Consider the following 251,522-nt stretch of genomic DNA (forward strand, 5'->3'; position numbering starts at 1 on the left):
TTCAGAGCACACGAAGTTTAGCGATCGAAATTTGTCTACTTGGATATTTTAGCTACAGTCTGCGGGTGCAAAGTTGTGAAAGCCGTGGGAAAACAATTTTCCTGATTCAGAAAACAAGCCAATCGTAGCGACACATTCTCAAATTGTTACAATTTTGTACAATTGCTGCTTTGGTGCAGGTGAGGCGTGAGATTAACCAATTAATTTCCTAGAATGAAAATTCCGTACTCCAGTTGGTAGGCCTTTGTGGGGGTGTTTTACACTTTTCCTTCACTAACACTTCGCAAATTCCTCGCACCGATCACTAGATTGACGTAGCTGTTCGGAAAATTTCAACAAAAGTTAGCCGAGCTCGGAAAAAATAACTAATTAAGTAGTAGGCGATGGGATAAGCTTCCGTGCGATAGCGACTGCTGCGAACTTTTTCCACGAATAAAAAATCAATGTTGTTTTGGCAGCTGGACGGTACGAACATTCATCGATACATGTACTAGGCGGTTGTGCGCACGCGACATGATACAGGTAGTCCTTTCAATGCTTCCTACAGAAATTTTCTGGCGGTTTTTATGAATTATTGGCGCGCATTAAAACTTGAACTGCAAAATATTGATTTCAATTTGGCTTTATTGGAGTTTTGCAATCTAAAACTGTCATAAAAACACTTGAAAGCCTAAATGTTACGAAATTAAATTGGTAAGTAAGCAGGAATTGTCGTGAACAGTTTCGTATCTTCGTCAGACAAACGGAGACTTCTCTGTGTATAAAACATGCGACTCGCAAGACGAACACCAACAAACTGACTGTGGTTGGTAGGAATCATGAAGCGGATGAAATGCTTTGTTTTGTTTTTTCTTGTGCGAATTTGGGTGGAAAAGTGGGTGGTTCTGTTAGTCGTGGTATGTTGGTACTGGAGTGTGACTGGTTCACTTGTCAGTAATTGGTTTTCACGATTGTTGAATTGTCAGCTGTTTAACCTTCCATGGGTATCCGATAAATTTTTAACGACAAATTTGGTTGAAATTTGAAATTTGAAATTTGAAATTTGAAATTTGAAATTTGAAATTTGAAATTTGAAATTTGAAATTTGAAATTTGAAATTTGAAATTTGAAATTTGAAATTTGAAATTTGAAATTTGAAATTTGAAATTTGAAATTTGAAATTTCACATTTCACATTTCAAACAGCTTAAACGGCATCGAACTACTAAACGGGTTAAAAGCTTAAAAGCGACATGAACAGCTTAAAATGGCTAAAACAGCAAAACGGCTTATTATGGCTTAAAACGGCATGAAACGTTTAAAAAGGGCGTAAAATTGCTTAAAACGGTTCAGTACGACATGAAACGGTTTAAAGGGGCTTTAAATAAGATTATAACGTATTCAAATCACTTGAAACGACTTAAAACGACTTAAAACAGTTTAAAAACAGCTTGAAACGCTCTAAAACAAACGGCACAAAATGGCTTAAAACATTATTTAACGTTTTAATATAGCTTAAAACAGCATTGACGGCTTTTTATGCTTAGAACGGCTTGAAACACCCTTAAACGACTTAAAATTGCTTAAAACGGTTTAGAACGCTTCAAAACTTTAACGTTTAAAACGGCTTAAAATATAATACATTGAGCAATTACTTCAGGAATGTCAGCATGCGTCTTTCCAATCATTATTTTATGAATTCTTCCAGAAATTTATCCTGTTTATTCTAGTGGAAATCTTCCAAGAATGATTCAGTCTGTAAGAAGGAATTTTTTATGTCATATTATTATCCAGATTTAATTCCCAAACTCTTAAGAAAATTTTCAACCGAATTTCCTCGAATACCTATAGTTATCCTTTGACTTATCATTTCAGCAACAACTTTCGAAATTTCTTCAGAAATCCTTTCTTGAATTTTTCCAGCAATACCTTCTTCCAGAAATCCCATAAGGAATTTATTCAAGAATCCCTTCAGAAATTGTCTCGAGAATCCCTTCAGAAATTAGTTCCGGATTCTCTCCAGTAATTCTTCCATAAATTCCTTCACGAAGCTCACCAGGAAATTCTATATAAATTCATCTAAGAAACCGTCCTGGGATTCCTATCCAGGATTCTTATCAGGAAGCTCTTGAGCTATTCTTTCAGAAATCACTCCAGGAATTCTTTCAGGAAGCGCTACAGAAATTCCTTAGGGAATTGTAGCCGCACGAACTACAGAGTTCGTGGTCGGCCGAAATACAACCGGAATTCAATTGCCGCCACCGTGGATTAACGCGATCATTCCTTGTAAAGCGAGAAGCTTAAGCGCCACCTCGTTAGAGGACCTCCCGCTCACGTTAATAGTTTGCCCGGTCTGAGACCCACCTAAGTTGGTCCATTGAAGAACCTTGGAAAAAGGTTCGAAGAATAATCCCGTCTATTCCACTTTCCTAGCGTCCGACTTACTAGATTCCGAATAAACCCAAAGCGAATATTACTTACTCGACCCTAGTTGCACGTGCGAAGCGAAGCTTTCCACATTTAAAGTTTTATCATCATTGGAAGTCCCGACACCGTCCCAGAGATGGCGACACCGACCAGAAAGTTTACCATCATTCAACCACATTACTCAATGGAACTACGAACGCGCGCAAAAAGGAGATTGCTCAAGTGAACCGACAACCAGAGAACATTACACCACAGCTAGGGGTTTCTATTGGGGGTTTTGCATAACACATATGTTCATATTTACAACGCTACATTTATTCCTAGTACTTCGAAACTATTATCTAGGCCTAATCCTTCCTATGCGTGCGTGCTCTTTCCCCTACTCAAATCTCACAGAATTTCATTTCCCCAAACGTTTTACATGTGCACATGATTTCTACTCACTTTTACTGCATTCTATCGGGTGTACCTACGCTGATTGCGTCAGCAGGCGGCGAGGTGGTCAGCGACGGCGGCCGCTATTGTTGGTCGGCGTGGCTTGAGCCTATTGTTCGTCGGCTTGGGCTGACTCGATTGCCAAAATTTCAACCGCGTGGATGAAGGACGACGAAAGAGGGTCGAGCGTGGCTAATTCACCTACCAGGGCGAACGGAACTTTCTGACCATCCAATTATTGGTCACGTGCTTGGTCCAACGCTACTTGAAGACGATCGATGCTGGGCGCGATGTTGACGGCGCGGCCCCTTCGGCAACAGAACGGCGTGGGCCGGCGGATTGCTGGACTGTCGATCACCGTTGCTAGCTGGGAGAAGCGGGCTTCTAAAGATAACAAAATAGAGCCGTCGCACGGCTACACAATAAAAGGGGTTAAGAGCGCAACGCAACCTATCAAGCACGACTTTCATACCTTTCTTCTCTGCACTAAAAGTATATTAAGCACAGGCTTCTACCACTCTTTTGCACACGGGAATAACTTTCTTTCCTGCAATGGTTAAGGCAATCAATTCACTGAGCAATATACTTTAGCTTATCAGACTCACTACTATGGATTTTACGGAACACGGGAGAAACACTTTCTAATCGTTACGATTGTCCAGGCAAAGTGATCTAGGATCTTATAGTCCTCAGATAGGAAACCTCGGACAAACTAACAACTCCTAACGAACAGTTCGGGTCGGCTTTCTTATTCCCTTTCCGGTTTTTCGGTATCTCGCTCCCACCAGTAATCATCAAATGCGACATTCATGCTCTCCTCCCCAATCCTCAAGGTCTTTCGCAGAACGTGACCTTCGGTTTTCTTGGCCCGATCGCGACAAGCATTTAATTCTCGCGAGAGGTTTAACGGGTGTGATACCACTCCTCTTCAGCATATTCTGGCATAGGTATTTTAAGATTGTTACTGATTGCCTACGCGCAGGCGCCTAGCATGATTTGGATGCATTTTAATTTGCTGTCAGTCGTAAATTTATTATTGCTATTCGCGCAGTTTCTAACGCATCCTATATGAAGTTTATGTAATATTTACAGATTGAATTATTTACAAAATTAAATAAGAAAATATTAACAGATAGATTTATTTACAAACTGCAACGGGTAACCGTTACATCACTCCCTGCTTAGAGTATGAAAATTTAGTTGAATTGATTCAACTAAATTTTCATAAGAAAATACTAGTTAATTCAATATTATATACAACATTATATTCTAGACAAGCAACTAAATGTCTGAAATCAACTTTCCATTCGGGGTCATATGGTATCATCGTCGACCGCGAAGGTCAACTCCTCCTCTATCTATAGCACACGATCTATCACGGACCGTGCCTACTACTGACCATCAACGTCAATTGACTCCGGTCTCCAGCGAATGTATCTGTTACTTTCATCAATAAAGCTACAAATCACATTTACAATTAACTAACGGATATTCAAACTATTGGACATTACTATATAATACAAAAAAAAAACAACAGAACATTTATTCTACAACTAACTCACTGTATAGCAGAAAAAAAATTTGACAAGTTCGTTCAAGTGGCGGCGAAACGGCTTGTCTTGTACTCCCTACAATAATCCTCAAACAATCACCCATAATCAGTCTTCAAAACTGTTCACCTGGAACAGAATGAAAACAATTGAAATTTTCATGAATACCCTGAAACAGGCTCATTCAGCCTCCAGGTCTACCTCATTCATAACGTTGAGCACCGACCTTTTGCTGAATTCACCGCAAACATAACTGCTCTATGGAGAAATGGCCCACCCCGAAGCTTCTCCTCAGGCAAATTGTCCATCTCTCTCATAGAACGTAACCACATTGTCTTATTCACATTTCACACCAGATTCAAATCTGATAAGCGAAATTTGAAAAGAGCCGAAACCTCTAAACACCCCTCGAAGCAAATCCTTCACACTTCACTTCACACTAACTTCATACGTACCCGAGTACTAAACGCACCGCGCGATACCGACTCGAAACGAACTGTCAAACTGATCAAAACAAAGTGGAAGATTGAAAGTGAAAGTGTGCTTTCTTTGAAATGTAAACGTTTTTCTTGAATTTGTTGAGTTTTTCCTGCAGAAACATTAATTGGATATAGATTACGGGGGGAGTATTATCAATACTTTCCCCAAAATAAGAATTAAGTGCTTTGTGTCTTTATTTCAGTTGCTGCGACGTGGGATTGAGTAATTATTACCGGAAGACTATTCAATGGAGATTATGGATTCTGAGCAAAATTTTCTAATTGGAATTGGCTATTGGACGCTACTACTGGATGTTGATGGATTGGCTAACGAACTACTATTGGATAACAAGGAGAAACTACTATGGACAAGACAAGTATATGAAATATTGGACGTATTGTTATCAATGGGACCCCAGGACAATCGCTGTGATACCAGAACACTACAACAAGGATCATTAACAACAGCTCTCGCCAACAATGAATGGAAATGGGTCTTGAATGAAACTACGGACTACTATTTACAACAAAGCAGTGGTTCACAAACACTGGCTCAACGGATCTTGTCCAACAGGAACGTCGCCGCTGAAGTTCACAAACGAAAAACATGGAATATTTACAAACTAAACCAACATGTGAGCATTTTAGATTCTAAGACTAACAATAATCTTAAGAACTAACATAGAATAAGGATAGGATTACTAACGATTAATATTCGGACTAAATCAGGTTAGGCAGGGCTCATTCCTTCACCTTTCCTTCGTCAAATTGGGTCATTTCCGTTCATAAAACGTTACCTCGTCAGGGTTTCCTTGTTTATTTGTCCCGAGTAGTACATAGCTTTCTGGAAAACACTGCTTCCCGTTATTCCTCCCACTCACACTTCAATTGTGTCCATTTATCCATGCTCATTCTTGAAGTTCGTCACCAGTAGATTGATTGTTATTGTGGGACGGCTCGACTCATTGAGGAGCACTTCAAGAATGGCTGGTTGTATTTTGGTGCAGGTGTTAACTGCGTGGTCCACTCTTAGAGTATACATAGCTGTTTACCAAATGGCTCGACTCGATCTACGAGGAGAATATTTGCTATGCAACTAAGTTGATTTTATTGCTCATAAATCAGAGCTTAGTTTCCTTTCCAAAAAGGTACAATAGCTTAACAACCAACGTCTCAACTCGTTCGCGAGGAGCAAGATGAGATACCAAACATGTATTTTTGTGCATTCAAAGATGCATCGTTGCCTTAAAAGGTTGCATAGCTTGATCGAATATTTCTATTATGAAGACGAGGTGAGCTTCTTCAGGTACCTACAATTGTACACTCCAAGACGCTTTCCCTTCTCGTCTTCCAACTCATAACAGTGTTCCCCAACTTTCCTTTTTACAACAGCAGGGATGTATTTAGGAGCCAGTTTCGCGCAATAGCCTTTTCCCTTATCTGATAGTTCTGTGTTCTTCTTCAATAGTTTCTCCCCCAATGAGAATGTAGGACAGTTGGCATTCGCTCTCAAATTGTAATACCTTGAATGTTTTTCGAAGGCTTTCTTGAGGTTCTCTCTTATTTCTGAGTACAGTCTCTCCCTTTCTATGTTGGTAGAGTCATTTGCCTCTACATTGTCCCTCAGGTACCGATATTCTCTCCCATCTGAGACCATATTTCTCCCAAACATCACGAAGTAGGGTGAGTAATGGGTGGCTTCATGCACCGAGTTTCTGATTGCGCAGGCAATTGTTTGTACGTTGTTGGCCCAATCTTTATGATCCTTTTTGATGGATGCTCGTATGGCCGTTGTCAAGACACGGTTTACTCTCTCTGCATCGTTTACCTGCGGATGGTAATTAGGAGTTCGCCAATGTGTTACATTGTAATGCTCTAGTAGGTCTTGAAATGATTTGGCCAGGAACTGGGTCCCATTGTCCGTTAAAATGACTTCAGGGACTCCAAACAACTGGAACACCATGTTCTCAACGAAGGGGACTAAAGAATCGGCCGTCGCCTGCCTAAAAGGCTGAACAAGTATGAATTTACTGAAAATGTCTGTTATCACAAGCAAACACGTGCTTCTGCCTTTCCCTGAAACAGGCAGAGGCCCTACATAGTCCATTGTTAGGAACTGCCAGGGATAATCAGCCGTCTTTCTCTGGGCTATTATAGGGGCTGTCGTATTGACATTAGTGGCTTTGCTCGTCTGACAAGTTAAGCAATTACGACAGAATGTCTTGATTTGAGTACTCATGCGTGGCCAAAAGAACCTTTCTCTCACCGCGGTTAGAGTCTTGTCAAACCCCAAATGCGCTTTATCGTGGATGTCTTTAATCACACTCTCTCGCTCAGTAATTGGGAGGTATTGTTTCCATAGGAATCGAGTGTCTTCAATCTTGCCTTGATTTTTCACCAATTTATAAACTCGATTATCTACGACCCGAAAGTCGGGGTAGCTTTGTGGATCTTTGATAATCTGTTTAATCAAATCCTCATAATCGGGATCAATTGGAGTTATTGCTTCCAGGGACCGTGATAAGCAATCCGCTGTTACGTTCAATTTTCCTTTTCTGTACTCTAACTCTATGTCATACGACTGAAGCTTTAAAGCCCATCGAAGTAACTTCGAGTTTCCTGATTCAATGCCAATAGTAAAAAGCCAAAGTAGGCTTCGAGCATCGGTGACCACTTTAAACTTTGTCCCTTCTACAAAATGACGAAAGTGCTCAATAGCCATCAATACGCCAAGACACTCTTTTTCTACACTTGCATATTTTCGTTGAGTGCTACTCAACTTCTTACTAAAATAGGCCACAACTTTTGTTTCTCCGTTGATGTTTTGGACTAATGCTGCACCAACCGCATTGTCCGAAGCATCGGATTCAATTATGAATGGACAAGAAAAGTCAGGATTCGTCAGTATTGGTGCTGATATCAGAGCTGATTTAAGGTTTTGAAAAGCTTCCTCAGCTGATTCTGTCCATAGAAATTTCTTCGGGTTTTTCTTCAACAGGTCCGATATTGGGGCAGCGATTTTACTGTAATTTTTGATAAATTTTTGATAAAATCCTGCTAGCCCTAACAGACGACGAATATCTTTCACACTTTTGGGTCTCGTATAGTTTAAAATCGGTTCGATTCTGGCACTGTCAATTGCTACTCCTTTCTCAGTCAGTAAGTAACCCAAATAGTTCACTTGTTTTCGGCAAAACCTTGATTTATCTAACGAGATAGTCAAATTTGCTTTTCGTAGGCGTTCTGCTACCAGCTTCAAAAGTCTTAGATGCTCTGATAGTGTTTCTGTGGCAACCACTATGTCGTCTAAATAGACGAATACATAGGGTTCCAAGTCAAAACCAATCACCTTATCCATCAGTCTACACATACTAAATGGAGCATTGGTTAATCCAAACGGGCAAACCTTGAATCGATAGAGTCCTGTAGCTGTTCTAAAAGCCGTATAATCTCGTGATTCCTCCTTAAGAGGAATCTGGAAATACGCATCTTTTAAATCTATTACAGAAAAGAATTTTGCGCTTCCTAAGCGATGGAAAATGCTCCTCATATCCCGCATTGGATAAGAGTCTTTTTTAGTTAGAGCATTAATTCTGCGTGAGTCCAAACATACTCTAAGTTTTCCGTTCGATTTCCGAACCGGAACTAGAGGATTGGCCCATTCGCTTGTGCATTCTTCGATTGCATCCAACTTCTTATATCGCTCAATTTCTCTATCCATTTCCGCTTGTATAGCTGGTGAACATTTGTATATCGGTTGCCGTCTGGGTTTTGCATCTTCCCTAAGAATTATTTCATGCTGCAGCAAAGTTGTACGTCCTAAACAATTTTCGGTTGTGCAAGGAAATTGCCGAATAATATCCTCGAGCTCTTTCCGATCTTCTGCGCTTAGGTCATGTTCAATTTCTAGAGTTTCGGGAGTAGTTTTCGAAGCCTCTGGTAAATCCAGTTCTGGAATGTCAAGTGTTTTATCTGGTGAAGAAGGCACGATTGCGGGAATTGTCTCAATCGGATGGATGAAGAAGTGAAACAACTCAGTTCCAAGAGTTTCTTCAACCTGACCAATTTCCGCCACCTCTTCTAGACCACTAATGCCTTGCATCATTGGTTTGATGTCAAACGCTTTCCAGAAATTTATGCCCAGAATTAGAGTCCTTGAAATTTCTGGTACAATAACAACTGAAATTGTCCGAGTAATACCTTTAAACGTTATTGGCAAGTTCGTGTATCCAACACAAGAGTACTTGGTTCTGTCTGCCGTACAAATCCGTATCGGCGACGGTAAAATTTTCAACCCATGATGTTCAATGAGTCGCTTCGAGTTGGTTACACTTATTCCTGCGCCCGAATCCAGTAAAGCTTCAATTTCTTCATTAAATATTTGAACTTGGACGTGAGGGCAACGACTTGTCTGTATTTTTATCTCTAAAAGGCTTTCTAGAGGGTCAACATAGGGAACGGCATTTGAATTTGGAACGACTTGTTTCTTTGGGATGCCAGCGTTCCCTCTACCGCATCCCAAATCTAGTTTCCCGAACTAGAAGGGGATTCAACAGCCTGATTTTGAGAAGATCGTCTAGGGTGTTTGTCACAGGTCGAGGAAATTTTCCCTGGGTTTCCGCAAACATAACAAAATGTCGTTTTCATCTCCCTACAATTTCGCCAAAAATGCCCTTGCTGTTGGCAATTCCAACACATTGGTACTCTTGTTGCCTCTTGGTTTTCCCTCCTAGGATTTTGCCCATTTCTGTTTAGCCCTTGATTTTGACCTCTATTCTGTCTTCTGTCTATTGCGTTAACTTCTTCGTCTTCTGATTCTTCTACTTCCTCACCTTCGATGTTGTGAACTGAAAGCTTTGGACCCACTGGATGTAACGTCGGGTCGCTAGCATCAATTCGGTAATTTGCTTGAATGAGTTGGTCTAAATTCGATACCGAAAAACAAGCAAGTTTTGAGCGGTAATGTTGTCTCATGTTTTCCCAAATTATTTCAAATTTTCTTGTATTCGAAAGCGGTTTGGTGAGCAACTTGTTCATTCTCTCAATTTCGGTCACGAAGGCAATAAAGGTTTCACCCTTTTGTTGCTTTCGATCATAGATCCTTTGGCGATTGCCTTGATCTTGGTTTGGGTTACCGAATCTGACCCTTATTCTGGTTTCAAAGATATCCCAGGTCCATGAGGGTTGATAGTAGGTGAAAAACCAATTCGATGCCTCCCCTCGCAATAACAAGTGTATATTGCTTAGCAGTTTTGCATTTGGTATGCTATTCATACTTGCTAGCACCTTGACCTTGAAAATAAAATCTTCTAAGGAAGTCGATCTGGAGTCACCCGTAAAGAACAGGTTCCACTTCTCCATTTTCCTATCATACTGTACCCTGTCTTCTCTATGTATCGCACGTTCTCTCAGATGGGGATAATCTACTGGTGTTTCGTCCTCGCTACTGTTGTTCTCGAATCTTATTCTGTTTCCGTTTTGTCTTACATTGTTTCGTGGACTTCCCATGTTGTGAGGCTCCAAATTAATGTTTGAAAGCCCTTCGAATCTTCTTGTTCTTTGATTGTCCTGATTGGTTTGATTGTATCCATTTGCTGGAAGTTCGCAAGAATTACTATACCCTCTTTCTGGTTGTTGTTGCAAGTTAGGGATGGACGCCATGAGCAGTGATGTCAATCTACTAACTTGTAACTCTAATTGGTCCATTTTAGCCTGCAAACCAATCACTTCATCTGATCTGTTTTGTTCAGGTGTGGCAATTTCGCTTTGTGGACTATTATTTGTTCGGCTTGTACTATTCTCATTTTTGTCCTGAATTTTCTCTTGTGTCATTTTGTTCTCGCTTTTCCTATAGGCTCCTAAATTTCTCATATCTTGATCAGTATGTCCAAATTCTTTCCCTTGTGTTAGCTCCGATTGTTCCATAGCGGGTAACAAAAACGGAAGCTGGCACAATAAACTTTTAGCTCCCTCTGATTTCTCAGAATAATGTTGATCTGAATCCGTTTCCCCCAATAAGTCCTTTGGATTTGCCTGCATCTTTGATTGAAGTGCATTTTGGCTCGAAAGAAGAGTCGCTATATTTCCCAATAAGAGCTCTTTCATTTTTTTCGCTTCTACGTCACCTGCTATACAACGTTGCACCCGCATGTGGTAGTGTTTCAATCGCGACAGATATTTAATGTCGAATGATTTAGCCAAACAACCCCTGATCATGTTAACACGTCCCGCAACAAACTCAAACTCTTGGTCAATTGTCAAGGATGTTCGGTAATCGCGATTCTCTTGTTCATCTTCATTGAATAATCTCCTGAGTAGCCTCTGCTTGAAGTTCAATTCCTTCTCCACGTCTTCTGTATAATTTCGTAATTTAAGTTCATAATCAATTTCATCGTTAGTTAAATGACCCGCATACGGGAATTTCGAATTCATGTTTACTTTTAACAAATCCATTATGTAAGCAAAGAGAAAAAAATAAAGATAAAAGAAAATAAGGCAAAAACAATAATTCAAAGTACAAATTCAACGAATGTAGGCTTATCTAAGAAAAATATAAACAGCAAAAAGAAAAAATAATATACAAAATTCAAGAAAGGTTCTTACAATTAATATATAAGCAATTTCAATATTTTGAATATCCGAAATGTAGTATTTCCTAAATAAATTATTCTAAGCAAGAAGAAAAAATCCGAAAATCAATTCAAAAATTCCACAATAACTAGATTTCCTAAATATCCCGAAGAAACGACTTTAACGAATCCACATTAATTATTTTCCGTAATAAATTGAAATATCCTATAATTTATTCAAGCATTCCTAGGTTCGAAACTTGCAGTTGGGCGCCAAATGTAGCCGCACGAACTACAGAGTTCGTGGTCGGCCGAAATACAACCGGAATTCAATTGCCGCCACCGTGGATTAACGCGATCATTCCTTGTAAAGCGAGAAGCTTAAGCGCCACCTCGTTAGAGGACCTCCCGCTCACGTTAATAGTTTGCCCGGTCTGAGACCCACCTAAGTTGGTCCATTGAAGAACCTTGGAAAAAGGTTCGAAGAATAATCCCGTCTATTCCACTTTCCTAGCGTCCGACTTACTAGATTCCGAATAAACCCAAAGCGAATATTACTTACTCGACCCTAGTTGCACGTGCGAAGCGAAGCTTTCCACATTTAAAGTTTTATCATCATTGGAAGTCCCGACACCGTCCCAGAGATGGCGACACCGACCAGAAAGTTTACCATCATTCAACCACATTACTCAATGGAACTACGAACGCGCGCAAAAAGGAGATTGCTCAAGTGAACCGACAACCAGAGAACATTACACCACAGCTAGGGGTTTCTATTGGGGGTTTTGCATAACACATATGTTCATATTTACAACGCTACATTTATTCCTAGTACTTCGAAACTATTATCTAGGCCTAATCCTTCCTATGCGTGCGTGCTCTTTCCCCTACTCAAATCTCACAGAATTTCATTTCCCCAAACGTTTTACATGTGCACATGATTTCTACTCACTTTTACTGCATTCTATCGGGTGTACCTACGCTGATTGCGTCAGCAGGCGGCGAGGTGGTCAGCGACGGCGGCCGCTATTGTTGGTCGGCGTGGCTTGAGCCTATTGTTCGTCGGCTTGGGCTGACTCGATTGCCAAAATTTCAACCGCGTGGATGAAGGACGACGAAAGAGGGTCGAGCGTGGCTAATTCACCTACCAGGGCGAACGGAACTTTCTGACCATCCAATTATTGGTCACGTGCTTGGTCCAACGCTACTTGAAGACGATCGATGCTGGGCGCGATGTTGACGGCGCGGCCCCTTCGGCAACAGAACGGCGTGGGCCGGCGGATTGCTGGACTGTCGATCACCGTTGCTAGCTGGGAGAAGCGGGCTTCTAAAGATAACAAAATAGAGCCGTCGCACGGCTACACAATAAAAGGGGTTAAGAGCGCAACGCAACCTATCAAGCACGACTTTCATACCTTTCTTCTCTGCACTAAAAGTATATTAAGCACAGGCTTCTACCACTCTTTTGCACACGGGAATAATTTTCTTTCCTGCAATGGTTAAGGCAATCAATTCACTGAGCAATATACTTTAGCTTATCAGACTCACTACTATGGATTTTACGGAACACGGGAGAAACACTTTCTAATCGTTACGATTGTCCAGGCAAAGTGATCTAGGATCTTATAGTCCTCAGATAGGAAACCTCGGACAAACTAACAACTCCTAACGAACAGTTCGGGTCGGCTTTCTTATTCCCTTTCCGGTTTTTCGGTATCTCGCTCCCACCAGTAATCATCAAATGCGACATTCATGCTCTCCTCCCCAATCCTCAAGGTCTTTCGCAGAACGTGACCTTCGGTTTTCTTGGCCCGATCGCGACAAGCATTTAATTCTCGCGAGAGGTTTAACGGGTGTGATACCACTCCTCTTCAGCATATTCTGGCATAGGTATTTTAAGATTGTTACTGATTGCCTACGCGCAGGCGCCTAGCATGATTTGGATGCATTTTAATTTGCTGTCAGTCGTAAATTTATTATTGCTATTCGCGCAGTTTCTAACGCATCCTATATGAAGTTTATGTAATATTTACAGATTGAATTATTTACAAAATTAAATAAGAAAATATTAACAGATAGATTTATTTACAAACTGCAACGGGTAACCGTTACAGAATCCTTTCAGGAATCCCTTTAAAATTTCCTCCAAGAATCTCTTTAGAAATTCAAGATTCCTCTAGGAATCTCTCAAGCAAATCCTCCAGGAATCTCTATAGGAATTGCTTCAGAAGTATGTCCATGCATTCTTGCAAGAATCCCTTCAGTAATCTTCAGGAATACCTTCAGAAATCTCTTCATTTATTCCTTCAGAAATTCTACTAAGAATCTTTCTTGGAACTCCTTCAGGTATATCTTCAGAAATCCTTCCTGGAATCACTACAGGAATTCGAAAATCTACAGTCCATTTGACATCGTTCCAAACATCCTTAAAAAACTTCTCTAGGAATCCCTTCAGAAATTCCTCTAAATATGCATTCAAGGGATCCTTTCAGAAATTTCTCCAAGAAGCCTTTTAGTATTTTTTTTATTACAAGTATTTTACAAATTTCTTAACCCATGTATTCAAGATCGTTTTCAAATAAATCTGGAATTACTGCTTCCAGAATCTTATTTATGAACTTTTTCAGAATCTCTACTAGAATCACTATAAATATTTCTTCAGGAATCCATTTAAAATTTCTTTCAGAAACCTTTTTCTGTTCAGGAACCTGCCTTCGTATTTCTTTCAGAAACTGCTAAAGTTTTCAAACGAATTTATAAAATAAATCGTCTAGGAATGGTCCCAGGAATTTACCTCAATATTTGTTTGAGCAATTCAGACATTATTCGGCCATTTATCTGGAGTTCTTCTTGATTTTTTATGAAGGATTTCTTCATAAATTCTTACACGACTTTCACCTAGAATTCTATCTGAGATTCTTCCAAGAAATTGTACCGAGAATCCTCTAGGAAGTTCTCAAAGTTTCCACCAGATATTATTCTACAGATTTAGGAACTTTTTTTTTATTCTGTCAGTCAGATTTCGCAAAGGTTTTCATCAAAATTCATTCAGAAATTTAAAACTGACGGAATATTTAGAAGGAGGATACCCTTTAGCAAATTTTGACGGCTTTTGAACGATGTTGGAATGACTGAAAAATACCCCAAAAGCATGTTGCAATTATCACTGTCTCACGTTCAGTTGTTCCGGATGCAGATTTCTTGGAGTAATTACCGAGAGATTCAAAAAAATTATCTTTAAAATAAGTATATGACGCATCTTCAAAATTAAAAATCTGTAAAATCTTGTAAAATTTCTGGTTGATGAACAAGTTTCTGGAATATATTGAAAGCAAATTTTGGAGGTAATTTTGTATATATTCCTGCAGAGCCTTGCAAATCACGAAGGCAGAAGTTGTACCAATAATTATATAATATTGCAGGGAAATGCTACTAAAATGGCTTAAAACGTCGTAAAAATGACTTAAAATGGCATACACGGCTCAAATACGGCTTGAAACGACTTGAAATGGCTTAAAAACTGCTCAAAAGCGACTAGAAATGGCTCAAAACGGCATGCAAAGGTATGAAACGGCTTAAAATGGTTTAAAATGGCTCAAACACGACCTAAAACGGCTTAAAACGGCTTGAAAAAAAATTTAAAACAGCATGAAACGGCTTAAAGTGGATTAAAACGGCTTATAGCAGGTTTAAACAACTTAACATGGCTTAAAACCGACTTAAACGGCTTTAAAACGACTTGAATTGGCTGTAAAATGGCTTAAAACGGCCTAACACGTTTAAAATGGCTAAAAACGGCATAAAACGGCCAATAAACGGATTTAAATGGTTTATAACGGCTTAAAACTACTTAAAGCCATTTTTAACTAATTTAAGCTTAAAACTGCTTTAAAACAGCTAAAAATAGCTCAAAACGACTACACTGGCTTAAAACGGCTTAAAAATTGCTTAAAATGACTTGAAACTGGCTTAAAAATGGCTTAAATGGCTTAAGACGAATTAAAACGACTGAAAAAGGCTAAAAGTGACTTGAAAAGAGCTTAAGGCTGTTCAATGGCTTATAACGGCTTAGAACAGCTTCAAATGGCTTAAAAAAGGCTTAAAACAGCAAAAACGACTTGAAACAATTTGAAATAGACTTTAAATGGCTTAACACGCCTTTTTTTTTATCTAGTTCATTTATTTGTGGCTCAATCGCGTTTAACGCTTTACGGAGCCGAAATTCATCTTTTGTATTATTTACAATGTATTGACTTTTTGAGTGCCAAAATTAGTACGGGATGGAGCCAGGGTACTCGTGGCAACTCGAGGTTAGTGGTCACAATTGTTGAAGGAAGGACATGGTAAGGATCGGGTTTAGGGTTCTCTGCAGCTCATCCGGGGGGTATATCGTAACTTTCATCTCATGGCGTTGGTACCAATTTCGTGTCGGTATTCGTCTGCCGGATGGCCAGGATTCGCAATCCAACACAAAGGGGACAACACAGAGAAAAAAAAAACTGGGGAAGAAAACACAAGAGAATTAAACTTTTATACCACACAAGCGAAGGAAATCGTAAATTGCGACCATATACATGTAATCACGGGTTCCCAACACATCTCTAACTGAAACATAGGGTTGTCTACCTCGGGCCTCAAGGGTATCCAAAAGTTGCGCTCTGGAGGCGTCCATATCCGGGCACTGCCAAACTACGTGATCGATGTCATCATAACCGGAACCACACCTATTACAAATATTGCTCACCGCGAGGTTAATCCTGTGCAAATGTGCATCTAGCGAGTAATGGTTGGACATAAGTCTTGACATCACGCGAATGAAATCTCGACTTACCTCCAAACCTTTCCACCACGCTCGCAAGGAAACTCTAGGAATTATGGAATGTAACCACCGTCCCAGTTGGCCATTTAGCCAATCGCTTTGCCAACCGCGAAGAGAACTTTGACGTACTAAATGAAAAAAATCATCGTGTGAAATTCGTCTATCATAAATCTCACCTTCCTCAGCGCCCACCTTTGCGAGAGAGTCCGCCTTCTCATTGCCATAAATTAGGCAATGTGAGGGGACCCATACAAAGGTAATCTTATATGATCTTTCGACCAGTGCACACATCTGCTCTCTTATTTTTGTAAGAAAGTAAGATGCATGCTTAACAGGTTTCATCGATCGGAGTGCCTCAATAGAACTGAGACTATCCGAGAAGATGAAGAAGTGGTCTGCGGGCATGTTTGAGATCATCCCCAAAGCGAAGTTGATTGCTGCCAGCTCAGCAACATAAACCGTGCAAGGTTCCTGAAGTTTTCGGAAGGCGGAATAGTTTTCATTGAAGACACCGAAGCCAGTGGATCCATTTATACGGGACCCGTCAGTGAAATATCTCCTGTAGGAATCGACATTCTGGTACTTTGCGTTAAAAACACGTGGGATAGTTATACATCGAAGTTGATCTGGAATTCCAAGAATAGCTTGTTTCATGGACAGATCATATTCAACAGAGGAACTGTCATTGGTGAAGCGTACACGTGGAGGGTTATAACATGGAAGGCTAATGTCAGATGACATGTAGTAGAGATAAACTCTCATGAATTTCGACTGAGTATTCAGTTTGAGCATTTCTTCGAAGTTTTCGATAACGAGTGTGTTGCTCACTCCACACTTAATAAGTATTCTTAGCGAGAGCTCCCAGAATCGGTTCTGTAGCGGTAAAACCCCTGCCAGAACCTCTAGGCTCGCATTATGTGTTGAGTGCATACACCCTAAGGCGATACGCAAACAACGATATTGAATTCGTTCCAATTTAATCAGGTGGCAGTTTGCTGCTGGGAGAAAACAGAAAGAGCCATACTCTAGAACAGATAGAATGGTTGTTTTATAGAGTTTTATGAGGTCTTCCGGGTGAGCACCCCACCATGTTCCGGTAATTGTACGTAGAAAATTGATCCTTTGTTGGCATTTTTCCGTTAAATATCTAATATGGGTTCGCCAAGTGCCTTTTGAATCAAACCAGACCCCAAGGTATTTTGAAGTCAAAGACTGATCGATGTCTGTTCCCAATAGCTTAAGCTTTAGTTGGGCTGGATTCCGCTTCCTTGAAAATACGACCAGTTGAGTTTTTTGCGGAGCAAACTCGATCCCTAAATTTCTAGCCCATGTGGATAGATTATCAAGGGAATTTTGCAATGGTCTTTGCAAGATTTCCGCTCGTGGGCCCTTCATAGAGACCACAGCATCATCTGCAAGTTGTCTAAGCGTGCATGGTTCTTCCAAACAGTTGTCAATATCTTTAACATAAAAATTATAAAGCAAGGGACTTAGACATGAGCCTTGGGGCAGACCCATATAGCTAATTCTGGAAGTTGTCAGTTGACCGAGAGTGAAGCTCATGTGTTTTTCTGACAACAGATTGTGCAAAAAATTATTCAATATTCCAGGTAGTCCACTATTGTGCAAGTTTTCTGACAATATTTCTATGGAAACTGAATCAAAAGCGCCCTTGATATCCAAGAAAACTGAAGCCAATTGCTCCTTGTCCGCAAAGGCTAGTTGAATATCTGATGAAAGCAACGCTAGACAATCGTTTGTTCCTTTACCCTTGCGAAAGCCAAATTGAGTACTGGAAAGCATATTGTTTGATTCGACCCAGTGGTCAAGTCGCAAAAGGATCATTTTTTCTAACAATTTCCTTAAACATGATAACATAGCAATCGGGCGGTATGAATTGTGATCGGACGCTGGTTTCCCAGGCTTTTGAATAGCTATTACTTTGACCTGTCTCCATTCAAGTGGAACAATGTTATGCTCTATGAATGAGTTGAACAGGTCAAGCAACCGTCTTTTAGCGATATCAGGGAGATTTTTAAGAAGATTAAACTTAATCATATCGCGTCCCGGAGAGGAATTGTTTGATGAAAGAAGAGCCATAGAAAAATCCAGCATAGTGAATGGTCTGTCCAACGCATCGTCACTCTGGGTTTCCCAGAATGGCGGTTGAGCTGGAACTGAGTCTGGACAGACCTTTTTTGCGAAGTTGAATATCCAACGATTGGAGTATTCGTCACTCTCATTTGAGGATGAGCGGTTTCGCATGTTGCGAGCCACTCTCCAAAGCGTCGTCATTGAAGTTTCTCGTGAGAGGCCATCGATAAAACGTCGCCAATAGCTACGCTTCTTCGCTTTAATAAGATTCTTCAGTCTTTTTTCGAGCTTCGAGTACTCTAAATAAAGTTCTGAGGTACCATATCTGCGAAAAGCTTTGAAGGCATTAGATTTTTCTCGATACAACAGAGTGCATTCATCATCCCAACCAGGTGTGGCTGGTCGTCTTTTGAAGGATGCACTTGGAACTCGTTGCTTTTGGGATTCTAATGCACTTTTATAAATCAATTCTGTTAGGAATCGATACTCATCCAACGGTGGGAGAGTGTTGAATGATTCGATACCAAAAGTTACCGCTGATGCAAATTTTTGCCAATCGATATTCCTAGTGAGGTCAAAAGGAACCTGAATTGACTGTTCTGACCTTTCACAATTATTTCTGATAGAGGTTATTATGGGCAAGTGATCACTACCATGGGGATCATCGATCACCTTCCACATGCAATCGAATGATAGTGAACTTGATCCCAAAGACAGGTCAAGACGGCTTTCTTTGCCGTCGGATGAAATACGTGTCACTTCACCTGTGTTCAAAATGTTCAAGTTGAAATCGTCGCATAAATCATAGAAAATAGCCGCTCTATAATCGTCATAAGATTCGCCCCATCCAGCACCATGTGAGTTCATATCACCCAGTATTAGAACTGGGGATGAGAGCATGGAGACTGCATTCCAGAGATGACGGCGGTTTATTGAAACTCTTGGAGGAATATAAACAGAAGCTACGCAAAGATCTGTACCCTTTACGTTTATTTGGCAAGCAACGATTTCTATGCCTGGCTGAGTCGGGATGGGGATTCTGTAGAATGAATGGCACTTTTTGATCCCTAAAAGCACACCCCCGTAATTATCATCTCGATCCTGGCGTATAATGTTAAAATCGTAGAAGTTAAGATCATCTTCAGAAGAAAGCCATGTTTCACAGAGTGCAAATATATCACAATCGGAATTGTGAAGTAAAAACTTAAATGTGTCTAATTTAGGTTTTAGACTATGACAGTTCCACTGTAGCACAGTGATCATATCTTGTATCTCACTTGATGAATTAGCCATCGAAAGATATGATCGAAGCTAGGAGGGGCCATGAAATAGTCAATTCCTTGAGATACTCTTCTATTGCGGGGAGAAAAAGGTCGAGTATACCTCTGAATGAGTCTGAAACTCCGAGAGCATTACATATGCGATCCACAAGAGCCGTAAAAGTTATCAGACCTCGCTTGGCCCTGGGGGTTTTTGAGGAAGAGCGAGGAGCTTCAGTAGCATTTCTTTTGCTTTCTTGTCTAGAGCTTCTTTTCGAAGTGTATTTTATCTGTGGAGGCGGGGGCGGCAGATCTTTGCTGCAACACGGAACGGAAGCATCAAAGACCTGTTTCTTCGGGATTTTCAAATTTGCCCCACCACCTTTGGAATTAGGCAAACTTCTGAGGGAAGATTTTAATACCTTACGGCGCAATCCCGGAGAAGATGGAGACTTTCTTTTACCGGGTGCGTGTACCTCCGAAGAATCTCCCCCATCGGTTTCGTCGTCGTTCGCTTCATCGGAAGACAACTCTTGAAAAGAGTTACCAACTGGGATGGCTGATGAAGACTCTTTTGCAGGCGGATTTAGGGCTTTCACCATCTCCGCATACGTCTTCTTGGAGCGCTTCACAATTGAGCGACTCTCATTTCGAATGCGTCTTTTGTATGCCGGGCATTTCTGCAAGTCATGCAGATCCTTGCTACAGTAGCTGCATTTTTCAGCTTCCTGTGTGCAAGCATCTTCTAAATGAGCTTGGTTGCATTTGCCACAACGGGGCTTGTTGTCGCAAAAGCTAGCACTGTGGCCAAGCTGCTTGCAGTTGGTACAATTGAATACCTTCGGCACGTAAAGACGCACTGGGTAAAAAACACTATCAATGCAAACAAATTTCGGGAGGACGGAACCAGGAAAAGTCACTCGAAACAAGGCGGACGGCGAAAAAACTTTCTTATTTCCTTCCATGGAAACTGATTGCAACTGTTTGCAATCCAGTATAGCCACATCAGGAATTGACCGGTTCTCAAAAACGCCTTTGCCAGTCTTAATGTCTTCACATGTCAGACTCGCGTCGATGATTTTCCCTTCCACCTCGACTTCTCGTGCAGGAATGTAGATAAAGTATTCCACAGTAAAAGCCTCATGCTGAGCAATTTCGTTCGCTGCTTTGTAACTAGGTGCAGTTACACGCAGCTTGGATTGCTTCACTTGGTGAATAACGGTCCCAGGATATTTACGCGTCAGCTCTCTGGAAATCGAGAGCACATTCAAAATCTTATTTTTGCGCCGGAAATAGACAACCCAAGGCCCAGCCGAAGACGGTTGATAAAACCGCGTTCTGTTTGTTCTGGGAGATGCGAAAGCAGTTCAATAGAGTATGGATAGGTATAGAAATTTGCTACTTATCCGTTCCCGTTCGATGACCGCAAAGCAGCTAGCCTTCCACGTCGTAGGTAGGCAAAAAATCGTATCGCCGTCTTCGCTGTTGATTTGCACGGGGGGAACCAATCACCGGGGGATGAAGGTGACAATGCTTTATTGTGGCACGATACCAGTTGACCCTTGTCAATCTGGTTCGCTTCCTTTACGATGCGCGGTTTAAAGCACTACGGTACAATACTGCACAGGTAAAAACCACACGGGCGGTGGAAGAAAAAACCAAAACACTACCGACTGCCAAAAACTGAACTGGCTTGTTCAAGCGCACAGCAAGGAATGGCTTAACACGCCTTAAAATAACTTAAAATGGCATAAACGGTTTAAAACGGTTTAAAAAAACGACTTTATATGGCCTAAAATGTCTTAAAACGGTAGCATAAAAGCTGGAAACTGCTTAAAATGGCTTAAAATGACTTAAAACGGCTTAAAAATTGCTAGAAATGGCTTGAAAGGCTCAAGACGAATTAAAAACACTTAACGGCTTAAAGTGGCTTGAAAAGAGCTTAAAACAGCCTCAATGGCTTAAAATGGCTTCCCGGATAAAAACGTGCCATTCAGTGTATGGAATAAACCATTAATGTACAACATAACGTATTGGATACAATACAGCGTATTGTAATTCAATGTCGAATATCAGGGTTATAACGGCTTTTTTTTATTATTAAAACGGTTTAAAATTGCGACTTGAAATGGCTTAAACACGGCTTAAAAACTGCTCAAAAGCAGCTAGAAATGGCTTACAATGGCTCAAACACGACCTAAAACAGCTTAAAACGCCTTGAAGTTTTGAAAAACGGCTTAAAACGGCCTAAAACGACTTAAAACGGCTTAAATGGCTCAAAAACGGCTTACAACGGCTAAAACAATTGTTTTAAACAGGCTTAAAATGGCTTAAAACACCTTAAAATGACCTAAAATAGCATAAAAACGCCTTAAAAGGACTTAAAGTGGCATGAAACGGTTTAAAACGACTTGAAATGGCTTAAAATAGCTTAAACCGGCTTAAACGACTGAAAAGTCTTACAAGGGCTTTAAGGGGGCAGGATCCGTCATTGATTTCGAAATTTTCAAAAGCAGTTTTTTCGTTCAAAATCAAGAAAATTTACAGGGAAATGTGTTCACTGTATTCCATTCTCCAACCGAAACACAATGAACACATTTTCATCGAATAATTTTTAGTTTCAAACAGAAAAACTGCTCTTGAAGTTTCGATGACGAAGATGATTACGATGACGGAGCGTTGAGCGTTAAACGACTTAAAACGGCCTAAAACGGATTAAAAACGGATTAAAATGGCTTAGAATGACCTAAAATTGTTAAAAACGACTTTAAATGACTTAAAATGGCAAAAAAAAAACGGTTTAAAACGCCATGAAATAGCTTAAAAAGGCATACAAGACTTGAAACTGGTTTGAAATGGTTTCAAATGGATTAAAACGAAATAAAACGACTCAAAACGGCTTAAAACGACTTAAGACGGCTTAGAACGGCTCAAGGTGGCTTGAAAAGAACTCAAAACCGCATAAACTTAACACGGCTTTAAAATGGCTTAAACGACTTAGAATGACTTTAAAACGGCTTAAATGACTTAAAAAAATGCATAAAATGGGTATAAAGTGACTTAAAATGGCTAAAAACGGCTTAAACGACTGAAAAGTCTGATAAGGGATTTAAACGACTTAAACGAACTAAAAACGGACAAAAAACGACTTGAAATGGCTCAGAATGACTTAAAATTCCTTAAAACGGGAAACTAAACATTACATATACCTTGCAATTGGATTAAATTGACTAATTAATGTGAAGCTTTGCGAAAAAGTTACACGTCTTCTTAGTGAGAATCGAACTCACGACTCCCTGATCTCTAGTTAGGGCGCGTTACCCCTACGCCACCGAGAGGACTCATGGAGGCAGAAGTTAACTTAAATTCGATTTCAGCTCAATAATCATGTGGTCCTTTTTGGCAAAGTGCACCTCTTTCGGAAGAATTAGATGCCCATCCAAACACAACACTTTCTAATTATATCCAATGTTTAGGCCGCGAGCGCATTATTTGTTAGGTAATGAAATACCACACCACACTTGCCAGCGACGTGCTGGCTGAGATTTCTATTGTGTGGGCTTCCAATTAATTAATTATCTATTTTTTTTATATTAATTATGGATCGAATTCAGGTTAACTTCGTGGCGTAGGGGTAGCGCGCCCTAACTAGAGATCAGGGAGTCGTCAGTTCGATTCTCACCGAGAAGACGTGTAACTTTTTCGCAAAGCTTCACATCAATTTGTCCATTTAATCCAATTGCAAAGTATATGTAATGTTTAGTTTTTCGATAGTTGTCAAACTTCCATTCGGCTGGTTAGCCATAAACCACGAGTCATAATTAATTAAAAACAAGTGCTAAAACGGCTTAAAACGCCTTAAAATGCCTTAAAATGGCATAAAACGGTTTAAAACGGCTTAACACGACTTGAAATGGCTAAAAATAGATTTAAACGGCTTGAAATAGCTAAAAATGGCTTGAAATGGCCCAAACACGACTTGAATCGGCTTAAAATAACTTGAAACTGGCAACAAAAGGCTTGAAATGGCTTAAGACGAATTAAAACGTTTTAAGCTGAAAACGGCTAAAATGGCTTGATATGGCTTAATATGGGTTTCAAATGGCCTAAAATGGCTTAAAACGGCTTAAAACGAGCTTAAAACACTTTCAACTTGCTTAAACTTGCTCAAAAATGGCTTTGAATAGCTTAAAGCGGCATTTAACGACTTAAAAAATGGTTTAAAACGACATAATGAGGCTGAAAAATAGCTTAATATGGCTTAAAATGACGCTAACGCGGCTTAAAATGGCTGAAAACGGCATAAAACGACTTAAAATGGTTTAAAATGGCTGAAAACGGCTCAATGCGGCTTTTAATGACTTATAACGGCTAAAAACGACTTAAAACAATTTTAAGTACATACTTAAATTATTTTACGGATTCCTGTAAAATCTCAACAGCTGAACAGTTCGGTGAAATAAATTAACGGAGTACGGTAAATTTTTACAGTATTCGGTGAAAAATCACCGCAATCCGTAAAATTTCGACGGAATTACGGTGTTTTATTTCACCGAACTGTTCAGCTGTTGAGATTACGGTGAAATTCACCGTAAGAGCTTAGTGTGTGGGCTTAAATTGGCTTAAATGGCTTAAAAACTTCTTACAACGGCTAAAAATGGCTTAAAGCGGCTGTATATGGCTTTAAAAGGCTTTAAACGAACCTTAATGGCATAAAAACGGCACAAAATGACTTGAAACTGGCTTACAAATGGCTTAATAAGGTGAATGAAAACGACTTGAAACGGCTTAAAACGGCTTAAGGCTGCATAAAACGGCTAAAAGTGGCTTGAAAAGAGGTTTAGAACAGCTTAAACTAGCTTAAAATGTTTTAGAACGGCCTCCAAACGGCTTTAAATGGCTTAAAACGGCATATAACGGCCTAAAAAGGCTTGAAAACGTCTTAACTGCAACATAACACGGCTTAAAAATGGCTTAAACGACGTAAAACGGCTTTAGAACGGTGAAATTGCTTAAATCGGCTAAAAACCTTTAAATGGCATAAACGGCTTAAAATTTGCGTTTAATCCGTTTAATCCGTTTTATGCCATTTAAAGGCGTTTAGAGCCGTTTAAAGTCAAACGGCTTAAAATGGCTTAAAAACGGCATAAAACGGCAAGAAACAGCCTTAAATGGCTCAAACACGACTTAAAACGGTTTAAAAACGGCTAAACTTAGCTTGAAAAGAGCATACAACAGCTCAAACTGGCTTATGATGGCTTAAAACTGCTTGAAACTGGCTTTAAATGGCTCAAGGTGAATTAAAACGACTTAAACAGCTTAAAACGGCTAAAAATGGTTTGAGACCCGCTTTTAAATTACTTAAACTGGCTTAAAATGGCTAGAAACTGGTTTAAAATAGCTCAAGACGGTTTAAAACGAAATAACACACCTTCTTCTTCTTCTTCTTGGCATTACATCCTCACTGGGACAGAGCCTATTTCTCAGCTTAGTATCAATAAGCAGCACTTCCACAGTTATTAAACGAAAGGGTTTCTTTGCCAAACTTGCCATTTTCGCATTCGTATATCGTGTGGTAGGTACGATTATACTCTATGCCCAGGGAAGTCAAGGAAATTTACATTACGAAAAGATCCTGGACCGACCGGAAATCGAACCCAGACACCTTCAGCATGGCTGTGCTTTGTAGCCGCGGACTCTAACCACTCGGCTAACACAGCTTAAAACAGTTAAAGTGGCTTAAAACGGCTTGAAAAAATCGTAAACTGGCTTAAAACGGCTTAAAACAGCTTAAACTGACTTAAAATGGCTTGAAACTGGTTTAAAAGGGGCTTAAAATGGCTTAAGATGAACTTAAAACGACTTAACACAGCTTAAAATTACTTGAAACGGCTTAAAATGGCTCAAACACGACATAAAACGGCATAAATCGGCTTAAAACGGCTCAAAATTGCTTTTAACGGCCTTAAGTGGCATAAAAACGGCTTAAAAATGGCTTAAGACGAATAAAAACCGCTTACAGTGGTTTGAAAAGAGCTTAAAAAGTTTAAAAATGGCTTAAAAACGACTTAACACGGCGTATAAATGGCTTAAAACGGCCTAGAACGGCTTTAAATTGCTGAAAAACAGCATAAAATGCCTTTATATAGCTTATTGTTTTTTATTCTTGGAGACATCATTGATAAAATTAGTGAAAGAAGTTCAGCAGGAATCGATAGCTGAATTCATTAAGCAAATCTCCAAGATCTCTCGAGAAATGTTTGCAGATGTTACTAGAGGAATCCTTAAAGTGATAATTGAAGGGAGAACTTGGGGAGGAATACCTGGAAAACTTATAGGACGAATTCTTAAACTATCTTTATAGGAATTCATGTAGGAATAACAGGTTGGGGTATCCTTAGTCTAGTGGTAACGTTCGCGGCTATAAAATAAAGCCATGCTGAAGGTATCTGGGTTCGATTCCCGATCGGTTCAGGATCTTTTCGTTATGGAAGTTTCCTTGACTTCTCTGTCAAACGATTATCAATTTCCATTCACAATCTTTTTCATAGAAGCACAAACCCTCTATATAATTCTGAAATGACTAACAGAGGGTTAATAACCAAAATTGCACACAACATTTGTCGCAACATTACACTTATAGATTTGCCATTTTCTCACATCAACCAAATTCTCTCGTTTCAGCAATCAAACGAAAGCTCCGAAGCTCTCTCTCTCAGTACGCTCACTCTCTCCACTCGCCCACCATCTGGAAAACTCCACCGCTCCAAAGCTCCTTGACACCCATCATAACGCTTAGTAGTATTGCCGTGCCCTCGAAAAAGTCACTAGCACACAAAGCGCGCCACTTTCCGACCGAACTACTGTTTCCATGTGTTGAATGTGCGGTCGCGGTGTTGGTGTTTACCTTCACATACCAGTGCACTGTAAACAACCGCACGCCGCGCCGCACCGCACCGTCCAGAAGCCGATTGCAACATGTGCTTTTTCTGCCGTGCGGTTTTCGATACGCGCCGAAAGCTGGCTGAACTGCCATATGGAAAGACATTCGAACGTTGCACATGGAGAGCGGACACAGCATTCGTCACATTATCAGGGTGTTCCCAAGAGCGCTATAATTTGAAAAAAAAAAATCTCAATCGAACTGATGAAGTCGATTTCCAAGGCCAACAGAAAATTCTTAATTCAAAATTCCTGAAAACGGCTGAAAATAGCTTTGTTGAGGTTGACATACGAGTATCTGTCAAAGGATACAAACTCTAGTGGAATTAAATGGTATAGAACTAAATTCGGGTTTCATTTACTTAGAAGATTTATTATCATCATGGCTACCAAGCGGAAGTAGAACAGTATTTTCATCGATCTGAAGAAATCCATCGTAAGGACACAGAAGGATGGCATTTCTGAAGAAACGTCTGAAAGAAAAACTAATACTCGTTAGCCATAGGATTAAGATGGGTCCCATAATCCACAACATATTGCGAGGACAGCAGAGAAAGAGTACATACATTGCGGATAAGTGTAAACAATTGTAGCAAAGTTAAACGTCCGTGTTGAAAATTAGCACTATTCATGAAATTTCCATCAGCTACTAGTGTTGAAACTACCTTACGATAATAGTGTTCTGATGTCTCGTTAGCAATTTGGGAGTGAACTTAGTGTAGGTTAGTGAAATATTTTGAGAAATAATGTGGACTTCCAGAAATGTGTTTGTATATGTGAGGAAGCCATTTTCACTGCCATGACAGGGATTCCTTCCTATATGTCCTTAAAATTGGCTCAGGAATATCCGGAAGGATTCCCATTATTCCTGACCAAGGTTAAACGAGCGGAAGAGTGCGCAGCCGACAGGAAGAACAGGCTACACCAGAAAAAAAGCCACCATGCGATCCAAGGCGACGGAAGGTAACCGCGCTCCTACTCCGATTGTAGAACTCATTGAAGATTTCGTAGTTAACCGTTCGACGCAGCAGCTCACAGTGGAACAATTGGAACACCTCAACAAGGGGTTAGGATATGTGATGACTACGTAGCCTGACGTGAAGAAAATCATCATAGACATGGAAACACCGATTATCCAAGCCGTACCAATAAAGGACCAGAACACAACAAGGAACATCGTAGCAAAGGCCATTACAACAGGACAACGCAGCATGGCAGACAAGGACGAAACGAGGATCGTGAAAGAATTTAAGGTTAAACCAGTGTTCTACATCAAGGCGGATTAAGGCAACGCAGTCGTCATCATGGACAAGATAGATTACGATGAACAAATGGCAAAAAAGATAAACGAAGACCCCTACCGACCTTTGAGAGTACATCCACTACCCGGACTCATCAAGCTTACGGACAAAACCCTGAAGGACTGCAAGGTAATCATTGCACAATGGTCCGAATCGACAATTTAGCAGGAAAAAAGTGTTTTCTCCTTTCTCGTCGATTTTAGACGTTCGATGTCTTCAGAGAAGTTATTCGTAATTGAGTTTTGCATCTTCTTAGAAAAAAGTTGAATAGGGTGGCCCTTATTTAAGTTTAAATTATGACTCAAACTTTTTTGTTTGATGAAATTTGCGCTCTTCTGAAATTTTTTAGAAAATGTTATTTTGAACAACTTCGTCGAAGACACTTTTCATCTAACTCTTCATTTGAGCTAAGTAAATTGATTTTGAATGCTTTAACTTAGGGTGGACCCGAAAAATCAGTTATTGATTTGATGCACAAATTATGTTATGACATTCTCGACTCCCTCGGTTTCCATAAACACTTCTTCAAAAGACATGTCCATAGCAGTGGACCAAATATGTTGTTCTTCTTACTGGCGTTACGACTCAACTGGGAAGAAGCCTGCTTCTAAGCTGTTCTTGGACATTTATACAGTTATTAGCTGAGAACCTATATCAACTGACCATTTTTGCATTCGTTTATAGTTTGAAGAGTATATAAGTACTCTGAAGAGTCGTCAAATCTGCCAACAAGAAGTAATTTTGAACCAGCGTTATTCAATTCTATCAACTTCAGCTGAATCTTGTTGAGGCTATGAACGAATATTACGAATTTGATTGACCATGTAATTTATCTCTGATTTATTTAGAAAAGAATCGCCTAATATATATCGGAAAACTATGTCTTCAAATTAAGGTTATAAAATGAAACATTACAGGCAAGGATAGAGAGTATAAGAAGAATTATTTTTGTTATGCATATTTGATTCCATATAACACCGAAGTCAATTTAGAAAATATCGCCTATCAAATAAGGTATGGTGCTTTTGAGTAAATAGAACATCTTTGCAATTAAAAATTTACTTAAGTTAAAACAGTTTAGAAGATAATTTTCAAATTGTATCAACACATTAAAAAAAGACAAATTTTGCGAAGTAAGCGACCTACAACAGTGCAATTCTCATTTTAGCTTTGTTATTCAAAGAAAGCTAAAAAAAAAATCAAGTATTACTTTGGTGCCTTGGTACTCGAGAGTAGGGACACAATTTGTCATTGTGACGACCATCTTTGGATTCCGAGATGTTGCACCTCAATAGATCTGCTGTTGCCTTGAGTTTTTTTGATTTTGCTATTTTTCTCCGAATTTCATACCTCTGAATGTCTGTACCCCGAATTCAGTACTAGGGTGATAAACTAGAAAGAACAATAAGCAATCATAAGATGAAGATATTTGGTCATTCTCGACTAAACACATATTGCCAAAAATGCCGAGATCGGTGGAACTCGAAAGAACCACCAACTAATGACGAATTCCATCCAGAATGAGTCGAAAAAAAAAATGAAAATAAGTGTTTCCATAGAAAAAAAAATTGTTTTCCCTCGGGAAATCAGCCTGAGCGATGGGCTTATGATTATCGTCGTGACCGATAATTTCACTCCTTGATATAATTATACTAGCACAAAGAGCACTTTGAATTTATTTGTAAACAACACAGGCGATAACTATCACATTCGAGGTGATTCGAACATTTGTGCAGTGTGCATGCCATCCTGTGAATCATCATGTGAGACCTAGTGATCCTTTTTTATGAGAGATCAGCGGAAGTAAAATGGAATGATTTGGCAACATTCTAGCAGTGCTGAGTTTGATCGGCGTCGAGAATAATATTGTAACACGGACATGACTTTCTCATTGCTAAAAAGTGTATTTTGGTTCGTTATAGATCTTTGAGCTACATTTCCAAAATAATAAACAGCAGAAAAAATCACTAACTAAATATTGCATTGACAAACATTCAAAAAAGGTAAATATTTCATATTTTTTGCTCGATGCAAAACAACTTTTACCGAAATAATTTCAAGTAGATTACATTACTCCTCAAGAAAAGTTCAAAACAAACATAACGCATGTTCGTTTGGCTCACGCTTTGACAGCTCTCGCTGGTCGATTGGCTCACACTCTGACAGAAATGTCAGCTTCCACGTATCTCTATTATAGGCCTTTTCACATGACGTTTCAAATCAGCTGATCGGGAAGCTTTATGACAGTGTAGCGAGTCTCGACGAGGTCCTCGACATCAGACTCGCTACAACAGTTTCTTCTATGAAAATGACAGGCCCGTATCAGCACTGGTCTTCCACCGATGTAAATAAATGTATAGACGGACCTGTCACATGAAAAGGCCTAATGATCACTAGTGAGACCAAGCTTCTCATATCACTTTGCACTAACACACATCCATCTTCGTTTTTGTGTAACAGCTTTCTGCCGCCCATTACATAGGCCTTTTTATTGGACAGGTCTATGTTGCATTCGCTTCTATCGGTGGAGGACCGGTGCTTACCAATGGTTGAGAGCGACTGTCAAATGGAAATAAAATTGAAAAGCCGACCACCTAAGTCCAGCATCAATTTCAAGGCTTAACGTCAAAAAGTTATTTATTATTCGCATTGTTTTAACTAATCAATATGCTTGAAATATACTGTTTGAAATCAGAAAAATACTACGTGCAGCATGCTATTGAAAATTTTATCAGAAAATTCAGTTGAATTCACGGAATAGATCTTTTTGAGAAAACCGATTACGCCTTCACCATTATTTGATCGTTATTTTGTATTATTGTTTACATTTCAAAACCAGCGAAACGTTTGGCTAGCGAGAGTGAGCCGCGATTACCTCCCTTGGGGCATACACGTCATTTCCATAGAAGAATAGGCCTTTTCATGTGACAGATTCGTCTATGCATTTGTTTACATCGGTGGAGGACCGGTGCTAACATGGGCCTGTCATTTTCATAGAAGAAATGTCAAAGTGCTTTCCGATCAGCTGATTTGAGACGTCATTTGAATAGGCCTATTGTCAAAGACCTTCCGAATCAGCTGATTTGAAACGTCTCGTGAAAAGGCCTATTGATCGATAGTCCATTTTACGAAACGGCAACACTGATGATAGTGCTGTTTCGCACGTTACGACACCTCCTCTAGTCAAAATTTCATTCATAAAATGAGCAATCAGCTGTTCAGAAACGTCTCGTAAAATGGACTATTGTAACAGCACAGACAAAAAGGCGTCACACCCTCGTTGGTGTCCATTGATCATCTTTTAACGATCGATTCGTATATATGGTACCAATGGACCACCTGCAGCGCTCGCGTCGTTTGCATTCGTGTTTGGCGTTTACACACATCTTGAATATCGACTATCAAATTTGGCTGTAGTTCAAATTCTGAAGTATTTACTGGTGAAATTTTAATGCTGTATAGCGCCGTTAGGTGGGATAATTTCGAGTCAAACGGATTATTACAACATACTTTAGCCTTGGACAGAATAAACAACTTTGTTGAAGACGTCATTTTCATGATTAAGCAAACACGATCCTAGATATTTGGGTTGAAAATATAGCATACTCAATAGCACCATCTAGTGGGAGAATTTCCGAACAAGTGTGGCCCATCAAAAGTTTGTACCGTAATTCGGGGTGTAGTTGATCAGTGGGGAGAAGTTGATCATTCACGTACCCACATGTATAAACTGTCAAGAGATCTATGATTCGGTTTCAATTAGCACAATTTTTGTGACGTCGTATTACCTGATGGCTGCCCTTGATGTTCCTAAGTTCGATTTGAAATTCAAGATAATTATACCATGGGAAAACAGATTTTTTATGGAATGTTTGATGAACTGTTGAAGGGTTCTTCTCCAAACAATCGACTATTGACAAGGATATATAAATACTACATTTAAATAAACTGTTTCTTACATTGCAGATATATTTTGTAAATCCAGTTTTGAATTTGCATTTAGAATAAACAATCATTTTCTGAGTAAAAAATGTACTTTTTTGTGCGCGAGTTGCTTATTTCAAAGAAAATTGCATACCTTTAGGCGTTTAATGTGGTGTGTTCTGTAATTTCCAACATTCAAATTAAAAATATAACCGATATATCATTAAGTTGTAAGCTTTTTGAGGATTGATCCAGATTCAGTGGCCCCAAATTTAGTGAATAGCATATCTCTTTATTTAAGGAAACTTATCGCAATAATTGATCAACTTCACCCCGGAATCAAAAACTTCACTTTTTGATTTAAAATAAATGATTTTGTTATTAAGTGAACATTTCGTCGAAATTTCGTTTGTATAACTTGATAGATATCCAACCTATACATGTTTAAAAAATATTTGGATAATAATACATGCATTCTACTAGGAGTTATAGAACAGAATCTCTCGAAAGTGATCAACTTCACCCCATTTTACGGTACTTGACTTACTGAACTTTTTAGCCGAGAAGTTCATCTTTCGATATAATCGGGTTCCTCAGATATAAGCAATCAAAATATGCATGCTCACTAGCGCCACCAGTTGAAATAATTTTAAAACTTGAGGTTCCTTGCATTTAGGCCTTCATCTAATGAACAACCTTGCCGAAGATGTAATATTTCTTAGTAATGAAAATATCTCAGGATCATTTTTCTAAGCATCCCGAATCCAAAAATATGTGCATTCTAAAATTGCTTGATCACTAGCATCGTTTTGTGGAAGAATTCCGAATCAAACGGCACATCGCATGTTTAGTCCTTGATCTACTAAACACCTTTGCCGAAAACACCATCTTGCTAAATATCGTTATCCTGAGATAGCCGCGATTAAAATACAGCATGCTCACTCGGCCTGGTGGTGGCCGCGATTAAAATACAGCATGCAAATCGGCCTGGTGGTGAATGCGTCAAAAACAAAGTACATGCTGATAGGCGGAACCGAGCGCGACAGAGCCCGCCTGGGAAGCAGTGTTACGATAGACGGGGATACTTTTGAGGTGGTTGATGAGTTCGTCTACCTCGGATCCTTGTTAACGGCTGATAACAACGTTAGTCGTGAAATACGGAGACGCATCATCAGTGGAAGTCGCGCCTACTATGGGCTCCAGAAGAAGCTGCGGTCGAGAAAGATTCACCCCCGCACCAAATGTACCATGTACAAAACGCTTATAAGACCGGTGGTCCTCTATGGACACGAAGCATGGACCATGCTGGAAGAGGACCTGCAAGCACTTGGAGTGTTCGAACGAAGGGTGCTTAGGACGATCTTTGGCGGAGTGCAGGAGAACGGTGTGTGGCGGCGGAGAATGAACCACGAGCTCGCTAGGCTCTACGGCGAACCAAGTATCCAGAAGGTTGCGAAAGCCGGAAGGGTACGCTGGGCAGGGCATGTTGCAAGACTACCGGACAACAATCCTGCAAAGATGGTGTTCGCGTCGAATCCGGTTGGCACAAGAAGGCGGGGAGCACAGCGAGCGAGGTGGCTTGATCAGGTGCAACAAGATCTGGAGAACGTGGGCCAAAATCGAGGTTGGAGAGACACAGCCTTGGACCGAGTAAATTGGCGTAACATCGTTAACGAGGTTTTATCAAATTAATTGATGTAACACCAACTAAATAAATAAATAATGCTCACTAGTGCCATCTGGTGGTAGAATTTCAAGTTGGCCTATTACATTCTAGACCTTGACCTATTTAACACTTTAGTCGAAGATTTCAACTTTATAGGTAACCAGGATCCTGAGATATCTGTGTTTAAAAAATATCATGCTCACTAGTGCCATCTGGTGAAAGAATTCCGAATCAAGAAGATCATCACATGGTAGCACTTGAACTACTGAACAACTTTGCCGAAAGCACCATCTTTCTAAAAAATCTAGATCCTGAGATATTCGTGATTAAAATATTGAATGCTCACTAGTGCCATCTTGTGACAGATTTTCTTGATAGGTAGCTTATCATATGTTAGTCCTTGACCTACTCAACAAAATTGTCGAAGACATCATCTTTCTAGGTAATCAGGATCCTGAGATATCGGTGTTTGAAAAATTAAATGCTCACTAGCACCATCTGGTGGCAGAATTTAGAAACAAGCGGCCTATCACATGTTAGCCCTTAACCTACTGAACAACTTTGCCGAAGATACCATCTTGCTAAAAAATCTAGATCCTAAGATATTTGTGTTCGAGATATTGCATTGCGAAATGTCCACTACATCGGTTCCTCCGAGACACAATCCGTTGGCCACAGGAAGGTGAGCATGTTTCCAAAGTTTTATTTGTCCACTGACCAATTGGTACCGTTGGACTGAAGAAATTTGCCGAAGACATCCAAATACTATCTTGCCTAGCTTTGGATTTACAATCAAAATTGCTCCGCGTGTACTCAGTACACGATGCGACCGCTGGTGTAACTTTTTTTTGAGCGACTGACGGAAGGTTAAAACCGTTTTATGACGTTATTAGTCATTTTAAGTCGTTTCAAGGCGTTTCAAGCAGTTGAAAGCCGTTTGAAGCTGTTTAAGACCGTTTTCAACCGTTTTAAGCCGAAGATATTCCCGTTGGTTCCGGCAAACTTTGTCTTGCCATCAAGTATATGGGATGCACTCTCCGATACAAAATGACGGGTTAGTTTTCTCCAGTTTTTTTTTCGACTTTTCAAGAGACCAGAGGTGGGGAAAAAACCAAACCGGTACGCGTATGTGCTGGTTTGGTTCACCAATTCGCAACACGTGTACACGAGTGGTGCACACCGGGTTCGGTTGAGATTTCGTGCACACGGTAAACGAAACCGAAACCTCACACGGTGTTTGGTTTTGAAAACACAACCGAGTGTAAGGTTACCATTTCACATGTGTGTTCGAGTTTCGTACCGGTGTTTTGAATATAATTCGCGGTATCGGGTAAAATTTAGCAAAACCGAACCCGGTTTTTATGGAACACGGTTTTTGGTTCCATATGAAAATTAATATATTCAGGAGAAGTGCTGCCGTACCACCAAGTATGAAAAGTATCCAAAGCCCATATGTGATAAATAGATAATTTACGTTTGCGACTGTTTCTTGATGGTTTAGCCTCTAAAACCATGCAATATGGGTATTTTTGCTATGGGGAAGGAGTCTAGAGGCCAAAAATCATGATTTGAAAATCCAAGATGGCGGCCCGAAATTCAAGATGGCGACTGTTTCTTGATGTTTTGGCCACTAAAATCATGCAATATGGGTATTTTCGGTATGGGGAAGGAGTCTAAAGGCCAAAAATGATGATTAGAAATTCCAAGATGGCGGCCCGAAATTCAAGATGGCGACTGCTTCTTGATGATCTAGCCACTAAAATCATGCAATATGGGTATTTTCGGTATGGGGAAGGAGTCTAAAGGCCAAAAATGATGATTAGAAATTCCAAGATGGCGGCCCGAAATTCAAGATGGCGACTGTTTCTTGATGTTTTGGCCACTAAAATCATGCAATATGGGTATTTTCGGTATGGGGAAGGAGTCTAGAGGCTAAACATCATGATTTGAAAATCCAAGATGGCGGCCCAAAATTCAAGATGGCGACTGTTTCTTGATGGTTCAGCCACTAAAACCATGCAATATGGGTATTTTTGCTATGGGGAAGGAGTCTAGAGGCCAAAAATCATGATTTGAAAATCCAAGATGGCGGCCCGAAATTCAAGATGGCGACTGATTCTTGATGTTTTGGCCACTAAAACCATGCAATATGGGTATTTTCGGTATGGGGAAGGAGTCTAAAGGCCAAAAATCGTGATTTAAAAATCCAAGATGGCGACCGGAAATTCAAGATGGCGACTGTTTCTTGATGGTTTAGCCTTTAAAACCATGCAATAAGGGTGTTTTCGGTATAGGGAAGGAACCTAGAGGCCAAAAATCGTGATTCAAAAATCCAAGATGGCGACTGTTTCTTGATGGTTCAGCCTCTAAAACCATGCAATATGGGTAGTTTTGGTATGGAAAAGGAGTCTAGAGGCCAAAAATCATGATTTGAAAATCCAAGATGGTGGCTCAAAATTCAACAGGGTGACCACCAAATATTCATTTTGAAATTCCCGCTTTTTTCCCGGTTTTCCCGGTACGATTTTCAAAATTTTCCCGGTTTCCAATTGGGAGGCCCATACGCAAAAGGATGGCCTATTGGGCGGTTTTTTAACTGATTATACTAAAAAAGTCTACTGCAAGCTTTTCAACTGTATATTTAGGTGATTTTTCCGTCCAATAAAAAACATAATATTCGGGTTAGTTTTTTTGGTTCCCATACAATGAGTATGAAATTGCTGACAAAACTTAAAACTCAAAACTAGGTTTTCTCTGGAGGCTATTCGGTCAATGAAGCCGGTGAAGCACTCAACGTACTTCCTGAATTTAATACGCCAGGCATTGAGTGCTTTGTCAAATCGCTCTTACACAATTACCCTAGCTTGGGTCCCTTCCCATTGCTCCATTCCGGGCAATGAGAAAGCGGACTATCTGGCTAAGGTAGGCACTACAGAAGGCGATGTTTACGAGCGTCAAATCGCCTTCGATGATTTTTTGGCCCGTCGGGAGACCTTGATCAGCTGGCAACAGAATTGGAGAGACGGAGAAATGAGTGGATGGCTGCATGCATTCCATATTTCCACAGGTGTCGAAACAACCATGGTTTAAGAGGTTGTACATTGCCCGGCCTACTGGGTAGAGGCGTTGAAAATAATATCGAAGTTTATGTCAAATTTACATTTCCCGTTTTCTCAACTTTCTTGGACGATTTTCAAAAATATTATTCCAATCAAACAGCTCTTGAGGACAACAAAAGTGAAAAAATTGTTCAAATCAGTCGTCCCGTTCTGAAGCCAACTCGTGACATACGAATACCATTCACTTTCCCTCTTGTGCATCCTATTATACTATTTCAAATGTTTCAATCTATAATCTTTCGATTTTTTTCTTCATAAAAAAGAAAAGTTCACTAAAGCAAATAAAGTTTAAGATGAGGATGAAACAAAGCCCCACTAAACTAAAGTAACTAAAGAAAGTTATGAATAAAGTATGTTCAAGGTTTAATTCTGCCAGAAGTTTTTAAATTCTAATTCAAAGCTTTAAGTCATAAGTTGGTGAAAAAATCAAGTGAGAGAAAAAAAAACAAACGATTTCGAAACATTACCAATCAATTTGAAACATTTCTAAGAACTTTAGTGTAGCAAATTTCTACGAGAAATTGAATAAATAATGCTTAAATTTTATTTTTCCAAGAATACAGATGCTTAATGCTTATATTTGGTGGTTTGTAAATTTAGAGCTTGAAGATCTTCGTTCAAAATGGTTTTCCCGGTGACCAGCTCAAATTCCCGTTTTTTCCCGATGGATTCAAATTCCCGTCTTTATCCCGCTTTTCCCGTTTTTCCCGGTTCGGTGGCCACCCTGATTCAAGATTGAAGAGCGAAAGAGAGAGAAAGAGAGATAATTTTGCCGTGATTATACAAGCGTTCTCTTATGAAATTCGTATTTACGCACGCTAAGCTAGATCAACGCAGCGCATGTGTTCGAACTACACAGAATGCGGCAACCAATGCAGAACCTACTGAATGAGAATGAGAACTTTGTTTGTAAATCGCACTCATTCTGTGAGTTGACGTGTTGACCATTGGATGTGCGCGGGCGATGAAAACGGAACTATAGTGGTTATCACGCTCAATGGTATGGGTGCCCTAGTGTAGATGTGGTTGTGAACCTTAGAGGAAAACAATATGCACTCTGACTCGAAAAAAACCCAGAATCCGGGTGTAAATTTTTCAAATTGGGTAATATTTCCATATGCGTTTTGATGAGTTTGGAAAACGTTTGCAAGTTTCTTTGAGGAAAACAAAAAAAACTGTGTGTGACGAGCGTGTGCTACCCAAGTAACCACAAGCATTATAACATTGCACGTATTCTACTGCATATCAACACCATTGATGCAACATTGCTTTTATTCAACAAATTTCAAGAACTGTCAAGCAATAAAGCATTAACCCTACATTACAAATGTATCAATGCACTAACATCACTTTATAAATTGTACTGCTGCATTAATATTACTTTATAAGTTGCTTCATTGCTTTATCGTCCTTTTTGCATTAATTTAACTGTAAAAGTGCCCTTTTCCACTTTTAAACTACTTTAATGGTAGGCTTACGGCAATGCAGCTGCATTATATATGCAATTATATAATGCTCCATGGTTACTTGGGTAGTCTTCGTGTGTTTAAATGTCACTAAGCTCTATTAGCCATCACCCTCGCGACAGCAAACAGTCGGTATGCGGATTTTTTTTTTCTGGCGAAAAGATGGAAGATGGTCACAAATGCGATAGTTTTTTCCTCATTTTTTTCGCTTCGGTTTTCCGAATAAAGAAACTAAAAACTTTGAAATTGGAATATTTGTTATAGCACACACAACAAGTGCGATGAGAAGTGCGTGATTACGTCGGATCGATTTGGTGTCTTCGCCGCACTTATTCAGCATTTGCAATTTCGCACTTAGGGAGGTCCAGTTAGCAATGCAATTTATAATCACCCGTACACGGAGAAAAAAAAAACTACTCAAAATTGAGTACATTACACTCAATTCGGGGGGTTCGTGCGTTAACCTAATTTTGAGTTGATGGGGTAGAAGTTGTTTTCATTTGCAGCCATGCAAAAAAATACCTACTAGCTAAGTTCTTTTCACTCAATCGACAGATCAAATAACTCAACTTCCAGTACTGTACCACTTACTCAAATTTGAGGTAACGCACAAAGGTTCGGTTTTTGGGTTGTTTTGCTGTTCGCTCTCTGACAACAATACAAGGAGCGAATGAAATAAGGAGAGAAAATTAACTCAAAAGTAAGTTAAAAAATACTCAAATATGGGTTTTCCGTTTTCTCTGTGTTTGTTCTCGCTCAGAAACATGTCGGGTATAGTAATCCTTTAAAGAGAGATAAGCGGAAGTAAAATACAGTTAAACTTCCATGAGTCGATGTTCCATGACTCGATATCGACTCATGGAACCACACGGTGTGTTTCGTAGAGCAATCTCAAAACAAAAAATTCGGCATGTCTGAAATTTTGACACAAGAAAGCCATGATTGTCCCCTTTCATTTGCAACCAAAACGAAAATAATCCGTCGGGGGGTCTAAAGCAATATTTTTTTTTTTCATTTTTTTACGGAGTTTTATATCCCAAACTTTACCTTAATAAGCACCTTGGGTCTTTTTCGACCCATTTCAAAATTCAAATCATTGTACAGTGATACCTCCATGAGTCGATGTTCTATGACTCGATATCGACTCATGGAACCATACTAAAAACAAAATTTCATGGTTACTATGATGGTCCCAAGAAGCAGCTTTCCAAAGGATTGCTGTTCCATGACTCGATATTTCCATGAGTCGATGGTCCCTTCAATATCGACTCATGGAGGTTTCACTGTAACTTTTGATTGAAATAACCTAGCAATTTGAGGTTTTCTGACAATTATTTTTTTATGGGAACATTTATTTTTGCGGTAACAAAAGTTTTGAATGACCTCTTGGAGAGCTTCCATAAAAAAGGTACAAACTGTGACTTAGGGTCGTTTTCGACCCGAAAATTTAAAAAGCTATAAAAATTCAGTGTGTTGACCGAATTTAATTCTGTTGAGCTTTTCAGTTTCAGAAACCCTTCCGGAGATCCGGAATCGGGTCTCTTTGGCCACCGGAAACCTGATACATCTGAAAAAAGTTCCTTTAAAGACCCTTACTTTGACGACCTGTAGTAACTAAAGAAGTAATCTGAATCGTCCTCATATTGTTGAATAGGTATTCACGTGGATTGTGAATTAATATTTCCAAACCATTTACTTATTCATACCTGGTTCCGGAAACCCGGAACATCCGAAAAGTAAGTTTCCATCGCAGTTTTGTATATGTAATTCACAACGGTATTATTCAGTTGATGGACATTTTGGCATAAAATTTCTCTGTAATAAGGAACCAATTACCGGCGCACATCCCTTGAAAATATCGGTCCAGTGTGGTTCATGCGGAACCGGTTTCTGGAGTCCCGGAAGGTGGCCAAACAATTCAATGAAATTACTCAGATTTATGCCCCTAAACCAAATGAATTGTGTCCAATTCTTGACGATTTTTTATGTTTGGATGTATTTTGACAAAAGAATGAATGGATGGTTATTCTGGTCCTGACGGGGTTGGTGGTCTGATGGCTACCGCTTCTGCTTCATATGCAGAAGGTCATGGGTTCAATCCCAGGCCCGTCCGTTTCCTCGTACTTTGTAGTTGTATATCTCTCACTTGCTTCGATCTTCCATTCTAAATATACCACACTCAAACTATTCGTTCATAGCAAACGCTAGAACCAGAGACGGACAAGAAACCGTTTCCCTAACGCTTCCTACTTCCACGCGCATGCCTTTCTTACGCCTGATACATAGGCAGTCTGCTAACCACAAAAGCAAACCTCTCTGCCATGCCTTTCCCCCAATCCATACACTCCCGCATGAACTGACGTGGATGCAGTGGAATATACGGTCTACGTGGGAGTCAGTTCAATGCATCATCAATTCCTCCCCCTTCCCCTCATTGGTCTGCATTCTGACGTGGCAGGTGCCATTGTTGCCTAAAAATAGAAGATCACCAGCACTTATACACTGAGGATGCCTGTTAGTCCCAAGCAGTCATTCGGTTGGTTCCTTGTGTAAGTGCAGCTGATCTGGCGATACTGGAGTGCATCCACGGGCGGCCAATCAAGCTCAAGCTCAAGCTCAATGGATGGTTATTCTGGTCCTTTTGGAGCACCGGAACGACCCCCGGAAACCCCGTAATACGGGACCACTAAGTTTTAGCATCAAAAGTAAGCATGCGACGGCTCAAACTTCATGATTTTGAATCCCTGCGACTCTTCTAATTCAATTATACCACCAACTCGAACATTTTTTGATTGAAGATTACCGTAAATTCGGGTGAAATTGATCACCGTGTCACACGATTTGGTTTCTTCCTAATAAAGCGCAAATATCAATGTAACCTGCAGGGAATCAAGTTTTGTTTTGTGTTTAAACGTTTATTTCTATGAAAATAATGATAAATATGTAAATCATGTACGCTGTAGTACCGTAATCCGGGGTAACATTGATCATTTTTCTGAATGTTTCTTCAATATTTCGTTTGAAAATGCAAATGTTGCAGGTTTTATATTTTTAAAACAAGTACTGCCACCCATAGCTCGAGACTATATACTGTATTTTGTTTATTGAAAGATTTAAGCATGTTGAAAAAAATGTTTTAGGCGATTTTTTGATTTAGTTGATATGGGGTAACATTGATCACCTATATAAACAACATTCGGTAATAATGAAAATGTCGTTACTTACTTAAATCATGGCCCCTGAAGCCGAATATGAAGGCCAAACTCTTACAAGTCAATTACTTTTTGAGTTATTTTAAAATTAAAAACACCTCGAGCCACGGAATACGCCTAAAGGTAGGCAATTTCCTAAGGGAATTTTACATTCCTAACAGTAATTCAGTAATGTTGCCTAATTGAGCATACTTATAAGAATTTTGACAACGGAATCGTTTTCGGCGATGTCATTTTTAGTAAGAACCACATTTTGCTTGCTTATATCGTTTGCAGAACTTATGTGAGACATGAATCTTCGGTAGTGTCATCCTTAACAATTAAAATTATTATTTCAAAAAGTTGACAAATTCACGCATAAGGTAAACACAATTTTCACAAGAATATTAACTTTTATTAGCTTATGAATATAAGAAAGAGAAGCACCATTCATGATTTGAAAATGTTTCATCAATAAATGATAATACGAACTTTTGATGAGGTGAGTCATTCCGATCAATGTTACCCCGCTGATCAATGATACCCCGGATTACGGTACTGACAAACATCCATAAACTTCTAGTTCTAAACAAGGATTTGAACAAGGTATCAACCTGAAAATATGTGAGGATACCTAAAATATATCCCCAAACCAGATTGTATCTTCAAAACTCGTACCAATTAGCTCATACGGTTGAAATCATTGAATTTCTGTTAGATAACAGGGAATTCCTATGAAAATTGCCTACATTTAGGCGTTTTCCGTGCAATTCTTGAAATTTAACTATTCTTTATTTCTATAAATATTGCACTATTAAGAATTTAGCAAGCATATTCGGATTCAGGGAGCTCATATTTACTATGTAGAATCGTTTCAAAAACTAACATTAATCAGATTGACAAGTGATCAATTTCACCCCGAAATGGGTTCCCCCGATTTTTTATTTTAGGGATGATTTTTAGCACTAAAATCACATTTGTTAGAAAATTTTGGCACATAAGCCAAAGAGGATCACCGTCGTACTTGTTTTCCTGCATTCAGTTGTTTGGCATTTGCAACACTATTGAAAACAGACAAGAAAAACCATTAAAAATGATCAATTTCACCCGAAATTACGGTAGCATCAAAAGTCGTTAGAGTTGGCGCTTTTATAAGTTTCGAACACAACATACAGTATTGGACAAAACATTTGCAACTTTTTCGGTTTTCCATACAAAATGATCAACTTTGATAAGCTAGAGCTCAGTTATTTATTCATTGATTGGAATGCAATTTTTACAGAATCCCAGGCATAACTTGAATTTGAACATACATTTTTGAATATTTTTTCCAATCACGACTGTAAAAGTAATAACGATTTTACTAAAAAGAAGTTCTCAACGAAAAATTCAAAACTATTTATTTTATGATTTTGTTATTAAGCTAGCAAAATCGTAAAGTTACTGAGTGACATTTTCAAAGCTGATTGAATTTATTTGTTTTATGTATTACTATAGGATTCCGTACAACTCTAATAAAACTATGTTAAAACTGAACATAACAGCATCTTATTGAGATCGCTAAGCAAAATGCTACGATAACACGATCAATTTTTCACAGGTAGATTTGTTATGAATGAAATCTATCGATGTTTGTTTGAATTCATTTGCACTTTTTCTACCATCAATTTGACAAGGAAATGTATGTAAACCATCAAGAAACAGTCGCCATCTTGAATTTCGGGCCGCCATGTTGGATTTTCAAATCATGTTTGGCCTCTAGACTCCTTCCCCATATCAGGATTTTCAAATCATCAATTTTTGCTTCTAGACTCCTTCCTCATACCGAAAATACCCATATTGCATGGTTTTAGTGGCTAAACCATCAAGAATCATTCGCCATCTTGAATTTCGGGCCGCCATCTTGGATATTCAAATCATCATTTTTGGCATCTAGACTCCTTCCTCATACCAAAAATACCCATATTGCATGGTTTTAGTGGCTAAACCATCAAGAAACAGTCGCCATCTTGGATTTTCAAATCATCATTTTTGGCATCTAGACTCCTTCCCCATACCAAAAATACCCATATTGCATGGTTTTAGAGGCTAAACCATCAAGAAACAGTCGCCATCTTGAATTTCGGGCCGCCATCTTGGATATTCAAATCATCATTTTTGGCATCTAGACTCCTTCCTCATACCAAAAATACCCATATTGCATGGTTTTAGTGGCTAAACCATCCAGAAACAGTCGCCATGTTGGATTTTCAAATCATGTTTGGCCTCTAGACTCCTTCCCCATATCAGGATTTTCAAATCATCAATTTTTGCTTCTAGACTCCTTCCTCATACCGAAAATACCCATATTGCATGGTTTTAGTGGCTAAACCATCAAGAATCATTCGCCATCTTGAATTTCGGGCCGCCATCTTGGATATTCAAATCATCATTTTTGGCATCTAGACTCCTTCCTCATACCAAAAATACCCATATTGCATGGGTTTAGCGGCTAAACCATCAATGAACAGTCGCCATCTTGAATTTCGGGCCGCCATCTTGGATTTTCAAATCATGAGTTTTGGCCTCTTGACTCCTTCCCCATACCAAAAATACCCATATTGCATGGTTTTAGTGGCTAAACCATCAAGAAACAGTCGCCATCTTGAATTTCGAGCCGCCATCTTGGATTTTCAAATCATCAATTTTTGCTTCTCGACTCCTTCCTCATACCGAAAATACCCATATTGCATGGTTTTAGTGGCTAAACCATCAAGAAACAGTCGCCATCTTGGATTTTCAAATCATCATTTTTGGCATCTAGACTCCTTCCCCATACCAAAAATACCCATATTGCATGGTTTTAGAGGCTAAACCATCAAGAAACAGTCGCCATCTTGAATTTCGGGCCGCCATCTTGGATATTCAAATCACCATTTTTGACTTCTAGAATCCTTCCCCATACCAAAAATACCCATATTGCATGGTTTTAGTGGCCAAAACATCAAGAAACAGTCGCCATCTTGAATTTCGGGCCGCCATCTTGGGTTTTCAAATCATGATTTTTGGCCTCTAGACTCCTTCCCCATACCGAAAATACCCATATTGCATGGTTTTAGAGGCTAAACCATCAAGAAACAGTCGCCATCTTGAATTTCGGGCCGCCATCTTGGATATTCAAATCACCATTTTTGACTTCTAGAATCCTTCCCCATACCAAAAATACCCATATTGCATGGTTTTAGTGGCTAAACCATCAAGAAACAGTCGCCATCTTGAATTTCGGGCCGCCATCTTTGATTTTCAAATCATCATTTTCGGCTCATTACTTTCTTCCTCATAACCAAAAATATCGATTTTACATATATTTGCTCTGGAACCACTGTCATATGCCATAGGTAAAAACTAATGAACCTCACCGAAACACAACCAGGTTTGGGTCACAAGAAACCCTGGTCTGGTTTTGGTTTTCGTTTACCGGTAAACGAAAACCAAAACTCAACCGGGGTGCTGTGTAAACGAAACACGGTTTGGTTTACGAGACATTCACAAAACACAACCAGTGTCTAAACCGAACACGGTGTGCAGCAGTTTAGTACACCGTGTTGAAGTTTTTTGAACCGCACCGGTACTGTACCGGTATTTTCCCACCTCTGCAAGAGACATTTCTAAACTTCCTTCACACGAACACGTTGGAATCCTAGATGAATACAGCAGTGAAAGAATAATTATTGTGCAAATCCTTTAACCTGTCCGGATGCCATTTCATGACATACAAACACCATTCTATTTTTATTTATATAGACGATTTATTTTTACCTAAAATTCGCCCAATGGTATAAAACACGTATACCAACCAACTTAGAAACCACCTTTCATGATATTTCTTCTGGTAACTAATTACGAAAAAGCTCAAAAACTTGCTATGCAGTTTGAAAGTGCGCACAATTTTAATTTAGGGCTTACTAGTCCAATTGAAAATCAAGTTACTCAGGAGTTCGAAAATATTCTCAATCAAGAGAACGTTTTCGAAAATGCCTGGGAGACTCATTTGGAAGAAGTGAGAACTACAATTTTCTACATCCTCATCAAGAAACTTCCAGAAAGTAGCTTATCATTTTTAGTTGATATATTTAACAAATGTTTTCAATTACCATATTTTCCTGACAAATGGAAAAATGCTAAGGTTGTTCCAATTTTAAAACCAGACAAAAATCCTGCAGCTGGTGTTCCTCAAGGCAGAATTTTGGGAACAAAATTATACAATATTTTCACATCTGACTTACCTGAGTCACCTTAGGGATGTCAAAAATCTTTGTTTGCGGATGACACAGGCCTCTCCGCCAAAGGACGAAGTCTGCGTGTCATCTGTAGTAGATTGCAAAAAAGTTTGGATATTTTTTCTTCATACTTGCAAAAATGGAAGATTTCTCCTAATGTTTCCAAAACTCAACTAATAATATTCCCGCATAAACCAAAAGCTCTTTATTTGAAACCTTCAAGTAGACATGTTGTCACGATGAGAGGGGTTCCAATTAATTGGTCAGATGAAGTTAAGTATCTAGGGCTCATGCTAGATAAGAATTTAACTTTCAAAAATCACATTGAGCGCATTCAAGCCAAATGTAACAAATATGTAAAATGTCTCTATCCCCTTATTAATAGGAAATCAAAACTCTGTCTTAAGAACAAACTTTTGATATTCAAACAAATTTTCAGGCCAGCCATGTTGTATGCTGTATCAATATGGACTAGCTGTTGTAATACCAGGAAGAAAGCTCTGCAGAGAATTCAAAATAAAATTTTAAAATGATTCTGAGGCTTCCTCCCTGGTATAGTACCAATGAGTTACATAGAATATCCAATGTTGAAACATTGGAACAAATGTCAAATAAAATAATTAATAATTTCAGGCAAAAATCGTTACAATCTTCTATTGCCACGATTAATGCGTTATATGTTTAGGTTAAGTTAGGTTAAGTATATTAAAAACTTTTTTTTCTCTTATAAGCAGGTGAAATCAACTCATCTGTAAAAAATACTGAACTGCTACGGCAAATGAAATGTAATATGTTGTTAACAAAATGTTAATAAAATCTTAGATTATTGTTACCAAATAAGGATGATAGTGTTGTATAATAACACAGAACACCTAGATATAAGAAATAATGAATGTAATGTTTGGAATGATACTAATAAAGAAATTTAAAAAAAAAGATATGATGGAGTTTTTTGTTCTGATAATCACGGTCTTGATAGCACCGTGATTGTGTATATGTAGTAAACTGCAGCTGATCGGTGCTGCGGCCCCGTGGCAAAAATGTCAACTGAGCCGGGTCGGGAAAACTGCCTCCCTCCCCCACTCCCACCCTTTTCCTGATTGACACTGCTAGTGCTGTGAGCTCACGTAGGCAAAGCGTAGGTATAGGGCGGAGTGTGCGGATCAGCGAATGAACGACATATGGAAGAAGGGCAGTCGTGATTGGGGTCCGCACATTCAACAAGTAGAAGATACCGTAAAACGGGGTGTTATTAATCAGAAGGGTATTATTGATCGAGATGACCCTCCTTATAAAATGTGCGAATAAATATTTATCGTGAAGACATTTCCAATGCATAAATTTCATCAATTTTAACATTTTTTAAACATGCATGAAACTTTCACAAAACAAAACACAATATATGGTCACAAGCTTCGAGTCACAGTACTTGTTTTGAGTACAAGACTGGTAAAATTCGTTTTTTCGAATGAAATTTTTGAAAATATTAGAAGAAAACTGATTAATGCTACCCTGTCTTACGGTACCTATCAGCAGCACATATTTCCGCCGTTTTCGTACGAATCTGGGATAGCCCGAACCGAACCGATTGCTTAGAGAGATGAGATGAGATGTGATGGCTTAACTGGAAATAGGTATAGGCTTAGGCCTAGGCCTACTAGGACTGGTTTGCAGATGCTGACTGACTCTGACTGCCCGATGGGTTTTGCTGGAAAGCAATCAAGAGCCAGTTCCAAAGAAAATCACTGTGATAAATGGACTTTTTTCGCTGCAGCTGACATTTGAAGTCGTTGCTGAAAAGACGGATGATGTCGATAGAGGGGAGATTTGCGTATAAGTGGCTCGGGTAATGGCCGTTTGGCAAGTGCACTATCATCAGAGCCATCTTTCGTGATGGGCGCATAGTTTTAGGCAATGAGTTGAGGCGCAAAGTGATGTTAGAAAATTAAATGCAGCGGATTAACGACGACAAAACGGAGTGACTTAATTGGTGAACAATAGCAAAAATACCAACAAAAGGGGCGAGAAAAACTGAGTTTCTCTGAAAGAATAAAAAACATGGCAAATTCTGTGTATATTAATCGTTTAATGATTTCTAAAGCCTTGATTACACAGTGCGCACTATTCACGAACATTTGTGCAAGTTGCACGAATGTTTGCGCGAACTGTGTAATATGTGCACGAACTACCAGCAAACATTTTATAGGAACATATTCGTGCATTCAAATATGTTGGTTCGTCGAACTTGCGTTGCATAGCAACCGTAGAATGTTGTGTAGAACAACAGGAAAACAAATTACTCTTTTGGTCAGATTGATAATGAAAACATTGGTGACGGAAAAAATTCTCCAGAGTCTCCAGGATTTTTTCGAAGTTCTCCCCAGGGATGTTACAGGAATTACTACAAGATAATTTCTACAGTGATCCAAACAGCGATTTTCCAGGAATTCCACAAAGAATTTTTACAGAAAATCCTCTAGAAAGAACTTTTAATCACAACCAGATTTTTTCAGACCGGCTCAGATAGGGCTCCAGGAGTACCTTTAGCAATTCCTACCAGAAGTTTCCACACGGATTTCACCAAGGATTATTCCAAAGTTTCCTCCAAAAATATCTTTAGAGGATTACACAAGGAGTAATTTAAGGATTCCTTCATTCTTCCAGGGATTTTTCAAGCGATTTCTCTTGACGTTTCCTCAGAGATTTCTCCAGAAATTCTTCCGTAAACTGCTCCAAACATTCTTTTAAAAAAAATCTACAGGGATTATTGCAGAGTTGTCCCCAAGGATTTCTTCAGGAATTCCTACAAGAGTTAAGACAACTGCTTCTAGGATTACTAAAGAAATTACTCCAGAAATCTCTCCACGAATTCGTCCAAGGATATTTGCAGGGTTTTCCCCAGGTAGTACTCTTGGACTTTTTCCAGGAATCATTTCGGAGTTTTTTTTTTGTCTAGGGATTCTCCAAGAAATCCATTCTCCAGAGATTATACAAGTAGTTACTTCACGAAGCTGATTCTATGAATTTTCCCAAAGGAATCTCAACGAAATCGCTACATAAATTGTTCTGAATATCTTTTTTTTCGGGGGTTCCTCCAAGAATTCCTCTACACTAGTTTTCCCATAAATTCATCCAGTAATTACTTCAGAAACGTCTCAAGAATTCTACCACGGATTCCTCCAAGTTTTTTTTTCTAGGCACTCCTTTCCTAAAGATTGTATTGGAGAGATACCTCGATGGATTCCTGGAGGAATACCTGGATGGACTCCTAGGGTAATCCCTAGAGTAAACTTCATAAAAAAATTGAAAAATCGTTGTAGGATTTTTTTGAGCAATCCCTACAAAAAATCCCTAGAGGAACTTCTGAGACAATCCCTGGAGAAATATCTGAAATTTATATATACATATGTGCTGTATGCATTCATGTATTGCCGCTGTAGAGATGTGGAGGAATTAAGGGAAAAACTCCTACAGACATAATTCGAGAAATCCCTGAGAAATTTATAAATAAATCCTTAGAAAAATTCGTGAAAGCAATGAAGCAATCCTTGGAAATATTTTTTTTTAGTTTTCCTACTATTTCGTAAAATAAAATGCGGGGTATTATTAGCTATTAGTTATTGAAACATCATGTAGAATATTCTAATTAAGTGTTTCTATGCTACAATTACCTTTATCAAGTACCGAAATCCGGGGGCAAATTGATCACTGGGGTCAATTTGATCAGGTCGGTATCAAAAAACGTTTCCTTCCAAGGATGCTGAAGGTTTCATTGACACAACAGACATTCCATGTTTTCTAGTGTTTAGATGTCTTATGATGCTTTTGAACTATTTCATTTTTTTTAGGATCAGTTTTGCATAGAAATATTCACAGTTTTTGAAGGTGTAAGCAATATCTACAGTTGGAAATGTCTGTGTCAAACAATCCACTGGTGCAATGCCTACATGTTAACTTTGAGTGTTTACAGTGATGTGTAAGCTTAAGTATGAACTACTGAACTTATTTTTGATATCATAGCAAATCGCTCAAAAACCGTTTAATCTTGAATAATGTGGTAATTTCAAGGGAAATCATCCAGGATTTTTTTCCGATTTACCTTCAGGAATTCTCTTATTCAGGATTTTCATTATGAATCACAACAGGGATTTTTTTAAATTCTTTTAGTAATTAATCCAAGTTTGTTCAGAAGTTCTACCAGAATTTCTTCTCTGTTTTTCTCAACTGATTTCTATTAGTGAATTCAGTGAATTTTTCCACCCCGTTTACGTTTGCAAATTGTTTAAGGAATTTACAAATGTATGTTTTTTATGGATTCATACTAGTTTTTATCAGCACACTCCCAGCAAGAGCAGAGCCCGTTTCTTACAAGGGAAGGTCACGATGGTGTTACACGGGGTTTTCAACCGGACCATTTTTGTTAGATTCTACATGCCGAAATAAGAAAAACCCCAAAGCCTTTCGGGTGATGGACCAGTGGTGTAGCCAGGAGGGGCTCTGAAAGGGGCAATTTTGTACGTATATTATATTATTAAGCTAATTGGAAATTTGACAAAAATATTTTTTTAGTATCTATTGTGATGGCAGAGAACAGAATTGACATTAATGTATGTTTGAAATGTATTTTCCATGCCATAGGCGCAATCGGGATGGGTTTAGTATTTGTATACTATTCTAATAAAACCAAATTTGTTTTGGTGTCCATAGTCCATGTTAGTTACGCCAATGGCATGGAAAATACATTTTAAACATACATTAATGTCAATTCTGTTCTCTGGCATCACAATAGATACTAAAAAATATTTTTGTCAAATTGCCAATTAGCTTAATAATATAATATACGTACAAAATTGCCCCTTTCAGAGCCCCTCCTGCCTACACCACTGGTCCATCACCCGAAAGGCTTTGGGGTTTTTCATATTTTGACATGTAGAATCTAACAAAAATAGTCCGGTTGAAAACCCCGTGTAACACCATCGTGACCTTCCCTTGTTAGCTTAATTTCGTGTAATATACAGGGGATAGGCAAAATGATTGAGATAGGCAAAATTTTTCCTAAATTCAAATGCCTATAACTTTATGCAAAATGGATGAAATTGGATGCATCCGAAAGCAGTCGACGGCAAATTTGGTCTAGTTTCAGGAACTTGCTTGGCCATGCATATTGGCTACTGAACCCCTGAGACCTTTTGGATTTTCCGAGTGCTTCTAATGGTTCTAATATGCTGCTGGAAGCATAATTTTGAAAGTTGATGCCCACTTGGATATAGCTCCGGTTAATATTTACATGACTGAAAATACATATATGTCTGACCATGTTTTCCGGAACCAGTTTTACGGAAATGGTCATATTTCTGAAGATTTCTAACGAATTTTCATGCGTCCGGCGGCATTCAACTTCTTATTAGTTCTAGTATCTAGGAAAATTGTAAACATCTATCCAACTTTACACCGCACAAAAATACAAGCGACAGAAAAAATGACATTTGGACATGACCTCGGAAAATCCGGATTATCTCCGGTGTCCAGTGGCCAATGTGCATGACCAAACAAGTTCCTGAAATTAGACCAAATTTGTCGTCGACTGCTTCCGGATGCATCCAATTTCATAAATTTTTCATAAAGTTACAGGCATTTGAATCTAGGCAAATTTTTGCATATCTCAATCATTTTGCCTATCCCCTGTATCATCAAACATTTCTCCTAGAACAATTCTGGATGTAAGAACGCCTCGCCTGTAAAATTCTATAAAAAATAAATGGTAGATAAAATTCTTGAATTTTTTTTTATTTAAATGTCCTAGGGCAAACAATTATTCATATGAGCCAGAAAATTTTTGAGAATCTTGAGATTCTATGTAAAAAATCGTTGAGGAATGTATAGAACAATTGGTTGGTGTTCAGACGACTGGACTAGATGATATTTTGGCGTCCTAAAAATACGTTAACCTGTATACTGCCCATAAATGCATGTCAGTCCCATGTTTACTTGATTTCCTATTCACATGGGACAATTATGCGTTTATGGGCAGTATAGGCCTGAGTTAAAGCAAAGATTCTAAAACCCTCACCGCTCAGCGAATTCTTAATGGATTCAAATGATTTTTTGTCAGTATACTGGCACACAAATCTAGTTTCTAGAAGTGGACAGAGAAACGCGGAAATATTCTTGTGGTCGGAGTTATTCCGGTGGGTCAGGTCGGGTGAGAAGGGTACTGTGCGTTTATGCCCCTCAAGGTAGGCAAATTTCAAGTCACAGATAATTTCCGGAATCGGCTATAATGTGGCCACTACATGACGGAATTTTAAGAAACCTGCATCAGTGTAAACTTTTTGAGAAACGATTAAATTGGATATCTATGAGTTTTGCATTTGATTAATCCTATAAATGATCATTTTCGAGTCCCGGGAGGCCTTAAACTTATGATGAAGTGGCCAATTTGTATCTGAACATCTGTGCCAATATCATGGGAACGCATTTTAGTGCAAAATTATGTTCGATTTCTACTTTTCGAGAATTGAAACGGTTTAGTATCGAACAAATCTACAGTCGGTTCTTCCGGGCATTACGTCCGAATGGCCACACCCGGTATATTTCAAACGGTGCAAAACTCTTCATTTATAATGTTGAATATCAGATCTTAATGATTTATGCAAATTAAAATAATTTTCATTGCAAATAAATAAAAGTATCTTGGCATTTCCCAAAAAATAGCCCTTTTTTACCCGACTTGACCCAGTAACCCACTGGAATAACTCCGGCCACAGAAATATTTCCGAGTTTCTCTGGCCACTTCTAGAAACTAGATATGTGGGCCAGTGAACTGACAAAAAATCATTTCAATCCGTTAAAAATTCGCTGAGCGGTGAGGGTTTCAGTATTTTTGCTTTCACTCGGGCCTATATGGGTTAAGGACTCCATCAATTCTAATTTTGCTGATCCTATTTTTATACAGATGTATCATCAACTAGCCCCATTACTACGGCAAATAATGCGAATATTTTGATATGTCGAATACCTTGGGAACGTTTTCCTGAAACCATCAAAAACATTTGGACCAGTCTGTCTGAATACCGACCAATTGGTTATGGAATTGCTGGAAGCATTTATTCAATGAGGAAATCCTATAGGCTTCCAGAAAACAATAGTGGAATTATCTGTGGAAATACATGTTGATAATTTAATGTAGTATTTTTTGGAATCAGAAGAAATACTTTTAGGAATACATGAAGAAGTGTTTTGAAGATGTTGTCTTTATGAACTTTGTAATATGGTTTCGTTCAAGAGTTCTTCATCGTAATGTCAAGCTTCAAAAGCAGTTTCTTTGTTTAAAACTGATTTTTCTTTTCGCTGAAGATGTGTTCACTGTGTTTCAGTTGAAAAGAATAGAAAACAGTGAACACACTTTCAAGTGGTTAGAGCGCGGCTACTGAGCAAAACCATGCTGAATCGGTCTAGGACCTTTTCGTAATGGAAATTTCCTTGACTTCCCTGGGCATAGAGTATCACACACACATATATACGATATACGAATGCATACAAAAATGTCAACTTTGGCAAAAAAAAAACTTTGGAAGTGCCCATTAAACACTAAGCTGAGGAGCTGACTCTGTCCCAGTGAGGACGTAGTGCCAATAAGGAGAATGTTTGATTCTCTATTCCAAATAATTTTAAAAATAAATTAACTCAAGACAATTTGAATTGACTTTTGGAATTGAGTAATCAGTTCCTGAAAGAATTCTCAGAGAAGTCACACTCTAAGAAAAACCTTTCTTGATGTTTTTGATTAATAGCCTGGTAGTGGTAATCGTAGAATAAAATCCTTAAGTAGTTTTTCTGTTGAAAACCCTATAATAATTATGAGAAATGTTCTTACAAATTCTTGAAAAAATAAATAAGCGATATTTCAAAAGGAACGATCTAAGCAACAGCGGAAAGCATTGGAGAATACTCTTGAAAACTTTGTAATTCCCTCAAAATAATTCTATAGAAATGCATTGTAACAATACCTCAAAGATTTACTAGTGTAACTTTTCTATAGATTATAAAATTTTCTGTAGATGAAAAACGAAACAAGGTCCTTTCGTAAATTTGCAGAAATATGTCACTTCAAGCCTCGAATGAAATGCTATATGTTTTTCAAGATTATTGTCTTGCCATGAATTGTAGAACCCGTTGAACATATTTTCAGATTGAGTCTTGAGGATTTATCGATTAAATTTCTGACGGTATTGTTCAGTAGATTCATATAAAATTATATAAAATCTCAACTATACTTTTTGAAAGTAAACTTAAAGGAAACGCTGGAGATATTTCAAATGGAGTCAGTAGATGAGTATCGGGAGGAATCGCATGCAACATTGGTTGGAAGATATCCTGAAGGTTTTTCTAAAATCATATAGATCTTGATTTTTCAACGAATTTTCTGTAGGATTTCTTCGACATTTTCATTATGTCACACTTAAAGACAATCCTGAACATGGTTGCAAAGATGGGTCTCCAAGAATGTCTCCTAGAATGCCTAAAAGTAAAGAAAAACTAGTTGAAAGAAATAGTTTGTAAATAAAATACTCTGAATACAGCAACAGCATTCAATGGACCTATGCACGAGTTCACTATTTGACGTTTTAGCGGTGCCGTGTTATTTATGTGACCATGGAAACCAGTGAATTCGGCACCGCTCAAACGTCAAATTAGTGAACTCGTGCATCGGTCCATTGAAGTGACATTTTGATGAACAATAAATAAACCACACATTGGTTGCTTTGACCATCAGTCATGGAACCACAGATGTGTTTGTTCGAACCGTGTAATATATGAGCGAACAGTTCGTTCATTCAGAACCTCGAACAGTTCGCGCGAATATCGAACGAATTTTTTTGAGCGAACGTTCGTGCATTGCACGCACTGTGTAATCAAAGTTTTAAGCTTTAAGTCTCTTCATAGTTTCCAGTAGTTGTGCTATGTATCCACTTATTAGCAGAGTTGCTTGCTGTCACTATCAACGCTTGAAATTTGCTGATTTGTACAGGCCGACTGCGATACAATTCGAATCATTCCGTATCACATCAACATCATGCTGTCTACTCCATCACCAGTGCATTGATGGCGATAGACTATGGATTTCACTGATGGGTCAAGTTTAGCCTTAAATTAAGCAATTAAAATGGCAATTTATCGGTACGATATTCTTGATAGTGCTACAGACGGATTAAAACTGTGTGTTGGTCACCGAAAAACATTAATAGCGTGGGTAAGTACCACGTGATCACTCATTCTGCAGTGATTGTGATCTAGTGTGCGATGTCACATCACCGCTGTTGGTAGTCAAATCAAAGTGATATTGATAGTTCGCAACTGATATTGATAGTTCGCAACTGATATTGATAGTTTTAGTCCATCAGCCATCAGCTCATTTGACTGACATTGTGCAACTCTGCTTATTAGAATTAAAGACATAACAAGACTCTACTAACAGATTTAGAAAATTTTTATTTGTTTTCGCCCAAAACTATTTAAAGAAATTGCCTTCTATTCGCGTTTTTTTTTAAGACGGGTCAAGAGTCCAAGATTATTGTTTATAATAGCAAGTTTGGATTTAACTACAAATTTTGGTATCGCAATACCCCTTTCTTCAACAATGAGATTTGTAAAAGTTTCGAGTGAATGGTCAATGTCAAATTTCGTATGCAGATGTTATCAATGTATATTTTTTGCTCGCCAGTCAGCTCTACGTACAATAAATGGTAAAACAGATAGGATTGAGAATTGCTTCATGGGAAATTCGAAATGTAACAAGGACATGCCCAGGATCAAAGTCAACGTATGCTTTCAGTAATCAGTAATCAGTAATAACCTAATTTTTAGATTCTACAGTCATTTATTCAATTTTAATACCTAAATGCCATGAAATCGCTATTATAGCGGATTCGCCGTTCTCAAACTTGATCAGGGGTCCATAACCTATGCGTTCAGCATCAGTGTCTTACTTTCGTCATCTCTAAATTTACGATCAGCGCAGAAAGAGTGGCGATTCACTTATTAGCGAGGAAAAAAAACTAGTCTCCATTTGGTGACCATCCATTTCTGGTTTTTGGTCACGATAATCTGGTGCCAGCTCTTCTGCCAATTCACTCCCGAGAAGAACAGACTTTGATGAGTTTCATCATAATTCAGCTGGTGGTATATGTGCTATATAATAATTTACAGCCGATTTTCGACGAGCAGGTGCGAGATCCAGTCTTCTCCATTCAGCTCAATCTCCATACCGGCAAGAATGTGTGCAAATTCGAGAACATTTTTCATGCTAATTCATTCGATTTGCTTTGGAATCCTCTTAACCTTATGAGTTTGGCTGTGGAGTTTGAACCACTTGAAGATCCCAACACGGTGACGACAGGTCGAGAACCATCTGGGTCTCGCCATTCTGAGTGACGTCTTATGGCGTCGGAGCAACAACAACGGCGACGACGACGATTGGCGCAAAAAAAAGTGATTGTTCGAAGGTTAGTCATTACGCGGGCGCCTGAGCAAACCAAGGGTATGCGATATTTCGAATGATTCCTTCGAATAGCAAACGGAACTGATTTTGAGATTGCAAGGCTTGTCTATCCAGATGCATATTGAAAACTGAAATTTGAATATTTTGTTATATTTTTCATCGTGATTTATGGGGCCCCAGAAAAAAAAAAACACAAAATTTAGTTATTATCAAAGAATCCAGAAGTTTACGTTTTTAATCTAAACCCATTTTCCTATGGTTCTACTACAGACCATCAGAATTTTATATCAATATTTCTAATATTCGCTGAGATACATCATATGATGCTTCGGCCCACGGGTCCTTAGGTCAACGTCATCTCCAACAATTGCAGATTTGAGATAATTATTTTTCCCTTCTATTCGTTTATCGAAGATACCTTTTTGCAGTTTTTTTTGCCTAAGCAGTAAGGGTCTGCTCAGATTTTAGAATATGGACTTTTATTTCCGATATCTCCTTTCACGAAGTGTTTACTTTCGGCTTATCTCTCTGTCCAGTACCGTCGATCAGTGTTGTATTGTTTTCTGTAGCGCCAGCTATTGATATGGAATTTAAATTTACAAGAAGCCCAAAACCCCAATATGACGGCAGTAAACTTCTCACGAGAAACAGTTGACTGATTTTTCCCTTGATTAAGGCAAAATAAATCTGGCCGAAACGTGATGTAATAAAAAACTAGCCATTTTGACAACCCTAGACTGAGAAAGCCAATCCGAAAGAAAACTTGAGTTCCAATCGATAGCTTCAATAACACAGTTCGACAAAAAAAGTCGATATGAATGCACAGAGACCGGACACCCCGGGCTTGAAAGTATAAAAATAAACAAAAATAATGGCGTTTTCAGAATGTTCGTGTCTGCCCCAGGTCATTTTTAAAATATACTTGAACTTTTTGCATTTTTTATTTAAAAATCTAATCTAATCAATAAACCGACACAGTGTTTTATATTCAGGACAGGGGAATTCATGTGCCATATAATGTTTTCAACTTTAAATACAATATGAAGAGTTGTGATAAGATTTGCAGGGAGCCCTCCCCCCTTTTTTGTACCCTCCCCATTTTTAAAGTATCGCAAATGATGGAATATTTGATATACAGGGGGTTGTCAAAATAACTGGGACAGGCAAAAATTGGGCCAACTTTGGAATGCTGTAACTTTGACAAAAATTGACCGATTTCAATTCTTTAAGAAGTAATGGACGAGTCAACTAATCTAGTTTTGAGGTGCATCCACGGAGATGAACTATGACCACCGGATACCGGTGATAATCCGGATTTCCGGAAGCATGTCTTATGCAGTAAAATTATGACGTGTTTTTAGCAAAGGTCTCGGCTTAAAAATCAAAATTTTACTACACATGAAGATAGAAGATCTAATTCTGAAGCGATTGGTGCGCCAAGTATTAATATTGGTCCAGAAACAACCAATATATGACCATTTCCCCGGAATCGGTGCCGGTAGTGGATCCGAATTGGGATCAAACAATTTATTCACTCAACATATGTCGCGCAATATTGTTTTCTCCCTATTATACCCTATTATAAGTTGAAAATGAGTCTTGTACAGATTTGGCCACTCATGGCGCCGCCCAGTGCCCCGGGGGAACCTTGCATAGGGGACATTTCGATTTTGACACCAAAGCATATCATGCGACGGCTCATTCTTCATGTCTTGTCGTAAATAGGGCAACTGTAGACTCAAAATGGATAGTTGACTACAGTGACTACTTCCGGGACCACCGGATGTTCCAGAGGGAACCTGTAATTAGGGACAATTGATATTGAACTCCAATACATATCGTGCGACAGTTCATTTTTCATGTCTCGTGCTAAATAGGGCTATTGTAGACCTTAAGTGGATATTTGACTACAGTGGCCACTTTTGTGACCACCGGATATCCCTGAGGGAGGCTGTGATGTCTTCAATGACAGATTCCTCCGGGAAATTCCGGTGGTCCCAAAAGTGTTAGGTTCCTTAGGGAACTATAGGAGGTCCCCAAAGTGGCCATTCTAGTTAAATATCCATTTTCGGTCTAAAGTTGACCTATTCATGACTTAACATGAAGAATGAGCCGTTGCACGATGAGTATTGGAGCTCAATTCCAATTGTACCTAATCATAGGTTCCCTAGGGGACACCCGGTTAGCGTTAGCGTTAGCGTAGTTACGGTATACTTCGTAGATTGGATACTAGCAACATTCATGTTTCTTTTTAATAATCTCATCCTGACTACTTTCAAGAACAAGGCAGGAGTATACCTTGTTCAAATCATAAACAAGAAAACTAAAAGCATGAATATTGCTATTCCCGGCCACGCCCATCTTTACCGTAACTTGGGATAGGGGAAGGAAATGTTGATGTAGCACTTACTTGATGAGAGGCCACCGACTCAGCGACACCCTCATAAGTGCTACGGAGTTGGAGGTTGGGGAAGGTATATTGTCAGGATTCGCCTAGAAAGCTGGCGATAGACCATAAATATTTGTTGTTTAAGCGTTTTCAAATTAATCTTTTGAATGCCGGCAATCAAAAGAGAAAACAATAGCTTATTTATAGTATAAATAGTATTTCGCGAAATGCTTGTCGATTGTGCAGTAATATTTTTGCTCAATAACCAGTAAAAAGCAAAACCGATCCCTCCAGGGTCATCGGATTGTATAAAATAACGATACGCGTAAAAAAAAATCTCTAGCGACGAAAACACGCGCGAAACCGTGAGCAAAATCTATCTGACGACGCAAAACCGAACTGTCCTGCTTGGGCTTCACAAAGCACTACCAGGTTCCCTAGGGGACACCCGGTAGTCCCAAAAGTGGCCAATTCAATTAAATTCCCATTTTGAGTCTACAGTTATTTTATTTACGACAAGGCATGAAGAAAGAGCCGTCGCATGATATGTTTTGGTGTAAAAACAGAAATGTCCCCAATGACAAGTTCCTCCGGGAAATTCCGGTAGTCCCAAAATTGGCCACTGTAGTCAATTATCCATTTTAGGTCTACAATAGCCCTATTTAGCACGAGACATGAAAAATATACTGTCGCACGATATGTATTGGTTGGAGTTCAATTTCATTTGTCCCTAATTATAGGTTCCCTCGGGGACATCCGGTGGTCCCGGAAGTAGTCACTGTAGTCAACTATCCATTTTGAGTCTACAGTTGCCCTATTTACGACAAGACATGAAGAATGAGCCGTCGCATGATATGCTTTGGTGTCAAAATCGAAATGTCCCCTATGCAAGGTTCCCCCGGGGCACTGGGCGGCGCCATGAGTGGCCAAATCTGTACAAGACTCATTTTCAACTTATAATAGGGTATTTTATGATAAGCTAGGGAGAAAACAATATTACGCGACATATTTTGAGTGAATAAATTGTTTGATCCCAATTCGGATCCACTACCGGCACCGATTCCGGGGAAATGGCCATATATTGGTTGTTTCTGGACCAATATTAATACTTGGCGCACCAATCGCTTCAGAATTAGATCTTCTATCTTCATGTGTAGTAAAATTTTGATTTTTTAGCCGAGACCTTTGCTAAAAACACGTCATAATTTTACTGCATAAGACATGCTTCCGGAAATCCGGATTATCACCGGTATCCGGTGGTCATAGTTCATCTCCGTGGATGCACCTCAAAACTAGATTAGTTGACTCGTCCATTACTTCTTAAAGAATTGAAATCGGTCAATTTTTGTCAAAGTTACAGCATTCCAAAGTTGGCCCAATTTTTGCCTGTCCCAGTTATTTTGACAACCCCCTGTATATCAAATATTCCATCATTTGCGATACTTTAAAAATGGGGAGGGTACAAAAAAGGGGGGAGGGCTCCCTGCAAATCTTATCACAACTCTTCATATTGTATTTAAAGTTGAAAACATTATATGGCACATGAATTCCCCTGTCCTGAATATAAAACACTGTTTCGGTTTATTGATTAGATTAGATTTTTAAATAAAAAATGCAAAAAGTTCAAGTATATTTTAAAAATGACCTGGGGCAGACACGAACATTCTGAAAACGCCATTATTTTTGTTTATTTTTATACTTTCAAGCCCGGGGTGTCCGGTCTCTGTGCATTCATATCGACTTTTTTTGTCGAACTGTGTAATTGAAAATCTTTGTAAGTTAAAGGGGTCGTCCATGTCGTCCATACATGGTCCAATTTTGGACATTTCCTCTTCACATGCTGTTAATCGTGGTCTTTTGAGGATATGCCTTCCCCTTGTCCCCTTTTTTGTTTATTTTTTTATTGTTTTCGAAGTGTAATCAATGCTATACATTTGTGAACAACGTATTATAATAATATTAGCATGTCCCGCTACATGGATACGAAGCAAAATAATTAGTTCAGAGAAGTTCTTTCTTGCTAGTATGATTGAGGAGCAGCGCTACAGACATTCATTATATTCAATGTATACACTAAATTCCACGAAGGTATTTATTTTGTTCCGGAGCTTTTTTGACAGCGAGGACAGGCCTGACCGTTCCCAAATAATCAGATTATACGGTCGAATATGGTCGGTATTCAAACAGATAGATACGTTAAAGACTCCATAAATTCTGATTTTTCCGATGATATTTTGATACCGATGTATTATCAATTAGATAAGTTCTATTGTTACAGCAAATAATGCAAAAAATGGGAATCTCGAATGACTGGCGTATGTTTTTCTGGAACCATAAAAAGCACTTGATTCAGTCTGTCTGAGCACCGACCATACGTGCAAAGATTCTGTATAAGTTGTCGTCAAAATACGTAATAAAATGGAGGCGATATACGTGCATATTTGATATGATAAACAATGGTATACAATACGAATGTATAAATTTTATTGCGAATTATTCTGTAATCTCATGCGACTTTATTTATGATAACAAAATTGATTTGAAAGCTGTTACGATTGATTTGACATACTTTGTACGTGTATACGAAAAGAAACAACATATACTTGTGCGAACCCAGAAAATATCGTTTTATGTGAGGAAATTCGTCAATCAAACGATTTCATTCGTCGTGTTGTGCGGGTCTGATGTAATTCATTTCAGTAAACGATTGTTTTTTGTGGGCTTCGTAGCCGTGCGGTTAGCGGCGTCAGTCGTTAGCTATAGAAAACACAGTATTTGATTGGCTTTGCTTGGCTACTGTAGAGTGAGTTTCAGATTTTTTCCCAACCCTGATTACAACACTTATTGAGATCTCTAAGCAAAACGATCACAATCTTTCACAGGTAGATCTGTTATGAATGAACACTTTCGATGTTTGTATGAATTCATTTGCACTTTTTCTACTATCAATTTATAAAGGAAGTGTATCAATATTCTTATCTTTATTTACGAGATTTTCAGCCCTAGACTGACTGCTAATCTGAGAATATTTGTTAGCAATTCTGTTTGTTTTACCATCGCAAAAAAATGCAATGTTCTGTCAATTCTCACAACAAAAACATGGACAATAGTGCCAACATTGCATTGCAATTGGGTTGTTATATTGGATTTATGAAATGATATAATGCGTCTGTTATTGGCACAAATGTGAATTTGTCAATTTTCTAGAATCTATGACATAAGGTCGAAAGGACAAAAGATTGAAGAGGAATAAAGAGGGGATAAAAGGTCAAAAATCTTGTTTCAAAAATGATTTAATTTCCCATAATAAGGGATTGAATCCTGAGAAAATTGAGAGAATCTCTCACGTATCGCTCTCTGTAACTATCATAACATGCTGCACATTATGAGAGACTGTTTATCGTATACTGCTACAAGTTTGATCAGATTGGGGGGATAGTAATGCATGATAAAACCCCTCTAAACATGCTCCAAGCCTGGGGGACACTGTTGTTATTGGAAGTTCGTGGATTGTTTATCGTGCCAGTAAAGAAAAACACCTATCCCCAACGGTAAACAAGCGAGAATAATGGATTTTATCATCGCTCTCTCGTTGGGGCTCTCGCTCGCTGCTTCCATTTATCAGACTTGTTACACCTTGCGATACAATGACGATCGTGGACCGCAACAGATGGGATGTTTTTCTTTGCTTGCTTTGATCGTGCTTCATTCTCAAATGAGAGCGAATTCTGCAACGCCTGCCCATAATGCAAATCACTTTCAACAAAATCACTTTGGTCCTTTTGACCTTTTGCATTTTCGACCATTTGTCTTGTCTTCCTTTTGTCTTTCGACTTATTGTCCTTTCGACCTTTGGTCTTTCAATCGCTTGTTCCTAAACTAAGTCAGCATTGGCGTAGCTAGGATTTTTTTTCTGGAGGGGGCCTAGCAAATACTTGTTTTACAGAAGTAATGTCGGTCGCAATAATCACGATTTTCACAAATTTGGTAGTTTTTACAGATTTGTATCGATTTCATTCAATTATAATTTTGTCTCATTTCGTGGCATATCAGTGATATTTGTAAATTTCAATTATCGCTACAAAAAAGATTCATTTTTATTGTAACCAGTCAAAAATCTTTAAAGAATTCTAGCAAAAAGCTCACATGGATTGTCTTTTGTGTTTCTCCTTCGATTATTTCAGGAATTAAATCATGTGCTTTGAAGAGTTTCGCCATTTTCAGTGCGTTTTTAAGAACTCTTACTAGTTTTCATTGAGTTCGTCCTGGGATTCCCCAAGAGAATCATTCTCAGACTTTTTGATCTCATCAGAAATTTCTCGAAGAATCTCTATCGAACTGCTTAAAAAATCGTTTGAAGAATTCCGCATTACAAATTCTTTTAATACTTTCTCCTCGAAGGTCCTCTAGGGACACATTACATATAAATTCTAATTGTTAGTTTAAAGTATCCTCCTGTGTTCATAAATGGTTTGTTTAGGATTTCTAAGGATTTCTCCAAAATATAGAACAAAAATATATAGGATTCTCACCAAAAATGACTTCACAATCAACAAGCAAGGATTCATTCCACGAATTCTTCAGAGAGTTCACCAACTTTGCTTTTGAATTTCTTTCTAAGGTTTCTCTATAGAATTGTTTGAAGAAATCGTAGCAAAATTATCCAGACATCCTGCAAAAATATTAATTGGCTCTTCCAGGTGTTACTTTAAGGATTCCTAGCAATATTCCACAAAAATTTCCTGAGCAATTTAAAAGAATTCAATTGGGAAATTTTATTCATGATTGCTCAGAGAAGCTCTCCGCAATAAATCTGTATTTTTTCACAGATAATTATTTTTTGATTTATCTAAAATCAAGGTGCAACATCTCTTCCGTGAAAATAATCAAAAATTCCCGAGTAATTTGTACAGAGATTTATTAGAGAATTATATTATTGTTTCTTGTAGATTCTTCTGAAAAATTACCAAAGATTCATCTTAGCATTTTCCAGAGCTTTTTTCATAAAATCGCACTAACGATTCTTTTGGGATTTTAATTGAAATTTTTTTTCACTAGATTCACTAAACACTTGCAATTCATTCTTAATCCTCAAAAAAAAAAAAAATTCCAGAAGTTCCATCAAGTATTCTTTCAGGTTCTAGAAATAACTCATTTTTTTGCGAATATAAATCTCAGGAATCTTCCATAAAAAAAGACATAAAAATTTAAACACTCTGCATTTTTTGGGTCTAAAACTACTCCTGGAAAAACTTAATATTTTTTTTGGGATTGCTTTATAAATTCCTCTATGAATCACTCCATATCAGATTTCTAAAGTAACGAAAGGATTGAAATAACCTTGTTGATAACAACTACCGAAAAGCTAAACATTACATATAATTTGCAATTGGATTAGATGGACAAATTGGTGTGAAGATTTGCGAAAAAGTTACACGTCTTCTCAGTGAGAATCGAACTCACGACTCCCTTGCATTGGATATAAATAGAAAGCGTTGTGTTTGGATGGGCATCTAATTCTTCCGAAAGAGGTGCACTTTGCGAAAGAGGACCACGTGATTATTGAGCTGAAATTGAATTCAGGTTAACTTCTGCGTTCATGAGTCCTCTCATGGCATAGTGGTAACGCGCCCTAACTAGAGATCAGGGAGTCGTGAGTTCGATTCTCACTGAGAAGACGTGTAACTTTTTCGCAAATCTTCACATCAATTTGTCCATCTAATCCAATTGCAAATTATATGTAATGTTTAGCTTTTCGGTAGTTGTTAAACTTCCACCCGGCTGATTAGCCGTAAACCACGTACTTGCTGATAAGTTATTGAATAATTGCAGCTTAAACATAATTAGGAAAATATCACTGAATTCCTGTCGTAAAATTTAAGAATTTCTGATACATGTTAACAATGTACCTCACAGAAAAGCTTAAGTGGTTCTTGTAGGATTTACTACATAAAATCGTGTTCTTTTTCGACGTCATTCATAATAGAAAATGATCCATGTTAAAACGTATGAAATTTTCACTGAAAGTATTTGTAACTAGAATCTTATATAATATTTAGTATGAACTCTGATGATTCATGGTGAACATATTGATGAAGAACCCATTTTTTCCTACCTCTAGAAATTCCAAACAAACTTTTTTGAAGGTTTTATTATCGACTGTTTTGTAGTACTGTAGGAGTTTAACGCGAAAATGTAAGAATCTAATTCAACCCTTTCTTTCCCACAGCTTTGTTTGACAATTTAACTACCAAAATGGCGTTTCAAAAAATAGTGCTTGAACAAAAGTTTTTACAAATAAGCTATATTATTCAAAGTCACAATAAAAAAATTTGATTGTTTTCCAACAGTTAGTTGATTGTTTTCCAATAGTTCGACCCTAAGGTCACTTATTTCGATGTTTCATAAGACAAATGAATAAATTTATTCCAGTGCTGCTCTATGCTGAAACAGAATTAATTGGATTGTTCAGAAAAAAAAAAACGAATTTTTGGGAGCAAACTTCCATTTTTTATACCACGATATTTTTGGTAATGGATATGTCAGAAAAGTTGTGCTTACCGCATACAACATGAAGCTAGTTCTAATAGTAACCAATCGATCGACAGCCGGACGGATAAGCTTTCGGTTGTCGCGTGATTCACCAAAGTCAGAACCATCACGCTGATGCTGTATAAGACAAGCGAGGTTTTCTCGCTATAGTGTTCTACAACATAACAAAACGTAACTACTGAAGAAATTTTTGTCAATAACAAGAGTCATGTACCTAGATTGATTCAGAAGAATTTGCTGCAAGTTAAATTGTTTGTTTGTTTTTTAATTGTTTAATTTTATTATCGTCAAAAATTCTGGGAGGGGGGGGGCATGGATGGTTCTGGAGGGGGCCAGGCTTTTTGTATGAAGCGGACGGATTGAGATTCATTTTCTAGGTGTATGGATTTCGATCCCACACGGTACAAATCGTTTGATGAATTACTGAGATTTCATTTCAATGAAACACGCGAATTTATTAATTTTGTATCGAATTTAAGAAAAAAAAATATTTCGTTTCGTTTTGAGCGAGAAATCAGAGTATCGTTTAATTTCGTATCGACGAGCAAAAAGTGCATATCGCATACCCTTGGTGCGAACACCGGCTTCTCCGTCACCTAAAACCGGGGGACGACCGTCATTGGAAACCGAATCGAATCCGAATCGCGCATATGGGATGACGATGATGAATACTGCCGGCTCGCGAATCGAACTGGAGAATGTTCCATTTCGCGTGTGTTATGCGTTCTACGTGATTGTATTCCGATTTGTGACCGGGGCGATCGATTTGGTGGATGAATCACAGATAAACAGATGTAACACACGAATTTGTTTTTTAATATTCGGTAATAGGGCGATATTCAAAACTGAAAAGGCAATAGATGGCTCTTTTTCAGAGGTATTAAAAACGAAATCCTAAAGCAAAGAAAGCACCACGGAAAATGAACTGAACACAAAAAGTATGTAATCACTCTACACTTGATTTCTAATCACTACTTTTTTGATCCAGCTTCTTAATTGCAAGCAATTTACGTTTTTCATTATTTCCCATACGTTTTGACAGTTCTTCGACTACCATCATTCCATGCGCTTGTGTTGAAAGTTTGAGAAATTTGAGAATCCAGCGTAGCGCGATCAGTGGGTGAAATACAAACAACAGTGTCGTCGCCCGGCGGCCAGTGAAAGAAACTGAATGTTCGAAAGGTTGTTGCATGCAACATGTTAGCGGTTATGAACGAAATAAACAGTGCTCACTTCTAACGCTCGCATCGTTTGTATTTGTCGTGTGCGAACTGACGCCACATAGTTATCAGATTGCAAAAAGTAGTATTCTTAACATTGGGCGTTAATGTTCGCGGTACTATGCTTTGTTCTAACTGTTATGTCTGCTTGTCGGTGGCTGAACTGCACCATCTGGAGAGTATGGAAACGCGTAGGAGCTAATGGCAGTAGGATACAGAGCCAATAGCCGAGAGCACTGTAAACTGTTCAATGATGGAATGCAGCAAGTGATTGAATGGGTTGATCGTGTTTACGCAAATTAGAGCTGTTGGGAAAATGGTGACTCAGAAAGAGGTGCACCTGTTGTACTGCATGGATCGACTTTGGAAATTGAATTGGAATTTAAACGTATTTATATTCCAAATAAATGTAAAAAAAGAATCTGGAGTAACTGGTACTCAGAATGAAATTCTTAAAAAGCATTTTTTTACCATCGTTCATCAGATAAACGATCACAAAACTGATCGGCTCCATAACACAAGTGTGTGACTCGTTTGCAACACCCACGCGTGGCATGTCAAACGCAAATATTTCAGCAAACTCGTTCTGCGGGATAATTTACCCATTCTTCGAAATCGAGACTTCGCATCGGTCAGAGGGGCACACTAGAGCCACTAACCAGCAACGATAAAGCTGTTCTAACTGGAATCGCCGCACGCGTGCTGTGTGGCTTATATAAATTATTATTAAGAATATTTCTTTAATAATAATTATTAGTATTCTTTCATAACGATACCGTAAAACGGGGTCATATTGCATATTGGTTCAATTTGTTCGCAGAAATTGTTTTAAAAAAATACAATTTGATCCAAACAATGAGCCCAAATAGTCGTAGCGGTAAACGAGCAACAATTCAGCAAAACCGAGGTCGAGGTTTCAAATCCCACCGGTCGAGATTCTTTTTGCATTGTAAATTCTCTCGATTTTCCATACCATACACCGGTGTCCCAAAATTTCCCTTTGTCAGAAAACTTTGGAGCTCAACCTCAAAATGGTAGCTAAGGATGTAACAATTAGACTGATGCAAATTTTGAAGTTTTTGCTCCCCTATGCTTGGACGGTGTCAATTATGATGCAAATCATTCTCCCAAAATTTGGCCCAAAATTATATGGAAATTACTATGGAAAAGGCAAACCTTTTGAGTTCAGTCATAATAATTTATAGAAAAGTGAACAAACACTGCTCATGTGAAATCTTTGCAGCTACAACTTTGCCGAAGGCCACATTTTCATGGGACGTAAGGATAATTTGTTATTATTGAAAACAAAGTCTAAATCATGCTGAGATGATCATTCAATTATTTTCAGAGCAACACTGCTTTTTTGCTGTAGAACATAGTAGCCTGGTTTACTTTAAACTATTCCACCCAGTGCTGGGAATGGTAATAGTAGTAGGCTTGAATTTTCGCGAAAATCACGTGGCTCTCCAAGTACAGTAGTTCAAAAACGTGAATCTCATCAAGTAGCTTATGTTGGGTGCACGAATTTTCTAAATCATGAGTGTCATTGAAGGCTCTAAATGCGGGAAATGCAGCGGGAAATAGAACATTTTTCTACAGTAATTCTGGGTTGCCCTTAGCAACGGGTGTTTTGCTATTTTCAAGGCATTTTGCCTAAACAGCGATGGGCGTGAGTTTCACTGGCTTCGCTGACTGTGATTGGCTTTTCTTGGCTACTGTAGAGTAGACCTGTGCGCCGCCGCGCCACGCCGCCGACGCCGATTCATTTTACGTCACGCCGACGCCGATTGACGTATCGGCGGCGCGCCATACGCCGGTCAGCGTATCGCCGCCGACTTTGTATTTTCACGCCGATTAATATTTCAGCTCGAAAAAAATAAATTTGTAAAATGACATAGGAAATGGTTAGACCTTACTTTTGGAATTTGTACAGGACATCGTTCATATAATGCGTCAAAGGATTTCTTCAAAAAGTTCTTCAGAGAATTATTCATTGTATTCTCCAGAAATTGTAATACGGATTGCATCGAGAATCAGAAATTCTTCTGATAATAACTTTTGGAGTTTCTTCAGAATTTCTTCAATAAATGTGAATTTGTTCAGAATTGATTCCAGGATTTTTTTCTTCAGATTTTTTCCAAATATAGAGTTAAAGTATTTGTCCATAAACTTCTGTATAAGTTACACTGGTCACCTCCGAATCTATATTCAGGAACTTAATTCATGAAATCTCTTCGAGGATTTATCTGATATGTTTTTTATTGATTCCAGTGACTTCTTCATAAATTGCTTCAAAAATATGTCTTTCAGGTTCTACCAGGAATTCGTGGATTTGAAAAGATTCCACTGTGAATTCTTCAAGAAACTCATCGTTGGATTGCTTCATATTTTTATGGAATACTTTTATTCGGATCTTCTTCAAGGATTATTTTTGATATTTCTTCATGAATGATTTTGAAAACGTTCCAAAAATTATTCCTGGAACTTGTCCATTAGAGTGATGCAAATTTTGAAATATTGGCTCCCCTATGCTTTAACGATGTCAATTATGGTAATTAGCATCCTCCAAAAGTTTTAAGTGATTCGGATGAAATTTGATTGTGCACACGCCATTTGAAGTTTATATGGAGATTACTATGGAAAACGAAAAACTTTTGTGTTCAGCCCCCTATCTTTTCGTCATAATATTTTATGCAAAAGTGAACAAACTCTTCTCATACGAAATCCTTTCAGCTACAACTTTGCCGTTGACCACATTTCGATTGGACGTCAGGATAAATTGCTATTCATAATCATAAAGTGGGTTTGCATTTTGCATGCTTAACCAACTGCTCGGCAGGCAACATTGGTGCTCCTGGCGGGAAGAATAGATCAAAGTAATCCAGGCTACTATGTTTTACAGCAAAAAAGCAGTGTTGCTCTGAATGTAATTGAATGATCAAGTCAGCATGATTAAGACTTTGTTATCAATAATTACAAATTATCCTTAAATCCTATCAAAATATGGTCTTCGGCAAAGTTGTAGCTTGGAAGATTTTGCATGAGAAGAGTTTGTTCACTTTTCCATAAAATATTACGACGAAGAGATAGAGGGCTGAACACAAAAGATTTGCCTTTCCCATAGTAATTTTCACATAAACTTCAAATGGCGTGTGCACAACAAAATTTCTTCCAAATCACTTCAAATTTTGGGAAAATGATTTTCACCGTAATTGCCATCGTTTAAGCATAGGGGAGCAAAAATTTCAAAATTTGCATCAGTCTATTGTCCATGCATTTCAAATAAATATCTAAGAATTTTTTCAAAAAGTTTCCAAAGATTTGTTTAGACATATCTTTATAAATTTTTGCACGCAACTAATAAAAAATGCATACATATAACTCATAGATCCCTTCCAACAATACTCCATACGTGCCTCTAGTGATACATCTAGAAATCAGTAAAAGGAATAATCAAAAGGATCTCTTCAGTGGTTCTGCCAAAAAAATTTCCATTTTTTCCTCTTAATGAGTATTACTTGAGCAAAGGATGCTTTAATTTTTACAAAGAATTTATGTGTAAATAAGACACCCCTTGGAATCTTCAGAAAATGACAAAAAATCTTCATTGAGTTTTTCCAAGGATTCTAACAAATATTTCTTCTGCGATCTCGAATTCTATCTAGGATTCCTAATCTGCCCTTACCATGTATTCACCTTGGTCTATGTTAAGCCATTCAAAGGTTGTTCCAGAATTAATTATCGGATTGCTCTAGTGATTTCTTCGTTAAAAGTCTTAGAATTCCGCTGCTAATTTCTTCGAAGATTCTTTCATAGTTTCTTGAAAGAATCTTCGAAGAAATTTTAAATAATTTTACTATAAATTATTAAACTGTTCTTAAGAATCTTGCAGAATTTACTACAATGATCCGTTTTGCCTACCAAATGTAAGAGAAAATATCGTTTGTGGGCACCTGCATGATTTGCTTTGGATTTGGAGGGGTTTTTCTCGCCTTAACTTTCTGAATGCAATAATAAGCACTTCAATGCAACGCATATTTTAGCGAAATAGAAGGTTTGAAAATACCCCTTGCCGAAGTAAGTCAAAAGTGACAAGATCCTGTAAAATTGTCTCGCATAAGTTTTGCAGAAAACGATTCCGTTCTCAAAACTTTCATAAGAATATTCAAATAGGCATCAATAACGAATCAATGTTGAAATGTAAAATTTTCTTGGGAAATTGCCTGCCATTAGGCGTACTCCGCGGTTCGAGGTGTTTTTAATATTAAAATAACTCAAAAAGTAAATGACTTGTAAGCGTTTGACCTTCATATTCAAGCCATGATTTAAGTATGTAACGACATTTTCAATATTACCGAACGTTGTTCACATAGGTGATCAATTTTACCTCATTCGAAAAACAAAATACAGTATATAGTCACGAGCTACTCGTTTTAAAAGTAAAAACCTTATCAATGTTGCCCCGGATTACGTTAGCGCCTTAGGTGTCCGGTATTAGGCGATCTCCCCCAACTTATAGTTTTTTTTTTCAAAAAAAATCTGTAAAACTTCCTCTACATATATTTTTTAAAGTCTCTTAATAGATCTCCAACATATTTCTAGAGGAATGCTACCAAAGATTCTTTCTGGATTATTTAAATAGATTAGTTCAAGCGTCACTTCAAGAATTCCTTAGCAAATTCCCCTATACGTTTTTCTAAGGATATTTGAACACATTTCTTTAATTTCTCGGGAATTTCTTCAGGGATTCCTCAGATGACTTCTGCACAAGTTCTTTCTTGGATGTTTTTGGATGATTTCTCCATATATACCGGCTAGAGTTTTTCGGTGGATTTTATTTTTGAACATTCGTGTTCTTGTACCTTTGAAGATTCTGCAAAAATTCCAAATTACCAATTATTCCCTATGAAATCTCTCTAGTAAATAATTTATTGGTAATTCAGGTTCTTCCATGTATCTTTTCAGAAAATATTTCTAAACTTTATCCCAGATTTTCTTCAAACATTCATTTAAGAATTATTACTGTTTTTTCTCCGACAGAAAATCCTCCAAACTAATCTTTAGGCATCCTCCGAGAGTTAAAAAAATCTGACAGGAATTTTATCAACAACTTCTCCGAGTATTCTTTCAAGATGGTTTTGAAATTATATTAGGAAGTCCCTATGAATTTTATCAGAGATTGTTACAGATAAACAAATATAGAGCAGCAACTTTAATTGCTTTATCATTTGAAGAACACAGGCCCTATAGGCCTACAGTTATTAAAAGCCCACAAATATGGATCAATGTTTGATGAAATACATAAATATTCATAATTTATTTTGAGGACTGGGCAAGATACATACATATTTACTCATTTATGTTTCTTAAATAACGTTAAAAACATTTAACATATGCTAGCTTAAAATCCATACAACTTTGCTAACAGTTATAATAGAATTTGATACATTTTCCCCATCGTAGAAAATAAAATTTGGAAATTGTAATTTTGTATGTATAGCTTTTACCGTTCCTTACCGAGTGAGCACTCTGTTCCTAGGTTCTAATAAATTATTAGTTGTGCCAAAAACATTCGTTTCAACTTGTTCTCGTTATCCGGCCTAGTAAAGTCAAAGCAACGTAGGAGAAGATATCCTGGCCGCTCGAAACAGTGATTCATAACTGGCACTATGAATAAATCAAAGATATGGCGATTTCAATAAAATGCCATCTATAAAAAAAATCATGTACAATTCTACCAAAACAGAAACACTTAAGCTAGGTATGCTGTTCCGCTCAAGAAAAGTAAAAGTTTCTACAGAAGAAATGGTAAAGAAATTTTCTACAGTGAGCTCCATTTGAATTGACATTTCTTTTCAACTGCGTACTGCGATCAAAGAAAAATGCTTTTCTTGAGCATTTCTTGAAAGAAATTTCCCACGCATCGAGATAGGCGATTACTTTTCTGTTGAAGTGCATACTTCCCATTAACATAATTTGCACAAAATAAAATTATTAATTTAGCAGCTGCTTATACAAGCTCAAGTATTAAGGTTTGGAATGTATCTTTTTCATATGAATTATTATTTAAATATAAAATACCTAGCCGAAGATTTATTATAAAGAAACCTTGAATGCTACCTTTGATTTCTTACCAAAATGTCCGAAAATCAGAAAAAAAAAACTATTTCATAAAGATATGGGAATGGGGTTTTCCAAGATTTTTGTTGTTTGATCTATATGAAAAAAAAAAAATGGAATGTTCAATTTTCGACCACGCCGATGTACGCCGCCGCCGCCGCCGAAAATGGTCAACGGCGTGACGCCGATCACGCTGCCGCCGCCGGTGCAAAAATACCCTGACGCCGCCGCCGATTAAAAATATTTCGGCGCACAGGTCTACTGTAGAGTGAATTTCAGATTTTTTCCCAACTCTGATTCCACCCATATAAGATGAAGGAAGGAATAGCAAACAGGTGACACATGAGCATGATATCTATCTACTATTTGTGAATCTGCTGCTTTCTGTTGTTAGTACCGCCGTCACAGGTGCTTCCAAAACCCAAACTCGTTCACCCCACACTTTTCGACGCTCTAATTCATTCTCTTCCCCTACAATTCTACAATTATTCTTATCGCACCCAATAATGCTGGAACCTGCATCAGAATAATCCAACGTTTGCATTTTTCGCTCGATTTCAGCAATCAAACCTCGGCCAACAACGACGCGACGCGTCTCCTATTGCACCCAAGTTCCCTCTCCCCTATCGGAGCTTCCCCCTTTCCATCGATTGCTGGAGCTCGCTCGTTTGACGCTGCACTTTGTTGATCCGCTTTTGCTGCATGCCACAGCAAAAGTTTCAAATTACCTGCCTGCAGCAACCACAGCAGCTAGCTCTAGAGAGATACACCGAACTTGAGCGAGGTTCCCGCTGGTCTGAAGGAGAATGTTGGGTGGTTGGGTTGCGCTCTCGCGCTCTCCCCATTCCGATGCGAACACCCAGAAAAGATTGACGTTACCAGTTTCAAGTGATACAATGTTATAAAACTGCAGTTTCGCTTTGGGTGCACGCCCCTAATCGGTAACTATAAAGAGCAAAGCGGTTCAAAACGCACTCATGGGGCAAAATGATCACTCATGTTTACTCATATTCTTTAACTCTCAAACCCCCAACGTCTGACTTTTCATTAAGGTGAAGGTTCCTTGAGAACGTAAACATAATACTTGTTTTAATTATGAATCGTGGTTTACGGCCAACCAGCCGAGTGGAAGTTTAACAACTACCGAAAAGCTAAACATTACATATAATTTGCAATTGGATTAGATGGACAAATTGATGTGAAGATTTGCGAAAAAGTTACACGTCTTCTCAGTGAGAATCGAACTCACGACTCCCCGATCTGTAGTTGGGGCGCGTTAACCACTACGCCATGAGAGGACTCATGAACGCAGAAGTTAACCTGAATTCAATTTCAGCTCAATAATCACGTGGTCCTCTTTCGCAAAGTGCACCTCTTTCGGAAGAATTAGATGCCCATCCAAACACAACGCTTTCTATATATATCCAATGCCTAGCCCGAGAGCGCATTGTTTTTTAGATATAGGAATAGCACACTACACTAGCCAGCAACTGCGCTGGCTGAGGTTTCTATTGTGTGGGCTTCCAATGGGTCGCGACGTTCTCAAACGACCGGTTACGGAACATGAGTCCGTTGCTCGATAAATACTTGTTTTAATTATGAATCGTGGTTTACGGCCAACCAGCCGAGTGGAAGTTTAACAACTACCGAAAAGCTAAACATTACATATAATTTGCAATTGGATTAGATGGACAAATTGATGTGAAGATTTGCGAAAAAGTTACACGTCTTCTCAGTGAGAATCGAACTCACGACTCCCCGATCTCTAGTTGGGGCGCGTTAACCACTACGCCATGAGAGGACTCATGAACGCAGAAGTTAACCTGAATTCAATTTCAGCTCAATAATCACGTGGTCCTCTTTCGCAAAGTGCACCTCTTTCGGAAGAATTAGATGCCCATCCAAACACAACGCTTTCTATATATATCCAATGCCTAGCCCGAGAGCGCATTGTTTTTTAGATATAGGAATAGCACACTACACTAGCCAGCAACTGCGCTGGCTGAGGTTTCTATTGTGTGGGCTTCCAATGGGTCGCGACGTTCTCAAACGACCGGTTACGGAACATGAGTCCGTTGCTCGATAAATACTTGTTTTAATTATGAATCGTGGTTTACGGCCAACCAGCCGAGTGGAAGTTTAACAACTACCGAAAAGCTAAACATTACATATAATTTGCAATTGGATTAGATGGACAAATTGATGTGAAGATTTGCGAAAAAGTTACACGTCTCTCAGTGAGAATCGAACTCACGACTCCCCGATCTCTAGTTGGGGCGCGTTAACCACTACGCCATGAGAGGACTCATGAACGCAGAAGTTAACCTGAATTCAATTTCAGCTCAATAATCACGTGGTCCTCTTTCGCAAAGTGCACCTCTTTCGGAAGAATTAGATGCCCATCCAAACACAACGCTTTCTATATATATCCAATGCCGTAAACCACGATTCATAATTAAAACAAGTATTTATCGAGCAACGGACTCATGTTCCGTAACCGGTCGTTTGAGAACGTCGCGACCCATTGGAAGCCCACACAATAGAAACCTCAGCCAGCGCAGTTGCTGGCTAGTATAGTGTGCTATTCCTATATCTAAAAAACAATGCGCTCTCGGGCTAGGCATTGGATATATATAGAAAGCGTTGTGTTTGGATGGGCATCTAATTCTTCCGAAAGAGGTGCACTTTGCGAAAGAGGACCACGTGATTATTGAGCTGAAATTGAATTCAGGTTAACTTCTGCGTTCATGAGTCCTCTCATGGCGTAGTGGTTAACGCGCCCCAACTAGAGATCGGGGAGTCGTGAGTTCGATTCTCACTGAGAAGACGTGTAACTTTTTCGCAAATCTTCACATCAATTTGTCCATCTAATCCAATTGCAAATTATATGTAATGTTTAGCTTTTCGGTAGTTGTTAAACTTCCACTCGGCTGGTTGGCCGTAAACCACGATTCATAATTAAAACAAGTATTTATCGAGCAACGGACTCATGTTCCGTAACCGGTCGTTTGAGAACGTCGCGACCCATTGGAAGCCCACACAATAGAAACCTCAGCCAGCGCAGTTGCTGGCTAGTGTAGTGTGCTATTCCTATATCTAAAAAACAATGCGCTCTCGGGCTAGGCATTGGATATATATAGAAAGCGTTGTGTTTGGATGGGCATCTAATTCTTCCGAAAGAGGTGCACTTTGCGAAAGAGGACCACGTGATTATTGAGCTGAAATTGAATTCAGGTTAACTTCTGCGTTCATGAGTCCTCTCATGGCGTAGTGGTTAACGCGCCCCAACTAGAGATCGGGGAGTCGTGAGTTCGATTCTCACTGAGAAGACGTGTAACTTTATCGCAAATCTTCACATCAATTTGTCCATCTAATCCAATTGCAAATTATATGTAATGTTTAGCTTTTCGGTAGTTGGTAAACATAATGTTGCCACCCACTCGAGCCACCCGCAAAAGCACCCTCTCGAGCCACCCAACAAGGCGGAGCACAATGTTATGTACGTCGGCCAAAAATAAATCATCATGTTTCATGTATACCTCCACCAACAAAATTATGTAGGTAGTGTTACTTGCACACGTTTCATACAAAGGTATTATTGTTGATATGAATTCATCAACAACTTCATAAAAACTCAAAATCACAATTTACTTCATTTGGTAGTGAAAACATGTTTTTTGACCAAAATTATAAGCATTTTTCACACCATGCGTGTGTTGTTTACTATTTTTGGCAGTTTTCTCCTCTCTTCTCTCGCTCCTCACGGACGGAGAAAGTTGCCATCAGTATGCATTTGAATTCTACAGTCAATTGTACTGTATAATATCTTATATTCATTTTTGCTGTTAATTTGCGTCGTACATTGTTTTTCTCACGCACAAAAATGTTTTGCGACACTTGTGACATTGTACAACTTTTGAGTATTATGAAATTGTAAAATACGTGGTTGTAGCAAGTGTATGAATATCCAAACCATTCTAATTGCAAACATAAAAACTGGCCTCACTTCCAATCAGTGAGAGCGGCGTATCCGAATCATAAACAATGTTGGCTCAGTGAATTCGCGTTCTGGTGCTGTTTTCGAGCACAAATTGACTAATATAAGTGATTTATTGCTCCCAGGAGCATCGTGCGTGAATAATCAAAGTATTTCAAGTATCGCATTAGATTTTTGAATTGCTACGGTGAGTAGAAATACGATTAAAAGTGAGTTTTAGAACGGGCACCGAAAAGCCAGCAAACAATATCTCGGTGCATGAAAAAGAAGTGATTCGGAAGTGCGTGGTATTTTACAACACAAATCACAGCAATAACTACGTATTTGCATTCAAAAATTGGTGATTTGTGAAAAACATATTATGGAATGCTTTCAGTTAAGAAACCACCGCTCTACAATAAGGTTAGTAACATCAAATAATCATTTTTTAAGATCGCTCTCCAAAACGCTGCGAGAAGTGTGGGGGGAGGGAGCGGAAAGCGAAGGGGGAAGTAAGGTGCCATATTAGAGGCCATTTTGGTACTCATGGGGATATGTCCTTAAAAATGAACTTTAAAAAATCATAACTTGGCCAATTATTAATCAATTTTGGATCTTTTGGTCTCAAACAAACCGCATACTCCTCAAGATTTATTGTGTTCCGGAAGAAATAGGATTGGCCACATGGTTCCGGAGTTATTCCGGATTCAAATGGGGTATATTCGTTCCAGAAGTGATAGTTCCCTTAGATTTTTCAAGATTGGCGGTAAGAAAATTATTCATTGTGTACTTTCTATAAGTAAAAAGCTGCCAGAAGGTCGAATGACATTGGTTCTCATTGATTCTGGCCATTTCGGATACCCGGTCACCTGGCACCGGTTCCTGAATGTACCCAGAGAGGACATTTTCTGAAACTCAAAGAATACTACCGTGCGACGGCTCAAAATTCCTGGTTTTTTATCCAGAACATCATAGATATAATGGCAAAGACCAATATGAGGTTTCGGCCACATCTGGATACCCCGGAATCGGTTCCGGCAAGGCCTCAGTGGGACACTTTTGTAATCTTACTCACTCATATCGTGCGACGGCTCAAAATTCATGATTTTTTATCCTTAACATCATAGATATAATGCCAAAGACCAATATGAGGTTCTGGCCACATCCGGATACCCCGGAATCGGTTCCGGCAAGGCCTCAGTGGGACACTTTTGTAATTTTACTCACTCATATCGTGCGACGGCTCAAAATTCATGATTTTTTATCCGGAACATCATAGATATAATGCCAAAGACCAATATGAGGTTCTGGCCACATCCGGATACGCCGGAATCGGTTCCAGGAGGGCCTCAGTAGGACACTTTCGTAATCCTACTCACTCATATCGTGCGAAGGCTCAAAATTTATGAATTGTCATCATGAACATCATAGCTATATTGCCGTGGACCAATATGAGGTTCTGGTTACATACGGATACCCCGAATTGTTTATCCAACAGCATCACTCCATAAATCAATATAAAGGTTCTGACTAGATACTTGAAATCTTAGCGAAATGCTGAGGCTGGTTCGAAGGAAACAGAACCTGGACTAAGACACAGAGCCTGGACGCGGAAGCAGAACCTCTTCGTGGAGATATAGCCTGGAGGCTGAGCTGTAGTCTGGAGGAAGAGTTAGCATGGACGAAAATCTAAAATAGATTTGAAGGTCAATACGCGTTGAACAAATTCAGCGTGATGCGAATGCTGACTCATCTAAGGAACTGGTCAACAGTGTTGGAAAGAACTTGGTAGTCTGGAGAAATTGATGCTTGGTGAATTTGGTTGGAAGGAGCTCACGGAAGAGCTTGGCAACTAATTTCAATACTGTCGTTAGCAACTATAATAAGGGATACAAGGTGTAAAAAAATGGCTTCATTTTAAGGACGAATACAAATTAATAAAATGATGTAGCTTATGAACCAGCATCAAAGCCTAACAAATGATATAGAATTTCATCTTATGACTTTCAAAGACAATTTCAAATTTCTTTATTATTTAAATTTGGAGCACTTCTGCCACAAGATTAACTGATATTCTAAAAATAAAATTATACTTTTCTCTAGTCAATTGCATCAAGGTTAACAATAAATTGTATAAGAATGTATTTAGCATTGAGAACGAATTCCAAAAAACAACATGTTGTCATAAAGGATATATAGGATGAAATAGTCAAAAGAATTTGTAGCGAACATGTCCTAGAATTTTCTCTAAATACAGTAAGGACCCGATTTTGTCAGCCCCTCGATGAATTTTAGGCTGACAAAATGGGGAACCTGACAAAATCGGGTCATATTATTTTGTTCCTGTTTTTCAAATTTTGACGTGTTACATGGTTTTATGGACTTTTAAGAAGGCGATGGACATGGGCGTGGCTAGTTTTTTTTTATCCGGGGCTCCCCCTCCCTGATATTGATAATATCGATTTTTAACACTTAATAAAAAGCATTGCCATTGCCCCTCTGGCTACGCCCATGCGTGCATGACATCAAAAATCATCATCAATTTTAATGTAAACGTGGTAAAACATAGCGATAACAATTTTTTGAGAAACTTAAAATAGGCTGACAAAATCGGGTCAAAAAGCTGACAAAATCGGGGGTAGACAAAATCGGTGGCAGACAAAATCGAGGGCTGACAAAATCGGGTCAGTACTGTATTTAATTTTATTAACAACATTTATGAAAGGGACTCTATAAATTTTGATAAGGTATACTGCCCATAAAAGCATAACTGTCCCATATGGATTTTTGAACCAACACCTTTTTTCATCGCAACATCCATGTTTCAATATGTATTTTACTATGCACATAAAAATTTACACACTTTGTTTGAAAATGTTGTGGAAAAATATGAAGTTGGTGCAGTCCCATATTGAAAAATAAAGTCATAAGAGTCTCTACATGAACTTTCAACCAAAAGAGCAACTTCGAAACATGAATTGTGTTCAAGTTTCTATTTTTTGATGATCAATAGAAGAAAAATCAGTTACCTTTGAAGTTGTGCTGAATGAATATGGCAAGTAGAAATGTACTAGAAAATCATGAACATTTGTATGAGAAGTCAAACTTTAAACTTTGAGCGGTGTTTTCTCAATGCATACTTTTTCAATATGGGACAGTTATGCCTTTATGTGCAGTATAGTGCCGTTTGATTTTGGCAGAATTCCAGAAAAAAATCATGTTGCCAATATCGAACCGTGTCAAAATCAAACAGTTGTTTTAATCATACTTTTGTATTTATAAACACGGATTAAATCTAACTATTGTGAAAAAAAAGACACAAAGAAACATAAAGATAACCAAGATCGGGGACTAACCCATGATGTATTTTTTTTGTATATAAATTTCAGTACAAGTCGGACTCGATTATCCGGGATTCGATTATCCGGAATTTTAGACTCGATTATCCGGAGTACGATATTTAATATTCTTGTTTTTCAGTATTTGTGCATAAATTTGAAATAATTTAGTATTGCACTATACAATATGAATGGTTTAGCAGTTTTGGACGTAGGTAAGAAGAGGGGTTTGAAAAAGTTTTTTTTTGTGTACGTTCAAAAAATGTTTTTTTCTACTCAAGATCCCAAAATGTTCCTAGAAATAATATCTTGCTACGCCACTGCATCATATAAATATAATAACGAATGAAAAATATTTGACTTCTTTATTCGCAGATTTCAACTTTTTTTTAGTGATTCGATTATCCGGAGGATTCGATTATCCGGAGTGAAAAACAATCGATACTCGAGTTTTATCTGTAGTACCAATAGATAATTTAGTTGCATTGTATAATGAAAAACAAACTAATCTTAATATGTCTGTAGATTCAAATACAGGTCGGACTCGATAAACGAATCGCTAAAATAACATTTAAATCCGCGATAAAAGAAATAAAATAAAAACACGGTTTTTAATCGTGTTTTTTTTATGTTGACAAAAACGGTTAGCCAGAAATGTCTCATGGACTTATCGATATGGATCCAAAGCTATCTCAATGGATTCAACGAAGATTACACAGAGTGCATATGAGTCTTATCAGAACAATTCTGGAGTAATCGCATGTTACCAGAATATTATATTGATCCATGGCATGATAGCTATGATGTGCAGCATAAAAATCATGAATTTTGAGCCGTCGCACGATATGAAGGAGAAGATTTACAAAAGTGTGCCACTGAGGTCCTGTCGGAACCGATTCCGGGGTATCCGGCTGTGGCCAGAACCACATATTGGTCTTTGGCACTATATCTATGATGTTCCGGATAAAAAATCAGGAATTTTGAGCCGTCGCACGATATGAATGAGTAGGATTACGAAAGTGTCCTACTGAGGCCCTCCCGGAACCGATTCCGGGGTATCCGGATGTGGCCAGAACCTCATATTGGTCTTTGGCATTATATCTATGATGTTAAGGATAAAAAATCATGAATTTCAAGCCGTCGCACGATATGAGTGAGTAAGATTACAAAAGTGTCCCACTGAGGCCCTAGCGGAACCGATTCCGATGTATCCGGATGTGGCCGAAACCTCATATTGGTCTTTGCCATTATATCTATGATGTTCTGGATAAAAAACCAGGAATTTTGAGCCGTCGCACGGTAGTATTCTTTGAGTTTCAGAAAATGTCCTCTCTGGGTACATTCAGGAACCGGTGCCAGGTAACCGGGTATCCGAAATGGCCAGAATCAATGAAAACCAATGTCATTCGACCTTCTGGCAGCTTTTTACTTATAGAAAGTACACAATGAATAATTTTCTTACCGCTAATCTTGAAAAATCTAAGGGAACTATCACTTCCGGAACGAATATACCCCATTTGAATCCGGAATAACTCTGGAACCATGTGGCCAATCCCATTTCTTCCGGAACACAATAAATCTTGAGGAGTATGCGGTTTGTTTGAGACCAAAAGATCCAAAATTGATTAATAATTGGCCAAGTTATGATTTTTTAAAGTTCATTTTTAATGAAAAGTCAGACGTTGGGGGTTTGAGAGTTAAATGGCTTAAAACCACGATGTTTTATTTTGTCGATTTCGTGCGTGTTTTTTTAAATATCGTCTAAATCGCTGATTTTATCGATATGGTTTGTTTGAAGAAATTTTATTATATTAAAGCGCATAGTTTAAAGTTAACAGTTTTGTGATCAATCCACATAGCAGTAAGGTAGAACAAGTAAAATCACTTAACTCATTACGTGAGGTAAAGATGGATAAATTATTGTTGAAATTATGAAAAAAAAAATCCATATGCTCAGCTGGGATTCGAACCTAGGAATCTTGTATGCTAGACCAGTGTTGCTACATTTTTTCCGACCTCCATCTGTGTTTTCAGCTTAAAAAATCTTTTTTAGCTTAAGTCAACTTCCAAAAATCTTGGTAAAAATCTGTGTCGCAAAAATATCCAAAATTTTTATTGTTTAAGGTGATTATAAAACGAAGCCAAACTTTGAATTTTCAAGTGCACAAGACTGGAGAATTTGACAACAGTTCGCGTTGAAAATCAATCAAATTGCTTGCTTGCTGGTGGTGACCAGTGGGATAAATTTTCAACGTGGAGCGCTGTTTGGCTCTGAAGTCTTGTGCACTTGAAGATTTGAGGTGTGGCTTCGTTCTATGATCACCTTAAATCAAAAATTATTTTTGCAAACATATTGTGACTGTTTTTGGCATGGCAACCATTTTTAATTTGAACAAATTAACTAAAAGTCAGTTTAAAATACAAAATAATTTTAGTTTTTTTTCTGATTTATATCTTTCAAAACCGTGTCCTAAATTCGTGAAATATCCTTAAATCTTAATTTTTTTTTATTTCAAAAATCTGTGATCTGTGATCACAGATATCTGTAGGCAAAAACAGGAATAAATCTGTGTAATTACAGATAAATCAGTGTATGTGGCATCACTGTGCTAGACGATTGCTTTGCCAACAAAGCTGCCGAGCCACTTGATGACCCTATAACTCAGTTACAAGTTTCGAATTCTAATCCCCACAGATCGCGCAAACCCATCTCATAAACCATATTCATCCATCCAGCGTTCGACAGGTTGATGGCCTTCCTCCATCTACACACTTCTCCAATCCAGTTATTGTGGAAGCGATGTGGATATGATAGGCAAACAGTTTCAACGCTAAATGCATCGCACTCGCTCTGCACGCGTGTGTAGTATATATGAGATGTATTTTGTATTGGGCCCGAGTAAGAAGGCGCAAGTAAACATGAAGCAAATATCAAAAATGAAAAAGCAGTTTTTGCCATTAAAATCAACATATCGGAAACTCCTGTTTTGGAGCGTCTTGCTGGGTAGTGCTTCGTGAAGCCCAAGCAGGACAGTTTTTACATTCATAAATGGAATAGTGAAAAGTGAAAAATGAAAAAGTGATTTGTTTGATTTGTGTCCTCAGTACTGTTGGTTTTTGGCTGCCCTAAGTTCACCGAACCATCCGAAAGTGACAGGCAGCACATAAATTTAGAGAATCAATCCGGTGAGTTTGTTCCAGTATGATACTTTTTCTTTTGTGAGCCTTATGGATCGTTTTTGTCCGCGTCGTGGAACTTCTGATCGTTTCTTGAACGGAAAATGTTATTTTCGGAGTTTGATAATTATGTTCAGATTGCGCATTCTGTCCGGGCGGGTGTTACGCAACTAACAATCGGTTGTGGATGCTTTTTAACCGTTCGATGACCCTGGAGGGATCGATTCTGCTTTTCGTATAATTTTGAGCAGAAAAACCGACTGTGCTATCCTAGGGTGTTTAGTTCGAACGCGCTTCCTTTCGTTTTTCGATTATCTAAAATACAGTACCACCCAGTACAGTTTTTCAATAGGCGTGATTTGTTTTACGCGTATCGTTATTTTATACAATCCGATGACCCTGGAGGGATCGGTTTTGCTTTTTTACTGGTTATTGAGCAAAAATATTACTGCACAATCGACAAGCATTTCGCGAAATACTATTTATACTATAAATAAGGTATTGTTTTCTCTTTTGATTGCCGGCATTCAAAAGATTAATTTGAAAATGCTTAAACAACAAATATTTATGGTCTATCGCCAGCTTTCTAGGCGAATCCTGACAATATACCTTCCCCAACCTCCAACTCCGTAGCACTTATGAGGGTGTCGCTGAGTCGGTGGCCTCTCATTAAGTAAGTGCTACATCAACATTTCCTTCCCCTATCCCAAGTTACGGTAAAGATGGGCGTGGCCGGGAATAGCGATATTCATGCTTTTAGTATTCTTGTTTATGATTTGAACAAGGTATACTCCCCTGCCTTGTTCTTGAAAGTAGTCAGGATGAGATTATTAAAAAGAAACATGAATGTTGCTAGTATCCAATCTACGAAGTATACCGTAACTACGCTAACGCTAACGCTAACGCTAAAATCAACAAATCGGAAACAATAAAAACACATAGCCTTTTTATTTTGGAGACAAATGTGTGTTTTTATTTTATCCGATTTGTCGATTTTAACGGCGAAAACTGCTTTTTCACTTTTGACATTTGCTCCCTTTTTACTTGGGCCTTAATCTGTTTAGACACTGTTCTTTTGCTCTTGACATGATTTTCATCTGTTACTTTATCCTTATTAGAGCGGATTTGGAAGCATACTTTCAAACTTTATCATGCTGTCATCGAGTTTGTCACTGAGATTCTTCACGGGACTTGTCGCAAATATCCGGCATTTCAAATGGAAGAATAGATTTCAACCTAGAGTGCTGAAGACTTAAACATATTTTATAATAAATGATTCATTCTAGCGGTTCTGTTTAGCTAAAAACTATTTGCTAGTACTGATCTAATTCGCGACTAGGTACGAAACAAAAAAAATATTCACAAAGTACATGCACTAATGTAAAACCTCGTAATAAGCTGCCATCGTGCGTGAAAAAAAATGTCTCTCTGAGTAGGGTTATCACGGGTTAGGACGGGGCAATGATGCAGCGGACCGTCTTTCCCCAGCGACTCGTGGGACCAAAAAAATGAGTGCAAATAATCAAACCAAAATAAAAGGTGTCGACTGCCTCCCTCAGTTCGAAAAAGGTGACGACTGCCTCTCCCAGTCGGACGAAACGGAAACAGAGAATGCTCTTGGTAAGCTTGGACTGACCGAAGATGAGCTTCTCAGTAGTTCGCATGAAAACATGGAAACCGACCCCCCTCTGACACTCCCGAACGACTCAGGACTCCATCCTTCGGTTGAACCAATGGACGACGAAGAGGATGGAATTACAGTCACAATAAACTTGACAGGATCGCAGCCATCAATCACAGGATCGAACGTCACCTCGGGTCCTATTGATGGAAAGACGGATCAACATCCAACAGATGACGCGAACAAACAAAAACCTACTGGCACCAAAAAGATCACTCGGAGCCAAAGGAAGCAGCTAAAAGCACTCCGACAAAGTGGCTTAAGCCGCCCTGAGGCCCTATCCAGAATCACGGGGGGTGAGGCTTGGTGTCAACTCCTTCGAAACGCACTCGGCAGGACCTTGACAAGTCCACAAATGCTGAAGAAGAACATAAGCAGAAACGGATGAAACAACACCTGAATCCGAGAAAGCGCGTTGAGCAACAGGAAACCAACAGCTCAACAGCCTCGACGATCAACAAACCCCCACCAGAAGATAAAAAACAGGCTAGTCTAAGCTACGGTGAAATGACCAATCGCAGGAGAGTCGGAATAATCCCAAAAGGCTTCCCCACGACCCAACTTTCAACGACTCAGCTGGACGTTCTCCAGGAGGCACTGCTGCTTCGGGTAGAACAACAACGGAACGCGACAATGAAGCCCAAGTTCTCTAACCTTATCTACAAGTCTGGCCATATGGTTCTTATTTGTAAGGATCAGGAGACTGCGGAATGGGTAAAGGAGATAACACCTGCATTAAATCCCCTGGAAGGCGTTGAGTTGGTTGCAATGGATGAGGATAAGATTCAACGTCCAGAACTGATTCGAGCCTTCTTCCCTCAAAGCGCACAATACACCGATAATCGTATCAAAGCTCTCATCGAGAGTCAGAACGATCTGATAACCAACAACTGGCGTGTCATGCAACGGCTCACTCCTAACAAGCATGTGGTGTGTAGATGGGCCGTCCATGGAAAAACTCCTTCAATCCAAGTTCATCCTCAACTACCGCTTTGGAGAAATACAGTTGAGGAAAGTAAAGAGCATAACCCCAAACTCCAATGACAATCCAACTGGACAGCCGACCCAAGAGAAATCTGAGGAGGCCTCTAGTAGCATCTCACAACCAACTCCCACCATACAGGCTAGCTTGTCTTCCTCTGATGGAAAAGATGCATGTTTGACCTCACTTCCTGGCTTAAGCGGTGTCACCTCAATGGCTCCCAATAAGGGCAGTGGAAATGTCAAAAGTGTAAAATTGACCACAGGGGATAAACCAGCAGGCCTAGGTAAGGGAAAGGACATAAACCAAAATCTAAAACATCCCCCAAAATCAAAAGTTGATGATCCGCAACATCCAAGGAAGGACGGCAAACGTCCGGAAAATGCGGAACGCCTCAGCAACGATTAAAATCCTCCAAGTGAATCTCCATCATGCTCAGTGCGCAACAGATGTGCTTTGCAGGAGGTTCACAAAAGAACACCTTTTCGTGGCACTGATTCAAGAGCCATGGGTCAACAAAACTCGAATACAAGGTATTCAACTAAACTCGTGTAGGTTGGTATATGATGACAGCCAGCTCTCTTCCAGAGCAGCTATCCTAATACGCAATGATACTAAATGTTTTCCAATTACAGAATTCATCAAAAGGGACATCGTGGCGGTCAGGATGGAGGTTTCTACTGCTAGGGGCAGTACTGAGATCATAATGGTTTCGGCGTATTTCCCTGGCGACGCAGAAGACATTCCTCCTCCAGAGATGGCTGCTCTTGTCTCTTACAGTCAAAAACACAACATCCCCTTCGTCATCGGTTGTGACGCCAACGCTCATCACCTTGTATGGGGAAGTACAAACACAAATATCAGAGGTGAGCATCTTTTGCAGTTTCTTTCCTCCAAAAATATTGAAATATGCAATGTCGGTGATAAGCCTACATTTGAAAACATCTTACGACAAGAAGTCCTTGATATGACTTTATGCAGTCAATCCATCTCGGATAAAATAAAAAAACTGGCATGTTTCTAGTGAAATATCTATGTCAGACCATAAACATATAGTCTATGAGGGGGGTCTAATGATTCAAAAGTCGTTTAAAGATCCCAAGAAAACTGATTGGGAAACCTACTCAGCTATTCTCCGTTCTGAAGACTATATAATAGAGCCGAATATTCAGACTATTATACAGTTAGAAGCAGCTTCGGATTCTATTAAAAACAAAACTCTAAATGCTTATCAAGAGAGCTGTCCGATCAAAACAGTTAATTCGAACAGAGATGTTCCATGGTGGAACTTCAACCTTGATAAACTCAGAAAAACTGCTCGGAAGGAATTCAACCGAGCCAAACGCACTTCTGATTGGAGTCTATACCGAAAGGCTCTGACAGAGTATAACAAAGAAATGAGACGAGCAAAACGGAAATCATGGGTTCTCATGTGTGAAAGCATTGAGAAAACTTCCGTAGCTGCTCGACTTTATAAAACTCTTTCGAAGGATCACTTCAATGGTTTGGGAAGTCTTCAAAGGACTGACGGTTCACTCACTGTGGAACCTCGTGAAACACTGAGTGAAATGCTAAGAGTTCACTTTCCTGATTCAATTCCACAAACGAGTCCAAATGCTGAAGGTGCCAGACTTGACGTCTCAGTTCCACGCGGGTTCCTATCAGGGGACTCAGGAACAAAAAGGGACGCAATAAAGGTTGCCAAAGAAGCTTTTACTCGCGATAGGGTTGTTAGGGCAGTGAGATCTTTCGAGCCATTCAAATCTGCTGGCATGGATGGAATCTTCCCAGCGCTTATCCAAAAAGAGGAAGAGACACTGATTCCACACATGGTAGAGATTTTTAAGGCAAGTTTAGTTCTGGGACACATTCCAAACGATTGGCATCAAGTTCGAGTTGTCTTTATTCCAAAATCAGGAAAAAAGGACAAAACCAACCCTAAAGCATTCCGACCGATAAGCCTTTCCTCGGTAATGCTTAAAATCATGGAGAAGGTATTATGCGAGTATATAGATTCTAAATTTATGAAACTATGCCTCTTTCTAAATCCCAATTTGCTTATCAAAGCGGAAAATCAACGGTCTCAGCACTGCACACGCTAGTGAACAAGATCGAGAAAACCTTTAATGCAAAAGAAATCGCTCTTATAGCATTTCTTGATATTGAGGGCGCGTTCGATAACGCTTCTTATTCGTCTATAGGTTCGGCAATGTTGAGGAGAAACTTCGACCCATGCATTGCAACCTAGGTACATGCTATGCTAGCAAATCGACAGATCTCATCTGAGCTGAGTGATTCGCGCATTACTGTAATGGCTACAAGGGGATGCCCTCAAGGGGGAGTACTATCTCCCTTATTGTGGTCATTAGTGGTGGACGAACTGCTAGATAGCTTAGAAAGAAGGGGTTTTGAAGTTGTTGGATACGCAGATGACGTAGTCATTATTGTACGAGGCAAATTTGACAGCGTTATTTCATCAAGGATGCAAATTGCTCTCAATCACACACTTTCCTGGTGTCAAAAAGAGAAACTAGGAATAAACCCTTCAAAAACAACAATTGTACCGTTCACAAAAAAAAAGAAAGGTACAACTCCACCCTCTTTTCTTGAACCAAATACAATTAGTTTACTCAAATGAGGTCAAGTATCTTGGCATCACACTTGACGCAAAACTAAATTGGAACACCCATCTTCAAACAATCATAAATAAAGGTCTCAATTCACTCTGGGTTTGCTCAAAGACCTGTGGTAAAACATGGGGTCTAAAACCCAGTATGATCATGTGGATCTATAAAACAATCGTTCGGCCTAGAATAACCTATGCGTCCCTTGTTTGGTGGCCTAAGACAAAGGAAGCTACGGCTAGAGCTAAGCTGTGCGAACTTGTGTGGGAATGCATTCTTGCACTGAAATCCCTAGCTGAACGCAATCGAGTTAAACTATATTGGATCCCAGGACATACGGGTCTAGAGGGTAACGAAATTGCCGATCAGCTAGCAAGGAATGGATCAACCAATATGTTCATTGCAGGGGGCCGACATGATGGCCATTTTTTGTTGCCTCTTATTGAACGCAAGCAGCGCTCACTAATACTATTACGCTATAAGCAATGCAGTTGGTGTTAATGTGGGAAAACGAACCTAGGCACACAAAATCTATGCATATTGTTCGTTATTATTTCCATAGCGTAGCTCGCGGTTTAAAATAAAAGTAAGTTGCATTTCTATTATCGTGAAAAGCACAATGAAGTGTTGTTTTCCTTCTTGTGGTGTCGATTTTCATAATCTGAAGAACAATTACAGTCAACTCTCCATAACTCGATATTGAAGGGACCATCGAGTTAGGGAGGTATCGAGTTACAGAACACTAAATCAGTGCAACTGCGATTCAAGGGACCATCGAGGTAGCCATGAAAACCAACTTTTACTATGGTTCTCTAACTCGATATCGAGATACGAAATATCGAGTAAGGGAGAGATGACTGTATAACGATGATAACATTTCGCATCATAAGCTTCCAACGAATATCGATGCGCGGGATCGATGGCTAAATGCCATTGCTAACGCGGATAAAACCACTGTTAAGAAAACCGAAGACTTTCAATGCACATTCTCACATACCAACTATGCGCAGTTTTTGTCTTGTTTGGCGCATTTTGTCCCATTTTCTCTTATACGGAAGGTAAACATTCAACAAATATATGAGTGTGCGTGAGAATTGCAACTGGAGTATAAATTTATGCTACCGATAAGAAGGCACAACAAGACCTGTCAAATACCATATTAAAAAACTATGATGCCATCCCTCTGGTTCATTGGTCCAGAGCCATTCCTTGGCATTTCAAACCCTGCACTAAACACGGAATTGAACAACTGGTTGTTCGGTCAAATTCAATCAAATTGGAATACAGTTTCCAATGCGAATCAGTCCAAAAGTTTCGTAACAATAAACACGACACAAACACAAAAACTTATAGGTCTCAACAAAAGGGATCTCAGAACATACATCGGTCTAATAACTGGTCACTGCCCAAGCAGATACCACTTATACAAGATCGGTGTCGTCCAAAACACAAATTGCCGTTTCTGTGACGAGACGGACGAAACCTCACAACACCTTCTCTGCTCTTACAGTGCACACATCCATCGTAGGTTCAAAATATTTGGCAAGCACTACTTACAGCCAGCTGATATTTGGAACGCATCCCCCAGGGAGGTGGTTAGCTTTATTAGGCTGATCACGCCAGATTGGGGGAACTACAACACTGCAACCTAGGACTTCTGCCCATCAATGGCAGATGGTTCAAAGTTCAGTCAAATGCACAAAGTATTCCGGAGGCACATTTGCTACTGGAAAACATGTACATAGAGTAATAGGGTATATCACAATAGTCCTAACAAATGGACGCAGTGATCCCACACCCGACAGAAGAAGAAAGGGTTACCATGTTTGCTCTCACCGGTAAAAGCTCATTTTTTTCAAATCTGTAAAGAGCTAGGAAACCGATACGAAATTTATGTACGTCAAGGTGAGCCGAGATTCACGAACTGTCACTGTGAGCCCGGATCTTAAGGTGAAACATTCGGAAATCGAAGATGGCCGCACCGTTTGAAAGTTGGCTTATACCTTCTGGTCAGATATCGGATCGTCAGACTGGGGTTGGCATTAACGCACTTTTCCTTGCTGCGCAGCTGAGGATCCCTATTTTCAGTTTTTTCTTATAGGTCTGCTGACAAAAGTTGTCAAGTTAGTTTTCACATTCAAGGTTTCCTTGTTGGTATTGAGCACGCTACAAACTATTGTTTTCGGCATCTTTAGCAATTTAGCCAAGTGTTTGTGCACAATGTATATTCTTCTTTCGCGTCTCATTTGACGTTATTTCTGAACTTGCACATGTTTTCTATACAAGGGCAAACAAACCACCGTCAAAGATTTTCGTCTCCCAATACCACTATGGGCGATCAGGTGGTCAATAATCGAAAAAATGACTTGTTCTGATAGGTTTTTCTTTTACATCATTCCATAGTGAACACTTCTATTCTATATTTCTGGAATATCAGGGCAAGATCTATTATAATTTTATTGAAACAGTATGTCAAAGTTAGAGTTTTCAAGAAAAATAACGAATTTAGTACAAACACAAGAATGGAATATACTTCATAATTGTAATATTTTATGAAGATCTTTACACATTGTCCGAAAGCTTATTCAAAAAGCTATCTTAGAAAAATAAAATGAAATAAAAATTCGTACTTAAGGTCGGATAAATGCGGGGAGTGCACTGGAAAAAAAAAATTGATATTTTGTCTACACATCCCATACTTTTTTGTCCCAAGTTGTCCCAGGCTAAAATTTATTTCCAAGGTTACTTTGAGATGTAAACTAAAGGATCGTGGAGAATTTAGCTACACAAATTTGCACTTTTTAATTTAGGGCTTTTTGAATTTTTCCAAAATTTTTAAACATTTTCTACTAAAACAGCTATAAAAATAATTCACAGAATAATTGTATAACGCCAAATCATTCATAATATCATTTCTATGTAAGTTCTAATATTTATAATGGTTTGCATAACGTTATCGCATAAATGGCTAGCGTCATTTGCAACAAAACTCATCATTTCGATTTAGGCCGTATTCAAAAGTTAGTCTAGAAAACTTGTTTTGAAAATAAAACATCAAATTTGTTTCACAAAATTTATAAATACGACATGAGATGGAAAAAATATTTTTGGCCACCAGTCTGTATGGAAACTGCCCATAGTGAACACTACACTGAGAAGAGCGTTGCAGTTGAAAATACTATATTAGAGGGTTAAATTAAATACACAACGCCACTTGATTTGTGCAGACTAAATTTGCACTTATTGCAAATATTTTGTGCATTCAATTTTACCATGGCACCATTTTGATAGTAAAAATTACCATATCATGGTTAAAAACTTGCAGCAGGCCAGAATCGAACCGTGGATCTCTCGATTGTCAGGCGCGAACGCTTACCGCTCGGCTATCGATGCGGTTGGATCGATATGGAGCAAAACCCAAATGAAATGCGTTCTTGATAGCTCAATCGTGATTGGAATAGTAAATTTAAAAACTTGTTCATTGTTCTCCTTACTTCAACGCTTTTTTCTGTGTAGAGGCGTGCTAGCCAAGGTATCTAGAAGGGAGGTAGTCCAATGTGTCAGACAGCTGGCGAGTTTGTTTTGGTTGTTTGGATATCAGATGCATGGCGTGACATAGTAGGTATAGTATGTTTTTTTTACACCCACATCTGTGTGGTATACGTGGCAAAGTACAGTCAAAGCTCGTTATAACGACAACTTTTATAACGACAAAAGCTCTCTATAGCGACATTTTTCGGTCCCATGAAAAATATCTCAATGTTATATCTATTCTCTATAACGACTTTTCTCTATTGCGACGGTCCCTTGCGATGTCGTTATAACGCGCTTCGACTGTATCTGAATTTACTTCACTGTGTAATGCACTGATAGTAGAATGACTTAACTTACGAGATAAAGTTACAAGAATATAACCGTCATCGTCAGACGGTGACACCGTGGCGCATCCTCTCTTTCATCGGTAGACCATCGGTGGTGGGTGGCTCTCACCCGCTGCACTATTTGAAATTTCTACATTTACATGCATTACATGAAATTGTAAACCAATTTTTCAAGTAATCTGCTTTTCTTCGACACAAAACACCGGAATACTACATTAAAGACGAAAATTTGATTCGCGACAAAATGCTGGAGAAAATTTTCACTTCACTGTGTTTATGTTTGTTGGAGTAAACATTCCTTAACAACCCCATAGAAACGGTTGAGTACACAAATCCGCCAGCTAGCCAACTCGCCAGCTGTCACTTCCGCCTTCCCCGCAGCTAACCACACCGCGCACCCACTGACTGCTAAGATCGGTAAACCTGTCATTATAATAATCTTGGTGCTAGCGGTGCGCGAGGGGCATCAGCTGTTATTTCCCTGTAAAATGCAATTGAGTTAAGTCTGCATTCTGAACCATCTTACCCTTAGTCGGCGGAACGCGCTCGAGTCCGAGGGAATGTTTATGCTGAGCGAAGCTCTTAGAAGCAGCGGCCTCTGAGTATGGGTAGGTGCCCCGATCGTGTGTTGTTGGGGCTCGCTCAGCGTTTTCCGCCGCCTGTGGTGCCAGTTGCTTTCGGATCGCCTCTTGGGAAAGAGAGAATGTATCACTTGGTGTATCGCGGCTCCGTCGTGGACACCCGTTTCTACGTTTGAAATACTTTTTTTTTCCTCCGCGCTTTCTGTGTCTGTCGTCGCCGTCTTTGTCGCTTCTAGTGAGTTTTTAATCAAGTTGGGGCTTAGAGTCAGTCCAAGCAAGCAAGCCAAGGAGCTCTAAACAGTGTCACCAGCGAGAAGCGCGACAGCAATATACGCGGGCAGCGTCAACGCGCGCGCAACAAGAATAGCAATAGCGGAGTGTCGTTTCGTGTCGTGTGGTAGACCGCATATTTAGGAGGAAACTAGTTTTCTTTCATCGCGCGAGGGCTGCCTTTTACATACTTTCGAACGTTTTTTTTTGCTTCCTTCGCAAGACACGAACGCTGTGTGGACAAAACGTTTCAGTGTTTATCCCCTTGGCGCCTTGTACTACATACCAAACGCGAACCAGAGACCCCGGATTGGGTCGTGGCCTGAGGAAAAGCGCTTTTCATCGATCATCATCAAACGTGCTTGGTTAGTTTCATTTTGGTACAAAAAATGTGAATATGTTCTTTTTAACGTGAACTGTCAGACCTGCGGAGTCCAAGTGTGCCATGCAATGGAATGTGGCACCTGATCAGCCGCAATTAGAGTGTATCACCAAAGCCAACATTGTGAAGATTCCTCAAACGAAACCACCGTCCAAATTTGAATCAGTGTCATTCGTAAAGTGCAATTTCCGAACTTCTCAGCCAAAAACCATACATTAAATGCAAAAATTCACGTTTCTGCAGAACCGCTTTGGCGAGTGGCAATTTTAAGTGAAAACAAGTACCCGATCAACCAACCAACCAACGAACTAGCGCAGCAACAGCAACCAGAAACAGCAACAACAACATCAAGAGCAGCAAAAAAGTGGAATGTTCAACATTCTTTCGTCGTCTATGTCAATCGGGAGGTGGGGTTCCCACCCACCACTGCCACCCCGCTAATACCGTCTCTCTGCCACGGTCTCTCTCGGTCACCGTGCTCGCTTGAGCACAGACAGCGATGCCAGATTTGCGGAAAAAAGAGTTTCTATGGATTTACGGTTTTCGTAGATACAATCTACCACCAATGTTTTTTTGCTTCTCGAATCAACGGATTTATTATTCTATGAAAATTTATTGACGTCTTTGAAATAGTGAAGAAAAGTGAGATTCAAATTGATTCGTGGTTTTTGGCTTCGGCAATATTGTTTGACTCGTTTTAAGTCATTCACGCGTATGAGAACTGTTACAATCAAACTTTGCTTTTTTGTGTGTTATTATTTACTCACAATAGTTTGCTGCTTTCCAGCATTTTCTTTCGGATTCGTTTGTGGAAAAATAGATGATAGTGATGATTTTATAATCAGAAGTGTAATACAGTAATGTCCCGATTTTGTCAGCCCATGCTGCATTTAGGGTTGACAAAATCGGAAAAAAAATCAAATGGTTTCAAATTTTATTTTAACTTAAAGACTTAGTTTTATGATTGTGTTAATAAATAACATTATTTTCCCCCTCCATTTTCAATGTACCGTAATCCAAGGTAACATTGATCAGTTTCTTGGAATTATTATAAATTTCAAATTTCAATATTTCGGTCATTAGATGATTGTATAGACGTGGCCAATGTCATAATTGACTTTATGCACTCAATATTGCCAGTATAGACGTGTTTAGTCTGACTAAAATAAATATAAATTTTAGGCTGACAAAATCGGATGGAAAAGGATGCTTAAATCGAGGGTAGACAAAATCGGATCAAAAAGGGTGCAGAAATCGGGAGTAGATAAAATCGGGGGTAGACAAAATCGGGGGCTGATAAAATCGGGTCATTGCTGTAATGGTACATTGCTTCGCATTTACTAAATATTTATCTTCTTAAAATTGTTGGCCTAAGGATGGACACATTTTTGAATCATAATCATAATGTGCTCTAGACAAAAGAGACAGAGTTAAATTATGTTGCACCATTGTGATTCCGACAGCATCCTAGAATGCAAAAGAAATTTATGATTTTAGTGCAGATGTAAACATTCTCGAAGTTCTCCTTATACGACTTCATGCTGAATAAATGCGCTGTACATACGAACGAAAGCTTTTATGCGATTTTTTTTTACAAACAGATTTGGCAAATTTGCTCAGCTATTTTTAAGCTGTGTTGGCAGCTTTTATGCATACCGATCATTGCTTTGTCTCGACTGTTATAGGACGAGTAGCTGCATAACATCTTCGGAAGGCACTTTTTCAACCATTTGGCAACTGTTGTATAACTTTTATACAGCTTCACTGTATTATAGGTTAAATATTTGTTTTTTCAAACTGTTTCACAGCTTCCAGAACTTAATTCATAAGTATCTGCATTTAACGTTCCCAACATTACACAATTAGAATACCCGCCAATGCTTGGGTTCGACTTGCGATAGCTTTTGAAGTTCCCGTCCGGAATACTGAATATTTTATAAATTTCTGAACACTTTTAAATTATTGACTTCTTGACACTGTTTTATTTCATTTTAAATCATAATTATTAGGGTGGTTCAAATAACGTTTTTGTTCCACATCGCTCATTCTATTCAAGTTCAAATTCTAAGTGCCCTCTGAAAATGTCAGCTCATTTGGATAAAAAAAAACTGAGACTGTACAAACTCTTCAAATATTGTTTGGGAATTACTTTGCGAAAAGATACTTATTCATTCAATCAATTACAGTGTTCGCCCATGGACTCTTGAGGGTTAGTATTGTGCTGCTGCTGTTATATACATTTATCAGCTATAACTTTGACGAAGAACGTTTTCAAATCGGACATCTCAGTAATAAGTTATTCGTTTCCATCCCAGGGTTCGTAGAGAGTCACTTTTAAGTGAATTGATCACTTTATTCGACCTGGTCACTTGACTTTTTTGCAAGAATTCTGACAAACTCTTTGGATTTTTTGTTGCTATTCCTAACCGTCTTTGGCTTACCTTCCTTAGGGGATTTGATGAGGTTCTTTCAGGAGGCAGGTTTATGATTCACTCTATAGCCACAGATTACTGCAGAAGGTTCACTAGTAATTTATCCAGCAGGTCTGACAGATATTGGTCGTGGATTTCGTTCCGAAGTTTACCAGAATCTTCTACAAAACTTTTTCCAGATTTTTTAATATTTTACGTTGAAAATTTCTACGAAATATTCAAATTGAAACTGACATAATGTTAGCTAGGATTCCATATCTTTCTTGACACTTCTATTTCCTAATCAATTTTGGCAATTTTTCTTGCAAAATTATGTTTTTTTTTTCATGCGAAGCCAGTGTTTTATATGCACCATAGAAAAAAGGCTAGGGGGGCAAATCACTACTGGAGCATTTCGCTTCATTCACTTAGAGGCGGGAGGTTTTTATGAGTTCTACTAATTAAGACTTAGCCACAAGATGCACTTTCGAACAAAGAACCATGATGACATTTTTTGACCTCAGTTCATTTGGTCCATGGCAAAAAACAACACTCAAATTATACTCCTGTAATCGAACCCCAATCCTCAAGATCGGAAGTCGAGAAGCTAAACATCATGGCTATATCACATATGTAATTGCATAATATAATTTCGAATGTTGTTTGAACCACGACTGCATTGATGACATTTGTTAGCTGTTTGCCCCAATCATAATTCATCATTGAAAAGCAAAGCTACTATGTTCAATGTTGTAACATGTCAACAATGGAGCTCTGCACTGTTTTGAATTTGCATGGGATTTTGACTTTTACTGGCCTTGTTGTTTACAAGTTTCACAGAGGAAAGAAAGAGAAAGGAAGATTTTCATGCAGAGCCCCATTGCGCCATTCGACAGCAGCTCTCAATGCCGGGAAATGCGGAATGTCGTATTTCCGACGATTTGTTACAATTTATCTGTAATTCGGATATGAAAATGATGTACTACAATAATGGTCATTAAAGGCAAAGGAATGATACTACGGTTGAATTTTTATGATTAGGCATGGGGTTAAGAATCTCGTAGAACGAAACTGTAGACCAGGAATGTATATTTTACAGGTACTTCAATGAACAGAAATCAATTTTATTAGGTCAAAATCATCTCCAATTGGCATACACTGTTCTCAAAAATTGTAAAGTACTAATAATACGTTCAACAGGTGGTATTTGTAGATGAAAAAAACGAATTTAGTACTATACCATTCAATTCCACTAGAGTTTGTATCCTTTGACAGATACGCGTATTTCGACCTCAACTGTAAGGCCGTCTTCAGTGTCGTGTACTAGACTCGACTTACACGACACTGAAGACGGCCTTACAGTTGAGGTCGAAATACGCGTATCTGTCAAAGGATACAAACTCTAGTGGAATTAAATGGTATAGTACTAAATTCGTTTTTTTTCATCTACTTATAGGTATTCCACTCAACAGCTCGAAGATTTATTATCATCCGGTGGTATTTATTTTGATTTTCGTTTTTCCAAATTCTCGTTAGAATTTTTGAATGTAAAAAATAGCCAAAAAACACAAATTCGACTTGAGGCACTTCCTAATCTTATCCAAATTGGATGAAAATTTGAGTGGTAGTTTGTTTTAGTATTGCAATTAGGACTAGGGGGTGACTGGTTGGATCCCAGGAATTTCGATTTTTGTGAAATGGTCTAATATACATGCATTGAAAGCGGAATCTAACGAGTGGAAAGAAAGAACATTATGTGCTGAAGAAGTTTTTAAGTGGTCCACCTTCTGGTTCGCTTCCTTGCTTAGACAGACATCTGGCTCTTGTTCAAGATTCATGCATTCTTCAACAGGTGAACGCTGTCCAGACTAATTCGTTGTGGCAGATTTAATGGATTGAATTGAGTTGAATGGAATAAGTTGGATGCCCAGATAGAATAATTGCAGATACTTCTACGTTTCTATTGAAGGATATCACGGGAAGTAAAGTTTTGGTAATTTCAAGGAATTCTTCAAAGTATTCATTTTGTTATCGTTTAGGGTTGATAATATAATATACGGGATCGGTATTGAACGCATGACATTCTGCTTAGTAAGCAATTTATAACCGATCACGTCATAGGTTAACTGGACAAACTTTATGTCGCGTGAAATAACAATACTTCGTTTATGTATTAATGTTCCATGGATCACTATTACACTGATTCAGCAAATAATTTTCCTACCCCTAACTTCTTAGATTTCGCTTACTGTGATCGATCTTGTAGCAATACATGCATATTCAATTTCAAATGACTTTACATAGGTACAGTTATTTCGGTTGTTCCAGCAAATATTTCTTTTTTCGCTTCCTCTGCCATACAAAATTCGGTTTATGGTGAATATATTTCAAAGCGTTGATTTTTTATGAATACTTTCAGAACTACATACATACATTTTCAGAACTTTCAATTCTGCACATTTTTGCTGAAGGTACCAAAGAGCTATCTCTATTATTTTTCAAGTTATGAACAATTTTCGTTTAAAAACAATTATTTTCAAAATTTTGTCAATCTTTTCAAACAAAAAACGTCCTCACAATTTTTTTTTTACTAGAAATAGAGAAAGACATAATCTTTCTAATGACGACAAAAGATTGAGAATCCGTTTGCGCCTTTCAGAGATATCGTCATTTGAAAACAACATTTTTTTCGAAGAAAATCTCTGATCTGTAACCATAAGAGATACTGTTCTATTTCGTTCCTTCGTCAAAAAGTTGCGCAATTAAAAGTTGTAAAGGTGCTCGGAACAAAGTTTTTGCGAGAAATTATCGTATAATTTCAGTACCACCTTAACTAATTTGTTTGAAAAAATCATAACTCATGAACCATAAGTGATAGAAATTGGGGTTCTTCGACAGTTGCTACAAATTTATTGTTCTAAACTCTAAAGCATTGTAGAACATTGTATATGCCTAAATGCGTCAGCAAAAAAGTTTATATTCTGATCTCGTAAACCATTTGGGCCACCCTTATTTCACATCAGACGAATTTAATGTCAATCGGTCAGTCACAGAACTCGACCATCTTCGATTTGGCATCAATTTTGCATATATTTTTGGTATGATACAATAAGTGTTTTCCATAAAAGAAATTGACCATTTTGACTCGAGAATAACTTATCAAAATGGCCTATAAATTGCTGCATGCAAATTATTCGAAACTAGTGCTCCCGGCAAACTTCGTCTTGCCATCAAGTAGGCTGTTAAAAAACGTCATGACACGTCTCATTCAAAATGACAGTCCCATCCACTCTCATTGTTTCGAATTTCCCGGTGAATATCCTGAACTTTTTATACACACAAACACGTCGGAACACTTCAGGAACATAATTATGGAAGAATTTTTCAAACCTGATAATTCGTTCTCCAGCCATTTCGTGACATACAAACACCACTCCATTTTTATTTATATAGATATTCTAACTCCGAAACTGTCAATTTAAGAGAAAAATGTTCTATGAAGAAGTTGTAGTGAACTGTTTGGCCTACAAGAAAAAAAATGTACACTGAAAACATATTTTATGTTTTTTTCATGAAAAATTCAAACATACAATAAATTTTAAATTACACCAAAACCCAATTTTCATTTTTTTTTTATTTTCACCATAGAATTTTGATTGTAAACAGATGTTTGTCCCAAACATGATGGAGAAATTTATAATAAAAAAGTCTAAGAACAACTTTTGGTCGATTTTAAAAATTGTGGTTTTTTGTCAAAATAAATACGTTCTGGTGATACAATAAGAATCTTGAAATGATTCTGAACCATAATGATTATACAGTCATCTCTCCCTTAATCGATATTGAAGGGACCATCGAGTTTGGGAGGTATCGAGTTACAGAACACAAAACCAGTGCAACTGCGATCCAAGGGCCCATCGAGTTAGCCATGAAAACCAACTTTTACTATGGTTCTCTAACTCGATATCGAGATACGGAATATCGAGTAAGGGAGAGTTATTAACTGTATGAATAATTTCTTTAGAAGCAGCGATTTTCGATTTATATCAAGTTGAATGCAAAAAATATTATTCAAATATATTTTCATTAGTTATTCGCGATTCTCCATCAATAATAATACGTTTTCGAGAGTTATGACCTTATTTATTTCCACTTACTTATTTTCCTTAATGGAGAATCACGAATAATAAATGAAAATGGCGTGTTTTAATATTTAAATAATATTTTTTTCATTAAACCCGTTATTATTAGAAAATGGCTAATTCTAGAGAAATTATCCATATAATCATTATGGTTCAGAATAATTTCAAGATTCTTATAGTATCATCAGAACGTATTTATTTTGACAAAAAATCAAAATTTTCAAAATAGGCCAAAAGTTGTTCGTTGAAAAACTTTTTTGTTAAAAATTTCTCCATCTTTGCCCCAAACATCTGTTTTTTATCAAGATTCTATGATGAAAATTTAAAAAATATTAAAATTGGGGTTTTTATGTAATTTAAAATTTAAGTTTAATTTTTGATTTTTTATGAAAATTTTTCTCAGCGTATATTTTTTCTTTTAGTCCAAATGGTTAAATCTTCATGCAACATGTTTCTCTAAAATCTACAGTTCCGGAGTTGAAATTTTTCAAATAAGTTGCATGCAAAAAATAATAGGCCATTTTCATAAGTTACTCTTGAGTCAAAATGATCGATTTTTTTTAATAAAAAACAATTATTCTATCATACCAGAAACATGTGCAAAATTTCATCAAAATAGAAGACTATCGAGCCCGATTTTTATTTTTTTTTCGACTCATTCTGGATGGAATTCGTCATCACTGAAGAAAACGTCTGAAATATATGGAGAAACTTTGCCAAAGACACCATATATCTAAATTTGACGGTTTAGGCGCAATCATTTTTGTCTTCCTAGATATGGCTTTGGGGCTATTGTGCAATTGTGATTTATTGAATGGTTTTCTACTAGATATTGGGATTTACATAGTTTCTGGTGTCTGGTTTTGAAAACAGTCTTTTGTTCTTCATCTAGCTGAGAAATGTTTGAAGATTGTTCTGCAATATATTGGGCCTAGTTTAATGAACAGTTATTAGTTCAGCGCATTGATTGTTTTTCAGCCGGAGTGTAGTTCTTACTTAAACAATGCATGGAGTCAATGCTCCAATGTATAAAGGTTTTGTCTGATAAATCTGAAAAATAGAATCTGATTTAAATGGTTAATTTAAGTTCAAAGAAGATTGAATCTTGAAACCGAAGGTAAAAAATCTGACAACTTTTTGTCAACATTGATAATTTTCATTTTTCTAGGATTGATGAGATCTAACCATAATAAAATTATGGTGTAGACAACTAACGTGAAGCGGGGGTGACTCGTAGTTTTATGGTTACCCAGCGTAAAAAGCTGGATATGGAGATTGTTGATCGACCCCCCTCCCCCCGCCAAGGAACATCGAAACCCAGATCACCGTTTTCTAATATTAAAACAGATACCTAAACTAGAAGAGATTTTTGAGAACTTGTGAAAAAATGGTGCAAACATAGCTTATTGTTCTAAATTGATATATTTGACAAAAGGACAAAATAAAAAACTGGAAAAATGGAAAAATGCCAAAGTTTTAGCAATTTTGAGACCAAACAAAATCCTATCGATGCTTCTAGAAAACTTTCCTCTATCAGTAAACTTTTCAAGGCTGATGGTTCAATTAAATAAAAATTCATTTTTTGCCAATGAACAGTTCATAGACTTATCAATTTCTACGTGTTTACGATTCGTTTCAACAAGTCTAAAGGTCTTGCTGTTCTACATAAAGAAAATGAATTCCCCAGTCAACATTTTGGTTGGTATAACTTTTGTTATACATTATTCTATATCAATCAATTCAATCGTATAGAATGCATGAAAAGATTATATACTTACCAAAGTTGAGGCTATATGCGCATTTGGCACGACTTTTTCACACATTCTGCGATCAGAAATACGATGCCACAAAATTTGGACGGAAATAAAAAAAAAAGGTCCTACACACTTAATCGCGGTTTCTCTGTTCGGTAATTTTTATTACGGAGTTCACACCGCAAACTTACAAAAATACCGATATTTCAGTTAACTAATTTGAAACTACTGATGTTCAGTTATGGTTGTCTTGTTTGAACTGAAGTCGGTAATTATAAGTACTGATTTACTGCAAAATTTGAAATTTACCGTAAGCGTTCAGTAATAATTAAAAGTCAGTAAAGAGGAAGTACCGAATCTTCAGTAATAAATATTTTTTACTGAGATTTCCAGAAAACAAGATAGAAGCATTCAGTCAACTGTCAAACAAAAAAAATTTTCTACGATCGACCTTCATGACGATGGTGGTTTGCCTCCTAGTTGGAAGGAAATATCCATTATCCATTTTGAATAATTTCGTTTCGGTTGATGATAAGTAAGTATTTCCTCCGACGAACAGTTCCTAGTTCAGACATTGTGGTGCTTGACCGACCTGCCGTTTTGTGTTGAGCTGCGGTTTCTACAGCAGGTGGAGGTTGGAAATGCACTTGTTGTTGCGAATCTACAGCAAGTTCAACAACTACTTTTGGTGGCCGATCCTACTTTGCGAGTTGAAAAGGCTGAGAGCAGAAGAAGCGTCAAAGATATTCAACATTCCTTTAATGACAAGAACTCATCCGAAATGCAATTATCGAAAATGATGGATGTCGGAAAATGACTGAAAGACAAAGTTAGATCTGTATGAAATAATAATTTAGGGGTTATGGAACAATAATGAGGGAGTAACCGAATCTTTACTAGAACTGAAAAGATCAGCAAATCCAAAGTAAACAAAAACTTAAATTACTGAGTAAATCAGTAAAAAGGAGAAAAAATGATTACTGACTAAATCGGCATTTTGAAATTGACAGGAGCTTTCGCATTTGCGGAGTGTTCGGTAATAAAAAAAGATTACCGAGTTAACTCTGCTGTTCAAAAACCCAGTAAAAAATTACCGACTTCGGTAATCAAAACTAAGTGTGTAGCAAGGCTCGCACACGGGACCTCTGTGCTAGGAATCGGCCACTTTACCACTGTATCACCAAAGGTTGCATAACAGACACGTGATTATTTGCCAATATCAATGCATGTTACACTTGCTTTGTAATTCTTTGAGGCCCATCGTCATCAGATACCAAGTTTGGGTGGCAATTTTTGCTAAGTTATTGCGATTTCATATGATGCTTTATGGATTGATGTATGAGTTGTCAGTTTATAAAACTTAACGCGATTCTATGCTGCGCTATGTACGACATGTTTTGCTGTCAACACAGATTGTGAATACATATGTGATTTTGAATGCAAATTCTTATACGATACGTGGTTCACTGGGTCGGCAGTGTTCGGCATGAAGGTTTGATTGTAAAATGAAAACAACTTTAATTTTCCAACACTGGTTGTTAAAATAATCCAAAGTTATCTGTCAAACCGTACATTTCTGGTTAATTATCAGAACTCCAAGCCTGAAAGCCTTGTTGTAAGCACTGGTGTACCTCATAGCAGTATGGGTCCAATATTGTACAATTTTTTCACATTTGATTTACATGAGTTGCCTCAGGGATGCAAAAAATCTTTGTTTACGGATGACACTGACCTCTACGCCGAAGGACGAAGCCTGATGGAATCTGTAGTACATTGTAATAAAGTTTAGGCAAAAATTGTTGCAATTTTCTAATGTGATGATAATTGCTCTATAAATTTAGCATTAAAATTTTAAAAGTCGAGTCTAGTACACGACACTGAAGACGGCCTTACAGTTGAGGTTGAAATACGCCTATCTGTCAAAGGGTACAAATTCTAGTGGAATTAGATGGTATAGTACTTAATTTGGTTTTTCATACTTATGTTTATAAGATAAAAATTATAAACAGGTAAATTCAATTCAACTGTAAAAATTCTGAACTGATTAGGAAAACGAAATGTAATACGTTGTTGTTAAAATGCTACTAACAATCAGTCTAGTCCAATTTTGTTTTGTCAAATTAGGCGAATAGTGTGCCTAAAACAGAGCACCTACACACTTAGATTAAATTACTGGGGTCGGTAAAATTTTACTGGGTTTTGGAACTACCGAAAAATTCAGTAAAATGAAAATTGTCGCCACGCGTAATTGAAAAGCAAATTTCATCATGTTTTATTTTTTATCGATATGTGATATAAAAAGAAAGCTCCCTGCAACATTTCAGTAAAAAATCTCTGTTTTTCGATTTCCGACATACTTTTTTAGTTTACTGACTTTTTGGTAGTTCCAAAACCCAGTTATTTTTACCGAACAGATTGAGTGTGTAGACAAAAGAAATGAATGTAATGTTTGAAATGGCACAAATGAAAGTAATAAGAAAAAGGTTCTGAAAATCTGGCACCGCTGCTGACCACTCGCTCGGAATCGCTCTCAGTGGATCGCGAGCGAGAGAATCGCGCCGCTCAGAACTTGCTCGCCTGCTGCGCGCCTGCAACAACGGTGGCCGACATAGGGAGAAGACACGCTGAAACGAGGAGCGAGCAGCAGCGCTCGCTCTGTGGCAAAACGGCAAATGTAAAATGCCATGAAATATACTGATTATAAAATAGCTGTAAATAATTTAAATATTTTTCTCTGCACACAATTTTATGCCTTTTCTCGTCGGAGGCACGGTGCCGTGTGATGACTGGGCTAAAAGTAAGTGAGGAAGGGCAGGGCGCGGTCAGGTTGAGAGCGGCGAAGGGTGGCTCAAATGCGATTGCGAATATGCACTGAACCTCATGAGCTGTGCATGTACATACCTACTTTTCAATCGGTATGAATGTGTGCTGAGTGGGAAAGTCGCTTGGAAGTTGCGCTTGAAGCTTGCTGAAGCACCACGCGATTGCGGTTATGGTGACGAAATTCTACGGAAAAGTGTCGGCAAGGGTGAAATTCGATCGGTTCTGTATATCGATTCGGCTGAGTTGGCTTCGATTTTGAAGTTCAACTTGGGGTTCGGGTGTCGTGGACATGGTGGAAATTCGGAAGAATTGATGTATCAACAGGTTTCTCGGGAATGTCCCAAAATCCGGGAATTTTCTGCGATCAGAAAGAGCTCGAATTCTATCCAAACGAGGTTCTTTTTCAACATATGGTATTAAAGCGTGAAGAAAAAAAGCTCAACGATAGTAAATTCTGATATGGATAGCATAAAATAATATTGACTTGATAGATATGAGAGATAAAAGATCTGAAAATGATATCTAAAATTAACTCCTGGTATTCTATCAGAATATCTTATTTAGCTTATGTAAGATCTTATCTTAAGGTTTTAAATATATCTAGCTTTCTTTAGATCTATTATTTTTGACATTAATAAGATCCAAACTTACTTTAAAATCAAATCAATACCAGCAAGCTATTCATTAGACCTGCAAACATCCAAATTTTCTATGGTTCAGAAGTTTTAGGAAAGAAAATGATATTAGGTATCTTGAGATCTCTTACTCATACTGGATGAGTTGCAAGAACCTTCAAGGATTAACTTCAAAATCTTGACGCATTACTATCAAGATATTAGACGAATTTCTCGTGAGATGCTAAACCGTTCACTCTCAAGTAGTCTAGCATTATTTTTTGCAAAATTGTTGTCATATTTGACAAATTTTGAGAAAGTTTAGACAGATGTGTGATGCCATATGAAATTTACTTTTGAAAAGATCTGTATCCGATTATTTTTATTTGATTGTAGGACTATTAAACTTCCGGTCGTCACGCGGTTGGTCATTGCCAGAAGCACCACGCTGATGCTAACTGTTCATATTTTGCTAAATCAATTCATATAAGTAACATTCTTACCGTTGTCATGATAAAAATACGTTTCATAATATGTACAACGTTTCATAATGTACAATATACATTCAAAATAAAAGCATAAAACGAGCTCACCAAATTGATCATCCATCCTTAACTTAGTAGCCGTAATCTACCTTAATCAGCATGCACATTGCACAAATAAATCACTACGGTGATACGAAAACCCGAACTGGATTGCTTGGGCCATCGAGAAGCACTCAGAACATGTGCAAACTAAAACGAAAAATATAAAAACCTTTGGCGACGGTGAAGAAAACCGAACTTTCTGCTTGAGCTTTAACGATAACCTTTTGGGATTTCCAGAACACGGTTTGAAAACATTCGTAACCTCTTGGAAACTAAAGGAAATTGTTTAGAGTGGTTATCAAATTTAGTAAAAATTGATTATCATGGTTACCTATCTATCTTTATCAATAGTACAAACAGAATGAACATCAGAACATATTTCCTTCCAAACACGCTTGTAGATCCGAAAAACTATGCTCGAAAGAGGTTTGGATAAACTCTGTTGAGAAAATCGGCTTAACTTAAAGTGCTAGAATAGTTTGAACTCTTCTGATTAGATTGCATAGTTTCATCGTCAAATACCACAGCACTACCATGATAAATTCCTCACCGTTGACGTCACCCTGAACTGCAGCATTCCTCGCAGCCAAAACGACCACCACAATTATCACCTCCAATTTCTAATTATTTTCCTTCGCAAGACACGCACGCCATAGTGTGCACATTTCCGCGAAAACTGTAACGCTGCGTGATAGGCGAATCTAGATATATCTAAGGAGGCGGTGGCGGTGACGAAGAAGCCGCTTGCTCTCACTTGGCCCTAAAGTAACCTCATACTCAACGTTCTGCGAGTGTCGGACGATCTTCGTTCTTGTAAGGGTATGCGATAATTCGAATGATACCGTCAAATAGCTCCGAGGTCACCGTACAGCTTTGTTTTCTAGCTTAGCAGTTCATAAACCACGTGGGCTAGATTTTTGGAATATAGAAATTGTAGACCAATTTCTACCTCGTTTTACGAAATTGAATTAGGTGAGTTATCAATCTTTTAAGGGGTCGTCCATGAAATATGGCTTCTCATGTTACCTTAATCGGTCTTTTGAATATATTCCCCCTCCCCTTCTGTCACCCTGTTCTTGATTTCCGAAAACTGTTCCCAAAGGGAAACATTTCCAAAGGGATATTAGAGGTTTCCTGGAGTTTTCATGAAAATCTGAGTTTCTAGGGGCTTCCCCGAGTGTTTCTAACGCAGCCCACATATGCTTAGACGGTTCGACTAATATTGACTTCGCCCCCTAAGTTAGTCAAACCGATTTATGTTGATGCAACCGTTTGACCGACTGTCAAAGTTAGTTGTTTTATTAACACTTTATTTCTTTGCATGTCTTGAATGATCTTGGCAAGTCTAGTGGATATGTGATTGTTATTTTTCCGAATTCTGCGGCTATGGGACGCATATTTCTAAGATTTTTATAATTGAAGCAAGGAGAGCGGAACTTTAAAAATTTATGTATCGAAAGAAATGGATGTTAAAATTATGAGAAGTCACTTTCAGGGATTATTCTGAACAGTCATCGATATGGGAATGGCTATGGCTGTCCAGAATCTTTTAGTGGTTTCCTCTAGTCATTCTATTTTGAAGTTTTTTCAGGAATCCATGGGTCATACTAGGGATTTCATCAGAAATTCTGCCTGGGATTCTACCAGGAATTTAATATATATGTTCTCTTAAAAAATCTATAGATTCAACAAGAAATCCTCCGGGAAAAATCCTTCAGGCGTACCTTCAGGAATTCATCCTGGCATTCTTCCAGATATTCCTTCGAAGGTTTTCCACATATTATTCAGGATTTTCACTACTGATTCTTTCAGCAATAACTCCAAAGCAATTCTCAAGCGTATTCTTCAGGGCTCCCTCCAGTAATTCTTCAGGGCTTACACCAAGGCTGCCTCCAAGAATTCCTCCAGAGATTACTATGAAAATTTCTCTAAGGATTCCTTACGATTTCCTCTAGAAGTTAATTGGAAGAATTCCATCAAGCATTACCCAGAAATCACATCACGTGTTCTTTGAAAATCTTGTCCAGGTATTCCTCTAGATATTCATTACCTGAAATTCCCCCAGATTTTTCTCTAGGAATTTTGTCAGGGCTTCCTCCTAGGATTCCTCCTTGAATTCCACCAGAAGTTCTATTAGGAATTCTACCAGGAATTTCTTCAGCGATTATGTCTAGTATTTTATTTATAAATAAGGGATTTCTTCAGTAATTCTACCAATGCTTCCTTCAATTATTCCACCAAAAAATCCTACAAAGATTTATTTGAGAATTCCTCTAGTGAAACTTCAGGAAATCCTAAATAGCTTTTTTAAGGATCCTTTTCCGATTTTACCAGGAATTCCTCTAGACATTCTTAAAGAGATTGCTCAAGGAATCCCGCCCAAACAATTACTACAGGGATTCCATAAAAATTCTAACAGAAATTCCTTCTACCAAAGATCTATCAAAGATATTCCAGTGATTCTTCTAGTTTTTTCCCTAGGAATTCCTCCAGAAAATCCTTCAGTGATTAATCCAAACATTCATCCAGGAATTGCTTCAGGCATTCCTACACTATTTTCTCTAGAAATTCCTTCAGAAATACATGCAGATATTTATTTTAGGAATTCTCACAGTGATTCTAATCAGAATCTCTCCAAGAATTCATCAAGGAATTTCTCCAAGGATTCCACCGAGAAATACTGCAAAAGAATTCACCAAAACTTCCTCCACGAGATTCCATCAGGAATTTCCGCTTGTAATTTTTTGAAAGGTTCGCCCACGTTATCCTCCGGAGATTCTTCTAGGGAATCTACAATAAATTGTTTTAAAAATTTATCCAGTGTTCCCTTTAATGATTCTTCCTGGTATCCTCGAAGAAACCCTACGAGGCATTCGTCCTAGGATTTATTGAGGAATTCCTTCAACAATCTACCAGAAATTCCTCCGAGGATTCTCAAAGATATTTATCCATCAATTCCTTCCAGTATTTCTTGCAAAAGTTTTTCCAAGGATTCTACCAAGAATTACCTCAGAGAATCCTTCAGGAAATGCTTTACAAGTTCTTCCAGGGATATATTTCAAAATTTCACCAGGGAATTCTCTGGGAAGTGATTTCTTCAGTGATTTCCCGGATCCTCGGAGAACATCTAAGGTGGAATTATTAGAGGATTTTTCCAGAATGTTTTGGAAGAACCTCCGGAGGTTTTTTTTTAATCCACGTTAAAACCACCGATAAATTTTGGTGGAGTTTCTGTTAAAAAAATTCTAGTGTAATCCCTATAAGATTTTTGGTTGAGATCCTTGGAGAAATTTCTTCGAGGATTTCTAAAAATATATATCCATCAATTTCTTCCAGTGTTTCTTGTAGGATTTTTTCCAAGGATTCTACAAAGAATTGCCTTTGAGAATCCCTTAGGAATTCCTTCAGGGATTGCTTTTAAAATTCTTCCAGAGATATATTAAAGAATTTCACAATGGGATTTTTTGAGATATTCTCTAGTGATTTCTTTGGTGATGCCTTCAAAGATTGTTCAAAAAGTTGGTCATAGATTTTTCTAGAAATTTTCCAAAAATCTTTTTCAGATTACTTCAAGGATTCAACCTGGAGGCATTCAGAGAAATATTTTGTTCAATCCTCTGAGTAAATATAGTTGTAGAAGCTTTCTGAAGGAATACCTGAGTATAGAATGAAAGAATTTCTATTGCTTCGCGGAATTCCTGGTAGATTCTCTCGCGGAAATATTGGTGTTCCAGGAAAAAAAATGTGTACTCTTTGGAAGTTTTTTAGTTTATTCTTTGAACTAATTTCTGATAATTCTGAAGAAAATCTAACTAAAGAGTAAAATCTTCGAAGTGTATTCTGGTAGTACCCCTGATGAAAATCTGGAAGATTTTTCTGGTGGAAATTCTGGCGAAACTCTGTTGATATTCGCACTGTAAACCCTGAAGAACTCCTAAGGAAATTTCTTAACCCGTATAGGTCTGAGTGAAAGAAAAACAACTAAAACTCTCACCGCTCAGCGAATACATTACGGATTTCAATCATTTTTTGTCAGCAAACTCATACACATATCTAGTTACGAAAAGTGGCCAGAGGATCACGGGAATGTTCCTGTGGCCGGAGTTATTCCGGTGGGTCGCTGGGTCAGGTCAGGTAAAAGAGGTGCTGTGCGTTTGTGCCCCTGAAGGTAGGCAAATTTCAAGCCATAGATAATTTCCGAAATCGGTTATAATGTGGCCACTATATCAAGGAATTTTAAGGACATATAGGAAGGAATCCCTGTCATGGTAGTGAAGATGGCTTCCTCACATATACAAACACATTTCTGGAAGTCCACATTATTTCTCAAAATATTTCACTTACCTGTACTAAATCCACTCCCAAATTTCTAACGAGAAATCAGTACACTATTACCTTACAATTTCCGTAGTTTTAACACTAGTAGCTGGAGGAAATTCCACGAACCGGGCTAATTTTCAACACGGATGTTTAACTTTGCTACAATTGTTTACACTTATCCGCCTGCGTACGAAGAACACTTTTCGCCGATTTTTACCACTTTCGCTTAACGTAGAACCTCCAACACAGTTTACTTTCACTACTTGGTAATCAAAGATCAATTACTAGTTGATTTCTGATGAAAACAACTTAAAATTTCACCGAACCGTGCTAAAAACAATCACTCGATCACAGCATTTCGCTTTTTTTATTTTTTCTAATTTTACGCCGGCTGCTCGCTTGCAGGGCTGTCAGATAGGTTGATGGTTACGTATGAGCAATCTTATTTAGTCGAAAGGGACAAGACTCAAATTGAAGTAGCGATTACTGGCAACAACGTCTTATCAATGGATCATTGAATGTAGTGTTTGCAAGTGCTCACCGCATCAAAACAAAGGCGCCACTGTATATGGGATTTAACATTGTGACAGCATTGCTGTTCTGTCAAACACACAAGACTACGGTGGCGCTATCTATGCTTTCCATAGCGGCCGTTTTGGTTATTTTAATGATCCATTATAATTTCACTATTACCAATAAATAGGAGAATATTTTTTGTGTACCACTACTTTTATACAATTATTAGTGGATTCAAAGGAGTTTCACCTTAAGAAAATCGCATCAGTGTAAACCTTTTGAGAAACGATTGATTTGAATAACCATGTTTCCTGCATTTGATTGATCCTAAAAATGTCCATTTTCGAGTCCCGGGAACCCTCAAATTTACGATAAAATGGTCAATTTGTATGTAAACATCTGTGCCAAGATTATGGAAACGGTTTAGCCCTTGAAGAATTTAGGGAGGACTCCCTTGAAGAATTCCTGGAGGAATTTCTTAAAGAGGTCCCTAGAGAAGAAGTTCTGATGGAATCCCAGAAGCATTTCACAATGAAATATCAGAAGTATTCCTAATGCAGTCTTAGAAGTACACTAAATCGAAAAACTTCTGATGAAATCCCTTCAGAAACATATAATAAAATCTACGGTAGAACTTCTGATGAAATCCCTATAGAAATTTATAATGGAATCCTTGGAAGAAGTTGTGATGTAATCCCTGGAGCAATTCCTGATGGAATCCTTACGGAAACTCTTGATAGTATTGCTGTTGTAATCCCAGGTAGACTCTCTGGAGGAACATCTTATGGGATGCCTGGAGAAGCACTCGATAAAATCCTTTTGGAGTTCCTAGAGGAACTCCTGTTGTAACCCCTAGAAGAACTCCTGATGTAATCCCTGGAGGAACTTCCAATTGAAAATATGGAAGAACTCTTCACGGGATCCCTATGGGAACTCTTGATGAAATCCCTAGATTTTTTATAAAAAAATGAAAGTCACTTCAAAAAGCTGAAAATCTCTTGAATCTCCTTGAAAACGTTTTAACGTCTTAAGAATCCCTCAACTAATTCTGAAAACACTTTATCATTATGAAAATTTATTGTTTTTTTCGGTGAACGCGATTCTTATACCTACTCAGAGTGAAAGGGAGTAACGAAAGTAATGAAATGATATGATGAATAGAAGCAAGGTACGAGAGAAATGAATAGAAGTTCAAAATTAACAGAGGACCACATATGTGAACAACACAATCGAAACGACAAATTGTTCCCTAACGTCCTGGTCTTGAACAACCAGATGTTGTAGCGTTGGTCACTTTTTTTTTCCTGATAGAGTAAGGTGGGGCAAAAGTTCGACCTTAGTGGTATAATCAAAGTTTCCAGGAAAACAATAGCAGTTAAAACAAAACAAATACCATACAGTGAACCTTCAACATATTGGCTATAATTTTGCTGAACAAACTTGTGTCAAAATATTTACTAATTTTTAGTTATAACAGTTTCAAAATTGATTGTCTTATTCGAACTTTTGCCCCACCGGTGGGGCAAGAGTTCGAATCTAGTGTGGGGCAAAAGTTCGCTGGCTAAAATCCAAAATATCGATCCTTTTATGACAGGCATACTTTACACCAGCCGTAAACTTAAGTTTGCCGAAAAATACACACTAAATTTTCATCAATAAATTGCCCAAAACCGGGTTAATTGTAATATATTCAAAATAGCAGTTTTTCGCAAAACTAAGTGGAAATGTTAAATTTTGGTGACAATTTTCACACGATCAGACAAATATAACTAAATTTGAAAATAATATGTGGATTTTAGGCAATTTGCAAATTTTTCCGTGATTTTATACATGGGTCGAACTTTTGCCCCGCTGATTCGAACTTTTGCCCCACTATGGGCCAAAAATAGTTTTCAAGCATTTATGCAAAATCTAATACACTTCAAAGCAACCTTATGATAGGCCTAGAAACGCCCTTACATAAAATATTGAAAAAGATTTTATCTTCAATTGGTTCCATGCAACGAAAGTTTGACCAAAAATTACAATATTCACGTCGAAAAACAACAAATAGCTATAACTTTTCCAAATCTCAATCGATTTTTATGATATTTGGAGTAAAAGTCTCTTACTTGAATAGCATTCGAACCACAATGACATTTATAAGATTTGTTTTGAATTGAGCTAGAAATCTTAAAAAGAAACTCTTACCCCACTCGAACTTTTGCCCCACTTTACTCTATCCTTTTTTATATTTGGAAAGCTGGTATTGGTTCTCCTTTGAAAATTCTGTGAAAACCTCTGAAAACTTTGAAGTTGATTGGCACTTTTGGACTTTTTATTGGTAATTTTTCATTTTCATGGTAAGTTTATTTAGCTGTCCTATGACATCCCTTTCGGAATACATTGGATTGCGCTTTGGGAACCCCTAGTTTTCCTGAATGCCTCTTGAAAACCATTTGGTATATTATCCAAAACGTTGTTTAACGAACAAAAATTTCACGTTTAGTGGCCTGATCCAATTTAAGAATCCTCTTATTGGCACGTAAGTGAACATTCCGGTGTACAAAATTGTAAAAAGTATGAGCTTTAAACATTGCAAATCGGTCCCAAAGTCAGATCTAGGAAAACAAAATGGGCTTCGGGAAAGTTTTCGCATAATTTTTTTGACAATTTTTACATTGATGTTCAATTAGGGTGGTTGTTGGGGCTTAGATCCACCGACCCGCAACATCGTAGAAGGTTAAGACCTCCGAAAGAACAATCCGTGAGTAGATAGGGATTTTCCAACGCCATCTCCATTCCTGCAGTCCAGATTTATGAGTTTTTCTTTCCTAGAGTTCTTGCACCTTATATACTTTATTTTCGTCAGGTTTATTCACAAGTAGTTTACTTTAAGTACAATTCCACAATTACATTTATTTAAACAGGTAAATATCTACATACAGCCATTTCATGAAAAACCGATCTAGTGTGTCACCGAATTCCGTGAAAATTTGCTATTTTGTTTCTTTTTCGAAATAAGGATACAGGTGTTTTTGGATTTTTTGATTAGAGTGACCGTTTCCGAAATAAAAAAGTCGCGAATTTGCAAAACTTTATTTTTTTTTATAAATTACAACTTTTGAACCGTTCTGAACCAATTGAACCGATTTTTAATGTTTTTGGACAAAATTAAAGCTAAAGATTTTGACTTTTCAGGAAACTATAAAATTTTACAAAAATTGTTTTCTACATGAAAACTAATCAATAATTTCCGTTTTTTCGTGTCTTGAAGGCCTCGGAACCAAAGGGGCTATTGCTGTTTTCATTTTTTCTTGAAAGTTCAGAAAATTTAACGTTCACTGTCAAATTTTCAGCAATGTATGTTTTTTAGTTTTTGAGATAAATATTTTTGAAAATAAAAAATCAGTCATTTTTTATCGGCACCCACTGTAGGTCTCAACGCATTCGATTTGTAATGTTTAAAAAAAATAAAACTTTTGAACAGCTTAACCGATTTCCAATCTTTTTGTATAGAATGAAAGATTAAAATTTCAACTATTCAGTTTTTTTTTGAATCCACGTTAAAACCACCGAAAAGTTTTGGCGGAGTTTCTGAAAAAAATTCTTGTGGAATCCCTATAAGAATTTCAGTTGACATCCTTGGAGGTTATCCTAATGGAAATCCTGGAGAATTACCTGGACGAGTTCCAGATGAAATCCATGGAGGAACCTCTGATGAAATTCTTATAGAAAACCTTGGAGGTAGGTGATTTTTAATCGGAATCCTTAGAGAAAATCCTCGCGGAATATTTGAAAGAATTCCTGGTGGAATTACTGAAAGAATTCACAGGGAAATGCCCAAAGAAATTCTTTTTTCAATCCCAGGAGGAACTTTTGATCGAGTCACTGGAGGATATACTGGTGGATTCACTGCTGGTAAAATCGTTATGAGAAATTTATGGTCAAATCCCTAGAGGATTTACTGATAACCCCCATGAATACCTGGAGCTATTCCGCGCGGAATTCCTTTAAAAAATCCTGGAGGAGTTAATTTATAAATTCCTGGAGGAATTCATTTAAAAAATCCTGGAAGAATCTCTTGTGGAATTTCGGGATTACTGTCTTAAAAAAAATCGGAAGGAATCCCTTGATGAATTCCGCGGGGAATCCCTGGAAAACTGCCGGTGGTGAAATCTTTATAAAATTTTTCTGGTAAAATCCCTGGAAGAATTCTCGATAATCCTAGGGTGTCATTGGCGATGTTCTGGGAGGAATCCCATAAAAATTTTCGGGATTAATTCCTTGAGGAGTTTTGGGAGACTTCCCTCGATTAATTCCTGGAATCCCTTGAAAAATTCCGGGAGGACTCCATTAGAGAATTCCTGGAGAAATCTCTTGAAGAGTTCTCTAGAGAAGAACTTATGATGGAATCCCAAAAGCATTTCATAATGGAATATTAGAAGTATTCCTAATGCAGTCTTAAAAATATTCCTAATGGAAAAACTTCTGATGGAATCCCTTCAGAAAAATATAATGAAATCTACGGTAGAACTTCTGATGAAATCCCTAGAGAAACTTCTAATGGAATCTTTGGAAGAAGTTCTGATGTAATCCCTGGAGGAATTCCTGATGAAATCCTTACAGAAACTCTTGATAGAATTGCTGTAGTAATCACAGGTAGATTCTCTTGAGGAACATCTTATGGAGAAACTCTCGATAATATCTCTAAAAAAATTCTTTTGAAATCCCTAGAGGAACTCCTGCTGTAATCCCTAGGAGAACTCCTGATGTGATTCCTGGAGGAACTTCCAATTGAATTTGGAAGAACTCTTGACGGGATCCCTATGAGAACTCCTGATGAAATCCTTAGATTTTTGATAAAAAAAATGAAAGTCATTTCAAAAAGCTGATAATCTCTTGAATCCCCTTGAAAACATTCTAACGTTTTAAGAATTCCTTAAAAAATTCTGAAAACACTTTTATCGTTATGAAAATTTATTGGCTTTTTTCGGTGAACGCGATTCTTATACTCAGAGTGAAAGGGAGTAACAAAAGCAATGAAATGAAATTATAAATAGAAGCGAATGCTTGGATATGAACCTTATTCATGAACCTTTGAAAGATTTCTGGTTACGTCTGTAGAAAAGAAGGCCTTCAATCACAGAAGTTTTTGTATAATCGACAACAATAGATCGTTTCGAAACTTTATGGGACATAGTTTATTAACCCTGTTAGAGTGTAAACCTTATTCTTTAATGTTAGATAGGTCACTTGTTACACTTGTAGAACTGAAGGCCTCAACTCAAAGGATTGACCTTGTAGACCATGTTCATTTATCGTCATGGGTTTACTTATTGCGTTCGAAGATCTTGACTCAACGGAGTACTTGGATAGCTTTGTTTAAGGTTGCTTTGGTATGAAGCTGATTAATCATTTGAAAGATCTCTGGTTACGTGTGTGGTAACGATGGCCTTCACTCAAAGACATTTTTGGATAAATGTTCACAACCGTTGATTTCAAATTTCGATAAGACATTCTTGGTTGAGCCTGTTTGGGTGTAAACCTTATTCATTAACCTCAGATAGGTCACTGTTTATGCCTGTAGATTTGGAACCTCAGCGCGCAGGTCGTTAGGCCGAATACCGTTAGGTCAAAGGAGTCGTTCGGCTGAATGGTCGTTTGTAACGTTTTACGTTTTTTGTAGTTTAAAAACATTAATAATAAACAAAAAAAAATTTAAACAAAAAAGGATTTTAGTTTTTATAGCGTTGAATAAAAATATTTTGTTTGCGTTCGTAAAATGCAGCGATCCATGTAGCGCAAGCATATGTGGATTGCGTTTGCCATAACGAATTATGAAAGCTTCGCAAAGCGCCATGTACACATTTTGGCGGACTACAAGCGTAATTCAGATTTGTCGGCATCCGTCCCCGCCGAATCGAGAATTTTGGTAGTCCGTTCGTCGAGAATTCTGGAGTCCGTTTATCTTCGAGACCCGTGTGCAGTGCAAAGGCCCGCCTTTTAATTAGGTAGCTAAACGGAGGCGTGAGTGAAGTCGCTAAAGCTCTTCTGTAGCGAGTTTTTCTCCTTTGGACGCCAATTACCGAAGGTAAGGTCCCATTCCGCTACTCCTAGTGGACCCATTTCCGAGAGTTCGGTTCGTAGAAGCGTGACGCCAATTACACGCCACGAACCTCGATCCTAACCCAAAGATAGGGCTGCATTACTCCCCGCTCGGATTAGCGGACAGGTACGCGAAGCCGGGTCGCTGGGTACGTGCTTCTCTATTGGAAGGAGCGGATCGTCCCGGGTATAAATCGGCGCAATCGCCGTCTCACTCTCGAGATCCGAAATCGGAAGTTTCCGTTCCAGCCGCCACTCCCTCCGCAACGTTATTCCGGCCATTTTGCACGCGGGTCAATTCTTCGCTGCCCGCCAATTTGCAGCACGGACACGCCGGTGGTCGCCATCTCGTTACCGCCATCGCTGAGGTCGATCGTCGTCATCTCATCGAGTCTGCGGAGTCGACATTTCGGTTCCCGTCAACGAGCCTTCATCGAGTCAACGCCAAAATCCTGCGCAGGTACGTCAAGAGCTTAATTTGTACATGGCCATGTTTGCTCTTTTCCATTCCGTACGGTTTTGCTAGTCCAACCCGAATGAATGGTGAATCGTTTCCTAAAATAAACAGTTTTGAAGAAAGATTAGTTACTTTTTCCATTACGTTTAACTATGCTTAAATAAAACTACTCGCTAACTTACATTACGTTTCGTTCCGTTTATTAGCTCATTTGAGTAAGCATCCTCTTCTGAATTCCCTAAAACATTAAGGCTGTGGAGGAGTAAAAGTCATTCTTGCGTTGGATTTTCTAGTGTTGTTTACCAAGAACCGTTCAAAACTCTCCCAGAGAGAAAAAGTCTCTAAACGTCGGGCAAATCTGAACACGACTGGTGGTCTCTCATTGAGAGTGGCGCTTAAGCCACCGAGTTTGCTAATAATCTCTAGTAAAGTTTTACGAACGGTTACAAATTGTCCTGACATATCCTGTTAGTCACCGATTGGACCTACGGTTCATTACAATTATCGACTATTTTCGGCCTAACGACCCTTTCGGCCTAACGGTACTTGGATAACTTTAGATTGGCGTTGAACTGAAAATATAATAGATCAAATCGAATGAAATTTACCTGTGTCACGTCTATGTTTTCCATATGTCATACAAAATATGATATTGGCCACATGGTTCCGGAGTGTATTGGAATAGGTTTTTTTTAAGGATAATGATCCACTCACAAAATGCTTTAGAAGCGTAAACTTGGACATGTCATTCTTCATTATTTGTCAAAACGAGCTCACTGTAAACCATTGAAGACATTTGGCCATTGGCCACATTACGGAAGACTTCCGGATAGCTAGTGCTCTCAGGATAGTGGTTATAAAACAAGACTTTCGACATATCAATCTTCAAGATGATACGAATCTACTACATTGGAGACTATTCAAAATCGAAAATGCTTGAAATAGTCTCCAAAATACTTTATTCATAACATTTTGATAAATGATATATTGAAAATCCTATTCCGTAACTTATAAGTTTAGGGTTACTATACCGAGGGAACCATATATCCAGAAGACTTTCGACATGTAGCCAACAGGTAAAAAATCGATCGAATTAGTACAGACAAACGGATGTAACACTAACGAAATTTCCATCGACCGATCATTTCGAATTGGCTATGTTATAAACCTCGCAACCAGAGGCACGTGCATCGTTTTTCTTAGTGTTTGGCGTTTTACACTACCGCCATCTGCAGGTACGGTGGCATAGTACATATTTCGTGCAACATGCTCACCAGATGATGATGGTGTGAATTGAGCGATGGATTAAAAAAAATGTTCTAAGTTTAACGTCTGTACAATCTTGAATATTTATGATCGATTTATGGTTACTTTCATGGGGAACCCAGGTGCCCGAAAAACCTCCGAAGTGAGATCAATGTGATAAAAAATGCGTGGAATAGTCTCCAACATACTTGATTCAATTTTTGGAACTATTCATAACGCAAGTTCCAAATAAACCAAAGTTTTATCTTTTTCAATTGTAAATTAAATGTTGCAATTTCTGTTGCTTTTTAAATGTTGCTATTTCTGTTCGAAGCAAATAGATCCTAAATGTTTCGATGCTATATATTGTTTTATGATCCGAAAAAAGATTTTGCACAATTAAAGATTCTAAACGGGGCTAGAACAACTAAAAATATTCAACGTATACCATTATTTGCAAAATGAAAAGGCAATGCATTGACCAGAACTCTTGTCTGTCCTTAATAAATCCATGTACATTTAACTCTCCATAAGTCGATTTTGAAGGGACCATCGAGTTAGGGAAGTATCGAATTACAGAACAAAAACCTAGTGCAAATGCGATCTCTAAGGGATCATTGAGGTCGCCATGAAAATCAACTTTTACTAAGGTTCCGTGTTTCGGTATCGAGATACAACATATCGAGTAAGGGAGAGTTGACTGTAACAACGTTATAAATTCCGTGTATTGTTTCGTATCGCCATGACAAAGAAAGCATATCGCACACCCTTACGCTCTTGCCTCACCGAGCGCACGCCGCAACCAAAAGCTGCTAATAGCGGTATGAAAACTGCAAATTGTTGGAAACAGCAATCTCAAGCAGCTTTTCCGGCAGAAAACAACAGCAGGGACATTCGCGTGTTGAGAAGATTCAGAAGAATAAAACTCTGATGGTTTCGAACAAAACTATAGTGCAAACTTATTTTATTACTCGCGAGAAAATTATAACAACTTTAATCTAGTTCACTCGACCGCACAACAATAACAAACCTTGGCGCCAAAAACGTGACAGCAGCGAATGAAAGGGGCCGGACATCAACCTACATGAAAACAGCATCCAGTGAGGGGTCGGACACTATTCCTCCAACACTCCTCCTTAGTGTCGACGCCTCTCCTTCAAACATTCCCAAAAATCACTCATTTTTATCAATTTCAACTTGTATCGGTACTCCTCCTAGATTCAACATTCTCCTCCTGTCTGATATACTTATTTGGTTTCTCTAAGATAGAACAGTTCACCTCGCTTTTCTCCTATCAGAACGACGTCTTCGTTTTTGCAAATTTTACACTCCTTGAATCCAAACGTGACTGTGTATCCTTCTTGAAGTATGCGGCTCACCGAAATTACATTCACCGCCAAACCCGGTACGTAACACACATTGTTCAGTTTTACATCGACTTTCTTGCCATTTTTGTCGCATCCGGAGAATTCACTTGTTCCACCGGCTACCGCAAACAGTTTCTTCCCATCTGCCAGAATGATATCTTGTTTGCATGATTTTACATTCCTCAAACGTTCCATTTCTCCTGTCATGTGCTCAGTACTTCCACTGTCGATCAACCATCCTTTCGTCCTAATGGTAGCTGCAGTGAAGCACACGTTACGGCTGAAACCTCCTCTTGAGCCGCGTCCGGAATTTGATGATCCTTCGCTTTCTCTCGCTAGTCGTTCTTCATCAGCTTGCTTTGCCTTTGCCAATTTCGGACAATCTCTGCGGAAATGCCCTTCTCCGTGGCAATAAAAACATTCTCGCTTCACATATATCTCTGTTTGCCGCTTGGTTACTCGGAGCGCCGTATCATGACTACCATTCAAGTCGATCTCCAACTCACACCGCCTTCGCCATTCATCCAATAGCTTGCCTTTCACATATTCCAGCTTAAGTTCGTCTTCGGAACGACCCTCCAATGCAGTAATCAATGGATTGTATGACTCTGGCAAACTTGACAATAGAATTGCCACAATCCAATGCTCTCCTAACTTCTCTCCCATGCCAAGCAAACGGTGTACCAATTCAGACACTTCTACCAAGTGTTTTGACATGTCACCTCCCTCGGTCAATCGCAAGGAACACAACTTTCTCAGAATATGTATCTTGTTGCAAAGGGATCCACGCTCATGGTACCCTTTCAACCTTGACCACATTTCATTTGCCGTCTCTGCTCCGATGACATGAGCTAATTGGCCATCGTCAAGTGCCAGTCCAATAGCCGCCCGAGCAGAAGCATCCTTCGTTATCCAAACAGCATCCGCTTCTTCCGGTTTGGGTTCGCTCACCACTATCCACAATCCGTCCTTCACCAGCAATAACTCCATTCGGAATTTCCAGCTGGCCCAGTTGAAATTATTCAACCGTTCCATCACCACTTTGGTCTCACTCATTCTCACGATGATCACGACTACTTTTCCGAATGCAATTTAAATATCCTAGTTCCAATTACGTGCTAATTAATTCGAATCAAATGTCCTACGTGTGGCTCCAAACAGCCGAACAAGCGCCGTAATACACTGCAAAGTGCTACAAATGTCCACTTTTCAAAGATTCACTAATCACTCTGACCACCTTCTCATCCCTGGGCCCAAAACCTGTTGGAAACAGCAATCTCAAGCAGCTTTTCCGGCAGAAAACAACAGCAGGGACATTCGCGTGTTGAGAAGATTCAGAAGAATAAAACTCTGATGGTTTCGAACAAAACTATAGTGCAAACTTATTTTATTACTCGCGAGAAAATTATAACAACTTTAATCTAGTTCACTCGACCGCACAACAATAACAAACCTTGGCGCCAAAAACGTGACAGCAGCGAATGAAAGGGGCCGGACATCAACCTACATGAAAACAGCATCCAGTGAGGGGTCGGACACTATTCCTCCAACACTCCTCCTTAGTGTCGACGCCTCTCCTTCAAACATTCCCAAAAATCACTCATTTTTATCAATTTCAACTTGTATCGGTACTCCTCCTAGATTCAACATTCTCCTCCTGTCTGATATACTTATTTGGTTTCTCTAAGATAGAACAGTTCACCTCGCTTTTCTCCTATCAGAACGACGTCTTCGTTTTTGCAAATTTTACACTCCTTGAATCCAAACGTGACTGTGTATCCTTCTTGAAGTATGCGGCTCACCGAAATTACATTCACCGCCAAACCCGGTACGTAACACACATTGTTCAGTTTTACATCGACTTTCTTGCCATTTTTGTCGCATCCGGAGAATTCACTTGTTCCACCGGCTACCGCAAACAGTTTCTTCCCATCTGCCAGAATGATATCTTGTTTGCATGATTTTACATTCCTCCAACACAAATAAATATCAAACAAACTTAACAACACACTGACTGGCCGCGCCGTGGACTGAAAATAGCACAATTTGACCGAGAGCTCGGCCAATCTTGTATAGCGTGGCCACACGAGCCGGCTGCTGGCCATTGAGGGGGGACGGTTTAAGAAGGGGCAGTGAGACGCTGCGCTAAATTCCAACGTGATTTTGACATTCTCGGCGTATTTCAGTTTTGCATTGCCTCCCATCTAGTAGGCATAGGAGGCCTAATCGCAGCAAGCATAGGCGCTGTACGTACACACGTTGCTATTTAGTCATCTTCTGCAGGGAGATTATGCAAAGATTGCGCAGTGCAAGAAAGGTGACTTTCCAAGAATTACTTACACTCTTCTAGTAATTTATAGAGTTCAAACCAGTAGTACAGAAGAGAGTCAATGGGCCTCCTTCATCTTTGATTGGTTCGTCGATTTCTGTATCAATATCTTCCAAAATAGAGCTGATAATTTCAATCAGTGTTTGCAAATTCGTAAGCACTGAATAAAATTATCATCTCTATTTTTTTTTATATATTCTGAGTTGAAATACTCGAGAAACTGTCAACATCAAAATGAAGAACAGTCCCTCGACTGTCTTCTTCATTGCATATTTAGGTGGCCTATAATGATCAAACTACAAAAATCTTAAGTTACACCATGCAAAATTGTACTTTTGGACCCCCAAAAATTACTGTGAAGTCAGTAGCTTAGTTGATCAAAGCGTCCGTTTGGCACACAAGAGTCGTGATTTCTAACTCCACCTGAGCACGTGGATTTTTTTTTCATATTTTTACATTCCTCTTATAATTTGGCAATCTTCACCACCAGCCAATTATTCTACAAAACATTTTGTATTGGTACATATAGTGTCAACTCCTCCTATAGGTTGTCTTTGGAATGAGAGCCGTGAGTTGACTTGAGTCAGGGAGGCTGAGACGAGCAATGTTTAATCCGAGTTGACTGCACTAACCCACCCAGTAGGCCGTCGAGATTTTTGATCTTTGATGACGTGCTGCGTCATAAGAATGCATACCGTATGCAGGCGTACCGTCTTTTCTTAACTAACTGGGTGGCAAGAAATTCCATTGGATTGGCAATTTCCCGCTCGACATGTTATCCGCATTCCAATTGCGTTAGTCAGCGCAAATCGATCTGAGGAGAGGTGCTCTATTTTTGGCACTTTCGATGCATTTCGTCGTAGGGGAAATCTAAAAATTATGCATACTCAGCAAGCTTTTGATTCAGACTTCTGATAATTATCAGATCAGTATCAACTTATTTTAAACCACGGTAGACACAACAAGGTAAGCTATTCCCACGTGTGAACAACGATTTTTCATCAAAACATGTGTCGTCATTCCTATCGCCAAGCATGAGGCCTTGAGGATAGTAAATGAGAACAGGCCTTGCTATCTTTTGCACTCGTTCGAGTTTGCGATAGGAATGACGTCACTGCCAAATGTCATTTTTCGGAGTATAATACCTTGCTTCTTTTTACCGTGTTTTGAACAAGATTCTCTGAGTAGAATTCTCTCAGAATCCTGAGCAGGATTCTCTCAGAATCTGAGCAGGATTGTCTCAGAATCCTGAGCAGGATTCTCTCGGAATCCTGAGCAGTATTTTCTCGGAATCCTGAGCAGGATTCTTTTGGAATCCTGAGCAGGATTCTCTTGGAATCCTGAGTAGGATTCTCTCGGAATCTTGAGCAGGATTCTCTCGGATTCCTGTGCAGGATTTTCTCGGATTTCGTGCAGGATTCTCTCGGATTCCTGTGCAGGATTTTCTCGGAATCCTGAGCAGAATTCTCTCGGAATCCTGAGCAGAATTCTCTCTGAATCCTGAGCATGATTCTCTCGGAATCCTGAGTAGGATTCTCTCGGAACTCTGAGCAGAATTCTCTCGGAGTTCTGAACAGGATTCTCTCGGAATCCTGAGCAGGATTCTCTCGGAATCCTGAGCAGGATTCTCTCGGAATCCTGAGCAGGATTCTCTCGGAATCCTGAGCAGGATTCTCTCGGAATCCTGAGCAGGATTCTCTCGGAATCCTGAGCAGGATTCTCTCGGAATCCTGAGCAGGATTCTCTCGGAATCCTGAGCATGATCCTCTCAGAATCCTGAGCAGGATCCTCTCAGAATCCTGACCAAAACTCTATCAGCAGGATTTCCTTAGAATCCTGGGTAGGATTCTCTCCGAATATTAAGTTGGATTCTCTCAGATCCCTGTGTAGGATTTTCTCAGAATCATGAATAGGGTTCTCTCAGAATTCTCTTTCAGAATCCTGAGCAGGATTCTCTCAGAATCCTGAGCATGATTCTCTCAGAATGCTGAGCATGATTCTCTCAGAATTCTGAGCATGATTCTCTCAGAATCCTGAGCAGGATTCTCTCAGAATCCTGAGCAGGATTCTCTCAAAATCCAGAGCAGGATTCTCTCTGAATCCTGAGCAGGATTCTCTCGGAATCCTGAGCATGATACTCTCGGAATCCTGAGTAGGATTCTCTCGGAATCCTGAGCAGGATTCTCTCGGAATTCGGAGCAAGATTTTCTCACAATTCTGAGCAGGATTCTCTCGGAATCCTGAGCAGGATTCTCTAGGAATTTTATGCAGGATTCTCTCAGAATTCGGAGCAGGATTCTTTCAGAATTCGGAGCAGGATTCTTTCAGAATCCTGAGCAGGATTCTCTCGGAATCCTGAGCAGAATTCTCTCGGAATCTTAAGCAGGATTCTCTCGGAATTCTGAAAAGGATTTTCTCGGAATCCTGAGCAGGATTCTCTCCGAATCCTGAGCAGGATTCTCTCTTAATTCTCAGCAGGAATCTCTCAGAATCCTGAGAAGGATTCTATCAGAATCTTCTTTCAGAATCTTTAGTAAGATTTTTCAGAACTCTGAACAGGATTCTCCAAACAGAATTCGCTTAAAATTCCTAGCAAAATTTGCTCGAAAGTCGTTTAACCTTAGTAAGGACCTTGGGACTTTTTCGACCCATTTCAAAATTCAAATCAATGTAATTTTTGATTGAAATAACCTAGCAATTTGAAACTTTCTGACAATTATTTTTTTGTGGGAAATTTTGTTTTTGCGGAAACAAAAGTTTTGAATGACCCCTAGGGGAGCTTCCATAAAAAAAGTTACAAATTGTGACTTAGGGTCGTTTTCGACCCGAAAATTCAAACATCTCGCAAAAATCAGTGTATTGACCGAATTTAGTTCTGTTGGGCTTAAATGAAGGGCACACCTGTCTAGTTTCAGAAACCCTCCCGGAGATCCGGATTCGGTCACTGTGGCCACCGGGAACCTGCTACCCTTACTTTGACCCTAGACCCTTACTTTGACGACCTGTAGTTTCGTAACTAAACAAGTAATCTGAACCGTCCTCATATTGTTGAACAGGTATTCACGTGGACTGTGAATAGAGATTCTCAAATCACTTAGTTATTCATACCCGGTTCCAGAAACCCGGAACATCCGAAAAGTAAGCTTCTATCGCAGTTCTGTATATGTAATTCACATCGGTGCTATTCGGTTGATGGATATTTTGGCATAATTTTTTTCTGTAATAAGGAACCAATTGCCGGCGCATTATTCCTGAAAAATTCGGTCCAGTAAGGTCAATGCGGAACCGGTTCCTGGAGTCCCGGGAGGTGGCCAATCTGGACAATTCGATGAAATTACTCAGGTTTGAACCCTAAAACCAAATGAATTGTGTCCAATTCTTTACGGTTTTTTATGTTTGGATGTATTATGCCGAAGGAATGAATGAATGGTTATTCTGGTAGTTTTGGAGCACCGGAATGGCCACCGGGAAACCCGTAATATGGGACCACAAAGTTTTTGCACCAAAACTAGGCATACGACGGCTCAATCTTCATGATTTTGCATCCCTGTGACTGTGCCAGTTCAATTATTGATGAATGACCACTTTGGTTCTTCTGGCCCAGCGAAATAACCCAGGAATGGCCACCGGAAATACCCGTATTGTGGGACATTTCAGTTTTTTTACCAAAACTAGGCATGCGACGGCTCAATCTTCATGATTTTGAATACCTGTAACTTTTCTAGTTCAATTATTGGTAAATGATCACTTTGGTTCCTTTGGCCCATCGAAATAACCCAGGAATGGCCACCGGAAATACCTGTATTGTGGGACATTCCAGTTTTTGTACCAAAACTAGGCATGCGACGGCTCAATCTTCATGATTTTGAAAACTTGTGACTCTTCTAGTTCAATTATTGATGAATGATCACTTTGGTTCTTCTGGCCCAGCGAAATAACCCAGGAATGGCCACCGGAAATACCCGTATTGTGGGACATTCCAGTTTTTGTACCAAAACTAGCCATGCGACGGCTCAATCTTCATGATTTTGAATACCTGTGACTTTTTAAGTTCAATGATAGATAAAAGGCCACTTGGGTTCTTCTGGACCACCGAAATTAGCCAGAAATGACCACTGGAGATTCCCCTTATTGTGGGATATGTATTTTTTTTGTGCAAAAACTAGGTATGCGACGGCTAATTCTCCATGATTTTGAATACCTGTGACTCTTCTAATTCAATTATAGCTGAATGAGCACTGGCTTTTCGGGACCACCTAAATTATTCAGGAATGGCCAATGGAGATACCCATATTGTGGGAAATTTCAGTTTTGTACAAAAACTAGGTATATGAAGGCTCAATCTTCATGATTTTGAATACCTGTGAAATTTTTTGTTCAATTATAGATAAATTACCGCTTTGCTTCTTCTGTACTACTTAAATAACCGATGAATTACACCTTAGATACCCGTACTATGCGATATTTAAATAGTTGTACCTTCCTAGTTTTTCGGGCATGTGACTTTTCTCATACAATAATAAGTAAAAGTCCACTCAGGTCCTCAGGTTTCAGGTTGGACGACTATGCTGTAGAATCGTTGCCCGTTCTGTGGCGTAGTTGATTAACGCGTCCAGTCTAGCGTATTGGGGGTCGTGGGATCGAAGCTCACTAGAACGATTCCATTATTTTTCACAAATTTTACATTTCAAAATGTCCAAATTGACTTTTGTGTCTACGAGCTCCAGGTTTTATTTTTGGTCACAATTAGCAAGAGTGATTATTCATCTGTAATTGAACTTGAAAAGTCACAGGTATTCAAAATCATGAAGATTGAGTCGTCGCATGCCTAGTTTTGGTACAAAAACTGAAATGTCGCACAATATGGGTATTTCCGGTGGCCATTCCTGGGTTATTTCGCTGGGCCAGAAGAACCAAAGTGGTCATTCATCAGTATTTGAACTAGAAGTGTCACAGGGATGCAAAATCATGAAGATTGAGCCGTCGCATGCCTAGTTTTGGTACAAAAACTGGAATGTCGCACAATATGGGTATTTCCGGTGGCCATTCCTGGTATTTTCGCTGGGTCAGAAGCACCAAAGTGGTCATTCATCAATAAATGAACCAACAGAGTCACAGGTATTCAAAATCATGAAGATTGAGCCGTCGCATGCCTAGTTTTGGTGCAAAAACTGGAATGTCCTACAATACGGGTACTTCCGGTGGCCATTCCTGGGTTATTTCGCTGGGCCAGAAGAACCAAAGTGGTCATTCATCAATAATTGAACCAACAGAGTCACAGGTATTCAAAATCATGAAGATTGAGCCGTCGCATGCCTAGTTTTGGTGCAAAAACTGGAATGTCGCACAATATGGGTATTTCCGGTGGCCATTCCTGGGTTATTTCGCTGGGCCCGAAGAACCAAAGTGGTCATTCATCAATAATTGAACTAGAAGTGTCGGAGGGATGCAAAATCAGGAAGATAGAGCCGTCGCATGCCTAGTTTTGGTACAAAAACTGAAATGTCCCACAATACGGGTATTTCCGGTGGCCATTCCTGGGTTATTTCGCTGGGCCAAAAGAACCAAAGTGGTCATTCATCAATAATTGAACTGGCACAGTCACAGGGATGCAACATCATGAAGATTGAGCCATCGCATGCCTAGTTTTGGTGCAAAAACTTTGTGGTCCCATATTACGGGTTTCCCGGTGGCCATTCCGGTGCTCCAAAAAGACCAGAATAACCATTCATTCATTCTTTCGGCAAAATACATCCAAACATAAAAAACCGTACAGAATTGGACACAATTCATTTGATTTTGGGGTTCCAACCTGAGTAATTTCATCGAATTGTCCAGATTGGCCACCTCCCGGGACTCCAGGAACCGGTTCCACATTGACCTTACTGGACCGAATTTTTCAGGAAATATGCGCCGGCAATTGGTTCCTTATTACAGAAAAAAATTATGCCAAAATATCCATCAACCGAATAGCACCGATGTGAATTACATATACAGAACTGCGATAGAAGCTTACTTTTCGGATGTTCCGGGTTTCCGGAACCGGGTATAAATAACTAAGCGATTTGAGAATCTCTATTCACAGTCCACGTGAATACCTGTTCAACAATATGAGGACGGTTCAGATTACTTGTTTAGTTACGAAACTACAGGTCGTCAAAGTAAGAGTCTCTAAAGGGACTTTTTTTATATGTAGCAGGTTCCCGGTGGCCACAGTGACCAAATCCGGATCTCCGAGAGGGTTTCTGAAACTAGACATGTGTGCCCTTTATTTATGCCCAACAGAACAAAATTCGGTCAACAACGGGTCGAAAACGACCCTAAGTCACAATTTGTAACTTTTTGTTAGGTACTAAGGAAGGTTAAAGCCTATGCAATTTTCCCTTTAATTAATTTGATTTTTAACCTGACTTAAACACCCCAAAACATAACTCCCATCCTTCCAAACTTGCATTACCCACAGAACCAAACTTGCGGGGCCTGAAACGACCAACATCAATATCACCATCCCCCATCATCATCGTCATCATCATCATCCAAGCAAGCAAGCTTCGAACCGCAGCAACAGCCATGGCAACAGCGCATTTGCGCTTAACGCAAACACCTTCAAACCATGCTGCTGCTGCTGCTACCGCAGCTCGCTGTTGCTTATTGCCCCTTGCGTGCTCACGCCTCTCCAGCCATAGAGACTCTGTTGCATCGGAGTTTTAAGCCGTTACCAACACAAACACATGGCTTACTAGGTAGCTCGGTTCGGTTGGTGCGCATTGCGCATAGACGTATATGATCGCGTTCCGAGCCACGATCATCGGGCAACTGCGATCGTCGTCTTCGTGCCAGGGCCGTAGCAGCACTAGTGTGCGTTGCGCGTTCGAATGCTTCGAGGAAAAGAGCAACCGCAGCAGAAAACGCGTCCACGGTCGATTCATCTAAAAGGGGACGCGGCATTTCTTGTGCTTCCGAAGGGAACTGTAATAATGTAAGAACCTGGTTGGCAACTTACCATTGACGGATTGATCAACGCGGTTAATTGCTTGGATGCGGTTGTCAACGCGAAGCGCGTTGAACCTTCACGCAATCCAAGTAGCCTGCGTGCTGTATTCGTCTGCGTCTTTGCAGCGATTGCGATACCTTTCCCCATTGACGCCCGAAGCGTAAAATCATTGGAATTTCAATTTAATACAATATGGCTGGCAGTGCTGTGCTGCGCTCGTCCGAAATGGTTTATTAATTGCGAGCTTGGTTTCTATATTCCGACGTCCGTGTTTGAGATTGTCACTCTTGGTACAGAAGTTCCGAAGTTCTAGTTCTAGTGTGCGAAGGTCTGACAGTTCACGGTGCATCCAGTAGTGGTGCAAAATTTCAAACCGAGCAAAGAAAAGTGTGAATCGTTCGAAAATTTTGATTTCTTTCTATCTCTTTCTCTGTCTCTCGGCACAGAATGTGAAAATGCTAGCAGCAGCAGTAGCAGTAGCAGTTGGATCGCAGTCGTTGTTTACGTGAGCTGCACGCGCGTTCCTCTACGCTCTACGGAGGGAAGGAAAAACGGGCTACCGATCCGCATCCAGGCCAATTTCTCACCAGGGAAAATACAGGGCAACGCAAGCAAGTCGTCAGTCAAGTCAGTGTTTGCAGGAGGAAAAGTTTCGATGACGGTGTGGTGAGTGCGCGAGAGCGGCTGTGAAAAACGCGAAGATATTCAGATTCAGCAGTGCAAACCGTGGAGAAGTGTTTTGGGGGTTTGTGAGTGCGGGGTAGAGATCCACGGATTTGCTACTGGTGGCGAAGGAAATGTAGGATCTTGTGCGAATCGCCAAGTGAACCGTGCGTGAGTGTGAGCGGGACTCCATGGAGACAGCCATGGAGAAGAAGTGCGCCTAGCCAACTAAGAGCAGTTTGTCGACTCGTCGCAGCAGGCCGTATCAGTCCAAGGCATTGTCACCTTCGTCGTAGCTGCCCGAGAGCAAGGTGAAAATTGTCTGGCCAGTTCGAAGAGAATCGAATTGCACTGGGAAAAGGTTCTTCGAAGTGGTTCAGTGCAAAGTAGAAGAAAGTGGTTAAAGGCTGGTATTAAGTGAGAAGAAGCTGGAAAACGGCTGGCAACCGCCAAGAAGAGGGAAAAGTGAAAGAAGCCGCGAAATAGCTAATAAGAAAGTGTTTGTGGAGCGAACGAGAGCCAAGTGAGTGCGTGAAAAAGAGGAATACGCGAAGAAAATATAGGTTCCAATCGAAGATCGCGCGAGGGAACCGCAGAAAACAACGCAGCGCAAGAGTTCGAGACTTGGAAGCCGCGCACTGGAGAGGACGGAATAAATTATGCCAAAAAGTTCCAGCGATGCAGATTTACCACTCGGCTGGGAGATTAACACCGACTTTGATGGGAAGGTTTATTTTATTGATCATATTAACAAGAAGACCACATGGATCGATCCTCGTGACAAGTAAGTACCGTCCACCGCAGTGGAAATTTCCAAAACCTTCAACCGTCGTCCCCGTATTGAACATCATCTATTCTATCTCCTCTAACCGGCCCTCTGTCTGAATGTTTATGTTTCGACGAGCGAAATTCGCACATTTTGTGCTCGATTGGCGACCGTGCGCAGCGCAGAATACAGATTAGATTATGGAATTCCGCGGTCGCACTCGCACACACATGCGAGTACGTACAGCACCGTACCCTTCCTCCGCTGGTGTTGGTATATTTACACAAAACATTCCACAGTTTGCCGCTCCGAGCAAACAGCAATGGAATTCGATAAGCCGCCGCCGCACCGCGCCGTTCGCTTTTGGGACGGTTATGGGTCAGGCTGTGCGAGCGCAGGAGGCGGCGGCGGCATTTTCTTCTGAAAACCAAAATAGCGACCCGCCCCGCATACTTGGATTGACCGCGGCGTAAACCCGTTTACGGCGAACGCACAGAATTTTTGCGCAATAACAATACTTACCTACTGCGAGATTGCGATTGGGCGGCTTGCTTAAATAGATGCGTGGAATGCGGCTCGAGTTCCCCCTTTGGATTTGGACTGTATGGTTCCATATGGGGGGATTCGACAGTGGGCGCGATTGAAGCACTGTCGTTCAAGGGAGTTCTTTACCTTTTCCTATTTAGGAATGGGCCGGGATGCAAATGAGGTGTGATTTATGGGCCGGATCGCCTTGGCAATCGGTCGATGGGGAATTTGTTATGTGTTGTTTGCGTTACGGAATGAAGAATAGGCACATATTGTCGCTATGAAATCAAGGATAATTTTGAATCTTCAAGAATGCCACTCTAAGCGAAACCCATGGTCAAGAATCCTAATTAATCCTTTTCAGAAACTTATGGTCAAATTTACGATCTAAACAAATTCTGATTAAAAAAAAGAAACATTTTATGCTACAAATTTTGAACAAATCTGCTATATTTAGCAATCATGAGAGGCACATTTTATCGATAAATTTTAGCGAATACTAAAATCGATCAATTTAAGAAGTCTGATTTAAAGTCAGCTTAAAGTTGTGAACAAGTTGCGCTAAAATTAATATTGAGGAAATTCTACTCAACTTGGAGCCTGTTTCGCTCCGGATTTTTTGAGGCAATTATATTCATTATTTCAAGCTAACTTATCCACCATTAAAAAACTTTCAATAGTCTGACCAAGTTTCTGCTCTGAATTTTGAGAAAATACCTCTAAACATTTTAATGACAATCTTACTTATGATTTGGAATGATTCTAGTTAACGGATTCTGAAACCTGATCAAAGATTTTTAACAAAACCTGCTTAAGACTCTGTGTAAATCCTGCACAATATAGTTGAGGAAATTCTAATCGGAATTATCAGCAAAAAATTGAGAAAACTTTGCTCAAGTTGTTAAGTGTATTGTGCTCATGATTTGAGTAGAATCTTTTCATAATTTTAAGCAAATTCTGCTCAGACTTTTAAATAATTTCTGTTGAAAGTCTTAAGCAAATCATGCTCAATTTTGCTATGCAAATTCGGCTAAGAATTTTAGGTAAGTTATTTCGCAATTTTCAACAAATATAACTCAAAATGTTAGGAAAATTCTGCTTGAAATTTGATGCTAATTTTGTTTATTGAATTTTGAGCATATTCTGCTAATGATTTGGACGACACCCCCTCTTTGTATTTTGAGCAAATTCTGTTCACAATTGTTGTTACGAGCCGCTCATATTTTTGTTAAAAGTTGCTTATTGTGCTTGATATTTTGAACAAGTTCTGCTTGAAAGAAATTTTGAGTAATTCTACTCAGAGTTCAAAGTGAACTCTGCTCAGGATTAAAAAAAAACCCCAATGAGAATTGTGCTCTGAATTTTTAACAAATTACTTTTCGAGATTTTGAGCATATTGCCAGAATTGAAAGCAAATTATTTCAGTATTTTGGGCAAACTTAGCCACACTTGCATGCTGATTCCTAGCTGATTCTTCTAATTTTCAGCGTATTCTGCTGCGCGTTTTTTACTACGGCTATCAGGGCCCATTGTTGGTGGCTTGTAATTAGTTATTCGCGTACCACTTGCTTAGTAATAGCGAGCTAAATCTGATGCTTAATGTTCTAAGCAGGATTTTGTCGTTTCAAAATGAATAGTAACCCGCATAGAAAACAAATTACAATTTGCCCTAGTTTCCAAACAATAGGTTGCCTGTAATTGTAAATGATAAAATACCAACAAACACTTCAATTTATGTTGCGCATTATGAAACCTCAAATTCTAAACAACTGAAAATGCTTTGGTTAAGCCCTTGCGAATAGTTAAAATACAGTAATGTGCCCTTTCATTGTCAAATGATATGAAGCAGAAACTCGCGAGAAATAGTGGCAAAAGGTGCAATAAAAATTCATCGTCTGTGGAATGGTTTTTTGCTTCTATTCGTGCAACATATACACGAATGAACATTTCACTATAAACTAATTTTATTTAACAATTTGGCGACAGGTGGATGACTGGTGAAAATATAAGAGATACACGCTAGAAAGTTTATACCGTGATGATTCGCGATGTATATTGTAAAAGTTACATATTTTGAAGATGTTTTGTTTTATGTTCTCCTCACTCTCGATCAAAGTGTTGAAACAACGCTTCTGTTTTTCTATAAAACATGTAAAATCACAAAAAAAAATCATCACATGAAATTTTTAACATAAACACTATAGAATTTTTCAGGCATGTTCGTTTTCACATAGATCAGAATTCTAGACTGATCGAATGAAGATCATGATTTTAAGCGAAATAAAACCCAGTGGATTAGTCAATAAGTATACGTACTTTAAACAAATTTCAACATTTGTTTATCGTTAGGTATCGGTTATGGAACGAAATCAGTGCAACTGCAGTTCAAGGGTTACTATGTTTCTCTAACTCGATATCTAGATATAAAATATCGAATTAGGGAGCGTTGACTGAATTAACAATTATTGCAATTTTACTTCCGTTTTACGGCTCAACGAAAAGCTACCGCAGCTGTCACACCATTGATTTGCACTGGCAAATCATCAGTTGGCTTGAATAATACCTTGGATACCGTCTTGGTGATTGTTGTTTATTGCTATTTTTCATAGAGTTTTCTTTTGCAAGCATACTATGATTGAATTGTTTGCTTCAATGATAGAATGATTACGAAGCCTGTGGTAGAACTTTGACAGCTGCGGTAGAACTCTGCGGCTACCGCAAACCGGAAATTTTTTCGCAGCAACCGTAATACAACTAAGAATACAGATGACGCCCAGCTCATAAATTTAAGCAAATTCTATTAGAACTTTGAGCGAATCCTGCTTAGGATTTGGAGCGTATTCTATTTGGGATTATGAGCAAAATTTTCTTATAATTTAAGCTTATTTCGCTCATAATTTTGTGCAAATACTGCTCAGATATAAAAAAAATTCCTGGCCAGAAAATTTGACTTTAATTTAAATAAATTCAGCAAAAAATTTTGATAAAAATCTTCTCAAATAAGAACTTTTGAAAACCAAGCATAGAGCACAATCTTTTCAGTATTTCAATCTTCAAATCCTGCTCAGAACTGTGAGCAAATTTGGCTAAGTGTTTTGATGCAAGCGCCATTCAGAATTATAGGCAATTTATACCCTGTTTTTTGCAGTTTCTTCGGTTTTGGGACAAAATGTCGAAAGACGACACGTCGAAAGGACAAAAAATGTCGAATGACATAACTTACTGGTATCCACTAAGGTTTCTGAGCAAACCCTGATTAGCATTATTCTATACGAGTATCTTGCAAAGAATTCTGAGCAAATTGTACTCAAAACTATATCCTATTTTTGCTCGATATTCTGAGTTCGTATACTGCAATTGTTTTTCAAGTCTTTGAGCGTATTTGTACTACCCTTTACTTGATATATATCGAGTTAGAGAAGCACAGTAAAAGTTGGATTTCATGGCTACCTGGATGGTCACTTGGATCGCACTGGTTTTGTGTTCTATAACTCGACATGTCCCTAACTCGATAGTTCCTTGAATATCGAGTTACGGAGAGTATAAGCTAATATAGCACATAATTCAAAACAGTTCTTGGTCATAATTTTCTGCTTAAACTTTGAGCAAATTCAGGACAGAATTATGATAAAAACCTGCACAAAACTGCTTAGTATTGTTAGCAAATTTATCTCCGAATTTTTAGATAGTTTTGTTAAGAATTATTACGAACTTCCACTAAGAGTTTTTGACAACTCCTAACAAACCTTACAACCAAATTTTGAACAAATTTTTCTTATTGGGTTTTTGAACAAATTGTATATGAAATCTGACTTTTAACGCAGTACAAATTCTGTTCACAAGTAATGACATTTTTTTCAAATGCTTTGACTCAATTCCGCTCATAATGTTGAGCCAATTCTGGTTAAAGTTAATTTTTAACTGAATTTTAAGCATAATCGACTTAGAATTTTGAACAAATTCTTCTCAGAATTAATAGAAATTTCAGTTAAAGATTTTAATCGAATTCCGTTCAGGAGTTTGAAAAAGTTCTGTATACAAATTTGATTGAATTCTGTTAAGGTTTTTCTTTTGAATATCTGCTAATCGTTTCTGCAATGAAAGCAGAATTAGTTTTGAGAATCTTGTTTATGATTCTGGAACTTGCTTAACAAGACCTGCTTAAAATTATGAGTAAATTCTGCATATACTGTTTATGAATGGAGTGTACTTAGCTTAGCTAAGATTGACTACACATATCAATGGTTGCTATTTCGTGATAGACCAAAGTCAGTGAAGATGCACAAAAAATCAACTAGAAGTTTTGTCTGGGATTGGCCATAATCTTCTTCAGTGTCTCTATTTATTTATAAAAGGTCAATAACGGCGCCAGCAACGTCTTTGTAGTCAGGTGGGGTTGGGGGAAGGAATGTTAGTGTGTAACCTTTGCTATTTGGATACCGTGCATACCTCTGCTTCTCCACAAAGCTTACTGGGAGGGATGTTCGTTAATGGGGACGATTGATGGGTCACAGGTTTCACTTTGGACCTTTTGCAAGTCTACACTTATATTGTCGAACCATTCAAAGTTTTTCTTAATTAAAAAAAAATAAACGTAAAAGGAAAGGGACGTTTAAAATACAAAAATTAAACATGCATAATTTATGAATACGAGTTTAGCCGACACTCACAGTGACGAAACATTCATATTTTGCTGAAAATCGTTGTAACGACTGAACGTGCAGTCATACATATTTTTCAGATATGAAATAAAAGCATGGAACGAGCTCACCAATTGATCCTCCATCCTTCACTGAACAGCCTCAAACCACTTTCTGCTTCACTCAACGCATACAAACGCGCGCAAACCGAAAGAACGAAAAGAAGCACCAACGAGGCACGAAACCGACTCGTTTGCTCCTTTGCAAAGCACTCAAAAACAAAAAGAGAACGCGCATTCCGAGAAGGAAACAACTGATATTGCTTCTGGCTTTCTCGATCCACTGCTTGGCAAAAAGAACGCGCACCCGAGGGAAAAAATACGCTTTCTTGACGCACCCAAATAGAGCTTGACGGATTTCACGCCAACTCGACACGCGATTGGCAGCACCCCTTCAGAATTTAATGAAACTTTCTGGATGTCAAAAGTTTGTGAAACTAAGATACTTTGCATACTTTGTTTTTTTCAAAATCGTGTAAAAAATAATGTAAATATTCATGTGCAGATACTACGTTTTAGGATATATAGCAATAATAAAAATAAAAACAAACCATGACTTTTTTCATAAGCATAATATTGACCCTTTCCAGACACCTGTTAAGATTGGCTTAGACCAAATAAGAAATTAAATATTATTGTGAAATCTTTCCAACCATAAAAAAACCCATCGGATTGTTAGAAGGAGTTGATTTTCTCATAAGCGGTATGGTGCGAGATCAATTGAATTTAATTAAAAAAAAAACTGTATAATTCCGTTTTATTTCTTTTAACTACTCCCAATAAAACAAATATAATCTATTTTGTGATTAAAACTTTATCACTTGAAAATATGATCATACTAGACGATTTGAAGCGAAATAAAAATTAAATAAAAAGTTCATTTTGGACTTAAAAAATTCGATGTTAGAAAAACTTTTTTCCCTAACATATGCCCAATTTGCAATGTATGGACGACTTTTAGTAAATTTAATTACGAAACTTTTTGCTTAAGGATGATCAAAATCTGAAGTGGCCGTTTTTTTTTTAATCGACTTTAAAGTTTTGAATATTTTTTTTTCAGTGTAGAAAATGTGTTTTTATTTTTTTAATTTTTTTTTAAACGTTAGGAAATTTCACGACAGTCCCTCATACAACACTTTTTTGTAGGTCTTAACGTTTTTGAGTTATACGGGTTTATAAAAAAAAGTTAAAAAAAATCTTAGTATCTTAGTTTCACATAGTCTTCACACTCAGAAAGTTTCATTGAATTCTGAAGGGGTGCTGCCAATCCCTTTGTCGAGTTGGCGTGAAATCCGTCGCATAATTCTTTGCTTTTTCAAAATTCTAAAAGAATTTAATGTAAAATCTTGATAAGAGCCTTGAAAAATAAACAGTTTGTAGAAAAGGTCCCAGAAAGAGTATCAGTAATGAAATGAATAACTTCTGAAGCTATGTCAACTGGATTCCCAAAAAATGTACAATAAATCGACTTACAAGTATAAGTCAGGAAACTTCTTAAGGTGCACCTGATTAAGTTGAAAATCAAAATAACTGCATGAATCCTTAAGCTCATTTCACTCAGAGAATTCAGAAAACACCACATTCAAACAATTAGAACTTATTTCGGTGGCAACATTTGTTCATTTAAATGATTGAAAGTGGTTTTTCGAAACTATTTTACCACTTCTCTCCACAGATATTCATATCGAAGTTCTGTTGAATTTAACCCTCTTCTCGTAGATTGAAAGAATTATTTTTTTACGACTTGAAATAAAAAAAAACGTTAGGAATGGTTATCTTAAAATCATATCGGAAATTCTTATTAGAAAATAAACTCAAGTTCAAATCCATAATCCATTCAGAAAAATCAGTTGGAATAAGCTCAGGTGCTGAGCAAGATGAGCTTAGTAGATGGGTTAGATAGGCTCAGGAGCTGAGCTAGCTAAGCTCAGTAGCTCAGCTAGATGAGCTCAGGAGCTTAGCTAGACGAGCTCAGTAGCTGAGCTAAATATGCTCAGGAGCTGAGCTAAAAAGGCTCAAAAGCTGAGCTAGATAGGTTCATGAGCGGAGCTAGTGAGCTCAGGGGCTGAGCTGTGCGTGTGGTGATCGCGTTAAGCTATTTTGTGCATCCACTACGTCGCCTTTTCATATGTTTTTACAAAATTACTTCCTATTTCTAAACAGAATTCATTTTGTCCATTATTGTTCATTATTACAAATTTTGACAGTTAGCCTAATTATAAATATAATAGCTTCTTATTGCAAGGCTCAACTAATTGTAAGATGGTAAACAAGCAAAATGTTAAACAAATCAATGGAAACAATAACGTCCAATTACCGTAATTGAAAACCGGAACAAATGAGCTTCCTCAAGTTTTGCACACTGTCCGAATCTTAATTGAACCTTAAGTCACCGCATTATTCGAAGATCCCGGAAGCATCTGCTGCACGAGCACCATTTCTCCAATAATTGTCCGGTCAAAACCTTTCCCCCCATGGGCGATCATTTACGCACGATCGATTGAACAGAGAACCGAAAAAAAATAACGATACACCGAAGTACCCCTCCGAAGCAATGATCAATGTCCAATCTCCCCAAGAAGGGGAGGGGAGCTAGGTGCAGTGGGCGGACGGTTAGGTGAGTCGAAATATCCACTACAACAACTGGTGCACAGTGGTCCAGATGTGGAAAATCATTGCAAAAATACTATAACACTATTAAGTCATTACTGTTTTTAGCAATGAAAAGTATTTTGAAACATCGTTTAAAGTACAGAACTTTTATTGGGTATTGCCACAATATATTGATTCTCAAAGAAAAACAAATAAAAAAATTGCTTTTTTCATCCAGTTTGAGTTTTACCTTCATCGAACTAATGTTCTCACAAACTTAGGCCAGAGGGCAGAATCTGTCATTGTTACATAGGCCGTTTAGTGAAGTTTAGCAAGAATTAGTCGAGTTTTGAAACCAAATTTTTGCTCTTTGGACACTTTAAGCTACATAGTGTCCAAACAAGCAAAATGTTTGTCTTATTAAATTGTCGCATGTGTTCTTATCTGTTTGATATCGTAGATCAATATACGACTTTGTTTATCAACTCAAAACTATGTTTGAAAATTGAGCTTAAAAAAACTGCACCACTGTGCATCGGATGGCAAGATCGCGCACGGAGGAAGCCTCACCGGAGCGGAGACCGAGAAAACCGAGAGCTCGCGTCAGTCAAAATATATTTGCTAATGACCTTGGCATACCACAGCATCTCATTTTTTTTAGCTTTCTTGTTTCTTCTCGTCGTTTTCGTTGTTGTTCTCCTTTGGACTTGGGGCAGACCGGTGCGCGACGGCCGGAGACTGCGTGTGTCCCATCACCATCATCATCGCCACCACCAGCATGATCATCGTCATCGTCATTATTGTTGTACGATCAGTTTTATTGCGTACATGTTGTGCTACAGTTACCAATTTCTAGCTGGAAATTGGTGGGGCTAGCTTCTTTCCTTTAGAATAGGGTTCCGTTGTCCTATCCCAATTTTAGTGCAAAATGTTTAGTTTTCTCTTATTTTTTAAAATCTTTTAAAAACTTTAGTGTTGGTTTAAGTCCAAACAACATTTTTTTTTGTTTTTTGACATTTTGCGACCCAGTTTAAAACTAATGTTTTGGGTGAATTTTGTTTTCCGTGTACCTTTTGAAATGTCAGATGGAAACACTTTGAGTCAAAAGTAAAATTTCGGCGAATCAAACGTCAAGGTAGTTCAAAAGTTCGATCCATTTTTTGCAATTGAACTGTATAATGAATTGGTTGTTTTTTGTTCGGGGAAATTTGCCAAAGTATTTGCCAGAACACGCTCTATCGTGTTATAAAATGGAAACAATTTTTATCTTAAATTTCTGGACCTTGTTGAAACAAGATAAGTTCTAATTTTCGTGTTTGAACATTTTCATTCCCATTCATTCTTTAGGCCTTTTCTGATCAAATTTAAGACAATAATTAACAATTGATTTATAACAGTGATTTTTTTCAAACGTTCTATTCAAAAAAGGTCATTTGTCAAAATAAACAGCAGTTTTCTTCCGAACGGACAAAATTTCTAGAAAAATTAAAACGTCCGTTTCTTTATTTTGTCAATTATGATAAACGGACGTTCTCGTTGTTCTTGATTTGTTGATCAATCGGAAGAAAACTTATTTTTCAGTTTTGACAAATGATCGATTGTTACTTGAGCCTTTAAGAGACAAGGTAAGGACTTTGGGTCATTTTTTCATTTCAAAATTCAAATCAATGTAACTTTTGATTGGAATAACCCAGCAATCTGAAATTGTCTGACCAAGATTTATTGAAGGGAGTTTCGGCAAGCCAAGCAGTCAATGGGTGCGAAGTGAGGCCAGCTGCAGGGGAAGTGGAGGTGACAGTTGGCGAGCTGCTTAGCTGGCGGGTTTGTGTACTTTGATCTTCAATATACCGTTTCTATGGAAATTTTAGGGGTTGTTTACTAGTAACAACAGTTGAATGAAAAATTTCTCGCGCGTTCATGAGCCTTCTTGTCGCGAATTGAACTTAAACCAAAACAAAGTCTCCAGCTATCACTTTTTGTTTCAAAATGACGTAATGAAGAACCTGGCAGATTGGATTACCTCCCTTCTAGATACCTTGTGTCTGACAATAATTTTTTGTGAAAAATTTCGTTTTCGCAGAAACGAAAGCTTTGAATGACCTCTAGGAGGACTTCGTTTTCAACCCGAAAATTCAAATAGCTCCCAAAATCAGTGTGGCATACATGCCTAGTTGTTGGCCACTGTGACCACCGGGAACCTGCTACAACTGAAAAAAGTCTCTTAAGAGACCCTAACATTGACAACCTGTAGTTTCGCTACTAAACAAGTAATCTAAATCGTCCCTATATTGTTAATAGGTATTCACGTGGACTGTGAGTAAAGATTCTCAAATCACTTAGTTATTCATACCCGGTTCTGGAACCCCGAAACATCCGAAAAATAAGTTTCCATCCCAGTTTTATATGTATGTCTCGATCTCTCCCTATCTCGATGGTCCCTTCGATATCGTGGAGAGGCGACTGTAATTAAAAAATAAAATATAGACAAAGATTTTTGTCAGAAATTATTTGATGGACCTTTCATAAACCATTGCCAGAATTTCTATAAATATTTTTTAAATAATACCCCCAGTGGCTATCAAAGCTATATTTTCAGAAATAAGCATTCTCCTAGGATGCTACTAATTTCTATAGTTTTCCAAGAATTTAAAAATTCCTTCAAAAATGTGGTCCTGAGATGCCTCTGCGAAGACTTCAAAGAAGGTTTCAAAGATTCACCCTGAATTTTCCAAGTGATGGTTTTTGGAATTCTTTCAAATTTTACTCCAGTAACTTGTTCAAGAGTTATGCTTACAATGCTTATAGAAAAATTTCTCCAAAGTTTCTCGAGAAGCTTCACCAGGTTTTTTTTTTTACTAACAGCCATTCCATGAAAAACCGATCTGGTGGGTCACCGAATTCCGTGAAAATTTGCTATTTTGTTACTTATCCGACATAGGGATACACGTGTTTTTGGATTTTTTGGTTAGGGTGACCATTTCTGAAATAGGGTGACCAGAAAAATCGCGACCTTGCAAAATTTGTTTTTTTTTTTAATCATAAAAATACAAAATTTCACAAAATTCACCTTATTACTATGAGCAAATCCTGCTCTCCATTCTGAACGAGTTTTGTAAGGTGTTTGCAATCCTGCTCAGAACTCTGACCATTCACTCTTTATCACTTCAAAATTATTCTGACCGCACTTTTGGAGCTAATCCAGCTGAGGACACTGACTGAATCTCGCTCAACGAACCTAGTGCAGTGCCTCTGACTGAAGCTTGATCAAAAACGCTAAGCCAGTCTAGACGGAAATTCCTAGCACTCACCGTACGCTTCTGCTTCGTTTTACGATTACATTCTAAGCTTTTCATGCTCAGTTAGAACAGTATTCTGCTCAAAACAGAGAACGAATCTTACTCGAAATTGTGAGTGAATCCTGCTGAGTGAAAATTCAGCTCAGGCTTCTTATCCAACTCAATATTCTACATGTTTTGCTGAGTGAATCTTGCTCATTATACTGAAGGATGTGGATAAAATCTAGCCCTGAAGTCTAGATCTAGAACTTAGAAACTTGATTCTGACCGAGAATCATGCTCCAAATTTTGAGCTCTTCATCCAAAGACTTTTGCTCAATTGATATATTTATGGTTTTGGAGCAGTTCTTGCTCAGAATTCCGAACGAACATGAAATTATCCTGCTAATGATTTTCAATCAATCTTGTTGATGGTCCTGGATCAATGTTGCTGGAGATTTTGATTTCCTTGGATTGAGTATTATTGAATTATGTATTCTCCAACTCTATCAGTCTTTATTTTATGGTTTGGTTTTTGATATATTTGGTTGGGAAAAATATTATAACAGAAAAAGAGTCCATAGCAACTATTGTGATAACGTTTTCCGATAAAATCTCTTGTACACGCATATAGTGATAATGATGTATCTGATGATTTAAAACTCCTACAGAAACTAAGAAGTTGCTGCGTGATGCTAAATGTACCCAGCATCGACATTTCATACAGCCTGTTGTCATGCAACACCTATTTGAGCTCATAGAGCTCAAATAGCTTAAACAGCTCTGGGATCTCTATGTGGGTTCAATAAACATAGTTAGTCAGACTTTAGATTGCCAATTCAGAAACGTCAAGTTCGCTGCCTGGTTCGATGAATGTAAGCGATAAAAGTACTTTAATAAACAGTGAAAAGCCAGCGATACGGCAAGTTACATTTTAGTGAGTACGTTCATGTGAAGCTAGTAATGTTAAAATTTAGTGTTTGCTTCATCATAAACTAAATCAAATGCTTCGTATCTTCGAAGGATGAGAAAATTGTCATCAACATCTTTTTGAGCTTATTAAGCTCAAAAGAGCTTATAGGGCTCTAAGAGCTTAAGAAGCTCTTAGGTGTTTCTCAGTTCTCTTGTGATTAACCTGACAAGAAGGTGTAAAACTAGAACAAAAATTGCATGCTTTGCTCAGAGCTCTAATCGAGTGCTCAACAGAATGCTGATTGAACCAGAATTTTGAACGAATCGTTCTCTGAACTTAGAGCTTTTTCAATATTCTATGGAAATATTTCTCAGTATTCTGAGAAAATTTCACCAGTGATTATGAGCAGATCCTGCTGAGGGTTCAGAATGGATGCTGCTGATGTTTGAGAAAGTATGGTTCTGCAATGGAAATCAAAACTTGTGCATCTATTAGAATTCTACACGTTCTGATCTTGAGATTCACATTGTCAATCTTGCTCTCTTTCCAAACGATCATCAATCAACAGGTTGAACAACATGCTTCTGGTATCTTCAGGTATCTATCTGTTGCAATTTCCTCACGGGGTCCCAAGGAAAGCGACGACGTCGCCATTCTCACACCGGGGCGCAAAGCGAAAACTATTCCAATAACAAACGGGTCAATAACTTGGCAGGAATTTATATTTCCTTTCTGTACGGTCTGTTTTCTATGCCTGCCTGTTCTGTCTATACACAATACAGAGGCAGGGAGCGCACAGGTAATATGCCGGTCTTCACCTGGAAGATCGACCTGGAAGACGGAGGTAAGGAGAGACGTAACAACGTCTTCGTCGTCGCCATCATCGTGCCTTGGCTGCAGGCCAAGAACGCAGAGTAAAAGGTATTCCGCAAGAAATGTGCAAACATTGGATAAGAAACAAGAATGTGGCAACAACGGGAAACTGGAGAACCCGTGCAACAGTTTGCCATTTATAGCGAACTGCAGAGAGAGAAAGAGGAATTTATTTGTGTTATGTTCTTTTCTGGTTAATGGGAGGAAATTTTACCTCAAGGTTCGGAACACGAGTTCCTGTGACACCTGTGGGAAACGGTATCAAGTGGCGGTAGATGTTCGTGTTTTAATCATTCTTTTGAATTGAATTCTGCGAAAGGCGTTTTTCCAGAGATTGCCTATTGGAATTCATAATCCCGAGAGGTAACACGGATGGCGTTAAGGAATTTAAAATTCTAGAGAGCAGATCACGAAGTTCTTTAACCTATAACAAACGATGTGTTGTGAGCAGTTTTCTAGATCGCAAAAACTTCGTGGAAGCTATTCAGAATGAACTTTTGTTCAAGTTTTACACCTTTTTGTCACGTCAAACACTATTCCTTTTTTATGATTCATTGTTCTCACTGAATTTGGTCAAAACGTTGTCCTATATCAATCTATCCGGGCGTTAAACTCGCCATATTGATTGACTTTCCTTAGAACTCAAAAACCTTAGAAAAAAATAAGAGCTTTTCAAGCTCTTTGAGCACTATAAGCTCTTCTAAGGACTACGAGCTCTTAGAGCTCTATAAAGCGATATTAGCATTAGCATTAGCATTGAGCATTTCGCACAAATTCGTAGGTGGTACAGTCCTAGACCATTGTATGAGGGTTGCCTCCTTCCCGACCGTTACCAAAATCAGAGGTTTGGCACTAACCGCTTACTCTTAGACAAGATTGACGCATCCTCCAATAATCGAGAGCTGTCCTGGCCACGTCCTTGCGAAAGCTGGGGAATGGGAAAGGATGATTGATTGAACACCTACTTAAGAAAGATGCAGAGAACTCTACGACCTCTCATAGGTGTAACGGGATGTTGTGGAACGTTGATGGAAAGGGTAGCGCCATAGGATACGTTCGGTAGACGATTTGGCCGACAAAGTTAGTATTCTTGAATCAACACGCACAGGAGATAAAAAACGAGCACTATCGAGCAAAACTCAAGCAAATCGAATAAAAGTAAAAACAAAACTTCACAAAACATCTTCGATAAAAAACACATCTATCACTTTGAAAAACATGTTTCCACACAACTTTTGCACGTGGCGGAGCACCATCCGCCGAATCTAATTTTCACCAGCGGAATTGAAGAAAAAACGCGGTCGTAAACGTGACACAAAATTCAAAACGCAGCCGCCCAAGCGCATGGCCTGCTGCGATCCGGCTCTCCTCTTAGAGCTTTATAAAGCGATATAAGCTTAAATTGGAATTGCATGACAATCTACTCAATATACTTTAAATCCCACGTGCCTCGAAAGATTCAGAAGATTTGATTTAGTTCATGTAGAAGTAAAAACTAAATTTTAACATTTCTAGTTTTACATGACTTCCTTACATAAAATTGCCCTATCGTATCGTTCGCGAAACCGTAACGTAGCAGTAACTTGTAAGCTTATGTAGAAGGATCGTAACAAGTAGGAGCTTCCAATACCCATATGAATCTACAAGAGTGTATGTCAAAAAAAACGTCATCACAATAGTTATTATGGTCTCTGTTCCTGTGATAACATTTTTCCTAACATTATCAAATCATAAGAAGTTGTTGAAGTTTACGAGACTAGAAGTTTGAAATTCTATGCGAAATATATTGCGTTTCTTATTTGAAAACAAGAAATACCTAGCTCAACAATACTCAATCCAAAAAAAATCAGAACTTTCGACAACATTGGTTCAGGCCCTTGAACGAAATTCATTGACAATCATTAGCATGATGAGTTCATGTTCGTTTAGAACCATGAGCAAGATCTGCTCCAAAACCACACATTCGGAACATTAAACAGGCATCGTTGCATGGAACGTGCAGGAAAAGTTCAAATTTTGAAGCATGATTATTTCAATACCGGTTCGAAGACCGGTCAAAATCAAATTCCTAAGTTAAGTAGATCAAGACTTTAAGTTTTATTGCTAACATCGATCGAACCGAGCGTCGAACCTGTCGTCTCCGAACTGGCAGTCCAATGCTTGAATCATCAAGCTTATTGGATCCGCATAGAGATTGCAGAGCTCTTTATGCTCTTTGAGCTCTATAGGCTCAGATGGGTGTTCCATGACAACAGGCTGTATAAAATGTCGGTGCTGTGTACAATTAGCATCACGTAGCCTTATAGTAACTTGTTTGGTTTCGTAGAAGGGTCGTAACAATTGGAGCATGATTCTCGATCAGAAGGCAAGATTTTATCGACATCCTTCGATATAATGAGCAAGATTCACTCAGCATAACAGATAGAATTTTGCCCAAAAATCTGAATAGAATTATTGTGCCTATTCGCTCAGGATATTAAGTTGGATAAGAAGCTTGAGCTGGATTTGCACTGAATTCTTACCAGGATTCACTAGCAGTTACTGTTCTGAGCTGTTACAATAGGCATGAAAAGCTCAGAATACAATCGTAGAACGAAACAGAAGCATACAGTGAGTGCTCGGAATTTCCAGCTAGATTTGTTTAGCGTTTTTTGATCGAAGTTCGATCAGAGACACTGCACTAGGTTCGTTGAGCAAGGATTGGCTCAAGATTCTTGTTAGATAGTTTTGAAAATGCCCAGAATGCGGAGAAGGGTTATGAACGACTCACAACACTCGTTCAGAATGTTGAGCACGATTTGCTCATAGTAATAAGCCACATAAACTCAGATTTCGGTGCTGAATTGGCTCCAAATGCTTACCAACATTTGCTCACATTTTTTTTAAAGTGAAGTTTAGCTGAAATTTGTTTAGAACTTTGACAGCAAATGTATGAAAACATTTGTTTAAGAGTTTTTGAAGATGTACTTGCAAAAATTTCTAGATAAATTTCCGTCAGTTTGTAATTAGTTTCCTTTGAGGAATTTCTATAATATTTTATGAAGGATTAAAAAAAAAGACACGGACACCGTCTTCAGCCATTTAGCTGCACAGACTATAATTTAACACTAGACCACAGACAAACATGCTCCAATGGTACAGCCGAGAATCATTCCTGACGAAAAGTTTCAATGGCTGCAGCGGGAATCGAACCCACACCTCATGACACGATGCGCTCATTGCACTGCGGAACACGTTTTTGTCTCAAGCACCAAAATACCGCTATTTACACAATCCAGGGTTGCTGAATCCATTTCCGTTTTCAAATATATCTTAGCACGTCTAGTTTTTGAGATATTGACTGTTGAAAATGCAAAATTTGACTGTTTCAGCCAACTTGCATGCAAGTTTGCCAGGTTGTATGGCAATTCATTTGCTTAATTTGCCATAAGCCATTTTACGAGACGTTCGGATGACGTTTTCTGGCGGGCCGCTCATTATTATTGTATAAAAAACTAGCATGATATGTGAATGGCGCTGGTAACATTTTGTTCGGTGATGACGTTTTCGACTCTTTCTGGCTATTTTTCTACCCAGTTACATGTTCGATGTTACCAGCAGATAAAAGAAATTCTTCTCTGCCTGCTGATTTTAATTTTACTGGGGAAGATTGAAAAGCTCATTGCACGCCATTATTGAATGAGCTCCTCCCAAATGTGGCACTAGAAGAAACGTAAACAAATCGGCCTGCCAGCAAGTTTCAAAGCTGATAAACAAACAAGAAACATATGATTCGAAACGTCTCATAAAATGGCTTATAGAATTCGAACTTCATGTGTAAAACAAGACTTATCAACAAAGTTCATAATATTTTTGATGGTAAAAAGTTATTTTTTGGTGATTCAGAAAAGTATTGTATTCTGAAACGAAGGATTTTGTATGAAGACTGCAAATATGTTGAAAAAATCAATTAAATTCAAATTTTATCAAGAATTTTCAACTAAATTATTTCTAAATTGAAAGTTTAAGTCCTATTTTGCATCCTTTTGGATAAGATAACAAGAAAGTTTAATAAATCATACCTTAAATCTCATGTAAACATCAACCAAACAAGTATTTTATACAACTTTGGCGACCTGTAGCTAAAAATTGAGACGTGCTGGAATAATTCTGAGAACGGCATTAGATTCAGCGACCCAAAATCTTCTAGAGACACATAATTTGATTCTTGAGACACGCAAAAATGTCATTTTTGTTCCGCTGTGTTGCCTGACGACACTTACCGCACATCCACGAAGCCCACGAGGACTTTTAATATAAAAAAAACTTCTCCTTCGTAGACATTTCTTCAAGCTTTTCCCGAGATCTCCTGAAATTGAATCGTTGCATAAGTTTCAAGAATCCATCTAGAGAAATTTCAAGAGCAATCTCTGCGAGTGATCCTGAAGGAATCTTTGCATCAAATGTTTGAGGTTCATTTTACAAACAAAAACATTCAGGGAAATTGCTTTATGAGTCACTAGATGAATTCTTGGGGGTATCATATGCAGGCATTGCAATCTCATCTGATCGTAATGATCGTCTTTGCATGTTCAGTAGATAATATCCCTAATCCAAGAGCACATTGGAATGAGTCAATCTTTTCATCTTGAGAGTAAAATGATCATCTTGGCAGTTGATAAACACACCTTTGAAAGACCGAATGTGGAATATCGTATAAGTTGTATACTATTGGAGGAAATATTTGGTGCACTGCACGATGAGCTGGACTTGTCTTTAACCCTCTAATACCCAACCCCGACTTTAGACGGGGTACACTTTGGAATTTTATGTATTTTTTTCGTAGCTCGGAAATCAAAATGATTTTATTTTTGGCTTATACCTTGACTCATAACACGCATATAAGAAAAGTTTTTTATGACTTTTGAAACTTTTTTGTATTTTTAGAAATTGTTTGAAAAATTGAATTCTTATATAACCTACAAATGCCTGGGCTTCATTTAACGTGTAATATAAAAAATCGTACCTTTTATATTTTTCTACGATTAACCTATCATAGAAGAAGAGCCTGGTGGTATTAAATCATTTCAAACCTGTTTTTCCGTTAGTTACACGGAAAATAAAATACGCTCCGAAAATAAATTAAAAATTTAATATTTAAAAAAAAAACGTAACAATTTAAATTTTTATTCTTGCCAAAAATCAACAACTAGAAAAGGCTTCGAGAAAAAATTGAAAAAGCTAGGGATGTTCAAAAATAAAAATTATAAAAACCAAAAACCAAAATATCAAAAATTTTAAATTTAAATGCGAATAAAAATAAATAAATGACCAAAACGTGTTTAGAACGATTTTAGATAACGAAAAATAATACTTAAATCGAAAATAAAAATTTGGGTATTAGAGGGTAAAGGCCAGAATACGTATTATTTACTCACACTCTACTGGTAATTTAGGAAAGATGTTCCTTGAAAGTCGTGGCTATGATTTGACAAACAGTTCGAGCATTTTTTCAGCACAGTTTGCTGAGGTGCAAAGATTTGATCTATGCTCAAATGAGCCAAAGATCTAGGTTAAAAATCGATCAAAGAGCTCTAAGATAATATCTTATTTTTCGATCCATATCTCGCTCAGAAGATTAAATGTATAATGCCTGATCATTTGAGTTATCCCGAAATAATTACCGAATGAATAAATTAAGGTGTTCTGCTCTAATTTGAAGAGCAGATCTGAATAAATCCCTGGACCAAATATGGGACAAATTCCAAAAAGGGTATTTGCTGGTGTAAAATTCTTGGAATACTTGGAAGAGCCCTCTAAAATTTACTAAACGTAGGAGCTGTACTAGACAAGCTTAAGAGCTAAGCTAGATGAGCTCAGTAGCTGAGCTAAATGAGCTCAGAAGCTGAGCAACATGAGCACAACAGCTGAGCTAGATGAGGTCAGTAGCTTAGATAGAGACCCTAAGCTGTGATGTGCCTGTAGTGAACACGAGCTCGTATCTGAAATCATTGCTTCGCCTTGTTCATATGCTAGTAGAGCGGTTCAAAATTTAAAAATGTTTGAGGATTCAATCTCCCATATGTTCCTTACCATCCTTACCATAAAAATAGTGTTCTGTGAAATTTTCAGCTTTCTAAGTGGTGATTTAAAGGTGGCCCAATGACAATGTAGTTTTATATGGAAATTACTATGGAGAAATTTGGAGATATGTTCCAAACACGCTAGTACTGTAATGTAAGTACAAACTTATTATCCCATAGTGAAAATTCATTCTTCCAACCATGATAAAGATATTTGCTGAAGAGAGAAATTCAATCCGACTAATAGCAGAAGAGATATTCATGAGTTTGTTTGCCATTATGTAGCTTAATATGGGATTATAGCCCTGCAAACATGAACAAAAATCCCAAACAAAATTAGCTCAAAACGGATTTGTTTCCTCAGCAACATCCTTCATTAAGGTTTGGAGAATGAGTTTTTACTATGGAATAATAAGTATGTACTTACATTACAGTACTAGCGTGTTTGGAACGTTTCTCAAAATTAATTTCCATACAAACCTACATTGTCTTTGGGCCACCTTTAAATCACCACCTAGAAAGCTGAAAATTTCACAAAACACTATTTTTATGCTTAGGATGGTAAGAAACATATGGGAGATTGGATTCTCAAACATTTTTAAAATTTTAATCGCCCTAATATGCTAGTCTAGATTTACAGAACTACTTTGGAATACAAAACAGGATTGATTTGGCCCATAATTGATTATTATCAATATTATGATAGCCTGTACATAAACATATCAGCTCCTTATTTCAAGGTTCATGTAACTTTTCAACGGTAGATACGGCACGACCATTTATCAAATAATTGTCCGCTCAATACCTTTCCCCCATGGATGAAATGTTGGAGAAATACTTCGAGATTTTTTTGAGTCTCTTCATGAAGAATTTCTGGTCAAATTTAATGTGGAACTCTTTGCAAAAATTCTCAATAGATTTATCGGAATAGTCCCTGGATGGTTTTATGGAGCAACTACTCAAATGAACTGCAGTTGGTTGAAGGAATCCATAAACTGGATTTGCAAATGACTTGAAAAAACGACTGGAGTCCATCTCTAAAGGAACTCTTGTTGGGTTTTCTGGAAAAATCCATTACCGAACTTCTTCAATAACTCTGACATAAACCTTTGTGGATTTTTTTTTTGCTGAAATTCTGTAGAAACCATTGGAGGATCCACTAGGTTAACAACTGGAGAAATCGATGGAAGGGTTATTAGTAAAATCTCTGTGTGAAATCCTGAGATGTCTCCTGAAAAAAAAATTGATGAAGTTATGTGAACATGATCAAAAGTAGTAACATTGAAGAGCTCAAAGATTTTCTGGAGCAATTGCTTTCAATTTCCTGGATGAATTCTTGGGGGAATTTGTGAATCTCTGGAGAAGTTCTTGAAAATATTGTACCTAGATGAAATTCCTGAAGCTTTTTTTCAATCCAGAACTGGACTTGCTCAAGATCTCTGGTCAGGTTACACTGAAAATCCGGTGTCTGGCCATTTGGCCGAACGGGTCGTTAGGCCGAATGCCGTTGGGCCAAATTACTAACCAAAAATAATTAAATTACTACAACGCTGATGTGTAGGATTCATAAGTGTGGCCCAATAACTGATTGGCTATTTAATTTGATGATTTGGGTTTTCAACGGTGTGCTAAGGTTTCAAGTGATTTTAATGATTTCATAAGATTTTTTTCCTTCTTTTAAACGTAGGCTATTCTCCCGAGTTATACCGGTTTCATTACAATTGGCAATAGTTTAGCTTATATCTTGATTCAGATTTTTTCCTTCTTTAAATCATCGGAAGTTCTTTGTAGTTATACTGATATAACGATTATTTGCATTACATTTGCTCAATTTTTTATAAGAGGTTTTTCCTTCTTTTGATTATAGGCTGTTCTTTCATAAGAGAAGTATTTTTGAAAGTTATTAGAATTATAATTTATAATACGTTCATAATGAGTCTTACTCAAAACATATTTTTTTAGTTCAAGGTTTAACATCGACACGATGTCATTCTCCTACAAGATTAAGATTGCAACGTGTGATCTAAACTCTACACAGTGAACACAGTGAACCGGACGACGCGGTGAACACTGACGTCAGAAGCTCACTCTTTCTGCGTTGTGAAAAGAAAAAGCCAAAACTTGTGGTTGCTAGAACTATGAAATAATTTTCTTAGTACGATTCGCGACATCGAAGCAAACCGTTCCTGCAGAAGGACGAACTAGTTGTAAACCGTTTTAGTTACTGTCACCCTAAGGGGTGCGAACTCGAAAATTTTGATCTTTCAATTTGAACACAACTTTTTCCACCAGTGCTAACCGTTGCTTGTTTGCTTGTCTCGCAGGAAACCATTTTCAAGGTGCACACTTAAAAAAATTCAAACAAAACTACTGCAGATTGATGTTGGTAATATGTCCAATAAATCGATTGAATCAGATAGTTTCTGACCATACTTTAGAAAAAAAAAAAAAAAAAATATCAGACTTTTGATAAACTAATACTTAAATAAGACCAAGTATAACGACTTTTCAAAAGTAGGAAGTTCTAGTGTCACATAAAAAGCATAATATTTTTTAGCGTGACTAAGTGGTGACCGCACACTCCTAGGCATACTCGGATCATTTTCATGAAAAATTTATCTTGCCAGCAGCCTGGCTGCTTATTGATATCCAGATCGCACCCCCCAGCTGGCACCCATTTCCGCTAGCAAAGAAGTTACAAATTGCTTACATATAGGATGTTCTTCTTTCAGCAATGACTGATTCATGAACTAACATTAAAGAGCTTATTATGTGTAAATCAAAAACAATATATCCTTCTTTAAGAATAAGCTACATAAGTTCTTTCATTACAAATGCATGCTAACTACAGTTTCGAGAAGTCGAGTCTAGTACACGACACTGAAGATGGCCTTACAGTTGAGGTCGAAATACGCGTATCTGTCAAAGGATACAAACTCTAGTGGAATTAAATGATATAGTACTAAATTCGGTTTTTTTATCTACTTACAGTTCACTATTATTTTCAATTTCGGCTAAACGGCATTCGGCTGCAAGATTTGCTCAGAATCATTTCAGAATATGAGCAGGAATTACCTATTATTACCTGAATCTTGCGCAGGATGACTCAGAATCATGAGTCGGATTTTTCTCAGAATACTGAAGGTTTGGATCAGAGTCTTGATCATAATTTTCTCAAAATCTTAAGGAGGATTTGCGCAGATTTCCGAGCAGGATTTGGTCTGAATCATCATCAGAATTTGCTCAGAATCTTGCTTTGAGCCATTTTGAGCCATATCAAACCCTATTATACCTTTTATAGCTATTTAAAGCCCTTTTTTAGCTATTTAAAGTCGTTTAGGCATTTTTAACCATTTTAGGCCATTTTAAGCCATTTTTAGCCATTTTGAGCCATTTTAAGCCAGTCTAAGCTATTTCAAGCGACTGTAAATCATTTTCAAGCCTTTTGGGCCATTTTAAGTTACTCAAAGCTAGTTTTAGTTTCATTAAGCTATTTTAAGACATTTAAAGTCATTTTAAGCCATTTTAAGTTATTAAGAGCTAGTGTAAGCTTTTTGAAGCCATTTTTAGCCCCTTCAAGACAGTTTTATCTATTTTGAATGATTGCAAGTAATTTTAAATCATTTTCAGCCATTTTAAGTAACTCAAAGTCATTTAAAGTTCTCTCAAGCCCTTTTTTTTTTTTGGAATGAGGGAAAGCCTGTAGGAGTGAAAAAAAATCTCTTCTCCTATAGGCGTAAAACCCTCAAACCTATCTTTATTTAGGCCCTTACCATAAAGTATTAGGGGCCGATTCAATAACGTTATATACAATGTTTGTAATAATTTTGTTTAGCTTCTACATTTTGTCATACTTTCACGACAAGTTAGAAGTTCTAAACTCGGGGCTTGGGATGCATCGTAGGACGGTTCTCTTGTCACTCCATCTTCTCAATGGATTTGTGAAGTTGCTCAGATGAGAAAGCAAGCCCTTGAAAGCCATTTTAAGCTTTTTTGAGCTATTTTATGCAATTTTAAGACATTTTAAGCCATTTGATGATATTTTGAGACGTTTTAGGCGTTTATTTAGTTCTTTCAAGACATTTCAATCTATTTTGAGCTATATTAAGCTATTTTGAGACATTTTAAGCCATTTTAGTGTCATTTCAATATTAAATATTTTAGGTCATATTAAGCCATTTTGAATTTTAAGCCATTTTGAGCTATTTTAACCTATTGTAGACCATTTTTAGCCCTTTCAAGACATTTCAGGCAATTTGAAGTGGTTGGAAATCGTGTTAGCGATTCTAAACCTTTTCGAGCTATTTAAAGCCATTTTCAATAATTTAGTTATTTTAAGCCGTATCAGCCTTTTTCAATTCCCTATAGATCATTCTAAGCTGTTTAAGCCATTTTTAGCACTTTTAAGCCATTTTTAGCTATGGTAGGTCATATTTAGTCCTTTCAAGACAATTTAATATAATCAATGAGTAATTTTAAACCATTTTAAGCCATTTGGAGCCCTTTCAAGGCATTGTAAGCCATTTTCAGTGATTGAAAGTAATTCTAAGCCTCAATTTTAAGCCATTTGAAATCATTTTATGTGATTGTGATGCTATTTGATATTTGAAATTTTGAATTTGGAATCAGGAATTTGGAATGTGGAATTCGGTATGTGGAATGTGAAATGTGGAATTTGAATGGAGAATTGGGAATTAGGAATTATAATTTGGGAATTGGCGGAGATGAACCAGCCAAGGGCTGAAAATCTCCCTAATAAAGATATATTATAATAATTTGGGAATTAGGAATTGGGAATTTGAATTTGAAATGTGGAATTTGGAATTGGGAATTTTGAATTGGGAATTGGGAATTGGGAATTGGGAATTGGGAATTGGGAATTGGAAAATTGGAATTGGGAATTGGGAATTAGGAATTAGAAATTTGGAATTCGGAATTGGGAATTGAGAATTTGGAATTTGGAATTTGAAATTTGGAATTTGGAATTTGGAATTTGGAATTTGGAATTTGGAATTTGGAATTTGGAATTTGGAATTTGGAATTTGGAATTTGGAATTTGGAATTTGGAATTTGGAATTTGGAATTTGGAATTTGGAATTTGGAATTTTGAATCTGGAATCTGGAATCTGGAATTTGGAATTTGGAATTGGAAATTGGAAATTGGGAATTTGGAATTTGGAATGTGGAATTGGAGATAAGGAATTGGGAATTGGGAATTTCGAATGTGGAATTGGAGATTGGGAATTGGGAATGCGGAATTGGGAATTTGGATTGTAGAGTTAGGAGTTGGGAATTTGGTATTTGAATTTATTCCAGCTCAGGATCGAAAGCATTATAATTATAAGTAGGGCTTGCTTGAAATTCAGATCAGTATTTGAAAAGCTCCTGGAGTAACATTTTTGCTTGAAATCCTAAGCAGGATTCGCTCAGTTTATTGAGCGGGATGGATCAGAATCCCAAGATTCGTTAAATAATCAGCAACATTATTTTGGTTTACAAACGAGGAAAACAATAAATCAATTAAAAGGTTTTATTACTACTTCTAAAACGGTCTTAAAAACCACTTCAAGAGTGTATGAATTTCTTCGACAAGGTTTTAACCTTTCAGTCGTCACGCCAATTTTTTTAACGCGAGTAGTCGCGCGTTATACTTTGTACAACACCCTTGGTTTTGCGAATATCCCAGAAGTCTGACCACTTAGAAAGATGACGTCTTCGACAAAATTGTTCAGTAGCTAAAGGGCTATCATTATTATAGCCAAGAAATTCAAGATTTTGCCATTAGGCGGCGCTAGTGAGCATGAACCTTTTGTTTCTCAGATCTCATGATCCTGACCACTTAGAAAGATGACGTCTTCGACAAATCTGTTCGGTAACTCAAGGACTATCATTATTTGAGCTAGTTGATTCAAAATTTTGCCACTAGGTGGCGCTAGTGAGCATAAAACATTTGTTTCGCAAATATCTCAGGAGCCTGATCACTTAGAAAGATGATGTCTTCGGCAGAGTTGTTCAGTAGCTCAAATTCTTTCTTTGTTTAATCCTTAAAGATCGAGATTTTGCAAAATAATGATATTCCCTGAGCTTCTGAACAACTTTGCCGAAGGTGCCTGTTTAAAGAGTCGAGATCCTGCAGTATCCGCAAAACAAAAATTTTATACTCACTAGCGCCGCCTGGTGGCAAAATACCCTATTTCTTGGCTCAAATAATGATATCCATTGAGTTACTGAACTATTTTGCCGAAGACACTATCTTTCTAAGTAGTCAGGCTCCTGAGATATCTGCAAACAAAAGTGTCATGCTCACTAGCGCCGCCTAGTGGCAAAATTTTGAATCAACTAGCTCAAAAAATTACAGGGGCCCAGATAGCCGTAGCGGTAAACGCGCAGCTATTCAGCAAGACCAAGCTGAGGGTTGTGGGTTCGAATCCCACCGGTCGAGGATCTTTTCGGGTTGGAAATTTTCTCGACTTCCCAGGGCATAGAGTATCTTCGTACCTGCCACACGATATACGCATGCAAAAATGGTCATTGGCATAGTAAGCTCTCAGTTAATAACTGTGGAAGTGTTCATAAGAACACTAAGCTGAGAAGCAGGCTATGTCCCAGTGGGGACGTAACGCCAGAAAGAAGAAGCTCAAAAAATGATAGTCCTATACTTACTAAACAACTTTGCCGAAGACGACATCCTTCTGAATAGTCAAGATCCTGAAATATCTACAAAACAAAAGTAAAACTTCCATGCCCACTAGTGCCACCTGGTTGTGCTACTTTTCCCCGAATGTCGTTTCCCCGAACGCCAGTTCCCCAAATACCAGTTCCCCGAATATCCCGTTTCCCCGAATAGCCCACTTCCCCGAAAAGTTTTTGGCACTCATATTTGTCATAACTTTATACAGGCGTGTTTTCGTCGCCGGAGATTTATTTTTCCCTGTTTTGGAGCGTCTTACTGGGTAGTGCTTCGTGAAGCCCAAGCAGGACAGTTCGGTTTTGCGTCGTCCGATAGATTTTGCTCACGGTTTCGGGGGTGTTTTTGTCGCTGGAGATTTTTTTTCCCTGTTTTGGAGCGTCTTGCTAGGTAGTTCTTCGTGAAGCCCAAGCAGGAGGGTTCGATTTTGCGTCGTCCGATAGGTTTTGCTCACGGTTTCGCGCGTGGTTTCGTCGCCGAAGAATTTTTTTTTCTGTTTCGGAGCGTCTTGCTGGGTAGGTATTGGGGAAGGCACAAGCAAGACGGTTTGTTTTCGGGACGCCAAGAAGTTTTGCTGTCAGTGTAAGTTTTGTGTTCAGTCGAGGATGGATTACCAACTGGTGAGTTCGTTTCATGCTTGTCATAACACATTTTTCTTGAAAGCGTAACTTTTAAGTAATATTAAAACAAACTTTGTATGGTTCGTCACTATAAGTGTCGGCATTATAGTTTTTTATACAATATACATATATTTTTCTCTTTTTGACATTATTAAAAATTATCTTTTGAATTGTTCGACATTGTGGATGATGAAGTATTTATTAAAACTTCTACCATATCGAGACAAAATGCACAGTAATACTCATATGCAATTTTCAAACAAACTATGTATAGTTCGTCTTTACAAGTGTCGGCATTATTCCTGTTTCTTATAATTCAAAATATGTACATGTAATTTTCAGTTTTCGTCATTGATAAAAACATCTTTTGAATTGTTCGACATTATAGATGTTGACGTATTTTTTAAAGCTTCTACCAAAAACATCTCGAGACAAAAATATAAAACTAGCTTTAATTATAAGTCGTATATTTCCCCCTTGTCCATGGATCGCATCACCGACCAGAGGTGACTCCCAGATCTTTTCCTCCCTCACTAATAAATACCCTTCCCGTGGTGATTGTGGAGATGCAGAGGTATTCTCGGTTTCTAGAAGCAACAATCATTATACCCTAACATTCCTTCCCCATCCCAACTGACTGTAAGGACTTGGCCGGCGCCGTTATTGATCAATAATATTAGATCTGCTAAAATTGCACTTCGAGAGTAAGCGGAAACTCCCATCCCTTATTCATTTGGATCGTAGTGCAATTCTGACCAGTTCCGATCAATCAAGGAGTAGCAACCATTGGCATGTACAGTCAGTCTATGCCAGAGGCGCGTCCACGTTCCAAACCATGGATAGGACAAACGTTGGCAAATATTTTGTGCACAGTGAAGCTAGATTTTTTTTAACCCTGGATTGGAAATGGAAAGATACTATATTTGAGGGGCTCAAACGCCAAGTGATATTTTGGTCGATTTTTAGTTGAGTTGAGTTTAAGAGACTCTACTGTTTCCAAGCTATTATCAGTAATTTTTTCCGCTCAACAGAAAAAATAAAATAATTGTTAGAAGACTGAATGCTGAAAAATGTTTATAGTACAGTCACCCCACAGTTATGGATAGCACACAGATATGGATCAGAGTTGGATTAAAACGGAAATATCTCATCAAATACAGGTGCAATTTCGCAGAACACATTTTACCTACGTGAACCATAAATCTGTGCAGCATCGCAATCAATTCAAATATGCTTAAATATATTATTCCCGTCTGTAGGAAATAAAATGTCAATCGTATTCCCAGAAGCGTTGATTCATAACTGTGGGGCATTGAAACACACCATTCGTTTTCCTCGCAGTTAAATTGCTGTTATAGTGTTTTGATCCATAATTAGAGTCGATTTGATCCATAATACGGATCCTCCTCTTCCACTGATCCACATCTGTGGGGTGGACATTGTTTGGAATTTCAATTTAAATCGACACTTTTTGGTAAATAACCGCAAATTTTGACGTGTATTCTCAAAAACGACTATATTCTGCAGTGTCAGGAAGGTAATTTTAGTTTGTACAGCGCCACCATGTTGTTTAATCATATTTTGTTCTGAAAAATGACCCTTAGTTGATCCATAACTGTGGGGTGACTGTACATTTCCTCAAAAGTAGGTTTTGTCACTGACACCCCTTTGCTTATAACCTCCTCATTTTCATACCAGCTGTTACCACAAGAATGAGAAAACTTTTCGTCTTCACACAGCTGAGATCTAGGACTTTTTTCAGAATTCCTCGTTAAATTTTGACAGCTATAATCTGTATGTGTCTTTCATGATTTTTGCTAGGAATTTTATCACAATATTTTTCAGATATTTATGTTAATAGATTACTCCGGAAATTTCTAAAGGAGTTCATTTAGTGATTATTTCCAAAGGAATTTTCCAAGGGATTTCTTTAAGAATTTTGTTTAAAATACCTCAAGAATTCGGCCAGGATTTTCCCAAGAAGAACCAGAGAAATGAATTTATCCAAAGATTATTTCAGAAATCATCTGGAATCCTCCAAAAGTTCTGTGACAATTTTTAAAGAAAATCTTTATTCCTCTAAGGTTTTTATTTTTATATTTATTTTTATAGTGATTCATCTATCGATTTTCCTGGGACATCCTCCAAGATTCCCGGTCAAAACATCTTCTAAAATTCAATCGATAACTTCTCCAGAAATCTAGGGCTTTCTTTTAAAATTGTCTTTTAGAATTTATAAAAGATTTCAACTAGAGATTTCCCTCAAGATAACTTCAGCTTTTGCTCCAGAGTTTTTTCCACGATTTCTACAGAAATTCCTCCTGCAATTCTTTGAGATTTTCTCAAGTAAGTCTTGGAAGTTTTTAAGGAATTCTTCCAGGAACGTCTCAAGGGAAATGTCACAGGTATTTTTCTGAAAAATCAATACAGTAGGAATTTTTAAAGAAAAACTTAGAATAACCTCTGATAAAACTTGTGTAAGTTTCTAAGTCACGGCCGTTAATGAACAAGGATCTCTGAAGAAAATTTTAGAAGATTTCCAAAATAACTTGCTAATATAATCGAGAAAAAAAACAAGTCTTGCGATAGTATTCTGCAATTTTTTAAGGAAATTTTCCGGATAACTTTAAACAGAATATCTATAGAAATTTGTGAAGGAATTATCGGAGGAATTACCGAAAAAAAAGTTGTAGTATGAACTGGCGTAAAACCTCAAATAAATTTTTGAAGATTGCATGGAAATTTTTTGAGAAACTTTTCAAGAATTTTTTTGTAAAACTACAGGGAGTTAATACTTGGATCAAATGACTGAAAATTCCAAGAAATGAATTCAAGGAAATTTGGATTTTTTGGAGGAAGCGTGGATCAATTCGCAAAGAAATCCACATGAACAAGCGGAGTATTTCTTGCAGCGTTTCTTGAAAAAAAAAACTCTTCTCAAAAATCTTAGACGAAATTCTCAAAAAGCCTCTTGAACCTGGTATGATCTCTGAAAGTTTCTTTGGAGCCTGTGTAATTTTGCAACAGGATTCAAGGCAAGCACCATTTTGGTTAAAATAGATACTTTAGAAACCTTTCATTAAAAATAGAGACTTTTTAGGAACTTGCATCGAAATAGAGACGAAGTCTCTGAAAAGAGACCTACAACTAGTCCTGTCTTTAGGATCATACATTAGATCAACTTTTGTTATCAAATTGCTTGTCTTTACAATCAGTGAGGATGCTCTAATTTCCTCAACTATTTCTAGATAACAAATCGATGAATCATGGGTAGGACAATCCTTTGACTGTCCTACCCAGGTGTTTTTGTGCGTAGTACATGTCCTACCTGTCCTACCCACTTCCCGCGACAGTGGTCTATGCTATGCTATGCTATGCTCATATTTGTCATAACTTTATGCATTTCAGGGGTGGTGAACATACTGGTCATCTGATATGCACCCTTCTTTATTTGATTGGCGGTTCTTACGAGTTTTACGGTCCTCAGCATTTTTGGCAACATATGAATAGTGGAGAATGCCTAAGTACCTCCTTCTTTTGATTGCTTATTGTTCTTTCTTATTCACCATCCTACCCCTGAAAACTATTTTAGCATCTTTTTGAACTGCTACACTTTTCGGGGAAACGGGTCATTCGGGGAACTGGCGTTCGAGAACCGACATTCGGGGAAACGACATTCTGGGAAAAGTAGCACAATCGTGCCACCTAGCGGTCAAATCCAGAATTAAATGAGGTACCATCAGATAGCACTTCACCTCCAGTACAACTTTAATAAAGACCACAAGTTTCTATTTTATCTGGACTTTAAGATATGACGATTTCAAACTGTGGTTTCCTCGAACCGTACATAGTGCGTTCATTATTATGCGACTTCCATATACATTTGTTGATTTTACCGTATTCTAAAGGGCCATACTGTAAATTAAAACTGTCGAGTATTGTCCTTAAGAAGATTCTTGAGGAATACATTTTGGTTAGGTGTCGATTGAAATCTTTGTTGCAAAATGATAGCATATAAATCACAACTGTTGTACAAAGTACAATCATAATAGTGTACTGAAAAAACTTTGATGGAAATTTTGGTCTTAAAAACCGTTGGTCACTTAAAACTCCTATAGAGCCTAATAATTTTCAAAATGTCACTTACAACCGCTTTCCTTCTCTTATGATTCAGTTATGTTGTAAAAAAAGCAACAAAGCTGTTGAACTTATCAGCTAACTGTCAACTGTGACCAAAATGTACAGTTCTGAATTTAAAAGCAACACTTTTATGAATGTCAGCTGTAACAGTATAAACTTTGTAATCATTCACATTGCAAATCAGTCCACTTTCCCTCACTCCTCTCCCTCCCATCAGAAACAAAACCCGTGGGAACAAATTTCCATTCACTTAACAAATACATCATAGTTTATCACTCCAACGGTGGCATAAATTTGGTTCTAAAGTACTCCACTTCTTTGCTCCAGCTCGGTGGAAAAACTCTCTCCCTATTTACTTCCCCAAACGAATCGAAATACGGCAGGGGTCTCTTCCTCTTCTTCTTTGTTGTTTTACGTCCCGACTGGAACTGAGCCTGCTTCCTAGCTTAATGGTCTTATGAACACTTCAACGGTTCTTAACTGAAGGCTTTCTTTGCCAAGTTGCTATTCTTAGCAGCTGCGATTATACTCTATGCCCTGGGAAGTCGAGAAAAGATCCTCGATCGGTGTAATTTGAACCCACGTCCCTCAGCTTGGTCTTGCTGAATAGCCCGCGCGTTTACCGCTACGGCTGTCTGGGCCCCTCATTCTGGGGTCTCAAGAGCTCCAATTTGCTGTCCCACCACGGGAGTCTTAACAAAATCGCATCATCACCATCGTGTGGATTGCTTTGTTTTGCTCATTAGCCCGCGCGAGAACCTCAATCGGCTCAAAAACAGAGCGCCACTGACTGGAAGAGGGAGCCCCAGGGAAACGGGTTGTGAACGAACATAGTAGCCCAATAAATAAAGACCCCTCAGTAGTGGAGAAAGAGAGTACAAATTCCCACCATTGAAGTGTACCTATGTTGTATATCTATGCGCGGTCGTTTCTTCATTTCCTCCGGGCGTCGCCGCCACTGCACCGTTTCTTCGTTCCGGGCCAGAGCGGTCAGCAAGAAGAAGCGAGAAAAAGAAGACGACTCGGTATAATAATGTTATCATTTCCAATTCGCGCACAGTGTCGGAGTCGGAGATAGATAGGTCGACTTACTTGTGGGGACTTGGCCAAGGGTATGGCGACGGAAGCAGCGGCGGGAAAATGTTTCACTTTGTATAAAAATGTCTGCCTTCATTAAGCTGCCAGTGAACCCAATACCGGACGATCGCTTGCTGTGAGTCACTTCGCGCTATGAAGTCGACGGGATGCAACCTGAAGCGGGGGAAACCTGCCCTGGCCAGCAGGGAATGAAGAGTTTTGCGCGGAGGTGTTCTTGCGATTAAAAGTGCCGTTGGAGTTGGTTGGGTTTGGTGAGCGTTGTCAAGCGGGTCTTAACTCGAAGACGACGACCAGATCCATTCAGTGGTTCATGGCTAAGGAATTCGCCTTATCCGGATGCGCCTTTGCGAGAATCAGGTTCTTTCTTGATGGTTCAGTTCCGCTGGAACCCGTTTGGCGAAAATGGAGCGAAGCGGTCGGAACCGGTGCGGATCACGATCGAAGAAAAGTGGACGGGCAGGTTGATCCGCGTAGGATGGGTCAATGAAGCAAATTCAATTAGAACTATGGACATTGTCAATCGGAAGTCTCATAACTCTAAAAATTGCATTTTAAAGTTTTTCGGAAGGCCACAATACCACTGTCAAATCAAATTTTTCGAAATATTTTAACGTTTTCCAAAATCTGGAGTGATTGATAACGGCAGCTTAGGGTACCTCTGAATCCGGGATGCCAGGTTGGAAGACATTTGAGTAATGTGGAAGACATTTGGAAGACAATTTTAAATGATTAGCATTTTTAAAATTCCTTGATTAAAAAGAAACATATGAGTTGGAAATTACAAGTAGTCCTTCTAAAAGATTATTGCACGACTAAATCAGATTATAGCGATACCTCTCCGAATACCGCTGAAAATTTTCCAAGGATTCCTCCAGATATTGGTCTGAGAATTCTGACAAAGATTCTTCCAGAGTTTCTTCTAGGAACTCTTGCAGAGATTTATCAAGACATTCTAGTAATGCATTTAAGTATTATTCCATAGAATCATCAAAGTTATTCAAGGATTCTTACATGAAGTTTTTGAACGCTGTTTCAGCGTTCCTCGTGTTTTTTTTTTAAATTAAACAGATCCCTATATGATTTTATCTTGAGATTGCTACAATTGTTGCTTCTGAAATTATCCCAGGCATCTTTGGGATATCTGCCAAGATTTTTTGTCACTGGTTTCTCCTGAAACTCCTTCAGAACTCCTTCAACAATGGGTAACCTTAGGGCAACTTCACCGGTGCTCCAAATTGTTGAACCATGTTATAAATTGGAGCTTGCACTGGTGTTGCAAATATTTTCCAATTATATTTTATACCAGTTTTATGGTCTATTTTTTGGAACAGGCTAACTGCCTGGCAGTAGCGTAGCTAGAGTTTTGGGGGCCCGGTGCGGAGGTAGATTTGGGGGCCCCTCGAAAAAAGGTTTGCCAAATTATGTCTTTTATTAGGGAATTCACATGTACCTTTCACATTTTTTGGAAAACGTTAATATTTGTAAAAAATTGTGAATAAAAGGTCAAAATATAATCTTCTGGTAGAAAAAAATCGATCAAGGAATAGTTTTTGTTCATACGTCTTGTGGGACCAACACACTTTCTGAGGTGTTGGATTCTCGGCGATTCGTTTTGCTGAGGACGGTGAAATAATTGAATTGTATATAACGCGATTGCTCTATAAGCTTCTGTATGTTTCTGTTGTAAATTATCTTTAAAGATATTCTTGGATACCTTCCTTTATATTGTACGGTATTTTGTAGTATGCTTATGGTTATTCCTATTTCATTTCTTCTGAAAAATTTGAAACTATTCATAGGTAAATATCTGGTGAAATCACTGGACAAATTCTAGTATTGTGTAAACCACTGAAAAATTCTTTGTTGTAGTTTTCTATGCAGATCTAGTAGGCAATCAAGATAACATGTTTGATTTTATGGGGAACTCCCAAAAAACTCATAAAGGTACCGTCGTTGGGGGTGACAATGGGTCAAAAAGGAATGTGTACGAATTATTTATTGAATAACTATCGCAATTTAACTCCAATAAACTTCAAATTTGGTGTGTATGTACTTTGATGGTACATTAACAACTGTTCAAAACATTAAAGAAAAATATTTATTCACAGCGGCAACACAAGTGAATGAAAAATGACCCAATCTCACCCCATAGAGGGGGTGACATTGGGTCACTGTAATTGAAATAACTTGTTTTTGATAATATGGTTGCAAAACCATTCACAGCTGAAGAATATTGATGAAATACGATGCAAGCAAGATGAAAAGATATCTAAGATGTTTCACAAGTACGATAAACCCACTTAAAAGAACGATTATACCAAAAAATTGAAGACCTATGAGAAAAAATATGTAAATACAACATTCATCGTCAAGTTTACATAAATTTTCTATTTTTTTTCCCTCAAATTGTCTTCAAAGTCTCATCCCCATTGCCATGAAGCCTATTCAGTTTCCCCAAAGGTGTACTGAAACAGTGATTATTTTAATTCTTCGCAAATAGTTAAATTTCGGAGCGACATTCCACGATCAATACATTTCAGGCAGATGTTGACGTCATAATCACGATATTTCAGTGTTCCAACTCATTTGTACTTCCAGGAGATGTTTCTATAATATGAAAACACTGATAAATAATTAAATTTAAAAAAAAAACAATCCATTTGATAAAATTTTACAATGTTGCTGCGCACGAAACACAGTTGCTGGATTGAGAAGTTGTCAAAATGCGTTGCATTGTTATTCAATGTACAGAATCCTCACGTAGACTAGTTTGATGTTTCAGAGATGCTGTATTTAGAAAAAATAAACACATCTTAATGAAAAAGAGAACTACCGGCACCGTATAATGTCAAAAAAGTGGACTGGCAATTTCATTTACTGTCGTTCCTGCTTGACCCAATCTCATCCCCATTTTTTATGTTTTAGACACCGTACCGAAAAAAATAAATTTTTTGTTGAAAAATCAAAAAGAATCCGGAAAATACGTGTGAAGTGTAATGAAAAGACTTTAAACCTTCTACTAATATAACGGTAGAGGTTAAAGTACATGCGTGATACTTTGCACAGGAGAAATTTAATGTTGTAAATTTTATCTAATTTCAACATACAAGTTTATTGATATAGTACACAACAACTACTATTTCTAAAAATGTATATTGTGATGAATTATGTGTAATAATATGCTCCCTAACATATGAATTATTAATTTTAGTAATGTCACCGTTATTAGCTGAAATATTTCATAAATCATATTTTTCCGTTTTGACGCAATCTCACCCCCCAGACCCATTGTCACCCCCATCGACGGTACCCCAAATTCTTAGTTTAAAAAACTTCTTGTAAAAAAAGAAATTTCGAAAAAATCTTGAAAAAAGGCAGAATCTCCTGTGGAAATTTTTGTTTTTATCACTTGAAGAACTTATTGTACAGAGTGTCCGCATATTATCCGTACACAATTTGAAGGCATATCTCTATGCAACCGAGATGAATAAGTTGTGCACTTTACGTTGCTTAATATTATATTCTTAAACAACAAATTTGACCCACTTCTGATGTTAAAATATTTGTAAAATACGACTGAAAACGCCGTTTTTCGAGCTTTATGATGAGAGAGAAATGCCCTTCGAACTCAATGGATTTGAACTGAATAATTTTCTGTTTCTCAAAGCCAAGATTATGTAGATAGTTTCAAACATTAATAGAATATTTGAATTCATCTCTTTTTTTTTCTCCGATAAATTTCAATTTGATTATCACAGTGCGAATTAATCAGTCATTTTGAATTGTCAATCATTGTATTTTTAGATATTTCATAAATGTTCCAAAAACATACATCGATATATAGTTTTGTAATGTTTGAATAAAATGAAGGATGTTGTAACTGTCTTCTTTTAACTGTCCTGTGAGTAAAACTCGATGTTGGTTGGGACACCTTTAGCTGTAATTAATTTATTACATGAGTTTTTCTGTTTTAATTGGTTTAACTTAACAATTTTACTTACAATTTTAACTGTTTCTCCGTACTATTCCTTAAGCTTTAACTAATTTTAAGTATTTTTGTTCGTATATTGTAGCTAGGATAACATTTTATATTCATAAGACAATAAATTCAAGGTTTTAGTTTTAAGTTTACCCTCACATTTTGGTTCACAATTCTTCCACTAATTCAATTATAAGTTTGTTTTCCCAAAAAGCAAAATCTCGCTGGATTTTACCTATCTCTATCAATTTTACCTTACTCGTTTTAAAATCTCAATCCCATCGACGACGGATCATCTTGCACGCCCTGTAGTATTTTACAACCATAACGAGCCGAGGGGTTCTCGTCGTCAAAAAGGACGAAACCAAAAGGATTTCCAATTATCTGAGGAATTCTCGCAAACAGTTAAGATGAAAACCAGGAAAAAATCCTCAGATAAATCGCAAGGAAGAAATAAATGAAAATAAAATAAATTATTCGTGGAATTATTGGTGAAGGAATATTTGGGGAAATCTAGGGCTTGACCAAGGGTACCCTAAGAAATCCCTTCAGTGGTTTTCAGGAGCGAATGCTTAGAGGTCTCCTCAATGAAATTTTTGGTTGAAACCTTGATAAATTCCTAGAACGATTCCTGTAGGCAATCTTCGAAAATCGTTGAAAAAATCAGGGTAAAAATTTTCGGAATCCCTGTGACATATTTTTTAAATCTCCTAATGAATTGACATCCATATCGAAATGCCAAATAAATTATTACTAGCTATTTAATAGTGGTTTTACGCTCGAAGCAGTTCTTTCAGAAATTAATTGAAAAATTCCAGGCAGCATTGTCAGAATATTTTCGACATGAAAGCACTGGAAAAAGATCCCTAGATTTGTTGCTAATGTTTATTCTGAAGCAATCCAGTTAAAATTTCTGCAAAAATTGCTTAAAGAATTTCTAAACGAATTCTTGGAAAAATTTTCTCCTTTATTCAACGTAACCTTGGAAGAATTTCTAAATACGTTTAACAAAAAAAAAGTTGGTAAAAAAAAAGTTGGAGAATTTTTGCAGAAATATCATGAATAATTATTTAAGGTCACCCGAGAATAAATTTAGATGGTTATTAGTAGGTATTTTTGAATGATTAAATGATAAGGAATTTTGATTACCTCAAGCCTGAAGCTCACAAATTCTCCAGATTTTTGAAGACCTGCAAACTTCGGTACATTTCTATGGAAATCATAATTCATGAAGTAAATATTTATAAACCCAAGGCCGTAATTAGATTCGACATTTTTGAAATAGGTATCCTAGCCTACTTAAGGTGAAGATGGATCGAAGCCAAAACTCAAATTTTCAAGAGCACAAATCTGGAGAACCAGAAATCCGTTTGAGCTGAAAACTTAATCGATTGGTTACCACCAGCTAGTGACCAATCGATTAAGTTTTCAGCTCAAATGGATGTCTAGTTCTTTAGATTCGTGCTCTTGAAAATTTGAGTTTTGGCTTCGATTCATCTTCACCTCGAGTATCCTTATGAGGTATAGCAAAACGCGGCCTACATCGAAGGCTCAGTTCTTTCATGCGCCCAATCGTTTGAACAACAACAAGGAAAATAACTTACATAGTAAATATTTGTGGAGGCCCCTAAAATATGGGGGCCCAAAGTAACGGTTCCGGTCCTCTCTGCTTACTCAAAATCTAGCCCTAAAGTATTAAATATAGGTGATAATCAAGGGGCCCCTGTACATCGTGATTGAAATCTCCTCTAAAACCTATGCTTATCATGCTATTTTTTTTTTTTTTAGTTTGGAACTATACAAATTGTCAGTTTCCGTCAAGCTAGGTCGAACTTAATGCTATAAGAAATCCGCACTGCAATTTTGGGGCCCCTATGAGCTGCTAAGAACTGCTCCGGGGATTTCCTTAGTGGATTCCGGCCATGAATTCCTCTGGGGATTTTGTCTAAAAATCCATTATGATTTTTTCCAGAAATTCCTTCGGAGACTTTTTCTGAGAATTTAGTTGAAGATGCTTCCAAGAATATCTGAGGATTTGCACCAGGAATTTCTCCGAACATTTCGTCCAGGATTTCTTCTGGGCATTTCATCTGGTGATTCATTAACAAACTACTCCGGGGATTTTCTCCAGAAATTGTTTCGGCGATTTTACTAGAGAATTTTTCAAAAGTTTCCCTCCAGGAAGTTCTTCGGAGATTTGCTCCAGGAATTCCACCGGGGTTTTCAAGGATTACTCCGGGGATATCCCCCAACATTTATTCAGGGGATTCTCTCCAGGAATTCCTCAGGGGATTCCCAATAGCAATTCCTCCAGGGATTAACTACAGGAATTCCTCCAAGAATTCTCCATACTTCCTCAAGTACAGTCAAACCTCCCTCAGTCGATATCTCAAAGGACACCACCGACTCATGGTAATACCGAGTCATGGAACAGAAATGCTTTGGAAAGTTGTATGAGGGGACCATCATAGTAGCCATGAAATGATGGGTTTTGTATGGTTTGTTTGTTGTGTCGAACATCAACTCATGGGAGACTCACTATGATTCCTCGGAAATGCTCCAGAACTCCTCTAGGAGTTCTTCTGAAGTTGCTTCGAAAAAATCACAACATTCCCTCTGGGAATTTGTCTAGAGTTCCTCAGGAAATTTCTGAAATTTTTCTCAGGGAATTTCTCTAGACTTCCTCCAGGAATTCATCCAGAGTTCCTCCTATTTTTTTTCAAGTCCCTCAAGAAATTATTTCGGATGTTCTCTGGCAATTCTTCTGGATTTCGTCCAGCAATTCCTCGGAACGTCCTCTAGAGTTTTCCACTAGCGATTCCTCGAAAGTTCCTTCGTAATTCCTGGAAGGATCCTCTGTTGTTCCTTCCCAACAGTGAGAATTGCAAAAATCTCCGGGGAATACCTGGAACAAATTGCCAGACAAGTTTCTGAAGAAAATTCTCAGAGGAATTCCTTGGCGAAGTCCCTGGAGGAATTTCTGGACAAAATCCCCAGAAGAATTCCAGCAGAAAACCCCAGGAGGAGTTTCGGGAGGAAATCATCGGAAGTGCTTCTTCAGGAAATCCCCAGAGAAATTCCTGAAGGAAATCCCCAGAAGAATTTCTGTACAAAATCCCTAGAGTAATTGCTGTTGAAAATCCCCTGAAAAATTCCTGGAGAAAATTTCCGGAGGAGTTCCTAGGTATATCGCCGGAGGAATCCTTGAAATCTCCGAAGGAAACCCCGGAGGAATTCCTGGAGAAAATCTCCTGAAAAATTCACATGAGAAATTCCTGGAGGAGTTCTTGGGGGAAATCTCTGGGGGAATTTCTGGATGGCTCAATCGGGAATTCCACTAGAAACTTCTCCGGAAATTCCTTTGGAGCTCCACCGGGAATACCTTCGGATTTTCGCTATAGTTCCTCCATGAGTTTAATCGGAGTTTCTCAAGGAATCCACCAGTAATTCCTCGAAAATTTTCTCCAGAAATTCTTCCGGGGTTCTTCCAGGAATCCCTCTGAAGTTTCTCTGACTTTTCTTTAATTCGTCCTCCGAGACTTACTCTAGCGGTTTTATGAACAAAAAGTCGGAAGACTAAACGTCGAAAGGGCAAAAGGTCGACAGACTAAACGTCGAAAGACAAAAGGTCAAATGAACAAAACGTCGAAAATGGTTTGCTTGGTGGGACATTTTTCCTTCTTTGAAAAAAGATTTTCGACCTTCTGCCCCTTAATTTTTGTTTTTCGACTTCTTGTCCTTTCGACCTTTTGTCTTTCGACATTTTGTCATATATTCCTCCAGAATTCCCCCGGAAATCCTCCGCAGTTTCTTAGGGAATTTCTCCACAATTGATCTGGGAATTTCTCCACAGTTTCTCCAGGAATTCCTAAAGAGTTTTTCCAGCAATTCTTCCAAGTTCATATGGAGCTCCATCGGAAACAAGAGAGGTTTTTTCAACAGTGCTGTACAGAATACAACAGCGCGACGATTAAAGTGTATAAAACAATATAAGAATTTTCGGAGATACTTCATAAATTATCTGTACACAAATCCCTCAATGCTTTTCATAAGGAACCTTCAGTGAAATCTCTAGCGAATACAATCCATGGTGGAATCTATAACAGGAAGTTCAGGGATGAATCCCTGAAGTTAATAGTTCAGGTAGTTCCTAAAGAATGCTAAAAAGGGGTTACTATTTAAAAACTGTTTACGATTTTTCAAATATCGCAAAAAGAATTCATAGAGAAGTACATGGACTAGTTATTGCAAAACCGATTGATAAATTTGCTAAAATTTCTGGAGATTGCTGGAGGAAAAGGTGGGCGTGTTTAGAAAATCTGTATACAAATTTCTGGAGGAATTCCTGGAGAAATTCTTTGTGAAACTCCGGGATAAATTGTTGTAGAAATCCCTGATTAAACATTTAAAGGAATTCTTGGATTAAAAACAAAAAGTTTCTCGATGATTGGCTTGGAATATCATAGAAAATTTCTGAAGGAACTCATAAAGAAGTATTATGCTAGAAATTTTATTAATTGGATTGTTCATTAAATTTATCCTTTTGACGTTAACTACGTCTTACGGCAATATACAGGGTGTCAATTGAAAATCTAAAATGTTGCGACTGTCACAAAATTATGTGAGATTTTGAATATTAATAATTCAGCCATTTACCGGTAGATTTTCAATATTTTCCCACCAATCGGTCGAAAATTTATACAACATTTTACTCAAATTAAGAAAACTTTTGATTTTTGACAATAGACTGTCGAAAATTGTGAATATGTCGACCCCTTTCTTACGCAACCAAACACGTGGGTTGGGAAGCACACTATAAAAGCAGACCAATTTCCGCTTCTTCGCTCATTCTTCTTTTGACGTTAACTACGTCTTACGGCAATATACTGGGTGTCAATTGGGTCCTAAAATGTTAAATGGATTCTTGTTTTTATTTAAGAATACGAAAGAGCTGTTATTGCAACTACTTTAGCAAGTTTTCCAGTTCAAATAACGGCTATAACATTTTTAAACTTCAATTTTGAAAATGGTTCCAAATATGAACCTTGACACTTGTGAACTTGTTTGACATTCACTTTTTCGACAAAAATGCCACAGGGTATATAGTTTCAACACTGGGGTTGTTCCCATCTGACATTTCGGAAGGGACACGGAAAACAAAATATACCCAACATTTGAGTTTAAACTAAAGGGTGTGACAAAATCTCAATAATCATAAAAAAATGTTTTTTGTACTTAAACAAATGAAAATCATTTAAAAATTGAGTAAACATGTGTCTCTGCCCTAAACTTAAGCGTTTTGTACTAAAATTGAGACAGGGCTTTAGGACCATGACCGTTACGATATCATGTTATAGTTTGAACTAAAGGGAGCCTGCAACTATGACAATCGACTCAAAATTTAAATGCAGAAAATCACTTGGCGCAGTTAACGTCATGCGGTCGTGTCTTGTACACAACCCCCTCTGATTTTTTGCAATGCTTAGAGGAATACCACAGACAAACAGACGTAACACTTAGAACAAATCTCGATCAAAATCATAGTCACGAGGACATGTGCGCCCAATGCTAAAATTATTGTATTTGGCCGACGGGCCAACAGATGGCGGTAGTGTGCAAACGTCAATCGCGAACAAAAACGATGCGAGCGCTGCGGGTGGCGGATTGGCCACCTACCATATTTTTGAATCGACCGTTAAAAAGGTGATCGATGGACAATGATGAGAATGTGACGTCTGTTTGTCTGTGGGAATACATTCATATCATCTTGGAAGAATCCTTCGATATTCTTTTAGATACATTTCATGAAACATCACTGGAGAATTCCATGAACAAATAAATGTGGACATATTTTTGGGGATTCATGTAGCAATCTGTGAAGGTATTCATAGACGTGTTACTGGTTGAACTCCTGATGAATTCTCAAGAATATTTATAACCATAACCAAGGGGACATCCGATTAAATTGATATCTGGATGAAAATAAAACCATGCACAGGGTAGCTATTGCATGACAAGCATGGTTTTAAAACAGTATCCTAGAAGAATTTGCTGTGAATGATTTCTTTGAAGAAATTCCTCAACAATAATGTCAAACATGATAGAAGCGAGCCTAATTTTCTGACATTCCAGGCTTAACTAAAAATGAAACAAATTGCACTACTGAAAAATCAGTTTTCTACGTTAAAATCAACAAATAAAAAAACACACATCAGTTTTAGTTTGAAAGTAGAACAGCTGTGTGTATAAATTTCTTCAGAATTGGGGATTTTGAAGCAAAAAACTTTTTTTTTCATTTTTGATATTGCTGCATTTCTACTTGGGCCTTAAATCGAAAATGTATTATGTTTATAAAGTTCAGTTTAGCTTAGCTAAGCTTAGACTGACTACACATATCAATGGTTGCTATTCCGTGATTGACCGAAGTTAGTGAAAATGCACAAAGAATCAACTAGAAGTTCGGCTGGGATTGGCCATAATCTTCTTCAGTGTGCATAATTCAGTGCTTCTATTTATACATGGTCAATAATGGCACCGGCCACGTACTTGCAGTCAGGTGGGATTTGGGGAAGGAATGTTAGTGTGTAACCTTTGCTATTTGGAGACCGTGTTTGCCTCTGCATCTCTACAAAGGTTACTGGAAGGGATGCCTTGTTAATGGGGAGGATCGTTGGGTCACAGGATTCACTTTGATAAGCGATTAGACCATGATAAATAATTATTTGTGATATATAAACATGCTTATATGTAAATATAATATTTTCATTTGATATGAACATATCTATGTAGAGAAAAATTATGCCGACACTTGAGGTGACGAACCTTTCAAAGTTTGTTGAATAAAGTGAACCTTTTGCAAATCTACACTTGTAGTGTCGAACCATTCAAATTTTTTTTAATTACAAAAATAAAGGTTAAAAGAAAAAGGAGTTATGAAAAAAAATAGACATAAATAATTTATGAATCAGAGTTTATGTCGACACTCACAGTGACGAACCATTTAAAGTTTGTTGAAAAATCATATTTACGTCTCACCGTTGTAACAATTAAAGGTGCAGTCATACACATTTTATAGATTAGAAATAGTAGCATGAAACGAGCTCACCAATTGATCCGTCATCCTTGAGCAGCAACAATCCACCTTTAGCTTCACTCGTTTGCTCGGCTATATAAAAGCACTCCGAGAAAATAGGCGCGTGACCCGAGAGGGAGAACAACTGACGACTGCTCAGGCTTCCTTCACGCACTCAAAATTTATTAAGTTTATTAAGTTCATCTGAAAAAGTATCATCAAACTTTCTGCATGTCAGTGCAAGAAGATCACTAACTGTTTTATTGTTGCAATTGATTACAATGTTGATATTTAGACTGATCAACAATTCTATTCAAAGTGATTGCTCAGTAGCATAAGATTCTACACTATGTTGCGTCGAATCTGCAGCAAAATGCACACCTCGTGGAGGCCTTTCCAACCGAGAGGCGCATCTCGCAAGAGGTTGCATTATTCGCCACAGCAACAATCACCAACCACCGCCAGCTTAAACAAAGCACCTTCTCTTTCGGCGAGAAACAGTAGGTAGACAGGCGATTGCGCCCGTTTCAAACTGCACCGAAAATCGAAACCGTTCCAAAGTTTTGCATTGAACTATTCATTTACCTTGGACGCATACTTGTAAGCATAATTGCTTACATGTTGGGTCCGACTTAAGCCCGAACAGTCGGTTGCTGTATTGGTAGAGGCTCTCAACTAGTTTTCTCAAAGTGTGTAATCTCCATCGGCAGGCCGCACCGCAGGGCACTTGGGCCAGATGGAGATCATCAGTGTGTGCGATCGAAGGATCCACCACTTATACCTGCAGAGTAGACCAGTGCGCCGGAACATTTTTAATCGGAAGCGGCGTAAGGGCATTTTTAGCATCGATAAAATTAAAAACATAAATTATTGAAGCGTTTATGTACGTTAAAGCAGCAAAAATTTCAAAAAAGTGTGCAAATCCGTAAAGGGTGCATCAAAAAATCGTTTTTGCTTCACACCGCTCATTCAATTCTTGATCAAATTTTGAGTTCCACCGAAATTTGAGCGAATTTGAATTACAACTTAGACTGCACAATCCTTTCAAAGTTAATATGAGAGTTATTATGGGAAAAGCAAGCAATTTGACCAATCGGTTATTATATTTGCTCATGTGCTCGTAAAGGTTAATATTGTGTTGATACTTTGAGATACATTCATCAACTAAAATTTTGCCGAAATTTGTTTTGAAATCGAAAGTTTCAGAATTTAGTTGTAAATGTAGATTCTCCAACGGTCTTCATTTAAGTTCTTAACGGGCAACATAACTGCATCTGACTTTATTGATTCTTATTCTTCTTCTTCTTGGCATGACGTCCTCACTGGAACAGAGCCTGCTTCTCAGCTTGGTGTTCTTATGAGCACTTCCACAGTTATTAACTGAGAGCATTCTTTGCCAATTTTGCCATTTTCGCATTCGTATTTCGTGTGGCAGGTACGATTATACTCTATGCCCAGGGAAGCCAAGGAAATTTCCATTACGAAAAGATTCTGGACCGACCAGGAATCGAACCCAGGCACCTTCAGCATGGCTGTGCTTTGTAGCCGCGGACTCTAACCACTCGGCTAAGGAAGGCCCACCATTTTTAATCTGAACGATGTGCAAATTAGCGGGGTACAGATTAAAAAGTGTTCAGATTGAATGTGGTCAAACCAACGGGGGTACCCGGTAGAGCCTAAAAAAATGAGCAACAATATATGGCCAAATTCACTACAGCAGACATGACAGAAAGTCCTCGGTGATGCAAAAATGAAGCGATTTTGAGGCGAAACTGAACTCGAAAATCACAACACGCATCCAGAAAAGAATCGAGTGAGAGTGCCATGCGGAGTAAAAATGGCACTCTCTTTTGATGCGATTTTCTTCCGTTGGGTTTTGTGTCGCATCTTCCTCGCTCATTTTTCGTTGCCCTCTCAAAGAAGCGAATACATGACGCTAATCTAGAGCATGCTACCAAACTCTGATGATGTTGAGGAGTATTATCGAGCCTGACAACAGGCTCTTTTGAAATAAACTTTTAAAAACTTTCTTTAGAGGAATCTCAAAAGAAAAACAGAAACTGTTGTGAAAATTACTGTAAAAATTACTGAAGATGTGCTGTGATAAATCGTAAGAGTATAGTTCAAAGCATTTTTTGGCGGAATATCAGCAGTATTTTTTGGGATTAACATGTAGATCAATTTCTGAAAGAATTTTTGGAGTAATGCTTGAGAAAATGTATTGTAACAAAATAGAAAAACAAATTGAAGAATAACTGAATATATCCAGAAGGAAACACCGGCTGAATTTCTTTAGAAATCTTATGCAAGAAGCCATACAGGAATACATGGATAATATTTGAAAAAATGACCAAGAGAAATTCCCTCAAGCATCTTTGAAAGAATCATTGTGGGGTAGTTCATTAATCGTCCTAGTGCATTGTGTTCGTGTTTGTTCAACTTAATTTGCGGTAGCATACGCGATATTTTTCTAATGTATTTGAAAGGTGTAGCGTTTTTTTTTTTGAAGAAATTGCTGTAGGAATCGTGGAAATAATTCTAAAGGAACTATAGAAAGAATTTTCAAAAGGGGTCGTGCAATAATTACGTTATGGTTTATGGGGGGTTGGAAGCCTGAAATTTCTTACGCGTTCTACGAATCATTTATAATTTTTATAGAAAAATAAAAAAAGTCGTAGAAAAAAGGGGAGGGATTTTAAACCGCCAAAATTATCTTACGTAACAATTAAATTAGCTTCAAAAGCATGTAAAAAGATTTGGAATCGATTGTGTATTCATGAAGTTATAATTAAACAGAGATGAAATTTTTTAGTGAAATGTGAACAAATTTGGAGAAAACTAGTTTTAACTTAAAATAGTTGTGATTTTATACAAATCTGATGTTATACAAAGGGGCCTAGATAGCCGTAGCGGTAAACGCGCAGCTATTCAGCAAGACCAAGCTGAGGGTCGTGGGTTCGAATCCCACCGGTCGAGGATCTTTTCGGGTTGGAAATTTTCTCGACTTCCTAGGGCATAGAGTATCTTCGTACCTGCCACACGATATACACATGCAAAAATGGCCAATTGGCTTAGAAAGCTCTCAGTTAATAACTGTGGAAGTGCTCATAAGAACACTAAGCTGAGAAGCAGGCTTTGTCCCAGTTGGGACGTAGCGCCAAAAAGAAGAAGAAGAAGAAGTTATACAAAGTTCTCATACATATAATTGTGAAGAGAATGACGCCAAAAGTTTCAAAATTGGTTGAAAAATAACAAAGTTACGTAGACTTTTCTGAATGTCATTTTTTATAACTGGAAAATTCCCAACTAACATTCACTCATTTAACAAACACCATTATGACAGTTTTATCCAGCATCATGTTTTATAACATTTTAATAATTTTCATGGCCAACCTTTGTTCAAGCATTGTTCACACAAATTTGGAGAAACTTTAAAGCATGTCGTTGAATATCAACTTTATTTTTCAGCTTTAAAAACGTTTTACAAGCATTTAGTTCAGCTTTTATACGGCTGGTCCAAAAATAATTTAAACAGGGCTGGCATCTCCTCAGTGAAAACAGAAAAACACAAAGAGCGCGCTCTTTGTGTTGATCATGAATTTGAGTGCAGTGCGACAGCTACACTTTCTCACTGGTTCTTACCTCTTTGACGCCTCTTTGTGTTTCTGCTCTCGCTGCAATGCATCCTTCGACACAAAGTGTTGATGGAAAATGGTGAACACACACTCTTTGTGTGGCTCATTGAGTACCAACCGAATGCTTCTATAGGAGCTTCTATTGGAATATATGGGAGAATTGTTGGAACGGGACCGACGAGTAGGTAACGGAAATCGATGTCCGATGTCATTTTGGAATCCAAGATGGCGACTTCCGGTTTACAGAAATCCCTTCAAACCCTTGCAATATGGGTATTTTTGGAACGGGACCGACGAGTAGATGCCGGAAATCGATGTCCGTTGTCGTTTTGGAATCCAAGATGGCGACTTCCGGTTTGTGAAAATCACTTTGAGCCCATGCAATATGGGTATTTTTGGAACGGGGCCGACGAGTAGATGACGGAAATCGATGTCTGACGCCATTTTGGAATCCAAGATGGCGACTTCCGGTTTGTGAAAAGCGCTTCAAACCCATGCAATATGGGTATTTTTGGAACGGGGCCGACGAGTAGATGACGGAAATCGATGTCCGGTGTCGTTTCGGAATCCAAGATGGCGACTTCCGGTTTGTGCAAATCACTTTGAACCCATGCAATATGGGTATTTTTGGAACGGGACCGACGAGTAGATGACGGAAATCGATGTCCGGTGTCGTTTTGGAATCCAAGATGGCGACTTCCGGTTTGTGAAAATCACTTAAAACCCATGCAATATGGGTAATTTTGGAACGGGACCGACGAGTAGATGACGGAAATCGATGTCCGGTGTCGTTTTGGAATCCAAGATGGCGACTTCCGGTTTGTGAAAATCACTTAAAACCCATGCAATATGGGTATTTTTGGAACGGGACCGACGAGTAGATGACGGAAATCGATGTCCGGTGTCGTTTTGGAATCCAAGATGGCGACTTCCGGTTTGTGAAAATCACTTTGAGCCCATGCAATATGGGTATTTTTGGAACGGGGCCGACGAGTAGATGACGGAAATCGATGTCTGACGCCATTTTGGAATCCAAGATGGCGACTTCCGGTTTGTGAAAAGCGCTTCAAACCCATGCAATATGGGTATTTTTGGAACGGGGCCGACGAGTAGATGACGGAAATCGATGTCCGGTGTCGTTTTGGAATCCAAGATGGCGACTTCCGGTTTGTGAAAATCACTTTAAACCCATGCAATATGGGTATTTTTGGAACGGGACCGACGAGTAGATGCCGGAAATCGATGTCCGGTGTCGTTTTGGAATCCAAGATGGCCACTTCCGGTTTGTGAAAATCACTTTGAACCCATGCAATATGGGTATTTTTGGAACGGGACCGACGAGTAGATGACGGACATCGATGTCTGGCACCAATTTGGAATCCAAGATGGCGACTTCCGGTTTGCAAAAATACCTTCAAACCCATGCAATATGGGTATTTTTGGAACGGGACTAACGAGTAGATGGAGGAAATCAATGTCTGCCACCATTTTGAAATCCGAGATGGCGAAATCCGGTTTAAAGTGATTTTCACAAGTCTTGGATTCCAAAATGGCGTCAGACATCGATTTCCGTCATCTAATCATCGGCCCGTTCCAAAAACACCCATATTGCATGGGATCAAAGTGATTTTCACAAACCGGAAGTCGCCATCTTGGATTCCAAATTGGTGCCAGACATCGATGTCCGTCATCTACTCGTCGGTCCCGTTCCAAAAATACCCATATTGCATGGGGTTTAAGTGATTTTCACAAACCGGAAGTCGCCATCTTGGATTCCAAAATGGCGTCAGACATCGATTTCCGTCATCTACTCGTCGGCCCCGTTCCAAAAATACCCATATTGCATGGGTTCAAAGTGATTTTCACAAACCGGAAGCAGTGTTGTTCAGACTCATTTCCCCGAAAATAACATTTTCCGAACTACGAAGCCACGAATTGCGGCCCACCGAAACTGTCGGATCCCATGTGCAACACTCAAGCCCAACCACCTCCCCCTCCATCTCAGGAATACAACGCACAGTTATAACAGTTCATGGCTTCACAATTCGAATTTCGGGGAAATGAGTCTGGTCAACACTGACCGGAAGTCGCCATCTTGGATTCCAAAACGGCGTCAGACATCGATTTCCGTCATCTACTCGTCGGCCCCGTTCCAAAAATACCCATATTGCATGGGTTTGAAACGCTTTTCACAAACCGGAAGTCGCCATCTTGGATTCCAAAACGGCGTCAGACATCGATTTCCGTCATCCAGTCGTCGGCCCCGTTCCAAAAATACCCATATTGCATGGGTTCAAAGTGATTTTCACAAACCGGAAGTCGCCATCTTGGATTCCAAAATGGCGTCAGACATCGATTTCCGTCATCTACTCGTCGGTCCCGTTCCAAAAATACCCATATTGAATGAGTTCAAAGTGATTTTCACAAACCGGAAGTCGCCATCTTGGATTCCAAAATGGCGTCAGACATCGATTTCCGTCATCTACTCGTCGGCCCCGTTCCAAAAATACCCATATTGCATGGGATCAAAGTGATTTTCACAAACCGGAAGTCGCCATCTTGGATTCCAAAATGACGTCGGACATCGATTTCCGTCATCCAGTCGTCGGCCCCGTTCCAAATATACCCATATTGAATGGGTTCAAAGTGATTTTCACAAACCGGAAGTCGCCATCTTGGATTCCAAAACGACACCGGACATTGATTTCCGTCATGTATTCATCGGCCCCGTTCCAAAAATACCCATATTGCATGGGTTTGAAACGCTTTTCACAAACCGGAAGTCGCCATCTTGAATTCCAAAACAACTACGGACATCGATATCCGACATCTATTCGTTGGTCTCGTTTTAAAAATACCCATGTTATAAGGTAAAAAGAGCCAAATTGTGTACACTTTGAGCATGTTTTGCCAACACACTCCGTCAGCATTACTCTTTGCGTAATCGCTTACACTCTCTTTCCGACTGCGTGCCCTCATTGTGTTCGTGTTGTTACACTTTGCGCGCGTCTGTCTCCTCTTTGTGCAGTGGTTAAATTCTGCTCTTTGCGCGCATTGTGCGAGTTGATGCCAGCCCTGTTTAAAACTAATAAAAACAAAAAAAGATTTTTCTAGGCACTTTATAAATGTAGCGTGCACAATTATTATGATAGTATAACAATCTTATTTAAAAATCGCCTGGATACTGGATTCGAACTCGAGACCTTCCAATCGTCAGCGGTATGCCTTGCTATCTGCGCCATCCTAGAATTGATGACTACACCGTCCAGTGCAAAATATAAACTTCTCATAGCTGAATATTGACCATGTTTGAGCTTCTATTCGACAACGTCTAATAAACACATGGCACGCTGATCTACAACTGAACAACCATATTATTCAGCTGCTGTTTAGTGCTGATCCAAGCTGAGTTCAGTCGGCTATTTTTAGCGCACAGTGTGAAAATTTATGTCGATGTTGGCCAAAATAATGTTTATTTACACAAAGTAAAATCAGTCTGAAATGTTTAATCTTATTTCACAATAAGTTTTAGTTTGTTCAAAACTGATTCATTAACTTAAATAATTTTATGAATTATAGTTGGATTATTTTTTTATTTGTATTTTTCATAAACCTATTACGTATGCATTGAAGAAAAAGTTCTCTGTATGAATATATTTGAATCATTTGAAGGGTTAGTCCTCAGAACCCACCTGAATAGAAAAATATTCGAAAAGCTTGATGTGTGGGATTTTTATTTTCAGAAATGGCCAAGTAAATCATTTTTCTTAGATCGCAGTATTTATTCAGTTGTGAAGAAATGTCATTTCAAATGTAGCTCGCTATAGAAATTTATTTAATTAATTCTGTCAAAGAAATTTCCACTTTTCTTGTACGGAAAAACATCCCGAGCAGGCGAAAAAAGCTTAGCAAAAGAAAATATAATATGGATAGCTAAAAGTGATATTAAGAGTAGTGTTTGATCCTTTGCTCGTGTCGCTTGCTCCTGCGGGGGCGGGTGATGTGAGCAGGATCAATCGTGTTGCGCGTCGCTCGCGCGGCATGAATAAATAGTGGCGTGATTCGCGGATAGGGTCAGTAGTGTTTGATCCTTTGCTCGCGTCGCTTGCTCCTGCGGGGGCGGGTGATGTGAGCAGGATCAATCGTGTTGCGCGTCGCTCGCGCGGCATGAATAAATAGTGGCGTGATTCGCGGATAGGGTCAGTAGTGTTTGATCCTTTGCTCGCGTCGCTTGCTCCTGCGGGGGCGGGTGATGTGAGCAGGATCAATCGTGTTGCGCGTCGCTCGCGCGGCATGAATAAATAGTGGCGAGATTCGCGGATAGGGTTAGTAGTGTTTGATCCTTTGCTCGCGTCGCTTGCTCCTGCGGGGGCGGGTGATGTGAGCAGGATCAATCGTGTTGCGCGTCGCTCGCGCGGCATGAATAAATAGTGGCGTGATTCGCGGATAGGGTTAGTAGTGTTTGATCCTTTGCTCGCGTCGCTTGCTCCTGCGGGGGCGGGTGATGTGAGCAGGATCAATCGTGTTGCGCGTCGCTCGCGCGGCATGAATAAATAGTGGCGTGATTCGCGGATAGGGTCAGTAGTGTTTGATCCTTTGCTCGCGTCGCTTGCTCCTGCGGGGGCGGGTGATGTGAGCAGGATCAATCGTGTTGCGCGTCGCTCGCGCGGCATGAATAAATAGTGGCGTGATTCGCGGATAGGGTCAGTAGTGTTTGATCCTTTGCTCGTGTCGCTTGCTCCTGCGGGGGCGGGTGATGTGAGCAGGATCAATCGTGTTGCGCGTCGCTCGCGCGGCATGAATAAATAGTGGCGTGATTCGCGGATAGGGTCAGTAGTGTTTGATCCTTTGCTCGCGTCGCTTGCTCCTGCGGGGGCGGGTGATGTGAGCAGGATCAATCGTGTTGCGCGTCGCTCGCGCGGCATGAATAAATAGTGGCGTGATTCGCGGATAGGGTCAGTAGTGTTTGATCCTTTGCTCGTGTCGCTTGCTCCTGCGGGGGCGGGTGATGTGAGCAGGATCAATCGTGTTGCGTGTCGCTCGCGCGGCATGAATAAATAGTGGCGAGATTCGCGGATAGGGTTAGTAGTGTTTGATCCTTTGCTCGCGTCGCTTGCTCCTGCGGGGGCGGGTGATGTGAGCAGGATCAATCGTGTTGCGCGTCGCTCGCGCGGCATGAATAAATAGTGGCGTGATTCGCGGATAGGGTTAGTAGTGTTTGATCCTTTGCTCGCGTCGCTTGCTCCTGCGGGGGCGGGTGATGTGAGCAGGATCAATCGTGTTGCGCGTCGCTCGCGCGGCATGAATAAATAGTGGCGTGATTCGCGGATAGGGTCAGTAGTGTTTGATCCTTTGCTCGCGTCGCTTGCTCCTGCGGGGGCGGGTGATGTGAGCAGGATCAATCGTGTTGCGCGTCGCTCGCGCGGCATGAATAAATAGTGGCGTGATTCGCGGATAGGGTCAGTAGTGTTTGATCCTTTGCTCGCGTCGCTTGCTCCTGCGGGGGCGGGTGATGTGAGCAGGATCAATCGTGTTGCGCGTCGCTCGCGCGGCATGAATAAATAGTGGCGTGATTCGCGGATAGGGTCAGTAGTGTTTGATCCTTTGCTCGCGTCGCTTGCTCCTGCGGGGGCGGGTGATGTGAGCAGGATCAATCGTGTTGCGCGTCGCTCGCGCGGCATGAATAAATAGTGGCGTGATTCGCGGATAGGGTCAGTAGTGTTTGATCCTTTGCTCGCGTCGCTTGCTCCTGCGGGGGCGGGTGATGTGAGCAGGATCAATCGTGTTGCGCGTCGCTCGCGCGGCATGAATAAATAGTGGCGAGATTCGCGGATAGGGTTAGTAGTGTTTGATCCTTTGCTCGCGTCGCTTGCTCCTGCGGGGGCGGGTGATGTGAGCAGGATCAATCGTGTTGCGCGTCGCTCGCGCGGCATGAATAAATAGTGGCGTGATTCGCGGATAGGGTTAGTAGTGTTTGATCCTTTGCTCGTGTCGCTTGCTCCTGCGGGGGCGGGTGATGTGAGCAGGATCAATCGTGTTGCGCGTCGCTCGCGCGGCATGAATAAATAGTGGCGTGATTCGCGGATAGGGTCAGTAGTGTTTGATCCTTTGCTCGCGTCGCTTGCTCCTGCGGGGGCGGGTGATGTGAGCAGGATCAATCGTGTTGCGCGTCGCTCGCGCGGCATGAATAAATAGTGGCGTGATTCGCGGATAGGGTCAGTAGTGTTTGATCCTTTGCTCGTGTCGCTTGCTCCTGCGGGGGCGGGTGATGTGAGCAGGATCAATCGTGTTGCGCGTCGCTCGCGCGGCATGAATAAATAGTGGCGTGATTCGCGGATAGGGTCAGTAGTGTTTGATCCTTTGCTCGCGTCGCTTGCTCCTGCGGGGGCGGGTGATGTGAGCAGGATCAATCGTGTTGCGCGTCGCTCGCGCGGCATGAATAAATAGTGGCGTGATTCGCGGATAGGGTCAGTAGTGTTTGATCCTTTGCTCGTGTCGCTTGCTCCTGCGGGGGCGGGTGATGTGAGCAGGATCAATCGTGTTGCGCGTCGCTCGCGCGGCATGAATAAATAGTGGCGTGATTCGCGGATAGGGTCAGTAGTGTTTGATCCTTTGCTCGCGTCGCTTGCTCCTGCGGGGGCGGGTGATGTGAGCAGGATCAATCGTGTTGCGCGTCGCTCGCGCGGCATGAATAAATAGTGGCGTGATTCGCGGATAGGGTCAGTAGTGTTTGATCCTTTGCTCGCGTCGCTTGCTCCTGCGGGGGCGGGTGATGTGAGCAGGATCAATCGTGTTGCGCGTCGCTCGCGCGGCATGAATAAATAGTGGCGTGATTCGCGGATAGGGTCAGTAGTGTTTGATCCTTTGCTCGCGTCGCTTGCTCCTGCGGGGGCGGGTGATGTGAGCAGGATCAATCGTGTTGCGCGTCGCTCGCGCGGCATGAATAAATAGTGGCGTGATTCGCGGATAGGGTCAGTAGTGTTTGATCCTTTGCTCGCGTCGCTTGCTCCTGCGGGGGCGGGTGATGTGAGCAGGATCAATCGTGTTGCGCGTCGCTCGCGCGGCATGAATAAATAGTGGCGTGATTCGCGGATAGGGTCAGTAGTGTTTGATCCTTTGCTCGTGTCGCTTGCTCCTGCGGGGGCGGGTGATGTGAGCAGGATCAATCGTGTTGCGCGTCGCTCGCGCGGCATGAATAAATAGTGGCGTGATTCGCGGATAGGGTCAGTAGTGTTTGATCCTTTGCTCGCGTCGCTTGCTCCTGCGGGGGCGGGTGATGTGAGCAGGATCAATCGTGTTGCGCGTCGCTCGCGCGGCATGAATAAATAGTGGCGAGATTCGCGGATAGGGTTAGTAGTGTTTGATCCTTTGCTCGCGTCGCTTGCTCCTGCGGGGGCGGGTGATGTGAGCAGGATCAATCGTGTTGCGCGTCGCTCGCGCGGCATGAATAAATAGTGGCGTGATTCGCGGATAGGGTCAGTAGTGTTTGATCCTTTGCTCGCGTCGCTTGCTCCTGCGGGGGCGGGTGATGTGAGCAGGATCAATCGTGTTGCGCGTCGCTCGCGCGGCATGAATAAATAGTGGCGTGATTCGCGGATAGGGTCAGTAGTGTTTGATCCTTTGCTCGTGTCGCTTGCTCCTGCGGGGGCGGGTGATGTGAGCAGGATCAATCGTGTTGCGCGTCGCTCGCGCGGCATGAATAAATAGTGGCGTGATTCGCGGATAGGGTCAGTAGTGTTTGATCCTTTGCTCGCGTCGCTTGCTCCTGCGGGGGCGGGTGATGTGAGCAGGATCAATCGTGTTGCGCGTCGCTCGCGCGGCATGAATAAATAGTGGCGTGATTCGCGGATAGGGTCAGTAGTGTTTGATCCTTTGCTCGTGTCGCTTGCTCCTGCGGGGGCGGGTGATGTGAGCAGGATCAATCGTGTTGCGCGTCGCTCGCGCGGCATGAATAAATAGTGGCGTGATTCGCGGATAGGGTCAGTAGTGTTTGATCCTTTGCTCGCGTCGCTTGCTCCTGCGGGGGCGGGTGATGTGAGCAGGATCAATCGTGTTGCGCGTCGCTCGCGCGGCATGAATAAATAGTGGCGTGATTCGCGGATAGGGTCAGTAGTGTTTGATCCTTTGCTCGCGTCGCTTGCTCCTGCGGGGGCGGGTGATGTGAGCAGGATCAATCGTGTTGCGCGTCGCTCGCGCGGCATGAATAAATAGTGGCGAGATTCGCGGATAGGGTTAGTAGTGTTTGATCCTTTGCTCGCGTCGCTTGCTCCTGCGGGGGCGGGTGATGTGAGCAGGATCAATCGTGTTGCGCGTCGCTCGCGCGGCATGAATAAATAGTGGCGTGATTCGCGGATAGGGTTAGTAGTGTTTGATCCTTTGCTCGCGTCGCTTGCTCCTGCGGGGGCGGGTGATGTGAGCAGGATCAATCGTGTTGCGCGTCGCTCGCGCGGCATGAATAAATAGTGGCGTGATTCGCGGATAGGGTCAGTAGTGTTTGATCCTTTGCTCGCGTCGCTTGCTCCTGCGGGGGCGGGTGATGTGAGCAGGATCAATCGTGTTGCGCGTCGCTCGCGCGGCATGAATAAATAGTGGCGTGATTCGCGGATAGGGTCAGTAGTGTTTGATCCTTTGCTCGTGTCGCTTGCTCCTGCGGGGGCGGGTGATGTGAGCAGGATCAATCGTGTTGCGCGTCGCTCGCGCGGCATGAATAAATAGTGGCGTGATTCGCGGATAGGGTCAGTAGTGTTTGATCCTTTGCTCGCGTCGCTTGCTCCTGCGGGGGCGGGTGATGTGAGCAGGATCAATCGTGTTGCGCGTCGCTCGCGCGGCATGAATAAATAGTGGCGTGATTCGCGGATAGGGTCAGTAGTGTTTGATCCTTTGCTCGCGTCGCTTGCTCCTGCGGGGGCGGGTGATGTGAGCAGGATCAATCGTGTTGCGCGTCGCTCGCGCGGCATGAATAAATAGTGGCGTGATTCGCGGATAGGGTCAGTAGTGTTTGATCCTTTGCTCGCGTCGCTTGCTCCTGCGGGGGCGGGTGATGTGAGCAGGATCAATCGTGTTGCGCGTCGCTCGCGCGGCATGAATAAATAGTGGCGAGATTCGCGGATAGGGTTAGTAGTGTTTGATCCTTTGCTCGCGTCGCTTGCTCCTGCGGGGGCGGGTGATGTGAGCAGGATCAATCGTGTTGCGCGTCGCTCGCGCGGCATGAATAAATAGTGGCGTGATTCGCGGATAGGGTTAGTAGTGTTTGATCCTTTGCTCGCGTCGCTTGCTCCTGCGGGGGCGGGTGATGTGAGCAGGATCAATCGTGTTGCGCGTCGCTCGCGCGGCATGAATAAATAGTGGCGTGATTCGCGGATAGGGTCAGTAGTGTTTGATCCTTTGCTCGCGTCGCTTGCTCCTGCGGGGGCGGGTGATGTGAGCAGGATCAATCGTGTTGCGCGTCGCTCGCGCGGCATGAATAAATAGTGGCGTGATTCGCGGATAGGGTCAGTAGTGTTTGATCCTTTGCTCGTGTCGCTTGCTCCTGCGGGGGCGGGTGATGTGAGCAGGATCAATCGTGTTGCGCGTCGCTCGCGCGGCATGAATAAATAGTGGCGTGATTCGCGGATAGGGTCAGTAGTGTTTGATCCTTTGCTCGCGTCGCTTGCTCCTGCGGGGGCGGGTGATGTGAGCAGGATCAATCGTGTTGCGCGTCGCTCGCGCGGCATGAATAAATAGTGGCGTGATTCGCGGATAGGGTCAGTAGTGTTTGATCCTTTGCTCGTGTCGCTTGCTCCTGCGGGGGCGGGTGATGTGAGCAGGATCAATCGTGTTGCGCGTCGCTCGCGCGGCATGAATAAATAGTGGCGTGATTCGCGGATAGGGTCAGTAGTGTTTGATCCTTTGCTCGCGTCGCTTGCTCCTGCGGGGGCGGGTGATGTGAGCAGGATCAATCGTGTTGCGCGTCGCTCGCGCGGCATGAATAAATAGTGGCGTGATTCGCGGATAGGGTCAGTAGTGTTTGATCCTTTGCTCGCGTCGCTTGCTCCTGCGGGGGCGGGTGATGTGAGCAGGATCAATCGTGTTGCGCGTCGCTCGCGCGGCATGAATAAATAGTGGCGTGATTCGCGGATAGGGTCAGTAGTGTTTGATCCTTTGCTCGCGTCGCTTGCTCCTGCGGGGGCGGGTGATGTGAGCAGGATCAATCGTGTTGCGCGTCGCTCGCGCGGCATGAATAAATAGTGGCGTGATTCGCGGATAGGGTCAGTAGTGTTTGATCCTTTGCTCGCGTCGCTTGCTCCTGCGGGGGCGGGTGATGTGAGCAGGATCAATCGTGTTGCGCGTCGCTCGCGCGGCATGAATAAATAGTGGCGTGATTCGCGGATAGGGTCAGTAGTGTTTGATCCTTTGCTCGTGTCGCTTGCTCCTGCGGGGGCGGGTGATGTGAGCAGGATCAATCGTGTTGCGCGTCGCTCGCGCGGCATGAATAAATAGTGGCGTGATTCGCGGATAGGGTCAGTAGTGTTTGATCCTTTGCTCGCGTCGCTTGCTCCTGCGGGGGCGGGTGATGTGAGCAGGATCAATCGTGTTGCGCGTCGCTCGCGCGGCATGAATAAATAGTGGCGTGATTCGCGGATAGGGTCAGTAGTGTTTGATCCTTTGCTCGCGTCGCTTGCTCCTGCGGGGGCGGGTGATGTGAGCAGGATCAATCGTGTTGCGCGTCGCTCGCGCGGCATGAATAAATAGTGGCGAGATTCGCGGATAGGGTTAGTAGTGTTTGATCCTTTGCTCGCGTCGCTTGCTCCTGCGGGGGCGGGTGATGTGAGCAGGATCAATCGTGTTGCGCGTCGCTCGCGCGGCATGAATAAATAGTGGCGTGATTCGCGGATAGGGTTAGTAGTGTTTGATCCTTTGCTCGCGTCGCTTGCTCCTGCGGGGGCGGGTGATGTGAGCAGGATCAATCGTGTTGCGCGTCGCTCGCGCGGCATGAATAAATAGTGGCGTGATTCGCGGATAGGGTCAGTAGTGTTTGATCCTTTGCTCGCGTCGCTTGCTCCTGCGGGGGCGGGTGATGTGAGCAGGATCAATCGTGTTGCGCGTCGCTCGCGCGGCATGAATAAATAGTGGCGTGATTCGCGGATAGGGTCAGTAGTGTTTGATCCTTTGCTCGTGTCGCTTGCTCCTGCGGGGGCGGGTGATGTGAGCAGGATCAATCGTGTTGCGCGTCGCTCGCGCGGCATGAATAAATAGTGGCGTGATTCGCGGATAGGGTCAGTAGTGTTTGATCCTTTGCTCGCGTCGCTTGCTCCTGCGGGGGCGGGTGATGTGAGCAGGATCAATCGTGTTGCGCGTCGCTCGCGCGGCATGAATAAATAGTGGCGTGATTCGCGGATAGGGTCAGTAGTGTTTGATCCTTTGCTCGCGTCGCTTGCTCCTGCGGGGGCGGGTGATGTGAGCAGGATCAATCGTGTTGCGCGTCGCTCGCGCGGCATGAATAAATAGTGGCGTGATTCGCGGATAGGGTCAGTAGTGTTTGATCCTTTGCTCGCGTCGCTTGCTCCTGCGGGGGCGGGTGATGTGAGCAGGATCAATCGTGTTGCGCGTCGCTCGCGCGGCATGAATAAATAGTGGCGTGATTCGCGGATAGGGTCAGTAGTGTTTGATCCTTTGCTCGCGTCGCTTGCTCCTGCGGGGGCGGGTGATGTGAGCAGGATCAATCGTGTTGCGCGTCGCTCGCGCGGCATGAATAAATAGTGGCGTGATTCGCGGATAGGGTCAGTAGTGTTTGATCCTTTGCTCGTGTCGCTTGCTCCTGCGGGGGCGGGTGATGTGAGCAGGATCAATCGTGTTGCGCGTCGCTCGCGCGGCATGAATAAATAGTGGCGTGATTCGCGGATAGGGTCAGTAGTGTTTGATCCTTTGCTCGCGTCGCTTGCTCCTGCGGGGGCGGGTGATGTGAGCAGGATCAATCGTGTTGCGCGTCGCTCGCGCGGCATGAATAAATAGTGGCGAGATTCGCGGATAGGGTTAGTAGTGTTTGATCCTTTGCTCGCGTCGCTTGCTCCTGCGGGGGCGGGTGATGTGAGCAGGATCAATCGTGTTGCGCGTCGCTCGCGCGGCATGAATAAATAGTGGCGTGATTCGCGGATAGGGTTAGTAGTGTTTGATCCTTTGCTCGCGTCGCTTGCTCCTGCGGGGGCGGGTGATGTGAGCAGGATCAATCGTGTTGCGCGTCGCTCGCGCGGCATGAATAAATAGTGGCGTGATTCGCGGATAGGGTCAGTAGTGTTTGATCCTTTGCTCGTGTCGCTTGCTCCTGCGGGGGCGGGTGATGTGAGCAGGATCAATCGTGTTGCGCGTCGCTCGCGCGGCATGAATAAATAGTGGCGTGATTCGCGGATAGGGTCAGTAGTGTTTGATCCTTTGCTCGCGTCGCTTGCTCCTGCGGGGGCGGGTGATGTGAGCAGGATCAATCGTGTTGCGCGTCGCTCGCGCGGCATGAATAAATAGTGGCGTGATTCGCGGATAGGGTCAGTAGTGTTTGATCCTTTGCTCGTGTCGCTTGCTCCTGCGGGGGCGGGTGATGTGAGCAGGATCAATCGTGTTGCGTGTCGCTCGCGCGGCATGAATAAATAGTGGCGAGATTCGCGGATAGGGTTAGTAGTGTTTGATCCTTTGCTCGCGTCGCTTGCTCCTGCGGGGGCGGGTGATGTGAGCAGGATCAATCGTGTTGCGCGTCGCTCGCGCGGCATGAATAAATAGTGGCGTGATTCGCGGATAGGGTTAGTAGTGTTTGATCCTTTGCTCGCGTCGCTTGCTCCTGCGGGGGCGGGTGATGTGAGCAGGATCAATCGTGTTGCGCGTCGCTCGCGCGGCATGAATAAATAGTGGCGTGATTCGCGGATAGGGTCAGTAGTGTTTGATCCTTTGCTCGTGTCGCTTGCTCCTGCGGGGGCGGGTGATGTGAGCAGGATCAATCGTATTGCGCGTCGCTCGCGCGGCATGAATAAATAGTGGCGTTAAACGGGTTAGGCGTGAATGTATCATGGATCGCATCACCAATCGCTGGTGACTCCCAGATCTTTACCTTATCCCACTAACCCAATATCCCTTCCATGACAACTGTGGAGATGCAGAAGATTCTTCGGTCTCTAGTAACAACGGTTGTCTAGCTAACATTCCTTCCCTTCCCCGATGACCGTAAGGACGTGGCCGGCGCCGTTATTGACTTTTAAAATTTGAGCTCTCGATTTGTGCACATTGAAGAATGGTTAGCTAATCCCAAGCCCCATTCATTGATTCCCTGTGCAACTTCGATTGCTCTAGTCAATCACGGAGTAGCAACTACGAATTGTACGGTCATATATGCTCATGCTCTCATGCTCATGCTCTATGGATAGCTAAAAGTGATATTAACTTGATAGATATATGATATGAAATATCTGGAAATGATATCTAAAATAAACTACTAGAACAAAATTGGCATGTCATATTTAGATTCTGCAAGATTTTACCAATAGCTGCGAGCTATTCATTAGATCTGCGTACATCAAATTTTGTATAGGTTCATAAGTTCCAGAAACAAAATTTTTATATTGTCTTCAGATATTTTATCTCTTATGTCAATCAAGCCAATATCACGCTTTGTTTGTCAGTACTTTGCTCCTACTCGGAATACTTAGCTTAAGTGTTTATTTTTGTTTTCACAATAATTCTGCATTTCTGGAGACTGACCATGTTTATTTTTTGAACAGCTATTTCAAAAGTTTTAAGAAAGCATAATTTATGAGCTTTGAAATGCATTCGGAACTCAATACGAATTTCGGATATTTTGTCCATTTTATGAAATTTAGCTATAGTGTGATCGCTTTTACAAGGCTTATTTATTGCTGAACAATGTGTTTGTTAATCGTCATTTTGGCCTCTATTGGATCAACTGTTCTTATAATATACTGAAGCTGAATTAGGATTTTATAAGATACTTATTCAGCTCTTATTCATGCTTATGTTAAACATGTGGGAATAGCTGAAGTGCGACGCAAGTAAAACGTTAGTTCGTCTTCTGAATATCCTTTTATACATATACATTTGTTTAGTGGAATATTGGCTTTTTAATTGGGGGAAACGTGTCTTGTTCAGCTCATTAGTAAAACAATCTTGACTAGTCGAATTAGAATCTTTAGAAACGTTTAATTAGTGGCGATTCAACTTTCGTTCATTCTAATGCATAACGTTGAACATTGATCTTAGTTTGTGTTAAAAAAGCACCTTCTCAGCTCTTTATAGAGCAAATTTATTATTCAGCTGCCATTACCATTATTGAACAATAATTAAACATGCATGCTGGTTTGTGGCTCTGAATTGTTAGTTGGGTTAACATTCCAATAGCTTGCGCCACATCTAAATGTTAATATTTTTGGCTGAAATTTTGAGCTGACGCTTTCAATTTAATTGAGTTCAGAAAAGCACACGAATTCCTGGTGTTAGGAACTTTTCATAAATAAGCAGCAAAATCTGAAGCTCCTCGAGAATTTGCTTGAAAGAATTCTTGGAGACACTACCAGAGGAAAACTCTGTAAATTTTTAGTTCCCATACTTTTCAGTCTTACGACCCACCTAACGATTAAATATTCTCCTTGCTATCCTACTATTCTTGGGATATTTTTAACAATGGAATGTCTGATTCAATACTATTGGCAACGTCAATATCTTACCTTAAACCATTAATACCATTTTTGTCTAAGGTATCAGTCTAGTTTTTGAGATATTGGCTGTTAAAATTGCATTATTTAACGATTTCAGCAGAGACAAAGACCTCCATGTCTCTTGCAGTTGTCCAAAATTTTATGGCATATAAGGTAATAGAGCAAAATCTAGAATGCCGTGAAAAGTGTACTGTGATCTGTCAAACTTGGGTACCTTTTGCAGTACCGTAAAACAGGGTAACTTTGATAGTGCGAGACCCACAACATATTAAACGAAATAGCGAAGTTTCTGTCAATCAGTTAAGAAAAACGAATGCAAAAGTAAAGAGTATTAGTATGACACTTTATGTCAAAGCTTTTTCGTTGGAATCAAGTGCATTTATATGCAAATATTAAAAATTTAAAGATTGTAGCATTTTTGTAACACTTACAAAAAATCTGTTCTACGATCACTACTTGATAAAGTCATAATGAGTTCATCACTTATCCTTAACAGCCTAGTTATAGTAGAACATGAATTCGGCCTCAAATCTCTTAGCGAAAATCATTCTTACAAACTGGGACCATTTTTGTAATTTGTAGTCAGAAATTTCCATACAGCGTAAAACGCCTATAGGTATGCAACGCCCTATAAATGTTCGGTAGTTCATTCAATTTTGTTCGATTTATACTCCATTATCAAAAAAGAAAACCGACTTTCGATTATATGAAAAATAATATATCCATCCAGAATAAATATTTTGGCAATCTATCAAGTGCAATCGATATCTAGGATGTCAGTACTTGTTTTAAAAATATAAATTGTAATCCTTTGAAACATTACGCATAATTATTGATGTTTTCTTCGAAAAAACTATCAATGTTACCCCATTTTACGGTACTAAGGGACCAAATGCAGTACTAGAAGTGGTAACAAATCTCAGCCCGAGTGATTTCAGTCGGGGATGACCCATTTCGCATAAAGACGTTTCGCATAAGGACGATTCGCAAACGGACGTTTGGCATAATTAACGTTTCGCATAAAGCAGCATCATATGAGAACAGGTAGCATATAATTCTGATTATGCCAAACGTCCGTATGCGAAACGTCTTTATGCGAAATGTCCCACCCCCATTTCAGCCAACTTGCACGCAATTTTATCAGCTTGTATGGCGATTTTTTTTGTTAAATAACCACAAAACTCAAACTTTATGTGTAAAAATACCTATCAACGAAATTTATATTTGTTGTTCAAAAATTGTCATGCTTTAGAAAAGTATTGTATCTTGCCATATAAATAAAAGAAACATGACAGTGTGATATTGTAAGAAACGATCCTTTGACAGATACGCGTATTTCTCAAAGGATACAAACTCTAGTGGAATTAAATGGTATAGTACTAAATTCGGTATTTTTACTTATAGGTATTCTACTAACCAGCTCGAAGATTTATTATCATTGAAGTCAAGGTTATCAAGATGCTTTCAGTAACTATTCATACAAACTCTTGCAACTTCTCCCAAAATGCCGATTTTAATGTTATGTTTCAAATTACTTTCATTTGAAGCATCCGCAGCAAAACTTCGTTGCATTCAAGTTGCGTTTCAATGCCTACAACGCAAGAAGATTCATCCCTGTTGCGTGAAAGTCAACTAATTAAACTACATGTTCGACAGCTAAACGTTTGTTTGTTTCAATTAAGTTACACGATAGTTGAGTTGTACCTTGAGTACCATGAAACAACAAGAACATGTTCTAGTAACAGTTAGATTGTTTAAATGTCGTTTCTCATATGTAGCACGAGAGTTTTTGCAAAAATTTGCTATATATGTAAGGCGTGGCCTAATTTCGCCAGTTATTGAAGTTGTTTTCCGAATGGTACAGATAAGTAATAAGCAACAAGCTTTTATTTATTAATAAATGTGGTAGCTCTTATAGTGCATTGGCCAAGAGCTAATGGAGCAGTGACTAGAAGAGATGATTTACAATCTTAATCTCGGAAATTCGATTCTCGTTTCAGTGCGTCGAAAACAACGACTTTGACAAAATGACAGACTTTGGTGAGCAGGTTTTCGTGGTCATATTTTCTAAAAATTGTGTTTTCAGCTGTTTTGTACTTAGATGATCAAAAAAATAAAGAAATAAAGATTTATAGTAAACCAACCATATGTTTAATCACTTGCAGAAATTTTAGAAATTATTAAATAAGAACAGCTTGATATCGATAACTGAAAATTGAAGAGACTTTCAGAAACACAGAAAATAAACGCCAAAATGTTTTTTCTGGTCAAACTGTTAGAAACCTTTATTGAGAGTTCTCTGAACAAATATCTAGTGTCATTTCTGGCGAATTTTCTTTCTCAAAAGTTTGGTAAAGATTTTCATATATCTTATATTCAAGTTATCGTCGAAGAAATCTCTGGAGAGATACAAAAACTAAAGACATGAGGATCTTTTGCATTAATCAATGTTAAAGAACCCTAGAATGAATCCCTAAAGGATTTCATAGAGCAACTCATGGATGCATACTCAGAGGAACTTATGTAGTATTTCTTGGTATGCACCTTGAATAGAGGCCTAGATAAATTTCCGATAATACCCTGGTAGAATGGTTTTAGGATTTCAAAAAAAATCATCGGAATTTTTTGAATACATCCCTGGTGAAGTTGCAGGAACAATTACAGGAGCTGGAAAATTTCATGCTTTAGGATGTTATGGTCATAGTGGTTCCATATTTGGACAAATCTAAAATTTTGATAAATTTCACATTTTTTTTTGAAAGTTCTAACAGTAAGATACATCCTGTATTTATTGCAAAAACGAATGCAGGTCGTTAGGCCGAATGCCGTTAAGCCGAAAGTTGTTAGGCCGAAATAACATTTGTTCATTTACTACTATTTCAAATGGTTAAAACATCAGTGTTTTTTCATTTTTTTAATCGAAGTTTTTTCTTTCTAGTTATACTTCACAGCGAATATTGTGGGCTTCTAGGTGTAGAATATGGAGCAAATGATAATAAACTGCTAAAACCGCTAAATAAACCAATAACAAAAAGTATTACTTAGGGTAGATGTACCAATAGTGGAGGTACTAAGCACGATTGAACTTCATTTAACTGCCTAAATTCAAGAAGCGCAATTAATGTACATGTTGATATGTTAACGGGAAGTCCCTGGGCTTGGGATTATATTTTCCAGGGAGCGATGAATTTTGATAATTGATCGCTGTTGTTAGTAGTTTTGATTAGATGTTGGGTGAATTTCAAAGCAATGGCAACCTTTTTATTACAAAATTTAGATTTTATCTTCTGACCTAAAATTCTGGTTAAACTACTGTACTATGCAGTTGGGCTGCACTAGGCTATCACTCATCAAAATTACTTTCACTTCGGGAAAATATAATTTCAAACTGGCGAGAAGATTACGAACTGAGGGTGGGTTAGGAGCACAATTAGACCCTTGAATGTGCAATGTGGGGTAGTAATTGGGAATGCCATTGACGGTTTGTAATCTTCTACGAGGTTTTCGAAAACCAACAGGGCGCGTGCACCGGGTTGCGGATAGGAGCAAAGGGAGATCAATAGCATCTACCTAAAATAATAGAACAAAAAGCCGTTCGATGATTAGGTAATGTTTAGCGATCTTCTATGGTGTTCTAGTACTATAAAATTCTTCACTCACTGGGAATTTTGGCCTTGATAATAACAATAGTGATAAAAACATAAAATAATACCTAATACTTGATAAGTACAATGTAGCTTCAATATAGTAATAAATGAAATAAAATCAATTTTCTATACTTGACAAGGTTTTGAAGACAATCAATGAGTGAAAGAACTACCTATTAGAAAAGCCACATCAGCTAAGGCTATACATATACAAATGTTGGTCATAGGGTCATGGCGAGCATTCGGTATGTACGTCTATGATTGATTCTTATCTAATAGGGGCACTAGAAGACCACGCGGACAATTTCGAAACAAATTATTTTTATACATCGGTCTTACGATCCGAAAGGCTCAGCTATGCTGCAAAGTCATTTTAAAAGCTATTCATTACTACTGTTTAATTGTTTATAATTCTAACAAAACTACATAATTAACTCATTACTAATCACTGTTTCTATATTCTCTTTTTCTCTCCTTCTTATCTGTTGCATGATTATGAGCATCACTAATATAACGCATGAGCATGCACAATAAGAATAATTTCAGGATTGAAAGCAGTACATGGATACCTGGATAGAATAGCTTCGAAAAGGGCGCTCAAAATATAATATTTCTGATCAGGGAAGTATTATTATTAAGGGTATGTATGTTTTTCCATTATTAACACTTAGATCACACAAACAAATGAACTAATAATATCAAATATTTTTAAAATATTTTTATTTGAATCAGTATCGTCAATCAGTGCAAAAACAGATAAAGTTTGTAAAGTTATCACCATCGATTGAATTGCGCTCTGTATAGTAATGTTCAATCAGTATCAAAATCTCCTAAAGCGTCGCATTGTGCCATCAGCAGACCTCATATTGTTATTATTTTGTTGTTTATAAAATTTCTGGAAAGCGATCAGCATATTCTTTCTTACTTGTACAATGGCCGATCTATTTGGAATTTTAATAAGTCAAATCTAACTTCAAAACTCAAATTTAATTGCTCTCAGCACATTTACATTTTGCAGCATTAATCGCATTACTGTGTCAAGTCTTCTCCATTCCCTATACCCTACCCCAACCCTTCTTATCCTTTCCGATGGTGTTCAAGTGGTCCGCATAGACTATTACGGCCATTACCTATCCCTTCCCCCGGCTTTGGACTGACTTGCGCTCTCATTGCCCCACCAAACGCTGCAAAATGAAAATGAAAAATGAAATGTTGATATGTTAACGGGAAGTAACGACCATTAGCTTAATGAGAAAAATGATTTCATCGCAGTAATCCACGGCATGTCAGTGAAAAATAATACCTCCCCTATTGGTACGCTATTTCTTTAGTTGCGGTATTTTTTAATTTGTGGTCCTATAGTTGCGGTATCCGTTGTTTTCTTATGAGATCCTCCACTATAGGAACACTTTACCGCAACTATTGGTACAAGCAAGACAAGTTTTAGCAATTTTAGTGGTATTTCATCAGTTTTGAAACAATTTAAACGCTCTTTTCAACTATTCCGTGTATCAACAAGCCAAAACGTCGATTGTTCTGTGGCTAATGTATTAAAATAAGTTAAAACGGCACTACCGCAACTATAGGAACACCCACAACTAAGGGAACACTTACCCTACCGTTGAGTTTATTTATAGTGATAGAATCACCGTGAAAACTCCCGTTCATCCAGTCAACATTTTGGATGGTATAACTTTTGTTATACATCGTTCTATATGAACCAATTCAATCGTATAGAATGCATGAAAAGGCTATATACATACCAAAGTGGAGGCTATATGCGTACTTGGCACGACTTTTTCAGACTTTCTGCGATCAGATATACGATGCCACAAAATTTGGATGAAAATAAAAAAAAGTGTCCAGCGAGTCTCGAACCTTTGGATTAGGAACCGGATGCCTTTCCACTGTACCACTAAGGGTTACATATCCAATGGGTGGTTATTTGCCAATATTAATACATGTTTCATGTTCAGCGACACATACTGTGTTGTTCTTTGATACCCATCGTCATTTGACAACTTTATAACAAAATAAAAAGATAGTTATGCATTTCAATAATATACAATATTATCGTATATCGAACAGTATTATAATTTTGATACTTTGTATCAAACATTATAACTTGGTTTGATATGTTTTTATTAGAATTAAAACATATTTTGTTATGTTTATGTTACTATTCATACACTTTTTGTTATAATTTTAGTTATTTTAACAACATCCTGCATCAAGTTTGTAACAACCTATGTTCGAAAAAAACTTATAACATAATAACATTTGCTGATATAATTTTGTTACGTACCCTTAGTCGGGTAATATGTACATTATTGATTGTTGTATTATGAATCCTTGCGTGGATTTTCGATCTGTTCTTCACGGAAGTCGTTGTTGAACTCACGGCGCACAACTTACTTATAACGCAAATAATCAGTTCCATTGGTGTTCCTCCCCTTGGCCATGATATAGGAGCGGAACTGGAACACTGCCCGAGCAGAAGAAAATAACTACTGAATACCAAATTGAGGTATTCCATACCAGATAATTTCCAATACTACATACCTGAATGAGGTATGAATTAGCCCTGCATAAGAGGTAAAATACCTCAAATAATACCTCAAGCATATTCTACGCACACCAAACTGATAACTAGATCAGGTATTGTAATACCTCAATAATACTTGATGGATTTACATATACCCGAGGAGGAACAAATAACTCCCCAATAACTTATGCATACCATTTTTTGGTATCATACCAAAATTAGGTATTGTTCAGTTGTCAATACCTCAATTTGGTATTATAATGGTATTGAAAAAAATCTTTAAAACAATTAAAAATACTTCATTGAGGTATTAAACAGCTATTGAGGTCTGCTGGAGGTATTGAACTACAATTGAAAAATTTCATTTTTATATGAAAATCCATCAAGTATTATTGAGGTATTACAATACCTGATCTAGTTATCAGTTTGGTGTTCGTAGAATATGCTTGAGATATTATTTGAGGTATTTTACCTCTTATGCAGGGCTAAATCATACCTCATTCAGGTATGTAGTATTGGAAATCATCTGGTATGGAATACCTCAATTTGGTATTCAGTAGTTATTTTCTTCTGCTCGGGTAAAAATGAAATTTTTCAATTGTAGTTCAATACCTCCAGCAGACCTCAATAGCTGTTTAATACCTCAATGAAGTATTTTTAATTGTTTGAAAGATTTTTTTCAATACTATTATAATACCAAATTGAGGTATTGACAACTGAACAATACCTAATTTTGGTATGATACCAAAAAATGGTATGCATAAGTTATTGGGGAGTTATTTGTTCCTCCTCGGGTGGACACCTCCTTGCAAGGTGGACTTCTGGATGTGGTTAAATGTTTGCTTTCCCTGCTCAACATCTGGGCCTTATTAAGAAGTTATCCACAGCTGGTAATACTTACCTTTAGTCGTTTTGTAGCTTTTAATTTCATGCCGTAACAAAATCTAGCATGAACGCTTTTCTCCCTAAACGAAAAGTGTAAATAAACAAACGTCAAAATGTGCTCCTTTTGAATAAAACGAACGAATCTTATCACATTATTCAAGCAGATTAGTTTGTCTTCATCAAGATCGCCTTAAGCCTAAGAACTCTCAAGTGATATTTGTTGCGCCTGCCCGAGTTCAGCAAAATTTATCATAGTTCTATGATGGTGTTGAGTAAAACTATCGCCATGATTGTAATTATCTATGCTTTGGCAAGGGAGCCATGATGGGAGAATCCATGTATGCTGGATTGTTCAACATTTTCGGGCACCAAATTGATGAAATTGTTTTTCTGAAAATGCAATATTGTCGAGGCGCATTGTGCGTTTCGGGTGTTTCATGTATGATATTCACGATGTAATAAGCGTGACAACCGAAACACAGGTAGGTATAAAAAAGCGGAAAGTTATCATCACAAATGATTTAATTTGGATTGTGTTTTATTATTGATTGATAATTTTATCAAGAAGTATTAATAAATTCGTTAGCCAAACCAACATGATAAACATATTGTGAGTTTAACTTGTCCTGAGAACTACTTGTGGAAGGTTTATTGATGTGTTGAAGATTGTCATAAGTGATGATTACAAGTTTTAAGAGATACTTGACAGTTGCTCTCCAACACCGTCTCTAGTGTGAGCCACTTTAGACTTATGAGAGGTTTATCATTGGGTTAGCGTAGGTTTGTAGAATTACTGGTTTTATTTCTAGTTTTATAGAATTGGTGTAAGAGAATACTTCAAGAATAGCATAAAATTATCTTTGCTACTTGGGAAGTTTGGATGGCAATTTTTGCAAAGTTATTACGATTTCATACGATGCTTTCTGGATTGATATATGATCTGTTAGTTTATATAACATAACGCGATTCTATGTTGCACTATTTACGACATGTTTTGTTGTCAACACAGATTGTCGTTTATGAATCGTATTGGGGATTTATATACAACTTGTATTAACATTGATAACGCTTAATTTGGCATCTTATGCGATTCTGATTTTGGACGCATGAATATGTGATTTCTAATGCACATTCTTATACGATACGTGGTTCACTGGGCAACTACCCAGCAACTAGTTTGTTTTTCAATATTTTGATCAAAACAAACTCGAATACATAACGATTACTTTGATGTGGAGAAAAGTAAATAAGGTGAAATGACATTTCTTGCCCCGCAGAAAATAATATGCATGAAACTTGTTAGTGGCACCTGACCTGAATCTCGTCTAACTGATTGAGTTCTGGAAAGGGCCTAACAAGAATTGAACGGAATTGAACTGAAAATAAGAATACGGAAAAAGAGAGTGTGATTTCCGGCAAGCTGATGCAGTGAGGAGCAAGAGAGGAATAAAGATTATCGTAGGAAGGAAAGAGAGGGCAAGGGCTGTGTGAAATTGGTTGGTTCAGGAATGTTATAACGACCTCATTCTGGTGACTAATTTTTTGGCGAACGGTTTGGTTTAGTTTTCGTGATCGGGAAAAATTGGTAAAATTTAACATGTCGGAAAATTCGGATCAGGTACACCACACTAGGCAACGCAAATTACCTAACAAACAATTCATTTGACCTGAAAACTCATTCGGCCTAACGGGATAGAACCGCTTAAACATACACAACGTTTCAAAATGTGAAGACATTCAAGTTATCACGTAGGGCAAATTAAGGGGTTTATGAACGGGTCGAAAGGACAAAAGGTCGAAAGTGATTTGCTTGGTGGACATTTTTCCTTCTTTGAAAAAAGATGTTCGACCTTTTGTCCCTTCTTTTTTGTTCTTCGACCTTTTATCCTTCCGATCTTTTTCGACCTTTTGTCATAGATTCAAAAATCTGCGCAATAATAGGAGGAAATCTTCGAAGAATTTGTTGTATGCCTAAAATCCTTGAATTAATTGCATAATAAATAGAAATCTCTGAAATATCAGGAAAAACAATTTAGGGTTAAATCTAGAGAGGAATTCAATAAAAAACAAGTAGGTGAAATCCTAGAATATAATTCCTATGAATTAGTTCTTCGACATATACTTGGTGGAGTTCTTGAAAATATTCAAGCCAATATATTAGAGAAACTCCCTGAGACTTAATGACAATTATTTTAAAATTTTAAAAGTAAATTTTTTATGAATTCATGGAATAATCTCCGTATGTCATTGGAAATTCGTGGAAAAAATCTGGTAGGTATTCCCTGTAAAAATTAAGAACATCTAGAAGGATTCCCCTGAGAGGAAGATTTCGATTGGAGAACTTCTTGGAGAAATCTTGGAGAATGGAAAGACGGCGTCGGCGTAGCGGTCTACTGCAAAGAATAACCCAAACCAGTAGAGGTCTTCCCATCGGTCGCCGTCAGTCATCTCATTGCACAGACAAGTGGCAAAAGGGATGAAGGATGACCCGGAGGGGGTATGAGCTGTTATTCCATGGAACTAACAAGACTCAGCTGCTGCAGCCCTTATTCTCATTAAACACATTCTTCTCGTCAGTCGACTGACTGCTATGGTTAGCTCGGTATGCCTCACTCGGGCGAAGAAACGGTTCTCTTCACATCCACCTATATCCGTTTGTAAGGGGGAGGCAACTCAAAGAGAGGGGGGAGGGGGCAGGATACGAGAAACTTGTTTATTTACACGGCTCATATTCACCTCGCGTCGCGATCCGCGATTCAGTCCACCGCGCTTCGGTTGAGTGTTTGTAGATAATGAAAATTCCTCAGGTGATTAGCTGGCGATAAAAATATGTGCCACCATCGTGAGTGATAATTTTGCTCCACCGCCATTCTTGTGGAGGAAGCGCATTTCGCCTTCGGATTATTTGTACACTTCTGTGCTGAATGAGGACCGGAAATGACACGTTGGTTGAGTTGATTTTAGTTTTTTTTTCTCTATATTTGTCACCATATAGGAATTGTGATACCATCACGATGAAAGTCGGTCATACTGCAATGTGATTCTCTATGAAATTTCATAGTTACAGTTAAGCTATAGTAATGAATCAGCCTAAGGAAAAAAATTCATAGAACATCAGACGTTTCCGAAATTTTCGAAGAAATTTGATAACACTCTTATCTTGGCAAGCAGGTCGTATTTCCCAGAGTTTATAGTAGATGCTAGATGACATAGATTCTGAACTCTTCGAATAAGTCAACGGAGTATTATGTATTATGGGGCCTTCCTTAGCCGAGTGGTTAGAGTCCGCGGCTACAAAGCAAAGCCATGCTGAAGGTGCCTCAGTTCGATTCCCGGTCGGGCCAGGATATTTTCGTAATGGAAATTTCCTTGACTTCCCTGGACACAGAGTATCATGGTACCTGTCACACGATATACGAATGCGAAAAAGGCAACTTTGGAAAAGAAAGTTCTCAGTTAATAAATGTGGAAGTGCTCATAAGAACACTGAGCTGGAAGCAGGCTCTGTCCCAGTAAGGACGAAATGCCAAGAAGAAGAAGATTACATTTGCTCACCCTTTTGATTTGGAACATTTTTTTATTCGTATTTCCGTTAATACAGATTTAGATACATATTGAAGTCTGTAGGATCGAATCCTGCAGTTGAAAATGGACACCCGAGTCAGACATCAAACCACTTTAATCGGGGTTGTTTTGCGACACGCGAAAACAAGACTAGTTTCATATTATTTGCACGCAATTCAATGACTAATAGGCTGCCATCACAGACGGAGAGGTGCTTCAGCAACCAACTAAACTATCGTCACCATTCGATCGATGTGTTCCTATCGAGGGACACTGGTGAGTAATTGCAAACAAAAATTCGATTTCATACTTTATCTATAGGGATCCAAATAGCTGTAGCGGTAAAGTCACAGCTATTCAGCATGGCTAAGCAGAATGTCGTGGGTTCGAATCCCGTCGGACTTTTTTTTGGGATTGGAGATTTTTTCGACTTTCCAGGGCTCAATTTGCAAAAAAAGTTCTCAGCCAATAACTGTGTAAGTGCTCTTAAAACACTTAGCTGGGAAGCAGGCTCTGCCCCAATGGTACGTGATGCTAGAGAGAAGAAAACCTTTATCTATCTATGCGCTGCTGTTGAGCTCAAGAGCGTCCGGTCTTCACGCATCGAGTGTGAACAACAATTCCATTACTCCGAACCCTTCCGACTGATACGCGGTATCAGTAGTAAACACCTCAAGCAGTCTGCCTTCATACCCATTCCAGGTGTATGCGGATTGCGAAATTATCGTCGGTCGGGGTAATTGAAACCCATAAGCGGATCGGAACGGACATGCAAATATTTCAAATTCCTCAGTTGATCTGGCGTAATCCTTTCCCGGGTGTAGACGGCGTCATGCCACGCCTTACCGGTTGAGGTGTTACGACACTCTCAGGTAGCTGTACAAGCCAGTGACGAACGAGTGCTATGCGCATTCTAGCACGTAGGGTGCTGCATTCCAGCGCTCTCGAAATCGTCATTCGGTCAGAAGTACACAACACAGATAGGTATTTGCACACGGTGTCAAATCAATCGCGTACTACGCCTTGGGCCTTCCTTATGACGCTAGATAAGACACCATTTGTAATCAATTGGCTATTGGATTGAAGGCTTTCTTCCTTCAGTATCTTTTGGAGTGATTCCCAGGCTTAGCGATTTTTATGGAGCCATATAGAAGGCTAATGGGTAATTGGATTATCATTCGAATGTTGAGATTGGAATTTGTACGTCGATTCTCTATATGAAATGAAAGATGCCTCCTCCTGTTCAACCCTTTCAAATCTCCAGGATGGGATTTATCTTGTTTTGCTCCTGTTACTCGATACCGAAGAAGAAATCGTTCAAAAGCGTTCCTGCTAAAATGTTCTCTTTAATATCGAAGGTACGCGTCTTTCGATATCGTATTGTATGCTGAAGGAAATCATGGACCAGCAATGATTACCACGTAGATTAACCCTCCAGCGCCCAAAAGTGAAGTGTTATAGATAAAAATTTAATTGCAACAGGAGGTGAAACGTTAGGCTTAGTCTTGTTTTTTGATGAACCGGTTCAATTTACCGGTTCACTTTCGCACCGGTAACATATTTTTTTTTTTAATTTCAGGAGATAACCACTGAAGTTTGCTGCTATAATTTAGTAGCAGTTTAATCGTAAACTCAAATGTGTAACTTTTTGAACCGTTTCATTCTACCGATTCACTTTTGAACCGGTTGAAACATTTATTTTTATTCCAGAAAATATTCCGTAAAGTTAACTGTTAACATTTGATAGAAGATCAATCCTGCAAATGTAATGTGTAACTCATTGCACCGGTTCATCTCACCGATTCACTTTTGAATCGGTAAAATATTTTATACAAGATAATTAGAAAAATCGCTGTTTTATGTTGATGGAAGAAAAGTCGTTCGACTGAAATGTGTCATATTTTGAGCCACCATATAAGGAAACTTATGCAGTTAGTGATTCTTCTTCAGTTGGACGTATTTTTAAAATAATAAGAATTAACGTGTAATGTTATATCTTGTTGTTTGATGAGCCGGTTCATTATACATATTGATTAAATCAAAATTTAATTTCGATTTTTGTTTTTTTTTTGTTTTGTGTCACTTTCGAACCGGTAAAATCAACAATTTTTATTTCAGAAGATAACCGCCAAAGTTTGCTGCTATAATTTGTAACTTTTTGAACCGATTCATTTCACAGATGCACTTGTGAACCGGAAAAATAATTTATTTTCATTTCAGAAAATAACCCGTTAAGTTTACTGTTATCAATTGATAGCAGATTATTCGTTCAACTGAAATGTGTTGTTTTCAAACCGGTTCATTGTACCGATTCACTTTTAAGCTGGCATATAAGAAAACTTGTGCAATTAGTAATTCTTCAGTTAGACGATAATGATGAAATATGTTTATAATGGTGAAAATCGAAGTATAATGATACATCTTGTTATTAGATGAACCGTTTCAGGAGGTGAAATGTTGAGAAAAATCTTTCTTTTTGAATCGGTTTACTTTTAAAGTGGAGTTGGTAGGTTTAGTGGATTTCAAATTTTTGCAACGCTGGTTAGACGATAATCGCTGTAGCTTGCTGCTATAATTTACTATACGTTTTATCGTACAACTGGAACGTGTAACTTTTTGAACCGGTAATTTTTTTCTCAGAAGATAACCCGTAATATTTACTGTTATCATTGGATAGCAAATTAATCATACAACTGTAATGTTGTACTCTTTATATTAGTTCATCACTTTTGGTCCTGTACATTCTTCATTTTTAGTTTTAAGATACTCAGTAAAGTTTGCTGTTTTATTGTGATGGAAGTTTGTAACTTATATGTAACTTTTTAAACTGGTTCATATTACCGTTTCGCTTTTGAACCGGTAAAAGCATTCATTTCTTATTTCAGAAGATTTCTTTCAGAATATAAGCGGTAAAGTTTACTGGCATTATTTGATGAATATTTAGTCGTACAACTGAAACGTGCTACCTTTTTGATCAGTTCATTTTACCGATTCCCTTTAGTTCGAGTAAAATCATTTTTATTTCAGAAGATGACAGCTAAAGTTTGCTGTTATAATTTGAAAGCAGATTAGTCGTACAACTGTAATGTGTAACTTTTTGAACCGGTTCATTTTACCAATTCACTTTTGAACCAGTTAAATAACGTCGAAACAAAAATTGAGGGCAAAACAAAAGTTAATGATTTAGTTATATATGTAATTTGATATTGACTCTTAGAATAAGTTATTAGCACTATTAAACGTACGGAATGGCATAATTGATTTAAGGCCTGATAACTTTTGACCAGGTTTAACTATAGAGACGAACCAAGGTAGAGGAAAACTGATCAGCAATAGACTGCATCTACACTGAAGCAAAAATACTTATGTTTTCCATAAATCAAGACTTATGAACCAGCCAAATTATGGTTTCATTGCACGCTTAAACATTTCGAAAATGGGATCATAAGTTTCATAAGTGAGAGCTTTGAATTCTTTAACAACAATTACTTGAAATAATTATTATAGCAATCGCTAGAAGAACTGCTCCGCTTTCGATATTGACTACAAGTTAATCGAAAGCAGATCACATGTTATCAAAACATGTCAATTTTTGAGCACGCCTGAAAATAAGGCGAACAATATTACCGATTGATAATTCGAAATAAGATATTATCATTGCGTTTATTACCGAATTTTATTGATTGACTTATGATGTTCATTAGTGTTTCACTTATGAAATTTATTAGTATTTCACCAAAATCATAAGTAAAACTTAAAAATTTCGACAATAATTGTTGTGACGCCAAATCATAATTATTCCTTAAGGCCTTTTGGTGCGTCATCACAAAATGGCTTCTTCCAAAATCATTAACATATTGTTATAATACAGGGGATAGGCAAAATGATTGAGATAGGCAAAATTTTGCCCAAATTCAAATGCTTATAACTTTATGAAAAATGGATGAAATTGGATGCATCTGGAAGCAGTCGACGGCAAATTTGGTCCAGTTTTAGGAACTTCCTTGGCCATGCATATTGGCCACTGGACACCGGAGATGTTCCGGATTTTCTGAGGTCATGTCCAAATGTCATTTTTTCTGTCGCTTGTATTTTTGTGCGGTGTAAAGTTAGATAGATGTTTGCAATTTTCCTAGAAACTAGAACTGATAGGAATTTGAATGCCACCGGACGCATTAAGATTGGTTGGAAATCTTCAGAAATATGACCATTTCCGTAAAACTGGTTCTTGAAAGCATGGTCAGTCATGTTAGTATTTCCAATCATGTTAATATTATACGGAGCTATATCCAAGCGGACACTAACCTTAAAAATGATGATTCCTGCAGCATATTCAGAACCATTAGATGCACAGACTACACTATAGAAGGTTCCAAGTACCCTGGGGGAAGTGGTCAATTAGGAACATATCCGGAACCATATCAATATGGGCATCAAACTTCATGATTTTCAAAGGTTATGCTTTCCGAAGCATTTCCAGCATCACCGGCTGCCATGACCACTTTATAGTAGGTTCCAGGTGCCCCGGGGAATGTGGCCGATTCGGAACATGTCCGTTCATCTGTTTAGAATCACTTTCTACCATAAACAGTAAGATCCATAGGACTTGGAAAATGGCGATCATTTTCAGAACCACATGATGTAATAACCACTCTATAGTAGATTCTAGGGGCTCCTAGAGATGTGGCCAATTCGAAACATGACCTCATCCCCCAGGGCCCATGGAACCTACTATACAGTGGTCGTATATATAAGTTGAGCTGTAAATACTTCTATTAGCATCACCTTCAAAAATCTTGATGTTTATACCCATATTGATGTGTTTTCGGGCATGTTTTGAATTGGACACATCCCCCGGGGCACCTGGAACCTACTATAAAGTGGTCATGGCAGCCGGTGATGCTGGAAATGCTTCGGAAAGCATAACCTTTGAAAATCATGAAGTTTTATGCCCATATTGATATGTTTCCGGATATGTTCCTAATTGACCACTTCCCCCAGGGTACTTGGAACCTTCTATAGTGTAGTCTGTGCATCTAATGGTTCTGAATATGCTGCAGGAATCATCATTTTTAAGGTTAGTGTCCGCTTGGATATAGCTCCGTATAATATTAACATGATTGGAAATACTAACATGACTGACCATGCTTTCAAGAACCAGTTTTACGGAAATGGTCATATTTCTGAAGATTTCCAACCAATCTTAATGCGTCCGGTGGCATTCAACTTCCTATCAGTTCTAGTTTCTAGGAAAATTGCAAACATCTATCTAACTTTACACCGCACAAAAATACAAGCGACAGAAAAAATGACATTTGGACATGACCTCAGAAAATCCGGAACATCTCCGGTGTCCAGTGGCCAATATGCATGGCCAAGGAAGTTCCTAAAACTGGACCAAATTTGCCGTCGACTGCTTCCAGATGCATCCAATTTCATCCATTTTTCATAAAGTTATAAGCATTTGAATTTGGGCAAAATTTTGCCTATCTCAATCATTTTGCCTATCCCCTGTAGTATTGGTATTTGCAACATCGATGAAATATGACTGCTTATCACCTGATTTAATGGATAATTTAAGCGAAGAAAAATGCTTCAAGTGGTATTTCAATATTTAATCAACACTTTCAGATACAGCATTATCAATTTAGCGACAATATACATAAGATTTATATTCTCCAAAAAAAAATCTCTGATCTTATGCCGCATTTCATTGCCTCACACAACTACACTTACAAGTAAATAGAAGGTGCTTACCTTTTCCATTGTAATTCTGCAGCAAACATTTGTGTTTTGGATTTCATATTGCGTTCACTACACTTCCACTAAACAAATCAATATCATCGAATATTTATAAAGGTTTATCAACCGCAACACTCAAAACTATTATGGCGGTGGTTTTCACTTGCGGCGAATCGACGCCGCCACCGCACACTGAGATGCCTATGTTTGTAGTCTAAAATATCCAACTTTTTTCTGTTGTATTAATTTTCAGTGCGGAAAAGTTGGGCAAAGCATAGAAACTTGAAACTCATACGTTGTTTGTTTTTCGATTCTCTCAAATTACAGAAACCATCTCTACGAAGCATAAAATCATACCAAGTGTTTATCAATTTGGACCACCCAAAATAATTGAAAAGCTCCACAGTGCGATGCGTCGGGATGCGTCAGGACGCGTCTATCGTGTGTGCACAATCATCGCGATCGTTGAGCGCAGTGATGTCAGAGTTGCTATCTGTAAAATCATAGCATTTAATGTGAATTGATCACAAAAATCATTAAAATTTCGTTAAATCAGTGATCTTGTGATGGAAGACTATTTGCAAAATGATAAGTTTTTATAATATGCAGCAAATGTTCCGAAAACAAGCATATAACAATTGCTAGAAAAATCTGTCACCATTCACCTGGCAACACCGTCATCCCTTGCAAACATAAACCGTACCGATGCATAACAAAAATATGCGATAAATCCAATTTAAAACAAAGAAATTCCGCTGGCCTTCATTAAGCTTTAAAGTTTTCTTTTGATATGTACGATTGAAGAGTTGATTTTGATTTCCAATACTCGTCAATCTACTAAATTTCCCATGTGTTTACATAAAAATATGCTTAGCACAAATGTTATATATTTTGTTTGCTTGTTTTGAAAATATACATGGAAAGGCGACACTACTACTACATCAATGATGATTCTAATGATTCTTTGAGTTACACGCCGCTTCACCTTAAGAAATCATTGAGTTTTTTTGCCTCAGTGTATGGGAAATAAGCAGCGTATGGTTGAGCAGTGTTCGATGTGTCGTTGTTGTATTTTTCAGTGATAGTATTCTCAAGAGCTATACTATATTTCGCTTCAATCAATCGATAGGCTTGTAGCACTATTCTACACGGCATACTAAAACATGAGTGGATACCGACGCACTAGTTGTAATAATAATACAATCGGTATTGAGTCCGTCCGTAGGTCCTATTTGTCTCAATTTGCTATTTAACCCTCTAATACCCAAATTTTTATTTTCAATCTAAATATCATTTTTCGTTATCTAAAATCGTTCTAAACACGTTTTGGGCAATGATTTATTTTCATTTGCAAATTTATGAATTTCTATTTTTGATTTTTATAATTTTTATTTTTGAACATCCCTATCCCTTTTCATTTTTTCTTGAAACCTCTTCTGATTACTGATTTTTGGCAATAATAAAAAATCACATTTTTACGGTACTTTTGAAAATATATTTTTTTAAATTTTTTTCTGGAGCATATTTTTTTTCCGTGTAACTAACGGAAAACAGGTTTGAAATTATTTCAATACCATCAGGCTCTTCTTCCATGATAGGTTGATTGTAGAAAAACATTAGAGATACGATTTTTTATAATACACGTTAAATTAACCCCAGGCATTTGTAGGTTATATAAGAATACAATTTTTCAAACATTTTTCAAAAACACAAAAAAGTCTCAAAAGTCATAAAAAACTTCCCTTATATGCGTGTTATGAGCCGAGGTTTAAGCCAAAAATAAAATCATTTTGTTTTCCGAGCTACAAAAAATACACAAAATTGCAAAGTGTACCCCGTCTAAAGGCGGGGTTGGGTATTAGAGGGTTAAATTGCTCGATTACCAACCTGAAAATGAAGGAAAAGCGTGAAAGAAATGAAGAATACTTAAATACTTCTCTGATTATAAATGCCGGAAAATAAAAGTGAACATTTTTGACAACAAATTCGTTGTCAACAATGAAAGTTATCCACACGGCTTGCTTTGATTGAGTTATTAAGAAATTATAGTGTAGGCAAGTTTGTGATTCTATTTCGGTTGAACGTATTTTCATAATAGTTAACATCGTAGTATAATAACATCTTGTTATTTGATGAACTAGTTTATTAGTTTATTAGTCATGCCGATTTACTCTCGAATTGGTATTTTTTTCTGTTTGCTAATAGAAATTTGATTGTACGACTAGAATGCGTACTAAATTGCGTTACTGATTTGTTTATGAAACGGTTTGAACAAATATGCCATTATAAAATCAAACAAATCATGTTTATGATTCTACAGTCCAATCACAATATTGAACGGACCATCGAGCTAGGGAGATATAGTTTCAGTTCAGAGCAACTGCGATTGAAGTGACCAGCGAGGTAGCCATGTAAACTTATTTCTGCTTTTGTTCTTTACTTCGATATCAAGCTACGGAACATAGAGTTAGGGAAAGTTGATTGTATTTCGATTGGAGGTGTAATTATAAGATTCAAAAGATTTTATTGAGTAGAAGAGTAACGTTGATATTGTTACATATTTGTTTAACAGATTGATGGGCCTAGTACACTTTTGGACCTTCAAACAATATTGAACCATAACGAAACCATTCATAATTTACTACAAATATATGTAAATTATTGAACCGGTCCATTTCATCGCTTTCAAAAGCGTTATATATAAAATATATGTCCCTATATATGGCATATATGGCATGTAATAAAAAAAAAGATTGTATTACTTATTTTTTGCATTTTTTTTGTATATTAATAATAATAAGAATTTAATAACGTACATTGTTCTATGAAGAAGTTGTAGTGAAATGTTTGGCCTACAAGAAAAAAATACACACTGAATAAATATTTGATATTTTTTCATGAAAAATTCAAAAATAAAACTTAAATTTTAAATTACACAAAAACTCATTTTGAATAATTTTTTAAATTTTCACCATAGAATCTTGATAGTAAACAGATGTCTGGGACAACGTTTCATGATGGAGAAGTTTTTAGTAAAATAGTTTTTATAAGAACAACTTTTATGTGTAATTTAAAATTTAAGTTTTATTTTTGTTTTTTTTTTTTAAGAAAATAAATAAATTATTTTTTCAGTGTATATTTTTTTCTTATAGTTCCAACGGTTCACTACAATTTCTTCATGGAACATTTTTCTCTAAAATCAACAGTTTCGAAGTTAGAATTTTTTAAATAATTTGCTTACAAAAATTTATTGGCCATTTTCAAAAGTCGTTCTTGAGTCAAAATGATCAATTTTTCTATGGAGAACATATAGACGGGAGCTTTATGGGGCGATTAGCGTTCACGTAGACAATTTTGTGTGTTTATAGACAATTCAGCACTTGAATGACTTATAATATGACTGAAAATTGTATATAGGTTCTGATTACCCCACGATCCGAATTGAGCCGGGTTTGGAGAGTGCAACGGATATAGAATAGTTGACTGTGAGGTATTCTATGTTGGAGCACGATCATCTTGCGGACATGGAGAACATAGTAGAGTTTGTTGGTTCATTCACAAGAAAGTCGGGACATCAGAGTAAAGTTGAAGAGTGGGAAATAAAAACGGTTTGCTAAATATCGTTTTCAAACATCTATTCTGGAGAGTTTGGAGCTTTTTCAAAGAAGACTTCGAGGCACGACCCCATGCTATAATAAGATAGCTCAGGCGTGAGTGAATATGAGCAAAATAGCAGTTTAAAAGTATTCTGCGCGATACAGAATGACTTACTCTTCGCATAATTCCATATAGCGATGATACCTTTTTTTCTACATTTTTAATGTGATTTGCCCAGCTTAGGGTAGAATCCAGCATCAAACCTAAGTATTTAAATGATGATACTTGTTCAATACAGGAAGAGTTGAGTAAGACTTGGTTTCGTTGTTGAAAAATCTTTCTAGATGAGTGAAACATCATATATTTGGTTTTCATTACATTTAAAGAAAGTAAATTAGAAGAAAAATATTGCGACAGAATACTCAAATCTTCGGTCATATGCTCCACTATTGCATCTGCATCCAAGTGCGGATAGAACAGAGCTGTGTCATCAGCAAATAAACGTGGTGTTCCCTTTAATTGCAACCTATTTAGGTCGTTCACGTACAACAGAAACAATAATGGACCAATATTGCTACCTTGAGGTACACCTACCCCTAAGGACTTTAACGAACTCTGTGAGTCACCAATTGTGACGAACTGTTTTCTATCTTGCAAATAGCTGCGCACAATTTCATTTGCTATACCTCTAATTCCGTAGGCCTCCAATTTATCTAAGAGTATTGCATGGTTCAATGTGTCAAAAGCCTTGCGTAAATCTAAAAAGAGTGCATCGACGATTTGCTTTTCATCAATCCCCTTTATTATATCGTCAAGCAATTCAACAGTCGCCGTAGCTGTACTGCTGCCTTGACGAAAACCATATTGAAAACTGTACAACACGTTGTGCTGTTTAAGAAAAGGAATAAACCTGTTAATAAGCAATTTTTCTAATATTTTATTAAATATGGATAGTGTTGAGATCGGTCGGTAGTTGCTTGTATCACAAACATTACCAGATTTTAAAATAGGAATGACTCTAGCAATTTTTAAACAGTTGGGATATGAGCCAGTTTCAATAATTCTATTGAAACAATCAGATAGTATTCTGGAAAAGTGATCAGAATTGCTTTTGATGAGATCAACATTGATTTTATCGGGCCCCGGACTTTTTTTACGCTCCAAATCATTAATAATTATTGTCACTTCATTAGCTGTAGCTGGATTCAAAAATATAGAACTAGACACACGTCTTACATTTGAAAGTGGGTTCACTCCAGCATCCACCTGAATGCTATCGGCTAATTTTTGGCCTATGCTCGAAAAATAATTGTTGAATATTTCACTAATTTGTTGATCGTCAGTGATTTTTGCACCATCTTCAATTAGGGTAATTTTATCAGTTTTAGCATCTTTCCCAAAAATGTTGTTTATGTGCTTCCACAACTTCGAGTGTGGTGTATTGTTTAAAATGTTGTCGAAATACAATTTCTTGCATTGCTTCTTCGCTATGGTAACTTTGTTCGAGACGTGTTTTAGGAGATCTTTTAGATGTATGTCTTGTGGGTTTCTTTTAACTCTTTTGATGTAGTTATTTTTAAGCTTTATTAACGACCACACATTGAAATTCATCCAAGGACAAAAACTATTTTTAGTGCTTACATTCTTGGTAATAGTTTTGGAATATTTCACAAGTAAATTCTTATAAGTAGATACGATATTTTCAAAACAAAGGTTGACATCTGTTACTTCACAAACACTACCCAGAAAATTATTAAATTCGACAGCAATTTTTCGATGGTCTACAATTGTTTATGAAATAGTTATTTTTTCTCTTTTGTCAGCTAATTTAAAGGAAGCGATGATCATAGAATGATCACTTTCACAGGCCGAGATTGTGTCATTCCTTGAGTTCTGAATGTCATTTAATCTACAAACTACATGATCAAGAATGTTCATGCTGATCGGTCTGGTAGGCATTGTATTTGTGCAAGCAAATCCATACGACTCGAGCAAGGACATGTATTTGACAACCACGTTATTATTTTTTGCATTAATAGGTATATTAACGTCACCAACAAAGAAACAAGAGCGGTTATGATTTGAATTATCAAGACAATCTTCTAATTTATTCATAAAAACATTGACATCAAATGACGGAGGACGATAGAAACCATGGACATCATACATACGGCCATTGATTGCAAGCTCGACAGAGATATGGTGAAATCCATCTGAATGAACGTTACGTACTGGAGTGAAGGTGATATCGGTCCTGATGAACATAGCCAATCCACCATTGGAGTTATCTCTGCATGAAAATACAGAATTAAAGCCAGGAATATAATACAATTGTTTGTGTTCCTCCTTTACCCATGTTTCTCCTATAACGATAACATCGATTGGCACATTGCATTGGTCTAACGTTTCTAGAATTGTATCGAACTTCGCAAGGTCATTCATGCCTCTAATGTTCCACTGGAAGTAAGTAATTGGTATTAGACTCCACGGTACGAATAGATTGATAGAATTCATCTATATTATTGTGAGAAAAGTTATCTACGAGAGCCATTTTAAATAAGAAGTAATAAAAAGAAATACATAAAAAGCTACACATATAGAACTCACATAAAATGTTTAAATAAAATAAAGGTTTATGCGGCCGTTCGTGTAGGCAATCCATCACATGAAAAATAGCTTTCTTATTATTTAATGAAAACCTATTTGCAAGGCGACGTTGATTAACACGTAAAGGAATAACAATAATAACAAAATTGGCCAAAATTTTCGAATAGTATCTGTTTAATAACTTTTCTCATAAGCATCGGATTGCTTTGCGGTCTTGGAAAATTTTGTTCATCATAGAAATATCCATCGAGATCTGTGTCCAGTATTTTTATAGAGGTCGAAAGGCGACCTCTGGCGATTTTTCTTTGCAAAAGTAAGTTTTCCCATAGTAAATCCCATACAAACTTTGAACGACTGGCGCGTAAATATAGTTTCGCCGATCGAGCTGTAATTTTGCACGGTTGTTATGGGACCTAAATGCAATCCAAAAAGTGAGCTGGAGCGAGAATCTATATTTTTCATATCACCGTGTCCTAGGCTAATGAACACTCCTGTGGAGCTTTTGTGGGAACCAATGTGGAGACCCCAATAAAACATACAAACACCTGTGAAACTAATGTTGCGAAACGTTTGGACACCCCTGTAAGAAGCTTTGAGGAAACCTCTGTGGAAGTTCCATGGGAACATTTGGAGGTCTCAGGAACTTCCCATTTTTACCCTATAGCTTTTTATGGCTCTAATTTTGAAACTAATTGTACACAGCAGCGACGTGAGGTGACAGCCTGAATGTTAAACAGAAGTTTCCATCACCGTTAGGTGAGTAGATTCCAATTTCCCGATGAGCTGATCCCTTTACGATTGATTCGATCCAATCTCATCGCTGTCGAATGTGTTTTGTACAAAGTATGAACATCGTGGATCATATACCTGGGTATACGGAAACTGAGGGCAAGGTGACGACGACGGTGAAAGATAATGGAGCACACTGTTTATACACCGATAAGAATGGAATGTGGAGACTCGGGTTGTTTGTTTAGCGTTCCCCATCTGTTTGGATAGAGCCATCGCAATCATCATCGTCGTCAGAGGAGAAGACGACGGGGTTCGGCAATGGAAGACTCTGTCTCGGTTTGACCACTGAACACTGAAACTGACGACGCTGCTTATGTGCTGTTTCGTAATGATAGGTCTTTGTTCAGTCGTCGCTAATCGGTGACGGAAATGTGGTTCTTCGATTTAATTAAGTTTTTGTGAATGAATACCAGGAATGACGACAGACGATATCGAAGATGGCATTTATCAGCTCTAATTGTATCGTGCGGTAATGAAAAATGGTTGGAATTTTTATCGGGTGCTAAAAATAGGCTTTGGTTATTACTTGGAATTTGTTGCTAAGGCTAAAACAGTTTCTTAGTAAACTATGTATCGTATGGAAACGAGCCAGTAAAATTGATATAATTTATTTTAGTATTGTTTTACGTAAATATATATAGAAACATTTTGATTCAAATGCCGAACACTGTGTTCATCTTGTCTCATATTCCGAACACCTTGATTCAAATTCTGAACGGCACGTATGAATCATATTCAAATGAACAATTTTGCAAGTAAATTTATCTGAGCTAGTTTTACTGACCTCAAACTAGAGAAACATTACAGCTTACAAGGTATAAAATAAATTCAAAGACATTGAAAATGTATCAAATGTATGACTGCCATTTCGTGGCAATTTGATGACATGTTCACTGAAACATAATTTAAATCGAATCGCCATACAAAAACCGAGTGTTCGGAATATGGGTCTGTTCGGAATTTGGAACAAAACGGTAATCAATGATGCAGAAAGTCGAAACAAGTTGTTCGTGAACCATCATTGCGATATAAAGGGTGTACGGAATCAAATTGCGACACACTAAAAAAAATCGCCAAAATTCGCACGTTAAATCAACCATCTTCAAACTTTCAAGGAGTAAAATAAAACATGTTATGAAAATTTTCCCATGTTTGTTTTATTCGGTTTCAATTCCATATCCAACTGCACGAACTTTTCTCTTCACACTACGAGTTCATTATTTGACGTTTGAGCGGTGCCGTAACAAGTAAATATGGCATCGCTCAAACGTCAAATTAGACCAGTGGTTCTCAACCTTTTTGAGGCAGCGGACCCCTTTGAAGTTCTACAGACAACCTGCGAACCCCCAAAAATGGATGCTTTTGAAATCAATGTTCATGCAAACATCTCTAAAATCTCAAAATGATTAGTCAGACATAAGTAGTTGTCACGTTGTCACTTGGCAGGAGTATAAAAACACGTTCGAAATTTACCATATATAATGTAAAGATTTGTGCACATTGTGATTACGGAGATTGAGACGATTAACAAATTGGGGAAAATTTTGAACGTTAATAACTCCGTTTTTTGTGAACCAACCAGAGTTTGGATTTTGATCAGAATAAGCAAATTGATCCATTTTCAGAAAATTCATGAATCATAACAATTCGTGACACATCGCATTAGGAGAACTCTATGAATGTTGGTATTCATTCTCTCTCGTGGTACGTGACGAGACAGCATTCAAGACGACAACGATATCGAGCCATATGAGAGATTTATGTTTTGTTTAAAATTGGTAACAACAAGAATGAGAGAGTGTCAGCGAATGTTACACGTGGTGACACTCAGTGATCGGCACCAAACACAGGATATTGTGTGTTCTATTTCTTTATCGTGTCTCATTACCTTCCATGAACGTTGAAATAATGCGTGTTATGCGAATGCGGGCGTATTCAAGGAATAAAATTATAACTCGTGTGTCAATAATTGTTAAATTTTCCAAAGCCTGGAATCAACAATAACGATTTTACTATCAATCGATCAGAAATTTAAGTATGTATTGATATCAATTAGATAATTTTCAGGAACCTTAGTTCATATTCATATTGGGGGTTTTCTCGAAAAAATTGCTTGAAACTTTGCAGTATGGTGCATATTGTTACAGAATATAACCACTGTAGCCTTCAAGAAATCTCCAAAAATCTCCTGCCATAAAAATTCAAAAGTGTCGGGAATAAGTAATGAGATAATCACAGGAGTTCATTGAAGATTGCTTCGAGGTTCATAAGATTGTATAAAAAGTTTCACAAGATTTACTAAAGGACTCAGTCAGAAATTCAAAAAGTCCGCGCTAAACATGGTAGGGAGCCGGATCCGATTCTTGGCACTTTTGATTCACTTCGGCAATGGGGTTTTTTGAAAGCTACTGATCTCACATTTGGCACCAATATGCGTCGTATTGAAGTGCTTTTTATTGCAAAGTTTTAGACAATTTGGCTGACAAAAACCCCCCATGCCAAAGTGAATCATGGAAGTGCCCAAATAGCTCTGCACCCTATCTATTGATATTTTAAGGAATTCTATGATTGGCTTTTCAGGAGTAACTTATCAGCAGTGGGATGCATTCGTTAAAAATTTCTCCAAGAACTCTCTGAAAATCTTGTCACATATTCATCAAATAGTTTCGTAGAAATCTACCAATGATCACTATTGTGACACTTTTTTTTATCCAGTCGATAACTGCTAGGGAACAGAGGAACTTTTCGAAGATCTCACCAGTAAACTTGCAAATCATAACTGACAAGAATTAAGCTGCAAATATTTCAAAAATTTCCTCTAGAAGCGATCCCTGTTTTACTTTCAAGCTCACACTCTGTGAAACATCGAGCAACGTTTAAGGAATAGAACTATAACGACTGCGTGTAGAATAATTAATCCTAGTGTACCTTTTTTCTTGGTAGAATGACATCAAAATTAGTTTATCATTATTTGCGTAGTTGTAAAAGGAAAAATAAGTTATAATTCAATAATATTTGATACATCAAATGCTTTCTTGAAACAAACTTAGTATAAAATGTTTTACATTTATTTATCAATCAAGAAAAACGACACATATTTCTCAATGACTTCGCGGACCCCCTGAGAGGTTGTCGCGGCCCCCTGGGGGTCCGCGGACCACCGGTTGAGAAACCCTGAATTAGACGATGCCCACCAGTGCGTTCACAGATGCGTGCATAAAATGAATACGCAAAGCGGTTCTGTTTTAGCTATTCTTTCATTTCTGCACCGATCGTTGATATCAAGGTTGGTAGAGTACGACCCTGTTTCCGCACCGGTAGTTGCTATTCTTGCTTCTTGTTTATCATTATTGACAGCTACAGTGTTAACGTGAAGTGTTTGTTCCGCATTGTTTGGACATTTAGACAAAAAGTAGGGTGCAGAACCACTTTGGCATGGGGGGTTTTTCTCGGCTTAATCGTCTGAAACTTTGCAATTAGAAGCGCCTCAGTACGATGCATATTTTGACCAAATATAAGCTATGTAGCTTACAAAAACCCCTCTGCCAAAATGAATCAAATGTGCCAAGAATAGGATCTGGCTCCACCAGGAATTCCACCGGAATTTTCTGCAGAAATTCATCCGGCATTTTTTTCAAAAAAGTCCTCCAGGGATGTCCCAAGAACTCCTCTTAAGGTTTCCCCTCTGGAGCCGAGGATTTCCTCCATGGAGTTCCACCAAAAAATCCTCCGAGATTTGTTTTTCAAGAACTCTTCCGGGAATTTTTTTGGAGCTCCACCGGGAATTCCTTCGGATTTTCTCCATGATTCGTCCTGATTATTTTTAGAAATATCTCCAGATTTTTCCAGAGTTCCTCAAGTACAGGCAAACCTCCATGAATCGATTACTGAAGTTCCCATCGACTCATAGAACAGAAATGCTTTGGAAAGTTGATTGAGAGGACCATCATAGTAAGCATGAAGTGGAATTCTTCTGAAGTTGCTTCGAATAATTCACTGCATTCCCTCCGGGAGTTTGTCCAGAGTTCCTCAGAAAATTTCTCAAAAGTTTCTCCGGGAATTTCTCTAGACTTCTTCTGAGAATTCATCTAAAAATTATTCCGGATTTCCATCGGCAATTCTTCTGGATATCATCCAGCAATTCCTCGGAACGTCCTCCGGATTCCACCGGCAGTTACCCTAGAGTTCGTCCAAAAATTCATCCAGCGATTCATTTTGATTTCTAGAAAGTTCCTCTGGAGTTTCCTTCCAACTGTGGGAATTTGAACTTTCTTCTTAGTTTCTCCAGGAATTTCTTCGGAGTTCGTCAAGCAATTACTCCGGTGTTTCTCTAGAAACGCTTCCGGACTTCCTCCAGTAACACATCCGGAGTTATTCCAGGAATTGCTTCGTAGTTACTCCAGGATTTCCTTTGGAGATTTTCTAGGGTTATGTCCAAAATTCCTACAGGAATTTCTTTAGAGTTCCTTCGAAGCTTCACCGGTGATTCCTCCTGAGTTGCTCCAGAAATTCCTCTGGAGTTGTTTCAGCAATTCTTTTGGATTTTAACCAGCATATGCTTCGAAGTTTCTTCAAAGCTTCAGGAAGAACTCCGGAGAAATTTCTGAAGGAACGCCGGAAGAATTGTTAGAGCACCTACAGAGGAATTCATGGGGGAAACCCGGAAAATTCTTTGAGGGATACCAGAAAGAACTACGCAACAATTCCAAAGGAGCTAAGAAGGAAATCCAAAGTACTCCAAAGTAGCTCTGGAGGAATGAACGGTGAAGCACCGAAGGAATACCCAGAGAACTTTAAAGGAATTCCTGTAGGAACACTGGACAAAATCCTACAGAATCTCCAAAAGAACATCGTAGAAAAACTATGGAGGAACTCCGGATGTGTTTCAGGAGGAACTCTGGAGGCGTTTCCGGGATAATTGCTTGACGAACTCTAGAGATATTTCTGAAGAAACTAAGAGGGAAATTCGAAGGAATTCCTGGTGGAGCTCCAAAATAATTCCCGGAGGAATTCTTGGAGAATATCTGCGAAGGAAATCCCCGGATTATTTCTTGGAGGGAATTTTCGGAAAAGTTCTTGGAAGAAATCCCCGGGGGCATGTCTAAAGAAAATTCTCTAAGAAATTCCTGGAAAAAATTTTCGGAAAAAATCCTTAGTTGTTTATTTAGTTAATTAAGGTTCCAACCACAAAATTCTTCTGAAATCATATCTTTTATTCCACCCGTGGTGTTTTATTTTATTTTATTTTATTATTTTTAATGCTCCATAAAAGTCTTAAACATATTACCCACAGGTCCTTCAAAGGTATTTGCAGGACGTTTCATGGATTCCATTTGGATTTATTTTTCATAATTTCTGTAAAATTTCGTTGAAACTGATCACAGTGTCACACGATTTTATTCCTTACTAATAGAGCACCAATACCAACGTAGTTAAATGAACGTTGTTCGTGTTAACTATTTTTAAATTATGTGTTGTTTTTATATTAATTTCTATGAATTCCTGAATCATGTTCGGTGTGGTGTGGACATAAACTTCTAGTTCCAAACAAGGATTCAAACAAAGAATCAGTCAGGATTGTTATATTTTAAGAATATTTTATCATGAAAATTCAGACAAAACTGCTTATTATGTCGAAATAAATTAATAACTGTTAGATTTCTGAAAATTTATTTTTTTCTCATTTAGGCGTTTTTCGAGGTATTCTTTAAATTTAGTTATTGAGATTATTGGATTCAGGGAGCCCAAATTTATTAATTAAAGCAGTTTTTAAATCAAACAATAACCACTATAGCAAGTGATCAATATAATCACGAAAAGGGGTTTTCAGATTTTTCATTTTGGAGATGACATTTAGTTATTACATTTGTTAGAAACCACAAACTACGATGAATCTTTGAGGACTTCTTTGGGATATTTCTGGAAGAATCTGGAAAGATTTCTGAGGGTATCTTAGGAGGAATCTCTGAAGTAATACCTGAAGCCACAGACAAACAGACGTCACACTCCCATCGTTGTCCATCGACTACCTTTTTAACGGTTGATTCAAAAATATGGTAGGTGGCCAATCCGCCACTCGCAGCGCTCGCATCGTTTTTGTTCGTGTTTGACGTTTGCTCACTACCGCCATCTGTTGGCGCGTCGGCCAAACACACTGATTTTAGTATTGGGCGTACATGTCCTCGTGACTATGAATTTGATCGAGATTTTTTCTAAGTGTTACGTCTGTTTGTCTGAGCTGAAGCTATCTAAAATGTACGGTTGAGATGTTGAAGAATTTGTAGGACAAATCCACAAATACCCGGAGAAATCCCTGGAGTAAGTTACGAAACTATGCTCAGAGAAATTACTGGTCGAGTTCTTGTATAAGTGCCAAATGGGTGAAATCCTAGGATTATTTTCAGGACGTCTCAAAAGTCAAAGTTTTGGACAAATATTAAAAGAAATTCATGAACAAATCTCTAGAAGCTCTTCTGTAATTTTTATGGGCATCTTTTGAAAATTGACATTCATGAAAATAAAAAGCGTAATACTTGGCGTAATGTCACGAGGATTTTCCAAAGAATTTCTTAGTAATGTGCTCCTTGAGATGTTTTGACGGATTCTTATAGAAATTCTTATTGAAATTCAAAGATATTTATTGGTTTCTTTTTGGAACATTCAGCTTCTAAAGTTCCTAGATTCAGACACTTTGTTCTTACTAAATAGTCATGCAATTCACAAAAAATAAATATATATATTTGCTGCGATAATCCATAATCAACCATTCTCGAGTGACCGTTGATAAAACCATCTTGGTAACTTTCTGAGAACACTCTTACAATCGGCGATATACGACGAAAAAGATATTCTGAGTTAGTGATGACAAGATAGGATATAGGAACCGTTACTTGCACTCTGGAGCAACAACTCTCAGTTTTTTATCATCATCCGGTACTTACAAACGACTAACTTTGATAAGGCCGGTGAGCTGTTGAACAGCATATTTGAATGGTATCCAATGTGCAGTAACTGATACCATTACCTCGGCTGCTTTGTTCTTATTCGCTATTCAGATGTTCATCATAGTACTATTTCCATCTTTCAATCACTCCATGTCCGTCCGTTAATACGTTCCCATTCTTATTCCAGAAATTGCTGGATATTTCAAATCAGCCTTCCTTAGCCGAGGGGTTGGAGTCCGCGGCTACAAAGCAAAGCCATGTTGAAGGTGTCTGGATTCGATTCCCGCTCGATCCAGGATCTTTTTGTAATGGAAATTTCCTTGACTTTCCTGGGCATAAAGTATCATCGTACCAGCTACACGATAAACGAATGCTAAAATGACAACTTAGGCAAAGAAAGCTGTGGAAAAGCACATTAAATATTAAGCTGAGAAATAGGCTTTGTCCCAGTGAGGACGAAGAAGAAAGAATATTAATTGATCAAATGTTTAAAATATCGATAATTTCCAGAATCTTCAAAGATCTTCAAAGATACATCTAGCTTTAGACAATTCCACCAAATGCCAGAACTTCCAAGTAACGCGGAACCACTTCACTCTTTATTGCTTGGATTAAACCCGATTTCATCATCCTGTCGAGTCAGTCTCTTATCTCACTCCCAACTGCCTCGAAATTGATAATCGCACCTTCAGCACCTTTGCTACAGCAGCGTATGGCTCTCCTATGACTCACCAGGTCTATTTGCGGCCACCAGTAGCAAACATTTTCCCGCAGAATTTTCCCTCTACGCCTTTTTTCCCTGTCATCCAACGGGTCCGATCTAACGCGATACGAAGAAATACCAACGATGCAGCTATCGTTCACTGGGAAATTTGCTTGCCCCCCATAAGTATACAGGGAAATATTTGGCATACCAGGAATTGCTCGCGTGAAAGAGGAAACAGTCAACTCTTCATAACTTGATTTTCAGGAAGTTTTTGGATGCCTCAAAACATCTCTTAATTAAAACACAGCCACAGATATTGAAGTGAACAGCAGGTGCACTGATTCTGTGTTCTACAACTCGATACCTCAACGATCCCTTCATTATCAGGTTAAGAAGAATTGACTGTACCGAGTGGAATGAAATTTCTCGTTCTGCTCTGACGGCGTTTGCGAGTTTCGATCAGACCCAGCGTACCATAATTCTTTCGCACTCGCTCGAAGATATCGCCGGCGATGAAGATGATGATGCTGACGATGCTCCGACGACTGACTATTTTTAACCCACAACAGGAGTTCCTCGAAACGGCGCGCTAATTTTCCGTTTGCATTTCTTCTCCCTCTCTCCCCTGTTCTGAACAGACTCACCAAGCCAGAAACGTTTGCCGACTGTATCGGAAATGAGCTGCCATTCGGGTGGGAGGAGGGCTATGACCCTCAGATCGGCACCTACTACATCAACCACAACTCGCAGACGACCCAGCTCGAGGATCCGCGCCTGGAGTGGAAGAGCAAGCAGGAGGAGATGCTTCGCGAGTATCTCTGCTCCGCACAGGACACACTGGAGGCAAAGAAGGAGATCTTCAACGTGAAAACTCAGCGGCTGCACCTGGCCCAGGAGGAGTACAACCACCTGAACGCCCTGGCCGCCAGTCGGACTAGCTGTGAGTACCATCCGGGATTTGTTCAAATCCTTTTAATTACGAACATCTGTTCTCCTTTCCAGTATGTTCTTCGACTAGTTCATGTAGTACAAAGTTCGATCCGGAGTTGCTTCGGGCGGACCTCGCCCTGGCCAAGGAGCGCGTGTTCCGGCTCAAGAAGGAACTGTCCCGGATACAGAAGGAAATGCATAATACTCAGAAAGGTGTCGACACTCTGTCGAGGTAAGTCCCCGAATTCCCAATCCTGAAGTTCCCAGATTAACCTTTCGATTTCGTTTCAGTGTCGAGCAAAAGCTGAACTCCCACATCAATGGCTGCTACAACATAACCGAGGCGCAAGCCATCCTGGAGGAGGTGAAGATGATTCAGAAATCTCTGATAACGGGCGAGAAGGAGAAGAAAGAACTGATGAAGAGTCTGGCGCAGGTCAAGGACGATCTGACGCGGTTACAGCTGCGGCAGGAGAGTCCCGACGCCTCAACCTTCAACCTGGCGCAGGACCGAGTTTGCGCGGCCTCGCAGACCGACCTGTGCTCGGACAGCTTTCCCATGGGAGCGCGGGAGATGGCCAAGATGCGCCAGCGGTACGACGAGTGGCGAAGGCGAGTCAAGGAAATACAGGAACAGCTGGCAGCACTAGAGGAGAAGATCCGACCCGGCGAGGTCGAGTCCGACCAGGACCGGTTACTGCTCTTCCAGGAGAAGAAGCAACTTCTGCTGGAGTATCGCAGCATAACGCCCAAGTCCCGGTCGCAAACCGAGATGAAGCGAATACAGAGCGTCTGCAAGAAGCTGGAAGCCGATCTGAACATGGCGTACGAAGAGTCCAACCAATGCATAGCAACCCGGTTGAAGCTTCACGAGGAGAAGCAAGCCCTACTGCAGAAGCTGCTGGAAGCGCTCAAGGAGTTCACCCACCTGGAAAACCAGCTCAAATCCCTATCCGCCAGCACCCTCTCCATCAGCAGCAGCTCCAGTTTGGGCTCCCTGTCCACCGCGAGCAGCAAGGGATCACTCAGTGGGCTCAGCTTTACCGACATCTACGGAGACCCGCTCTCCACGGAACCCCAAATCGACATGGTCGACATCAACCGTCATGTACAGCGGTTATTCCACCCCAGTTCGGAAGTCTCATTATCTCCGCGTAGCAGCCTATCCCAAGAAACTCCACCTGCCTCTCCGATGAAGATGGAATGGAACGGCGGCGAACCGTCGTCCAGCAAGAGTTCCGCTCCGTTCAACATTCCCGGGTCGAGCTACAACTCCGAGTACAACCTGGACAACCAGCGGCTGGAAGAGAAGATCCGACAACTCGCCATTGCCCCACTCTCGCCAATCTACGAGAAACCTTCGTACCTTGACATCCCACCGGCCGTCATCCTGAGCCGGTCGTCTTCCACGTCCAACACGCGGTCCGTGTCGACCACCGTGAGCGACGAGTCCGTAGCCGGCGACTCGGGTGTTTTCGAGGCGTCCCGAGCGCTACTCGCCAACAAGGACTGCGCCCAGATTCAGATCAGCATTCGGTACACCATTGCCGACTGCACCCTGCGCATAGCGATCGAGAGGGGACGGAACTTGACGGCCCTCTGCATACCGGACGGCTGTCAGCTGTTCGTACGGGCCATTCTCCTGCCCGGCACGGCGTCCAACTTCATCCGAACGAACGCCGTGACGGACTTTGTGAAGCCGGTCTTCCAAACGTCGCTCCTGGCGCAGATGCCGCTGGACAAGGTGTTCATGAAGTCGTTGCACGTGAAGGTAATGATCACTATTGGACAGAGGGAGGACTGGGTGGGCAGCACGCAGATCAGTCTGGCGGAGTTCAACCCAACGGACGGCAGCAGCAAGTGGTATAATATTATTAGCCGGAAGTCGATGAACGAGATGGACGGACTGGAGGGATGCTCCGGGTTGGGTATTAAGGAGGAATCCTCGGACGAATCGACGATTATCTCGTCACAGACGTCGACGCTGACGCGCAACCAAGGCCAGGATGAACTGCAGGCAGTGCTGGAAATGGTGTACGACGACGATCTGGGTGGGGATGAGGAGGATGATGAGGACGACGAGGATGAGGAAGATGAAGAGGTGGAGGTGGAGGCGGAGATTGACGAGGAGGCAGCGAATCAAGGTATTTGGGGGATTCTAGGTGAATCTGGATAGGGTATTAATGGGGTTTTCGGTGTTCTCGTTTACAGCGGCGACGCAGCTGATGCTGGAGGAGTACATGAATAGCGTGAAGGGCACGATCGCCACGGATGATGACGAGGCGGCGGAAGCGATCGCAGTGGCAGTGGAGAAAGTCGACAAGGAAACCAATACGGAGTGTGCCTTCTTGCCGGAGAAGGGCCGCCGGCGGTTGCGTGACCCGGCGCGCAACAGTAACGGCACGATCGACGAGAACGCCGTCATTGACGATCGGCTCGTGAAGCGGTCGCAGACTTTCTCGCCAAGGTAGGTTTAAGGAGATTCCGGGTGTCCTTTCCTCGGTTTTCTCATCGATTTCTTTATTTTTCATATCAACAGTGCCGTCGCCAGCAAGGCTCGCTACATCTGTCGGTTGAACCGAAGCGACTCGGACTCAGCCATGCACTTCAACAACCCGGTGACACCGCATCCGTTCAAGCGGGGGGCCGTCGAGCGAAGGTCCCTGCGGTATCACAGCCGTACTCCCAAGGTGTATCACAGTAAGTTTCCTCCACTTCAAACTGGAATCTTTGGTTCGGTGCCATCAACGCATGTCTTCTAATTCTAGAAATGCACCCAGCCGTACCACGCACCAGTCTGGATCTGGAGCTGGACCTGAAGGCGCAGCAAACCAAGCTGGAAACGCTGACGGACGAGATCGGCCGGTTGCGGGACCTGAAGAAGCGCCTGGAGCTGGCCCGGGACAACAACGACGTCAAGGTGGCGACCTGGGCCCTGGAGAACGAAGACTTCCTCAAGCTGATCAAGAACGCGGGCAGTGCGACCACGCCGGAGGAGAAGCACATGGCCAAACTGCTGCACAAAACCTCCAAGGAGATCTACAAGCTGCGAAAAACCAAAGCCGGCAAAGGGAAGCTGGATCTGATTTCGTTCAAGTAAGTCCTCTTATACGCGTCAACGCGTACCCTTAGATCTAACCCGAACCCATCTACTCCACAGGGAAAAGATGGCCTTCTTCACCCGCCGTGGAGTCTCGGTGCCGGAGCTCCCAGCGGACATCCTGCAGCAGGACGATAGCGAAGAGCTGTCGTCCAGTGCGTGCAATTCCCCGAGCAAACCGGTCGAACCGAGCGGGGAACCGTCCGGCTCCACCAGCCGCGGTTGCCAGTTTTCCTACGACGACGTCGATCGAACCTACGGAGTGCAGGTGTAACAATTCGACACCTGCTACCCAACAAACAATTCGGAACATGACAAATGTTGGCGCGATGCGTCAGCACTCACACAAACACACACACAAACCAGAAACAGGCTGGAAACAGAACACATACAAATCAGAACACACAAACCTTTTCTTGTAAGGGGGATAGATTGGCCACAAAACAGGGGTTTTCGATTAACTTTTAGTAGGATGAGGACGAAGGATTTAGGAGAAGCCAAACTCTGCGCTTTGTTCTGCGAACCAAAGCTCTACGTGCATTTACGAGATAAGATTATGTTTTAGAAAAAAGAAGAAGGAGGAGAGATGGTAAAGAAGATACACGGCGAAATAGCCTACGATTCTAGGCTAGGGACAGTCACCTAGTACTGCGCTACTTCTGCTACTACTACAACTACTTCTAGTACTGTCTGTATAGAATTTTTTTTAACGCTGGGATAGGAGTTGTCCGAATCGTTGCGGCGACGAGGATGGCCCCGGAGGGGGGCATGGGATTAGGAGCGAGGGACTGTTTTTATTTTATCTCCGATGAAGCTTGCGATTTTAGCCAGTGAGAGCGAGAGGAGTACGAGGGAGCGGTGAGTGAGCGGGATAGCTATAGGGGGTAGTGTGAGAAGGGTAGGGATATATGAATGTTATTTTCGTGACTGACTGAGAGACCGGTGGAGTCAAGGTGGAATGTGCAATAACTTTGTAAATATATTTAAAAAATGGAACAGCAGAATGGGTGCGGTTGGGAGGATGTGTGCGATAGGGAAGTTTATAGGAAGAGGTATATTTTAAATTAGCACGTGAGAAAGAGATAGGGAATAGAGCGATGTTCTATGTTTTCCGAGAGAGCGGTTCTGGTACGAGTAGAGAAGGTTCGTTTGAAGGGTAGTGCAGGAACAACAACAAATATCCTAAAAAATGTTCGAAGCACCCCGAAAGGTACAATTAAGAATATCCCCGAGGGGTTTTTTTTTAAATTACCCCGACAGGTTCCTCCAAAAATTCATTCAGGATATTCCTCCTAAGGTTGTAACATAAACATGATTCCAGGGATGTCTTGCCGGAATTCTTCGAGGACCTTTTCGAGGTTTCTGCTTAGGTTTTCCCGAGAGTTTCTTCTACGAGCTCACTCGATAGGTTACTCTAGAAATATCCCCGGAAATTTATTCCATTTATTCTCCTGAGGGATACCTTCAAGAGATGCCGTAAGGTTCATCCAACAATCTATGTAGCCCCCAAAGAAGTGTTTCTAGAAATAAGGATGAAACTTGAACGTATTTATAGGGGAGCTCTTTCACATCGAATTCATCCAAAGGACGACAGAAGGAATTCTCGAGAAAACTATTCGAAGACAGCTCTTGGGAATGTCCTTGAGGCATTTTCCACATAAATTTACCTGAAGAATTTCCTCCGGGAGAACCCTCGAAAGAAGTTTTCCATGAATATTCTTCGATCCTTTGAGTAGTTTTCTCAAGTGATTACGAGACTCGTCGAATATTTTCCTTTATTGTTTAGGATTTTTTTTATCAAAATTTTTCAATCCACGAAGCACCCCGAAAGGTACAATCAAGAATATCCCCGAGAGGGTTTTATAGAAATTACTCGTAGAGGTTCTTTCAGAAATTAATTCAAGACATTGCTCTAAAGATTTCAGCGGAAAATTTTCGTGAAAATTCTCCTCAGCAATTCCTCTAAGAAATGTAAAGCTTCTCTCCAAAATACTCTCGGGAGATAGTCCCATTTAAAATCTCGTTAAAAAGATAGAAAAAAATAAAAAAAATCCCCCTCATGGGCTCTTTTAGGATTGCCCCTAGAGGTTTTTCTCGGATATCCCGTGGAGGGTTGTTTCTAAGATTCTCTCCTTAAAACATTTTCTAAAAGTTTTCTTTTAGAAATGCTTCTAACCAAATCTTTAAGAAATTCGTCCGAGAGTTTCTTCAGAATGATTCCTTTGAAAGTATCCCATGGAGTTCTACGATAAAGGATTTAAACAGCTTTATCCAAGTCATTCATTTAGAGTTTCCTACAAGAGGCTCCTAGAAGAGTTCCCAAGGGGGGTTTATCTAAGAATTTTCTTGAAGGATTCCTTCAAGATTCATTCATACTTTGTCTCCCGAGAGGTAATTATAGCATCCCCTATGGGGGTGTTACACGAATTCCCTCGATGGATTCCCCTTAGAACCCTATGAAGAAATTTCATTAACAATTCTTCTAATGGTCAGATATGCCACAGGAATTTCATCAGGAGCTGCATAAATTATCCTTGAGGGATTGTGAAATTAATCCTTAGAAATTTACGCTCAGTGGTCCCTTTAGTACCCTGAAAGGTACAACTAAGAATATCCCCGAAGGGGTTTTATAGAAATTACCCCGAAAGGGCCCTCCATAAATTCAATCAAGACATTCTTCCAAAGATTGTAGTGAAAAATTCTTCGTAAATATGCTTTCAGGGGTGTCTTGCTGGAATTCTTCGATAACTCCTTCAAGGTTATTTTTTTAAATTTCCCAGAGAGGTTCATTTAGGAGTTCACTCGACTGATAATTCGACTGATTCTCCCTAAGGTTTTCAGAAGTTCTCCTGAGGTATTCTTCGAAGAAATACCATAGATGGATCATCGAGTGGTGTCTCCGAAAATTTAGATGGAACTTGAATATGTTTATAGGGTAGCCCTTTCACAACATGATCATGCAAAGGACGACTCCAGTAATTTACACGAAGGAATTAATTTTCTCAATAATTCACTCCAAAGGTTACATTGAATTCTATCAGAGTTTTTTTTTCGTAGCATTTCTCCAAAGGATTCCTCCATCGGTTCAAGGCTTTTTCCAGAAATGCTCTCGGAAGATTCCCTCAGGAAATGCTACAAGGTTCCCCTAAGGCGTTCTTCTGAAAATCCCAGGAACCCCTGGGGGATTTTCCAACAACTTTCAACATATTTGGTGAATTCTTCTGAGAGACTGTTGGAAAAAATCTGTGAAGAGGCTCTTCTATCAATCGTTCTGGTTCATTCTTAAAAAGTATTCTTCAAAAGGTATCACCCAACTATTGCCTCGAGAAATTTCTTCAACCAATATTTAAACGTGTTCGTCAAGGTATACCCGCATACTATTAACCAGAAACTAATGTAACAATAATACAAGTAGGGTAAACTTCTAGGAATCCTTTTGAAGGATTTCTCTGAACTATCTCTGCAAAACTTTTTCATCGATCGTTTTGAAGCCTTCAGAAATTCTCTTGAGCAATTTTATAGAGTTTCTTTCCAAAATATTCTCGGGGAATTCCTAATAAAATCTTCCCGAGGGGCTTCTTCAGGATTCTCATGGATATCATGTGAAGGATTGTGTCTGAGAATTTTGAGAAAATATTCCATGAAGGTACTCAAAGTGTTATTAGAATTCTATCGGAGATTTTTTTTTTTTGAGAATTTCCCCGAAGAATTCCTCTATCGATTGGAAGGTTTCCTCCAGAATTTACCTTAAAAGATTGAAGAATTCTTCCGACGGTTGCCTGAAACCTTTTCCAACAATTTCTCCCATTCTTCTGAGGAACTGTTTGAGAAAATCTGTGGAGGATATACTTCTAGGAATCGGTTTTGAAGGATTTTGTTTAGAAATGTATCTGAAACCCTGTTCCATCAATTTTTTCTAAAGTTTCCTCCAGAAATAGTCCTGTGCAATATCTCTAGATAGTGTCATAAAATTCATTCAGCTGATATTCCTGAAAAATCTCCCCGAGGGGCTTCTTCGAGATTTTCCCGAGAGAGACACCTCTTTGATATCCTGTGAAGGATTGTTTCCAAGAAAATTTGGAGGTGCTTCAAATATTCTACGTAAATTTCTCTGGAATTCCATCCAAAGAATACCACCAGCTTCGAAAATTTCCACCAAAAAAATGGACTTCTCCCAGAACTCAACGGAATTCCTTTAAAAAATCCCGCCGAGGGGCTCCTTAAGATTTCCCCGAGAGGTTTGCCTCGAATGTCCTAAGGAAGATTGTTTCTAGGAGAATTCTGAGGTGCCTCAAAGAGTGTATCACCGTAGGACAGCGCCAGCTTTGAAAAATTCCACTAAGAATGTATAAAATGTACTTCTCCAAAAATTCAACAGAATTCCTTCAAAAAGACCCTAGCCCCCCTTAAGGTTTCCCCGAGAGGTTTCTCTTGGTAGTCCTATGGAGGATTGTTTCTAGAAAAGTTTTGAGGTGCCTCAGAAAACTACGAAAACTTCTTTTGGAATTCGCCCTGGAGTATGCCACCAAAGGATACAATCAGCATTGGAAATTTACACCAAGAATTTATAAAAATAGACTTCTTCCAGGATTCAACAGAATCCCTTTAAAAAACCCCCTTAGGTTCTCCCCTAGAGGTATTTCTTGGAAATCCTATGGAGGATTGTTTCTAGGAAAACTCAAAGGTGCCTCAAAATCTCTACGAAAACATCTCTGAGAATTCTCTTAAGAGTATGCCATAAAAGAATGCAACAAGTTTCAAAAATTTCCACCAAGAATTTATGAAATGCACTTCTCCAAGAATTCAACGGAATTGCTTTGAAAAATCCCCCCGAGGGGCTCCTTAAGATTCCTCCAAGAAGTTTCTCTCGGATATCTTTTGGAGGTTTGTTTTTAGGAAAGTTCTGAGGTGCCTCAAATTCTCTACGAAAATTACCACCAGATTTGAAAATTTCCACAAAGAATTTATAAAATGGACTTCTCCAAGCATTCAGCAGAATTCTTTTGAAAAATACCCCCGAGGGGCTACTTTGGGATTTCCCCGAGAGGTTTCTCTTGGATACCTATTGAAGGCTTGTTTCTAGGATGTTTCTGGGAATTTGCTAAGGAGTATGCCTACAAGCATACAACAAGGATACTACAAGCTTTTATCCCAAAAGCTGTGCCCATAAACTTGTTTGGAGATTTTCATGAAAAATTTCAAAAAAAATCCTTAGAATGCTTTACAAAGATTCCGGAAATTTTCTCGAAAGGTTTTCCAGGGGTTCATCTGACTGGCTCCTTCAAAAACTTTCTCAATGCATTCCTTTAGAGGAATCATACAGTTTTAAATCGATAAAAACTTTCAAAACTTCTTTCAACAGTTTACTTTAGTTTCATCAAGAAAGTTCTGAAGGTTTCTTAGAGATTCATCCAAAATTGCCCCTAAGAGGTTCCTCTGAGAATTTTCCCGAGGAGTTTCTACAGGAATCCTCCGAAGAACGGGTTCTCAACGAATTATTGCCTTCAAAAACACTTTCAATAGACTTCTGGATAGATATCTCCAGAATTTTCAGTAGTGGCATTCTTACGAACATCCCAGAGGTTTGTTTTTCTAGGTAAAAAGATTATTTCAGTTTTTTTTTTTTTGAGAAATTTGTTCCAAAACTCTTTTAACCGATTCGTACAGGATTAATCGAAGAGATTCTTCCAGAATTTCCTCTTTCTGCAAGAATTTCACCAGAGAGTTTGCCTAGGACTTGCTTAAAAAATTCCTTTAAAAGGTTTCTTAACAATTTCAATCGAAAGCTGCCCTCAAAAACGTGTAAAGGTATTTGAGGAGTTTCTCCATCAAAATACTCTTCCGAGAGCAGTTTTTAATTTATCCAAGAGATTCGTTCATACAGTTAACTCTCCCTTACTCGATATTTCGTATCTCGATATCGAGTTAAAGAACCATAGTAAAAGTTGGTTTTCATGGCTAACTCGATGGTACCTTGAATCGCAGTTGCATTGGTTTTGTGCTCTGTAACTCGATGGTCCCTTCAATATCGAGTAAGGGAGAGATGACTGTAATTTGTCCCCCGAGAGGTTTTTATTGAAATTATCCCCTTGGGGGGTTTTCTACGAATTCTTTCGATGAGTCCCCATTAGAACCCTATCACGAAATTTCATTAATAATTATACTAACGGTGGTTTCCTACCACAGGAGCTGCCGAAATAATCCTCAAGGGATTGATGGGATAATCTTTAAGAGTGCCCCCTCAGAAATATTTTCGTGGAATTCCTCAAAAATCACCCCCAAGGGCTCCTTTAGGATTTACCCGAGGAGTTTACCTAAGAATTTCTTCAAAGGGTTTCTTAACATCATCTTCTATCAAAGGCTGCCATCAAAAACATGTTTGAGGAATTTGAAGAGTTACTCAAGCGAAGTACTCATCCGACAGCAGATTTTTTTTAATAATCCAAGAGATTCATTCAGAATTTGTCCCCCAAGAGATACTTATAGAAATTATTCCCTAAGGGGTATTTTTCAGGAATTCTCTTAGAACCCTATCAAGAATTTGTTTTTTTAACAATTATTCTTGATGGCAGTTTCCTTCTACAGGAATTTCATCAGGGGCTGCCGAAATAACCCTTAAGGGATTGATGGAATAAGCTTCAAGAATGCATTTTCAGAAATATTCTCGTGGAATTCTAAAAATCCCCCCGAGGGTCTCCTTAAGGCTTTCCCCGAGGAATTTATCTAGGAATTGATCTAAAAAGGGTTTCTTGACAAATTCTATCGATGGGAGCCATCAAAAACATGTTTGAGGATTTTCAGGAGCTATTCTATCGAATTAGTCTCCTGAAAAGTTCCCATAGAAGTTCTTTTATTAATCCAAGAGATTCATTCAGAATCTGTCCCTCGAGAGGTTCTTATAGAAATCATTCTTTTAAGGGTTTTTTTCTACGAAATCCCTCAATGGATACCCCTTAGAACCCTGTTTAAGCCTAGGCTAGCCTGTTAAGAAACTTCATTAACAATTTTTCTAATGGTTGTTTCCTTCAGATTACCCACTCGAATTTTATCAGGAGCTGCCGAAATAATCCTTGAGGAGTTGAGGATTTGATCTCTAGGTATTTACCATCAGAGGTACCTGTAGGGATTCCCCTTACGGGTTTCTCCACGAGTTTTTTCTTTCTTACAAAGGTTTCCTTCAGAAATTCTCCTGAGCGCTTCCTCCAAAAAATTTCATGAAATTTCTCCTCGAAATATTCTCAGGGAATTCCGAGAAAAATCCCCCCTAGGGCCTCCTTCAGGATTCCCCCCGAGAGGATACTATCGGATACCATGTAAAGGATTGTTTCTGAGGGTTTTGAGGAGTTACTCCATCGAAGTACTTTTCCAAAAGATTTCCACAGCAGTTTTTTTTATTAGCCCAAGGATTCATCCATAACTTGTGGCTCGGGATGTTCTTACAGAAATTATCCCTTAAGGGCTATTTTTCCAGGAATTTCCTCGATGGATCCCCCGTAGAACCCTATAATAAAATTTCATTAACATTTCTTCGAATGGTGGTTTTCTGCAGAATACCCATAGAAATTTCACCAGGAGCTAATCCTTGAGTTTTCCTTCAGAAATTCTTCTGAGTAATTCTTCCAATAAAATTCTTAAATTTTTTTTTAAAATATTCTCAGGGAATTCCTAAAAAAAATCCCCCAGAGGACTCAGGACTTCCCCCGAGAGGGTTCTCTCGAATAACATGTGAAGTATAGTTTCTGAGGATTTTGAAGAGTTATTCCATCGAAGTACTCTACCGAAAGATTCCCACAGCAGTTGATTTTATTAATCCAAGAGATTCATTCGTAATTTGTCGGCCGAGAGGTTCTTTCAGAAATAATCCCCTAAGGGGTATTTTTCCAGGAATTCACTCGATGGATTTTAGAACCCAATAAAGGAATTTTATTACCAAATCTTCTAATGGTGGTTTCCTTCAGGAATTCCCACAGGAATTTCACCATGAGCCGCCGAAATAATCTTTAAGTTGCTAAGGAATTTATCCTCAGAGGTCCCCCATTAAGATTCCATCAGGATTTCCTCAGAGGTACTTTGCAGAACATTTTCTTTATTGATTCCTTTGGAGTTTCTCCATGGGTTTCCCTAAGACCTTTCTTTAAAGGGTTCCATCAGGAAATGGATTCTCTCAAAAATACTGCAAAGGGACTTCGAAAAAGGTTCTTTCGTTCGGCCTTCAAGACGTTCCCCTTGGAATTCCCCTGAGAGGATACAAAATGACTCCACAAGGGTCTCCTCAAAGAATTCCCTCGTGGCATCCAAGAATTCTTTCGATAAGTTCTTTGAGCTGTTTCTCTCGTTCAGTCTCCAATTTTCTCACAACTTCTTTTTGTATTCTACCGAAGGGCTTCCACAAATACCTCTTAAATGGTACTTCTAGGAATGGCTCCATGGATTCTCAACAAGGATTCCATCGAGAGTATTTCATCGAAGGATTCCTCCAGCAAATCTCTCGAGAAATTCCATCTACCGACAGAATTCTTTAAGATACTTAAGAGGTTTTTCCCTAAGGCTTTCTTTTACGAATCCTTCGGGCATTATCACAAAGATTGCCTACAAATGTTTCCTCTAAAGCTCCCCAGAGGGGTTTCTCAGCAAATCCCCTCGAGAGATTTCTCAGAAAATCCCCGAGGGGTTTCTCAAAAAATTCCCTTCTAGGGGTTTCTGAGAAAATCCCCTCGGGGGGTTCTTTAAGATTCTTTCCGAACGATACCTCTAAGAACTCTTTTGAGGTATTGTTTCAAGCATTTTATGTAGGATTTCCTCAAGTTTTTCCTAAGACGTAACCAGAATTCCCTCGAGGGGTTTTTAAGACACTCTCTACTAGGATCTCCTCCATGAATTCTTTCCCCTTAAAGAATGACCAACAGAAACATGTTTGAGGAACTTGAGGTTATTCCATCGAAGTAATCTTCCGACAGTAGTTTTCTATTTATCCACGAGATTTCCCTCGAGGTGTTCCCAGAGTTCCCACAGGGGGTTTTCAAGGAATGTTTCATAAAGGTTATCCCGCCCCTTCTGCGGTTTCATCTAGAAATTTTATCGTGAGATCATCTGGATTACATTTCGCTTTCCATTATCCCAATAAATTCTTATGAATTCCTACGAATCAAACCTAAAGATTCCTTCACAGATTTGTCTGAGGCAATGAGAGGAATTTCACCAAAATATTCCTTCTGAAATTCCAGTGGATAAATCATTTGAAAATTCTCTTTCAAGGCTTTTTTGAAGGAATTCCCAGAACTGCTTCTTCCAAATTATCCTCCAAGAAATGAATTTCCCTAAGAGTACCCCATGAGATTTCTCATGATTTCAAAAAGGGATCTCTTCAGGATTTCCTAGACACATTTTCCAGGAATTCTGATCGATATGAACAAGAAATCTTTCGATCGCTTCGTCTGAGAATTTCTTCAGGATTTTCCTCAAATGGTTTCTCAAGAGCTTCTCCTGAGAGGTTTTCGAGAAATCCTGTTGAGTGTTTTTTATCTCCTCGATAGATTTTTAAGGAATTTTTCCACAGGATACCTCTAAAAACTGCTTTCAGAGATTATTTCACGAATGTTGTCAAAGAGTTTCTCAAATACTCACGAGGAATACTCAGGGCGAATACGGATTTTCCACGTTATTCCCGGAAATGTACATGTACGAAGAGGTTCTTTCAGGAATTACAACAAGAAAATTCACCGTGAGTTCATCTGGATTTTATTTCCCTTTCTACGAATCTAACAAATTCCAATTAAATCCTTGCTTTTCACAGCTTCCTCTAGAAATTCCTCCAAGGGGTTCCTCTAAGACTCTCTCCAAAAGATTCCTCCAATAATTCCATTGATTACCAAAGTAATCTACTAGAGACATTTTCCAGGGACTCTGATCGATATGAACAAGAGTTTATTCGATAGATTCATCCGAGAATCTCTCCAAAGATTTTCCGCGCATGGTTCCTCTAGAAGTTCCCCCGAAGGGTTTTTCGAGAAATCCTCTTGAAGGTTTTTTATAAGAGTCTTCTAGAATGAGTTGTCTAGGAATTCTCCTACAGGATACCTTCAAGAATTGCTTTGAGAGATTTTCTCAAGGATTTCCTAAAATTTCTCTAGAATGACACAAGAGGAACACAGAATTCCCCCAAGGGGTATTCCTAGAAGTCCTTTGAGAGGGTTTCCAAGAACACTTTCTAAGGGTTATTCCTAGAAATCTACTGAGAGCTTCCTTCAAAGATTTTGTCGAGAAATTTTATCGTGATTTCGTTTCGCTTTCCATTATCCCAACAATTTCCAATGGATTCCTTGCTTTCAACAGCTTCCTCTAGGAATTCCCCCCGAAGGGTTGCTCTAAGATTCTCCGAAAGGTTCCCTAAAATAATTCGATTGATTATTTTCTAAAGTCCCTACAAGTGTTTTTACCCAAGTAATCTTCTAGAGACATTTCCTATGAATTCTAATCGATACGAACAAGAAAGCTTTCGATAGATTCCTTCGAGAATCCCTCCAGGATTTTCTTCAAATGGCGCTTCTAGAAGTTCCCCCGAGGGTTTTTAGAGGAATCCTCTTGAGAATCTTTTCGAATGATTTCTTATGGAATTCTTTCAAAGGATATCCCTAAGAACTGCTTTGAGAGATTATTTCAAGCATTTTGACAAGGATTTCCTCAAATTCATCATAGGACGAATACATAATTCCCCCGAAGGGTTTTTCAAGGAACCCCTAAGGGTTATTCACGGAAATGTACCGAGGGAAATGTATTCAGGGATTTTATCCAGAGATTTTACCGTGTGTTTATCTGGATTTAATTTCGCTTTCCATTATCAGAACAAATTCCTTTGCTTTCAAGAGTTTCCTCTAGAAATTCCTCCGATGGGTTCCTCTAAGGCTCTCTTGAAAAGATTCCTCCTTGAATTCCATCGATAAGATTCGAAGGTAAAAAAGGTTTACCCAAGAAATCTCCCAGAGACATTTTCCAGGAATTCTGATCGACACGAACAAGAATTCTTTCGATGGATTCCAATGAGAATCCCTCCACGATTTCCCTGAAATGGTTTATCTAGAAGTTCCCCCGAGGAGGATTCTCGAGAAATCCTCAAGGATTTCCTCAAATTCCCCAGAAGATGACACTGAACGAATACAGAATTCCCCCGAGGAGTGTTATTACAAGAAATCTACCAAGATGCTTCCCTAAGGATATTCCGTGAGGTTTCTAATGGTTAAGAAAAAGGATCTCTCCAGGATTGCTTTCAAGAGCTTCCTCTAGGAATTCCCTCGAAGACTTCCTCTAAGACTCTCTCTAAAAGATTTCTCCAAGAATTCCATCGATTAATTTCTAGAGTCAAGGTCAATTACCCAAGTAATCTCCTAGAACAAATTTCCTGGAATTCTGATCGATATGAACAAGAATTTATTCGATCAATTCCTACGAGAATTCATTCAGGGTTTTCCTCAAATGGTTCCTCTAGAAGTTCCCCCAACGTGGTTTCCAAAGAAATCCTTTTGAGAAATTTCTATAACAATCTTTTCGCACCATTTCTCCAGAAATTTGTTCAAGGATACCTCAAGGACTGCTTTGAGAGATTATTTCCTAAATTTTGACAAGGATTTCCTCAAAATTTCCCAGAGGATGACACAGGATGAGTATAAAATTCCCCCAAGGGGTTTTTCTAGGGGTCCTCGAAGGGTTTTTTTTTTCAAGAATGCTTTCTAAGGGTTATATCAAGAAATCTACGAAGAGGCTCTTTCACTAGTTTCCTAGTGAAATCCTCCCCCAGATTTACTTCAAACGGTCAATGGTTTGAAGGATTTCTCCAGAAATTCTTCTGCTTTACAGAATCTCTTACAAGGATTTTAACAGATATTTCCTCAAATTCCCTAGAGGATTACAAAGGACGAAAACAGTATTCCCCCGAGGGGTTTTTGTAGAATTTCCCCTAGGGGGTTTTCAATCGATAAGTTTCTATAGTCCCTAAAAAGGGTTTACCCAAGACATTTTTCAGGCATTCTGATCGATACGAAGAAGGATTGGTTCAATAGATTCCTCCGAGAATCTCTCCAGGTTTTTTCCTCAAATAGTCCCACTAGAAGTTCCCCCAAGGGGTTTCTCGATAATGCCTCTTTAATTAATTATTCTTCAAAAGGATACCCTCAAGAGCAGCTTTGATAGATTATTTCAAGAATTTTGACAAGGATTTCCTAATATTCCCCAGAGGATGACACTGGACGAATGTCTCCGAGAGGTTTTTCCTGGAATTTCTCCGAGGGGTTTTTCCAAAGAATGCTCCCTTAGTCTCAAAGGATTTTAACACAAAATGAAAGGTTATACATCTAGTGAACCATCCAAAGAAGAATCGAGTTGACCTCTTCGACGAATACCTCTACTCGTATCACCAACACCAACACAACTCGGCTAAAACTGATTTGCCACACTGCCTTTGATTATTTGTTTAAACTATTAAACTAGATCCATATAGTTCGTGAATCGATGTCTATTTTCTTTCCGTCACTTAATGTTCTTGTTGTTGTTAGCCAAAAGTGCCTCTGTTAAAAAGTTACAGATATTCTATTTAACGAAGCCTACAGATAAATTCGAACTTAAAGTTGATGCTCTTCGATCATCATGTGTTTTGTTCGACCGGACTTGCCAGCGATCACATAATCATGAAATTTTTACATCCTGTGTAACGCTCGTAACGGTTGCACTGGCAACCATTGTTTTTAACGGATCCAAGCAAGCCGGACGATGATCGAATTGGATTTTCCGAGCAATTTTTAAACGTTTCACGTGACTATTTTTTTTTAACTTATTACAAAGAGCGTTAACACTGATAGCGAAAAGTGAGGAGTGGAAGCAAACAAAAAAAACTGTATAAAATGTGCCTTATGTAACGGATTACAAATCAAATTAACACTAAAGTATAGTATTTAATGCGAAACAAGTGACGAAGGAGAAGCAGAAGAAGAGAAAGAGAAGCTAGCAGTCAAAAGAAAGTGAGAATGATAACAGAAAAGAGCTTGCAAATTAACAAAAAAAAAATACTAAACTACAAAGCAAAACAGGTTAGTGTGAGGCTGCAAAATGGCGGTCGAAAACGATGAGCTTTTAATGTCTAACGTAGAACAAAAAACAATGCCTAAATTAGCGAAGCAAAAACTGTGCCCAAATCTAGTATTTTCGATTTGTTAGGGTTTTTTTAGGGAGCGCTATGTACTATAGATGTATTAGGTAGGCGAGGGGCTTAGAGAGGAAAAGGCGTCGAATAACGCAAAAGAGAAATGTAACGGACGCAACTTTGTACAGAGAGAGAGATGTGTTGCGCGATGAGAAACGAAATGAGAGCGCGTGCGGGAGAAATTTTGCAAACCGAAAACGGAACTTTGATTGCCAATATAACACTTTTGCGCTAGCTAGATATGGGGAGAGTAAAACAAAAAAAAAATGGAGCGAGCGTGCACGGGCGAACGTTTTGAATATTGAATTTGTTATTTAATTTTTATATCTGTAGCTATTACTATATATTTACATAGTTTTTACAGGAGAAGAAAATGCCTAATAAAATTGAAAAAAAGATCTGAGATGTAAGATTTTGATGCTTGATGTTTTGGATGACAGTTCCTTCGAGGTTTTTTTTTAATTCTTGTTGCTGGGGTAGAGTCTTCAGTTGGTTGAGAGCAAAAATGATCAATGAGAAGGATAAGGGTAAAATAAAACAAAATCTCGCGTGAATTTACATAAAGACCTATGTCAAGATCCTCTCTTCTTTCACTCTCTTTCGATTATAACAGTTCAAGACTGAAGCTTTGGCAAGTATTTCACCATAGATCAAAAGACAGCGTTTTGTATGAAACAAAAAACGCTGTAAAAGAGGTTAATGTGGCCTAGTTGTTGTTTCAAGAGGAAGTGAATAAAGAGAGTCTCTATGATGGAAAAATTCTAGATTCATCCAGAAAATGTATTGAAATATTCCAGGAAAAATACTTACAGGACTCACTTGAAAAACCTATGGAGAGAAGTATCTTGAGTTGTTCTATGTGCCAACCGTTTATCAAAGTATATTCAATCGAACAAGCTTTTTTGACGTTGGATAACGTCTTACGGCAACATATGGGGGTACAATTGAGAAAAACGAAAAATTGAGCATGTAACGAAAAATGGTCAGGTTTTGACCGCTAATAACTCAGTCATTTATCGATAGATTTTCAATATTTATCCATGAATCGATTGGAAATTTATCTACGCGTCGATTCAAATGGAGGACACTATTGATTATTAACAACAAACTATTGAAACATCGTAAAACGTTGACCCCTTTCTTATCTAACCAATCACGTTCAAGCACATTTTTCTGTTCCGCTTCCCACTATAAAAGCGCACCGCACCCTGCTTCTTCCCTCATTCTTCTTTTTGCCGTCAGACTGTGAACACGGTCGGCGAGCAAATTTCGAGAGTCATTCGCGTCCTCAGTTCAGTTTTCAATAGGACGCGAATACAACACGCATTAGAACCGAAGAACCACGCATTTCGGAGCTGCAGCAACTGAAGCCGCTCATTTGAGTGCACCAGCCAGCATAATCGTTTTCGGCCAGAAATCCGTCGCTACCAGCCAGTGCTCCGCTGTCATTGCCATGCGGGAGGCTAGCGCGGTCATTCTGGTTCATTAGATCGAGCGGCACAGCCGTCACCGTCCGTGTAATATTCCCTAATTTGTACGAGATGGCTGAAGACAATCGATCAAAGCCGCTTGTTGAAGCGCACATCGTCATCCGCACCGCAAATCTCATCGGGCAAGGCAGATTGAAACCAGTGCGCCGTCAAAATGTGTCCGTGTTACGCAAATTCAACAATTCAATCGGCCCTTTTCAGAGCCAACAAATGTGTTTTAAAGAGTTATTTGTATAATATTCCCTAATGTGTTTACCACATACTTGCTATAATCACTTAATTCATCTCGTAACATCATACAGTAATTGATTTATTACGAATAATTGACAATACGGCAATTTGAAGCTGTTTCCGAGGATGCTGCTGCAGTGCCGTCGGGTTGCAATAACAGCACAATGCTAATCTGTACATCCCTTACCCAGACATCAGTTTCATATAGCCTATTTCCCAGATAAGAAAACGAAGAATATGAAAGGAGGAGCATCATCTGCTATTCTAAGGGTATAAAGCATCCCTCCTTCGTTGAATTCGGTGCGCTGCCGAGATCACTACAATGAATTGTCGGGCACTACTGGTTTGTCTCTACATTTCCCCGGATACAACGAAGAAGCAGAAGAAGTTCTTCATGGCGCGGAACTTATTCAAGTATCAAAACGAGACCATGCCAATCATCGTGACAGGCAACTTCAGCATCGATATGAGCAAAGAGAAGAACATGGAGTTCGCGGACTTCATGGAGAAGTACTTCAACCTCAAACTGGCTTCGGATCCCACTAAAGCAACCAATCTTAGTGGATCATGCGTGGACCTAACGTTCACCCGGAATATTTGTTTGGAGAGCAAGATTTACCGCTCAGGCTTCTTCTTCCATCGACCGGTTTTATCGGTGTTGAAGTGTTAACCAACCAACAAACAAACCAAACGGTCCTTTTCAGGGCCACAAAATCAATGAAAAAGAGTTATTTTGAATTAATACATTTGAAAAACAATTCTTCAATATAATTGCCTAAGCTTCTGAATACATGTAAAGTGATTATTTTGTATTAACACAAAATAATAACACACAATGTCTATAATAAATCAGAATTGACATGCAACAAATAGTGTGAAAATTAATTGGATTTTTAGCAAAAGAAATGTTTCATAAGTTTGTTACTGTCTCAAGCCAGCAAATAGAAGAAGCTAACGTTATCCAACGTCACTTTGGCGGTCGTATCTTGGAAACAACCTCTTACTTTTTTTTTTCATTTTTTTTACTTCAAATTGTGATCTCTTTTAGAAAAATTTCTCAAAAAGGCATTAAACCTCTTTATCTAGCTTCACAAAATTAAAAAAAAAACATTACAACTTCGAAAGTTTTTTTTTTTAAGAAGGAAAACTGTTTTCGACATTTTAACCTTTTGATCTATTATCCTTTCAATGTTTTGTGTTTCGACCTTTTGTCCCTGAACCAATTTTTTCACTAATCCACTGCATGTTACGTATGTTTGTTGATTGATCAATTACATTGCATTTGTAAGTTATGTTCAGTCTGTGCAGCCTTTGCCAGGAAAGGGTGTAAATTGTATTTTCATAAGGAAAAATCAGGAATCACTGGAACTTCCTAGGAATATTTCCTGATCAAATATTGGGTGAAATTTGAGCTAAATCTTTTGAGGATTCCCGGGAAAATATCACTGCATGGCGTACCGAAGCAATAAAAACTGGTTGATGAATATTTGAAGAATTTCTTTGAGGAATACGTATCTCTGGAGAAATTCTTGTAACAGTTTAGAACTTTCAGAAAAACTAGAAAAAATGCATAAATGTAAAAAGCTGAATGAAATTCCTGCATGAATTCTTAGAAAATTTCTAAAGGATTTGTTTCAGATTCTGGGAAGAATCTCTGCTGAATGTTTTGAAGCAATCCCTGGAGAAATTCCATGAGTGGAAGGGAGGGAGTGATACAGCTTCTGGTTGAAGAGATAGTTCCAGGACTGAATCTTGGAAATTGTACCCGGTTACTAGAAAAAAGAAGAAGCTCGAATGGTGATTTTTTAGTATTTAGAGTAATTGAATATTTGTAGAGCAGTTTTTGACCATCCGCTTGTCGTCCTGTACTGTGCATGAAAAACGAGGGTTTTCCTACAAAATACAACGAAACGACGGTTGCAATATTGCGATTAGTCAGTTTTTATCCAATCCACGATTAAGGCAGAATCACAGCGCGCTTGATAAAATCCAAGCAAGTGGGTTCGTTTTTTTCTACATTTTGCGTCGCCGAAGAAGTTTTTTTTCTAAATTCTACATTTTGCTGAGCAGTGCTGTGCGAAGGCCCAAGCTTAATTATTCGTTTTCGCGCATCATCGAAGTGATTTTAAATTCATGCTTTTTCGTGTTGATGTCGAGGTTGCAAATTCAGCCGAGGATGGATTATTAACTGGTGAGCTCGTTTCATGCTTGTGATAACACAAATTTGTATCGTGGCTTTGGTTTATTTATTTAAAAGTTTAACAAACTATAGTGTCGGCGTCAGCCCTTATTCCTGCTATGTAAAAAAAGAAATACAAGGTACATGTTCTTTTATTTATATTTCGCAATTACTTAAAATAACCTTTGAATAGCTCGACATTGAAAAAAAATCTTAAAAATTACTTAAAATAACCTTTGAATAGCCCGACATTGAAAAAAATTGAAGAAATTCCACAAGTTTTTGTTTGGGGAAAAATTTTTAATATACACCGATCACAGGCCCTAAGAGGGAATATTTGGAAAAAGCGGTAATAATGCCATTTATGCGGCTTTAGGACATTTGGTCGAATGACATTTCGTCGAAAGATTGTTTAGTAATGGTTGATCGGGAAAATCGTTTTGTTCAACAGATATGGAACCAAACTAAAATTTTTGAACAAACATACTTTTCATCAGAAGTCAATAAAAATTCAAAATTCTAAACCAGATGAAATCCACATTTGGTTCCACCTTAAATAAAATCCAATCAAAATGAAATACATTCTAAATCACGTGCAAATTCAATCGAAGTTGAACGAAAATCCAACCCAAATACAATCCAAATCCAAATCCAATCTACTTTTTACATTGCTCGAAAAGCTCTTTCCGGCAATTTGCATACGCTTTGGAAAAACTCTTTACAAATTTTGAATCGGAATACTCTCTTCTCGGCAATTTGGATTCATTTTGGAAAACTCTCTTTCCAGAATCCGGCTCGAAAAACTCTGTTTCCGGCCTTGGAGAACTCTCTCTCCCAAATCCACTTTTCACATTGCTCGGAAAACTCTCTTGCCGGTAATTTGGATACATTTTGGAAAACTCTCTTTCCAAAATCTGGCTCGGAAAACTCTCTTTCTGGCCTTGAATAACTCTCTCTCTCCATAATCCAATTTTCACATTGCTCGGAAAACTCTCTTCCCGGCAATTTATATTCATTTTGAAAAATTCTCTTTCCAAAATCCGGCTCGTAAATCTCCTTCCGGCCGTGGAGAACTCACTCTCCATAATCCACTTTTCACATTGCTCGGAAAACTCTCTTCCCGGCAATTTTGATTGATTTTGGAAAACCCTTTCCAAAATCTGGCTCGGAAAACTTTCTTTCCGTCCTTGGAGAACTCTCTCTCTATAATCAACTTTTTACATTGCTCGGAAAACTCTCTTCCTGTCAATTTTGATTGATTTTGGAAAACTCTCTTTCCAGAGTCCGGCTCGGATAACTCTCTTTCCGGCCTTGGAGAACTCTCTCTCCCTAATCCACTTTTCACATTGCCCGGAAAACTCTCTTCCCGGCAATAAAAATACATTTGACGTTTATCTTCTGTAGAGATAAACACAACTTACCATTAACCGATTGCGCCATGTAGTAACCGAAACCTAACTGATCGGCCAAACTTGAGCTGTACCAACAAATAAACACACTATTCCAAACACCGTCCGTTCGCTACAAAAAAAAACGGAGTAATTCTTCCAAAACAGTAAGGATCCATTTATATTCCTAATGCGTGCTTGCATAAAGCCTTAGGATAATGGGGACATTAATTATATTACAGTTATCTCTCCCTTAAGCCTGGTTTGCTACTGAAAAGGAATCGCTAAAGAAATTTCTCGTCGATTCCTTGCAGAAATTTGAACTGACATTTCTTTTCAACTGCGTACTGCGATTAGAAAAAAGCGCATTCTTGATCAATTCCTTGCAGAAATTTCCCATGCATCAAGATAGGCCGAGAAATTACTTGTCAGCAGCGAATCAGGCTTTACTCGATATTTGGTATCTCGATATCGAGTTAGAGAACTGTAGTAACCGAAACCTAACTTTTCGGCCAAACTTGAGCCGAACCAGCAAATAAACACACTATTCCAAACACCGTCCATTCGCTACAAAAGTTGTCACCAAACTGGTCGACTCGTTTTCAAAACTGGCTTCTTTCCCGCACAGTTCTCGTTTCGCCCGTTTCGCTTTATCTGATTTTCATTCATTTTCGCTCGTTGTTTGACATCTCTTGTACACACTTAGCATAATACAAGTAGAATCGAAAACAATTAACTTCATTTTTTTATATTTCAATCTATAACAACTCTATTCGCCACAGGAAACATAATGATCTGTTCAATTTACTACTCTTTCAAAATATCGTTCTTTGGAAAATAATCCTCCTAAATATTGTCGTCGCTTAGTTATTGAAATATTACACATTGTTGAATTCAATATTCTTTCAAGATGTCATCTTTCTTTATATATAACTGCTGTTCCTTATCCACCGACCACTTCCAGAGTGAGTACTCGGAACCTTTACGACCGTAGGTAAGAATTTAAAAGGCGGGGACCAGACCAGTTGTGCATAGACCTATTTGGTCACCTTGAATGTCTGCATAGCTTCTTGGAACAGATTTTGATTATATGTTTCGAAAGTTCCACCTGTAGGATACGACTCCCTATTATAGTGACTATCAGCTAAAATACATTCATCTAACTCGCAATAAAAGCATGAACTAGAAAAATGACATCAAGTAACGTCAACACCGTTGACCCCTTGCAATCGGTTTTGTGGAGGATTCTCAGTGATCAAGTGGAACCTCAAAAATCGCTTGAAGAAGACGAAATACAAGTACACCAATGTAAATTTCTCGCACTCCCCTTTCGAATAATCTGAAAAATCCATATCTTACTAAATGTTGTTGGCCAAACATCAAATGCTTTTTAGCAATTAAATATTTTCGACCAAAAGCCCATTCAACGAAATGTACATTCGACCAAATGGACTTTCGACTAAACGTCTATCGACCAAACGTCATTCGACTAAATGTCATTCGACCAAATGTCATAGATTCCATTTATGCAACCAGACTAAAACGTTTTATGCTTAAGTTATCCATTTACGCATTTGAAATTCACTATAGACCCTCACCCAAAATGGGAAATTCAGAGTGTTGTGTGCGTTTTCCTTTGAATATCCACTTATCCGCGAGCGGGAATGGCGGCTTGTGGGTGCTGTTTGATGGTGGGTGGGATTCAAAATTTGACGTTTGTTGGAGGTCGTCAAAGCAAGTTTCACCTACCGGAGACAGCAGTCTTGTCACCCAGAGCACGGCATAAAAAATTAATTTAGTACACCGTGACCCAGAGGAGAAAAAGAAGCATCTATCGGAGAGTAAATTTGGCAATTGTCTTAAACCATGATAGGTGATGATAGTTTTGGAAAAAAAAAATGTAAATCTAAATGTGTAAGTATATTTTAAAATGCTTCCCGGAAACAGTGTCCTTCCACAGATTCCCATCCTATCCCAATTCTAAGCAAACAGAGCGACGCCAGTGGTACAAACAAGCTAGGATCACCCATGAAAATGAATGAACTCTCGAGCTATCCCGATGCTACGTTCCTGCGGAACACATATTTCTGAGGAACAGGATGTTCAGATAGTGTAGGATCCGGATATGCTACAAAAAATGTTTTGTTTTACGAGAGGAGCTTGGTGAGAAAGTTGTTGTTATAGCTTCTGAAAGCTTGAATCCTTACGAAATTGATGTTGGCTTGGTTGGGCGAATTCCTGGTTAAATATAAAAATAAACTTTCTTCGGACAGTTGGTATTTCAACAACTTTTCTACGATGGAATTCGAATTGTTCAAGTTAAACTTTTATCAAAACGTACCGCTCTTTCACATTGATATTTTGCAAACATCAAACCCAGCGTGGACAAAATTTTCACTGGTGGGTGCCCTTGCTTTGACGACCTCCAACAAACGTCAAACTTTGAATCCCACCCACCATCAAGCAGCACCCACAAGACGCCATTCCCGCTCGCGGATAAGTGGATAGCCGTCCCTGATGAATTTGATACTGAACTGATTAAAAGTATTAGTTTTAGTGAGGAATTTCCTATAGATTTTCACAGTCGGTGTTATGGTTTATGGGAAATGTTTGGCCTACTAGGGTGAATAGACACTGAAAGATTGACAGAAGGGGGTGTCGTAACGTGTGAAAGTAACAGCAATATCATCAGTGTTGTCTATACCAGAAAAGGAATACCGTCAAACGGGGTAACTTGCAACAGGGGTGAAACTTGCAACACAACGACATGTAACTGAATTGACGTTTTCTAAGGCATTAAGTTAAATTATTCCAATTTGTTACACCGGTTAATGACCTTAGGTATAAAAAGGGAGGTTTTGGTGAGGATTTTGGTATTATTTCTACTTTGGTTGGTTTGCTGGAGGAGAAAATCAAATCACGCATTTTATCGTATAAAAACAAGACTGAAAATCGTTCCTAGTACCACACAAACGGAATATAAATATTATTCTAGGTATTTGCAATTCGTTACAGTATTTAATAGTGTGAAAAAAGACTATAAAAAAGTTATAAAAAATAATTAAAAATATTATTGACTACTCTTGTGGGGTAACTTGCAACAGCAATTTACATCTCAATGGCAAGATGTTTTCTGCCGCTTGTCATCAAAAACATCTGAAAAAGCAAGATTGACAATTTATTTGTAGAATTGCATTAAAATTGTTGAACCTTAACAACCAACTTATTACACGTGTGATATAAAGTATTAGAAAAGTTACAATAATTGCATTATTGTTGGAATTTATTATTTTTTCTTTGTGAAAACTATAATCAATTCTAAAAATCTGTTTCGATTGTAACTTTCAGATCTGTCATTGTGAACTTTTTGCATGTAATATAAAGATAGCTATTTTCAATGACCAACGGAGGCCATATCAAGACATGCTATCAATATATAATACGTTGCTCTGGTTGCATTATGAATAATAAACAAGTTATGTGAAGCAAAACCTCAAAACCATTGCAGTTGATGAAAAAGTAACACTAAAACTTTTGAATGGCTTTCTACTAGCCGTCAAGGCTTGCGATTTGCTAAAATTTCCACTTGTGGAACCAATCAAATACAAAATCAGTTGATTTATTAATCGGATAGGGTCAATACTCATAATTCAATCAATAATAATGATTTTTCAAAAACTATGGTACCTACTTTCTTTTTATTGTCATACTTTTACTGCAGTTAATTATTCAATGATATAAAACACGGTATTGATAAAATTTTTGAAAGGAATCTTCAGTCAGCATTGTGTGTTGCATGTTACCCCACATCAGGGGTAGCATGCAAAATGCATATTTTCAGCCTCTCCTGATCCCAGGAAACCAAATTATAATAAAATGAATACCACATGGCATTCTTTACGTAGCGATTAAGATACCAGATTGTATTGGGTTCATCTAAGTCTTTAAATTTTTTGTCCAAATAGATTTGAAGTTGAAAAGTGTTGCAAGTTACCCCGTTTGACGGTATCATACCGATGTTGATGAAGAAAAACGTCTTGAAGCTACTGTATGCTAACCATGCTGGTATAGTTAAAATGAAGCGTCTGGCAAGGCAAAATGCTTAGGGTAGAAGTACCGGTTTTGGCCATACGCCAGTTGTAGCCATAGTGAATTATACACTGTTTTACATAGCCAATCAGCATAAAATCTTTTGTGTTCAGAAGATAAAATTCATATGATAGAGCTACATTCATTTACTCGTCCAAATTGATTCAAAACCTAAGAAAAACAATTCATTTTCCTTATAATTTTAACCCCTATACACCTAATTTGGCCAGTGCACTCCTAATTTGGCCACTCTCATTAGAAATCAATGCAATTGGCCAATTAAGGAACCTCTGGCCGAAACTGGTTCCGTTGGCCTATATTGACCAACGGGATTTTCAAAGCGAAAAAATGGTTTAAGCTCAGTTTTGATATTTACACGCATAATATGGATTGAAAGCTTGCATTTGACATATCTGTAGTATAAATACGACTTCCCATTCAATTTTTATTGACATTTTCTCTTAGGCTTGTCAAAACCGGTGCTTTAACCCTATTGGTTTGTTTATATTTTGTGTTCAAATAATTTTGAAAACAACTAAGAGCTTACTTACAAAACATGATCTTCTAGCAACGTTAAATGTCACCTCTATCTATTTTAGCATTCATCATATGAGCTGCATCGCTTCAGCAATGCTTAGACTGGCCCACCTTAGTATGGTAGAAAAATAAAGTTATAGAATTTCACGGGGTACCCCCTAGATTTATTCCTTAATGTTGAAGGAATACTTCCAGAAAGTTTCAGTTCATTTGGTCGTTCCATGAGCTGGCGCAATTGAATTGAAGTTAATATGAGATTTTCAGCTCAAGCATATGGGAAACAGCACATCATCCCCTGTTTGGTTCAGGAAATTTGTTGATCACGTGCAATTGAACCCAGAATGTCAAAAACACTACTTCATACCACAGCGAACAATATTATAGAAGGTTGTATCATGATTAAAATTGAGAAAGTTGGTGTTTTAGCTATTTGAATAAGGTTTGCAATACTGCTTGGTATTTCTTCAACAGAGCTTGGTGGTAGCCATCAAACGCATCATAGCCACCTATGACGTTGGGCGAGCTGCGGCACAAGGCGCATGCATATAAGTGATTGCACGGAAGTGCTGATCTAAGCCTAACTTTCAACTACTGAAAGGGTAATGAAAATGATATTAAATCCAGATACAATCTTCTGCAATTGTGTTCATTAGGGTATCAACTAGTGTATTTGTCATTCTGGGTTTAATTGAAGGCGATCAACTAGTATACGGAACGAAACAGTGACATAGGGTCAATTTTCAATATAGTTGAGACGGATATCCCACACAAACTTCAAATTGAATGCGCCAGCTGGTGGAGCAACCAATTGAGTTGAAATTTTGAGAGAGCTATTTTCTTACCCTAAGACACATATCTAGGGGGTGCCCCGTTGAGTTTTACAACATTTTTGTTTTAGGGCCAGTCTATTCAGCATAGCCTCCTCCCCCAATTCCTGGAACAAAAAATATCATTCATTTAGGGTAGAAGCACCGGTTTTGGCCATACGCCAGTTGTGGCCATAGACGATTATACACCGTTTTGCATAGCAAATCAGCATGAAACCTATTGTGTTCAGTAGATCACAATCACATGATAGAGCTACATTCATTTACTCGTCAAATTGATTCAAAACATATGAAAAACAATTCATTTTGCTTATTATTTTAACTCTCATACACCTAATTTGGCCAGCGCACTCCTATTTTGGCCACTCTCATGAGAAATCAATGCAATTGGCCAATTAAGGAACCGAAGATAAATCTCTGGCCGAAACTGGTTCCGTTGGCCTATATTAGCCAAAGGGATTTTCAAAGCGAAAAAATGGTTATAGCTCGGTTTTGATATTTTACACACATTATATGGATTGAAAGCTTGCATTTGACATTTTTGTAGTATAAATACGGCTTCCCATTTAATTTTTATTGACATATTTTCTTAGGCTGGCCAAAACCGGTGATTTTACCCTATACCAAAAGACGAACGAAGCATTTTTGCTAGTGAATTCTCAGATGCACATGAAAACCAAGAAAATACAGCATGCTTCGTTCTTAATAATACAAAGAAACGAAAATTTTCTGGTGTCAACAACCAAAGACAATCTTCCCGGTTGAAAAAATAGATAGTATTAAGGTGACACAGTTTGGAATCAACTTCTAAGATTGCACTTAAACTTCAAAGGCACAAATCTCGCGAAGAAAGCATCCAACAACAGTGCACTTTTTATTTTGGCTTTGTGCACTAGCAGAAAGCTTGAAATAAATAGATCATGAACGTTTGCCTATTATTTCTTCAGTTTTGTGCCTTTGAAAACGCGAGTAGGGTCACAAGTCGGCCATAGTGACGGCCATCTTTGGATTCCGAGATGTTTCACCTTAAGGTAAAAATGTAACAACTACCGAAAAGCTGAACATTACATATAATTTGCAATTGGATTAGATGGACAAATTGATGTGAAGATTTGCGAAAAAGTTACACGTCTTCTCAGTGAGAATCGAACTCACGACTCCCCGATCTCTAGTTGGGGCGCGTTACCACTACGCCATGAGAGGACTCATGAACGCAGAAGTTAACCTGTCGATCGAATCGAATCGAATTCAGGTTAACTTCTGCGTTCATGAGTCCTCTCATGGCGTAGTGGTAACGCGCGCCAACTAGAGATCAGGGAGTCGTGAGTTCGATTCTCACTGAGAAGACGTGTAACTTTTTCGCAAATCTTCACATCAATTTGTCCATCTAATCCAATTGCAAATAATATGTAATGTTTAGCTCTTCGGTAGTTATTAAACTT

At 39.0% G+C, this 251,522-nt stretch overlaps 2 protein-coding genes and 1 non-coding gene across 5 annotated transcripts in view; 1 reads left to right on the plus strand and 2 right to left on the minus strand.

Moving 5' to 3' along the window:
• Window positions 1–801, minus strand: part of LOC5569126 (serine-rich adhesin for platelets) — a 56,595-nt gene extending 55,794 nt beyond the window's left edge. The window contains exon 1 of the mRNA XM_021837282.1: window positions 1–801. This exon is cut by the window's left edge and continues 75 nt beyond it. The gene's annotated coding sequence lies outside the window, so the exon portion shown is untranslated.
• A 72,683-nt stretch (window positions 802–73,484) lies between these two features.
• On the minus strand, window positions 73,485–73,558 carry Trnac-aca. The gene has a single exon. It is a non-coding gene; the product is annotated as a tRNA-Cys (tRNA).
• A 19,002-nt stretch (window positions 73,559–92,560) lies between these two features.
• Window positions 92,561–231,465, plus strand: LOC5568968 (protein kibra). Of its 3 annotated transcripts, none has more exons than XM_021837307.1 (9): window positions 92,561–93,135; window positions 129,245–130,245; window positions 222,759–223,060; window positions 223,123–223,282; window positions 223,342–225,194; window positions 225,262–225,517; window positions 225,590–225,750; window positions 225,819–226,146; window positions 226,211–231,465. In XM_021837307.1, exons 2-9 carry the CDS (start codon window positions 130,121–130,123, stop codon window positions 226,422–226,424), a joined length of 3,399 nt encoding a protein of 1,132 aa, XP_021692999.1. In that variant the 5' UTR covers window positions 92,561–93,135; window positions 129,245–130,120; the 3' UTR covers window positions 226,425–231,465. The 3 variants fall into 3 exon arrangements, with proteins under 3 accessions (XP_021692999.1, XP_021692995.1, XP_021693009.1); XM_021837303.1 differs by lacking the exon at window positions 92,561–93,135 and adding an exon at window positions 128,987–129,126; XM_021837317.1 differs by lacking the exon at window positions 92,561–93,135 and adding an exon at window positions 128,988–129,088.
• The last annotated feature ends 20,057 nt before the right edge of the window (window positions 231,466–251,522 follow it).

This window comes from Aedes aegypti, chromosome 1 (assembly GCF_002204515.2).
Source record: "Aedes aegypti strain LVP_AGWG chromosome 1, AaegL5.0 Primary Assembly, whole genome shotgun sequence".
Lineage (NCBI taxonomy): Eukaryota > Metazoa > Arthropoda > Insecta > Diptera > Culicidae > Aedes > Aedes aegypti.

What these genes read in the sequence shown, in the direction of transcription:
- LOC5568968 (XM_021837307.1), top strand. Translation starts at nt 130,121, where the DNA reads ATGCCAAAAAGTTCCAGCGATGCAGATTTACCACTCGGCTGGGAGATT. An exon ending in TCGCAGACTTTCTCGCCAAG is followed by an intron (nt 225,518 to 225,589) that starts GTAGGTTTAAGG and finishes TCATATCAACAG; the next exon opens with TGCCGTCGCCAGCAAGGCTC. An exon ending in TACTCCCAAGGTGTATCACA is followed by an intron (nt 225,751 to 225,818) that starts GTAAGTTTCCTC and finishes TTCTAATTCTAG; the next exon opens with AAATGCACCCAGCCGTACCA.